Source organism: Schistocerca americana, chromosome 3, assembly GCF_021461395.2.
Source record: "Schistocerca americana isolate TAMUIC-IGC-003095 chromosome 3, iqSchAmer2.1, whole genome shotgun sequence".
NCBI classification, from domain to species: domain Eukaryota; kingdom Metazoa; phylum Arthropoda; class Insecta; order Orthoptera; family Acrididae; genus Schistocerca; species Schistocerca americana.
The window spans coordinates 565,248,285-565,488,275 of record NC_060121.1 but is presented as its reverse complement, the minus strand read 5'-3'; the positions used below and the strand labels follow the sequence as shown (position 1 = coordinate 565,488,275).

The following is a 239,991-nucleotide window of genomic DNA, read 5'->3' as shown; positions in this document are numbered from 1 at the left end:
CATGGAATCAGCGGCTGAGGACGCGGGTTACCGTCCTAATATTACGTCGATGTATAACATGCTGGACAGGACATGTGATGTTTGGTGATGCCGTATCCCCATGAATGACTATGGTGCGCGTACGCCTCTTGAGGAAATTTCTACATAGCTTTCTACTTTTAAAGTTTTCGATGGCGCAATAACAAACATTTAACACTTCTTATTCTAAGAAGCTGAAAATAAAAAAAAATTTAAAGTAAACTAAAATACACTCCTGAAAATGGAAAAGAGAACACATTGACACCGGTGTGTCAGACCCACCATACTTGCTCCGGACACTGCGAGAGGGCTGTACAAGCAATGATCACACGCACGGCACAGCGGACACACCAGGAGCCGCGGTGTTGGCCGTCGAATGGCGCTAGCTGCGCAGCATTTGTGCACCGCCGCCGTCAGTGTCAGCCAGTTTGCCGTGGCATACGGAGCTCCATCGCAGTCTTTAACACTGGTAGCATGCCGCGACAGCGTGGACGTGAACCGTATGTGCAGTTGACGGACTTTGAGCGAGGGCGTATAGTGGGCATGCGGGAGGCCGGGTGGACGTACCGCCGAATTGCTCAACACGTGGGGCGTGAGGTCTCCACAGTACATCGATGTTGTCGCCAGTGGTCGGCGGAAGGTGCACGTGCCCGTCGACCTGGGACCGGACCGCAGCGACGCACGGATGCACGCCAAGACCGTAGGATCCTACGCAGTGCCGCAGGGGACCGCACCGCCACTTCCCAGCAAATTAGGGACACTGTTGCTCCTGGGGTATCGGCGAGGACCATTCGCAACCGTCTCCATGAAGCTGGGCTACGGTCCCGCACACCGTTAGGCCGTCTTCCGCTCACGCCCCAACATCGTGCAGCCTGCCTCCAGTGGTGTCGCGACAGGCGTGAATGGAGGGACGAATGGGGACGTGTCGTCTTCAGCGATGAGAGTCGCTTCTGCCTTGGTGCCAATGATGGTCGTATGCGTGTTTGGCGCCGTGCAGGTGAGCGCCACAATCAGGACTGCATACGACCGAGGCACACAGGGCCAACACCCGGCATCATGGTGTGGGGAGCGATCTCCTACACTCGCCGTACACCACTGGTGATCGTCGAGGGGACACTGAATAGTGCAGGGTACATCCAAACCGTCATCGAACCCATCGTTCTACCATTCCTAGACCGGCAAGGGAACTTGCTGTTCCAACAGGACAATGCACGTCCGCATGTATCCCGGGCCACCCAACGTGCTCTAGAAGATGTAAGTCAACTACCCTGGCCAGCAAGATCTCCGGATCTGTTCCCCCTTGAGCATGTTTGGGACTGGATGAAGCGTCGTCTCACGCGGTCTGCACGTCCAGCACGAACGCTGGTCCAACTGAGGCGCCAGGTGGAAATGGCATGGCAAGCCGTTCCACAGGACTACATCCAGCATCTCTACGATCGTCTCCATGGGAGAATAGCAGCCTGCATTGCTGCGAAAGGTGGATATACACTGTACTAGTGCCGACATTGTGCATGCTCTGTTGCCTGTGTCTATGTGGCTGTGGTTCTGTCAGTGTGATCATGTGATGTATCTGACCCCAGGAATGTGTCAATAAAGTTTCCCCTTCCTGGGACAATGAATTCACGGTGTTCTTATTTCAATTTCCAGGAGTGTATGTATTGAAATATAGATAAGAAACTGATGGCTAAAATGTCCAAGCACTGGTGCTCAAGTGATTAAAATTAACGAGGAAAGATGCCACGAAGTTTGTAGGTACGATATGGTTTCCCAGGTATAAACTGAAAAAACGTTTACCATTCGCAGCTTTAAGATCCAAAACAGACTGCAAATTCCCCGCCCGACTAGTTGACACCTTCTGATCAGTATTGAAACGCTGTTACCTTAGAGTCACAGGCAGCACGCACGCAGAGTGGCACTTTTTCATGGACCAGGATGTCATGTCTAAAGAGCAATTCATTAGCTCTAGTTAAGAAATTTAGTTTATGTAACCCCACTCAAGTACCTCAAGCAGTGTGTGGCTTTAATATATTATCTAACCCCAGAAACTAATTATGTCTTAATTTCATTTACTAACTATAATACTAAACTCGAGTACAGAATTTCCATTGAATAAAATTAATTGCATTCCTGCCAGCTGTAGAAACAAAATTATGTTATATTACAACTACTCTTACTTTCGCCAGTGTGATCTAACTTATAGTAACAACGAAACTGATTGTTACACAAACTATTGACACCAAGAATAACTCCGAAAGTATGATAAGAGCTTAAAAGTTTGTGAGGCAAAAGTTGCATGGGACAACGCGGACCATAATATGACGTTGGTTTTTTGTTGCTACGTGGGGTCGCTTCAGACATATCAAGGTCAACTTTGTTTTTTAAATGGGATGCTATAGTTTGGTACTTATTTTCTGATAGCTGCTATCGAGACGAATCCAATGATTTGTAACAGTAAGATTTTGGAAAGTCAGCTAAGGCCAAAAAGGTGGCATGAGCGTCCAATTAAAGAAGGTGTTCGAAGTGATGACCATTGGTATCAGTGCAGTGCTGCAGTCTTCTTATCATGGATTGAGTAGTATTCCTTATCACATCGTACTTTTCGAAGCACACGCTCTGACAACTCTCTCTCGCATATCTTCAGGTGTAGTTGGAACGTCTTTATAAACAATGCCCTTTACGAAACCACTCAAGAAAAACTCCAAAGGCGTCAAGTCTGGCGAAAGAGCCGGCCACGACACATCTCCTCCGCGCCCAATCCAACGATTTGGGAATTGCCTCTGTAATTTATTTCTAGCCATCAGCGAAAAATATGCTGGACACCCATCGTGTTGATACCCCTTTCTGTTCCTTGTACCTAAAGGTATTTCTTCATATAACAGATCTAATATTTCTTGCAGGAATAGTGTACTTCCTACTATTAATATTTCCTTAGATGAAATAGCGGCCTATAATTCTGTCCTCCAGAACCCCACACCATACATTCACCGACCACGGGTTTTGGTGTGCAACTAGCCGCAACCAACATGGATTTTCAGTTGCCCAATAATGCATATTATGCAAATTAACATTTCCATGGTTCGTGAATGTAGCCTCGTCAGTAAATAAAACCAAATTAATAAATGTGTCATCCCTCTTAATCTGAAGATAAGCCCATCGGCAGAATTCAATGCGACGCATACAATCCGTCCCAGTTAATCTTGGCGGAGACTGATACGGTAAGGATGATATTTATGGCAATTTTGAACACGAACAACACTACTCTGGCTCAGACCAGATTACCTTGCGATTTGACGCGAACTATCACAAGGATCTCGAACCACAGTGGCAAGAGTACTAATTTCCGTTTCCTTGTTAGTAACTTTCCTTTGCCGAATATGTTTCCGATGCGTTAAAGATCCAGTTGTTCTCAATTTATCATACACAAATTTAAATGTACGACGTTTATGATGAGTACATTGAGGATATCTTTCAGCGTATGTCTCTAGCTCTCACTGGATTTCGTTGGCATTCTCCGTGAATGAGAAGCAAATCGACTTGTTCTTCGAAGGAATACATCATTCCCATCCGCTTGATTCGACGATACTAGACTTGCCATTCCTATTAGTGTCGTATTGCGAAGCCGTCGAATGGTGTTTACATGTCAATGGCACGTTAGATGGTTCAAATGGCTCTGAGCACAATGGGACTTAACTTCTGAGGTCTTCAGTCCCCTATAACTAAGTACTACTTAAACCTAACTAATCTAAGGACATCACACAGCCGGCCGGAGTGGCCGAGCGGTTCTAGGCGCTTCAGTCTGGAACCGCGCGACCGCTACGGTCGCAGGTTCGAATCCTGCCTCGGGCATGGATTTGTGTAGTTCTAAGTTCTAGGGGACTGATGACCTCAGATGTTAAGTCCCATAGTGCTCAGAGCCATTTGAACCGTTTTTGACATCACACACATCCATGCCCGAGGCAGGATTCGAACCTGCGACCGTAGCGGTCGCGCGGTGCCAGAGTTTAGCGCCTAGAACCGCTCGTCCACTTTAGATGGATACGCCGTATTCGGCAAATATTTACTATTTGCACGATGTACGAGAATTGTCAGAGCATGTGCTTCGATAAATACGACGTGATAAGGAATGCCACTCAATCCACGATAAGAAGATTGCAGCGCTGCATTTATGCCAATGGTCATCACTTCGAACACGTTCTGTAAATAGACATTCATGCCACCTTTTTGACCTTCGTTGACCTTCAAAGACCTTACTGTTACCCATCATTGGATTCGTCTCGATAGCCGCTATCAGAAAATAAGTACCAAACTATAGCATCCCATTTAAAAAAACAAAGTTGACCTTCATATGTCTGAAGCGACCCCACCTAGGAACAAAAAACCAACGTCATATTATGGACCCCGTTGTCTCATGCAACATTTGTCCTACCAACTTTTCAGCTCCTATCATACTTTCTAAGTTATTCTTGGTGGCAATAGTTAGTGACTCACCCTGTATATTTGTGGTGTCTTGTGCGTTCAAATAATTCAATGACAGAAGTTGAAAATTTATGCCGGACCGTGTTTCGAACACGGATTCCCATTTTGTGCGAGCGGACGCCTTAAAGATTTCGCCTATCTAAGCACGCTTTCTGTCCGACCAGAGTTCTCAGCTTATTACACACTATGAAGTAGCGACCCTGTCTATTTATCTCATTTGCTCGTGGTGTTTCCTGTATTCCCGCAAGAGGTACGGACGCTACTTCCTAGTGAGCGACAAGCTGAGAATTTGGGTCAGAAGGAAAGCATGCTCGTATAGCAGAAATGGTTAGGGTGACCGCTGGTGTAAAATAGGAGGTATAGCTAGGAGGTAGCAAATTATTGTTCGACTCTTCTAAGAACGTACGCTCTTGAAACTTTAACAGTTAACTACATCGTGATGCAGAACGCTACTCGTGCAAGGCGTACCACTGTAGTCCGCTGGGCATCTCTGTGACGCTGTAGCTCTTACTAAAAGAACCCGTAGCGAGGCGCGCTGCTCTTCACTGAGTTTTCTCTAGTTCCTCTACGAATCCTATCTGCAGTGATGAATACAGCCACTTTCCCCCGGGGGGGATATACTGTATAGCTTGACGGGGGTGAAGGGGGGGCGGTAACCAGGAATGATGGTCTGGGGTGCCATATCCCTTCATAGCAAGACGCCTTTGGCTGTCATCCGCAGCACCCTTACAGCACAGCGGTACATCGACGATATGATATGTCTCGTTTTGTTGCCCTTCACAGCAAGCCATAGGCTTAAAATTTAAGTGATAGCGTTCTAAAGACGTAGCAGCGCTATTAATATTTAAAATTTTTCATGAATAGCTAATATATAATTAAATATCATGTAGGTTAAGTACTAAGCTGTTAGGCTAAGCCTAAGTTAATTATATTAAATAATAAAATAATTTTATTGCATGCAAAAAAAAAATCACATTTGCATCAGACTAATACGTCGAGGCTTTTTTACAGCATATCTCTTGATGACGTCATCAATAAAACTTTCTGTTGGTTCGTCGTCCCCTTCAGTTGAAACCTTCACACAAGCTTGGAGCGTTTCCTGACCCATCCTATTCCATTATTTTGTCATCACCCTGTTCATTGTACTAAATGACCTTTCTACACTGCAAGTCGAAACGGGAATGCACAGGACACATTTAGCGAGTGTCCGTAGTGCTTCGTAGCCGATGTCGGCTCTCAGAATGAAAGAAGCAACATCAGAAGACGTATCGTCTGATTTATTATTAACAACGTACCTAAAAGAATGCAAGTCTGCAATAACAGCGTCGACGTTTTTAAGTCCCAAAATCAAGCACAGTTCTTTACAATCATTGTCACTAAACTCTAGAAATTTTTTAAAACTTTCAAAATATGCACTTAAGTCTATCACTTTTATTGCCTTCTCATCAAACCGTTGCTCAATTTCATCAATCATACTTTTAACAAATTTCCTTGCGCTTTTCGTAGCTTGAATCTGCTCCTCTACGTTCGTGAATAGCACACCTTTAACTTCTGTTGCGTCCTCCTGCAGCTTTTTAATTTTATTAAGAGTTTCATTTTCTGCACTATGTCCATCGCAGTCACAAAGACAGTCGATGTGTCTTAAATGTTCCAGAGTTCCAGAAACAAGTAGAGGGATTTGCGAAATTTTAAGTGATTGTGTCTGCAAGACTTTACATAAGTTTGAGACTGCATTTAACGTATCGTCTAAAATCACTAAACCTACAATGAAATTGGAATTCATCATTTCTAACAAGATTCCACCAGCTAAACTTGTAAAATCCGCGCCGTCCTTGTGTATATGTTCACATGCCATTATAATGGACTTGTAGGTCAGGAAAATAGCATGAACTGTGCCATAGGTACTTAACCATCGGATGTCAACAGCTTCGGGTATTTTTAAAACAGGTTGCTCTAAAGCACATTCAATTTCATGCAAAACATTTTCTCGTTTGGAAGAACCATGAAAAAGTTTGTAAATGTCTTTAACAACATGTAATGTGCGTTTTATAATGGGGTGTTTCTTCCTAGAGTTGGTGGCAGCAATTGACAAAACATGTGCCCTACAGTGAATGTATGGCTGCTTAATGGCCCTTCCTCTCTGACAACCGAGCGCGGACTCCTGAGATAGAACCACTAAAATTAGCAGCACCGTCGAAAGAACGAGATAGTAATCAGTCGTAAGAAAGTTTTTTTATTTAGTTCAGTATCAATTGCTGTAAATATGGATTCAGCTGAAGTGCTTTTCAACTCAACGAGACATAAAAACCTTTCCTTCACTTCAAACGATGGAGACGGTGCAACATATCGAACACCTGAAGACAGTTCACTTTGGTTGGAAACATTTGTAGATTAATCTGCCATTAATGAAAAATATTTGTCATGGAGAAGTGTTTCATCCTGAAAGTCTACTCTCCCAAACAAGTCAACAATTCTTACGCAGTGTACTTACTAAGATATGCGGACCTTTCGCTCTGAAATTTTTAACCACTTTTCAAGATTAATGTCGCTTTTCAGTACTACCTTACGAATTAGAGTTTCATATTTTGTTGTGTGGGGTATTTCTTCCTTACTAAGGAAATACAGACTTCGAATTAACGACGACAACGCTTGGCGGTTTAAAGCTTTTTCATTTTCATTTTGTTTAAATATCTGTGTATGAATTGGAGCGTTTAATCCCTGTAATCTACAATTTTCAAGTGCAACGACTCTTGCATGTTTTTCTGAGTTGGCGTGCTTTTCTAGTTTTCCCGTGCTTCCGGTAGAATTTCTAAATTCAGTGAAAGGTACAGAAATGAACACTCCTCCTGTTTCCTGTAGAGCTTCGATATCGTTTTTTAAATGCATTTCACACAATTTGCAGAAAGCCCCACCCCGCTTGTGATCAAAGTACAACCAATTATACTTACACTCCCATTTTTGCTGATACTTAATCTCGCGTTCAATCATTTGTTTAGAATTGCAATTTACGGATGGGCCAGAAATAGCACATTTATTGTTTGAAAACTGTGGAAGGGAAACTGAAGACTTGGTAGACCTACGCAATTCATCGTCACAATCACTAGCACTTCTTTCAGTAGACTCACAATCGTCTTTGTCTTTTGCAATACACTGTCTTTTATTAGAAAAGAAAGAAGTTAAATTTTGTTGTTTCGACATTGTATTTCGGCACTAACACTTCTTTTATGTTATAAACTGACGAAGACTGCACGTAGTACACTACATAATCACATCACACTTCCATAGTAACCTGTCGACTGACTGTTACAACCTTACAACAGTTTCAATAATGCATTGAGTTTTTATACAACAATGAAAGCTTAGATTACACTCGTAGAGCAGCCATGCCTACGTCCCACTCATGGTGGAATGTACCGCTTCTTTAGGCAAAAATTGTGTATCCCCATTGACACTGTGAAAATCATTGTCAAGTATACACAAATATTTGGTTTGAGCTTTGGACTCATCGATTGGGAAAAATCCATATGGCTATTAAATCTTGTAAATATTCCCAGTAATGCAATAAAAACATGAAAACAATTTTTTATAATGTCAGATGCTGCTTCCAATTCCGTAGCAATACCCGGGGACGTGTTTTGCGACATCAGGTTTATTCTAAGGGCAAATGACGTATAGATACGAGTGGCGGATAAGAATAAAGTTCGCAGCGAGGGTGGGCTGCGTAGCTAAGGGATTAGCTTACACGTTAGGCCGATTGGAGGTGCGGTGAGGGAAGACATGAGAGAGGAAAGGCTGACTTATTCCACAATCGGCGTTGCCAACACATCTTGCAACGCTTAGCTTTACCGCACACTTTTTATACAGCAACTGCTAATTTGTTGGTGCTGGCAATAATAATAATAATAATAAAAACAGAACAATCGACGCTAAGTGTTCCAAACCGAACCGATAAGTAACGAAACCAAACTATAGGGACCAAGCCGCCACCTATTGTGTTACACATTCATTTTGCTTGTAAAAACTGCATGTCATCACGACTTCTCCATAGATGACTCCAAACTTCGTTAGCAACAGCAGCTGGCGTTGTTTAAATTTTGTCACAACGGTACAAGTTAACAGACCAGGTGATAATTTTTATGTTTCACCACAACTATAGATATGAATTTCTCGGGGGGAGGGGGGGGGGGGGGGGGAATTTCCAATTTCCGGGGGCCACTCCCTGAACTCATCACTGCCTATCTGGTACGACCCAAAACCGACGAGCAATAATCAAGTATTGGTCGAACGAAATCTTTCCTGTAGTACCTCCTTTGTTGTTAGACTACATTTCCAGGACTCCTCCACTGAATCTCAGACTGGCAGCTGCCTTACTTGCAATTGGTTTTATGTAGTACTTCCACTTTAAATCGCTCCATGTCCACATCATATTCCTAGATATTTTACGGATGTGATTGCTTACAGTGACTGTTCTGCACTCATATAATAATGGGTCTTTCTGCCTATTTATGCGCAGTACGATTCAGTTGTTTATTCTGAGGATCAACTGACAATCGCAGCTCGACGCGTCGATCCTGTGCAGGTCTTCCTGCATTTCGTTACAAGTTTCTAGCGTTGCTACTTCTCTGTTTACATCGTCCGCAAAAAGCTTCATGGAATTCCGACATTGTATTTATGTGTATTGTGAAAAATAATGGACCTGTAACACCCCCTTTGCGTACTATTAAAGTTACTTTTACGTCTAAAAGTTTCTCTCCTTTGAGAACGACGTGTTCTGTTCTAATTGCTAGAAACTCCTAAGGCCAGTCACACAACGGATCTGAGATTCTCTACGTTCGTACTTTCTTCATAAGGCAGCAGTGCAGAACTGTGCTGAACACCTGGGAGTGAAGGAAGGCGGTATCAGCCTGGTCTGTGGCATTTAATGCTTGCTAGCTCTCGCGGAGGAACAGAGCGAGCTAGGTTTCACACGATCGTTGTAGGAAATGACATCCCAGATCATCACTACTGGTTGCCGGGCCGCATAGATTGGTATCACCCTGTTGTCCGACCCACGTCTTCGGCCTGGAATGTCGCTGACTGTAGTCGAATTGTTTTCAGTGATGAGTCCCGCTTCGAACTGATCCCTGAAGCCCATTGGAGACGAGTGTGGAGACGGCCCGGACAGCGGTGGGATACCAACCTGAACGTCGGCCGCCATACGGCCCGATAACCAGGAATGATGGTCTGAGTGCCATTACCTTTCATTGGAAGACTCCTTTGGCTGTCATCCGCGGCATCCTTACAGCGCAGCGGTACATCGACGGTATTATATGTCTAGTTTTGTTGCCCTTCATAGCAAGCCATCCTCAGCTTATATTTCAGCAAGATAACGCCTGCTCGCACACAGCTAGAGTTTCCAGAGCGTCCTCGTGATTGCCAAACGATACGTTGCCCAGCAAGGTCGCCAGACCTCTCCCTAGCTGAGAAAGTTTGGAGCATTATGGGCAGGCCCTCCAACCAGCTCGGGATTTTGACGACATAACGCGACAGTTGGGAAGAATTCGGCACTATATCTGTCAGGGGGACATCCAAAAATTCTATTAATCAATGCCCAGCCAAATAACTGCTTGCATAAGGGTCAGAGGCGAGCCAATGCGTTATTAACTTTCTCAAAGTTTGAAGCTCTTTATCTTTAGTAATTCATCCAATTCCTCTGAAACCGTAGTCACTTGTTTGTTTGTACATGTACATCACACCTACCGATGTCCTACCCATTCGGGTAACTGCTTCGTCGTGCGTCGTTTCCTTTTCCCTTACAGTGTATTTCGGCATTTTCTATCTATCCTCTGTTTCGATGCTATCGTGATCACAGCTGCTATCATTCTCATTCAGCAATCTGAAATTATATGCTCATATGAATAAATACAGGTATCCAACCAGTTACGAGATGAAACTAGAAATTGTTCACAAAAAAACCGGTTATCATTTCCCCAAGGTACTAAGCTGAAGCTGAAAATTAAAAGCCCAAAAACTCAAGGCAAAGAAAAGAACAACTGAGATAATTTTGGTTGAGCATCAACAAAAATTGTCGTTTTCATTCCCATCGAAGTAAAGAAACAGGGAATAAACATATAAAATGACTTATTCTACTTCTATCGCAAAACTTCACATCTGATCACATTGATAGATTCATTGCATTACTTTCACATTTTCTATTTTACTTATTATCTGGCCTTATAGCCGAGCAAAATATGCTTTGAAAGCTACGGTTTTTGAGTTGGTTACCTGAAGTGTGCACCAGAATCAGTAGATGACCAAATGGATGCGGGAATCTCCCAAAACCACTCCAGATTGGCCGGTAGAACGGACTTTCAGCAGTGTAGGAAACAACCAAAACAGTGCATGGGTGCAGACCCACTACTTTGGAAGACTAAAGAATAACTGATCGAAATGTTTACTTTCGAACAGGAGCAGTGGCGCGGTGCCACTGACATCACTACACTACGTTGCAGACACCGACAAGATCTCTAGCGGCACGTTGTACGTTGACGTACGTACACCAATCACTGGCAAATATTCGTTATATAAAATCATCAGAGCAGAGTTACAACAGATTATGTGACCCATAATATGTTGGATATCTGCAATCCCAGAATATTATCTTTAGTGAGAGCTCCTTGAACACCATGAACTCTGGTTACCTCCCATATCTGTTTCCCCTCTTCCACACGCATCCTCTACAAGTTGAATGAATTCCCCCCTCTTCTCAAATTCCCCAAACGTCTTCGTAAATGCTATACTCTCCGTAAACTCGAAGGCCAAAATCCAATTGTCTCCGAATTCCTATCCAATCCCGATCTGATACCGCGCGCATACCAGCATTTACCTCTACCCTTCATCATCATACTCTCCTTATCGAATCGCAGGCAGAATTCGACAGGCTCCCGATTCCTAACGCTGAAATTATTCCTAAGATTTACCAATCCTACCAGTTATAGCAAAATAGCTGTCGATGGCGGAAGCAAAGAGGATATATTATAATGCGGACTAGCAATTGTAAGAAAAGCTTTTATGAAATATATCTTCTTTTATCATTCTATTAGTATATCCGTCTATCTATTTCTGTCTTCTTCTACACATATATCAGTTGAAATCCGTTTCTGTGTTCTCGGGGTTATCTCAGAAACTACTGTAGGGGTTAGCGCCCAGTTGCGACTAATAGATACACTGCTTCACGAGGAAGGTGTGTCCATATAATTTATAAATATTTCGTTGACATTGGATCGAAAAAAGGGACCGATTAAATCTGATGCCGGTATTTTAGTTGTGAATAATTGACATTTTTTCCGCGTTCGTTTGGTCTCGGTTATAATAGGTATTTTTTTTATTTTTTACTAATAGCTTTGTAAAAACGGTATCTACGTTTGCCACAGTATCGGTGCTAGGACTTTTTGCTTTGGAATATTGGATTAATAAAGAAAATGTAAAAAGCTATGAGTACTGTTTTAATAAGAACGATGACAATTAGAAACAAACAACAAACACATGGCATCAGAATTAGTGGGGCATTGCTGAGGAAAAAATGTTTCTGTTGGAATGTCGCGTGACCATTAGATAATGCCCCTGCATGTGTAGTGTAGAAGACACTTGGTCTATCATTGCTGAGACGAAAATATACCTCTTGCCGTGTGGTGTGGTGTACTAGAGTGTGTGTTATGGCCAGTGAGTGATACATGACCCCATCTCGTTTATACAGGAGTTTCTCGCCGTTGTCGCCGGACATAAATACTGTATTGCAGAGTGGCACCAATCCTGGTCTGGTAGTGCGAAGTGCGATAGCAATGAAACACTACGTTCCACTTGCTTCAAAAGATTAAGGATTTGTCTGCCATTTCTGTGAAACAATTAATGAGAAAGGAAATTATGGCAACGCTAATAATTAAAGACTTAACAACTCATATTACCATTGTGATCACGGTTGCTATCATTCTCATTCAACAATCTTAAATTATATGCTTGGGTGATTAAATACAGGTATCCAACAGGTTACGAAATAAAACTAGAAATTGTTTACCAGACAAAAAGTAACTCACTGAAAATTAGAAACCAAAAAAGTAATCGTAAAAAAGAACAGTTGGGAAAATTAGATTGAATATCAACAAAAGTCGCCATTTTTATTCGCGTCGATTTCGAGAGACAGGGAATAAAATACGACTTACTCAAATCTGATCACCACACTTACATCTGATCACGTTGAGAGATTCATGCATGCAGATTCGTAAGGTAGCTGGTCTGCTGCGTTTCTGTACTCCATAATACGTCTTTTTCTGCTTGTAACCCTTTCAAAAGGGTAATTTAACATGAAAAATAGAGTTCTCCAACCTCAGTTTTCACCCTTTAGCCATGACTGTTAGTAATGATCAAATGATCGTCGATTAGAACACGATTTTTAGCAGCATTTCAAAAAATTTACCAATAGAAGAATACTGGTAATTTTTTGTAGTATTCAACCCCTCACTACTTTTCGAGAAAGGAAGCGAACGGTGAACTAATCAAGTTTACTTTCATTTATGTACTGCCTGTACTCGCAGCTGCGTTACGATGAGTGATGGTGAGTAAGCAAGCTAGCAGTTTATAAATATCTGGGGATACAGTGTGATAAAAAAAATATAAAAAAAAAATCAGATGTGTGTGAATTCCTAAGAAACCAAACTGTTGAGGTCATCGATCCCTAGACTTACCCACTACTCAAACTAACTAATGCTAAGAACAACACACACACCCAAGCCCGAGGGAGGACTCGAACCTCCGGCGGGAGGGGCCGCGCAGTCCGTGACATGGCTCCTCTAACCGCGCGGCCATTCCGCGCCGCTCAGTGTGGTCAGAAACAGTCTGAAAAGCTTGTAAGGATGGTTCAGGGTAGATTGTATTGAGAAATAACTGTTAAGAAAAAAACCGATACTTTGCACGGTATCCGAGTTAATTAGCACTGAAATTAGCCAATCAGGCCGCAGCGTGCACAAATTCAAGAGGCCCACCAGATACAATCTGTGTCAGTTGTACTCATAGCACAGATGATAGCGCATGAGGCTGCTCATGCCTGTGGCTCGGGTTCGATCCTTACTACCGCCCATGTCCAATTTTAGTAGCGCTCTCTTGTTTGGTTTTAAGAAACGAAACGAAACACACTTTTGGCGACATCGTATCTGGCGGGGCGCTTGAGTTTGCAAGCGCAACGGCCTTAATGGCTAAATTCATTGTTAATAAACTCGGAAACGGCGCAACGTACGGAATTTTTTTGTTAACAGTTATTTCTCAGCACACCCTACCCTGCAACACACTTACAAGCTTTTCACGCTGTTTCTGACCACCCTCTGTAGTGGTGTAGATATGGATCATATTCCAATGCAGCCTCACTAAAAGTTTTCCACGTTCTAGATGTAAATGGGCGACGTCCCTGTTTGTCGTACAGCATTTTATGACGTTATCATTATGAGTCTTCAACTGTCTCAGACACTGTAAGCTATGCGTACACGTCAGTATCTAAAATGCGACGGGTTTTGAACTATTCCAGTATCGCTATAGCTCTCAAGGACGCGCTAAATCAGACTTACTTACTTTCCCTGGGCATATCGTAAAGTAAATAATCTTCATAAAAATTTTTTCTCAAGGATTTCTGGACGTAATACACTTGTGTCCAAAATTACCACTATTTCCTCGTCGTGTGTCTCACTCACGATATAATGATACTAATTGTCAACAGATGTCCGTACTATCGTGTCCTGCACGGAAGTGGCATTCTAGTCAACAGACAACCGCGCCAACGATGACGTCAGGGCACCTGTCCAACGGAGTGGTGTTTGCCGCGTAGTCCCACATCCACAACCGCTGTGTACACAGTCACAGACGGTGCAGTATGGCACAGAGAAGACGCCTACCAGGCTTATTGCAGTGGAGGGCCATGGGAAGAATGGAAGCAGGGCAGACGCAAACTGATGTGGCCCGATGGCTTAATGTGAAGCGTTCTGCTGTGGCGACAGCTTACAGAGATCGAAACTGTATCCCGAATACCAGGGCGGGGCCAACTACGTGCAGCATCAGAAAGAAAAAAACGAAATGATCGTATGGCATTTATTGGCCGGGATATCCCCTTCGGGGTTCGGCCGCCATATTGCAAGTCTTTTTATTTGACGCCACTTCGGCAACTTACGTGTCAGTGATGATGAAGGACACGCAACATCCAGTCCCTTGCCGGGAATCGAACCCGGGTCCCCTTGCGGCGGTCGAACCCCGGAGGGGATATCCCGGCCAATAAAAGCCATACGATCATTTCATTTTCTTTCTTCCTGATGTTGCACGTAGTTGGCCCCGCCCTGGTATTCGGGATACAGTTTCGATGAAAGAGAGAGCCGTTATTTGGCTGTAAGGGCACAACGGTATCGCCTTAGTACTGTAAGGCAACAGGCGCTGACCTCGCAGCATCCACTGGACGTGTAGTAGCGAGGCAAACGGTACAGAAAGCTTCGACAGAGTGGCCTTTATTGTCGGAGACCTGTTGTATGTGTACCTCTGACGCGTCTTCACAGAAGGGAACGACTAGGGCGGAGCTGTCAACATACCACCTGGACGGTAGAACAAAGGGACAATGTACTTTTCACAGATGAATCCCGATTTCGTCTGGACAGTGATTCTCGACGAATTCGCATCTAGAGGGAACTTGGAACACGATTTCGGGACCCAGTAATTGTGGAAAGTGACTGATATCTAGATGATTCCTAATGGCGTGGACAGGGACTATGCTAACCACTCAAAACACCTCTTTGTGAAATTGTACGGTTAACATGGCAAGTTTTAACTGCTGCCGGGTATCGTGACGAAATCTTGGGACCTCATGTGCGGTTGTTGCGAGGTGCTGTGGGCACAGACTTCGTATTGCTGGACGATAGTGCTCTACCTCATGGAGCACGTGTGGTTGATGTTTTCTTGGAAACGGAAAACATTGCACGCACGGGTTGTATCACGTGAGCATCCACCAACCACTCTCCAAGAGTCGCGAGCAGCGCTGCAGGAAGAATGGGCAAAATTAGATTGATGACATCATTCACAGCATGCCCCTTCGTTGTCAGGCCTGTATTGATGCCAGAGGTGGTCACACCCCATGCTGAGCGCATTAACCAGTTGTCAGAATGTTTGTGAACGTTAAGTTGGAAAAAACGAGGAACATTTTTATCTACCGTTATGCGTGTTGCATGTGTTTACTTTCTGTATTCTTTATACTGTTTCTACTTTACTATCGCCTGAGTATACTGTTTTGTGACAAAATAGACGCAATCTTGCAAAAAAATGGTTCAAATGGCTATGAGCACTATGGGACTTAACTACTGAGGTCATCAGTCCCTAGAACTTAGACCTACTTAAACCTAACTAACCTAAGGACATCACACACATCCATGCCCGAGGCAGGATTCGAACCTGCGACGTAGCGGTCGTGCGGTTCCAGACTATAGCACCTAGAACCGCTCGACCACTTCGGCCGGCCTCGCAACCTTGCAAAATGTCGGTTTGTTCCTTTAATTTTGGACACCAGTATAGTTTTAAATACGGTTTTAGGGCTTACCGTTGGATTTTGTTTTTGTATTTTCTCAATATTTCGCTGTAAAAACCGCCCAGTTTCGCCGAATGGTGTAGCAGTTGTTATTAAAATCTCAGAAACCGTGCGCACTGTCACGAAATAATCTGTGAATATAGTCGCCGACCTCCGTGCAAGCGTCGTCTGCGAACCGCCCTAGTGTAATACATTAAAAAGGTTAATAATGTTGTACTCAAAGAAATAATACAATTTTTAAACTTGCCTAGTTCCTCATGGTTTAAACTATCTCCGTTCCAGATTTCAAGAAATCGGCGCTGTGATTTAATCGTGAAAACGTAACAGAGTTACTTTCACATTTAATAATTTTAGTATGGTAGCGTGGATGAAACACGTTGAGGATCCCGTAAGCACTTTATTCATTACGTTGAATCACATTACGTAGAACATATCGACCAATAAAGAATTGTCACAAATATGATATAGTTCAAAAGTCAAAGAGTGAACAGCCTTCTGAAAAGGTAAATAATTTTCCTCAAGTCAATAACATTCTACAAATCGATAAATATCGTGTACTATACACTAAAGTAGCCAATGTTCTTCTTCAGGGTCCAAGCTATCTCCATACCAAATTTCATCGATATTGGTTTAGCGATTTCGTTGTGAAAACGTAACAGACAAGAATTTATTTCGCGTTTATAATATTAGTGTCGATATCGATTTTATTCGATATTCCGATTCTACGCATCTTGAAATGTCTAACACAAAACTCTCAGGAAGTCTTAGAATTGTTCCATTGTTATTTGATGTCTTTCTTTATTACTCCAAATAATAGCAATAAAAAACCGAAAGTCGATAATTTCATGATCTGGTTTTCTTGAGAGGGTTTAACAGCCAAGTTAAACGGGTTTTAAAAAAAAAGCGGTATACCCAAAACCCGGCTGTTCCCGCAGTAACCGCCATCGCTATGATGCGTTCCAAGTCCCCTACCGATGTGAAAGCGATGCTATTGCCACCTAGCGGTACAGCTGCCTCAACTCCAGAGAGTGGCGACGTTTCACAAGATTCCGTGCCACATCTAACGGTCTAGCAAAGGTTGGCTCCATAGTTCATAATTGTCAGTTAGAGGTATGGCCATCCTCCGTAATAAACTGAGTGAAGTTTTCAATGATGAAATTTGTGTTGTCATGCGACATCCACACAGAAACAATGACAAAAATGACGAAGAAACAGCAGTACAACAGTAAACAGCAGTAAAGTTTTAAAACATATGTTTGAAAAATAGGTGTCAGATTGAACCCTGGCGAACCACATATTTTTCAGGCTGCTTTTTAATCTGGTATTCACCTACACTCGGAATACTGGTTAGGGACACACTAGTCGACGAAATGACGTCCGATTAAAACGCCTGCCCAGGCCACTGAGCCGCATGAAATTATTACTAGCTTCAATAACAATAATATGTTCAACGTCAAAGTGCAATAAACGCTTACAGACAGTAGATGGCAGTACTAGCAGCAGATAGTGTGCAAAGCGTGCTGGAAGGAGGTGGAGAATAGTGCAGTCATTGTAACGCGGAAACAGTGATTTATCTGACATCTAATAGGGCATGACCATTGAATTTCGGGCCAAGGTTGGAAGCATTTCAGAAATGGCTAAGTTTGTGAACCCTTCGAGTGCTACTATGGTTAAAGTACACCGTCCACGGCAAAATGGGGCTATCCAAAACCAGCGTCGAGGCACCTGGTTCAACCACACATGCTGAATGCTGTTCAGCGGCGACGAAAGCTGGAATTTTCACACCAGCATCACAACTCGACATCCGCTGAGTGGTGACAAGTGATGATCTTGTCGTTTTGGAAGGTACAGAGGATCGGCACAAGTATGCATCTATCTTTATGGGACAATGTCCACACCTACATACAGTTTTTTTTTTCCTCGGTACGATGGCATCTTTCAGCAGGACAATGCAACGTATCACACAGCTGACAGGGTACGTGCGTGGTCCGAAGAGCGTCACGACGAGTTTACCGTACACCCCCGGCCACCAAACTGCCCGGACTGAAACCCAACCGAGGGTCTGTGGGACCACCCCCTGCGGGCCATTCGTACGATAGGTCCTCAACAGAGAAACCTTGAGCAGCTGGCCACGGCACTAGGGTCGGCGTGGCTCCACATCCCTGTATGTATCTTCCACAACCGTACTGAATCTCATCCTGGACGCCAGCGCTGCATAAAACGGCTACTCAACGTGTTAATAGGTGGTCGCATTAATATGTGACTAGACCGTATATTACCACACTCTACGCAGTCATGCAGGCCCGTCGCTAGGGCATGCAAGGTCTGTAGTGAAGCCATGCGTAGACGAGGCGGGGTGGGGAGGGGGCTGAAAAGGAAAAAAAAAACGGAAAACTCGCTTTAAAACAACTCGTTTTCTTTATTGGGAAAATTAAAAACAATTTTAAATAAAATCATCGACTACCACATTTCAAAAACGTAAAATCGCGTAACATAGCAACATGTGTGTAAAGTATTTATTTGGCTAACAGCAAGTTAAAGCAAACAGTCGGAAACTATGCTGTTATTTTTGGCTACCTTAACGTCGTAAAACACTTTACTTCTACCCATATAGAAATCGTATCAATGTCAATAAACGCATCTTAAATCGCACGAAGATCGCGGCGAACGTAAGAAAAGGTACAGTATGTAAAATATTTGGCAATCAGGTATTTAAACCTTAACAGCCGGACACTACGTAATTCCCTTGCGTAATCTTATAAATACGGAATTTTCCGTGCCTTCCGCAAGGCAAACTCTCGAATCATGGCTTCTTTCTTCAACTGAGGCGCTTCATCTCTCTCGATTGGAAGAATGGCGAATCCGTTAAGGTGGTCCTGCGCCATGGTAGATCTTAGATAGTCCTTAAGAAGTTTTAAGTTTGAAAAATTTCTTTCTGTCGCCGCGGTGACAGGTGTCGTCAGCAAAATGCGATAGACTGCGATCATATTAGCACTCGATTCTCTGGGCCTAAGTACCTAAATGTATCCAGTATCTTCACGTTGGGAGGAAGTGCGCCCCGATAGCTGAGTGATCAGCGTGACGGATTGCCGTCCTACGGGCCCGGGTTCGATTCCCGGCCGGATCGGGGATTTTCTCGGCTCAGGGCGTGGGTGTTGTGTTGTCTTCATCATCATTTCATCCCCATTAGGCGCGCAGGTCGCCCAATGTGGCGTCGAATGTAGTAAGACCTGCACCAAAGCGGCCGGACCTGCCCCTAAGGGGCCTCCCGGCTAATGACGCCAAACGCTCATTTCCATTTCCACTGTGAGACAGTTTTACTTCAGAGACGAGGTTAGATGTGTGTGCATCAGCTAGTTCCCCGTGTTGCAGATAACTCGCTTCTTTTGGCGACGAGTTGAAAACTTTGCCTCCCATTCTAAATTTGCCATCAGTTCTTTTGCTGTTTACATAGCAGATGTGGACCCTACAGCCCTGTAGTTTATGGGGAAGTCAGTCAATCTACTTGAACTTTTTCAGCTTGAAGAAGTTTTTGGCCTCATTGATGGCATTTAAGGTGTTTTGCCATATGGTAAGAGTCAAAACGAGTTGGAAGGAGCTGAGGGAATGATTTGCTGAAGTCAGTGCTTCAGGTCGGACAGAAAAATCCTTTGTTTCGGCAACCTCTTAGAGTGTTTCACAAACTTTCCCCATCTGGTATCTGACAGGTTTGACGCCCAAAAATGTCATTGCCTCCAAGGAGCAATTTCAAGCTGTGAGTAACACAAGGCGTAAACACTACCCGATTGTTGATCTGCAAAACTTGAGCCTGTACTCCTTCGTATTTTCCTTTCATACTGGCTCTGTTGGCATATCCTTGGTCTCGACGATCCATGATGTTTAAATTCGTCAGTCCTCCTCCAGTTGTGTACTAAAAACGGAATGCATTTTTCGAATGCGATTGGAACTGGAACATCTGACATCTGGACGTAACAGATAAACTCGTTTGCTCCTGATGACTAATGTCCAGGGCGCAATCGAGGATGACGGCGTAATATTTTGCAGCTCGAATGTCGTCTAGAATCCTTCCCTTAGTTGCCATACCTGTAAAAAAAGAGCGTTTTTAAGACTGTTAAGAATTTTACGTTAACTTTTAAGAATGCTGATGAAGGCAGTACTAGGGGAAAATAATGCGGTCTTTTGAACAGTACAGGCTGTCCAATCCAAGCTTGTGCACATTCTTGAGCGATCCAAGCGCATGTCATTATGAACACAGTGCATCGTTTGAATGAGCGGATGTCAACAGAGCAGCTGACGAGTGAGCACCGCTGCAAACGGATGCGGTTGCAGGAAGGAAGGAAGATTTGGTTTCACGTCCCCTCGACATCGAGGTCGTTACAGACGGAGCACAAGCTCGAACTGTGTCAAGGATGGGGAAGGAAATCAGCCTTGCCCTTTCAAAGAAACCATCCCGGTATTTGCCCACAACGATTTGCGGAAATCACAGAAAACCTAAATCTGAATGGCTGGACACGGATTTGAAGCGTCATCCTCCCGAATGCGCGCCAAGTGCGCTAATCACTGCGCCACTTTGCTCGGTACGGATGCTCTATGTCTGTGTCCTATCAGCAATGAATAATCTTTTACCATCATTTTAATATTATTTCCCAGTGTGTATTTAACTGCATTTATACTACGGCACATCTTTACGTTACCACTAAAAACAAAAAATCTTTAAATTCACTTTAAAAACGATACACAAAAGTTGAGGAGGGCATTGCCTCAAGTGGCACATGAAAACAAAGATGACAGTAAAACAGGAAATCGTGAGTGCAGCGAGCAATCATGCGTGCCAGCGCTAAATATTAACCACCGATAATACAAATCCTCGCTCACATGAAATATCAGTGTGGTGAATCAGACACCAAAGGTCAAAAAAAGAAAGAACTGCAAAATAAATATCTGAGAGTGAGGCTATTCACCAGTACTAGCCACCCGTCGACTAACACGCGTTCATGTGGGATACTTGAACGCCAGGGAACTTGAGCACAATCGTGCCTATGTGTCTTAAACTGAGCTTAACGGGCGAGTAGACACTCCCAATATAAAATGAAAATGCATAAATATTAGTGAGTGTACAACGGGTAAAGCGATTTTTTTTATTCAATCATGTAATTTTTTAAACGCAGTCTTTATATTGATCCCCACTCCCACCCCCGCCTTACTTCACACGTATTATTTCGTTATGGGACCCATGAATAAGAATATAGTTACGACCAACCTAAAATTTCAGTCATGATAGTGATAACAAGTCTCCTCGTCATAAGTATGACCTAAGTATTCCTTGATCGCTGCATCGAAAGATACGATCATTTCTATCAGCTTCAGGGAGTTTCCATTGTCGCGTTGGTAAACTATTGACGAAGAATCTCGAAACGCTGAATGCGTTTGTGCTAAAAATTCCACCGCTGCAATTATTCTTGATAAAACATCTCACCAGTGAAACCGCAGGAGAGCTTCTGTAAAGTCTGGAAGGTAGGAGACGAGATACTGGCAGAAGTAAAGCTGTGAGGACAGAGCGGTGAGTCGTGCTTGGGTAGTTCAGTTGGTAGAGCACTTGCCCGCAAAAGGCAAAGGTCCCGAGTTCGAGTCTCGGTCCGGCACACAGTTTTAATCTGCCAGGAAGTTTCATATCAGCGCACACACTGCTGCAGAGTGAAAATCTCATTCTGGCATCTCACCAGTGTTTCTTTCCTTATTCGTGCTGCGCTCATGTTGTCAATGGTACAGTTCTTTTTTGGCCTTCGTTTTAATTCCACCCATTTTGTGAAAGACGAAATGTGTTCTTCCGAGCATTCATGTTTTCGAAGAGCATCAGTACAACGAATCCATGAGTTAAATCCTTCAGGTCTGCAGAGTTTACTTGTCATATGGGGTGTGGATTTAACTTGAAGATTCAGCAACAGAAGCAGTAGGCAACATCTTTAGATTCAGAGTAAGGAGGCCAGGTTCTTGAACTAATTTCGCCATTTGATAATTTATAGTGTCAAAAATGTTTGGAAAAGTGCCAAGTGTATCCGTTTCTTGGGAATTTGAGTGATGAAGGAACTTCTTATATATTCGACTATTATCTTTCAGTTTCAGATGATGAAAACACAACTACTGGCTCAGATTTATCATTAGAAGAAGTAGGTTGACCGTCGCCCTTACTGGAAACTTCTCGTTCTGTAGTTTCTTCCTCTCTCCTTTCACCGTACTTGCGCTGATCGACTCTGCTTTCGATGTTGGGCCACCTTTCTAAGGCAACTTTCTGTGATTGTTGGAAGGCTTCCCGTAATTTTCTTTTACAATTTTTTTGGGCTCCACCTTCGAATATTCGCCCCTCTATCACGGCTTGCCATGATGCATAATCGGTTACCTTAATCAAAAAGAAAAAATGACATTAAAATTTCCAGAATGACTCCCTGGACGTTTTAAAGTTGTCGGTTCATACATCAGAAAACAATGAATAAAGAAAACTCACGTCTTTGATGTTGATGTTCACAAAACCAAAAACTCTGCGCACAACGATGTGTACGAATGTTTCGCCTGCGATTGGCGTGCCCTCGCCTTCGCCAACAATCGCTTCGGGTTGGATGAGGAGGAACAAAGCCGAAGAGAGCAGCGATCTTACAGAAACACCCGAAGCGACCACATGTGCTCATTTTTAGCTGACGGTAGCGCGGCGCTTTGCTGGTTCCAGCGTTGCCAGATTTCGTCCAACAATAGGCTGGCGTACTGCGTGTGCTCATGTCCCTCCGCCTGCCCGTGGATGTAGTACTGCATCAATGATCAAACCAGAGACAACTTGCTTATCACCACAGAGCAAGTAAATCTTCGTTTGTACTATTTCTCTGCATTCATAAAATTGTACTTGCTGTGTTTAGCACCGCTGTTCACAAGTACGGCACGAGATCGCTGCAAGTGCGAGGCCGCTTCTAGCGCGAGTTCTATAGCGATCGCTACAGCCGATACAGCCTCGCGACGGCCCTCCAGTCATGTATTGTCCTTCCACACAGGTTATAAGGTCCTTCGCCGCCTTTTTCTGCCTGTATATGAAGACTAATCTCACGAACTACTGCAGGAATCTTGACGTTCGCGCCGGATATGCAGTGGAATTGGCAATTCCTAAGAGGGCGGGAAGTTACCTGTACCATGTAACGAAGAAAGACGATCCGATTTCATCTATGCCATAGCACAAGTGACGTAGAAGATTTACGAAGTTTCGACTCATGTCTTTACTGATCGCCAAGGCCAGGATTTCATAAGCTATATATTACTTTTGTTAACAGTCTCTGTTACATTTACGGCAAAGGTAAGAAGTAATGCAACTAATTGCCACCAAATTACAGAAATATTTCAAATTCACTAAAGACTCTAAGATGGGAGATCCCGAAAGCTATTCTTGCTATATCCCAGGGTGTCTTTCAAGAACATCGAGCTTCCAAACGAAATTCAGGACGGACAGCAGGAATGTTGACTGTTATGAGAGCAGTATTTTACGGAATGCAGGTACCCAGGGCATCACTTTCATATCGCACCACTGTTATCTGTTCCACGTGCAAATGGCCTTTACAGTGACATCTCGCGGCACTAATGAGAGCTGCAGCCTATAGCGCCGGGTGCAGCGACGGCAACTGGGATCCGGCGATGAACAGCGCTACCTATTTAGCGTTTTTATTGCTAAATTTAGCATCTTTTCCAGTGATACAGCATGAAAAAATTCAGTTTAGCATGTAGCATATTTTTTATCGTTTTCTCCTGATAAGTCAACAATTACGTTTTTTGTTCGAGAAACAGGATTGCGTCATCAGGAACGTTTTAGATCCAATCGCGCAACTGTACTGCTTCATCGACATTCAACCAGCCATCTAGTGTAGAGATGGCAAAAATAACTGTTGGAAATACCCAGTTACTTAGAAGTAGTAGTTACTGTAATAACTACCCATCTTATTTCTTTTTTTCCGTCAATCTTCTTACTGGTTTGTGCGAACCGCCACGAATTCCTCTCCAGTGCCAACTTCATCTCAGAGCAGCACTTGCAGCCTAACTCCTCAATTATTTGCTGATGTATTCCAATGTCTGTCTTCCTCTACAGTTTTTACCCTCTTTAACTCCCTCTAGAACCGTGGAAGTTATTCCCCGATGCCTTAACTGGATTCCTATCATCGTGTTCCCTCTTCTTGTCAGTATCTTCCACATATTCCTTTCCTCTCCGATAATGCACAGAACCTTCTCATTCCTTATCTTATCAGTCCATCCAACTTTCAACATTCGGCTGTAGCACCACATATCAAATGCTTCGATTCTCTTCTGTTCCAGTTTTCCCACAGTCCAGGTTTCAGTACCATACGAAGCTGAGCTCGAGCCGTACATTCTTAGAAATTTCTTCCTGAAATTAGAGCCTAAGGGTATTCTTTTGACCAAAAATACCCTTTTGCCAGCGCTAGTCTGCTTTTGATGTCCTCCTTGCTCCGTACGTCATGGGTTATTTTGGTGCATAGGTAGTAGAATTACTTAGCTTCACCAACTTTAGGACTGTCGATCCTAAAGTTAAGTTCCTCGCTCTTCTCATTTTTGCTATTTTTCATTACTTTCGTCTTTCTTCAGTTAACACTCAATCCATATTCGGTACTCAATAGATTGTCCTTCCACTCAGCAGATGCTGTAATTCTTTTTCACCTTCAAAGAGGTTAGCAATGGCATCAGCGCATCTTATCATTGATATCCTTTGTCCTTGAAATTTGATTCGAATCTCGAACCTTTCTCTTATTTTCGTCATTGCTTCTTCGACTGAACAGCGGGGGCGAAAGACTATATTCCTGTTTTATACTCTTTTTAATCCGGACACTTCGTTCTTGGTCTTCTGCTCGTATTATTTCCTCTAGGCTCTTGTGCATGTTGTATATTAGCCGTCCCTCTCTATAGCTTACCCCTATTTTCCTCAGAATTTCGAACATTTTGCACCATTTGACCTTGTAGAACGCTTTTTACAGGTCGACAAATGCTATGACAGTGTCTTGATTTTTCTTCAGTCTTGCTTCCATTATGAACCGCAACATCAGAACTGTGTCTCTGGTATACCTTTCCAAAAGCCAAGCTGATAGTCATCTAACACATCTCCAATTCTGGTTTCCATTCTTCTGTGTATTATTCTTGTCAGCAACTTAGATGCGTAATTATTAAGCGGATGGTGCGATGACCCTCGCAGTTTTCAGTTTTTGCAGTCTTCTGAATTGTGTGGATGATGTTTTTCCGTAAGTCAGATGATACATTCCCAGACTCATATATTCTACACACCAACGAGAATAGTCGTTTTGTTGCCACTTTCCGCAAAATTCTGATGGAATGTTATCAATTCCTAACATCGTATTTCATCTTAAATCTTACAAAACGCTTTTAAATTCCGACTCTAGCACTGGATTCCCTATTTTTTCTACACACATCAAAAATGTTTTGCATCACCTCGGTTCCCAGAACTCCTGAAGATAGATGTTGATTGTGGATATTGTATCACAGACACAGTCCCTCTGACTGTTCAGAGATGTCACTAAACTCGCCCAAAGATGTAAACAACCATGCATGAGCAGCGTCTATTAGATTGAGGGGGTCCGACAGCCGATCAGTTCCAGTCATTCCACCTGGAAGGAGGTACACGGCTCGTGTTGTCCGTAGTTCAACCATGCCTAGACGGTCAATACCTCGGTTCGACCGCGTCCGCACTGTTACTTTGTGCCAGGAAGGGCTCTAAACAAGGGAAGTGACCAGGCGTCTCGGAGTGAACCAAAGCAGCGATGTTGTTCGGACACGGAGGAGATACAGAGAGATGGGAACTGTCGATGACATGCCTCGCTCAGGCTGCCCAAGGGCTACTACTGCAGTGGATGACCGCTACCTACGGATTATAGCTCGGAGGAACGCTGACAGCAACGCCACCATGTTGAATAACGATTTTCGTGCAGCCACAGGACGTCGTATTACGACTCAAACTGTACGCAATAGGCTACATGATGCGCATCTTCACTCCCGACGTCCATGGCGAGGTCCACCTTAGCAACCACGACACCATGCAGTGCGGTACAGAGGGGCCCAACAACATGCCGAATGGACGACTCAGCATTGGCATCACGTTCTCTTCACCAAAGAGAGTGCCGCATATGCCTTCAACCAGACAATCGTCGGAGACGTGTCTGGAGGCCGCCCGGTCAGCGAGGGCAGGAAGGTGGAGGTTCCCTGCTGTTAATGACTTCCTTTAGGATAACGACATCGCTCGACTAGCGTGGCCAGCATGTTCTCCAGACATGAACCCTGTCGAAAATGCCTGGGATAGATTGAAAAGGGCTGGTTATGGACGACGTGACCCACCAACCACTCTGAGGAATCTACGCCGACTCGCCGTTGAGGAGTTGGACAATCTGGACCAACAGTGCCTTGTTGGATAGTGACAGTGAACTTGTGGATAGTACGCCACGACGAATACAGACAAGCACCAATGCAAGAGGATGTGCCATTCGATATTAGAGATACCGGTGTGTACAGCAATCTGGATCACCACCTCCGAAGGTCTCGCTGTATGGTGGTACAACAGGCAATGTGTGGCTCCATTAGCAATAAAAAGGATGGAAATGGTGTTTATGTTGATCTCTATTCCAATTATCTGTACAGGTTCCGCAACTCTCGGAACCGAGCTGATGCAAAACTTCTTTTGCTGTTTGTATATGGTCTCCCGTCTCTCCTACCACATCAGACAAGTCTCCCCCAGAAAGAGACCTTCACTGTACTCTTTCCGCCTACTCGCTCTCTCCTCTGCATTTAACAGTCAAATTCCGTTGCACTCTTAATATTACCCCCTTCCTTTTAATTTCATGGGAGATTAATTTGACATTCCTATATGCTGAGTTAGTCCTTCTGACAATCATTTCTTTTTCGATTTTTTCACGTTTTTCATATAGTCATTTCGCCTTAGCTTTCCTGCACCTCCTGTTTATCGCATTCCTAAGCGACTTGTATTTCTGTATTCCTGAATTTCCCTGCACGTTTTTGTACTTCCTTCTTTCATCGATCAGCTGAAGTATTTCTTCTGCTACCCATTGTTTCTTCGCTATTACCTTTGTCGTACCTATGTGACACACACAGTGGTTACGGTTACTACAAGCCACACCACAAGTTGGGAAACGGGGCCAAATTTCTAGTAGCTTACTGTCGAATTGAGATTTTCGCAGATGTCTTATTCGTATCTTACAGAAACTAGCAGTACGGCAATAAACAGCCTTTTAAGCACGCCACTAACGGCAATCAAGTAATTTATAGCAATACAACAATTTAAAAAAATTTAAAGGACATTAGTAAACAGGCTACTAAAGTAAATACAGAACTTTGTTAATAAAGTACGATGAGGTAGTGAAGCTACCAACACCGCCATTAAAAAAAATTAAACAGGTCTCAGCAAACACACGATTAATGGCAATAAAAGGAATTTACAAACTTGGAGGAATTTAAAAAATTTTCAAACAAAAGTGTCCTGGAATATCATTAGAACATAACAGATATGACGGAACCATTTAAGGCGGCCACAAATCACCCACTCAGGGATGCTCAGGCTAGACAGAATACTGACCAATTTAAATACGCCCGTAAACACAATTGCCACTCTCAGGCTGGTCACTGCACCGTCTTTTAGCCAGCGAAAACTTATTATGAGATGGCTTAACTTGCTGACAGAATTAGAGCTAACGTCGTGCAAGGCAACATTACACCACACAGTCCTGAATGAGCAACCACATGATCAACCAACAAGAAGCATGAATTTACTCATACCCCACAACAAAATAGCGAAACAATTAAACTGCCAAAACTACACCTCCCATAGAACAGTAGCCAGAGGAGGAGGAAAGATCACTAATTACACCGGTGCCAGGGACAGGAAACCCGGTCGCCGGAGGCCACAAGGCAGAAGAGACGATGGTTACACAAAATTATTACTTAATTATTAAACCTTCCACGAACTTAACTTGCGATTATGCTCGAACAGGCAGTACACGACCTCCGATGGCAAGGATCCACACATCCGACCGCGCACGCGTCGCCAGCGTACCCAACACGCCACGGTCACGCGACAACACGCTCTGTCACGTCTTCTCTGCAACGTTGACGGGTAGTGACCGCTCCTTCATGTTAGGTGTCTCCTTTTAAACTCCAGTGTTGAAACGGAGGACTTAAAGAAGCTTGTTAATGTCCCACCAAGGCGAAATGAACAGCCACTACTCGTGGGGCGATTCTGTATACAACCAACACGCGGGGAGCTCTTTCGTCAACTCGACCCGCTCGTTACACACAACCGACATACATCACGTGGCGACTCGGTACAACCGACCACACCTGCTTCGCGCTGGAGAGCCACACTGCCCTCCCGTGTCCACCACACTCTCTGCGCGCAACGCCCCTACTTCCGCGCCACCACACGAGGTTACAACTGGTCAAAGATCTCACTTCCTCCATAGCAGTTTCCCGGAAGCTAAAACGCAGATATCGATAGCAGAGGGAAAAGACAACCAAGCAGCCACTTAATGACAGACAACATATCAAACAAACATGTCAGGGGAAGAAAAGGAAAACCAATGCAATCTAAACACAAGGCGTAACACGAGTCGATACACGGCTCACTATGTTTTTCTGTGATTGCTCTTTTTAGAGATGTCCATTCCTCTTTAACTGAACTGCCTACTGTATCTATAGCCCTAGAGAACTTCAAGCGTGTCTCTTCATTCCTTATAGCCACGCGGGGTAGCCGCGCGGTCAGGCACCTTGCCATGGTTCGCACGGCTTCCCCCGTGGGAGGTTCGAGTCCTCCCTCGGGAATGGGTACGTGTATTGTCCTTAGCATAACGTAGTGTAAGTTGGATTAGGTAGTGTGTAAGCCTAGAGACCAATGACCTCAGCAGTTTGGTTCCATAGGAACTTACCACCACCACCGCCACCACCATTCCTTAGTACTTCTGTATCCCATTACTTTTCGGATTGTTTTTTCCTGACTAGTCTCGTAAACTTCAGCCTTTTCCTCATCACTACTAAACTGTGGTCTGAGTCTATATCTGCCCCTGAATACGCCTTGCAATCCAATATCTGATTTCGGAATCTCTGCCTGACCCTGATGTAGTCTAACTGAAATCTTCCTCTATCTATCGGCCTTTTGCCAGTATAGCTAATCTTTATATTCTTGAACAGAGTATTCGCTATTACTAGCTGAAGTCTATTGCAGAACTCAGTTAGTCTTTCTCCTCTCTCACTCATACTACCAAGCCTATATTCCTACTACCAAGCCCCGCCACAGCCGCATTCCATATTCGGTGTTGGTTTTTTTGTCGATTCTGATGAGGACAATGCTATCACTAACAGTTCACTGTAACTCAATCTCTGCCCTGCCTTCCAATTCATAACGATGAATATTCCCGCTATACCATTTTCCGCTGCTGTTGATGTTACCCTACGCTCATCTAACCAGAGATCATTGTCTTCTTTCCATTTTACTTCATTGACCCCACTATATCTAGACAGAGCCTTAGCATTTCTCTTTTCAGATTTTCTTGCTTCCCTACCAAATTCTGTCATTCCATGCCTAGACTTACAGAACGTTATCCTATCTTTGCTTATTCAGTTTTTTGTGGTCACCTCCCCCTTGGCAGTCCCCTACCGAAGATCAGAATGGGGGAATATTCCGAAATCTTTTGCCAATGGAGAGAGCGGTGTGACACACTCAATTACAGGCCACATGTTCTGTGGATACGCGTTATGTGTCTTTAATGCAGTGGTTTCCATTGCTTTCCGCATCCTCATTCGGGAGCGAGAGAGTGCCCTGAATCTCTGTGGGCCTCTCCGCCCTCTTTGACAAAGCCGATGGCAGAATGAGGGTAACTTCTTACGCCGGAAGCCTTCGGCCACCATTACTGACGATTTTTATTCAAGACGTAAGCGGTGGCAGGGTTCGAACATGGGACGAGGACGTTTTGCTTAGTAATGAAAGACGCTACCCCTACACCACGGGTTAAGTGTCTGATACCAGCAGTTTTCTAAATAACCGCCTATAGTGCGTGGCGCCCTCTGTTTACCGAAGTGCGTACTAAGCTTTCGCATGATTTGAGACCCGACTACGGATAAACGAGCAGAGCAGAGGCATTGGTCATCTCTAAGGTGTACTACAGCTCATGGAAATACCTGCCAGACTGCGTGGCATCTGTTTATCGAAGTGTGTACGTCGGTTTCGTGATATCTAACTACGTAAAATGACCATAAGGAATTCGTGCGAGCCGGCCGTTGTAGCCGAGCGGTTCTAGTCGCTTCAGTCTGGAACCGCGCGACCGCTACGGTCGCAGGTTCGAATCCTGCCTCGGGCATGGATGTGTGTGATGTCCTTACGTTAGTTCGGTTTAAGGAGGTCTAATTTCTAGGGGACTGATGACCTCCGATGTTAAGTCCCATGGTGCTCAGAGCCATTTGAACCATTTTTTTTTTTTTAATTCGTGCGAGTATGGAAATAGCCGCCAGTAGATGAGTATTAAGTAAAAAAAGTGTGCGAGTCCACAGTGTGTCTCTTTTGCAAATTCACTGAATAGACATTAGACAGCGCCTCTACCGTCAGCATTACAAGTTGTCGTTGTTACGAAACATTAACAAAATGGTTCAAATGGCTCTGAGCACTATGGGACTCAACTGCTGAGGTTATTAGTCCCCTAGAACTTAGAACTAGATAAACCTAACTAACCTAAGGACATCACAAACATCCATGCCCGAGGCAGGATTCGAACCTGCGACCGTAGCGGTCTTGCGGTTCCAGACTGCAGCGCCTTTAACCGCACGGCAAACATTAACAGTTCGTGAGCTCTTCCGTAGGGCAGATTGCTCATTCAAGACATCGTTATTTAAGCCGTAAAATGAATGATGGTGGCCGAAATAGGGGGGACATTAAGTGAATACTGGCAGTAGCAAGAAAAAATTCGTTTCTGTCTATTTAGTTCCGTATCTCCGAGTACGCAGTTTAGGATCATCTAATGTCTCCACAATCTTGATCCTGAAGGTTTGGGACACCTTGCAGAATGAAAGATAGTATGAGGTGGTAGAGTGTGCGCATAGTAACTTGGGCCGTAGCTACTCAGCCTGTGCTGTCGGGGATGGGGCGGCAGTGGGTGGCTTGGCTCTGAGCACTATGGGACTTAACATCTATGGTCATCAGTCCCCTAGAACTTAGAACTACTTAAACCTAACTAACCTAAGAACATCACACAACACCCAGTCACCACGAGGCAGAGAAAATCCCTGACCCCGCCGGGAATCGAACCCGGGAACCCGGGTGTGGGAAGCGAGAACGCTACCGCACGACCACGAGATGCGGACGGCAGTGGGTGTGAGGATCTTCTGTTGAGGTTCAAATGATTCAAATGGCTCTAAGCACTATGGGACTTAACAGCTGAGATCATTAGTCCCCTAGACTTTGAACTACTTAAACCTAACTAACCTAAGGGCAGCACACACATCCACGCCCGAGGCAGGATGCGAACCTGCGACTCTAGCAGCAGCGCTGTTCGGGACTGAAGCGCGTAGAACCGCTGCTGCCACAGCGGCCGGCTGCTCTGTTGAGAACGGCCACTGTGCGGTAGGGGAAGGAGCGGGTCGACAGCTGAAGCCTACACACAAACGCATAACTCTCGTAAGCTACAATAGTGGTACTGAATACGATCTTATTAATAGCTTATGTCAATATGTACAGTAATAATTCGACAATTATAGACGTTCACATTCAGTAGTTTCTCACTAGATCACCGAAAAATAAACATCTGCCTAAACAATAGACCAGCCTAAGCAAAATAAAAAAAGTCCAACCATGTGCTAACACATGGAAATTTCATAAAAAAAACAAGAAGATGTAAACAAATGTAGCTTAGCGGTCAATATTGCTTACTATAACAGTGAAAATGTAAAATAAAGAATACCTGTCACGTGGAAATTGTGTCTCAGCTGACCTGACAACCTGTTCATTAATCTACATCTGTACTAATAATAATTCTGTAAAGCTGGTCGTCTGTCGGAACACACTTCTTCAAAACTACTTGACAAATTTTCATGAGGTTTTTGCACGTAACTAGAGCATAGCTTGAGGCACCATATGAGTTTCATTTTTTTAGAGGTAACTAGAGCATAGTTTGAGGCACCGTATGGTTTTATTTCATCAAAATTGCATCACAGAAAAAAGATATCGTAACTGAAAGTTTTATCCATACTAATATTACAAATGCGAAACTAACTCTGTCTGTTACGTTTTGGCGACTAACATACAGAACGATAGGGATGAAATTTGAACCCTGAGGAAGAACACAGGCTACCGCAGAAAGTGTGTAGTACAAGATACGTACTGATTTGAAGAATTTTACGCAAAGTCGGTAAAAATATTTACTTTTTGGGAAAGCTATTTACTTTTTGACTTTTGTTTGTCATATGTGAAAATGCTTTTACTGGTTGATATGGGCTACCTCATACGATTCAAAGTAATGAATACGATACTTAATCTTCAATACTTTTAATTCGTGCTTCCACACTATTTGTAGCATAAAATGCACGTTGCATAATGTATCGCTACTTCAATAGCGTGATGCATAGATGCGCGCTGCTGCACATGCCACTCCGTGCACGCTGCTTGGCAGCGACGCTATGCATGCTGACGCACTATGCACTGGGACAGCGTTGGAGGGGCTGTGAAGGACACACATCGCAAGCTATGCTTATCCGAACAGGCAAACATCTGAGGGCAGCTGATGTCATTGCATGTGCAGTAGCTTACTTATCCACCATTAGTTATCATAACAAAACTAATGACACAGTGTCTGAGCACAGCCACGGATAACAGCTAGTATTACCTAAATATAAAATTTTCTTTGCGATCTTCCATGTCTTCCCAGAGTACTGAAGTACATGTAGCTATGTTATCACTCTCAATATTTTTTTCTCTTTATTCTGTGATTAGAATATCTACTGGTTCCTACAGCGCTGTCAAGCACTGTTATGGATGATATTTTCGATTTCTAGCTTGCGTCTTCTGCATTGAAAAAATTGATTGTGTCTGATGTAGGGTGTGTAACAGAATACAATAAGAATGCTTTTAAGAGCCCTGTCTCTCTATTTGTCGGGCACGCTAATCTTCAAAAGTACTAGACGAATTTTCATGGAATTTTCACAGGCATCTTGAGCATAGCTTGTGGAAACATGTAGACTGTTTCATGTAAATCGGATGACGAAAAAACGATGTTTTAATGTAAAGTTGTAGGAGCCTGACCAACATAGTAGTAGCCCGATCATCGTGGCATAATACACAAAAGAACAAATAGGTGGTGCTGTTAGGTAGGTAGTGAACTAAAGAACAAGTAGATGGTGGTGTTCGTACTTTAACCTCGCTGTAGTTTACGTCAGTGACAGAATTAAGAACCGCAATCGTATCTTTACGAATACAAAATAACATTGAATTTACTCGTCTGTGATTATGAATTTACTGACATCGATATGTGTATTGAAAACGTAACGAAATTGCTTTGCTTTTTCCGATAGGTTTTATTCATATTTGATTTCTTGGCTAAGGAAAACGAATTTATTGAGTTTGCATTGTTGTTTGGGTGCCTATTTATTACATTTTCATTCCGTTTTGTTTGCGAATAAAAATGCCTGGAAAATAGTCGAGTCTTTCTCAGCACAGTATGAAACGTCCCCTTAGAAAAATTATACACGACTGTGCTTAACCTGACACAATATTTTTAGCGCCACGCAATCTGACTTTCAAAAAATCCCTACGAAAGAATGGCCCTGACTAACATTAACCTATGCGTTTCACAAATCGCTTACCTCACAAAAATCTTGGTTACTCGAACTACTGCAATACAGCAGGCGCCACTACTGCCAGCTAAATAAAAGATTCAAACTACGGAAGGCACTAACTACTGATAGGCATAGTTAGCAAATGAAAGATTTTAATAGAGAACAAACAATGTATTTACCTTAATAGTCATAGTATATATATATATATAGCAGTTCATGACAAATTACAAAACTCCGCCATCTCTCTCCCCACATCCACCACTGCTGGCGGCTCACCTCCAACTGCGCAACGCTACGCGCTGTTCGCAGCCAGCTGCCTAACACTACAATGGCGAGTATTACAACAATGCAAAGCAGCCACAGACTGCACACAGCACAGCCAGTGATTTTCATACAGAGGTGGCGTTACCAATAAGAAAACCTAAACAGCCTACTTACAACTAGAATGACTAAAAGACTGAGAGCTACGCGGCCTCATGTATCTAAAAAAGATCGTGAGGCGAGATTTTTTATGTCTTGGGAACATCAGAATTTGATTGCTCTTTGGTAGCTCTTTTCGAAAGCGACGCGCGAAGCAACTCTGATCGAGAACGTCATGTATTATCTTGCTCCTCACTGCATATTTTATGTCGTCCAGCCATAGATGCCACTAGTCACTGCATTTAATCAAGCGTGCCTGATTATGAAGAACTTTTTCTGCACGTACGAGGCTATCACGCTGTGTGGAAAAGAGACTGCAACGAGAGCACTCGAAGTGTGCAGGTGGGCGGGCGACAGTCAGCTGAGGTTCCCGCCGCCGCCCCTTTGGATCATCAGGATGGAATCGCCCAGGACTTCAGACTGTGTTTCTGTTCAGTGGCCAAGTTGTGTGAGCTCTGCCTGGGGCCGGATTTTTGATTGGTCTAATTTAACGATGAAGACGAAGCAACATAGGTCTTAGCCCTCTGCTGCCCGCACCGAAACTACATTTATTGTGCGATATCTCTCTTTGTCATTCTAGTAAAGTCAGCTAGTAATCTTAAAAAGTATTAGAGTTCCTTATTAGGTCTCTTTTGTGTTAGCCATAGTTACTTCAATTACAAATTGTAAGCCATATACACTGCTACACAAAAAAACAAAAAAAAAAAACAAAAAAAAAAACGCACAGCTAACGGCTAATCCGAATTGGGCGGAAATCGGAAATCGGTAGATGTGATGTACATGTACGGACAGACAAATGGAAAATTCAGCAAGTCAATAACTCGTTGGCCTACCTCTGTTCTCAATGCAAGGAGTTATCCGGCTTGGCACTGGTCGATAGCGTTGTTGGACGTCCTCATGAGAGATATAGTGCCAAATTCTGTCTAAATGGAGCGTTAAATCGTCAAAATCCTGAGACAGTTGAAGGGCCCTGACCATAGTTCTCCAAACATTCTAAATTGGGGAGAGATTCGACGACCTTGCTGACCAAGATAGAGTTTGGCAAACACGAAGACTAGCAGTAGAAACTCTCGCTGAAATGTAAGACCAGGATGGCTTGCGACGAAAGGCAACAAAATGCGGGTACAGAGTACCATATACGTACCGCTGTAATGTCAGGGCGCCGCCGATGACAACAAAAGGGGTCCTGCTGTATAAAGAAATGTCACTCCAGAACATCATTCCCTGCTGTCAGGTCGCACGGCAGGCGACGGTCAGGTTGATGTTCCACCAAAGTCCATGGCGTGTGTAGAAACGTCTTCGGCCTGAAATATCATTGAGCCTGGAATATCATTGACTGGAGTAGTCTTCAGTGACGAGTCCCGCTTCGAACTGAGCCTCGTTGACCAGATGTCTCCCGTTCAAGTCTAGGTTCACACAATTTCACTTTAAAGATGGTTTCAACATCGTTAGCTTGTCATGTTTTTATAAGTTGGTTTTACTCCGATTTTCTACGTGCTGTACTCCGAACGAACTGTGCAGTTTAGATTTTACCGTTGTATTAGTATTTTTTACGATAGGTCCCTGTCTTATAAATAGCGATTGCTCCTGCCCTGCTAGACTATCGGCTTATTCGTTACCACTAACACCTGAGTGACTAGGGACCCAGAGCAGATTTATCCTGCTGCTTTCCCCTAGCGTCGCAAGGATTTTATGGCATTCTGCAACGATCTTTTACCTCTTTTCAGGGGCTTATAGAGATTTCATGGTCCTGGGACAGAAACTGCACTTTAGAAGTCCTGCTGATGATAATAATGATAATGATGATTTCCTTGGGGGCACTCTGTCGAGGTCCTGCAAAAAGAAGTCTACTAGCATCCAACGTAGGTAATAACTACTGCGACAAACGTACGCCTGGAGCACAACATTGTATGCGAATGGGTCACGACCTGTGGGAAAGCCGGAAAAAAAAGAGTGGCGAAGCGTTTGAAAAGTGATGTTACAGAAGTATGTTGAAAAGTAAGTGTGTTGAGAAGAAATGAGAAGGTCCTCTGCATAAACGTCGCGGAGAACAACAGTTTGAAAGTACTGACTACTAAAACGGACAGTTTGATGGGACATGTGTACAGAAATCAGCGAAAAAGTGCCCATGATAAAATCTTAAGAACTTTCATTAAAAATATTTAAAAATAGCGTTTTATGAAACGCGTAAACTAGTTTCCGAAGACCAAGCAACTGACGCTGACCCTTAGCGTGGTGCATCAGAGCAATCAGAAGACCGGTAGATAAAGAAAAAAAAAACAAGTCAGTCGAACTGGCTAGCTAGCTAATTTCTCCTCGGCAAGAAGCTAGGTGTATTACAGTGGTAACGTCAAACTGATGTTTAGTCCCTCCCCCAATAGAGAAGAAAAGTAGCTTCATTGGCAATGTCATTAAATTGGGTTTTTCTTTGTAAAACGATCGTGTGTGCTAACCTGCTCACCGCTGACGTGAGGTGTTTGCTTCCTGTGTGCAGCTGCCCCCCGCCTAAGGAGTGCTGCGCGCAGGGCTGCTGCGCCTACAGACCACCCCTGCCTCTGCCGCCTGCCACGAGCTTCGTCTTCTGGAACCACTGGTACTTTGGGTGAGCATCCGACACCTACTCGTAGCCAGCTTCTGAGTGCATGTCTCATAATACCAACACGTTCACGTTTGATCGCTACAGATTAAACCATTTACTTAGTACTGAACAAATACAGGGTGGCAATTATTGAACTGTATGAAGTAAAATCGTCATAACGGTTTGCGTTTGGACATTCAAACTGCGCCGTTGGCCGCCTGGCATGATGGAAACTAGCGTGGTTTGATTTAGCGACGAAGTCCACTTTCATCTCACTGGGTTCGTCAATAAGCAAAACTGGTGCATTTGAGGGACTGAGAATCCGCATTTCGCAATAGAGAAGTCTCTTCACCCTCAATGGGTGACTGTGTCGTGTGGTATGTCCAGTCACGGAATAGTCGGTGCGGTATTCCTTGATAGTACGTGACTACCGAACGGTACGTGAAGGTTCTGGAAGGCGATTACATCCCCATTATCCAAACTGACCCTGAATTCGACAAGATGTGTTTCATCAAGACGGAGATAACCCGCTTCGAAGCAGGAGAGTGATGTTCTGGAGGAGCACTTTGGGAACCGCATTCTGGTTCTCGTGTACCCAGAGGCCACTGGCATTGGCCTCGATTCTCCGGATCTGAACACATGCGACCCTTTTTGTGGGACTATGTTAAAGACAAGATGTACAGCAATAAGCCCAGAACCACTGCTGAGCTGATAACAGCCATTCACAAGGTCTTCGACAGCATCGATGTTCCGACAGTTCAGCGGGTCATGCAGAATTTCGCTATTCGTCTGCGCCAAATCATCGCCAATGATGGCAGGCATATCGAACATGTCAAAACCAAAACCCGAATATCTGTAGTGACGTTTACGTGTTGAATAAAGTGTGTGCACGCCATGGTTTGTAAGTAATTTACTTTTTTTCAGATAGTTCAATAATTGTCGCCCTGAACATTCGTTGGCAACAGTCTAACCATCGTGTTAGTGGAAACAATGAAACGAGATTATGGGCACTGAAATGTGATGAATGTGCAACTGAAATGAAACCGAGACACTGAGAACCATTAGGAACCGAAGAACATATACAAGGTTTTGAGGAAAATAAATGTTTGCCAAAATCAGTTTTATAGGCTAAGCACCGTTCTCAAAGGTTTGATTTGTTTTCTATCCAAGTCTCATCATCCTATATTTCCTATAAAAATTATGTACCCACTTCATACTATGAAATTTAATTAATGTTTAGGATTATTATAATTATTTATGTCAATTCACAAAATTTTCACGTATAGTTTAGTGACAACAGCGTCTTTTTGACTCTTGTGTAGTTTGCAATTAATGTGATACTAGAATCAGAACTTAAATAACAATGGTAAATGTACCACACACACAATTATGGCCTATCACAACACTTTACGGTCCTCGTTATCATCGTTTTCATTACGCACGTTATCTGGCTTGAGGTTCAGAAAATCTATCTGTTCACTTCACGCATGAAATCTAGTAGTTTTCTTAAGTCTTTGTTTCTCAAGGTTGATATTTGACTTCGATTTTCGTATTTGGGCATTACATTTGGCAAGGTATTTGCACACTGTAGAGGAATAACAAATCTTCATCTCCCTCGATGTGAATTGAGGAAAATGGTGGCTTCCCGCGACTCCAATTAAGGATATGCTACTTTAAATGACAGTTCATGACAACCTGTTGAAAACTTCATCATTGTAAAATTTCTGAAATGTGCATTGTGACCACGAACAACTTTTGGTTTGGTTGTGAGGTCCTTAAGGATTCTGGAATCCTTAGCGTCCATTGTACGGACTGGACTGCTGAAACCATGGAATGAGGGTTTATGGTGGGGAGTGCCTTCGAGAGCTTCCAGTTTTTTTTATGGAGAAATGGATGTAACTGTAGCCAGTGAGGGCTGGATGAAAATTTTGCTTTGAGTCCATATGGAAGTGAATATCAGAGAAACGGAAGAGTTAGAAAATGTTCATATATGCAGTGTAAAGGTAGAGCACTGATAAAGCTGGTTCACCGTAAGATCAACAGGTGTCAGGAGCATGCATAAATATTACAGTCTCAAAATCGATAACGGTGTGCTTTGGACCCATTTGGTTCACACTGCTTCAATTATATGAATACTGAAAATTGGACGGATATTTCTGAAAAACAAACGCAACGTTTTTATTTTATAAAAGCATATGATTTTTTAACGGTTGAAATACGTGAACTTCATTTAACACATCGCCTGAACACCGATTTACATATCTTCTCACGGAACTCTCCATTATTACCAACAGGTTTTCAGGTTCTTACTCAGTCAGATCTCTTAAATGCTGTATGTTTAATGGTTTTGTAGCGAAAACATTGTCTTTCAGTATCCCCTACATAGTACAATCATACAGTGTGAAGTCCAATGATCTTGGTGGCCAATCGTTCTTACCCCAGCTTCCTATCACTCTTGAAAATGGCCATCCAAAAATGCACGTACATGTACCTGTAGTGCAGCGAAGCACCGTCTTGCTGCCAGTTTCAAGCACAGAGGTATTGTCTGATTCAATAATAACTTCTCTTAACATTGCATGATACCTTTCGGCAGTCACAATCCCATAGAAAAAATAAGGCCCTAGTACGTTTTTCTGCCCATATCGTAACCCCAAGGACAATTAACTTCTCCTCAATAATAAATTGCACATTTTCAGGAGATCAATGTAAATAGTTGTGTTTAACTCTTCCATTAACCTAAAATTTGTTTCGTCTGAACAAAGGATTGTTTTGTGACAGTTAGGATCACTTTCGCTGCATATCTCACACCACTCATAGATTTATCGCCTTCGATCATCACTAACGGCGTGTAGTAATTTACGCTGATAACGCAGTAATGTTGTAAACATTCTCTTTTCGGAAAACTGTTGTTTTTTGAAACTCTACTTGCAAATTGCTTGGCTGAAGAAACGAACGCCTGTGCAATGAGCTGCAAATTTTCTTCAGTAGTTAGGGCCCATTAATATTGGGCGGTCACTGTGTAGTGTCACCTCGAACCTTCTTAATTTCGACCAAATCTTCACCACACCTGTAAAGCAAACACCCACTCTTCTGTAGGCAATTATCTCTTCGTAAATGGACACCGTTCACCCTTACAATGTACGCACTTATGAGACGAAGACTCAGACCGTCACTTGTCAACAACAAACAGTTCTGCCATCACTCTTTAAGCAAATTTCGCTGTGCACAGGTTTCACGATTTTTCAGTGTGAGGGGATATTAATTAATTCAGTAAAATTTGACCATGACCAGAAACGAGAATGGGTTAACTGACATATGCCGCACTGGGTACTTTAAAATAAAATATTTGATAACATAAAAACGATATAAGAATACTATTTCTTTCTGATTGTAATTAGTTTTGCATTTCAGGGACCATTTTGCATGGTAGATCGTAATGATATGGAACGAGTCATGTTATATTCACATCGCAAATTAATTTGTGCACATGGTTACAGTCTAATAAAAGTTTTTAAGTTTTTTGTAACAAAAATAAAAAAGATGTATAGATATGAATTAGTAATTTCCGCGCATCCCCTTTTACACACTACACTAATAGAAATTCTTCTATGGAATAGAAGAAGTTTTTAAGGAGAAACTTTGTCACTTTGTCTCCAATTTTAATTTTGTTGGCTGTCAGACATTTTGTATCACTATGTACGTAATCAATTTTTGTTGTTGTAGCGTTGTGCACACATTTTTGTGCAAAAGACAGCCTTAATGTGGAATAATGAGTGTCACTTTTGCTTCTGGTATTGTAACTATGTACATCATTGTTCCTTTTGAAATGTAGTGAATTATCTACAACAAACTTTAAGGCGGAATAAATATACCGCGAAACAGTAGCGAGAATGCCCCACTCGTTAAGGATACAGGGTACTTTTCTGGCTCAATATTGTGTAAAAATCAACACCTATTTCTTTCAGGCACTGATTATAATGTGTATGTTTTACAGATTTTTTGTTGATATCAGGTATCTTTCTAAACAAATTAGAAGTATTTTGAATGTTTTTGAACCTGCTTAGGGTTATTAGAAAAAATTACAAAGAAATTAACGCAATTTTGTTTTCCAAAATGCTTTCTCAAATTGGGGTACCATTTAATCCAATGTTATCCATTTGAAGGCGACCAAATTTTTACCAGATATGCATGAGATGATGGCTGAGGTACTACACTTATATAATTCCATGTATTATGTATGTTACAAGGATAAAAAAATATCACATTCTACATTTCAATTTTTATAGTTTTTTTCCTAATACAAATGTTATTTTTTCTATAATTTAGTTGATTCTTCAATAAACCTTAGGTCTACTACATATGTATGGACTATTGCAAGTTACAGAAAAAAATCAGAACAATGCTTTATAATCTTTAGGAAATATTTGTACCTGAATTCTGAAAAATATAACTTGCGGGAAATTGCGAACGAAGATATGAGTCCAATTAAACTGTGCCTCAGAACATTCCTGAATCACAGTTTACATCCTGCAGCATTTCTTCATCTTCAAGCTCCCTCTTGGCATTCCTTTTAGCGCTTCATACTTCTTTGGTAACTTGAAGAGAGAATCTTTCAGCTTCATGCACCCATTGTCTTCACACGTACTTGTCACGGTCTGGGCGGCTCGCCCCGTCGGACGTTTGAGTCCTAACTCGGGCATGGGTGTGTGTGTCGTCCTTAGCGTAAGTTAGTTTGTTAGATTAAGTAGTGTGTAGGCTAATGGACATATGTCCTCAGCAGTTTGGTCCCATACGACCTTACCACAAATTTCCAAATTTTTTGTCACACACAAACAATTTATCTTCCATATCAGAGCCACATTTTATGCCTAAATTTCTCAGGACTTCCAACCATCCAATCACTCCATCATTGAAACATGTCACTTCATCTAGTACACCAACTTTTAATATATTTAGTCCTACAAAAACATTATTAGGCAATCTTTCCCATATGCAATGGCTGAAACTTTCATTTGTGTTCTGAGTGCCCACATGAAGACATTTACTAAGCAAAACAGAGTCACTCAGGTCTCTAAAAACTGGTTTTATTTCGTTCATAACAGTCTCAGCAAGAGAATGCTTATGATGGTATATTTGACCACTTTATTTTGCTTTTTGGTAACCACACCATGAATCTGCTCCTTTAGGGCAAAGTCCGTGAACAGGGTGGTCATCTGTGGATAACGTATGAAAGTAGGTGGCCAATACAGCTTTTCTCATTGCTGTAACATCATTCAGAGGTGCAGTTCGTCTCATGGCCAGCCCATAATAACTCTGATGAAGGTCTACTTCAGTTTCTGTCAATCTGCCTCGGCTGGACAGAGATTTTCCATCAGACACCAACTTTTATTTCATTTCCCTCCGTAGCTTTCTCAATTTATCACCCATCCTCTTTTGCACATGTCCACTACACTCCAATATTGTTACCAAGGTATCACCAAAAACATTTAACTCATTAATTTTATTGAAAACTTTAGAGTCCCCATCGCCTACGTACTTCGTATATCTAATGTTATAAACGGGCACCGACCTCTGAATTATTTTTTGAGCTCCATCACGCTCCATACCTCCACTGTAACCATCATATTTCTTAGAACACGGATGTTCAATATGTCCTTCAGTGTTACAATTGCAGGTGTGGCAGTACTTAGATAAGCATTCAACATCAACAACTTTTCCATTCTCCACTTACAACACCATTCGAGGAACGATGTCCTCGACGTTGCAATGTCCCATCAAGTGCAACAGCAATGTCCCTGATTCCACTAATATTTACAGATCGTTCTACTGTACATTTCATAGATGCTTTAGACACTACGGACAAGGCACATAAAAGTATTTTTATGTACTTGCTGAACCTACTGGGAGGAGGAGGAAGGTCCATCAAACCACAAAACGTTTGAGCTGCCTTTTTTCCTTTTCCTATTGCACGCATTGCATACACCAACTTCAAATTCACATAATACGAATTATGCACAATGTTCGAAGTAATTTTCGAGGTAGATTTATTGCAGGATCTACACAGAACAACTAATTTTGACGCTAAACCCTTCCTGCTACCTTGTTGTTCAGTTATTTCCAGACAGCCTATACCATCACATTATTTACGTTTCGCCACATCCCTTATCAAAGGAGATAAGATGCCCACATCAACAACAAAAAATTAACTACAAACAGCGTCACTGTTAACACAAAAATTTGAATCGCCAGGAGGCATGCCTTGTGGGAGTTTCTTCCCTGAAGAACTGATACATAGGTTACTTTCAACGGTGTGGCTTGATTTTTTTTTTCTCTTTTTTTTTTGAACTGGTTACCACGGAATTTCCTTTTATTGAATTTCTTGATGCGTGGCATAGTTCGTATTTATGTAGCACTTGGCCAACGAACATTCAGTAACTCATGAACAAACTGCTTCAGCGAAACAAAAGTAAATATTAGCAAAGATAATCATTTACAGACACTAGAAACCTGCACTATTACGAACATATTCAATGTATCATACGTACAATCGCTGGAAACAGAAAGTTCACAGTTCTTTTCGAAATTATACTGGTTTACGTAACAGAAATAAAGGGGGCATGGCGGCATACATGACTGTAACTTTAAAATTTAATATATACAGGCCATTTTTCATTTGAAACCATATAATGTATATATCAATGTAATCAGGAAAGACTGAAGAATTCAATATAGTCATAAAAAACTTCGATTTTTCCACCATTTATATGTACCCTGTATCCTTAAACCTGTCTACGAGATGATCATGGGTAAACCCCACATATTCTTACGACACATTTTTGTGCAAAGAATGTGTTCTTTCTTAAAGATGAGTTATCCAAGAACATTATTGTATATGACAGTGTCGAATGAAAATATGCAAGATATGCTAACTTACTGATTTGTCTCTCCTCAAGATTTCCATTATTTCTAAGTGCAAATGTGGCTGAACTAAGTTGTTTTAGGAATTCTAAACTGTGCTTTTCCGAAATGAAATTCTGATCAACCTGGACACCTAAGAGTTTCGAAATTTCCACCCTATTTATTATCTCCTCATTATTTGTTACTCTTATCACTAGTGCAGTACCCCTAGATGTGTAGAACAAAATATGTCTTGTCTTTTTAAAATTGAGGGTGAAAATGTTCACAGAAAACCAGTTTATGATACTTTTAAGAATTTTGTTTACCATTTCTTCTGTTTCTGTACTTATACTTGGATTGATTACAAAACTAGTGTCATCTGCAAAAAGAAGTAATTCTACTTGTTGTATATTAGACAGAAGGTCGTTCACATATATGAGGAACAATAGTGGACCAAAGACTGGGCTTTGATGAACGCCACACCTGATTTCTTCCCAGTCAAAATTATGTCCCTGGATTATATTGGTCCAATTATTAAGTACAGTTATCTGCATTCTTCTGGTTGGATATTACACTCTCCTTTGGATGGCTATAGCATCAGTCCTATACAATTTCAATGCAACTAGGAGAATACTGTGATTCACACAATCAAATGCTTCAGATAGATCCCAGAAAATACCAATCAGTGCCACTTTATTATTTAATGCTTATAAAATCTATTGAGTGAACATGCAAATGGCATTCTCAGTAGAGAACACTTCTGAAACCAAAACAGTAATTTTCTGAGGAAGTTATTGTTGCTAAGACGAAATACTGTTCTAGAATGCGTCACCTTTTCAAAAATTTTTGAAAATTATGTCAGCAGTGAAACAGGTCAACAGTTACTGACATTTCTCGTACCGCCTATCTTAAAGAGCCGTTTAACAACTGCATATTTCATTCTCTCTGGAAAAATGCCATTATTCAGTGATGCATTACATATTTAGTATAAGATGGGGCTTATTATATGGGAACAAAACTACTCGTAGATGAGTTTTCATTTTTGAGAGAAGGTATAATTTTCTTAATTTCAGAAGGAGAAGTTGGTGATACATATTTTCGAACTTTATGAGCGTTACTTTTTCAACATACTACTGTGATTTTTCTCTTGAACAGTTTGTCCCTGTGCTTTCTACTATACTTAATAAATGATTATTAAATATATATGCTACCTGTGTCTCATCACAGGACACAACACACAGCCCCGCGGCGTGTGGCCTCCCCTCTACTCCCAGCTGGGAAGAGCATAGCACTGTTAATGTTTTTGAAACTATCGGTAATCCGATATATCGATATTTAGAAAATCACTACCGGCTCTCGATACATCGAAGAAAAGAATCGGTATATCGATAGAAATATCGTCTGCACATTGGAAACATATTGCCAGTTTTAAAGCTGTATATTTAAGTAGTGATTCATTTATTCTTAGATATTCTGTAAATCAACAAGCAGCAGGCTGCCTATCCCCCTCACAGTAAGAATTGAAAGAAAACGATGCACGTTCACGCTTGGCGATAACCACTTTGCTAATAATGGTAACTGCATGTAAGTGCCACAATAAAAAGTGTCAGATGGGTCCGTCGTGCAATCGGTCACACGTAGTATTTGCTCCGAACACTTCATATCGAGTTCGCGGTTTTTTAAATTTCTGCCAGCGCCAGCGACCTAGCAGTTGTAGTGCCAAAATTGCGCGTTGAAGCTAAACGTTGCAGTTTCTGTCGGTAGCGCCGATTACGTCAACATTTCCTCTCACACGTCCCCGCCGGCCATAAAGACCAGTCTTGCCATTTAGATTTTTGTTCATCGTTTTCAGCAACTGTTTTTGAAGAACGCCGATGTGAAGAAACAGTCTTTTTCTTTTGTGCCAAATACACTTCCTTCAAAGAGAAGCTCAAAAAGTGGTAAGATTCATTCACACAGTGAAAGTAAAAATATGTTCCACTGCAGTTTCAACAGAATAACTTCAAATAATTACCGAAAATTGTGAAAAAATGTAATATAAAATAAAAATGAGGACACTCGATGTTACCATTTTGATAACGATATATTGATATTTTATCAATAGCTCTAGTCACGCACACCCAAAGCCCCTGCACTAAGTTCTTTCTTCCCGAGGCACTCACTGGTCTCACTGTCTCCCGTATCGCCATCGTGCTCGGCCTTTTAACTAGCCCCGACGAATTCGCACTAATAGTAGGAGCCCCGAAAATAGCGCTAGCGGAAGATATCGAATAAAGATAACTACAGACAATGAGGCAAAGGCAACTGCGCCACAGCTCATTTAGCAGGCTGTGCCATAAATTTCCTTTCTTAACAATTCGGCTCAGTGCTTCCCCATTAATTATTTGATCTACCCATGTAATCTTCGGCATTATTCTGCTGTACCACATTTGAAATGCTTCTATTCTCTTTTTATCTGAACCTTTTATTGCCCGCGTGTCGCCTCTGTACAAGGCTACACGTCACACAAACAATTTCAGGTAAGACTTCCTAACACAAGTTTATATTCGATATTAACAAAGTTCTGTCTTTTCTTTCAGAAACTCCTATCTTGCTATTGCCAGCCTGCATTTTATATGGTCTTTACTTCGGCCAACATTATTTGGCTGCCCAAATAGCAAAACGCACCGATTACTTTTACCGTCTCATTTGTAAAACCTAATTTCCTCAGCATCTCCCGATTCACTTCGCGTACGTTCCATTAAACCGTTTTACTTTTGTCCATGTTATAACCTATTTTTAAGACACTATGCATTCAGTTATACTGCTCTTTCAAGTCAGTTGCCGCCTCTGATAGAATTAGTGTCATCGAAAAACCATCAAGTTTTTATTTCTTCTCCCTGAACTTTAATTCCCTTTCTAAATTTCTCCTTAGCTTTCTTTGTTGCTTGCTCAATGTACATATCGAGTAACTTTGAATACGCTAAAACCCTGTCTCACTCTCTTCTCAACCAGCGCCCCCGTTCACGATCTCCAGTACTTACAGCTGCAGTCCGGTTTGTATACGAGTTGTACATAACTTTTCGCCATTTGTATTTCATCCCTGCTGCCTAAACGTACAAAAGGACCATTAGACTTATTAACCACGGATTTTGATGAGTCTTATGTTATAGAGGGACCTGTCCTGAGTACCAGGCTAGCAGCTTTTCATGTGACAGCTCTCTGTTTCCGATAAAATCGATGTTAGTTTCGTGCTTAATGTTTCAATCAAGCAAGGGTGGAGTAGCGGTTAGCGTTCACAGCTACCATGTTGGTGACACGGGTTCAAATCTCAAATGTTTATTTTTTCAATTTCATGTACAGAATATTATTAAATACGTAGTATATGATATGATTTCTTGATTCTTTTAGCTGCTGCAGAATCGTTGTGATGCATAATCTTAGCAAAATTTGGAACAACATTCTCGGAACGACATCTCTTCAGAAAGGCAAGAGTACTTAGCAAACGACATCTACGTTGGGGCAAATTTTCAAATTTCTTCATGCTGCGGTACATCTCCTCCTCGTAAAGGTGTATGATGTGATTCTTAAGTTTCTCCCGGCGTATTTGATGATCAAAATATCCACGGGTGTACTGCCGGTCTACAGTGTCCAACTGGCACAATATTTCGACGATCATACATGTCGCCATCATCAGGTGAACTAACGGACTGAGCTCCTGTGAACGTGACGGTACGGAGATCCGTATGCTATGGCTTATCAGGGGGAACTGACTTCGGTCGCTGCTGCTGCTGCTGCTGCTGCTGCTGCTGCTCACATCTGTTACTTTCCCCTCTTTGGGGAAGTGTGAGGGGGAGTTTGTAGCCTTTCGGCTTTTACTCCCCTGTGAACGTGTGTGTGTGATTTTTCTATAGTTTTTTGGTGTCTGTGACTTGTGATGTTTGTTGTGAGTGAGTCTGGTACTTGCCTGAGGTAGGCGAAAATATTGGTGTTATATGGGAAGGAACTGGATTAGGGATTGGGTATAGGGATTTTCTCTTCGACATAATCGTCGAAGATCGTCATAGGGCGCTTATGCTTATCGCGGGACATGTCATACCGACCTAGGGAGTGGATGAGCGCGTTTCCGCATCTGGAAGAACCCTCATAGAAGGCCCTTGCCAGATCCTGGAAACGCTCTCTCAGGAGTGGGATATCGGCTGCGGCGTGCAAGTCGTCTGTAGGGAATCCAAGAGGTAAGTGCAGTGCCCTTCTGAGGGCGCGGTTCTGCAGCCTCTGGAGTTTGTCCAGGTGCTGCTTTGCCGCGTATCCCCAGACAGGGCACGCATACTCCATTACTGGCCGGATCAGGGCCTGGTACACATTTACTGCTACTGGGCAGGGAAGGGAGCTGGTTGTGTTGAGGATAGGATATAGGATGAATATTCTGGCGCAGGCCTTCCTGTGGACCTCGTCTATGTGGGGTTTCCACGTAAGACGAGAGTCCAAGGTTACGCCAAGGTACTTGGCGGTTCTGCGCCAGGGGGGTTGGGTTCCATTTAGGTGAAGGTGGAGGGGGGGACGTTGAGGAGGATCGCGCCTTCCGAGCCTGCGGGTAATCAGCATTGCCTGCGTCTTCTCAGAGTTGATGGTGATGCGCCAGCGACGGGCCCAAGTTTCTGTGTCATCTAAAACCTTTTGTAGCCTACGGATGACCAGGTCCTTGTTCGCGTTTCTCGTGTAGAAGGCTGTATCGTCAGCGTACTGTGCGGTGTGCACCAGGGGGGCCGTTGGAGTGTCCGCAGTGTACAAACTGTACAATACGGGCCCCAGGACCGATCCCTGTGGCACCCCAGCACGAGTACGCCTTCTGGTGGAGGTGGCAGTTTCTACTTTGACGGAGAAAGTCCTATTCGTGAGATAGCCCTTGATCAGCTGAACTATGCTCCCGGGAAACCCTTGTGTGTACAACTTGTAGAGTAGCCCTCTATGCCATACTGAATCAAAGGCTTTGGCTACGTCTAGTAGCACTATCCAGCAGTAGCCTCTGTGGTTGAAGCCCTCTGTGGCTGCTTCAACCATTCTCATGACCTGTTGTGGGGCAGAGTGGTTCTGTCGGAAGCCAAATTGGAAATCCGGCAGAATTTGCTCTCTGGTAATATGTTCTTGTATGGGTCTTAGCAGGAGGCGCTCATAGATCTTGCTGAGAGTTGGCAAGAGGCTAATCGGCCTGTAGTGCTGCGGGAATAGAGGGTCTTTCCCTGGTTTGTGTATCGCGACCACTTCCGCATGTTTCCAGTAAGCTGGGAAAACACGGGATCGAGTAATCTCGTTGAGGACGTTCGCGAGGTGTGTGATCGCTGTGGGTGGGAGTTTTTTGACTAATTGGTTTGTGACACTGTCGTGCCCTGGCGCCTTTTTTGTAGGGAGGGACCTGATTACTCTTGCCACGTCCTCGAGGGCAAAAAGTATGGGTTCGTCCTCTGGGTCCTCCTCAGCATTGAGGAAGACGGCCAGTTGACGACTGACTACCTCTGCATGCTCTTCATCCTGGGGTTCTGCCGCTTGGAACTGCTTCTCGAAGGAGTCGGCGAGGGCGTTGGCCTTTCCAGCATGGCTGTAGACCAGTCCCCGCTCGCCGTGCAGTGGCGGCATCCTAGCGCGTCGTTTTGTAAACTGTTTTGTCGCTTGCCATAGTGTATGATGGTCTACTTTGAGAGCTGTGAGGCGGTTTTGCCATTGCTGGTTTCTGTGCTCATTGAGCGCTACCTTCAGTTCTCTCTGTAGACGATTGAGCAGCCTCCTGGTGGCCTGATTTCTGGTGATCTTCCACTCTTTTGCTACTCTGTTCTTATGTCGAATTTGAGCTAGCAAGTGTTCCGGGAGCTGTATTTGCCATCCCTTTGTGGAGGGGTGGCTTCTTCCGCTGCCTGCAAGATGCTGCCTGTTAGGTCTTGTAGCGCTTGTTCTACTGTTTCGGCAGTAGGTGGCGGAGCGCGAGCGATATCAGAGGCGACAGTTTCTTGGTATCGCTCCCAGTCTGTACGTTTGTACGACGTCTGGTACCGTGGGAGTGCTACCCATTCTCCCACATCGACCTCCAGAATCACTGGGTTGTGGTCGGAGGACATTCTGTTGATTGTCCTTGCGGCCACGAACCCTGCGATCCTCCTAGTGAGAGCTATATCTATCACGTCGGGCCTGCCTCCATTTTTTGGAAAATGTGTGGGCTCGACTGGACACCATGTTTCGAAGTGGTGGGTGCGCGCTAGTTGTTGCAGTTTGGCGCCTGCTCTGGAGGTTACTCTAGAATTCCAATCAGGATGTTTGGCATTGAAGTCTCCCCCTATTATGAGTTTGCCTTCAATTTGCCCTAGAGCAACTATGTCTCCCTCATCTATCTGGTCATGTGCGGGTCGGTAGACTGCAACAATTGTTAGGGGTCCAGTGGCAGTGGTTACTTCCACCACCACTGCTTCGATTTTGTTGGCAGCTGGTAAGAATACCTGGTGGTGGGGGATCCCTCTTTTTACATATATGGCCACTCCTCCACCTTGGGTTGGCCTGTCTTTACGGTAGCTAATGTAGTTGGGAACTGTCGCTTTTACTCCCGGTTTTAGGTGGGTTTCCCCCATCATGCATATGTCGATGGAGAACTCCTTCATGAGTTCTCGGAACTCGACCTCTTGATTAACAATGCCGTCTGCGTTAAAGACGCACATTGTCAGGCCTTGAATATTCGGTCGTCTATTCATTATGGGGTTTTGATACTACTGAGGAAGTCGCAGAGGGGAGCGACTGCTGGACTGTTGCCTGAAGGGCGACGAGGATCTGTGTGTTCTGCTTCTGGGCTTCCCTAAATTCCTTCATCATTTCCATGACGAGGTTCATGGTCTGCACCATTACGCCTGATCCATGGGGGGAGAGTGTGTGTGGGGTTCCCTGGGGCTTCCTCCATCATGGTGGACCTGGTCGTTGTTGCTGTGTGATTCCCGGTGTTGTTCTCGTGATAGTGTCTGGTGTTGTGATGATTGGGCTACGCTTTCATAGTTCCTCAGAGGAGAAACCACTTCCGCATAAGTCGCCCTCGGTGTGTCCGGCCTTGGTTTTACCCAGGCCTTGTCCATGTGTGTTGCCATGGTTTGTTTTCTTGTGTGTCTTGGTGGGTTTGTGGTGTTTTGTTTGTGTGTGTGTGTGTGGGGGGGGGGGGCGGCCTTTGCGCCCTTTGCCTGTTGTGTGTGTCGTTTGTGGACCTCACAACCTTGGTAACCCGCCGTGTGGTTTTTGCCACACAGCGCGCACCTTATTTGTGGGTCCGTGTGTAGAAGTGTGGATGTTCTTGTGTCGTGGGCCTCGGCGCACTTTCTGCACCTTACTGGCATGGTGCAGTAGGCGGCGATGTGGTTAAGGCCCTGACACCTGAAGCACTGCACCGTCTTGTTCTTACGGCGCAGCGGTTCAGTGGTGACAGGCACAGCCAGAACCATCTTTATCTCCCTTTTGTTCTGGGGGATGTCCGGGAGTGTGGCCTGGTATAGTGGCCACTTACTGTTTATGTTGCCCATCTGTTGGACCGCCTTGACGACGTACCCCTGGGCAGTCAAATCTGTTTTGATTGCCTGGGGGGACACTCGTCTTGGGAAGTCCCTTGTCACTATGTTTCTGTTCCTTGTTTTACTTGTGGGGAACGTGTAGTGTGGTATGTTTTTGTTTGTAAAAAGTGTTTTGACTGTTGTGTAGTTTTCAAGTGTGTGTAGTGAGATTTTGATCTTGTCTCCACCAGCAGGTTTTGCCTGGAAACTGCCTCCCCCGATTTCTGCCTTCAACAGCTCGAAGAGCTCTTCATAGCTTTGTGCAAACTCTGCTACAATCGGGGGGAGGTGGTGGGCGACTTGGTTCTGTGCTTGTGTTGTGTTTTCTGTTGCCTCTGGCTCATCAGCAACCGCCTGAAATCTGTTCGGGGTGGGTTCCACTCCCCGGGCCGGCGGAAGCTTCGGCTGGCGAAACGTTTTCTTCGCCAGCACGAAACCATCCGCATCCTGCCCGGTTACGCGGTTCCCTTCCAGTACCGGTGTTTCCTGGTCCCCTCCCAGTGCGACGACAGGTGCTGTCGGGGGCGCTGGCTCCTCAGAGGGTGTGGAAGCGGTTGGAGTGGGGGTGGTGGATTTCTTCTTCCCCTTGGAGTGCTTCTCCTTCCTGTCCTTTCTTACGCGCCGCTGGTTGGATGTGGTGGACTTGAGTGGGGGGGATTTAGGGTATTTGGAGCGGGTGGAAGACTGAGACGAGGGGGTGGGTTTGGGGAGGATTTTGGTCGGCAGACGGGGCTTCTGCTTGCCATTCTTCATGGACGTAAGATATTCGGGAAGTGTGCCGGTGGCTTGGGCAAGCAGGAGCGGAGATAGGACGAGGTTAGGAGGGGCAGGATTGCAAGTACTGACTGTATATTTCGATGTCGGTGTGTTGTGTATGACTGCATTGTTTGCTGTGTTTCTCGCCATGTCCGGAGCGGGAAGTGGGGCTGCTGCCAAGGGGGTGCCAGTTACAGCCATCGTTGACACCGTTAGGTGGCCCGGCTGCATTGCTGGCCCTACTTTCCTAGTGGACGCGGAGGTCTGATCGGCGGCGGCGGAAACCTTCTCTGCGGTTCCGCGGCCGGCTGCCAGGTCCTGGCCCACGTTTTCCCTAACCTTGGGGTGGGCAGAGCATGGCTCTGCGGCAGCTGGAGCGCTCGAAACGGCCGGAGACGCGGCCCGCGGCAACAACAAGACGCGCCTTTTGTCGACAGCGGAAGACCACTTCGACCCCAAGGCATCACCAGCACAAGACATTTCCGCAGCGGCGAAAAGCACGACAATGCTGCTCTAATTACTTCCTGAGGTTGCTTTGCCCTCAGATGATGCTGAGCGCCAAACTGTGTTTTAACAAAATCTCAGTTGGCCACTCCTGCGTCCTTGGTATGCGTAAGTTTCAAAGCTTTACGCACCCTCGAGACGTAACCCGCAAGCAGGACCCTATGGCTCGGTGTAGTATCGTATGCGCTCCTGCAGCTCCGCACGCGATCACTGCACAGTACGACTGTCACCGAGCGACTGCGGCCGATTTCAATACCCTCCGCCCGCGGCGCACTCCCTCCGCCCTCCGCGCCCCGCGCCACGGTCGCGCGGTGGAACAGATTGCGACGGCGTCTGAGATGACGTCAGTGTGATAGCTCTTTCCGCCGTGGTCGTCACAACTATACGTTTGCCCGATTTACTCTTGATTAACCCAATCGCTGGTTCCCAAGCCTTGCTAAGATTATAGTTACAGTCACGGTTTATGAGGTCGTCATTGGTGCGAATTTCGATGGCCTCTCTAACAACGCTGTCCCAGTATCTCGACGTCTGTACCAGAATCCTCGTGAGTTCATACTCCATAGCGTGATTTTCCGACAAACAATGTTCAGCGACCGCCGACTTGCTCGGATACAGTCGAGTGTGCCTCTGGTGTTCACGGCTTCGATCCTCGACGGTTCGCATCGTCTTGCCACATTGACACGGAATCTGGTACACGCCGGCCTTCCTCAGACCGAGGTCATGTTTGGCGCTCCCCACCAGTGCACGAGTTTTATTCGGAGGACAAAACACAGCTCCGACACAATGTTTCTTCAAAATGCGGGCGATTTTCCCCGAGAGTGGGCCTGTATATGGAATAAACGCAGTGCCTACCTCCTCCTCGTGATTTCATCCATCTCCACAGGTTGTGCTGTAGTGGTTGGGCGGAGAGCACGTTGAATTTTTTCGAAATACAGTTCTCAGATGTTCCAATTCCTGGGGTAGACTCTCTGCGTCAGAGACAGTGCACGGCCTATGTACTAGAGTTTTAAGTACCCCATTCCTCTGTGGAGGGTGGTGGCAGCTGTCTGCGTGCAAATACAGATCAGTGTGCGTTGTCTTCCGATACCCCCCCTGACCTAGGGTGCCGTCAGCCCTTCTCTTGACCAAGACGTCAAGGAAAGGTAATTTACCATCCGTTTCAGTCTCCATAGTGAATTTGGTGTTGGGGTGTATGGAGTTCAGATGTGTAAGGAAGTCAAGGAGTTTATCCATACCATGTGGCCAGATGACGAACGTGTCGTCTACGTAACGGAAAAAGCAAGTAGGTTTCCATTCGGATGACAACAGGGCTTCCTCCTCGAAGTTCTCCTTGTACAAATTCGCTACCACCGGTGGGAGTGGGCTATCCATGGCGACTCCCTCCGTTTGTTCGTAGTATTCTCCATTAAAAAGACGATGCGTACCGTCTAGGATCGAAGCCGTGAACACCAGAGACACACTCGACTGATGTATCCGAGCAAGTCGGCGGTCGCTGAACATTGTTTGTCGGAAAATCACGCTATGGAGTATGAACGCACGAGGATTCTGGTACAGACGTCGAGATACTGGGACAGCGTTGTTAGAGAGGCCATCGAAATTCGCACCAATGACGACCTCATAAACCGTGACTGTGGCTATAATCTTAGCAAGGCTTGGGAACCATCGATTGGGTTAATCAAGAGTAAATCTAGCAAACGTATAGTTGTGACGACCACGGCGGAAAGAGCCATCACACCGACGTCATCTCAGACACCGTCGCAATCTGTTCCACCGTGCGACCGTGGCGCGGGGCGCGGAGGGCGGAGGGAGTGCGCCGCGGGCGTAGGGTATTTAAATCGGCCGCCGCCGCGACCGAAGCCAGTTCCCCCTGATAAGCCATAGCGTACGAATCTCCGTACCGGCACGTTCACAGGAGCTCAGTCCGTTAGTTCACCTGATGATGGCGACATGTATGATCGTCGAAATATTGTGCCAGTTGGACACTGTAGACCGGCAGTACACCCGTGGATATTTTCATTATCAAATACGCCGGGAGAAACTTAAGAATCACATCATTCACCTTTACGGGGAGGAGATGTACCGCAGCATGAAGAAATTTGAAAAGTTACGCCACCGTAGATGTCGTTTGCTAAGTACTCTTGCCTTTCTAAAGAGATGTCGTTCCGAGAATGTTGTTCCAAATTTTGCTAAGGTTATGCATCACATCGTTTCTGCAGCAGCTAAGAGAATCAAGAAACGAGCCAGCCTCGCATTGGTACGAGAGAGAGTGCAATTCACCCGCCGGAGCCTTGAGTTTATCTCACAGGAATTATTCAAACTACATTTGCAACTGGCTAGTAATTTCACTTCTTTTTCATTGGATTGATGGTGTCACCTGCGTTGCAGCTGATTCCGCCCATAAGAAGGCAACGGGACGTTAAACAGCTAAGTTCTCACGTCTCCTTGACAAACCATCTCTGCAGGTTCCGTGCAAGACTGTCATCAATTTGAGTGGCATGATGTTGAGTGATGATGCGGTCTCGGTTTTGCAGAAAGGTCTCAACTTCGATCCCACCCCCAAGTTCACTCCGGTCGCAGAAATTGTTAGTGCTGTTGAACAGGTTGCAGCTCGACTTCCGCCCGAATCAGCTGAGGAAATACGTCGTGAAACTTGTCGTGCGTTGACCGAATCCAAGCCGATGAAGTCAAATATCACCAGTAAAGAGAGGGCGGCCATTCGTGATCTGAGGGAGCGCTCTGAAATTGTTGTCTTACCGGCTGACAAAGGCAATGCTTCAGTTGTTGTCTCCCATAAGGACTACACTGATAAGATGCAGAGCCTGCTAAATGACGATTCCTACCGGTAGATGAGCGTTGACCCTACAAAGAAGGTGGAGAACAAGACGAGGTCGCTTCTCAAGGACGCAGATTTACCGGAGGGTGACGCTAAGAAGTTGTTACCGTAAGGTCCGGTACCGCCAAGACTATATGGGCTCCCGAAGGTTCACAAAGAGGGGGTACCATTACGCCCCATTGTCAGCAACATCAGGGCACCCACATATTTGTTGGCCAAATACCTGACGGGAACATTAAGTCCTTATGTGGGTAAATGCCCTCATCACATCCGTAATTCCGTGGATTTTGTTAAACGCCTTGATAGCTTCAGGTTTGAGTCAGATATCATGGTGAGTTTTGACGTCGTTTCCTTGTTTACGAGGGTTCCCCTGTGAGAGTCACTAGAATTGATTAGTCAGAAGTTTGAGGAGAAGACCACTGAACTTTATAGGCATGTCTTGACCTCCACGTATTTTCTTTTTAACGGAGAATACTACGAACAAACGGAGGGAGTCGCCATGGGTAGGCCACTCCCACGGTGGTAGCGAATTTGTACATGGAGAACTTCGAGGAGGAAGCCCTGTCGTCATCCGAATGGAAACCTACTTGCTTTTTCCGTTACGTGGACGACACGTTCGTCATCTGGCCACATGGTATGGATAAACTCCTTGACTTCCTTACACATCTAAACTCCATACACCCCAACACCAAATTCACTATGGAGACTGAAACGGATGGTAAACTACCTATCCTTGACGTCTTGGTCAAGAGAAGGGCTGACGGCACCCTAGGTCAGGGGGTGTATCGGAAGACAACGCACACTGATCTGTATTTGCACGCAGACAGCTGCCACCACCCTCCACAGAGCAATGGGGTACTTAAAACTCTAGTACATAGGCCGTGCACTGTCTCTGACGGAGAGAGTCTACCCCAGGAATTGGAACATCTGAGAACTGTATTTCGAAAAAATTCAACGTGCTCTCCGCCCAACCACTACGGCACAACCTGTGGAGATGGATGAAATCACGAGGGAGGAGGTAGGCACTGCGTTTATTCCATATACAGGCCCACTCTCGGGGAAAATCGCCCGCATTTTGAAGAAACATCGTGTCGGAGCTGTGTTTTGTCCTCCGAATAAAACTCGTGCACTGGTGGGGAGCGCCAAAGATGACCTCGGTCTTAGGAAGGCCGGCGTGTACCAGATTCCGTGTCAATGTGGCAAGTCGTATATTGGTCAGACGATGCGTACCGTCAAGGATCGATGCCGTGAACGCCAGAGGCACACTCGACTGATGTATCCGAGCAAGTCGGCGGTCGCTGAACATTGTTTGTCGGAAAGTCACGCTATGGAGTATGAACGCACGAGGATTCTGGTACAGACATCGAGATACTGGGACAGCGTTGTTAGAGAGGCCATCGAAATTCGCACCAATGACGACCTCATGAACCGTGACTGTGGCTATAATCTTAGCAAGGCTTGGGAACCAGCGATTGGGTTAATCAAGAGTAAATCGAGCAAACGTATAGTTGTGACGACCACGGCGGACAGAGCTATCACACCGACGTCATCTCAGACGCCGTCGCAATCTGTTCCACCGCGCGACCGTGGCGCGGACGGCGGAGGGAGTGCGCCGCGGGCGGAGGGTATTTAAATCGGCCGCCGCCGCGACCGAACCCAGTTCCCTCTGAACAGCCATAGCGTACGGATCTCCGTACCGGCACGTTCACAGGAGCTCAGTCCGTCAGTTCACCTGATGATGGCGACATGTATGATCGCCGAAATATTGTGCCCGTTGGACACTGTAGACCAGCAGTACATCCGCGGATATTTTGAAATAGTATATGTCTTGCAGAATTATTCAAAAGTTGTCATTTTAGCGGCAGTAGTTGCGTTAATGAATCAACCACTGCAGCATACTTTTTCAAACGTGTTTCCCCTTTGTTACAGAATGGATTACAGAGTCTCATTACTTGCTACCATTTGCATCTCTTGCTGTACCAGAACAGAATTCTGGGTGATATTCGTTATACAAGCAACTAAAACACGAATTCGTTTGGCACCCATTCCCGATATCGTAGGACTGGAGGGCTAGATTCGAGGCTGGAATGGAATCAATGTAAAATTTCTTTAAATGGGTTTCAACAGTAAAAAATCAAGCTCTCCCGGACGTTCAGGACCCGTCGCCTGCTGTATGATGACAGGAAACACACGCCGTCTCGGTCCTGACAGAGCTCTGGATCTTGGCCGCCCCCTAGGAAGACCTCACGCAAGAGCGGGTGGTGAGACCTGAACCCAGGCCAAAGGTGCAACACGCTGCAGCAGCACCCCTGAAACTAAGGCCACAATCACTACCTTCGTCCTGGAAGTAAGTGAAAACTTATTTTTTTTCATGCCTTTTTAGCTCTAATGGGCGTGGCCCACACCGGAAGCTCAACTACAAAACCCTCCGATAAGTACAAATATCACAGCACAAGAAAGGGCGCTAGACCACTTCAATACTAGGGTAAGGTTGTAACCATCTAACACATAAAAGGCAGGCAAAACAGGCTCTAGCTTTAGAAACAATATTCTTGCACTTTGAACTTAATAGTGACCAAGCTCATGATTACTAAATTAACCTAACAGGGCTCAGGTTTAGCAAACAAGGCTTTTAAAACTTACTACACTAAACTTAATTCTGGCCAAGCTCCATGACCACTACATTCAAACAATAAATTACTGCTGCCCAGACGCTCTATACGCTCACAGGGCCTCAACGGCAACGCGATAGCTTAAGCTTAACGGAGCGCAGCAACGCAGGCGAGGCCGAACACTGGCCAGGCTGTAACCGTGCAGACGCTAAGGTGCTGCCCAAAGCAATGTTAAATAAGCCCGTACAACCGTACCCAGCTCAACAGTTGCGGTCAAGCACTCTTACATAAAATTTACCAACTGCGGCGGTGCAACATTTACTGTTCTACAGAAATGAAGCTCTCCACCGCAATACAGCCGCCACAAAGGACAACATACGGACTTTGTAATAAAAACCTAGGAGCCAGTTCAAAGGAACATTACGATAAAAGTCCCGAACATACAACATCCTGCACTGCCAGGACATTGTGACCACACAACACAGCACAGGGACATCTCAACTTTCCTGGAAAGTCTTACAGTTAATCCAGTTTTGAAATCTCTGCCTTATCGTCATATTATCTGAAATATTCGTGTCTCCAGGTCTCTCGCATGTATTCACCCCTCTTACACGATTCTTCCAAGAAGTATTATCAGGGATTAAACAGTACTCTGTGCAAAATTGTACCAGGGGAAACCTCTTTCCTTTCTTTCCCCCAGTCCAAATTTCCTTACCTTTTTTCCTTCTCTTCCTTTTCCTATTATCGAGTTCCAAACCCCTATCACAGTTTAAATGTTCCTCTCTCTTAAGCATCTGAATAATTTTTTATTATTCCCTTCATCAGAATAATTTCATTTTATTCTCTTCGCCGGCTAGTTGACATATACAGTTGTTCTGCTGTAGTGAGTTTTTGGCTTCATGTCTATCTTCGCTATGATAATGCGAAGTCTTGTTCTTCCTGCCACCTCCCATCACTAATTTCCACTATATCTAACGTTGACCTGTACATTTAACCTCCTAAAATCTCTAATCTCCCCGCATGATTAAGAGATCAACCACTCCATGCTCTGACCCGTAGAATGCTAGTTTACTTTTTCCTGATGACGATATCCTGAATATTCCCTGTCCGGAGATCCGATTGGGGACCTATTTTGGTTCAAATGGCTCTGAGCACTATGGGACTTAACTTCTGAGGTCATCAGTCCCCTAGAACTTAGAACTACTTAAACTTAAGTACATCACACACATCCATGCCCGAGGCAGGATTCGAACCTGCGACCGTAGCGGTCGCGCGGTTCCAGACTGTAGCGCGGACCTCTTTTGTCTCTGAAATAGTTTACCCAAAACGATGCAGTCATCATCGAACCACAGAGAAGTGCTACCTGTTCTTGGGAAAAATAAAGGCTGTAGCTCCACCTTTATCAGCTGTTTGCACTATCAGCACAGCAACGCCATATTGACTAAAATTACAAGCCAAATCAATCATCCAGGCTTTTGCCCCTGTTACTACTGAATAGGCCGCTGCCTCACTTCAGGCCACAGATACACTATGTGATCAAAAGTATCCGGACACCTGGCTGAAAATGGCTTACAAGTTCGTGGCGCCCTTCATCGGCTGGAATTCAGTCTGGTGTTGCCCCATCCCTTGAAGACAGCTTCCACTCTCGCAGGCATACGATCAATAAGTTGCTGGAAGGTTTCTTGGGGAATGGCAGCCCATTCTTCATGGAGTTCTGCACGGAGGAGAGGTAGCAGTGTCGGTCGGTGAGGCCTGTCAGGAAGTCGGCGTTCCAAAACATCACAAAGGTGTTCTATAGGATTCCGGTCAGGACTCTGTGCAGGCCAGTCCATTAGGGGGAAGTCATTGTCATGTAACCACTCCGCCACACGCTTGCGTTATGAACAGGCGCTCGATCGTGTTGAAAGATAACCACCATCCCCGAATTCCTCTTCAACAGTGGGAAGCAAGAAGGTGCTTAAAACATCGATGTAGGCCTGTGCTGTGATAGTATCAAGTAAAATAACAAGGGATGCAAGCCCCCCACCATGAAAAGCAAGACCATACCATAACACCACCTCCTCCGAATTTTATTGTTGGAATTACTCACGCTGGCAAATGACGCTCCCGGGCTTCCCCCTTACCCACACCCTGCCATCGGATCGCCACATTGTGTACCGTGATTCGCCACTCCACCCAACGTTTTTCCGCTGTTCGGTCGTCCAATGTTTACGCTCCTTACATCAAGCGAGGCGTCGTTTGGCCTTTACTGGCGTGACGTGTGGCTTTGAGCAGCCGCTCGACCATGATATCCAAGTTTTCTCACCTCCCGCCCAACAGTCATAGTACTTGCAGTGTATCCTGATGTAGTTTGGAATTCCTGTGTGATGGTCTGGATAGATGTCTGCCTATTAGACATTACGACCCTCTTCAGCTGTCGGCGGTCTCTGTTAGTCAACAGACAAGGTCGGCCTGTACACTTTTGTACTGTACGTGGCTAGTAGAAATTCTTGGGTAACAGAAGAAATATTGAATTTAATTGATGAAAGGAGAAAATATAAAAAAGCAGTAAAAGACGCAGGCAAAAAGGAACACAAACGTTTCAAAAATGAGATCGACAGCAAGTGTAAAATGGCTAAGCAGGGATGGCTAGAGGACAGATGTAAGGATGTGGCTTATCTCACTAGGGGTAAGATAGATACTGCCTACAGGAAAATTAAAGAGACCTTTGGAGAAAAGACAGCCACTTGTATGAATATCAAGAGCGCAGGTGGAATCCCAATTCTAAGCAAAGAAGGGAGAGCAAAAAGGTGGAAGGAGTATATAGAGGGTCTATACAGCGGCGATGTACTTGAGGACAATATTATGGAAATGGAAGAGAATGTAGATGAAGATGAAATGGGAGATACTATACTGCGTGAAGAGTTAGACAGAGCACTCAAAGACCTGAGTCGAAACAAGGCCCCGGGAGTAGACAACATTCCATTTGAACTACTGACAGCCTTGGGAGAGCCAGTCCTGACAAAACTCTACCATCTGGTGAGCAAGATGTATGAGACAGATGAAATACCCTCAGACTTCAAGAAGAATATAATAATTCCAATCCCAACAAAAGGAGGTGTTCATAAATGTGAAAATTACCGAACTATCAGTTTCATAAGTCACAGCTGCAAAATACTAACGCGAATTCTTTACAGACGAATGGAAAAACTGGTAGAAGCCGACCTCAGGGAAAATCAGTTTGGATTCCGTCGAAATATTGGAACACGTGAGGTAATACTGACCTTACGCCTTATCTTAGAAAATAGATTAAGGAAAGTCAAAACTACATTTCTAGCATTTGTAGACTTAGAGAAAGCTTTTGACAATGTTGACTGGAATACTCTCTTTCAAATCCTGAAGGCGGCAGGGGTAAAATGCAGGGAGCGAAAGGCTATTTACAATTTGTACAGAAACCAGATGGCAGTTATAAGGGTCGAGGGGCATAAAAGAGAAGCAGTGGTTGGGAAGGGAGTGAGATAGGGTTGTAGCCTCTCCCCGATGTTATTCAATCTGTATATTGAACAAGCAGTAAAGGAAACAAAAGAAAAATTCGGAGTAGGTATTAAAATCCATGGAGAAGAAATAAAAACTTTGAGGTTCGTCGATGACATTGTAATTCTGTCAGAGACAGCAAAGGACTTGGAAGAGCAGTTGAACGGAATGGACAGGGTCTGGAAAGGAGGATATAAGATGAACATCAACAAAAGCAAAACGAGGATCATGGAATGTAGTCGAAGTAAGTCGGGTGATGCTGAGGGAATTATATTAGGAAATGAGACACTTAAAGTAGTAAAGGAGTTTTGCTGTTTGGGGCGCAAATTAACTGATGATGGTCGAAGTAGAGAAGATATAAAATGTAGACTGGCAATGGCAAGGAAAGCGTTTCTGAAGAAGAGAAATTTGTTAACATCGGGTATAGATTTAAGTGTCAGGAAGTCGTTTCTGAAAGTGTTTGTATGGAGTGTAGCCATGTATGGAAGTGAAACATGGACGATAAATAGTATGGACAAAAAGAGAATAGAAGCTTTCGAAATGTGGTGCTACAGAAGAATGCTGAAAATTAGATGGGTGGATCACATAACTAATGAGGAGGTATTGAATAGAATTAGGGAGAAGAGGTGTTTGTGGCACAACTTGACAAGAAGAAGGGACCGGTTGGTAGGACATGTTCTGAGGCATCAAGGGATCACAAATTTAGCATTAGAGGGCAGCGTGGAGGCTAAAAATCGTATAGGGAGACCGAGAGATGAATACCCTAAGCAGATTCAGAAGGATGTAGGTACTGGGAGATGAAGAAGCATGCACAGGATAGGGTAGCATGGAGACCTGCATCAAACCAGTCTCAGGACTGAAGACCAGAACAACAACAGGGATTTTTAGGAGTGTGGAAATCTCGCGTACAGGCGTATGACACAAGTGACACCGAATCACCTGACCACGTTCGAAATCCTGAGTTCCGTGGAGCACCCCATTCTGCTCTCTCAAGATGAGGTCGCTGGTATGGAGTACCTGGCAGTAGGTGGTAGCACGATGTACCTAATATGAAAAACATATGTTTTTGGGGGTGTCCTGATACTTTTGAACATATAGTGTACCATCCAATTGTGGTTGCACCTACAGTATGACTACCTACCTATATCACTGAACACCTCTGTGAGGTCAGTGGATCGTGGGGCATTATTTATTACAGCATTTCAAATGATAGGCAAATATAAATTTTAGCAAACACGTAAGACAACTCCAGTTTTGCTTTGTAAAGATATTTCGCTGCCTCAGTCTGCTACAGCGTGCTTGGTTAAGTGCATTCTCTGTTGTGAACAAAGCCGTATATACGTCAGCATCTATTTCTGTTCAGAATGCGTACGTGTGCATAGTTTTCAATAACCACATTGTCTCTTTAGAGTTGCAAATGGAACAGGTTTTTCTTCAGTCGCTTCTTCTTTTCCTTCTTACACTTCTTCTACTTTGCTATTGTCTTCGTTCATATCGCATGAAACAGACAAAATTTCATGGTCAGTCAGGCTACCACAGACTTACACATGATCGTCAAAATGTACGAAATCCTCAATTTCCATTCTTTCTACCAAATCAGGAAGGAGTTTCCAGGTATTTCATACACCCGAGTCCATTTCTCCACTCATGTGTTGTTGATGATAATGCTGTGGCTACTTGCTGAATCGGCATTCTTGAAACTGATGAAGGAAATCGCCACGATAATGCTTTATCACCCGTGACTACTGCTGCGAAATTGTTGTTTGAGCCTCGGAGCACCTTTAATGCTATACAACACCATCGTCACATCGGCCTTTGAGGTACAACTGGAAATCGAGATTGCTCCCTGATCAGATGGCTGTAATTTCCGAGTTGGGTTTACAGGGGAAAAAACGAAGTTTGACATCATCCAAAGATAGTGGGTTATTGTGAACTGCGGAATTTTCTAGTAATAGCAGGATTTTTTTGCGTCTGGTTTGTCTCCTAGTTTCTCTGCCCAGGCTCAACACCTAGTCATTGATGAATTCTGTTGTCATCAACGCCTTTTTGTTGGAGCCACAGGAAATGATCTGATATCCCTGAAACAACTAACATTAGCAGCTCTTGCTGTCATAAGAGGTTTCAGTTTCTGACTCCAGTGCATGTTTATTGGAAGCATTAGCGTTGTTCCTTTTTCCTTACGTTTCCCCCTTTAAATATTTCGTGCTCAAATCCGAAAGGTAGGGAGACACTTGAAAAAAGACTCTTTTCATGAGTAATAGACGTGTTACCAGGGGCTTCCCAGTTCAATTTTCTATGCCAAACAATCTTTGAGATCACTGCTCGCACTATCTCCGTAAGTCTTCCTGGAAACTATGTTATGTCTTTTTTTTCAGTTTTCAGTTTTCTGTATTTTGAAGAATAATTTAAACACCACAACTTGTTTTGCATGTATTGAATCTTTATTTTCTTAAGCTACCAACCAGCTTCCAAACAAATACAAAAATAGTTTCCTCAGACTGAGATTTCCACTTTTTTAAATCTGTATCTTTGATACGATTAAACCAACTGGCTTCCTAATTCATACCTTCCGTAGCCTAATTCGTATTTAGGATACGATAATAAATCCATTGAATAATGAAGCAAAACATCACAATATCAAATTACGAACTATAAACACAATCTTATTTCCATAGCTACACATACTGAAATTACACATAGGAAACAAAATATAAATGCTTAACAAATTAAATCGCTTAAAATGGAACATCGAAAATCTGTTGATTTGAACACAGATATCACAGAAATATTTCTTAATTTTACTTTACACACCAATGCAAAGGTCATGTACCCAATCTTTTCATACGCTGAATCATGTCTTCTTCTCGAGATTCCTTACACAGTTGAGATTGCTGATTCACTCTGCCCTTTACTTTCTTATTCTTAAAGTTTTCATTTATCTGTCTTTTTTATAAGTTTGTGAACAGTTTTTTTTAAAATTCTGTTTGCCTTTTCTTTGGCTTCTATTTCCTTTCTGTAAGGACTTGATGTTAATTCCATTTTTGGTTTAAGCCGTTACGTATTTCTTATCTATAACTGTTGTTATATATGGGATGGAGATAAAACGTTCAAGTAACACGTTATTTGTTGGCTGTTAATTTCGGTAACTGTTGCAATATCGTTTTCGGGTCCACATTCTTGAGACATTGCAGAAGATACAGACTGATCATTGAGCGGTGTTGCAATGTTCGGCGGCCTTACAGATTTTCACATTGTTGCTTCAGTTCCATCAGCCGATTCTTGGTCTGACTGATCAACAATACGTACAGTATCTAAAAAGTCCTCTTGTTTGACGACGTTTCTATCACATAGCCACAAGCCATTTGCCTTAAAAACGTTTAGTGCTATGTCCGTACAAACTGACCTGACATGTGCATTATCGCCTACGTTAGCTCGTTTTATGACACTGCTAGGACGAGAATGTAGCTTCATTCATTGTTGCTGTTTGTTTTTTAGTGTTTTAAAGAACTATCTGTCCAATGACTGTAGACAATGAGTTGTGTGAGCAGGAAATGACTGCATGATAATATCATTCTCACGAACCAGCTGAATTCCCTCTAAATGATGGATATGTGTGTTGTATCCACCCACTAAAAACAAATTTTTTTCTGGTCCTTTTTTCCGAATTTTGCGCACTTTATGAAATGTTCTAGCCATCCCACCTACAGTTCTGATGTTCTCCATCCATTATTCAAGCATCCAGATGCTGTGTTTGATGGATGATGATAATCATGATGATTTGATTTCTGGGGCCCTCAACGGCGTGGTTATCAGTGCCTGTACAAATTCCCAATCTTTTCACTTTACAGTTTCGCCAGTTCCCTGAATGATGATGAAATGATGAGGAAGCCGCGCGGAGTGGCCGTGCGGTTTGAGGCACCATGTCACGGATTGCTCGGTCCCTCCCGCAGGAGGTTCGAGTCCTCCCTCGGGCATGGGGGTGTGTGTCGTTCTTAGCATAAGTTAGTTTAAGTAGTGTGTAAGTCTAGAGACCGATGACCTCTGCAATTTGGTCCCATAGGAATTCGCACACATCTGAACATTTTTGATGAGGACAATACAAACACCCGGTGTCCGAATGGAGAAAATCCCCTGTGTGTCATGGAGCTGCCCTTTTTAAGACGTCATTCATTCTGCTGTGCTTAAATATTAAAATCGGAGGTATGAATTCACATGCTGCATTAATTGCACATACACATGTCGTAAGACCCTTTCCTCCACTTGTGATTGCACCCACGTGGTGTTTACCTTTTCGAGCGATTACTTTAGATGGTTTGTGAATTGTGGATAATGCGGTTTCACCTAAGTTATATTTATTTGATTGGCAGTAAACATGTTAATATTTTCTCAAATTTTGTCAAACAGCTCATTAACATGCTCTTTGTTAGACCCCTTCCTTCATGTCATCAATATTACCTCGGGAAATGGCAAGGGCAACGTGGGATTATCCTTTATAAACCTGTTCTTTATTGAAGGGATGCAGGTTAGTAGGCAAGTTAACTTAATTCGGTAATAGTTATTCTGAAGAAACTGAATTCTAAATTAATTATATGCTGTGCTGTTTCATCTCCCATGTCTTCTGTCAAATCATGTTTTTCGAAATTCTGATGTTCTATCTAAACTCTTCAAACAATGACGTCATGTAGACTTTGGTACATTATATCTTCTACATGCTTCATTACATCCAATTTCACCATTCTGATGTTTCAGTAAACCCCCTTCCATATCCACATGTTTCCATTTGTTATAAACTTTCTTCATTGTATTGATCAGCTGAAACGAACAATTTTTAGTTGGTATATAATTTTTGGTATGTAATTTCCGTCAAGGCCTAAATCTTACCAGTAAAATTTGTTGAGTGTTGAATAGCCTTCGGCTTCCAATTATAGAGTATTTGGAGGTGATTTATCTCTCAATAAATCGAATACAGCAAGACACATGGGAATTCTTCGATTTATTTAAGGGATCAGATTTCTAGTTCGATTTATCGAGGTTATTAGCAAGAGCCACTGAATTTTAAAATCTTGGAAAACATTCTGCTTCCTGTTCCATCAGCTCTTTCTTTCCTGGTGTTCAAGTCGTCTATTAACTTAATACCACTACAACCAAAGATTTAGAAATGTGTGGATTTTCATTCGCTGTTGTCAGTTTCTGTGTTTATACTGGGTTGCTATAATTGAGTGCAGATACTTATAGAGGTTCAGTGTGGGCTGTAATTATCTACAACCACTGCTCCTCGCTGCACCGCGCACCCTCTCCACGCACAGTGGTGCGAAGATCTGACCGAAGGTTTTACAGCAGCGTACTTGAGAAAGGACGTTATATACAAGAGCTAGGTGAAAATTCTCAGGCTGACGAGATTGTATTCGTAGCTATTGGTAGATATCCTAATGCATTAATTCCAATTTTGTCTACCAGGTGCAAATCTGGCGCTGTGAATGCAAGAAAGATGTATAGAGGCTTCCGTATGTAATGAATTAGGAACAGGATGTGGTCAGGAAAGGTCAACAAGTGAGACTATTAACTGCTGCTTACACTTCGTGTTCAATATGAGCACCAGAGATGCTAGTGAAGTGCTCTACAGCCCCAGACTTGCACCTGGTGGCCAAAATTGGAACTAATGTTTTTTTCCAGTGCAAAACGGTTCCACATTAACACATTAGAATGTCTACCACTATCATACGATAAATACAGCCGACACTTGAACTCCGTGAGTAGCTGCATTTCAATTGTAACCACACGGTATCACAAATAAATTAAGAACGCGCACTACTCAGCACCTGCCACGTGAGCAGCCCTAGATCCTCCGACAGCCGGAATGAAGGTCTGCGCCTGTCGTTGCAGGCTACTGCTGCTGCTCCTGGTGGCGTCGTGCGCAGGCGGCTGCGGGCTGTGGCGGCGAGGGCGCAGCTGCTGTTGCGGCTGCGCGCCGCAGGACGACGACGCGGCGGGCAGCGACGCGGGCGCCCCTAGCGGCTCCCTGCGTAGCTCGGCCGGCTCCTGCTGCCCCCCACCACACTACAGCCGCTGCTCCTCTCTGCACCGCGCGCCACCTCCGTACACTGAGGTGCGTAGCTCTCACAGAAGGTTATACAGCAGAGTACATTTGTATGAGACAGCGAGGTGAAAGTTTTCTGGCTGACAAGATTGTATTCGTAGCTATTAACCCTAGGACGCCTAAGGAGTGGGGGGAGGGGGGAGGTTCGCTGAACCCACATTTTTTTTATGTCCCCTGCTTTTGCCCAAGTAACTTTCATACTACATATTCCCTTTGAGTTATTGTTTGTTGGCTATTTTATGAAACGTTAGTGTCAATATATTTTATAGAAAATTCCTGCTTTGAAAGAAAAAATAAATAAACTTATTATGGGTCCAATAACCCCCTCCCCCCCCCATTAGGCTTCCATGCTATAGAAAATTTCCCTTAGTAGGATTTCGTATTTCTCATCTCTACAACAATGCAAGTTAGTTTATTGTTGGTTGGTATTCTTGATATTCACAACAATCGGTTTACTTTCAGAGGAAGTGATTGTTGATGTCAGTCAGCTGTTATTTATCTTGTAAACTTGCAGTGAGTTAGTGCAGTTCCCAACACTTATGCCTCCAGTATCTTTGGTGTCCTACACAGCAAAAACGAAACCAAGTAAAAACTTACTGATGTTGTCAACAATGCACCAAGATAAAGGCACTGTTGGAGGAGAGAAGAATAAAACCGAGATAAATGCATATTATAATTCCACTAAAGGTTGAATTGATACCATTGATCAAATGGCACGTATGTACAAGTGCAAGAGGGGAACAAAGAGATGGCCTCTATCTGTATTTTACTCTCTCATCGACTTTTGTGCTATCAATGCAACCACCATATTCATCCTGCAACATCCAAGATGGAATGAAAAGAAACACAACAAACGTAAACTGGGATGGAACTAGTGAAATTGCAGGTAGACGAAAGAAGTGCCAATGTAAGAGGGTTATCTAACCAAATTGTTCAATCAATGGAGACTATTCTACAAAAGAAAATCAAAGAAGTGACAGCAGAAGCACGTCAGCCTCCTGCAGGGAAAGGTCGGTGCCATATTTGTGTAAGAAAAGCTAAAACAAAGAAGCAGAAGTACAACAATCTAAGTAAACCAAAACAGTATTGTGGACAGTGTCATAAATATGTGTGTAACACACATTCAGAAAAAATTGTGAAGTGTGTCTCTTGCCTTGAAGTTGATGACTCAGAGTAGTCTATTGTATATGAACACATCTGTATTTTGTATTGTAATACGTCAATTTTTTATTTGCTCAATCCAATATTTATAACAATTAACAACATTTATAAACCGATGCCCTAGTTAAAATACATAAACCATTTTGAAAGTTGTGATTTTTCGTCAGTAAACTTATTTAATACCTGTGGGCTCGCCGAACCGCCCCCCCCCCCCCCCCTTAGGCATCCAAGTTAGAAAAAAAGGCTTGGGCGTCCTAGGGTTAAGATACAGATGCGTGGAAAAACGGAAGATGATTTGATGAAAGTGTGGCAGTAATAAAAACATCGTTTAAAAAGTACAGTTATTATGAGCGCAAAGAAAGTTGACACTCGGTGCGGTGTGTGATGGGAGCAGCTGTATATGGGAAATGCCTTTACGGTCGCTCCCAGCAGCCACCGCGCCGAGCGTCAATTTTGCGGATACAGTATCAACCCTTGGGACTATTACACTAAGGATTTTTTCTTTTTCAAATAAGTATTTCAAATCCTTAAAATCGAATGTCAATGTATTTAGCGAGATTAAAAAAGAAAAACTAACACGAATGAAAGAAAACCGAACTTGCTTACTAAAAATCAGATGTTTCCTTCATTAATTAGCAGTGGTGGGGCTTGCAGTATGATGACATACTGATGAAACAAGTAACTCTGACAATTTATTGTGCCTTCGCTGTGACGATAATCAGCCAGCAACTTTTCATGTGGTTACAGCACTAAACTTATAAATGGACGTCCCATAATGTACAAAGTGAATTTTTGGCTACTGTAAGTACCGGTAATACGCTTCTTAGAAAGTTATTCGGCGACATAAAAAGTGTAAACTATGTTGCAATCATAGCTGATGAAACAACATAGCCACCAAAGTGCGACTTAGTGTCTGTATAACATTTGTTGATGCTTTGTTGGAGGTAGAAGAATGTTTTTAGGGCTGTACTCCACGTAAAGTACCACTGCTAAGGCTCTGTTTCATATGATTATCATTGTTTTAAGACCGTTTGATCTGCTTGCATCCAGTTGTAGAGGCCAGTGCTTTGATGGTTCATCTAACATGATCGGATTATGTAACTGTGTCCAGCTGTATTTGTGCACTGCCCAGCAAACTCTTTAAACCTAACACTACAAGAATCTGCGAAAGGGATCCTGGGATCTCGAAGTGCATCGAATGCACTGCCCTGCAAATTCTTTGAACCTAACACTACAAGACACTGCAAAAAGAATCCTGTAATCTCGAAATGCGTTGAATTTTATGAAGGATATCACACACAATGTCAGGGATTCACCTAAAATATTACATCTTTGTTCACTTAAACACTGATACCTCTATAAATTTTAAACCACTCTCTCCTACAAGTGTGGTCATGAGGTACTTGGTAATGCATTCAGTTTTGTACAGCTGTGCAGAACTTCAAGAAATTTTTCTAAATGTTTCAAAAAAAATGAGAACTGAGACACTGGGGCCAAATCAAATGACCTTTTTTCATTAATATGCAGTCTCTTGCCTTCTCTTTCATGCTATCAGTTTTTGTAAAACAGTTTGGTCACCTAGATAGGCTATGGAAAACATAGCACTACAGAAGAATTCCCTACACTTAAAGGAGACCAGTAAGAGATTTCCACCTTTGTAATATTGATTACATTTATGAGAAATAATTTTGAATCATTCTGGGCTGAAACAACTTCAAAATATAAAGATATGGATATTGATTACTCAAAATTATCCTGTAAAAGAAAAGTCCTTAAGCAGCGCAATGATTCCAGCAATTCATCCGTAAATACATTCACTGAAATGGATGATAAACATAGAAGATTTTATCAGGGAACAATGGTCTTACCTATCAGCTTTTCGAAATCACATAGCATTCAATTATTCATGTTTGTAAACCAAACTGAAAAATTTCTATATTAGAACAAATAAGCCTTCGGTCACAAATATTAAGTCAAAATTGACCTGGTTTCGACGCTACTATGAGCGTCGTCTTCAGAACTAGACTAACTGTTCTAAAACATATTAGGTATATAATACATTAATAAAATTAAAGTTTGTACTGACTGGAAAGAGATGAACTACTTACAAGTCACATTTAAAAAAATCTAAGCCGGAAAGGCGACGTTATGAATAGTTGTAAATAAGATGACGAGCCTCTAAGGGCTGCTCGTACTTGAGTGAACAAGGGTTGCAACAAATTTCTTCTTCGTGATGACAAACACTGAGACTATATTTTATCTTTCTATGAATCAATACAGTCAGGGAACTCTTCCTACTCCAACGAAGTATGTTTCATAAAATTACCCCAAGAAGTAATTCTACAAACATTGGTTCAATGGATAAAATAATGAAATATCAAAGAAAAAAAGGAAAAACACCTACTTGATCTACTGCCAGAACTAGGTACATTCATACAAATAGCGCTGATGACGCCTGTAATGTCCTTTACTACAGAGTGAAGGGAGGAAACTTATGTTCGGCCTGTAATAGGGCAGGACTGTCTAAACGCCATTTTTTTTCCAGTGCCCATAGAGATGAATCGATGAAACTTGATGTTGGTGTCATGTGCAAAGAGTTCTTATGTAGCAGTCAACTGAGGAGGAGAACTTGACTCTAGAAATAAGGTATTCCTCAGATTTATTTACTTGTCTTGTACAACTACTGACTTACTTCATGGGACACAAATACCTTCAGGCATAATTTGGTGGCACTGCTATCGCGTTTACGCACAGCTTGGCTGGTTGTGAGCATTCAAAACGCTAGTAAAACAATGGCCACAAGTAAAGAGATGCAAAGTTATCTGACAGATGTCATACTTTATATAATGATTCTTGCCGCCTCCCCTCCTCCAAAATAAATAAATATTCTGATGTCAGCACCTAACTAAACGTGCCTCGGTTAAAACATATGGCGATCTTCGGGAATAAGTAAGGTAGCATTAAAAATTTAAATCCATGTCTTTCCTTACTTGTGTAGGAAGTCCTTCGCCTAAAATAGGCCAGGTCCTCGCCAAGAACAAAGCTTAATTGATTTTTGAACTTTCTACGAAGACAGTAGTACTTTTGGGTTCCATCGAGAGCGATTTAATGCTCCTACAGGATTCTCTGTAAATGTGGTCTTTCATACAGCTTAAAAAAAGAAAAAGACATGACACACCATTGAAGAATTATCCGAATAGGACAGAAATCGGTAGTTGTGACATACATGTACAGACAAACAAATGATTACAATTTCAGAAAACAAGGATGATTTAATCTAGATAAAGAGCTTCACTAATTGAGCCAGGTGGTGATGAATTGGTCCATGGCCCCTATGCGACCAGTTATTCGGCTTGGCATTGACTAGTAGAGTTGGATGTCCTGCGGTCCAGTTTGGACGTTAGATCGTCAAAATCGCAAGTTGGCTGTAGGGCCCAGTCTATAATGCTCCAATCGTTCCGTTTCTAATGACCTCATTGTCGATGGGACGTTAAACGCTAATCTCCACCTCCTTCCAATTGTTTTCAGCCACGGAGAGATCTGGCGACCTTGCTAGTCAGGACATGATTTGACAAGAACGAAGATAAGCAGTTGAAACTATTGCTGTGAGCAGAAGAGCATTATCTTGTTGAAATATAAGCTCAGGATAGCATACTATGAAGGTCAACAAAATGGGATGTATAATATCGTCAGGATAATGCTGTGCTGCGAGAATGCTGTGGATGACAACCAAAGGGGTTCTGCTATGAAATGAAATGTCATCCCAGACGATCACTTCTGGTTGTTGGGCTGTATGGTGGGCTACAGTCAGGTTAGTATCCCACCGCATTTTAGGGTGTCTCCACATAACTCTACTCCACTGAATGAGATTCCAGCCCTGATGACCAGCGAAGATGTATTTGGAGACGCCCTGAACAGCAGTGGGGTACCAACCTGACTGTAGCCCACCATACAGGCTGACAATTATGAGCAATGGTTTGAGGGGGCGTTTCATTTCATGGCAGGACCACTTTGAATGATATCCCCAGCACCCTTAAAGCACAGCAGTAAATCGAAGATAATAGGCTACACATGCTGTTTTGTTGCCCTTCATGGGAGCCATCCCAGGCTTACATTTCAGCAAGATAATACCCGCCCACACACGGTGAGAGTTTCTATTGGTTGCCTTAGTGCTTGCCAAACCCTACCTTGACCAGCAAGGTCGCCAGATCTCTCCCCAATTGAGAATCTTTCGAGCATTATGGGCAGGGCTCTCCAACCAGCCTGGGATTTTTGAATTGGACATAATATGGCACGATGTCCATCAGGAGGACATCTATCAGTGCCAAGCCAAATAACTGCTTGCAAAGGGGCCATAAGTGGACTTTCGTGTCATTGACTTGCTGAGTTAGTGAAGCTCTTTCTCTTGAATAAATTATCTAGTTTTACTGAAACTCTAATCATTTGTCTGTACATGTACTTCAAATCTACCGATTTGTGTCCCATACAGGTAGTTTCTCCATAGTGCGTTTTTTCCCCATCTTAGAGTGCATATTGGACAGATGTTGCATACAGTCCACAGAAGGTGCCCAAAACATCGAAACTGAATCCATCTCTCACAGCCCAATTAATTGACTGTGGCAGAGCACTGCTTTGACATCAGTTTTTCTGTACTGTACGGCAGTCTCGAAATTCTTGCGTCGACTTCATCTTTCTTGGGCTAGATGGTGAAGGAAGCAGTCGAAACTCTTTTGCCGAGAATTTAATTAATACAGATAGCGGTTTCATCCTGGCCAAAGCTTGGATTTAGACACTTTCCTTTATACTCAAAGACGTCACTGCAATGCAGTTCATATTGGTGCTTGGGATATCCCAGAATGGATCAGCCTTTTATTTATTTATTTATTGTTCCATGGGACCAAATTAAGGAGAAGTCTCCATGGTCATGGAACGAGTCAATACATGTAATTATAGCACGATAGTAGAAACAGATAAAATGAAATATAAAAAACATATTCAGGCGATAAGTCTTAAGTTTAAATAAAGAAAATCAACAATGTAACACTGGAACCCGCTTAATTTTTTAGCTCTTCCAGGAGCTCCTCGACAGAATAGAAGGAGTGAGCCATGAGGAAACTCTTCAGTTCAGACTTAAAAGTGTTTGGGCTACTGATAAGATTTTTGAGTTCTTGTGGTAGCTTATTGAAAATGGATGCAGCAGAATACTGGACTCCTTTCTGCACAAGAGTCAAGGAAGTGCATTCCACATGCAGATTTGATTTCTACCCAGTATTAACTGAATGAAAGCTGCTAACTCTTGGGAATAGGCTAATATTGCTAACAGCAAACGACATTACAGAAAATATATACTGTGAGGGCAATGTCAGAATTCCCAGACTATTGAATAGGGGTCGACAAGAGGTTCTCGAACTTACACCACATATAGCTCGAACAGCCCGTTTTTGAGCCAAAAATACCCTTTTTGAATCTGAAGAATTTCCCCAAAAAATAATACCATACGACATAAATGTATGAAAATATGCGAAGTAGACTACTTTTCGCGTTGAACTGTCACTTATTTCAGATACTGGTCTAATGGAAAATAAAGCAGCATTTAGTTTCTGAACAAGATCCTGGACGTGGGCTTTCCACAACAGCTTACTATCTATCTGAATGCCTAGGAACTTGAACTGTTCCGTCTCGCTTATAATATGCCCATTCTGTCTGAATTGTGAGTTAGAAACTGTAAAAACTGAGTCTTACTGTGATTTAGCATCAAATTATTTTCCACAAGCCACGAACTTATTTCATGAACTACATTATTTGATACTGTTTCAGTATTACACACAAGATCCTTCACTACCAAGCCGGTGTCATCAGTAAACAGAAATATTTTTGAATCACCTGTAATGCTAGAAGGCATATCATTTATATAAATAAGAAAAAGCAGTGGCCCCAGCACCAACCCTTGGGGAACGCCCCACTTAACAGTGCCCCGTTGGGACTGAACATCACTACCACTCTCAATATTGCGGAGAATTACCTTCTGCTTTCTGTTCTTAAAGTAAGAGGCGAACCAATTATAAGCTACTCCCCTTACTCCATAATGGTCCAACTTCTGAAGTAATATTTTGTGGTCAACACATTCAAAAGCCTTCGTTAAATCAAAGAAAACACCTAGCGTTCGCAACCTTTTATTTAATCCGTCCAAAACCTCACAGAGAAAAGAGAATATAGCATTTTCAGTTGTTAAACTGTTTCTAAAACCAAACTGTACATTTGACAGCAAATTACGTGAATTTAAATGCTCCAGTAACCTTGTATATACAACCTTCTCGATAACTTTAGCAAACACCAATGGCATAGAAATAGGTCTAAAATTGTCAACATTATCAATGTCTCCATTTTTATAAAGTGGCTTCACTACCGAGTACTTTAATCGGTCAGGAAACCGACCACTCCTAAAGGAAAAGTTACAGATATGGCCAAGTACTGGGCTAACATACGTAGAACAATACTTCAGTATTCTGCTAGATACCCCGTCATATCCATGAGAGTTCCTGGTCTTTAGTGATTTAATTATTAACTCAATCTCCCTCTTGTCAGTGTCATGGAGGAGCATTTCAGGTAACAGTCTCGGAACACTTTTTTCTAAGAGCGCTATGTGATTCCCTGTTGGGACTAGGTTTCTATTTAGTTCACCTTCTATATTCAGGAAGTGATTATTAAATATTGTACATATACACGACTTATCAGTAACACGGACATTCCCACTACGCACTGATTCTATATCCTCGACCTGTCTCTGCAGACCAGCCACTTCCTTTATGACTAGCCATATGGTTTTAATTTTATCCTGAGACTTAACTATTCTATCTGCAAACCACATACTTTTTGCCTTCCTAATAACATTTTTAAGCACCTTACAATACTGTTTGTAATGGGCTGCTGCATTTAGATTTTGCCTGTTTCTAACATTTTGATATAATTGCCACTTTGTTCTACAAGATATTCTTATCCCTCTAGTCAGCCACCCAGGCTGCCTGTTTGTGCTAGTATCCTGTTTTGAACGTTCTAACAGAAAGCAACTTTCAAAGAGCACAAGAAAAGTCTTGAGAAAAGCATTATATTTATCATCTACTGTATCAGCGCTATAAACATCTTGCCACTCTTGTTCCTTGATAAGGTTTACAAAGGTCTCTACAGCAACTGGATCAGCTTTCCTAAACAGTTGATAACTATATTTAAGATGTGTTGCAGCACAAAAATCTTTTAGAGTTAAAATTTGTGCATCATGATCTGAAAGGCCATTCACCTTTTTGCTAACAGAATGCCCTTCTAGTAATGAGGAATGAACAAAAATGTTGTCTATGGTTGTTCTACTGTTCCCTTGCACTCTTGTTGGAAAGAATATGGTTTGCATAAGATTGTATGAATTAAGGAGGTCTACCTTTTCCTTGCACAATCACTTATACAATTAATGTTGAAGTCACCATATATAACTAACTTTTTGTATTTCCTATAAAGTGAACCTAGAACCTCCTCTAGCTTTAGCAAAAATGTTGTGAAGTCTGAGTCTGGGGATCTATAAATAACAACAGTTAGAAGTTTAGCTCCATTAAATTTAACCACACCTGCACAACATTCAAACACCTTTTCAGTGCAGTACTTTGAAATATCAATTGACTCAAATGGGATGCCATTTTTCACATACATGGCTACTCCCCCACACTGCAAAGAGCTCCTAGAAAAGCTGCCAGCCAACCTGTATCCTGGTAAAGGAAGCCTCTGAATTATCTCCTTATTTAAGAAGTGTTCAGATATACCAATAATTTCAGAGTCAACATCTATAAGCAGTTCACAAACTTTATCTCTAATACCTGGCAGCTCACTCAGAAGATGGGCGAAATGTATACAGCTGAAATATCTGAGGAGAAATTGGGTTTCTGTCATTTCGTGCACCATCAAAACATGAACATGCCCAACAGACTTTGACCCATATGTATTAGTGCATTTAATCATCAGATAGGTAAACAGTGACTACAGCATTTTGGTAAATTGGAGTGTAATGCAAGGCAGTCACTGCTGTTCTGTAATAGCTCGCAGGTGGTGCTACTTGCAGTTGTCCAATACTGGACTCAGCAGTATCTCACATCAAGTTTATTAGTGTTCTCACAGTCATGTTATCAGTGCATGAAATTTATTTGCAGTAGGAAATATGGACTACCAGCCGCTGTATAATGGAATTATGACAATGAATATTTTTGTTGAACCAGGACTCAAACCCGGGTTTCCCGCTTAGTGCGGTCAGCTGCCTTTCCGTTAGGCTATCTGGGCACAGTTCGTGGCTAGACACATGTCTATGTTGTGAAGGTGTGATTGCAATGTCTTTGCCTGGTGAGATGCATTCTTCTGTATTTTGTGAGCCTTTCCCACACAGACATGTCACTATACTTGCATACATCCTTATACTGGGCCAAGTAGAAATGATTTAAATTTGCAAAAGCAGTAACACTTGATCACTCAGGGATTGTCTCATATAGGAGTATCTTCAACAGGCAATAATAATTCCATATTTTGAACATTTGACATTTACTGTAATCTAACTTTCAATTACGATTACTTGTACTATACTGGACTAGTCATCATTTATACCATGTAATTTGCTCTACACTCTACATAACTTACAGGACACTCAACATGTAAGTGTCTTCTGTATCATTTTTTTTGTAATTTTTCATTAATTTGTGGAAGCTAATTATTCTTTGTGGTTGATAGGATTGGGACAAAATTATGCAATTGGTTTTGCAGTCATCTAAACAAAGCAGATGATACATTGATACTTAGTGATTGTTGTCATTTTGTCTTACACTTTGTAGAAATATTTAAAACTGTATCTGTACTGTGATCTTGTTTATTATACATCTAATACACAGCTGTCACTTGGAATGCTCTTTGCAAGATGTGAGCACATCTTTGAAATTTATGGGCTAATCTAACACAGAATAATTACAATTATTGCAAGCTCCATATTTTTTAGATATTTATGTGTATTTCCCACTTTAATTATGGTTTTCCCTGCGCCCTGTTGTTGTAGGTGACATCGAAGCCTGACTTGTACCCTCTGGTGATCAGCTATGGTGATGCTCCCAAAGGCAGTGTGGGCAACAGCTACCTCATGGTCCAGTATTTTCGGAACTATATAGTGCGACCTGTAGGTAAGAACAGTCTCACAAATCAAGCTTGACTGCCTTTATAAATTCCTTCTGATGACCAGATTGTTAGTGAGAAAGCACACACTCAGACTGGGCAATAATAGGGAAGAATATTAGTGTGAATTTTTTAAAAGTACAATTCTGGCATTTGTTTTAAGTGATCGAGGTAAAGCCCAGTAAATGTAAATGAGCATTGGGTTTCAACCCTTTTTTATTTGGCTTATTTATTTTAAGGCACTGTATTGCACCCATGTTTGGGAGGACTACAATTCAAATTCTTGCCTTAGAGTTGGTTTGTAAGCTTCTGCATTGTGATTCTGAGTGATACTTGCTGGTCCATTAGCATTCTTTTGCACTTTTCTCAACTCATCACACCAGTGCAGTTTTTCCAATCTTGTAATGCAATCTTCTATATATGTGGCTGGTACCTTCAATAGACCTCCAAAAAGTAGAGCTTTCTGTCCTGTTAACACTTACATTGGACTGTTGATGTGTGTGAATATGTTCTCCGGTGTACCATTTCACTTGGCATATATTATAGGACTTGGCAAGGAAAAGTTAATTTACTGCCATGGCCCTATGGTCAGCAATGCCTATATAAGACAACAAGGGGCTGGCACAGTTGTTAGATTGGTTGCTGCTACTACAATCCCAGATTATCAAGATATGAGTGAATTTGAACGTGGTGTTATAGTCAGCACATGAGTGATGGGACACAGCATCTCTGAGGTGGCGATGAAGTGACCATTTCATGAGTGTTACATGAATATCAGGAATCTGGAAAACATCAAATCTCTGACTTCACTGTGGCCAGAAAAAGATCCTGCAAGAATGGAACCAATGACATCTGAAGAAAATAATTAACCATGACAGAAGTACAACCCTTCTGCAAATTGTTGCAGATTTCAGCACTGGGCCATCAACATGTGTCAGCCTGTGAACAGTTCAATGAAACATCATCGATATGGACTTTTGGAGCTGAAGCCCCACTCATGTACCTTTGATGACTGCATGACAACGCTTTATGCCTCACCTAGTCCTGTCAACACTGACATTGAACTGTTGACAAGTGGAAACATGTTGCCTGGTCAGACAAGTCTCATTTCAAATTGTATGTGAGGTGTATGGGTATGGAGACAACCTCATGAATTCATGGGCCCTGCGTGTCAGCAGGGGAATGTTCAAGCTGGTGGAGGTGCTGTAATGATGTTGGGCATGTGCAGTTGTAGTGCTATGGGACCCTTGACATACCTAGATATGACTCTGACAGGTGACACATACTTAAGCATCCTGTCTGATCACCAGCATCCATTAATGTCCATTATGCATTCCAACGGATGTGGACAATTCCAGCAGGACAATGCAACACTCCACTCATCCAGAATTGCCACAGACTGGCTCCAGGAACACATTTCTGAGTTAAACACTTCTGCTGGCCACCAAACTACCCAGACATGAACATTATTGAGCATATCTGGAAGGTCTTGCAATGTGCTGTTCAGAAGAGATCTCCACCCCCTCATACTCTTACAGACTTATGGACAGCCCTGCAGGATTTGTGGTGTCATTTCCCTCCAGCATTACTTCAGACATTAGTCGAGTCCATGCCATGTTACATTTTGGCACTTCTGTCAGCTCGTGGGGGCCCTACAGGATATTAGGCTGGGGTACCAGTTTCTTAGGCTCTTCAGTGTATGATGTACATCTTAATGACTTAGTTTTTAATGCAAAAAATATAAAAGGAAAAACTGTCAAAAGATAAAAAATAGTATTGTTACAATTTTGAGGAGATGCATTTGACCTGAGAATGCAAAATATGTGTCCGAAAAAAAAAAAAAAACCCTAAAAGATTCGGCCAAAAAGTGATGACAATAAAATTGCATACAATAAAATTTCTTGTGAAATGACATAAGTATCAGGTTTCTAGATTGAATGTTCCCATTTTAAAATGGGGAAAAAATTATTTTTTGATAAATATCACAGTTTTTCTAAGCATCAGTGAAGTACAAGTAAATGTCAACAAGGTGAGTTGTAATTTTGCATTCCCATATTCTATGCAATTGCCAACTTCATGGAAGATCCCCCAAAATAAAGTATAAAAAACATTTTCCCTTATGCCTTGTTACTACCCTAGAACAGCACACTATCCAAGCCATTCACCAACATGTTTCAAATATAAGTTGTAAAACCTAAGGTCCCTTAAGCTCAGTGTTTTGCTTTAAAAATGCTTAATCTTTCTCATTGTATATCAGACAAAAGATTCCCTACTTTTAAAGATCTCCTGATTTGTTTTTATCTGTATCCAATGTACCTACTGCAGCTATTTGTAATATAATCTTATTTATTATCCATGTATTGGAAATATTAATATGTTTTACATTTTTTTTAAATTTAATGGTTATCAATTGTATAATACTAAATAGACTCTACAATTCTTCCAGAAGAAAAATTTTAAGTCTTTGTAGAACAAACTCTATGACAAATATTAATATTTAAATCTACCATTTATGCTACCATCTCAGTTGCACATATACAATAAAAATAGATGTACAGCTGAGACAGTGAAATAAAAGATATGTTTAAATTTCAACACAATTGCAGAATTTCTCATTACAAATCTTTTGGCAATAGTGAAATGTTGATATGTTCATTGGAGTTTATTTAAATACAGGATTAGCATTAAAATAGTGTATGTGTTACAACAATAGACTGTGTCTAATATTCTCTGGAAAATAGTACCACATACAATTTTGTGGATTAATAAATAAACAAAAGTACTGACATTTTCTGCCTTTGCACCTAACCAATCAACACATCTCAATCATTAATTAATTCATTCATTGCTCATCGTGTCCCATAGATCCCAAAGATGGAGAACTTTCAGTGACATTGAATGAGTTAGCAGTAAAAGGAGTGCATTCTTATCCTTATTACAAACCTTGGTGGTGTTAGTACATCCACAATCTATAGGTATCTAATAGGGCGTTTCAGAGTCTTTGCCTCAAACATCTAGTGATGATAGATAATATCATGGGGAACAATTTTTGTTATGGAGAAAATGTTCACTGATGCTTCCTGCTGTCATTAGGCATCCTTTAATATTTGCCAGCTCTGGGATAGTGATATTTCAGCAAACTAGCAGGTTCTACTTCAAGGTGTGCTGCATACTACCTACTCCATAAATTGATACAGTGATTTTAAATAAGAAAACTGTAATAATTAGTGTCTCTAGATGGAGAAAGATATTTAGAAGTAGTCAGGAACTTTAATTTTGCTGGGCCTGCCCCTTTCATTCGAAGCAAATGATTGGATTATAGGTGACACATGAGACATATGCATAGTGTCTATGCCCTGCCAACTCTCAGGGAGATACCCAATACAGAAGGATTCCTAGAAATGCTGGGAAATGTTGAGAAACATTTTGTTTCTAAAAAAGGTTGTTCCCCAAAATGTGTTGTATCTGTAGATGTTAGCTGCAAACACCGTGTATTTTACAGTCATCAAACAGAAAATGTAACTTGAGATTTTTAATGTACTTTGTTGCAAACATTTCTCAAAGGAAAAAATTGTAACCATCCTTCCCACATTAGCTACATGAATCATAATATTTTATTTTGGTTGATGCCTACATTTTTACATGTAAACAAGTAGTAAGATTTTGAATGTAGCTGTGCTTTAGCAACTGAGGGGTGCAAGAGCTACAATGGATTAGAAATAGCAGCAAATTAGTTGCAAGATGCAGGTTTATTATACCTTGACCACAGTTTTGACAGTTTTCATCTACTTCAGAAGATATTGTATATAAAATCACATTGTATGTAGCCAATGAGGGAGTCGTTGACTCTGTCTAGAACATGTCATGCTCACTGTGTCTGCCAGAAAGTTCTAGAAATTCACAATTTACAAAATGGCAATAATATTATAGTTGAAGCATCAGTTGTATCAAAAGAACACATTTTTTGGAATTCATTGTTTTAATGCTTCAAAAGGGCATTATTTATTATTTAATTTATTTTAAATTTCTCTTACAAAGTTCTAAAATTTGCCACTTTCTGTCTTTCACTAGTGTTTGAAATAAAGTATATTTAAACAAAACTTACTATTCTTTCACCTGTAGAAAACAAAATGTTTTGATTGAGAAATGTGAAAATTACATCCATTAACGTTTGTTTGTGTAGAAATATTGTAAAATTTCACAGCTATTGACATTATATTTTTTGTTAATTTCATTGAAGGAACATGTTTTCACTGAAGTTAATTACATTTTCCCAAACACGTAATAGCTATCTAAATCTGGGACAACAGTTTAAATCTTAATTCTAATTGTCTTAAATAAAATTTTTAAAATTTTGCCCATTTCTTTGTTGGTCATAATGAATGTAGTAGACTGCATAACGTAATGGTATACTGTTAAACAAATAATTAATCCAAGTTCATGTTTTTAATTGCCATTTATTATCTACATGTTTTGCCTGACAATATCCCACAAGAAATGCTTCTATTGATGACAACCTGCTCAGTACAGAATGAAATGATTGCTTTTATGTGACCATCTGTATCACATCATACATATATAAATTTGTCAAACAATGAAAACTCCATGTACAAATATCAACACTTTAGAAAAAGATAGATTGCTACTTACTCTAAAGATGACATGTTAAGTTGCAGACAGGCTCAACTGAACGACACTTACTCACAAGCTTAAGCATAAGTATCATTTAGATCTTCCTATCTGCAACTTAACATGCCATCTTTACATTAAGTAGGAATCTGTCTTTTCCTGTATAAAATTTGTATTGTAAAGTATACTAGAGTCCTAGAATCAACTGCTTCATTAATGGAATTTTGTCTATCCCCTGACACATTGAAGGTCAGTGTAGAAAACATAATCAACTTCACTGCATTTCAAATAACATCACTGATATTTTAGTATTTATTGAATGAATATTTAATGTTTAGTAGATGCCCACTGCAAATGGTAACCTTTAAGGATATTGAACAAGTTAAAGTAACTGAGAGAAGGAGTGGTCAGAAACTAATTTATGCATTTGTGGATCATATTCTGTAGATTCAGTCATGAAGAAAAACCATCAGATGTGTCAAATAAATCAAGTTATTGTTAAAAGGAGAGAAGTATGTGATAAAAACTGAATTAATATAATCTCTTGATAAAAATATCATTACACTACTAACTACTATCTCTGCTTTCCAGTACTAAATTTAAAACTGAATAATTAGCGGAAAGTATGTTTGCAGGATAATAAGACATTTTATTCATCTTTATTTATTTAATTTTTATTTAACTGGATACTGATGTCAATGACAGACTGTAATAGAATGTCATAAATGATTTACCCACACACACATAGACACACACACACACACACACACACACACACACACACACACACACACACACACACACACAACACACCTTCCTCTTTCCATACTGATCTGTAAAATGATACAAGCTCTTAGATTAGATGTTTGTTATTATTACTGTCAGTTTTAGTGTATTTTTAATTTGAATCTTCATAATGCAAGAATTATAAAGTTTCAAAATTAAAACTAAATTGAAACTTCGTACTTCTTGCTTTTATGAATTACAAAGTTTCAAAATTGAAAATACACCAAAATTGACAATAACAATGACGAATGTATAATGTTAGAGCCTGTTTCATTTTACAGGTCTTAGTGAACAGTAAGGAAAGAGAAAGGTGTGGTTTCTCATTTATATTAGGTGCTGATTGTATTAAAGTAACAAATTAAAGTTTACCTGACCACAATGATATTTAACAAAGAATGAGACTTAATTACATTTCTAATGGTAAAGAAACATTTATAATGAGCATTATTGTCAGGCAGGTGACATGAGTCTTCAATTCTTAAGTTTAGATAACGAGATAATTTGCATAAAGGGAGGCTAATATGAAAATCCTTAATTTAATTTTCAATATGTAGGAGTTTCTAATTCCCTGTTTATGAAAGGTATTTTCTGAAGACCTACTCAACACAATTAAAAAAAATCTTCATTTGAATGCTGGACAGAGAAGATATTGTGCTTGAAAATTATATTTTGTTTCAAACAGTGGTTGTGTGAAACAAAAACTGAATTAGTTATTAATAAGAAAACTAACAATTAATAAGTACACTAGGGTGACAAAAGCGATGTGACAGTGATATGCACATGAACAAATGGTAGCATCACATACACAAGTTATAAAAGGGCAGTGCATTGGTGGAGCTATCATTTGTACTCTGGTGATTCATGTGCAAAGGTTTCTGACGTGCTTATGGATGCACCACGGGAATTAATGGGTTTGAATGTTGAATGGTAGTTGAAACTAGGCATATGGGACATTTCATTTTGAAAATCATTAGTGAATTCAATATTCCAAGATCCACAGCATCAAGAGTTTGCCAATAATACAAACTTTCAGGCATCGCCCCTCACTGCAGACAATGCAGTCACTGATGACATTCACTTAACAACTGAGAGCAGCAGCATTTGTATAGAGTTGTCAGGGCTAACATACAAGCAACACTGCATGAAATAACTACAGAAATCAATGTGGGATGTACAATGAGTGGCTCTGTCAGAACAGTGTGGTAAGATATAGTGTTAATAGGCTATGGCAGGAGATGACCGAGTTGATTGAATTGCTAACAGCATGACATCATCTGCAATACCTCTCCTGGGCTCAAGACCGTATCAGTTAGACCCTAGATGACTGGAAAACTGTGGCCTGGTCAGACAAGTCCTGATTTCAGTTAGTAAGAGCATGGTGCAGACCCCGTGAAGACACTAACACAAGTTGACAACTAATCCCTGTGCAAACTGGCAGTACCAAGTGAGGTGGGACAGTGGTTAGCACACTGGACTTGCATTTGGAAGGACAATGGTTCAAACACTCGTCTAGCCATCCTCATTTAGATTTTCTGTTATTTCCCTGAATTACTTCAAGCAAATGCCACAATGGCTCTTTTGAAAGGACATGGCCAACTTCCTTCCCCATCCTTCCCCAAGCCAATGGGACTGATGATATCACTGTGTGATCTTCTCCCCCAAATCAGCCAACCAAAGATGGTAATGGCTCCATAATGGTGTGGCCTGTGTTTACATGGAAATATGTCTGAAAATGGTTATGTTGAGCAACTTGGTGACCATTTGCAGCCATTCAGTGACTTCATGTCCCCAAAAAAGATGGAATTTTTATGTACGAGAGTACCTCATGTCATGGGGCCACACTTGTTCACAATCTGTTTGAAGAACATTCTGGACAGTTGGAGGGAATGATTTGGCCACCCAGATTGCCCGAAATGAATCCCAATGACAATTTATGGGACATAGTCGAGAGGTCAGTTCGTGCATAAAATCCTGCATTTTGAACACTTTCACAGTCATGGACAGCTATAGAGGCAGCATGGTCCAATATTTGTGCAGGAGCTTCTAACAACTTGTTGAGTCCATTCCACACTCAGTTGCTACACTACGTTGGGCAAAAGGAGGCCCCACACAATCTCAAGAGGTATCTCAGGCCTTTTGTCAGCTCATTGTAAATTTACTTGGGAATGATGGGAAGGATTTCAAGGTATTTCAAGAGACCTTTGCAAGGTGAGTTTGTCCAAAGTACCCAATATTTTTACTGCTCTCATTGGCTAATAAATACCTTATTTACTTAACCTGCATTGCAATAGAAGATAATTCCATATTCAGAATAAATCCTTTGTCAAGCTACAAGCAAAAAAACACACACACACACACACACACACACACACACACACATACATAAACACACACACACACACACACACACACACACACACACACTCACACACACATGTTGATTGAAGCAGATTTAGTACATTACACACCTGCTTTCACTGGTGGCCCTGTCTCTAGTGGGATAGGGTAAACCAGCAACCGGACTGGAGCAAAAAGTGCTGAATTGGTCAGGTCTTGCACCTGGGTCGCCCCAGGGATATGGTCCCCATGACAGGGGTTTGAAAGTAGAGTGGCTTGGTGATGAAACAGCAAGTTGTGTATGAGTGAGTGACTGTATACCACTTTAGGAGGAGTGGAAAGGATCTTTGCTAGGATTTCCCTCATTTCTGGGCTTGATGATAGATAAGTGAAGTAATGGTGAAGGATATGGTTTAGTTGTTCCATTCTGGAGTGATACTGGGTGACCAAGGGGGCTTTCCTCTGTAACCAATCCTTGAGTGTGGTGGAAGGATTTTGGATGTGTGAGGATATAGTATGGTAGATCTGTTTGAGGACCAGATTTGGGGTGTAGTGCCTGTGAAGGGCCTCATGAGACATTCAGGATTCTCAACAAGGCAGTTATCATCATTGCAAATACGATATCAATTGCTGGACAGACTTTAAAATTAATACAATGGAATATATGCATCCCAAAGAAATTTAACAGGTTGTGTTCCTTTTGATGTATTACCATTAATGTCTATTTCTGCTGTGAACAGATTATTTTGTTTGTTTGAAATTTTATAATTTCAGTTCAACTGTAATCCACATTACAACACAAAAAAACATTTTCATATATGCATTGCTTTGTTGCCCAAGGATCAAAGTGGTGTTCTCTACTCTAGTGCAAAGGCCATCATTTTGCTTTCTCAGACATAAGCAAGAAATTCATAATTCCTACAAAGTAACAAGAAAATTAACATTTTTTGCCACTATTTCTATAAATTATCTGATTATTTTGTTCCAAGGATTGAAGATTTCTGTCATCTGCCAAACAAATCGCTATGTTCACAATGAAAATGACAGTATCATTATGAATGCAATGAACTGCATTTCCATTCTAGCGGTCTCATTGTTATTGAGACAATAAATCCTACCTAACATGTCTACCTTTTTTAAATAAATAATAGCAAACTATTAAACTAGCAGTAGAGATAAACAGCAACTTTTTAATATAGTTCAAGAAGCCAGCTATTTTCACATTGGCTCATTTTCTGTTAATTTTGCAGTTTAAAATACAGCCTGCAAGTCATGTATCGTATTATTGGTAGTTCATTTTTTATACAGTGTACAGATATGGCTTTTATCATCTGTCTCTGTTTTGTTAATGAATACCTTGATTCTAGCATCAACCCAGAAGATTTTCCTTCATAATAGGACCTATGGCACATGATCGCTGAATAAATGAATGAATGAATCTACATCATATTCTCTGTGTTGGATGGACTTCTCTCTGTCTGACATAAGTTGCACTCATCCCAAGTGTTGCAGATCTAACAATATTTTGCACTGTCCTTTTCCTGTTGAGCTTGTCACTACCTTTAGTTTTGAAAAATTAATTAATTAATAAAAAAGAAACAGTAATAATAAAGAACTATATCCAGTTATACTATTGTATTATCAACAATACTGATTTCACTGAGTTGCATATCATTTACCTGTTGCAGGTTCTCTGTCAGCAGCAAGCACTGCAGATTCCTTAAGTTCCAGTTTCCTGTGCAGTGCTGCAAATGAGGTAAATCAAGAAACAGACAGGATAGAGTTTTTACTACATTTATGATTCTTTATCATCATCACTGTTACCATAGTTGTCAGCTGACTGAAATTCAAAGATAAGTAAAAGCCTCCTTTAGACTTTTCCATACATTAGTCTTCAGCTACACACATCCTTATTGCCCCTGTATGTTTTTGAATATTAGCTACGCATCTTTGATAAGGCCATCATTTAGACCTTTTCTTACCTCATGGGATACAGCAAAGAACTTCCTAGATCCACAAACCATCCATTCCATTTTCACAATTCTCATAAATGTGACTTTTACATCAGTCTGTTCCCTGACTTATTTATTTGTGTTCTGATCTTTTCTAGTATTTCTGAACAAGAATCTCTCCATTGCTTGTTGAGTAATTTGAGTTTTTTAACAGTTTTTGGATTAAAAGTCCATTTATCGTTACTGAGAGATAAAAGCTGGTAGTTCTTACTGATTGTGAGCTTCCCTTTTCAAATTAGTTAGTTTTCCATATTTAGATGGTAAAAATTACTGATTTTTACTTGAAAGAATACTGCTATTCACCACACAGAGGAGATGTTGAATGGCAGATAGGCACCATGAAAAAATACTGCTAGGTATTATGTAGCTATCAGGACTAAGTCCTTCATCAGACATGGACAACAAAACTCACACACGTTCATAACTCACACATACAAATGGCTGTTGTGTCCATTAAAGATTTCCATTATTTCATTTCAAATGTTTGATTACATTTTTTTGTCTTTTTATAATTGCTTTTCAGGCCTATTTTCAGACTTACTCTATGATCTTTTTTTGCTTGCTGCTGATCTGATATCTGCCTGCATTAGAGGAAAACAGTACAGTGTCATCAATGAAACAAAGATGTTCCAAATGTGCTCCATTAACACACATTCTAAGTCTGTTTATACACTTTATGTCTCTGCAAACTTCCTCTAGCACTGCTGTTTTCATAATATGTACAATTCTTGACTGAATTTTCTTTCATTTGTAACTTTCTTACTATCCCAGGTAAGTCTAACAAAACTCTAACATTACCATAATTTTTTTTTTTTTGTATGCTACAATATATTGAATGAATGACTTGTTTCTCAAGAGCTTTTACTACAGAGCAGATATCAGAATATCTTCAGATATGAAGAGACTTGAGCAGGATGTATTAGCATGGAGAGCTGCATCAAATGAGTTTTTAAACTGTAGATTGCAACAACATCAACATACTAGAAAAAGTTACTGTATGAGTACATAAATACAGGTGAGGAACTAATGCTGCACTTGACTGTGGGCATGTGATTCCTCATCCCTATTCAAGAAAAAAGTGTATCTAGCAAAACCTAGTTCCACCAGTAGGTTTAATAGAAATTCAGTTTAAAAGAATGAGGGTCTGGCAATGCTGTAACTGTGTGCAGCTTGACCAAGAACAGCTAGCATGAATTCTGTGCTGTGCCTGAACTGGCTCATTAGGTCAGTGAGATGAGGAAATGGCACTGGAAACAATAAGTAGACTCACCAATGTTAGAGTCAACATCTACATCTACACCTGCATGATTACTCTGCTATTCACTGTTAAGCATCTGGCAGAGGGTTCAATGAACCACCTTCAAGCTGTCTCTACCATTCCACTCATGAACAGCATGTGGGAAAAACGAGCACTGAAATTTTCTGTGTGGGCTCTGATTTCTCTTATTTTATCGTGATGATTGTGTCTCCCTATGTAGGTAGGTGCCAACAGAATGTTTTCGCAATTGGAGGAGAAAACTGGTGATTGAAATTTTATGAGAAGTTCCCATTGCAACAAAAATACCTTTGTTTTAGTGACTGCTGCACCAATTCAATTATCATGTCTGTGGCACTATCTCCAATATTTTGCAATAATACAAAACGAGCCGCCCTGCTTTTAACTTTTTCAATGTCATCCGTCCGTCCCACCTGATGCCGATCCCACACCTCACAGCAATACTCCAGAGTAGGGTAGACACGTGTGGAGTAAGCAGTCCCTTTAGCAGATGTGTTGCACCTTCTAAGTGTTCTGCCAATAAATTGCAGTCTTTGCTCTACTTACCTATGTGATTGTTCCAATTTAGGTTACTTGTAATTGTAATCCCTAAGTATTTAGTTGAATTTAAAGCCTTCAGATTTGTGTGACTTATCACGTAATTGAAATTTAGAGGATTTCTTTTAGTACTCATGTGAATAACTTCAAACTTTTGTTTATTCAGGGTCAATTGCCACTTTCTGCACCACACAGATATCTTATCTAAATCATTCTGCAATTCATTTTAGTCATCTGATGACTTCACAAGATGGTAAATGACAGCATCATCTGCAAATAACCTAAGAGAGCTACTCAGATTGTCTCCTATGTCATTAATATAGATCAGGAATAATAGAGGGCCTATAACACTTCTTTCAGGAATGCCGGATATTACTTCTGTTTTACTCAATGACTTTCCATCTATTACTATGAACTGTGACCTTTCTGAGAGGAAATCAAAAATCCAGTCACACAACTGAGGTGATATTCCATAGACACACGGTTTGGTTAGAAGACACTTGGGAGGAATGGTGTCGAAAGCCTTCTGGAAATCTAAAAATTGGAATCAATTTGACATCCCCTTTCAATAGCACTCATTACTTCATGAGTATAGAGAGCTAGTTGTATTTCCTGAATCTATGCTTTGTCAATAAATCATTTCCTTTGAGGTAATTCATAATGTTCAAATACAGTATATGTTCCAAAACCCACTACAAATCAAAGTTTGTGATATGGGCCTTTAATTCAATGGATTACTCCTATTTCCACTTTTGGGTATTGGTGTGATTTGAGCAATTTTCCATTCTTTAGGTACAGAAATTTCTGTGAGTGATTGGTTGTATATAATTGCTAAATATGGAGTTATGGCATTGGCATACTCTGAAAGGAACCTGACTGGTATACAATCTTGATCAGAGGTCTTGCCTTTGTTAAGTGATTTGAGCTGCTTTGCTACACAGAGGATATCTACTTCTATGTTTCTCATATTTGGAGTTGTTCTTGGTTGGAATTCAGGAATATTTACTTCATCTTCTTTGGTGAAGGAGTTTCGGAAAACCGTTCTCAATAACTCTGCTTTAGTGGCACTGTTGTCAGTGACTTCACCGTTGTTATCACGCAGTGAAGGTATTCATTGCGTCTTGCCACTGGTGAGACAGAGTTTCATTGTGGGAATAATTAAAGGAATTTTGCATTGAAGTACATGCTATATTTTGAACTTCTGCAAAACTTTGCCAATCTTGGGTATTAATTTATGTGGTATATATCTCTCAGTTGTCATTGATACTATCTCTTTGAAATCATGCCACATCTTTTCTATGCCTATGTGAGCAGATGTGAAGGAGTGGACACTGTCTCTTAAAAAGGCGTTAAGGGTATTTTTATCACCTTTTTTAAATAGATGTACTTTGTGTTTCTTTTTGATGGTTGTGGCTGTTATGGTATTCAGCCTAGCAGCAACTGCCTTTTGGTAGCTAATCCCTATATTCATCATGAAACTCACTATTTGTCAAGTATGCTTTCGCAGCCATTTACACTTCAAGTGGCCTCATGAACTAATTGTTCAAAATCATTTTCTGAGAAAGCATTCAGTACAATTTTGGGTGACGTTTTATGCCTGCCACCACCTTCAAATGTATAATTTTTCCAGTATATCAAGGGCAGATTGAAGTCACCACTGACTATAATTGCATGAGTGGGGTACCTGTTTGAAATGAGACTTGGGTTTTCTTTGAAATGTTCAGCAACTATATCCTCTGAGTCAGGGGGTTGGTAAAATGATCCAATTAACTGTTCAGTCTGATTGTCAAGTATAACCTCTACCCATACTACTTCACAGGAACTATCTAATTCAGTTTCACTACAAGGTAAACTACTTCTGACAGCAATAAATACTCCACCACCAACTGTATTTAATCTATCCTTTCAGAGCACTGTTAGGTCATTTGAAAAAAATTTGGATGAACTTATTTCTGGCTTTAGCCAGCTTTCTGTACCTATAACTATTTGAGCTTCAGTGCTTTCTGTTCGGGCTTGAAGCTCTGGTTCTTTTCCAACACAGCTACAACAATTTATGGCTACAATACCGATTGTTTCTACAACTACCTTACCGTGTTTTACCTGCCCCTTTTAGACGGATGCCCCTTCTGTGGTTTCCTGAGACCCTCTAACCTAAAAAACTGCCCAGTCCCTTCCACACAGCCCCCGCTACCATTGTAGCTGCTTCCTGTGAGTAATGGACTCCTGACCTATTAACTGGAACCCGGAAACACAACACCTGAGGGTGCAAGTCAAGGAATCTGCAGCCTACACAGTCACAGAACAGCCTGAGCCTCTGATTCAGAACTCTGCACCAAAGGACCGCAGTCGGTTCTGTGGACGATGCTGCATATAGTGAGCTCTGCCTTAACATTGCAAGCAAGACTGGTAGTCTTTACCATTTCCGCTAGCTGCTCAAAACCAGAGAGAATCTCCTCAAATCCAAAGTGCCACATGTAATTGGTACCAACATGGGCCACCACCTGCAGTTGGCTGCACCCTGTACTCTTCATGGCATCCAGAAGCTTCCTTTCCACATCCAGAATGACTCCCACCCTGGTATGCACACGGAATGCACACTGACTTCCTTCCCATCCTTGGCAGCCATGTTCCTAAGGGGACACTTTAAGCACCTAATGTTGGAGCTCCCAACTGCCAGAAAACCCACCCTCTGTGAATGCCCATATCTTGCGGTCCGAGAAGCTTCCTCTGGAACAGGGATATGGCTGCATCCAGCTCAGAGACTTCGTCAGCCACAGGTAACCCCTGAAAACAGTTCGTCAAATGAACCAAGGAGGGCCTACTACCAGCCCCTCAGAAGGTCTTTTGCTGCCTGCCAGACCTTGGAATGATCTCCCACTCAACCATGGGTGAGGGGTCAACTTCAGTGCAGGCAATACCCAGGGTGGTCACAGCAGTGGACTGATAGGGGGACACGTGGGTCATGCTCAATGTCCCTCGCATCCCCGCATCTGAACCCCCACAGTGATGTCCGTGTCAGCAGCCTTAAGCTGTGTGATGAAAGCCAACACTGCCTGGAGCTGTGAGCAAAGGGTCACCAACTAAGCTCACATCTGTACATAGCAATCATGGTGCCTATCCATTACTGTAGTCTCTCCTGTTTGAAACTCATAAAAATATGTAATAAATGAATGGTGTACTCATCTTATTAGCAGCAGAACTCAAGCGGCTGTCACTGATGGTCTAAGTGACACTGAGCTGTTCCAAGCAAAACAAACAAAAGCCTGTATGATACGAGGGTCGATAGCAATGGTGGTAGTGTACGCTATACTGTTTTTAAAGTAAAAAGTTGTTCCTAGTAAGCAGTCAAACATGCAAGAAATAACAAAAATGTACTAGTAACTACACAGGTGACTGAAAATAAGTTGCTCCTGTTTGAAGCTCGTAAAAATATGTAATAAACGAATGGTGTACTTGCCTTATTAGCGGCAGGAACACACAGTGTTCTCTCACTGATGGTCTAATTGACACTAAGTCATATTAGGCATGCTAGACTGCACATCATGCTACACACAATAATACCATTCTGCATGTTTGTTGTCTAGATTTATTTTCACAGAGGTGGTATGTATACCTACTAGCAATCCTCACTTCAGAGAAGATGTTCAACGTGACCATCTTGTGTTTACAAACACGTCACCACTCACTGGATCATACTTCACAGGACCACACATAACACATCTGCATCCAATATTGTTGTAGCAGCATGCACATGAGCTATTACATCACGTACATCCATGGGTGGAGTGTGACAAACTTGTTCCTTTAAGTGCCTTGCAAGTAAAAATCTAGTGGATTAAGGTCCAGGGAACTGGAGCCTGGACGAACATGAGCAATCTATTGCCTTGGAAACACTTCATTATGCACATTAATTCCAAAGAGTGGCAGTGCACCATCATGCTGAAGCCATAGCTGACACCAAACAGGGAAAGTGAAACATTTTCAGTGTGTTTTTGGAGCTTATGGATGCTCAATGGCAAGGTTATCAAGTGCCTCTGAGCACTATGGGACTTAACTTCTGAGGTCATCAGTCCCCTAGAACTTAGAACTACTTAAACCTAACCAACCTAAGGACATCACACACATCCATGCCCGAGGCAGGATTTGAACCTGCAACCGCAGCGGTCGCGCAGTTCCAGACTGTAGCACCTAGAACCGCTCGACCACTCTGGCCGGCGGCAAGGTTATCAGCACATAGAATATTATCTAATGTGTCTGACAAAATATAGCAGAGAAACATACAAACAGGGGTACATTCAACTTGTTCAGCAAAAGGTGAGGGCCAAAAGCACTCCTCCCACAATTACAGCCCACAGGTTTATGTCAAAGCATGCCTGAAAGTCATGTTCATGGGTGACATGTGGGTTGTGCTCTGACCAATAATGGTTGTTGTGGATGTTGAAAATGTCTTCATGAGTGAAGCTACATTGTCAGCCTGTATCACATTACTTATAAAAAGATTGTTATCTTCCACTTGATGTGAAAACTATCCACTAAATTATACTTATTGAATGCAATCTTCTTGCTAGTGATGTTGAGTTAATGCATAATAAATTACTGGTTTTATGAAGATGTTGCTCCAGGCAACAAAAACATTCTTATTGGGATCGTGACTTTAAGGGTACCATGCAGCATATGCACAAGCTTGGTTATCAGATGCAATTAACACCGAAAGTATATTGACATATTCATAATCTGTGTTCTCCATTAGGAAGCCACTCTATATGAACTTGACAGGACCAGTTATGGATGTGCACTGTGCAGTTAGTAGTCACATGCATGCAGTTTAATGGATCACTCTGTCATACGGTAGGCCATTGTCATATGACAAACTGATGTCTTGTTCACAAACAATGAGAACTGGGGAACAAGTGCCTAAAAAATAAAAAGGGAACCTGACGAGGATTTGAACCATAGCTCCATGGTAGATGTAGGTTTATGTCTGAACTGATACAATAGAGTGGGTTGATACACATTCCTCTGAACACTGTGTTTACTGCACGATATGACAGTGTTGCCAGATCCTCATTTTCACACATTTGTTTTCAAAGTACACTTGATCTGATTTTACTAAATAAACTTTTACCTTGAATATGGATAATAAATAGTGCACTGACTTCCAAGTGCAACATTTTTTCTTCATCCTTCATATGCCTTTAGTGAAATATGACAGGATTTAAATATTTACTTGGGTACCTTACTTCTCTGTGCACGTTACAACACTGTCCAGTGACACACATTTGGGATTTGGCTAAGCTGTGCTGTGGGGTATGTTATGGGAATAATTAAGAAATGGCATGCAGAAATTTTCTGTTTACTTAGATCTTCATTAATGTGCATTTTCTATTTACATAGGCCTTCATTGACCTGCAACTTATCTGTCATTTATTATGTTCTGAAAGTGAACCTTTCAATTCACTATAGGAGTCAGTGAACTCATACATCTATCTGGGTGTAGAAGTCTGTGAGTGTATGCAATGGAATGATCACATGCTCTTTCATACGAAAATTTTCAGGACTGGTGCTGCCATCTGTTGAAAACCTTACCTTTGGACTAATGGTCACCATCACCCTTGAAGTAATCCCCATCCACCCATACATACCAGTCCCAGAGTTTCTGCCACTGGTAAAACATTTTCTGGAAGCCCTGTTCTTTGAGGGTATTTATCACCACCAGCAATGTTTCTTGAATCCTCTCTAGAGTGTCAAACCGACAGCCTTTCAACTTGAGTTTCAGTTTTGGGAATAGCGCAAAGTCACAAGGTGCCAAATCTGGAGAGTATGGTGAGTAGGGTACAACCACCATGTTGTTTTTTGCCAAAAGGTCATCGTGAGCAAGGACTTGTCGTGATGCAGCAGCCAGTTCCCTTGACGCCAAACTTTGGGCCGTTGTCGCTGCACGTTTTCATGGAGCTGTCGTAAAACATCACAGTAGTACACAGAATTCACTGTTTTGATTGGTGGGATGAATTCTTTGTGCACAATTCCCTTGGTATCAAAGAAAATAATGATCATGCTCTTCACTTTGCTCTTCACCTCTCTCACTTTTTTGGGTCTTGGAGAGTCCAGGCTCTTCCACTGGTACACACGCGTATGGCTCATGCTCTGTCCCCCAAACACTTGTTGAATTATTGCAAGGGTCTCTGTAGCACTTTTTCCTAGATTTGCACAGAATTTGATACACATGTGCTGTTCTGTTCACGAATCCATTGTAAAATCGCCACACACCAAACACAGAGTTTTACGGAAATCACTGTGGACATGCCATACGTCCTTCCAGCTGAATGCCACTCCACACATTGACTCATCAGATGTGTAGCTCTTGCCACCTAGTGGTGCAGATATCTACTGCTCCTACTTTCCAGATAGCAGCACCAGTCCTGAAAATTTTGGATTCCACCTCATAGGTCAACCAGGTGACAGACTTTGATTAATTGGCATGATACTAGAAAAATGCAATTAGTTTACAAAGGAAATTGGTTAACTTGTTATAAAACAGTTGTACATTCTATCTTGATGTACAATTCTTGTATCTTGAGGATACAATTCATTCAAACAATGACATGAATGGTTACAGATTTGTTTGACCCTTAGGAAAGCATTATGTAAAAATGCTGAAAACCTGAAGTGACAGATGCTTGAAAATAGACATCAACTATGCAATGAGAACAAACTCGAAAATGTAAACTAAACACACTGTCTTACAGGAATACAGTGGTCAAATTCTAAATATTTTTTTTTACTATATATTCCAGCCTCAGTTCACTGAATAAAATTTAGAAGAATCATTTACCAGTACTTACAAAGTCTGAAGAATCTGGGACTGTACTACAGTTTTCTATAGGTCATCCCATGAGAGTAAAAAGTGCATGAGTAGACTGATTATAGTATGTTCACTCTCATTTAAACAGGCATTATTGACATAATGTGTAGTACAATGGGAAGTACCCTCTGCCAAGTGCTTCACAGTGTAGATGTAGGGCTTTATTCACTTATACATTGGCAGGCAGAAGCTACAACTGCAGGCAACATCTGTAAAGTACAAGGGGTGTCCAGAAAGTAAGTTCCGACCAGTCGCGAAATGGAAACGGCTATGAAAATCCAATAAAGCTTTGCACAGATGTGTTGGGCAGTGTCTCAAGTATGACCCTAGATAGCAACACATCACTCTTCTCATTTATGAACTCACAGTGAGCGCGTAAAGATGTCTTAGAAAATAGTGTCTCCCGCCATGTACGAGGGCCTGGTGAGAAATTTCGCCTGAAGCTAGGCAGCCAACATTACATAATTGTCATGCGGTTTCTTCTTCAAGACAATTCTCAGCCGCATTCTGCAGGGGCAATGAAGATGCTCCTGCATCATTTTCAATTGTAAATGTTTGATTACCCACAATAAGCCCGTAATTATCTCCCTCTGAATTTCATCTCTGCTCACATGAACCGCTGGTTATGAAGACAACATTTTGGCACAGACAACGAGCTGTAGGCCAGCATAGAGAATTAGTGGAAAACACTGGTGACTGTCTTCTATGATGAGGGTATTGGAAAGTTGGTACAACGCTACGACAGATGTCTAAGTCAGAACGGCGACTACGTAGAGAAGCAGCTGGAAGGTGTAGCTAACTGTTACAAATAAAACATTTCTGATTTTCACTGCGGTTTCCATTTTGCGATTGATTGGGACTTACTTTCTGTACAGCCCTTGTATATGAACAACAAATTATGATTAATGGTAACTTACTTACTCTAATGATTACAGGATTCACTTATAGAATACATTGTATATGTACGTATATATTATGGAAAAGCAAATACTTTGAAAAGAATCCCTGCTTCTCCATATGCATTGCTTAGTAGCATTTTTTAGCTACTATGTCTTCCTAAGCATTTATTTGAACTTATACAGAATACTATCGCATGCAAAGTCAGAATCTATAAGGGACAGTCAAATGAAAATGAGACAGATGAAATATAGGAAGTAAATTGTTAGTTATTTCAAAAGTATTAGTCATAACTGGTAATACATGTATTCCACCGTGAGACAAGTTGGGCAGTGCCTTAATGGAAAAATGTATGTGGTTGTCTACAGAGCGATCACTGTACCATGGCATGCATCTCTTCCTCCAAAGCAAATTGAAAGCCATGAATATCTTCCTTCAGGTCTCCAAAAATATGGAAGTCATGTGGGGAGAGATTTGGACTGCATGGAGGATATGTAAGGCTTTCCTGTGAAACCTCTGCAGTGTAGTCAAAACAGCCTCAGCAACATGTTGCCATGTTGGGGCCCTGAAGGAAGACATTTGTGGCTGTCGATTTGCTTCAGATGAATCCTGATACAGTAAACAACTGCAAACAATTTTCCATGAAGTCAATGACTATTTTATCTCACAGTGAGATAAATGTATTAAAAGTAATGATGATTGCTTTTGAAATAGTAAACAGTATTCTTACTTTTTTCCATGTGTCTTTTGTTTTTATTTGAGTGCCCCTTATATTTAATATGATCATTAAGGTTAGTTGGAATTTACATCCTTGAGTCTAAATATTCCGACAAATTACAGGAGTGGCACCTAGATGGATAAAAATTAGTATCCAATTATTGTTGGTAAAAAATATGTAGAGATAGAGTGGCTATATACACAGAAAGTGGAATGAGACTCGAGCCACAGACCTCGGCCATGGAATTACATAGCTTTTGGTTCTTTATGGGCCTCAGAGTAGCCTTTTATTTCATGAGTATAGTTGTACATGAACCTGCTTAGAGTGACCATAAGTTTTTCATATTTCTTGATCTGAACAGTAACACTGCATTGCATCCACAAACATTTGAGACTAGGTAGCAAAGAGTAGTACTATCCCAGATAGATTTATATCCAACCTAAGAATGAGAAGCCAAGACATTTGATTTTTTTCTTCCTGTCTGCATGAAAAAAATGATTGTCTTTGTGGTCTTCTAATTCCTGATGTACTGAGTTGTCCAATAGTTTCATAGTCCCATTCTGATATATATTCATTATAGACTTTGTTATATATACATTGATACAGTCCTTGATGAGTGTTATCACTGCTGAGATATCAATAAGATAAAAAGGCATTTGTAATTGAATTATGCCAGTCCAGTATTCATTGTTTGTTGGTTATTACAATGGAACTCTGCAATTTTAACCCATGTGTCTTCAAGCTCTCTCAGTCTCTCTACTGTACAATTTCATTTGCAATCACAACAAGACGTAATTCTGAACAGGCAGAAGAAAATTTGTCATGAAATTTAGTCTAAAGCTTACTTTAGATGTCAAAACAATGAAAAATTCAGGATGGAATGCAACAATATTGTGGAAAGGATACTGCTACTCACCATATAGCAGAGATGTTGAGTCGCAGATAGGCACACCAAAAAGGCTGTCGAAAAGTAAGCTTTCAGCCAGGAAGGCCTTTGTCATACATGGACAACACACACACACACACACACACACACACACACACACACACACACACACACACACACACACACTTGACAAAGACCTTGTTGTCCAAAAACTTACTTTCTGACAGTCTTTTTGTTGTGCTTATCTGTGACTCAGCATCTCCACTATATAGTGAGTAGCAATTATCCTTTACATAATATTGTTACTTTAGATGTTCTAATATTTAAGGACAAAATGATAAGGAAGCTGTGGAAAGAGTGCCTATGCAGTAAATGTTAGAACTAGAACTGCTGAACCATAGCCCTTACAAATTACTGAAAAGAATAAGGAAATGGCAACAGTGCTTTGAAGCCTGTGAACAAAATAATGTAAGCAGCTTAACGATATTAGGAGCAATCTGGCAGTACATAATGCAATGGAATGTCAATTTTACATTCTCCAATTTTACATCCACAATTTTATAACATAAATTTGTAGCCCCTGTGAAAAACATATAAGATCAATACCAAAAATTTCCTGATTTTACATTTCTTCCTAGTATGGTTTATCTTGATCCTAAGTTCTTACTCAAAGTGTCACTTGACTTCATCCTATTTTCTTTCATTTGAAATTTGATGTCACTGATCAAGTTATAAGTGGCTCAAAAGACAGTTGGTTCACACCATGACTGGTGGCAGAATTAAGGGAATGTATTAGGCCACTGTGGAGAGAAGAGATGTGAGTGAGGAAATGCAGATGTAATCCACAATTGGTGTTGGCAACACAGCTTGCATCATTTATCCCACTGCACAATTGTGATACAACTACTGCTAGGTTGCAACAGTAATGGAAAAACAAGACAGTCAATCTGGTGTTGCCAGATAGAGATAGATTTCCTGCAGCACCAAATATATGGCCATTTTTAAGATTGACAGGAATTTTAACTCTAACAATGGACATTTTTATATTAATTTTGTGTATAAGATTCACCTGAATTTTGGAGACAATTGTTCAAAGAAAAAAACATGTCTATGAGTCCTTCAAATACAGTAGCATGAAAGCTGCTGTTCTGGAGAAAGCTGTGGTCTCTTCAGGTTTACAGTATAGCTGCAGTTTATCTGCTATTAATCACAGAGTGGAACATTAACTAGGCTGAAAACTTTGCTACTTTTGGAAAAATCCTTTTTTGAGCTACAGTGAACATAACACATACATATTTGCACACACACACATACCTGAACAACTACACTGTGCAGCTGGATTTGTGCCAGAACTTTACTTATTACTTGCAGTCAAACAAATCACTTGCAATATGAAAATGAATGTGAAACCCATCTCTTGTTGATTGATTTAGTAATATTAGGGAGTTTTTTAAGAAGTTAGAAATTCACTTCCGGTAGAGTCCACTGTTATTGAGTGATCTGAAGATCAGTGTTAAACCTGTCAATATGTACGTATTACAGTTTCGCTGCAGTTTGTCTTTATCATTTACATTTGTTTAAAGACTATAAGGGGTTCTGTAATGTAAATATTTTAAATACTATGAAGGCAGATTTATATGAATTACATATTTTACTTTAATATTTATTTAATGACCCTCTTGTGGATTCTGAATGTACTAAATGAGGCCAAAGAATTTATCTAGAATATTATTCAAGAATTAAATAGGGCTGCATGAAAATATTGTTATTTGCCACAATTGTAACACAGCTCTTGAGCAACTAGGTATTCATTAAATGTGTTACAGCATTTTTGTTGTTGTTGTTGTGGTCTTCAGTCCAGAGACTGGTTTGATGCAGCTCTCTATGCTACTCTATCATGTGCAAGCTTCTTCATCTCCCAGTACCTACTGCAACCTACATCCTTCTGAATCTGTTTAGTGTATTCATCTCGTGGTCTCCCTCTACAGTTTTTACCCTCCACACTGCCCTCCAATACTAAATTGATGATCCCTTGATGCCTCAGAATATGTCCTACCAAGTGATCCCTTCTTCTAGTCAAGTTGTGCCACAAATTTCTCTTCTCCCCAATTCTATTCAATACTTCCTCATTAGTTATGTGATATACTCATCTAATCTTCAGCATTATTCTGTAGCATCACATTTCAAAAGCTTCTATTCTCTTCTTGTCTAAACTATTTATTGTCCACGTTTCATTTCCATACATGGCTACACTACATACAAATACTGACACTTAAATCTATACCCGATGTTAACAAATTTCTCTTCTTCAAAAATGCTTTCCGTGCCATTGCCAGTCTACATTTTATATCCTCTCTACTTCAACCATCAACAGTTATTTTGCTCCCCAAATAGCAAAACTCATTTACTACTTTAAGTGTCTCATTTCCTAATCTAATTCCCTCAGCATCACCCTATTTAGTTCGACTACATTCCATTATCCCCATTTTGCTTTTGTTGATGTGCACCTTATATCCTCCTTTCAACACACTGTCCATTCCATTGAGCTGCTCTTCCTGGTCCTTTGCTGTCTTTGACTGAAGTACAATGCCATTGGCGAACCTCAAAGTGTTTATTTCTTCTCCATGGATTTTAATTCCTACTCCAAATTTTTCTTTTGTTTCCTTTACTGCTTGCTCAATATACAGATTGAATAACATCAGGGATAGGCTACAACCCAGTCTCACTCCCTTCCCAACCACTGCTTCTCTTTTATGCCCCTCGACTCCTATAACTGCCATCTGGTTTCTGTACAAATTGTAAATAGCCTTTTGCTCCTTGTATTTTACCCCTGCCACCTTCAGGATTTGAAAGAGAGTATTCCAGTCAACATTGTCAAAAGCTTTCTCTAAGTCTACAAATGCTAGAAACATAGGTTTGCCTTTCCTTAATCTATTTTCTAAGATATGTCATAGGGTCTGTATTGCCTCACGTGTTCCAACATTTCTACGGAATCCAAACTGACCTTCCCAGAGGTCAGCTTCTACTAGTAAGAATTCATGTTAGTATTTTGCAGCCATGGCTTATGAAACTGATAGTTTAGTAATTTTCACATCTGTCAACCCCTGCTTTCTTTGGGATTGGAATTATTATACTCTTCTTGAACTTTGAGGGTATTTCACCTGTCTCATACATCTTGCTCATCAGATGGTAGAATTTTGTCGGGGCTCACTCTCCCAAGGCTATCAGTAGTCTAATGGAATACTGTCTACTCCTGGGGCCTTGTTTCGACTTGGGTCTTTGAGTGCTCTGTCAAACTCTCCACGCAGTATCATATCTGCCATTTCATCTTCATCTGCATCCTCTTTCATGTCCATAATATTGTCCTGAAGTACGTCTCCCTTGTATAGACTCTCCATATACTCCTTCCACTTTTCTGCTTTCCCTTCTTTGTTTAGAACTGGGTTTCCATCTGAGCTCTTGATATTCATGCAAGTGGTTCTCTTTTCTCCAAAGGTCTCTTTAATTTTCCTGTAGGCAGTATCTATCTTACCCCTAATGATATATGCCTCTACATCCTTACATTTGTCCTCTAGCCATTGTGTTACAGCATGCTAAAGCGTATATAAATTAACACTTTAACTTCTATTAAACTTTGTTAACATAGTAGGAAATTAAATCTTACAAGAGCAAAAACACTTTTACATCATTAAAACTGTTCACAGTGACACTAGGAAAATTTTCAGATCTTTAAACTGGGAAAATAAATAAGGAATATGTGTTTTGGAGAACGTATGAACTACTTTCATTATGTCAATGGCATTGCAATCTTTGTCTCAAGTGCAGACACATTTTTTACAGCTTCCAGAATAACTTAATAAAGAAATTTTGGATAGATTTTAAGAGAAATAAACAGTACATAAAAAAACTGGAGTGCTTCTGATGAACTAAACGGAGTTTGCAAGACTAAGCTTCTGATGTTTTGGAAATACAAAGTTCACAAATATCATGTATTACCATGAGTTATGACTTACTTCAGTGACATATGGTTTTCAATGCAAAAACCATTAAAAACTGAGGTTTGCTCAGCAAGCAAGCATGTAGGGAATCACTTGGAGGGACACGAAAACAAATAAATGTAGCAGGGAAGGCACTGAAGTACAACATGTAATTACATCTCTAACGAAAAAGAAATGTAAGTGCTCAGGACCTGCAGCCATACGAATAGATGGTAGATTGACTAAGAAAGCAGTTTACTTGATTCCACTAATTGAGGAAAAAGCTGAAGCAAAAATGTAATGTTAGATGTGTACAACACATTAGAGACCATCTTAGAGCAATGTAGATGCATGGAATCGATACAGGAAGAAATAAGATGGAAGCACTTATCCAGTAGTAGTGGTTGTCAAATGGCTGCTGCTGTTGCTAGTGATGATCATGGACTGCTGACTCACAATTTCTTCCTTCGCATTAGATTGCTGAAAACTTTTGCAACATAAGGAAGAACCACAATCTGAACCCTACATAGAGAGACTATGCTTGTTTAATAAATTATTTCATCCTTATATTGTAGTTGAGTAACTAACAATTCAACTGGAGTAAAATTTAATTATTAGCAGCAAATACCATTGAGGAATATATGTTGTTCAGACATAAATAATCTGAAAAGCTCTCTGAGGATATAGTACCTTAAACAATATTTTTACTTTTCTGTCCTATTCTGGATAGGCAGAGAAGAGTTTATGACCACATGCACTGGTGGTGACGAGGAGAGTGGTGGAACGAAAAGTGGATTCTTTGATCAATAATAGTGGAGTTCATGAAGCATTGCTATTCAGAAAGAAACTCCAGAGACTAGCAAAAAGTCATCATAATCATGAGCAAAACAGTCGAGTTAGCAGTCTATATACCCTATGGCCCAATGTCCTGCCCCTTGTTTGACAACAGACACATCCCTTCCTGATACATCTCAACGGCATCAATCTGAAAATACAATTTACTATGGAGATGGAGAATAATGGCCAGCTGAAGTTTTTGGATATGTGTGTTATCAAGTGAGAGGACAGAACATAGGGCAATAGGGTATACAAAACAGCCAGTCATACTGGCCAGTACCACCACCCCAGACAAAAAGGAGGTGTGATTAAAACCTTGGTATGTAGGGTGTACAAAATTTGTGAACTGAATTAACTTAAAAGATGAGGTTGAACATCTATGGTCTACATTCAAGAAGAATGGTTATTCTAACAACTTTGCCTTAGGGAGAGAATCAGGACCAATGAGGAACAATGGCCATCCATTCATATGTCTGATTACATATCATGTTGGGAAAGTCTTCAGCAGGTATTGTGTAGAAGCAACCAGCAGACCTACCTGGAAGCTAAAAGCATGTTTAAGATTGGAAAAAGAAATATGACATCAATTGGCTACACTAGGTGTATCTAAAATTCCTTGTAGTTGCAGTCTGGTTAATATTGGTGCCACAGAAATAAATGTTAACATCTATCATGTTGAACAGAAGAGGAATTGCCATCTAGGACATAAAGATAAATCAGCCATAATCGAACATGTTTACCATGAGGGTGATCATGAAATAAAATTCAGTGCAACAAGCATCATATCAAAAACACCACATTATCATGGGCACATGTATAGGGAGACTATTGAGATTTAGAAACAGCATAATAATTTTTACAGGAAAGAGAAAGATATCAAATTATATAAAATCTGGATGTCAGAGTTGCAATGTAAGAATCACAATTGATTACTTTCAATCGAGAATGTTGGCATCACTAAAGATAATATCATAGTGATAGTATGTTAAGGGCTGTGGTGCCCTCTACACTGGTCATGTACTCAGAGCTCCCTTGAGTTCTGGTTGCAGTTCACAGCTTTACTTCTGAAGATGTCTCCCACAGTCAGAGATGAAACATTAGGAAAAAGTTTTATACATTGACCATGGCCTATTAGCTCAGAAGTTTTAAGTGATGACATAAAAAAGAAGTAATTGTGCCTCTTAACAAAGATGGATGAGGTTATTACATTTAAAATATTCATTGATTTGCTGGGACGTATGGTACTCTGTTATTTTAGAAATTATTGGGACAAGTGAAATGGGTCAGTAATTGTTAGGTGTAAATTTCTTAAGGGCAGCTTGGTTTATGGATGTTTTTAGGCATTCTGGATGGTATCCCTCTATTAATATCTTGTTTATTATTCTGCACAATATGGCCTTAGATCAACATTATCTACTGTGAAAGCAGTTGACAGCATTTAAAAATGTGTGACTGTTCTAAGAATAACCAATAAGCTGTGTGACACTATTGGATTTAAGGAAAACCTTTCATGCAAGGTCTCACACTGTCCTAATAAGAAAGTTGCATTACTATGGAATAGGAGAGTGCTTTTCTCCTACTGTGGTCAAACCTAAGCAATAGGGAAAAGTTAGTGTGTGCAAATAACCAAAACTCTGATTGCTTACCAGTTACAAAAGGGGAGCCAAGGGTTATGTTTTTGGGCCATTTCTGTATATTATATATATAAATGATCTGCCTTTTATATTGCCCTGTAAAGCTGAACTTTATGCAGATTACACCACATCAACTGCTCAGAATACCACATGGATGAGTTACAACTGAATGTAGTGGTAGCAATAGATAGGTGAGCTTCCTGGTTTGTGGCTAATACATTACACATAAATAGTAGCAAGACAAAAGATATATTTAATTTAAATCCCCCCAAACAGGAAAAATAAATCAGTGAAACTTCTTGCCTTTAATACTAATCTAAGTCTTAACTGGGATACACACACAGATAAATTATTCTCCAGGCACACACACATGACTTATCTGCTATATAAGTTGAGAGGCCATGTTTATAGAACTCTTCTTGCATTCGTCACATCTTGAGGGCTATGAGCACTTGTTCATCTCCAATACTGCGAAATACATCTCTTCTGCTGCAAGCTCTTTGGTTTCCATACTTTTACAGGAAGCAGTATAGACCAAAACAAGAAAAAATATCTAGTAAATATGGCCTCTAGAATGTATACATTAAGAGCTATGGGTATTTGTTCAGAAGAAGAGATGAGTCTCACAGTAGCAAAAATGAATAGGTGCTCATAAATGTTCAGCATGTAACCACATTTAGAAAATAATTTGTGATTTGAATATAAATGATTCATCCCACATCACCATATCATTATGATTTATTGTGAAAATGATCCATGGAACATGAACTAACTAACTAAGTCTGCAATGATGTAGTTAAGGTCATAAAAATAAAAGTGTAAACTTAGTAATCGAAAATCTTATTGAAGCCTCTATGATAATTTAAGAATTCTTATACTTATATGACAAGAAAGGCAGTTGTCTGATATTCTTAGTTAATAAAAAGGGAGAATTTAGGACAAACTGCCCAAATCACAATCACAACACTAAATATAAAAATTATTTCCATATAGAATATGTGTCTTGTAGGATTCAGAACAGCAATTTATATTCTGCTGCAAAAGTCTATAACAGGTTTCTGGTAGACATTAGACAGAAACTTTAAAGTGGCAAAAGGTAGAACAATCAGTCACAATTAATGTTAGTTGCAAATTCAAATTTCAGTCACTGTGTAGCCATTTTAAGTGCTAAAAGGCGTACACAGTCCAATCACATTAATGTGACCACATGTCAAAGGCCTTAATAGCCACCTCTTACAATGCACATGTCCAGGAAGAGTGTCAGTGAGGTTCTGGAAGGTACTGACATGCATGTGGAGCCATGCTGACTCCAGTGTCATGGCCAGCTGCACTAAGTTTCTTGGTTGAGGATCCTTGCAACAAACAGCCAATTGCAGTGGCCCCACAAATTCTTGATTGGGTTTAAATCCAGGATGTCTGGTGGCCAGGGGGGTATGATCAACTCATCCTGGTGCTCTTCAGACTACTCATGTACACAGCGAGCTGTGTGACATATTGCATTTTCTTGCTGGTAGATGCCATCATGCCAATGAAAAAAAGAACTGCATTTGGGGGTGGACTTGGTCCCCAAGAGTAGATATGTACTTGTGTTGGTCCATTGTGCCTTACAGAATGATGAGATCACCCAAGGACTGCCATGAAAACATTCCCCAGACCATATACCTCCCTCCACTGGCCTGGACCCTTCTGATGATTGTTGCAAGGTCATACAGGCCAACAGCCATTTGTCTGATGGGGTATAAAACATAATTCCAGAATGAGACTGTCACTCTGCAGCAGATTGTGTGCTGATAAAACAGAATTTGTCTGGAAAGGTCACCTGTCACCACTCAGTGGACATCTAGTTGTGGTATTGGCTTTGAATTTTAGCCTTTGTCACCAATGAACAGCAATCAGCATGTGTGCATGAACCAGGCATCTTCTGCAGAGGCACATATGCGGCAACATTTTCAAAATGGTTGTTGAGGTGAGACTGTTGGTAGCCTCTTGCTTCATCTGGGTGGCCAATTTCCAACAGTTGCACATCTGTTCACCTATACACATATCCACAGCTGTCATTCACCCCTGTCATCTATGGTCCATGGTGCGCCACAGTTACCTTGGTGTCAGTTCTGAATAGCACTGTTTCACCATGCATGGTATGCTTTAACCTTGGTAGCACATGAAAAGTTTACAAACTTAACCATTTCAGAAATGCTTCCATCCTTGCCCTGAAAACCATTTATCATGCCATTTGGATGTCTAATAAATTGCTCCATTTCAGCATTACAACAATGATTGCCCCATTTTTCCCATCCCCCATGACAAGCTTTATAGTTGCTAGTGCTGCCAACTGCCATCTGTGATTGGCATGTTCATGTCAAAATAGGTGGTGGCCTGATTAATGTGACTGCACTATGTATAAGTAACTAGTTAAATTAAAGTAAAATACATTCCTTATATGTGTAGCTGCATAAGTGTTAAATGTGAATCAATGATAAAATACATACAAGTAAATGAAAGTTAACACTTTAAAAATACTTATATGTGTACAGTCTCAACTGGACTATTCATGTCAGAGGTGGAGTTCACACACTGAGGCCACTGTTTATAGTTACAATACAGCTAGCTTCAGTGTACATCATACCAATATTCAGTGCCCTCTTTACATGTATGTTTCATTGACAATATTTATTACCTTATTTTACAATGCATATGTTTTATCTTTTTATATATAATTTTATAATTTCAAAAACTTATGTACATAAACCAAATCAGGTGGTTGTTACTAAAAATAATGACTAATATTTTACATGTATGCATTTTGTATGGTAACTGTCTAAACTAACCAGTGGCGTTGGTTATTGTTGCACACTTATACAACTGAACATAGTTTAAAGATACAAAACATCTTGTTTGAAAGATCTAAATTATTAAATTTTTTTTATAAAAACAATGTTATATTCTAAGCACAGTTGAAGGAATTAGAGCAGCCAAGAATTGTGTTATAAGTTATTGCATCAGTAGCGGGCACAAAGGACCCAAAATCTTTCTGCTTTATAATATCTTCTCTCATCAGTTTTACATAAAAGTACATAGTAATTTACACAGTTTGGTGTTAAAAGTAATAAATGTTCAACTACAGCACGTAATAGTGTGAGAACTACATTATATTTGATAGCAAGACTCTACCCCTAGGGCACAAGTACCACCTTCTATTTACTATATTATTATATGAGTTGTTGATGTAAATATGCAGGGAGTTGTTAGCCTTAACAATACATTACATTGTATTCAGCTCAGCATCATGCCCTGTACTTGAAAATGGAATTTTTAATAACTGACTGATGGCAAAATTAAGGAATGTTTATTGTCCTGCCTGGGGTGATTTGATGTGTTATTTATGATACTGTTGAGACACAAGCTATTTCTGCAAATTGTGATGTGACAAATAGGCTAATATGCTAGTTTAGAAACATTTGAGATACTTTACCATTAATTAGTGGTAATGATGACAGTGTTAAAACAGTTGCCAACAAGTTCAACCACCCAAATACTAAAATTGAATTCACATGTATGGTGGAGTCAAACAGATCAATCAATCTTCTATATTGGATCATTACTGTTTTAAATGAGAAGTATGCATTTGGGATTTACATATAAAGGAGGGGATCTGACAGTATCATAAATAACATCTCAAACTACTCCAGTCCACACAAAAAAGCATACATTAATTTCACCATTAATTGGTTATTAAAAATTGCACTTCAAAGTACAGGGCATGAAGTTGAACTGAACACAATAAATTATATTGCTAAATAACTACTTACATAATAACATCAATAACATGTATAAACAAAAGGCAGAAAGAAAATAGTTTCAACATAGTTGATGATAGCAATAATAAGTACATTTATGGATCATCAGAGAGAGTGGCGTCAGTTTGTAAAATACAAAAGGTAAATGTAGTTTTATCTAACATGGGTAACTTGAGCGGAATTAAAAAAAAAAAAAAAATAGTATTTAAAAAAGAAATCTTTTCCATAGACCAGGTGTCTATAGAATTGAATGTCCCAGCTGTGATGCATACTATGTAGGACAGTCTGGTAGATGGCTTGAAGCCAGGTTTAGTGAACATGCCACTTTAGATCATAAAAACATGACAAAAAGATTAAGTTTCAATGCCCACCTTCTCGAAAGTGCCCATAGTGCACTAGACTTGTTATCACATACAATGATGTTCCATTCATCCAAGATAGGCAGCTGTACAGAGAAGTCTGAAATTTTTTATCATCAGGCATGGTCTCATAGGACACTGCTAATGTCCAAGTGACCACAAAAGCTCCCATTTTGGGAACTGTTTAAAAATCATTGGGATCTGACTATTGTGGACTGATACAAGCAGATGCAGTGACCTTTTCTTTCCCTTCACTTTCATTTCATCCCCCTCACCCCATATGGGCTGTCAGTGGCACAATACTCTGCTCTTCAGCCAAGTGAATATACACTATGTGATTAAAAGTATCCAGACACCTACCTGAAAATGACTTACAAGAGCATGATGCCCTCCATTGGTAATGCTGGAACTCAATATGGTGTTGGCCAACCCTTAGCCTTGATGACTGCTTCCACTCTTCCAAGCATATGTTCAATCAGGTGCTGGAAGGTTTCTTGGGGAATGGCTGTCCATTCTTCACTGAGTGCTGCACTGAGGAGGGGTATCGATGACAGTTGGTGAGGCCTGACATGAAGTCAGCCTTCCAAAACATTCCAAAGTTGTTCTATAGGATTCAGATCAGGACTCTAGGCAGGCCAGTCCATTACAGGGATGTTATTGTTGTGCAACCACTCCGCCACATGCCGTGCACTATGAAGAGGTGCTTGATCATGTTAAAAGATGCAATCACCATCCCCGAATTGCTCTTCAACAGTGGGAAGCAAGAAGGTTCATAAAACATCAATGTGGACCTGTGCTGCGATAGTGCCACACAAAACAACAAAGGGTGCAAGTCCCTCCATGAAAAACATGACCACACCATAACACCACTGCTGCCAAATTTTACTGTTTACGCTGCCAGATGACGTTCACCAGGCATTCTCCATACCCACACCCTGCCATCAGATTTCCTCATTGTGTACCATGATTTGTCACTCCACACAACATTTTCCACTGTTCAATCATCATTTGGCGTTTACCGGCATGATGTGTGACTTCTATATTGGATCATTACTGTTTTAAATGAGAGGTATGCATTCGGGATTTACATATAAAGGAGGGGAGCCACTCGACAATTAAATCCAAGTTTTCTCACCTCCTGCCTTACTGTTGTAGTACTTGCAGTGCATCCTGATGCCATTTGGAATTCCTGTGTGAAGGTCTGGGTAGATGTCTGCCTATCACTTCAACTGTCGGCGGTCTCTGTCAGTCAACAGATGAGGTAGGCCTGTATGCTTTTGTGCTGTATGTGTCCCTTCACATCTCCACTTCACTATCACATTGGAAACAGTGGACCTAGGGATGTTTAGGAGTGTGGAAATCTCACATACAGACATATGACATAAGTGACATCCAATCACCTGACCACATTCCAAGTCCACGAGTTCAGCAGATTGCCCCATTCTGCTCTCTCATGATGTCTAATGACTACTGAGGTTGCTGATATGGAGTACTGGCAGTAGGTGGCAGCACAATGCACCTAATATGAAGAAAGTATGTTTTTGGGATGTTTGGATACTTTTGATCACATAGTGTATATATATATTGTGGCCGTTGTTAGATTTGAAATTAAAAATCAAAGGCAGAGATCTAAAAATGATAATATATACATTTTAAAAACACATCACAAAAGGTTAAGTTCTTCTGATAAAAATCCCTGAAGCACTGCACTTGGCACTTAAAATCTGAAGGACCTCTGCTGGGCGAGATGTATTGTGGGAGGAGAGAATACGTCCCATAGAGGTTGAGGGGCATGGGTAAGATAGGGGTCTGTAATGTGGGGAAACTATAGAGGTGACATGTAGGACATGAAGCTGATATTGGGAATACAGATGGTGGGAAAGACAGAAGTTGAGGAGGAGTAATGGTGTGTAGGGAGATTAGTACAAGAAGAAAGGTATAGGGGTGGGTGGAGAAGGAAAAAGATAGAGGTGCCCTGGTGTGGAGTGGGATAAATGGAGAAGGGTTAAATTTGGTGGGAGGTATAAATGTTGGAGCATATTTCATGGTCTGGAAGAGGAAGCTGGCTGAAGTAGCATTGAGATGGGATACAGAGTACGTGCAGGTGGAGGGATGGAGGGATGTGTTTGCGAAAGCATGGCAGTATATGTGTTGGTGATCAAAGGTGAAACAATGGGATTATTGGAACCTAGTCTGTGGATGGTACAGGAGATATGGAGGTGATTGATGTGGGTGATTAGGGGTGTGAGTGTGACAAGATGGTAGATGATCCATGTGGGGGAAGGTAAAGGGATGCAGAAAGTGAGATGGAGGGCATGGTGTTTGAGGATCTAGAGGGAGTTGTAGAACTTTGGTGGGGCAGTGATACATGCAACATTTGCATTGCAGAGAATCAGTTGCCTGAGGATTTTGTAGGTGTTAAGAATAGTGGAGGGGTGTAGTCCTCAAGTTCAACCTGTTAGTAGTTTTAGTCTATTGTGAGCTTTCTGTTTGGTGGTTAGTAGGTGAGGTTTCCACATTAGTTGCCAATCAAGAGTTAGTCCAAAATATTTTAGTGTGCTAGTTAATTGGATAGGATGATCACGAATGGTAAGGTAGAAGTCATGGAGGTGGGAGGGGGGGTTTCATCATACAACTATTGCCTGGGTTTTGGAGGGATTCATTTCAAGGAGCCATTGGTTACACCAGGAGGTGAAAAATGACTGAGGTGGCTTTGGAGGAATCATTGGGCTTTCTGGAGTGTAGGGCAGAGAGCAAGGAAAGTGTTGTCATCAGCATACTGAAGAAGGTGGACAGGTGGGGGTGGTTTGGGCATATCAGTAGTGTAGAGGAGATAAAGGAGAGAAGAGAGGATGAAGCCTTAGGGCACACCTGAAGTGGAATGGAAGGTATGAGGATTGGTACTGTTAATAGTGACAAAGAATGAGTAATTAGAAAGAAGGAAGTAATAAGGTGGACATAGTTAATTGGAAGTGCATATGTCTGAAGTTTGAAAAGGGGACTGTAATGCCCTGCATGGTCATAAGCTTTCTCGAGCTTGAGGAACACAAAAATAACAGATTTATGAGTTGGTGGGTTAGGAGATTAGTGAGGTGGAGGAGCATGTCATCAGAGGAGAAATTGGGACAGAAGCCTTAACTGGAAGAAGGCAATATTGGTTCAGGTGTTGATGGATACATTGAGAGAGCATGGATTCAGAGACCTTGCTGAATACTCAGATGAGGCAGTTGGGGTGATAGGAGGATGCATCAATAGGGCGTTTGTGCACTTTGAAGGGAAGTAGTATTTTGGAGGCGTTTTAGAGCTCAGGTTAGTAACCTGTGGAGAGGATGGTGCTATAAAGGTCAGCAAGGGTCACAAGAAAGGAGAGGGAGCATTCTGTAATGTGTCCATACATGAAGCAGTCATGACCATGGGGTGTGTTGCATTTTTTGTGAAGCATGTGTTTTACATAATTTGCTATGACTGGTGTATTTCATTATGTATATGGTATGTTGCCTAAATACTGGAAGCAGGTAGCTATGAGCAGGACAGTAGTGTTAGTATGTTCATAGGTGGTAGGGGACAGGGAGTAATCAAAATGAGGGTCATCAGGGGTGTAGATGATGTTCGAGAGATAGGATGCAAAGTGGTCAGTTTTGCTCAGGTTTCCTGGTAAGGGATGGTCACTGTGGGGGAGCAGGTAGTGAAGTATGGTGTTATTCCCAGTGAGACATGAAATGCATTCCACTGTTTGGAATAGTTAATGGGGATTCTCAGAGGAGGAGCAGGGCTTGTGAGGGGAAGGTGGGGTGGTGAGGATGTATGGTCCTGGTAAGAATGTGGGTTAATGTAGCATCTGATAAGGTCTGCTGCAGCAAGGATGTGGCATGAGGGGTAGCATCAGGTTCTTGGAAGTTCATGATGTGGCTTCCAGTCTGGATTTCTATGGAGCCTCAGAAGGCATTCCAGTTGGTATAGGAGGAGTAGTGTTGAATAATTCTTTGATGGAGATTAGGATGGGATGCAAGGGGATGGGGCTGTGTGTAGGAAATAGTAAGGAGTACAGGTAGGTGTCACTTCCAGTTGGATTGAGGACTTCTGCAGTGAACATCCAAGGAGGTTGGGAGATACTAGGGTGACATCAGAATGGTATTGCTTTCAGGACAGGTGTGGTGTGGGATGGGAACAATGTCCCTTAGCAGATAGCCGGTAGGCTGGTACCCCTGCTGGAGTTCTGCAGGGACACTGAGGTCAGCAGCAATAATGTAGGTGGAAAAGATTCAATCTATGTGGGTCAGGAAATCATAGAGGATGAGGTGGTTTGATATAGATGGTTGCACTGGTAATGGTTAATGTGCCAAAAAAGAGGGTAAGGATAAGGTGTTCTGTGGGAGAATTGTATAAGGTCTGTGCCAAACAGGGATATTGTTGTGGTGTCCCATTGCAACTTTGACTCTGGCCAAGGAAAGGGTGTTATCTGTGTGGTGTAGGGAGAGGTTCAGATGATGTGATATGGTTGGAGGAACATTTCATTAAGGATAAAGGTATGGACGGTGTTGGGACAGGGTATGCAATAAAAAATGTTTGTTGGTGGGTAGGGAGCAGATGTCATAATACAAGATCTTGTAATGCTGTTACGCCATTACAAGGAAATTAACAGGGGAGTGTTTGTGTGAGGACCTGATGGATCATAGACTAAGGTGTTTAGGTGGGCGAAGAGGAGAGGACCTGGTTGTGGGAGTAGGTGGCTTGGGTGTTGAGAAGAAAGATAAAGTGAGCAGCAAGCTGTGTGTGGACTTTGGAATGGATGAATGTTTTGGAGGATGAGTGTCATGGATTTGATGATGTCTTCAGTAGTGGATGTTGGGTGGAAGGAATTTCTGGAATTAATGAGGGTATCAATGGGACAGATTGGGTCCATGAGTTTTGGTTTGGTTGGTTGGGGCTTGGCTTTACATTTACTGAATAGGTGAGGTTGGAGTCTTGCAGGTGTTGCAGATAGGGAGGGGGAGGGGGGGGGGAGCTATGTCAGGTCACTGCTTAAGGCTTTGCAGTGTGGCCAGGTAAGTGGATTTTTACAGTCTGCAGTTATGCAATCATTGTAACAAAGACACTTTTGGCAGTGGCAGCACTGGGGATAGGCTTTGGAAGTTTTAATCTTGTGGTGGCGATGGTATATCAAGGCTTACTTTTTAAGAAGAAAGGTGGCACATTCGGTAAATGAATGGTCAAGGTGAATGGGACTGTGATCATTGTTGATCCATAGGGCTTTACAAACTTCTAAATTTGGGTTGTTGTTTAGTTAGAATTCCAACTCCTCATCCATGATCTCAAGGTCACCTTTACCGATCACGGAAGTAAGGGAGGAGGATGATGGTAAGGCTGGAGTTGAGTGGCATATGCTACTGTGATAAAGGGTATTAAGGAGGCTTTGGGACCAATGATAATGTGAGGAATTTTGGAGAGAAGGTCTCTGTGGAAGTTGGGGTTGAAGGACTGAAGTAATACAGAGCCTTTTCTAGCTGTATAATGTAACTGCATAGATAAAAAACCTAGTCACCAAGTGGCAGCAGGAGAACTCACATGTGAAAATTTTACTTATGCGTGACACCTTCTTCTGGCAGAAGGGTTGATAGAAGTTTAGGAAAAGGTACCGAGTCACCCAGAACCCTGTGTCAGAGAGGACTTACCAGATGGGATGGGATGGAAAGAGTCTCTTCTAGGGATGGTTTGTTGGCAGGTATTTTTTGATTTCTAGTGTGAGGTATTAGGGTCTGAGGAATTTCGGATCTGGGCTGGAGAGGCCAAAGGTGTGGATGATAGGGAAATATTTTGGCAGGGCAGTTGTGTCCATATGCTAGATGTAACCAGGATCAGTTATTATTTTTTTATGTGGGAGTTGGACTGATGTTAATGTTTTGTCATTTTGTTGATTTTTAATGGCTGTTGGGGGGAAGGATAGTTGTGGGATGGGGGTGGCAGGATATGACATTTTTGGGGTTACCTCTGAACAGTGCAGGTCCTTCAGTATGGTATGCATTGGTTGGTGCAGTGAGGCTTCTACATCTACATTTACATCTACATTTATACTCCGCAAGCCACCCAAAGGTGTGTGGCGGAGGGCTTGATGAGGTGATTTTGGTGATGTCATCTGAGGCAACTGGTGCTTGGCAGGCAGTTATGCTTTTGGCAGTGATGGATGTGGTGGCTGATGGGTTGTGGCTGAAAGCGAAAATGTAGGGGGTGCAGGGGATGAGGATAGATGTGTGGGTTTCTGCTATGGTGGGAGAGAATACTGTAGATAAAAGCAGATAGGTGTAAGGGGGGAGAAGAGGGAGGGAGGGAGGGAGGAAGGGAGGGAGGAAGGGAGGGAGGGAGGGAGGGAGGGCGGGAGGGAGGGAGGGAGGGAGGGAGGGAGGGAGGGAGGGGAGGTTAGGTGAAATGATATGCCCCACGTGGTGATGGTGGGAGCAGCAGAGAGAGAGGTGTAAATGATAGTTGTTGTGGGATGATCTATGACAGTGGACTGTGATGAGCAGTGTTGATTGGCTTGGGCAGCCACTGAAGCAGCAATGGGATGATGGGGATGAGCTGTGGTAGTGTTACAAGTGATGAGAATTGCTCCAATGTGATGTGGCAGTGGCGATAAACAGATGTAGGCGGCTGTGGTGACAAACTGGTGATGAAATGGTGATGACTGGCCGATGGAGACAAAACTTGCAGAGAAGATGTGGGCTGGCAGTGACCAGTGGCAAGGGTGAGGTCAGTATTCAAAGATGATGATTGGCTGTGAATGTGACGACAGGTAGCAAGCACTGCCAGTGAGAGAGATGACTGACAGCAAGGGCAGAAATGAAACCATGAAAGCAGCCCAGGAAGTTCTTATTTTCGACAGGAAGAGAGGTTCTAACCCTCAAATGATGCAGTGACCTGACAATAATTACCTACTTATGATTACACATGTAGATCACATGTGAGTACATACTTTCTGGATACAAGTATAATCAAATTCCAACATTATTACATGCTGTAGTTGATTGTTTATTACTTTTGACATTAAACTGTGTATATGATTATGTTTCTTTTTGTGAAATTGATGAGAGAGGAAATATAAAGCAGAATGCTTTTGGGTCCTTTTGATATATTACTGTTGATACAATAACTTATCTGTTCCAATTCCTTCAAACTGGGTTTAGAATGTAACACTGTTTTAATAAAATATTTTACTAACTTAAGTCTTTTGAACAGGATGTTCACTAATAAAGTGTGCTGCAATAACCAATGCCCCTGGTTAGTTCAGACAATTACTGCCACCTATGTATGAATGTAAAATGTTACTCACTGTTTTTGGTTACAACCAGCTTACTTGTTTTATGTACAAAAGTTTTTAAAATATAATATAATAAACAAAATTATAAAACACATGAATTGTAAAAGAAAAGTTAATACATATTGTGAACACATTATAATGTTCCACTCGGATCGTTACATTTATCTTAACTTTCTATTGCCTGGATTCCATTTGATGAAAGAATACAACAGTCTCCAACTTCACAAAATTTATTGGCAACTGAACTGCATACTCATCACGTTAACAAAAACACTGACTGACATACTTCACAGATCCCTTTGACTGACTGACAAAACAACAACTCAACAACTCACCCCCCCTTGCAGCCTCGCTGAATCACTTTATATAGAATTTTAACAATAAATTTCAAAATAACCCATTATTAATTTTGTAAAATTTTGATGTTACATTTAAAATTTATAAAACATAAAGAAACTGTTACAGATGAATAAGGTATAAAATACAATATTGTATGACATACATTTTGTAGTATTGTCTGTATTTTAAATATAAAAAATCAATCTGAACTTTAATTACAGTAATGTCTCTTGTGTTATTTTAGGTATATAATTAATTACAGTTTGGATCTGGATACTAACATTCAATGGCAATACAAATCTCATGCTTTATCTGACTATGTACGTCAAATTTACAAATAAGGTCTCAGATTCTGAAAATTGGAAAGTTGTGTGATGTAAACAATTGGAAAGTTAATTAGGAATGTAATTACAAAGAATATTAATTACAGACATAAAATAAATAACAAATGAAAGTACATCACTCGGTAATAACTTTTAAGCCATTTCTCAAGATAATGATGTTCTCTGTGACAACCCACCAATCATTTATTTATTTATTTAGCCATCTGTGGACATTTTAAAATGATTGAATGTTCTCAGTTGTGTACATTCATATATTTATACAGTTTGCTGTTACATGTAGTTAAACATTGTGACATATAAGTTATTTACAATTATTTTTGCTCCTTATCAAAATATTGTGAAACAAAAGCTATTTACAGTCATTTTGTACTAAGGAATTCACTTATAGTGTAAAAGCAGTGTTCCTGCAAAGAAATTTAAGATTTTTCCTAAAGCGGTACATGTTATCTGCTTCATTTATTTTCTGTGGCAGTTTATTATACAGATTTACACCTTCATATAAGAAGCTATTTTGAGTCTTATGTTTATCCTTCCTGTATAGGTGAAGACACTGACTTGTTCTTGTGCTATAGTTATGAAAACTGCTATTTGTGCTATAATTTTATATATTTTCCTTGATGTACACTATGGTTTGGAATATAAATTCACAAGGAACAGTTAGCATTTCTAACATTTTGAAAAGTTCTCTGCAGTTGGCCCACTTACTGCTTTCTGTTACAATTCTTACTGCTCTCTTTTGCATTTTAAATACTGTTTGTAAATTCTGAGCACTGTTTCCCCAGAAAATAATACCATAACTGATTACTGAATGAATGTAATTAAAGTATACAGTTCTCAAACATTCACTACTGCATGCGGATACAAGGACTCTAAGTGCATAACATGTTGTGGATATCTTTTTTGAGAGTTTCACAGCATGTTCATTCCACTTCATTTGGCTGTCAACCCTAAGAATTTTGTTGTAGGTACATCATCTGTGGAGATGTTATCAAGGGACTCTGTTTTCTGTTCATTCTAAAGCACATTGTATTTGTGTTCTTTATGTTGAGAGATACTTTGTTCTCCTGAGACCATTTGTGAACATCCCTCAGCACTTCAGTAGAATTATCCAACATTTGTGCTGGTGTCTTACTGGTGATTACTATGTTGCTGTCATCCAAAACCAATATCTTCTATCCATGGCTGATATGTTACCGGAAATCATTTATATGCACCAGAAATAATACAGGGCCTAGTACACTTCCTTGAGGGACCCCAATATTGGTTATTGTGGATGATATATATGTTTCTCAATGTACTTTGATCCAATGGAGACTTGTGTGATCTCTACTGACTGTACTCTGTTTTCTAGATATGAATGAAACCATTTGAGAACCACTCCCCTTACTCCTAGTGCCTCTAATTCATGCGACAGCTTCTGGTGGTCAACTGTATCAAATGCCTTAGACAGGTCTAGGAAAAGGCCAGTTACATAGCTGTTCTCATCTAGTGCTTCTAAAATTGTTTTTGTAAATTGTGCTATTGCAGATTCTGTACCTCTACCAGGTCTGAAACCACCCTGGTCATTGCATAGGGGGTTGAATTTACTTAGCTAGCTCAAAAGCCTGTTTTTAATTATTGTTTCAATCATTTTGGAAAAGCATGACAGTAGGGCTATTGGTCTGTAGTTCTTAACATTTTCTACGTCACATTTCTTGTGAATTGGTAAAATTTTGGCATGCTTCAGATAGTCAGGGAAGCAACCAGGTTTGAAGGATTCATTTATGATTTCTGTTAGTGGAACTTTGATACAGTTTATGCATTTTTTCAGCACACAAATTGGGATTTCATCTAAACCTGCCGAGTTTTTGTTCTTTAATTGCCTTACAACATTGCATACTTCCTCTTCAGTAGCTGGAAGCAATACCATTGAGTTTGCTATATGCTTCTGTATTGGTTGATTAGCACCTTTTGGAAAAATTTTCTATAAGTTCGTTGCAATGTTGCTAAAGCAGGTATTCACATAATTTGCTAATTCTTTCAGGTTAATTTCTAAGTTTTACTTGTTCCTGATTTGTGTTTGTACCTCTCTGCTTCACAGTTCGTGTTTCTTGTTTCACTACAGCCCATGTAGCTTTACTTTTATTATTGGCTAAATCTATGAACCTATAGTTGGCTGATTTTTTTTTTTCAGTGTTGAGTAGCTTCCTGTAGAATCCTTTCGTAGTTTTTGTAGTAGTGCAAAAAAACTGCATCACTGTTGTCCTTTTTAATGGAGTTTAGGTATTTACAAGTTTGAGCACTTTTTCAATTTCCTTTAGTAATCCATTTATTGTTGGTGGGTGTTCCAATGGGAATTAATGCTTTGGGGACTGTTTCTTCAAATTTTAATTTAAACTCAGACATAAAATTGGAAAACTTGCTATTCACTTTAGTTTCTATGTATACTCCTTCCCAACTTTCATGTGCTAACTTTAAGGAAAACTCTTGCAAAGCTGATGGAGAGTAGACTCTTTTATATACATGCAGTTTTGATTCTTTTTTACAAGCTTTTACTTTTATAATCTCACATAGATGGTCAGACAATCCCAGATTTTTGACAAGTACATCACAGTTTTCTCTGCCTACATCTGTAGTTACTTGGTCAATGGTAGATGATGAATGGGTGGTTATTCTTGTTGCACAGTTGACTAGTGATGATATACCAAAACTATGTAGGATATTCATAAATGTGTTACTGGTGTCATCTGTTTCAGTTGTATTTATGTTAGAGTCCTGACACAAAAGGATATTATGTTTCAGAGTCAATGCTAGTTCTAGGCTTTGTATAAATTTTGAAAAGAATATCTCTAAATTACCACTGGGAGAATGATATACACATAATATAGTTAGTTTCGTGGGCATATTTATAGCAACTATCTCTATTGCTGACACTTCAAAGTCCTTGTCTTCACTTAACATGATGATATCATTTCTGACTTTAAATTCAATGCCGTTCTTAACGTAAATACATGATCCTCCAACTTTCATTGTGTTTCTGCAATAAGAACATGCTTGGACATATGGGGGTAAATTAATATATAAGATTTCACTTTCTTTACACCAGTGCTCTGTAATACAGATAACAGTGCTGTCTAAGATTTGTAACTCGACTTCCAGCTGTTGCACTTTGTTTTTTACACATTGAATATTTTGGCGGAGTACTGTTAGACATTTAATGTTGCTTATCTTGGTGTCTTCTTTTTTGTCATATCTGCAGTTAAAAAATCATTCAGATGGGAAGGAGGTGTCATTTTCTGTCTACTTGCTGCCCCATGGATAATTGTTTCCATGTCTGCTGCTGCTCCTGCTATTGCTGGGATTTCTGCTGTAACTGCTGTCTGTGATGCTGCTGTTGATGGTGATGCTGTTGTTGGAATTTCTACTTCGATTACACTGTTCGACATGGGTTCTATTTCTGATATTAAAGTATGTGCTTCTAGACCATTTTACCGTGGGAAATTCAAATATGTAAACAAAATATCGTTGTCAGGGATACTTTTTATGTAATATATATATATATATTTTCACAATTCATGGCAAACACAAAGACGTTATAGAGAAATATGGGTATGTTGCCGCATCCAGTAGTGATAGAACGTGATAATTTCTTGTGCAACAGCAGGTGGGAAGAATCAGACATCATTAGGTTATCCCCCGCCACACCTATGTCATTAAGATTACCTGAAACATCTCATTAACTCGAATGGCGACAGCCGGTCGCTGCCTCGGCAGTAAAGCTTCACGCCTCCTAGGCGCAGGTGCATCGAGTTTACAACAGTGGTGTTAGCCGCAGTTTGTGTCAGTCTTAACGAGTGGGTGTTTTGGCTGACAAGTAACTGTCTGTCGTATTTCCGAGCACGGTTGAATTTTTTAGTTCCTGTGTGTAAACTGATTGAGCCTGGTGCTGAAGGTAAAATGACTGCTTGTTTTTACACATCAGCGTTCCTCTAGTTCCCTACTATCAATTTAATACAGGTGTATTATCAAAGTGGTATTTTTAAATTTGCAGAAATGCCCCGTCGTCGTGGAAGTCGATATAAGCCGGACAACTTCTGCTACATCTGTGGGAAGTTCACTTTTGCCATAAATATGAAGAAAATTTCTTCGGTCATAAAGAAAGCATACAAACATTACTTTGGAGTTGAGGTAGGAGACCAAGAGGTAGGAGACGAAGATAAAGAATGGGCAACACATTTCTGTTGTGCTACATATTACTGCAAACTAATTCAGTGGTGGAAAGGTAAAGAGAATGTGACCTTGTTTACTGTTCCCATGGTGTGAAGGGAGCCTAAGGACCATGTTACTGATTGTTATTTCTGTCTAACAAAAATTCAGGGTTTTACAAACAAAAAGTCGAAGAGGCACATTGTTTACCGAGATCTGCCTTCAGTGAGAATGCCAGTGCAGCATTCCGACAACCTTCCAGTACCTTCAAGAGCTCGAGGTCAAATTCCGAGTGACAGTGAAATAAGTAGTACTGAAGAAATCACGGATGATGATTCTTTATATCACTGCACAAGTGAGTCATCGCCACATTTGTTAACACAGGCAGATTTAAATGATTTAGTACGTGATCTAGGACTAAGTAAACAAAAGGCGCAGCTGCTTGGTTCAAGATTACAAGAGTATAATCTACTGCACCAAAGTACTAAAATCAGTGTGTTCAGGCACAGAGAACATGCCTTTATTTCTTATTTTTCAACTGACGAAGCACTGACATTTTGCAATGATGTTGCTGGCCTGATGAAAGTGCTGAACTGCACTTATATTTCACAGGAGTGAAGACTTTTCATAGATGCATCGAAAACAAGTCTGAAGGGTGTTTTGCTCCATAACAGAAATAAAATACCCTCTGTTCCAGTAGCTTACGCTAGTTTGATAAAAGACAATTACGAATTCGTACAAAGGATGCTAAATTCATTAAAATACCATGAACACAAATGGAAAATATGTGCAGATTTCCAGGTAATTGCTATGGTACTGGGAACGCACCAAGGCTACACAAAGTATGCCTGTTTTCTTTGCGAGTGGGATAGTCGAGACCGAAATTCTCACTACGTGAAAAAGAAATGGCCTAGGCGAAGATGGAAAGTTGGCGAAAAGAATGTATAACGAAAGTCTGGTAGCTCCTGAATATATACTACTTCCACCGCTTCACATCAAACTTGGCCTGATGAAACAATTCGTGAAGGCCATGGATCCAACAGGCTGTGGGTTTGCATATCTAACTACCAAATTCCCCAGTCTTTCAGCTGCAAAAATAAAGGAAGGTGTATTTGTGGGCCCACAAATCAGGGAGCTGCAGAAAGATGCAAATTTTGAAGCATGTTTAACTTATAAAGAAAAAACCGCATGGGACTGTTTGAAGATGGTGTCAGAAAACTTCCTCGGAAGATGAAGAGCTACTAACTACAAAGCAATGGTGAATGATATGATCAAAGCGTATCAGGATTTGGGGTGCAATATGTCTTTGAAGGTACATATGATGGACTCTCATCTGGACTACTTCACAGAGAGTTGTAGTGACGTATCGGATGAACATGGGGAAAGATTCCATAAAGACATCTCTACCATAGAAAGGCGCTATGAAGGGAAGTGGGTACCTTCTATGTTAGCAGATTATTGCTGGAATATCATTCGAGAGAAGAAAGATTCACAATACAAGAGGAAAAAGTGATGTGCATTACAAGGCAGTGGCTCATTGTCAACTTTCTGTAATTTCTCATGTAAAATAAATGCTTCAAAGTGTATACACAAAGGTTACTGTGTTATATGTTAGATCCCACCCTCCATTAATATGATGAACTTATAACATCATAAAGATGTGCATTTGTTTGTCGAATTTCACCTTACGTTTGCTGCAGTGTATCAGAAACTGAAAAGAGAAATAAAATTGCGATTACTCATAAACTATCCCTGACAGAAAAAAACCAAAAACAGTTTTCAATTCAGCACTCAAAATACAACTAGGATCACAACATTTTTTATCAGAAATAGAAAAAAAGGTTTTTTTGTAGAACAGTGTTATTGTTTGTACTGCTGCATTTTGTGTAACTGCTATTGGTTGTGTTTGTTCTGCTGCTTTTTTTGTTGCTGGTATCATCTGTGATGAGATGGCTTCTCCGTTTTGAGTTGATACAATAATAGGCATGATGTTGTTTTCTGTGTACATCATCTCAGCCATCTCATTTATTCTAGAACCTATTAACTTTTTCCCATGAATAGTTAAATGCGTACCATGCCTGATGAAGTGTTTGCTTTCCAAGAATTTCACATCTAGGAAGTTTTGTGTTTCTGTGTGCTTTGCATATTTTGTGAAATTGCCTGTTGGCCTTAATAATTTCTTGGTTGACACATGATGTTTCTATTAGGTCATATCTGTGTGGTATTCCAGTCACTATTACACTTTCATTTTTCACTGTATCTAGGGTTTTCTGGAGGTCATGGACAGCACTTTTTAGTTCATTGCAATAAACATTGTTTGCACCACCAATTATAACTAAAACCCGTAGTGTAGTGTTATCATGCTGTATGTTCCTTCTAACTTTGTTCATAGGGGCCCCATGTTTTACGTAGCTGGTAGCTCTAAGATTGTGTTCATTTTGCAAGATCTTTGTGAGATCACAACCATGACTGTCTGAGTAAACAACTAACTTGGATTTCCTAAGATATGTATTTCTACCATTACTGCCTTTTGGGGCAATGCTATTTCTATGTTTTTGTATATCAGCAGCATCTGTTAGATGGCAGCAAGTCTTCCTTGTTTGCTTTTACATCGTCTAGAATGGCAAAATAGTTCTGTAGTTTCTTAGACCTAGGCCTGCTGTAAGCACTTTCTGATTCACAGTTTTTTTTTTCCAAGAGGATTCCTCAGTACTTACTTTAGATTTTCCAGAAATTCTATGTATTTTCTAGCTGCATTTATATCACAATAAACCTCATGTAACACATTTAGTTCAATTCCAGCACTGTACATTTCTGTTGCTACTTGGAGACCGTTACACAGTTGACCACAATCGTACGAGATTTTATCAGAGTTTAATTTCACAAAACGACTTGAGTGGTACCATTTATGCATTAGTGACCCTGCTCTAATACCTTTTTCCACTATAATGTCACATGAACAACACTTTACTGATGTTGTTGTTGTTGTTGTTGTGGTCTTCAGTCCTGAGACTGGTTTGATGCAGCTCTCCATGCTACTCTATCCTGTGCAAGCTTCTTCATCTCCCAGTACTTACTGCAGCCTACATACTTCTGAATCTGCTTAGTGTATTCATCTCTTGGTCTCCCTCTACGATTTTTACCCTCCACGCTGCCCTCCAATACTAAATTGGTGATCCCTCGATATCTCAGAACATGTCCTACCAACCGATCCCTTCTTCTAGTCAAGTTGTGCCACAATCTCCTCTTCTCCCCAGTGCTATTCAATATCTCCTCATTAGTTATGTGATCTACCCATCTAATCTTAAGCATTCTTCTGTAGCACCACATTTTGAAAGCTTCTATTTTCTTCCTGTCTAAACTATTTATCGTCCACGTTTCACTTCCATACATGGCATCACTCCATACAAATACATTCAGAAAAGACTTCCTGACACTTAAATCTACACTCGATGTTACTAAATTTTTCTTCTTCAGAAACGCTTTCCTTGCCATTGCCAGTCTACATTTTATATCCTCTGTACCTCGACCATCATCAGTTATTTTGCTCCCCAAATAGCAAAACTCCTTTACAACTTTAAGTGTCTCATTTCCTAATCTAATTCCCTCAGCATCACCCAACTTAATTTGACTACATTCCATTATCCTAGTTTTGCTTTTGTTGATGTTCATCTTATACCCTCCTTTCAAGACACTGTCCATTCTGTTCAACTGCTCTTCCAAGTCCTTTGCTTTCTCTGACAGAATCATCAGCGTACCTCAAAGTTTTTATTTCTTCTCCATGGATTTTAATACCTACTCTGAACTTTTCTTTTGTTTCCTTTATTGCTTGCTCAATATACAGATTGAATAACATCGGGGATAGGCTACAACCCTGTCTCACTCCCTTCCCAACCACTGCTTCCCTTTCATACACTTCGACTTTTATAACTGCCATCTGGTTTCTGTACAAATTGTAAATAGCCTTTCGCTCCCTGTATTTTACCTCTGCCACCTTCAGAATTTGATAGAGAGTATTCCAATCAACATTGTCAAAAGCTTTCTCTAAGTCTACAAATGCTAGAAATGAAGGTTTGCCTTTCCTTAATCTTCCTTCTAAGATAAGTCGTAAGGTCAGTATTGCCTCACGTGTTCCAACATTTCTACGAGGTCGGCTTCTATCAATTTTTCCATTCGTCTGTAAAGAGTTCGCATTAGTGTTTTGCAGCTGTGAACTTATTAAACTGATAGTTTGGTAATTTTCACATCTGTCAACACCTGCTTTCTTTGGGATTGGAATTATTATATTCTTCTTGAAGTCTGAGGGTATTTCACCTGTCTCATACATCTTGCTCACCAGATGGTAGAGTTTTGTCAGGACTGGCTCTCCCAAGGCTGTCAGTAGCTCTAATGGAATGTTATCTACTCCGGGGGCCTTGTTTCAGCTCAGGTCTTTCAGTGCTCTGTGAAACTCTCCACGCGGTATCATATCTCCCATTTCATTTTCATCTACATCCACTTCCATTTCCATAATATTGTCCTCAAGTACATCGCCCTTGTATAGACCCTCTATATACTCCTTCCACCTTTCTGCCTTCCCTTCTTTGCTTAGAACTGGGTTGCCATCTGAGCTCTTGATATTCATGCAAGTGGTTCTCCTTTCTCCAAAGGTCTCTTTAATTTTCCTGTACACAGTATCTATCTTACCCCTAGTGAGATAAGCCTCTACATCCTTACATTTGTCCTCTAACCATCCCTGCTTAGCCATTTTGCACTTCCTGTCGATATCATTTTTGAGATGTTTGTATTCCTTTTTGCCTGCTTCATTTACTACATTTTTATATTTTCTCCTTTCATCATTTAAATTCAATATTTCTTCTGTTATCCAAGGGTTTCTACTAGCCCTCGTCTTTTTACCTATTTGATCCTCTGCTGCCTTCACTATTTCATCCCTCAAACTTACCCATTCTCCTTCTACTGTATTTCTTTCCCCCATTCCTGTCAGTTGTTCCCTTGTGCTCTCCCTGAAACTCTGTACAACCTCTGGTTCTTTCAGTTTATCCAGGTCCCATCTCCTCAAATTCTCACATTTTTGCAGTATCTTCAGTTTTAATCTACAATTGATAACCAGTAGATTGTGATCGGAGTTCACATCTGCCCCTGGAAATGTCTTACAAAAAATTAAAACCCGGTTCCTAAACCTCCGTCTTACCATTATATAATCTACCTGATACCTTTTAGTATCTCCAGGGTTCTTCCATGTATACAACCTTCTTTCATGATTCTTAAACCAAGTGTTAGCTATGATTAAGTTATGCTCTGCGCAAAATTCTACTAGGCGGCTTCCTCTTTCATTTCTTTGCCCCAATCCATATTCACCTACTATGTTTCCTTCTCTCCCTTTTCCTACGCTTGAATTCCAGTCACCCATGACTATTAAATTTTCATCTCCCTTCACTACCTGAATAATTTCTTTTATCTCATCATACATTTCATCAATTTCTTCGTCATCCGCAGAGCTAGTTGGCATATAAACTTGTACTACTGTAGTAGGTATGGGCTTTGTGTCTATCTTGGCCACAATAATGCAATCACTATGCTGTTTGTAGTAGCTTACCCGTACTCCTATTTTTTTTAATCATTATTAAGCCTACTCCTGCATTACCCCTATTTGATTTTGTATTTATATCCCTGTATTCACCTGACCAAAAGTCATGTTCCTCCTACCACCGAACTTCACTAATTCCCACTATATCTAACTTTAACCTATCCATTTCCCTTTTTAAATTTTCTAACCTACCTGCCCAATTAAATGATCTGACATTCCATGCTCCGATCCGTAGAACGCCAGTTTTCTTTCTCCTGATAACAGCATCCTTCTGAGTAGTGCCCGCCCGGAGATCTGAATGGGGGACTATTTTACCTCCGGAATATTTTACCCAAGAGGACGCCATCATCATTTAATCATACAGTAAAGCTGCATGCCCTCGGGAAAAATTATGGCTGTAGTTTCCCCTTGCTTTCAGCCGTTCGCAGTACCAGAACAGCAAAGCTATTTTGGTTAGTGTTACAAGGCCAGATCAGTCAATCATCCAGACTGTTGCCCCTGCAACTACTGAAAAGGCTGCTGCCCCTCTTCAGGAACCACACGTTTTTCTGGCCTCTCAACAGATACCCCTCCGTTGTGGTTGCACCTACGGTATGGCTATCTGTATCGTTGAGGCACGCAAGCCTCGCCACCAACGCCAAGGTCTGTGGTTCATGGGGGCAGTTTACCACAGTTGGTATATACACCGCCATCTTGGAAATCTGATCAACTGCAATTAAGGCAATTAGAGGCACCGGCCACTTATGCCAACATTTCCACAGCCTCTTAATATTTGCTGCCAGATATTTAACACTTCAATTTCTTGATTAAACAGCATCCGTACATAATTTTGTTAATAACAACAGTCCCCTGAAAATCATGATAATATATGTCCTTCCAGAATATTCTATATGCTTTCACAATGAATATCAAGTGTTTTAGCAAATTAGACAGAATGATGTATATAAAGACACATGTACAAGTCTCTAGGAAGCACTGACTCGTCTGACAGCCACCCAGATGCATACAAAAAAGGTGGTATCAGTCTCTTCATTAGAGTCTTGGGGAAGGCTGTGTGTCATTCTAACATCACACATGTAAAGATGGGACAGTAGTTTGGCATGACATACACTGATTCTGGCTGTGTTGTAAATCTAAACAGCAGATTCAGTGTGAACTCAATCCTTGACATGAATAGCCATGTTGGGACTGTGTGTGTATATAAGTGGTTTTAATGTTGTAACTTTCATTTAGTGGTATGTTATCATTGACTCGTATTTAAAGCTTGTACAACTGTACATAAATAAGGCATGCATTTTACCCTACTATGTACATCTGGTCTAATAATCCAATTCCCAATTACTTCCTCACTCACATCAACTACACCTTTTCCACCTACATTGTTGCCACAGACCTTAACATGCATAGTAAAACTCCTGGAAAACTCCTGTGGTGGTGTCAGTTTACAGATTCCCTCCTCAATGACATTGACCCCATCCTACAGCTCTCTCATCTTGAAAGTAATGCAAGCTCAGATATCATCCTAGTATCTTCCAACCTCCTAGGATGCCCCATTGCAGAAGTCCTTAATTCAATTGGAAGTGAGCACCTATCTGTTCTCCTCACCATCTCCTAAGCACTACCTCATCCGCATACATCAAATCCCAATCTCCATCCTAAAGTTATCCACAATTACTCCTGTACCAACTGGAATGTCTACCGGGAATTCATAGATACCCAGATGGAAGCCACTCACTAACCTCCCAACAGCCTGATGGTATTCCCCATGCCATGACCTTCCTGCCACAGCCATATATGCACATCATACACTCTCCTCACATAAGCCCTACTCCTTCTCTGAGAGTCCTTTCACTTATACCACTCCTTCCTAAGGACTTATGACTGGGATATGCTCACATGTCACTGGCAATTACAGAGACACATCAGGAATATTCTCAATGCTAAAAACATACTGGAACTGGCAAACCAGACGTGCACCAGACTCAATGCTACACTCCCTATTAACTCTTATAAGTACTGGAAAGCATTCCAGTGACTCGCTGGTGGTAATTCTCCTCCTCACTACCTGCACCTCCACAACAGCCATCCATTTCCGTACAACCAGAGCAAAGCTGAGCACTTTGCGTTGTATCTCTCTGATATCTTCTCAATCCCTGTTGACACTCACTTGATTACTTCTTCCTTCCTACCATCCATGAATGCACAAATACCACTGTCTCACCCCTAACTTCCATCTTTCAGTGCTCAGATAACGTAACACAAACAGAATTAAACATCCCAGTCACAGCACATAACATAGGACAAGTACTTCACAGAAAGTGCAACACATACCCTCGTCACAACTGCATTACCTATTGACACATCTAGAATGCCCTGTCTCCTTACTAGTTACTACCTCCTATCCCACCAGGTCAACTCCAGTAAATCTATTACTTTTGTCTCCCTCAACCAAGAGAAAGTCTATGACAGGATATGGCACTCCAGTCTCCTTTCCAAACTTAACTTCAGACTTATCACATCCACTTAATTATGCCTGACTTATTGCATTATTTCTTGCTCATCCCTTTTCACCACTAATAACACTAATTCCTCTACCTTTCATCACGCTGCAGGTGTGCCCTAAGGATGTGTCCTCTCTCCTCTCCATTATCTTCTCTACACTGCTGATGTGCTCATACAACATCCCCCAGTCCACTTCCTTCAGAATGTTTTCCTTGCCCTCTGTCATACACTCCAGAAATTTTAACAATCCTGCCAAATCCACCTCAACCAGTTTACCTCTTGGTATAACCAATGGCTCCTCAAGTTCAACCCTTTCAAAACCCAGGCAGTAATTATAATGCACCACCCACACCTTCCATCTCCATGACTTCTAGTTTACCATTTATGACTGTTCAACTAACACACTACAATATCTCAGACTAATCACTGGCTGGGAACTGACATGGAAACCTCAGCAGAAAGCAGAAAGCCAAAATAGACTAAAATTATTAACTGGCCATACTTGGAGATTACACCCCTCTGCTGTCCTCCAAATTTACAAATTCTTGAACTGTCCCATCCTTTGCTATGCAAATGGTACATGGATACACATCCAACCAAAGTTCTGTAAGTCCCTCCAGATGCTGGAACATCAAGCACTTTGCCTTGCATTACGCATCTGTTTACCTTCCGTCACCAGCAGCCCTTACCAATTCATCCAATTCTCATCTCTCCTCACTTGCATTAGACACTTCCAAAGAACCTGCGCCATTCACAAACTCAGCTCCAATAATCCTATAGCTTCCACTGTACTTTCCAATCCTCATACACTGCTGTGCCTCTACCAACACATCCCACCAACCCTACACCTACACACCCTCCCTCTGATCCTCAATCAGTGTGATCTGCCCCAATATTTATCCCTACTATCAACTTCAACTCTTCTTCACTTATCCCATTACATGTCAGAGCTTCTCCCTCCTTTCTCCTCACCATCCATCGCCCTTTCCTCTTAATACCACTACCATTTTCACATGTCAAAGTGCTTCTCACCCTCTGTCTTTCCTACCCTGTTCACCTCTAGCATTTACCTTAATCTCCATAGTTTCCTTTCTAACAGACCCCTATCTTTTCCACCCAAATCCCTCAGACTATACGGAAAATATTTTCTCCTTCTGAAATCCTTCCCTCCATGTGCAGGTCCTTCAGATTTTAGCAGAAAGTGCAGTGCTTTTTCTTAGAAGAATTTTGTCTTCCTGCAATGTGTTTTTAAAATTTATGTATTTTCACTTTTTAGGAGTATGTCCTTTGATTTTTCATTTGAAAGTAAAGCACTTCTTATGTTTTTTATGTAGACACCAACAAAATTCATCCTATTAATTGTTTTGGAACTATGTGTAATGTTCGTCCTTCAGTAACGTTCCTTCTCCTTTGTTACATTTTTAAAAATGCTCTTATCTGAAGAGCAGAGTATTGCATTGCTGACAGCTCAACCCCCACCTATACTGGCCATGGAGGATGAAACATCAATGCAGGAAAAAATTGCCTTATTGTAACTGGTTTTTTGTATGTCTTTTAGCACTGAAGAAGGTCCCATAGTGACTAAAATATGCATTTGCAATAAACATTATTCCACAAGAAATCACATCTGCATTTGCAATAAACGTTATTCCACAAGGAATCAAACCCGAGAAAGTTGAAAATTTGCAAGTTATCAAAAACCAACAGAAAGAGTGGATTATTAACACTCCTCTCCTATAATTTATCAGAGTATTTGGTCTCTGTAAATTCTGTTTTGTACTCTGTTACAGTAAAAAGTTTCTTAACTTTTTTTCAGTATGTAGACAACTGTAATGATATCTGAAAGAATTTAAGTTAATACTTCATACTAAGTATTTGTAATACTTAGTATGAAGTATTAGACAAAAATGGCAGCAGAGTGATATAAAAAAACAACAATGACTTCTTACGGAGTAGTTGTTTTTCTCCTAATAAACTTGTATACAATGATCTAGAAATAATGTCATTAATATTTTTAGTGTGAGGAGATTAGCACTAGTCACAATTTGTTGCTGTCTATCTTACAAAAGTAACCTTCAGTGGCTGCTTCTACTAACATAATATGCAAATCACTTTGCGGTACATGACAGAGAATACCTAGCATGATGACACACTTAGAAATATCTTCCTATTCCAATCATGTGTTGAAAGTGAATAGAATTTGCCGTTTAAACACCTCTGTGCATGTGTTAGTTAGTGTAAGCTTGTCTTCATGATCTGTAAAAGAGTGATACAAAGGGGGATGAATGATATCTCTAGGTTATTAACTTAATTCTTGAAAGATTTTGAATAAGCTCTTGCAAAATAGTTGTCTTGTGTCTTTAAGGCTCAATCAATTCAATTTTTTTAAATATTTCTGTGATGCTCTCCCATGAGTCACAAAAACCTGTGAACATTGGGCCACCATTATTTTTTCACATTTTGTGTCCCTTGTTTATCTTATTTCATATGGGTTCCACAGTCTTGAATTGATATTCTAAGGTGGGACACACAAGCAATTTCTAAGTACCACAATCTCCTTTGCAGATTGACCACATTTTTCCAAAATCCTGCTAATGAACCAAATTCTGTCATGTGTCTTAACTGTGACTGAACCTATATGATTGTTTTATTTCATGCCCCTACAAATTTTTACACCCAGTTATTTGAATAAGTTGAATGAATTCCTACTGTGACTCATTGATGTTATAATGATATGGTATGTTCTTTCATTTTGTGAAGTGTATAATTTTACATTTCTGGACATTTAAAACAACTGGCAAATAAACTTTGAGATCTTGTCAAGACCTGGCTAGATATTCCTGCAGCCACTTTTTGGTAGTACTTCTTTATAGACTTCTGACAATGTATAATTGGACTTCTTTCACACCCTTGAAGGTTCTTTCTGGCATGTGATACATTTATACCAATAGTATTGGCTGTGTCTATAGGGATCTGAGCAATAAATATTCTTAGCAGCTTTATTTAATGGCTGACCCAAAGGCATATTTTGAGTTATTGCATGTTGTATGGTTGCCTGATTCAAAGAAAATCGCATAAACAAAACAATTTGTTACAAGGTGTTACTTTCTATAGGTGCACATGGAATTACTTTTTACCAGCAAGTGATGCATTTGAATTGCAATATATAATGTGGGCAGCCTAAACCTTATTAAACCGAGGGTCCCCACTTTCTTTTGACAGCCTCTTCAATTTCTGATTATTTGCTGAATCTTGTCATTATCAGAGGTTCCCTTGGATACTCTCTAGTCTCAAATTTAATTATTTTGTAGAAGAAGTTATTTTAATATTATCTCTTGATTGGCAAAAGATTTTGGATTAGTCCCAAATTCGGATCTCAGGGAGGGGCCTGCCAAGGGAGAGGAGACAATGAGAAAAATGTGGAATAAACAACAAAGAGATAAGATTCTATGACATGGAGCATGGAATGTCAAAAGCTTGGACATAGAAGGAAAGTTAGAAAATCTGAATGGGGAAATGCAAAGGATCAATCAAGATAGAGTGAGGGTTGCTAAAGTGAAAAGGAAAAAAGATAAGGATTTCTGGTCGGAAAATTATAGGGTAATCAACAGGAGCAGAAAATAGTGTAATGGGATTAGGATTTGTTACAAATAGGAAAATAGGGCAGAGAGTGAGATACTGTGAACATTTAAGTGATATGGTTGTTACCAGTTTGCTCTCATGAGACTCAACAGCAAACCAATGCTAAAAACAATAGTTCAGGTACACTTGCTGATGTCACAAGGAGAAGGTGAAGAGATGGAAAAAATATATCAGGGTACTGAATGGATAATTTAGTGTGTAAACGGAGATGAAAGTCTAACAATCATGGGGTTTTGGAATGTGGTTATAGGAGGAGGAAAGAGGAAAGGGTCATGAGAGAATATGGACTTGGTAGCAGGAATGAGAAAGGAGAAAGACAGATTGAGTTCTGTAACAAATTTCAGCTGGTAATAGCAAATACTTTATTCAACATCCACAAGAGGAGAAGGTATATTTGTAAAAGACCCACACATGGTCAGACACAAGATTTCAAAATCAGATATTGGATTGTAAGGCATATCCAGGTGCAAGTATACTCGTAATTCAGATCACATTTTAGTCATGATTAAGAGCAGACTGAATTGTAAGAGAATAATCCAGAAGAATCTGTGTGGAAGGAAGTGGGATGTTGAAATACTGAGGAGAAATGAGATGCATTTTAAGTTCATTTGGGAGGTGGATACTTAGTTGAAGGCAGTTCTGTTGAAGAAGAGTGGACATCTCTAAAAATGGCAATCACAGATGCTGGACAGTAGAAACAAACAAGGCATTCCTGGACAAGATACATCTGCTGGTATCAAACATAGGCCTTAAGAAATTTCTGAGAATGTTTTTAGAGCACAGCATTGTACGGTAGTGAATCATGGACAGTCGCAAACCCAGAACAGGAGAGAATTGAAGTGTTTGAGATGTGGTGCCACAAAAGAATGTTGAAAATTAAGTGGTCTGACAAGACAAGGAATGAGGATGTTCTCTGCAGAATCAACTGAAGAAAAGAACATAATGAAAACAGTGACTAGAAGAAGTGACAGGATGATAGAATATGTGTTAAGATATTAGGGAATAGCCTCCATGGTATTAAAAGACACTGTGGAGGCAAAAACTGTAGGGGAAGGTAGAGATTTGGAATACATCCAGCAAATAATTGAGGACATAGGATGCAAGTGCCACTCAGAGATGATGATAGTAGTGCGGGAGAGAAATCCATGGCAGGCCACATCAGGTAAAAGCTGCTGCCTGCTCAGTTATACTGTGTAGCTACTGCTTATCTAATTTTGTTAGGTTAAGATTTACTTGATTTCACTGGTATTTGTCAAAGAAAATGGTTACCTACATCTGTAAATGCAGAATCCTGTCTACAATACATCACTAATGGCCATAGGCTTTGCAATGAACACTGCTGCTTCTATGTTGCTAACAGAACTTTTCAATTCTTGAATCTGGATATTCAGATATTTTATACAACAAGTGGTTAATGAGGAATGTCTTTTGTGTTGGTAGCAATTTCCAACTTGTTGGTTTATTTTAGATGGAAATGTGTTAAATACTTTTGTAACTCAATTTCAAACCCTACATAAATAGGCAAAGTGTACATAAAAATTATTATGTCTTGCACTGTGATTGTGAAAATCAAACTTAAGCTGGAACAGATTTTTATTGTCAGTAACAAAAACCATTAAGGAATAAATATATTGGAAAATGAATGTAAGACTAAGATCTTTACATGGTTTCTGTGAGACATTTGGGTATCTACTTTACTGCTTTGGAAGGTAGTTCCCTAAAGCAGCAGGGAGTGAAAATGTAAAAAATATGGCAACAGTCTTGCTTTTAGATTAACACAATGAGAGATGCTTCCAAGAGCAAAACTTGCTGAACTGAGTTTAGAGATTTAGACCCCTTATCTCTCCTCCCACTTTATTCATTTATTGACTCAATTTTAAATTGTTACTAAACTGAGCCCTAAAGTATAATACACAGTATTTAATTTGAGTCACTGAGTTAGGAAATCACTGAGAGCTAGGAAAGTGTGACAGCTATGTTGAAGGGCTTCCTTGCAGTAAACTCATTTTTACTCTGTCAGGACTTCAACAATAACACATCTGCATCTCTGTCTGCATCCATAATCTGCAAACCACTGTGATGTGCATGGAAAAGGTTACATCAAATTTTACTAGTTATTAGGGCTTTTTCTCTATTCCATTCATGTAAGAAGTAAGTGAAAAGTGATTGGTTAAATGTGTCTGTGCATGCTTGAAATAGTATGATTTTGCCTACATCATTTCTGTGGAAACAATATGTAGAAGTTTGTAATGGTTCCAGAAACTTTCTAATTTGGTTTTCGTGGGATTGGTTTAATTTGATTTGATTTCACCAGGAGATAAAAACAACAATCCTAGCCCACTATCGCTAGGAGGGTTTATTGTGTGGTTTCACTCCCTGTGGCTCTAGTAAAGCTAACCAATACCTTTAAAGAGAAGTAGGAAACCATTTACTAGTTCTTCATTAGATACAATTCCTTCAGGACTTGATGACCCCGATACTCTACATTTTTTGACCTTCAGTGCATCACACTGGAAGATATCGTGTGGTCCAGTTTCATCACCCACACCACACAGCCAACACATTGAGTGTAATTGTTTCTTAAAGTTCCTGTGGCCTGTCATTAGTCCTACCATGATTTTACCCTGTCTCCTGTTCAAGTCTAGGCTTATTACAGAACGTCTCATAAAATTTAGCTTTGGCGTCATTAGCCTGTCATTTTTATGTTTTTAGATCATATTGTACATGCTGCATTCTGATTCAGTTTCATGGTTTTGATTTGTGCATTGCCTTAGAGATGGTTAGGACAGGTTCTGGTCCAATAAATGAAGTCACCACACCTGTCCATGCCAGTCTTCAGCTTGTTCATTGCCACTGATTCCTGAGTGACCAGGGGCTCGCAGCCTGTTTACCCTGTTGTTTCCTCTAGTCTCATGAGGGCATTGTGACATTCTTCAATGATCTTTGAACTTGCTGCAGGGGTTGATGGAGACTTTCCAGCTGCTTGGCTGCCTTAATGAATGTAGATGCCATGATCCTCATAGGACCTTCCAGATTCTTCTCTGCACACACTTTAATAGCAGATATTTCCACCTGGAATCCTGTGGCCAGTTTCCCTAGAGAGATTGCTCTCTATAGTCTAGGCTGTACCCTGTATACCGTGGCCCCAGCACCTTCATCCATTTTTAACTTTCCCATAACTTTCACATTTATTATCTTTCATATTCAATGCAAGTCATATGTCATCAGTCAGTCAAAGGGCAGATTTTCTAGTGGATTTTACAATTATCACACAGCTCAGTGTAATCATTTGTTCCTTCTTTTGTTATTCTGTTTCTCTCTGAAACGTTTACTGTTATATTTATCCATGGAATGTTGAAGTTCCCATTAATAAGTGAAGCCTAGTCATGTGCCTGAAATTCCAATGCTAGATGAGCTGAAGTTTGTCCTTTGGGCAGTGTAATAAGTTAGCTACAAATATTATGTCATAAAATAATAGATCAAATCCAGATATCTACTCTTCCCACATAATACTTTCTGAGGTCTTTCTAGAATGAAGGGCATTAACCTCTAATCTTCCATCCTTCCTTATAGAACAAATTTTAGTAAATATAAACCTCTTCTGTGTGTGCTGGAAATAGTGTCAGATTTGCAGTGATGAATGTTTGTTGTATCTTTATTGATCCAATCAATCATTCAGTGTATGGGTTAAATGTGTATAGTGAATTTTTAAGGGCATTTATACTAATACTTCAAATTATAATTTATGATGCTGTAGTTGCTTTCAAATTGTGAACAGTTTATTGCAGCAAACTTCATAAGAGTATAAATATGCTGTGAACTGTTAGTGATATGACTAGTTGCTTAAATAATTTGATATTTGCATATGCAGTACATATAAATCTTATTTTACAGTTTTTGCCAATGTGAACTTTGTATCCAATAATAATACAAACATTAATCCACAGACTACGATAGTGGAAGTATATAAAGGAAATTAATTTTGTGACACTTTCATAATCAGAATCAACAGTTATATGTTAAGGAAAAATGTTGAACAAAGCTGTTTAACCATCTCTGCCATACACAAATTTCCAATTAAATTACTTATTAATATGAACTTCCAGAAATGTTGAATATTTCATTTTACATGCTGCTGCTCTTTTTATAAGAGAGAAAAGACCAGAACACAAATTAACTGTATTCATATTCACTGCATCAGAGATATCAATGACAATACCATAGGGACAAATACAGAGAAAGAACTAAATAAAATGCTTAAGCTCTTAAATCAAGAGCTAACAAAACAAGCTAAGAATAGGTACCAAGAAGGCAACAGTCATGGTTACAGATAAGAAAGGAAGTGGTAGTAAGACTGACATAAAAATAGGCAGTGAGGAATTTGAGGTTTTAGAATTTTTAGAAATGCCAATTACAACAATGTAAGTATGTATTTTGTAATATTAATAAGTAAATGTTCTGTTGAAGTACACTGCATGTACAGATACTGAATCACTAGTAATATCAATTTCACAATCCCAGCAGCACTGTGAATGAAAACCATGGATGTCTTACAGAAATGAAGAAAAGAGCACCACTGGCCAAGAGTACCTTCCAAAATGAGAAGAACCTTCTACTGAACAAGCACACATAAAAAGATTTGTGAAGAACTTCATGCGAAGTGTCTTGGCATACTGTTGTGAAACTGGATGTTAGCAAAGCAAGAGAAAGCTCACCTTGAAGTAGTGGAAATATGGTTCTGAAGGAGAGTTAAAAGAACTAGCTAGACTGACAGAAAAATGAGTCAAATGAGACAGTATCATAATAAATAGGAGAGAAGAAAGAAGTACTGAAACTACAGGCAACAAAGCATGACTCATTTGACACCTTTTTTTACAATATGTACTTTTTTACAAAACATTTCTGAAAGCAAGATAGAAGGGAAGGTCATGATTGGATGACCGAGACATTCTATTTAAGAGTATGTGAGTGGTGAGATAGAATGTTCTTCATACATAAAGATGAAGAGGACTGTTAAAGAGAGGAAACTGTGGCTGCAGAGACAAGGCTTAGCCTTTCGAAAGAAGTGGTAGTCTTAAGCTCTGCATTTACTGTTGAAGTTATGCAACATTTTACAGAACTGTATGGAGTGAGGTGGCGCAGTAGTTAGCACACTGGACTTGCATTTGGGAAGACGATGGTTCAAACCCGCGTCTGGCCATTCTGATTTAGGTTTTCTGTGATTTCCCTGAATCACTTCAGGCAAATGCTGGGATGGTTCCTTTCAAAGATAAGTGTATAGTTTCCATCTACTGATACTGTTTCACTGCAAGCTGAGTTCAGGTACATTTCTGGATATTTATTTGGTAAAGATTTACATTTGCATGAATACAGCAATACAAATATATACAAATTTCAGGTAACTTGTTTAAGGAAGTGTTCATAATGGTTGCATTGAATACATTTCATAGTTATTTAGGCAGCTTTAAATATCAAGTTATTTATGCAGATTATATGTGTAAGGCAACTGCATATGACCCCCATTCAGATCCCAAGACTGGAATGTTAGTCTATGTTGAAATGATGATTATGTCCAACATAGTTACAACTATCACAGTTCATATGAAATTTTCTCTTATTAGTTAATTTCATATTCCATGGATCATTTTGCATGATAAATCTTAATGAGGTGGAATGAGTCATTTTATGTTAACATCACAAATTAATCCTGAACATTTACAAGGACTTTTTTATTTTTTTTGAATATGCAGATGTGAATCATTACCTTCCCCTCACCTTTAACACATTACAATAATAGAAAGTTCTTCTACGGAACAGGAGGAGCTTCAAGGAGAAACTTTTTCAGTTTATTTACAAATTGAATTTGCTGCTGTCAGACTTTTATGTAACTAGGTAAGTGATCAAAATTTTTTATAGCAGCATTGTGCACCCCTTTTTGTGCTAAAGACAACCTTAATGTGGATTTCTGAATGTCATTTTTCCTTCTGGTGTTGTAATTATGAACATCATTATTCTGTTTGGACTGTGGTGAATTATTTATAACAAACTTCCCTATAAGATGATCATGGATGAGCAACACATATTGTTCTTACAGCACATATTTGAAAAATGAAGACTTTCTTCCTTAGAGACAAGTCACTCGGAACATTATTTCATATGATATTATTGAATGAAATTACGCAAAATATGTCAACTTACTGATTTGGCTTTCTCCAAGATTTGCAGTGATTCTAATAGCAAATGAGGCTGAACTAATTTGTTTTAGGAATGCCAAAATGTGATTTTTCCAGTTTAAATTTTCATCAATATGGACGCTTAAGAATTTTGAAGTTTTTGCCCTATTTATTATTCCCTCACTATGTGTTACACTTATCATTAGTATAGTACTCATAGATGTGCAGAACTCAATATGTTGCATCTTTTTAAATTCAAAGGTGAAACCATTCACAGAAAACATGTCAATCATACTTTTAAGGAGATTGTTTATGATTTCTTTTGTTATGAATCCCATGACCCATTAAGGATGAATTTGTTGTATAATCATCATAAATTGCCAAGCTCTTCAAAGTGACCTTTACATAATATGCTATTATTGTTGTCATGTACATCACTTTTGCAGGTCAAACACATTAATGAATTATATTGTGGTACTTCAGGAGATAGTGCTTAAAGCATATGATGAGCAGCAATAAGCTCAAAATAGCTAGAAAATTTTGTCACATTATGTAATAGTACTGGATGGTTGATCCACAAAAATATTGTGCAGCTGACTCATTAACACCTAATGATTAAATTGATTACTGAAATCAGTTAAGTGAGAAACTTTAAAGTAGTATGCACAACATCTCTATGTATGCAATTTATGCAATTTCTAAGTAGGAAACTGTAAGTGAATTGTTAAATAGGTTGAGGCTAAGGATGTGGCTGTGCAAACAATTGTTGAAAGTGCTCAGCAGCAAGCAGACACTGTACATCACACATATCGTTATAGAAAAATGGGAACCCCGGAAGAAAAGAAAAACATACATACTTGTGCAATTTAAGGAATTATGGTATCTCCAGACAAAACCTCTTTCTGTCTTGCAGTGGATTTCATTCACTTGTATATTAACTAGTGTCCATTTTTTTTACTACTCTTTCACATCCAAAACTCATTTCATGTTTATTCTTAAGGAAAATTAAAGTAAGCTGCCTTCTTGACTGATTTAATAGTTTGTCTACATTTTCTACGCTTTCTTTACATCACATGGATTGTCACTGAGAATAATTTTATTTTTGAATCCAATATGCACAGTACACAGTTTTTGCTGTTTTCTCACTAGTTTATGCTTGTGCACATTCAAGGCATAGCAGTCCGTATATATTTCAGAATTTACTTGATCAACATCTTTATTCTATTTTAGTTTATGTTGTAACTACAAACCCAGGAATTTTGGATTCAATGATAGTTTGTATTTGTTGCTTATTAACTGTTACAGATGACTGTGAGGATTTGTGTTTTGTGTGGTGTAAAAGTTTATGGGAACAATCATTTTAGTGTTGTTGGCCAGTCTAACAACAGCAACAATGACAATAATAATAATAATAATAATAATAATAATAATGCAGAGGTGACATATCAAGCTAAAACTAAACAAAGGTCGCTACGCTACGCATACATTGATTACCGAAAAGCTTTTGATAGTATACCCCATTCATGGTTACTACAAATATTGGAAATATAGAAAGTAGATCCTAAATTGATACAGTTCCTAAACATAGTAATGAGAAATTGGAAAACCACACTGAATATCCAAACAAACTCAAATAATATCACATCATAGCCAATAAAGATTAAGCATGGAATATGCCAAGGAGATTCATTAAGTCCTTTGTGGTTCTGCCTTGCTCTGAATCCCCTATCCAACATGCTAAATAATACAAATTATGGGTACAATATTACTGGAACATACCAACACAAAATCACACATTTGCTATACATGGATGATCTAAAACTACTGGCAGCAACAAATCAATAACTCAACCAATTACTAAAGATAACAGAAGTATTCAGCAATGATATAAATATGTCTTTTGGAACAGACAAATGTAAGAAAAATAGCATAGTCAAGGGAAAACACACTAAACAAGAAGATTACATATTGGATAACCACAGCGACTGCATAGAAGCGATGGAAAAAACAGATGCCTATAAATATCTAGGATACAGACAAAAAATAGGAATAGATAATACAAATATTAAAGAAGAACTAAAAGAAAAATATAGACAAAGACTAACAAAAATACTGAAAACAGAGTTGACAGCAAGAAACAAGACAAAAGCTATAAATACCTATGCTATACCAATATTGACCTACTCATTTGGAGTAGTGAAATAGAGTAACACAGACCTAGGAGCACTCAATACACTTACACAATCACAATGCCACAAATATAGAATACATCACATACATTCAGCAACAGAAAGATTCACATTACGCAGAAAGGAAGGAGGAAGGGGATTTATCGACATAAAAAACCTACATTATGGACAGGTAGACAATTTAAGAAAATTTTTTCTAGAATGAGTAGAAACTAGCAAAATACACAAAGCAGTCACTCATATAAATACATCGGCTACACCACTGCAATTTCATAACTACTTCTACAACCCTTTAGATCACATAACATCAACAGATACGAAGAAAGAAAATTCGAAAAAGAAAACACTACATGGCAAGCACCCGTATCATCTAACACAGCCACACATTGATCAAGACGCATCCAACACATGGCTAAGAAAAGGCAATATATACAGTGAGACGGAAGGATTCATGGTTGCAATACAGGATCAAACAATAAACACCAGATATTACAGCAAGCATATTATTAAAGATCCCAATACCACAACAGATAAATGCAGACTTTGCAAACAACAAATAGAAACAGTAGATCACATCACAAGCAGATGTACAATACTAGCAAATACAGAATACCCCAGAAGACATGACAATGTAGCAAAAATAATACATCAACAACTTGCCATACAACATAAACTAATAAAACAACATGTTCCCACATACAAGTATGCACCACAAAATGTACTGGAGAATGAGGAATACAAATTATACTGGAACAGAACCATTATAACAGATAAAACAACACCACATAACAAACCTGATATCACACTCACCAATAAAAAGAAGAAATTAACACAACTAATCGAAATATCCATACCCAATACAACAAATATACAGAAGAAAACAGGATAAAAAATTGAAAAATACGTCCAACTGCCTGAGGAAGTCAAGGACATGTGGCGTCAGGATAAAGTTGATATCATGCCAATTATACTACCAACTACAGGAGTCATACCACACAATATCCACCAGTACATTAATGCAATACAGATACATCCAAATGTATATATACAACTACAGAAATCTATAATTATTGATACATGTTCAACTACCCGAAAGTTCCTAAATGCAAAGTAACATATACCGTACGGTTAAAAGGAAGTCACGCTTGATCAAGGTCCACATCACTTTCCATTTTTAGCCAGACATAACATCTGAGACAGGAAAGAGAAATAATAAAAATAATAATACTTTAATCAGCATCAAATGATTTACTGCATATGTACTGAAAGAGGTTACACTTTTTGATACATAACCCAATAATACATTCTTCTGAATAACTCATTTATTAACAAAATGATTAGATTACAAATAAAACTGTTTGCTTAACACTATTTACATATTTTTTTCAAAACACTTCTTATTCTACACATAATTATGATATTCTTCTAAAAGGAATTTTGTAACGGGAATTTTCTTAGCTGAAACTTAAGCTTCATTGTCAGAATGATCTTAAGCTTCATTGTGGGAATGATCATAACTGTACTGGGCAGTGTATTGGATAATTTAAACCTGCATATTGTGGCCCCTTTTCAAAGAATGCTTTTCTGTGGCTGCTGATATACTGATACTGATGAAATCAGAACAAATGTTGTGCTGCAATCTTTTAGCAAGTAATGTGGCTTTTAGGATGCACATGTTTACTACAGTTTGCGCATCAGTTTTTGCTCCAGAGACTATTCTTATAGCACTTTTTGAAGTAACAGTAGCTTGTTTAGGTTTGATTTGGTTGTTGCTCCCCAAATTTACATTCCATAATTCAGGTGAGAGGAAAATAAAGCATGTTATGCAGTCCTTAGGAAACAGTGTATTTTCAGAACTTACTAATCATATTAACTGCAAATATATTCTTAGACAACTTACATACTAAAGTGTGAACATGTGCATCCCATTTTAGATAGCTTTGAATTGTTAAACCAAGGAATTTTACACTAAACTCTTATTTTACCAATTCATTGCCTATGTATAGTTTAATTTCATGATTAAAACTATTATTGTTGAACTCCATGAGACATGTTTTACTGATGCTTACATTTGAATGACTTTCATTAAAATATTGAACAATTTAATTTGTGACATTATTACAGTCACAGTTCATTAAATGTTTCTTTTTCACATATGATGGATGTATAATCTGCATACAGATTTAGTTTGGAACTATGAGTGCAATATTATATGTCATTTACATAAATCAAAAAGAGAAGAGGATACAATACCAAGCCCTCGGACACTCCATGTTTTATATTAGTAATTTTGGGTTTGCGAACACCACTATCGGTTTCCAGCGCTACAAACTGTTATTGGTTACTCATGTAAGACTTTATTAGGTCATGAGCAGTGCCTCTGATGCCAATGTTTCATAGCTTGTCTAATAGGATAGTAGCATTTACACAGTCAAAAGCTTTCTCAAGGTCGAGATGCCACTTGTTCTTGATGCCACTTATTACCTCTTCAATTAACTGTGCAGCCGCTGTGCTACTTTATTTACATTTTAAGAATCCACTTTGATTCTGAAGCATTGGCTTGTGGTTGTTGAGAAAGTTTCTAATTCTGTTATGTATTTCGTTTCAACTACTTTGGGAAGGACAAGAAGTATTGAGCTTGGTCTGTAGCTCTCAATTTTGTAGGCTGTTTTTAGTCAGTCTGGGAAGGTGCCTAATTCTGTTGTATTATTTACTGCTACATACAGTTGCTGGGTTGTTCAGTAACCAGTTTCACAGGTATCTGTACTTATGCACTGCTGCTGTGTTATTCTCTTTAATGAGCACAGTTGTGCGACCTGAAAATGTAATGGATCTATGTGCATCTGCATTCAGGCCAAAGTCATTGATACACAGAAGGAATAGCAGAAGTCCCAGCACTGAGCCATAAGGTACACTTTGTTTGATTGCTTTACCTCCAGATAGAATTTTGTTACTTAATTGAGTTGTTTTGTATATGTATGTCATATTGCGTAGGAATGATGCAATCCTTTTGTTTGACAGTTCTCGGACAACGTACTTTTAAATTTTTGGCAGCAATAATTTATGATCCACTTTGTGGAAAGACTTTGATAGATCTAGAAATATGCCTGTAGTTGGTTGTGTTGTCCAAAAGATCCAGTTGACCTACTGTATTAACGCGCTTGTATACAGCCATTTGTGTAGATTTGTTGTGTCTGAACTCCTGTTGAGATAAACTCTGTACAATTTTTTGTCAGTGAACCCCGCCAGTTTTGAGCATTATTTTTTGAAATACTTCAGAGAAACAGGGTGAAATTGTAATGGGCAAACAAATTTTCATGTCTTTTTTCATTTTTTTTCATGTTTAAATGGGAACTGCATTTGAGGTTTTCAGTGACTTGGGAAAGTATCTGTATAGAAATGGCAGCCACAGAGATGAATTTTTGCTTTACCAATAGTATGTGCACATTTCTTGTTGACAGGTACTGGAACACCACCAGCACAAACTCAATAAGAATTTTTTAATCCTCTGAGGGGTTTTACATCATCAGTAGTGACTGTACTATGACTTTTAACTCCAGGCACAAATCAGTTTTCTGATTTTCTTGGTTGATATTTTGTGATTGGGTTGTTCTTTTTCCAATTCTCCATCTATGCTTGTAAATAATTTCGTGAAAGTGGTCACTGCTTCTTGAGGGCTAGTTATTATTTCACTGAACATTGTGTATAATTTCTGTGTTTGTTTCCTTCTCTTTCCTTTCTATAATTCCATGTTGCTTTTACTTTGTTGTGGGATTTTTCGATATACTCACCATTGTGAAGCCTTGTAGACTGCCTTATCAACCTTCTTAGGATACAAGTGCACCTTTTATGTTATCTTAGTATTTGTTCACACAATTTTAGGGAATATTTTCTTATTTTGGTATGAGATTTTTTACCACTGGTGTTATCCAATTCCGATATCTCTTACTGTTGTTTAACATTAGTGGTTTTCACGAAAATGCCTCTTCAAAGTAGTGGACCATTGTGTTAATTAATGTGTTAAATTTTTTGTTGATATCATGGATTGCATACATCTCTGTACACTTTTTTTTATTTGGGAGGCCACTGTGTTCGTTGAGTGAGTAGCTCAATAAAGTTTGAAGGGGGACTGGACTTGTGGTATCCTTGTTTACCTGAGCATTTAATATGAGAGTTTGGTGGGCTCTGAGTCTTGCATTGTACTTGTAGTGTTGAGCTAAGTCTAAGGCTATCTTGGGTGTAGATGTTGTTCTGGTGGGCTCATTTACTAGTACAGGCAATATTTTAAGTTTTCACAAGATTAAACAGTCTCTCTATTTCTGTTTTAGATGAGAACGTCTATGTTAAAATCAACATATAGAACTTCATCATGTTTCTACTGGCTTACTTTGCTTAAAAATAAGTGCAGTTTGTGTAGAAAGTTGTTAACATTACTTTTCAGTGGGACAATGATTTGGATAAACTGTAACTGCAATAAGATTAGATTTATAAGTTTCATGGCAACACTTTCAGAAATTTTATCTGCTCCTGTCTCTTTTATTGCAGGTAGTGCATTAGGTTAAACACTATGTTTTTTGAAGAGACCTACCCATTATGTTTAGCATTTTTTCTGCAGTAGTGTTTGCACAATTTGAAATTTGACATTAAATTAACTTCATTACATCAGCACAGAACAGAATGTTCAAGACTTCAGTTTTGTTGTGTAAATGTTGGACATTGTGAAAACATTTTCAGATTTGTAATGAGTTTACAAGGGAGGCTTGAAGTCATAATTACTGTGGCACTGATGTGGGTCATTGATGTGGGTCATTGTGGCTTGATGCACTTAAACGATCTTCATCACACCCTGAAGGTAAAATTTTTATGTATCAGTGTTGGACTTTCAGGCACTGTAAAACAATAAACCAAGAAAAACAGGACATCCATAGGATAGGTCTACAATATGCTGTAGCCTTGGAAGTTGCAGTGGTTGAGCTAAGCCTAAGGATGTCTTGGGTGTAGATGTTGTTCTGGTGGGCTCATTTACTAGTCCAGGCAAATTATAATATTTTACAAGCTTTAACAATGTCTCTCTATTTCTATTTTAGGTGAGAAAGTCAATGTGAAAGCCAACACATAGAATTACATCATGTTTCCATTAGCATTCTTTGCTTAAAAACAAATCCAGTTTTTGAACTAAAACATTAACATTGCAGTGCAATGTGATAGTGAATCTAATAAAAAAAACACCTGGAAAATGAACCTGCAGCCAAGGATGACCAACAGAACCAACAAAACAGCTGCAAAATCAACATGTGTGGAATACAGCAGAATTTGTGCAATAAGCAAGTATAAAGATGATATCCACCAATTATGGGATGATAGCTTTGGAAACTGAAATCAAGATTGCACTGAACAATATGATTTTGTTACAGAATCTGGGCAGAGGACACATGATTTCCTCAGCCAACCAGAATACAGAATAAGAACACATTAGGGTGATATCATGAAAAGCTGTAACCGAATGAGTATTATACTTTTGAGTGCTGCAAAATGCTCTTAAAGATAATGAAATATATCAACAGTAGTGCCATACATGGTATGTAAGGAAATTTGAATTTTTATCAGGTAGCAACATTAGGTTAAAATGGCTAACCATCAGCTGATTTGTGTCTGCTGAATCAGTATATCTTCAAGTGGTATAACTGCTTACCTTGGATGTGATACACTGAAGTGGTTCTAGTTTCTGAAAATAGTAAATATTAATGTACTCATCATAAATATTTTATTAATGTATTTATAGCTTATGAACATATCAGTTTGAGTTCAGTTATGCAGGATCAGTTGTCCTGCATCTGACAAAAATAAGGTTATGATTCAAATTGCATCCATGTAAAAATTTTGAAATGACAATTGTCCTCTCCTTAGATATGAGTGGAAGTACTCACTTATGTCAGCAGTAGTTCAATTATATGTTCACTGTAGTCATATATAATTTTACTTTTGTTCCACACATAACATCATATGCACGTGAACATATGTAACGGATGCTAATTTTACTTAAAAGCTGTAAGAGTATGAATTTACTACTTTCTATCCATCTTTAGCTTCAGTCATAGGCAAATAATTTAATTTTAAGATGTTCATAGGTCTGATTTGGTTTATGTTTTGACATAAATGGCAGATCAAACATAACAGACTTCCACAATTTCACCCAAGATGAGAAAAATAACAAGTTCCTGCAAAGAAGAAAACCCACAGTTTCAGAAAGAAGAAAATAGAAGGATAAATGAAATTTAAAAAATACAAAAAGGAATGTATTACAGAACTGGAACTCCAGGAGCTTCAAAAGGAGGAGTGTGACCAAAAGTGCCTTCAAAGGGTGAAAAAGAAGAATGCTATTCTTCTGGCCATCCCAATGCCACCTGTATCATCATCCAGATGTCCTCAGACATTTGGCTCTGGGCTCTTCCCACATGCCCTTGGAAAAAGTTAGCTGTAGTTGAAGGACCGGCAAAGAAATCTAGCCTGGCCCTTGCAAATGAAATGCACAAGAAAATGTGCTAACCACAATAAAGATTATTCCCAAGTTGCTGAGTTCTTCTTTTATTCTGATATTGCATACACACATCCAGGGATGAAGGATAGTATGTTTGTTTGGGTGAATGGAAAGAAACAAATCTTGCAGAAGTATTATCTGACAACGTTTTTATAAGAGGCCTTCCAGATCTTTGAGGAAGAATGTAGTCCAGATTTACGTGTAGGCTTTTCAGAGGTTTGCTCCTTGGATCCACAGAATAATCTAGTTTCGAAGACTACTCATCCTGACCAATTCAAGTGTAAAGTTCATGAGAATTTCATTCTGAAGTTGAAGACTCTGCAACACCACTATATCGATGACTTTCGGAAATCCCATTTGTGTGATTTCACTTCAAATTCTAATTATTGACAAAACAAATGTTCCACATGTAATTCCAGGAGTAAACCTGTGGCTTCTAGTGAACCTGAAAAAGCAATAGGTTGGAAAGAGTGGAGAAAAGATTGTATTGGGAGGTTTCAGCTCCTCTGTAAGAAAGGTTGTTCAGGAGAAAGGTTTGTATTGCTTATAGAACAATTCTCTAAAATGCTGCATCACATGAGCATTAAACACGTACAGCATGAACACTCTGAAAGGGATAAAAGAATACAAAGTTGAATGGTAGTCTTTCAGGTAGGTTTTGCTATGTCATACTCCTGCAAGTATAAAAATGAGATTCAGAGTGCACTGTAGTCTATAAGAAGTGTTGTTTTATTTCCTGCAGCTACATTCTACAAGGGAAAATGTAAAACTTATCTGATATGCTCAGGTAGTACATAGAAGGACAAAACACAATATTTGTCTTTACGAATACACTGTGTTATACAGTTTGCCAGAATGAACTTGGATCTGATTCTGAATAGTGGTAATTTGGATTGATGGCCCATTCTCAGGATTTAAAACTTGATTCATGGTTACACTTCTTTATTTTTTGTTTGCAAAGCATTCCAAGAATTTAGCTTGGAAATACTTTGCCACTTCACATGGAAAAAGTGTTGTGGATGCAGTTAACAGCAATACAAAGTGTCTTGTATGCCAGAAGAGCATGGCACAAAGAGAGGAAGCAACAATTGCCCAGTCTGACAAGTACTTCTAAAAAGAGGCATCTGAAGTTTGCAAAAATACTACTGTACTCTGTGTGGATCAGGAGACAGCTAAACAGAACATTGAACAAGAGAAACCATGGAAAAATTTTCCTGAAATTCCAGGAATATCACACTGTCAATCGAGTGAAATAAATGCAGGAGGAATAATCTGTAAAAAGAGCGCTTTAGATTATGCTGTAATTTACTCTTGTAAGCACAGTCAACATGACAGTTGGTCAGTTGGAGAGTGAGTAATTATTTCATACAATGGACAAAAACACCTGGAGAGATTTGTAAAATTGACTCTGAAGGGATCAAGATATCAGTAGAAGGTAACTGCGAAGAAACCATGGGTAACAGAAGAAATAATTCAGTTGATTGATGAAAGGAGGAAGTACAAGAATGTTCCAGGAAACTCAGGAATACAGAAATACAAATCGCTGAGGAATGAAATAAATAAGAAGTGCACCGAAGCTAAGACGAAATGGCTGCATGAAAAATGTGAAGACATCAAAGAAGAAATTATTGTCGGAAGGACAGACTCAGCATACAGGAAAGTCAAAACAATCTTCGGAGACATTAAAAGCAAGGATGGTAACATTAAGAGTGCAATGGGAATTCCACTGTTAAATGCAGAGGAGAGAGCGGATAGATGGAAAGAATACACTGAAAGCCTCTATTAGGGGTAAGATTTGTCTGATGTGATAGAAGAAGAAACAGGAGTGGATTTAGAAGAGGTAGGGGATCCAGTATTATAATCAGAATTTAAAAGAGCTTATGAGGACTTAAGGTCAAATAAGGCAAAAGGGATAGATAACATTCCATCAGAATTTCTGAAATGATTGGGGAAAGTGGCAACAAAACGGCTATTCAGGTTGGTGTATAGAATGTATGAGTCTGGCGACATACCATCTGACTTTCGGAAAAGTATCATCCAGACAACTCCGAAGACGGCAAGAGCTGACAAGTGCAAGAATTGCACCATCAGCTTAACAGCTCATGCATCCAAGTTGCTTACAAGACTAATATACTGAAGAATGGAAAAGAAAATTGACGATGCACTAGATGACAATCAGTTTGGCTTTAGGAAAAGTAAAGGCACGAGAGAGGTAATTCTGACGTTGTGGTTAATAATGGAAGCAGGGTGAAAGAAAAATCAAAACACTTTCATAGGATTTGTCAACCTGGAAAAAGCATTCAACAGTGTAAAATGGTGCAAGATGTTAGAAATTCTTGAAAAAGTAGGGGTAAGCTATAGGGACAGATGGGTTATACACAATATGTACAACAGCCATGAGGGAATAATAAGAGTGGACGACCAAGAACGAAGTGCTCGTATTAAAAAGAGTGTAAGACACGCATGTAGCTTTTCTCCCCTACTGTTGAATCTGTACATCGAGGAGGCAATGATGGAAATAAAAGAAAAGTTCAGGAGTGGAATTAAAATTCAAGGTGAAAGGATATCAATGATATGATTCGTTGATGACATTACTATCCTGAGTGAAAGTGAAGAAGAACTACATGATCTGCTGAACGGAATGAACAGTCTAATGAGTACACAGCATGGATTGAGAGTAAATCGAAGAAAATCGAAAGTAATGAAAAGTAGTAGAAATGAGAACAACGAGAAAGTTAACGTCAGGATTGATGGCCACGAAGTAGATGAAGTTATGAAATTCTGCTACGTAGGCAATAAAATAACTGACGGACAGAGCAAGGAGGACATCAAAAGCAGACTAGTTATGGCAAAAAAGGCATTCCTGGCCAACAGGAGTCTACTAACATCAAATATCTGTCTTAATTTGAGGAAGAAATTTCTGAGAATATACGTGTCGAGTACAGCATTGTATGGTAGTGAAACATGGACTGTGGGAAAACCGGAACAGAAGAGATTTGACGCATTTGAGATGTGGTGCTACAGACGAATGTTGAAAATTAGGTGGACTGATAAGGTACAAAATGAGGAAGTTTCGGTGTAAAATCGAAGAGGAAAGGAATATGTGGAAAACACTGACAAGGAGACATCAGGGATGACTTCTATGGTATTAGGAGGAGCTGTAGAGGGTAGAAACAGTAAGGAAGACAAATATCAGAATACATCCACCAAATAATTGAGGACGTAGGTTGCAAGTGCTACTCTAAGATGAAGAGGTTAGCATAGGAGCGAAATTCAATTCGTGGCGGGCCTCATCAAACCAGTCAAAAAAAAAAAAAAAAAAAAAAAAACTACTAAACTTCAGCCGACGCGCCATCACAACTGCATTGTGATGTTTCTTTATCTGCTCCATATAATCCAGAATCTGATTATGAAGTACTCTAACTGAAATCTTCCCGTATCACCTGGCCATTTCCAAATATACTTTCTCCTCTTGTGACTCTAGAAAAAAGTATTTACTATTACTAGCTGAAGTTTATTACAGAACAATTAGTCTTTCTCCTCTCTCTTTCTTTGTCCAGAGCCCATATCTCCCTTAACATTTTCTTCTACTCCTTTCTCCTTTGCCAATAACTACATTCCAGTCCCCAGCGACTATTAGATTTTCGTCTCCCTTTACGTACTAATTACTCTTTCAGTATCCTCGTATACCTTCTCTATTTCTTCATCTTCAGTCTGCTACGTCGGCATGTATACCTGAACTATCGTTGTCGGTGATGGTTTGCTGTCGTTTCTGATAAGAACAATCCTACACTCCTGGAAATTGAAATAAGAACACCGTGAATTCGTTGTCCCAGGAAGGGGAAACTTTATTGACACATTCCTGGGGTCAGATACATCACATGATCACACTGACAGAACCACAGGCACATAGACACAGGCAACAGAGCATGCACAATGTCGGCACTAGTACAGTGTATATCCACCTTTCGCAGCAATGCAGGCTGCTATTCTCCCATGGAGACGATCGTAGAGATGCTGGATGTAGTCCTGTGGAACGGCTTGCCATGCCATTTCCACCTGGCGCCTCAGTTGGACCAGCGTTCGTGCTGAACGTGCAGACCGCGTGAGACGACGCTTCATCCAGTCCCAAACATGCTCAATGGGGGACAGATCCGGAGATCTTGCTGGCCAGGGTAGTTGACTTACACCTTCTAGAGCACGTTGGGTGGCACGGCATACATGCGGACGTGCATTGTCCTGTTGGAACAGCAAGTTCCCTTGCCGGTCTAGGAATGGTAGAACGATGGGTTCGATGACGGTTTGGATGTACCGTGCACTATTCAGTGTCCCCTCGACGATCACCAGTGGTGTACGGCCAGTGTAGGAGATCGCTCCCCACACCATGATGCCGGGTGTTGGCCCTGTGTGCCTCGGTCGTATGCAGTCCTGACTGTGGCGCTCACCTGCACGGCGCCAAATACGCATACGACCATCATTGGCACCAAGGCAGAAACGACTCTCATCGCTGAAGACGACACGTCTCCATTCGTCCCTCCATTCACGCCTGTCGCGACACCACTGGATGCGGGCTGCACGATGTTGGGGCGGGAGCGGAAGACGGCCTAACGGTGTGCGGGACCGTAGCCCAGCTTCATGGAGACGGTTGCGAATGGTCCTCGCCGATACCCCAGGAGCAACAGTGTCCCTAATTTGCTGGGAAGTGGCGGTGCGGTCCCCTACGGCACTGCGTAGGATCCTACGGTCTTGGCGTGCATCCGTGCGTCGCTGCGGTCCGGTCCCAGGTCGACGGGCACGTGCACCTTCCGCCGACCACTGGCGACAACATCGATGTACTGTGGAGACCTCACGCCCCACGTGTTGAGCAATTCGGCGTACGTCCACCCGGCCTCCCGCATGCCCACTATACGCCCTCGCTCAAAGTCCGTCAACTGCACATACGGTTCACGTCCACGCTGTCGCGGCATGCTACCAGTGTTAAAGACTGCGATGGAGCTCCGTATGCCACGGCAAACTGGCTGACACTGACGGCGGCGGTGCACAAATGCTGCGCAGCTAGCGCCATTCGACGGCCAACACCGCGGTTCCTGGTGTGTCCGCTGTGCCGTGCGTGTGATCATTGCTTGTACAGCCCTCTCACAGTGTCCGGAGCAAGTATGGTGGGTCTGACACACCGGTGTCAATGTGTTCTTTTTTCCATTTCCAGGAGTGTATCACTGAACAGTTGACAGTAACACTCTCTGTCCTACTTTCCTATTCATAAAGAATCCTCCTCCCGTTATACCATTTTCTGCTGCTGTTGATGTTACCGTACAGTCATGTTAATGGTAACCCTTTTCTTCTTTCTATTTCACTTCACTGACCCCTACTGTATCTAGAGTGAGTCATTGCATTTTCCTTTTTAGGTTTTCTAGGTTCCACATCACGTTCAATCTTCTGACATTCCATGCCCCGACACGTAGAACGTTGTTAGAACTTTATCCTTTCGTTGAGTATTCAATCTTTTTTCTCGTGGTCACCTCCCCTCCTGGGTGGATCTGAATGGGGGACTATTCTGGAATCTTTTGCTAATTGATAGATCATCACGACAGGATTTAAATTACAGGCCACATGTCCAGGGGATACACATTATGTGTCTTTAATGCAGTGGTTTCCATTGCCTTCTGCATCCTTTTACTTTTAATGGCGACGTTAGGTTTGTGATATTATTTTCATGGGCGAGGTTTAGTTTTGTGGCACTGTGGACTTTGTTTTAGCTATATAGGTTAACGAAGTGTTGGATACTGAATTCTTATGCCGAGTCACAGATTTAGTTTAGCTATATAGGTAAAATAAACTTTCTAATACCTGTTCTGGGTGCTGGAGCTACATGTGAGTTCGTGGTATGGTGAACGTGGTTTGAGCTTGCCACCTTCATTAGGGAGACCGCTTGTGGTTTACATGTATTTTACGGCTCCTGTCCCTCCAGTTAAGGACAGATGGTCGTCCGGGCGTCCTGTATGTTAGCGGAATGACGTGATCAGTGGAGAGAGATATTAAATGCATATTTCAAGTACTGTAATATGCTAATTTTTGTCAGCTGTCATCGGCAAAATTAGTGGAATTTTCCATCGTAATGGGGTGCTGCCTGAGCCTTAGCCAGGGGCGTCTGAGACCCGTCAAGAGCTTCCTGTTGCCTCCAACGTGGTGTTTCCGGAGCGAGCTGGAGCAGCTCCTCAAGCATCCTGACAACCAAGACGGCGAGAGCCTGGGGCCTGCTTTAGCTGTATGACAGCCGAAGCGTTGGCGGTTTTATTACATTTTTGACGTGGACACAAAAAAGAATTTTTATTGAAGTGGATATTGGTGCCACAGAAGTCTATGTTCTTATTGGTTTTTTTGTAATGCTTCAACTGTTTTGTATGAATATCCGTTGATAATAAACCGTACAAATTTAACAAATTTATAATGGAATGATATTCAGCTTTATACATTTAAACAAATGTACGAACATTAGAAAGCTATATAAAGAAAACTTATTTCTATGTATGTCATTTTGCAACTGTGTAGCACTTCGTTTTGCTGCCATTTTGATCAACAAGCATCGTGTCAGACAACTTTGATCCATTAACTGATTTCTCTTACGACCAACATTCGTCGTTTCTTTTTAGTACTGATAATCTGTAAACTGATAATGTCTGGCTTTCGAATTTACTGAACACTAATGACACAGCCGGCTGGTTCAACTGGCTCTGAGCACTATGGGACTGAACTTCTGAGGTCATCAGTCCCCCAGAACTTAGAACTACTTAAACCTAACTAACCTAAGGACATCACACACATCCATGCCCGAGGCAGGATTCAAACCTGCGACCGTAGCGGTCGCGCGGTTCCAGACTGTAGCGCCTAGAACCGCTCGGCCACTCCGCCGCCGACACAGCCGGATTTTTGACTTTGTTCAGCTTTCATTTCTCAGGAAGAATTCGTTTTTGGCTTGAAATTGCAACGTAATTCTAACAACTTTCACAGTAATTTCGTAATGTTAACTGTAGAGTAATTCTGCCTGAGGCAACTTGGGTTTAACTTTGCTTTACCCTGTGATGGTTCAGCACTTTCTGTGCTTTCTATAGTGAGTTTTTGTTTATCGCTCAGTCTCGCATGACGCTATCAGTTATTTTTGTGCTTGTAGTTCTATATCGATCACACATTCTACGGCTTGTCATAGTTTATCATGCTGTCGTCTTGCTTCCTGTTGTTTTACTTGTTTACACTTACTTTCTTCTGCGTTTTACTTTTAACTGTTATACATTTTATTTATTTAATCACAAAATACAAGGTTCCTACCAGCTCAAGCGATATCCAAAGATTGATTACTTTCTATAATTTTAATTGAACTCTGGTGGGCCCTTTACGTTCATCACTATCTTCTGTGGAACAAACTAATCTAGCACGTGACCTACAGTATTTCTAAACTTTGGTCGTAGAGCGCCCGCTTTCTACTCTACAGTACTGGATGTTTGGTATTGGCTGCATAAGCACTTAACGAGTTTTTTGTCAATCTGTTAAGGAGACATAGCGTCCTGTCTTTCTTAACCTTTCGTTTAACAATAGTGATGAATGATGCACTTATATTTTCTGATAGCTGATTCCTTTCTCTATTTTCACTAAACTCAGGGATGTCTGGACATGGTCGTCTGTACAGCCTATGTTATATAAGTGTCGGTATGATAAAAGAGGTGACGAAAAAGGGAAATACAGTTGTGTTTTGTAGGAGACAGTCGATTACGTTCTCAACATAGAAGCCATTTGTGTCTCCATAGTACAGAGACAAACCAGAACAGCAGTAATGTAAAGCATCAGTTTAACACATTTACTGCCGGATCTGAATTACCCAGGGTTATGTACCGGACCAGGGCCTTTTTCAGGTGCGTATAACTCTTAGACACATGGCCTGCGAAGTTAATTTCTTCAGCATCATTCCCGCTAAGCTATGTCTGTACGAATTATGCACAAACTTTAATAATAAATCAAGATTCCTTTCAGGATTTCAGACGAATGCATTTTTTTGGAAGAATAGTACAAAAATAAAATAAATTTTGAATATTTAAAACCTCAACAGGCTGGTTTACACATTCACAGCAGATGTGAAAGCGAATTTGAATCAAGTAATAGGTTATATGCTTTACAAGTGTGAATAAAGAAAAAAAACATGCCAAATATATGAAGTTATTATTCGGACAACCCTTCCAGTTTGTGATGATTTGCTTTGATTTCTTTTCATAACTTCAGCTCGACCAAATTTTTTAAGTATCTTCGGTAACATGATGTGCACCTGTTCCTCTTGCTGCCGGTTTCTCGCTTGACATTGTTCCGTGAACTTGATGTTCCTCGTGTTCCTGGTGACTTACATCTTCCGGATTTCCAGTTTTATCAACACAAATGCAACTTTCTCTCGAAATTCACTTACGTGCATGTTTTTATCAGTTCCTTGCTTGTAGATACCTTGAGCATTGACCACTGGCATATTTGTGCGGAGCTCCAATGCAGTCCTGCGATAACAATTCACTCATTTCGTAAAGCTAAGGCATGAGATGCCATTTGATCTGAAACATCTATGACGGATTTTGTAGCCCGTGGATGGCGTTTTGGTTGCTTCTTTTTTCAGGTGCTTGCTACCATTTCTTGAACTTCCTTCGTGGTCAGAAACAAGACGTCTTTCTTGTCCTCCAATTTTCCTACAACAGCATTTGTGTTACTGTGCATAGGTAACATTTCATCTTTCCTGACCTTTCCTTTTACTATTATCGTTGGGTTCTACATTTTGTTATGACTTAGTGTATCAACGAGTTGGGCTGAATGTATGTTCAGCTTACGGGCTAAGGCAACGCTTGTGTAGTAATTGACGACGTACAGAGTGCGTCCGACACTCGACAATGGACCCATCAACTCCATCACCACACGAGAAGACACTTCATGATCTTTGGGATCAATATCCTTAGCAGCATACATTTTTGATTGCCAGCTGAACACACAGCTTGAATAGCTTGAGACCATGTTTATTTAGTTTCCCTGAAATATACTGGCGGAACTCCAGCATTCCTATAAAAGGCACTATAGTTTCATTAGTGTACACTTTCTCATCAGGGCAATACAATTCGTGAAATATGCAGTTTATTAGATCAGCTGATAGTAAAAATATGTACGGTTTGCCTTTTATTGTGTCAATATTGACTGAAAAACGTAGCATACTCAAACGAACCTCAAACCTGTTGCAGGGCAAAGCCTTATTTAGTTCGGTGTGAGGTCTGCCAGTTATGCAAAACACCGTTTTTTCCCAGTACCCAAACATGTTTCGGCACCACTGTGCCATCACCAGTGGGAGCTGCAAATCAAAATGATGAGTACTTATTTAGTTCATTTTTGTACGGAAAATTCTTTGATCAACAGTTTTGGAGCTTAGGTTTTCGGACCAACCCACAAAACGAATCCAGAACCACGTAGCAATTCTTCATTAATTGTGTCCATCCGTTGTTGCAGACTGCCGTGTTCTGTATAGTTGGTAACAGAATTCGCGGGGCCTGTTGCCTCGTCATTATTTTGAACTGCACTAGATTACTGTCTGTTAACGCAGCATGACATGCAAGCAGACGGGGTGCTAGCAACATATTGTCTATAGATCTGAAGTCGAAAAAACAATCCTAACATTGTGAGATTCTTTTAGATGAAGTGGAAGGCTATATCGCTGCTGATTTATCTCTTACGTTTATCTGCTGTGTTCAAAAAACTAAAGAAAAAACGCTATTCACTATGCACTGTACTAATACAAATGAATTACAGCTAATCACAGAAATGTTAGCAAAAAACTCTCTTTTAATAAAAGAAAATATCGCAAATTGTCACGAATTAGCAGGATGATACCCCCTTTCGGTTTCGAAACGTTTCGTGTCTACGTTCAGTTTGCAGCCTTACTGAAGTAGCGTTACGGGACTGCCACAAAAGTATGCAAATGTAGCAGTAGACATAGATACATAATAAAATCTTGTTAACAAATCATTTCGTGCCACAATTAAGTCAATACAATTGACAGAAGCAGAAAAAGCTGGCATTAACAAGTATACAATTCAGCAAGTTTTTCACCTTTATGTCTACAGGATACAGAATCAAGGCAACGACAAAACTTACGTGGGAGATATACTCTTAGGGTCTCTTTACTGATTGTCGGTCAGCCTGCCAGCGTCTCTTTCACCGAAGAGGTAAAAATCCAGTCTTTCGTTTGAGGGGCGAACACCTTACCACAACAACAGCGTACAACAGCCTCAAATAGCACTCCCTGCTTGTCCTAATGATGACTAAGAAGAAGATACTGCAGCGTGAATAGCGAAGGATTCTTCAGTACTTGGAAAAAGCATACTGGACTCAAAACCATAAATTAGTTACCCCTTTGTGAACCCTTAAGTGAGAATAATTCAGAATATTTAATCTAAATGACAGGAATATATAGCGAATGAATCTTTCAGTTTAAAATGCGTATTAATTCATAAATGCTTCTCCTCTTGTGCCCTTTTAACACTTTTCGTAAGTGGTACGGATCGTTCTGTGTAATGCCTAGGAATCGTATAGAATGCCTAGAAAAGTATGTAACGTTTTCACAAAAAACTTACATTTCATAGTTTGTCTAAAACCACCGGGAATTCTGTACATTACCTAGGGTTTCTATAGAATACCAGGATTTCACACAATGCCAGTAACATAAAAACCCTACTGCTACATTTGCGTTCTTCCTTGGTAGTCCCGTAACTTTGCTTCAGTATCGCTGTGGACTGAACGTAGACATTTAACGTTTCGAAGCCGAAAGCGAGTATTATCCTGCTAATTCTTGACACTTTGGGATACTGTGTTTTATTAAAAGAGCCTTTTTGGTAGCGTTATCATGATAAGTTGTAATTACATAATTTGTATTAGTACAATGCATAGTAATTAGGGTTTTGCACTTAGTTTATTGAACACAGCAGATGAGCAGAAGAGATGAATAAATCAGCGCAATATAGCCTCGCACATTATCTAAAACAGTTCAAATGCCTCTAAGCACTATGGGACTTAACATATGAGGTCATCAGTCCCACAGATTTAGAACTACTTAAACTTAACTAACCCAAGGACATCACACACATCCATGCCCGAGGCAGGAGCCGAACCAGCGACCGAAGCAGCAGCGCGGTTCCGGACTGAAGCGCCTAGAACTGCTCGGCCACAGCGGCCGGCTCTCAAACAGTCTCACAATGGTTGGATGGTATTTTTCGACTTCATGTCTCCAGGCAATAATTATGTTGGTAGCACCTTTGTCTCCTTGCATGTTATGCTGCGTTAAGAGACAGTTAAGCTGTGTGGTTCAGTATAACGACAAGGCGAGGGGTCTCGCGAATCCTGTCACCGACTGTACATTTATCACTGACGATACAAAATGTGTGTGAATTGCTAAGGGATCAAACTGCTGAGGTCATTGGTCCTTAGACTTACACACTACTTAAACTAACTTAGTCTAACTTATGCTAAGAACAACACACACACCCATGCTCGATGAAGGACTCGAACGTCCTGACAGTACAGTCAATAATTTGTTGCTCGGCATAACGATTCCTGTCGGTGAAAATTATTTCAAAACTGGTTCATCAAATAAACAATCGATTAAAATTCAGTTCATCACATCGTCCAGTCGTTTTTGTCTTCATATTAGCAGCAAATCCCTCATTACAAGTTGTGATAAAGTCATTCATATTTCCAGTTACATCATGCCAAGTAACTTAGGAAAGATATCAGGGAGGCATATTTTATGAATCCTCAACAGTTGGTGTTTTTCTTTTCCTCAGTCACCTGCATCAGAATCGTCGGAACCACGATCGGAACTCTCAGGACAGCATTCAGGATCACTATCAAACACTTCGCCAAACAAACTAACTCACTGTCGCTGAATTCGCTTTTCTCATCCAACCAACCCGGAATTGTCTTCGTGTCGGATATTGTCACAAACTTACAAAAAACAAGCTTAGCCTTCACCGAAACATGACTTCAAACACACATTACTTGTAGCATTGTTGCCGCGCGAGTGACCGCGGGTGTAACCAGAGGTTGTAAACGCAAGGAAACAGTTGACTGCATGGCAGACTACGAGAGTCAACTGTCACACTCTCCGTCAACGAATTTCGGAACCTATCCAGGAGGCCATGGTAACTGTATATACATTTGAATTCAATGGCTCTCTGTGTACGAATTATAAACACGGCCCGGAATATGTGTATCAATTTGATGCACATGGCCTTCCAAGGAAGTGATCTTATGTACGAATCCGATACACGTAGAAGCCAACGTGTTAAGCTATTTTGTGTCGTACAGCGTAGCAGAGCTCCAAGGAAACAGGTCTCTTATGTAAACACAGCTACTTTTTCCCTGTCTCCTTCTTCCACGCGTAATTATCTGTTATATCAAACGGAAAAATACCGCAGGAATCACAGGGAGAATTAAATTCTGTCTGAACCATCACTTACAACAGCTCTCTGACGGTCTACAGCCCAGCGCACAGAGCTATAGTTCACGAGACTGGGAGTTAAGCCAGATTCGAATAGTATCAACGTGCGGGATTAACGATCATTCCTCTAAACCCGACAAACTGGTAGTGGCTGACAAACGTTTTGCTCACAATCCACTTAGGCGAAAATGGAGAGATCGTATGTTTGTCTCTCAACACACAATACAACACTCGAACAGGAAAACTTTAAATTAAACATTTCCTCAATCTTCTGTATCCGGAACCAGGTAAATGATAACAGTTCTGCCACCAATCAGCGCAAACTCCAGGAAGGACCCTTTGTTGAGAAACCTGCCTGTCAAGGGTACCAGTACAGATACCATGAGAGTGCTTTATATGAATCTCTCGAAGAAAAGTGAGCGTTCGCCGAAAGATTGGTATGAACATCGCAGAGCGACATTTGGCAGATCCAAATGGAAGTGGTTTATAGCTGCCTCCCTCCTACATGCGAACCAGCTCATCCAGGCAGATTAAGGGGACCTCCTAATATGACAAACTTAGCAGGGAGACCCCGATGTGTAGATTTATTAGGATAGGAGATTAATTGCAGTTAATCGAATAATCGTAATTAAATCAATAATTTATTATCGATCCACTGATAATTCTTCCACGTTAATTAATTTTACATAATCGCTTATGTTTACGATTAGTTAATTGGATATAACCCCTATTTGAACAAGCTCTTTCAGATTTACAAGCCGGCCGCGGTGGTCTCGCGGTTAAGGCGCTCAGTCCGGAACCGCGCGACTGCTACGGTCGCAGGTTCGAATCCTGCCTCGGGCATGGATGTGTGTGATGTCCTTAGGTTAGTTAGGTTTAAATAGTTCTAAGTTCTAGGGGACTGATGACCACAGATGTTAAGTCCCATAGTGCTCAGAGCCATTTTGAACCGATTTACAAGCCGTGTCATTCAAAATGAAGCCGCTTGTAAACGGAGAAGAGTTTATTCAGGCACATTACCACGAAGGACTCCGAGGGCTCGGAACCATTATTTCCCTGGAATCTGTAAGTAGCTTAACAAGTAAAATGCAAGGTACAAAAAAGCTTTCGCATGGGCCCTTCTTCACTTGTCCATGGTACATCACCTACTGGGGACAACATCAAGACACAGAAAACGACCTCTGCCCGCTGCAATAAACTGATCGGTGGCGCAACGTCTCCTTTTCTGCCTTTGATTTATTAATTAATTGTGTAACTTACTGATGTGCAATGGTTTTTTGATGTCATAACATTCGTTTTTGTGTCTTGCATTTCATATGTTAAATTACTACGTAATGTGCTGAGGAGCGCTACCCATTATCAGTTGGCAGCATGGTCATTGGAATTCAAGTTTTATCTCGTCGTATACTCTCCTCAAATTTTATTACTTTCGTTTGTTGAACTCTTCTACCGAAAGTTGACCTGCCAAAATTAATTTGTTTATTGTTCTCTTTTATTTTAATATGATAAATTCTATGTTGTAGTTGTGCATACAGTGGGATACTGTAGCAGATGCACATTTTTAAAAATTTTTTTAATTTTAAACAACAGCATCACGAAACACACGGTAGTCTGAATGACTAAGTACCTGATTTTACAACATGTCTTACAGTCTGTAGCGATATTTTGTGATGTTTTCTTTGTCATTTTCTGCTTATTTTTATAGTGTGCATATTTTAAGTAGGTAGCACTTTGTGTGAACAATATTTTTTCTGTCTGTTTTACATCCGAAGGTGATTGCTAGAAAAACTGAAACCAGTCATATAATTTTAAAACTCGCGATCTAGAAAAATAAAAGTTGTATTGAAAATTAAGATCGCTTTTGTACTTTCTTGACCACGCCATTTCAGTTTTTCTTTTTTTGTTTTTAAGTGTGTTGGGTGCTGACTTGCTGTCTGCAGTTTTATTACGGAAAGAAATTCGACCGTCCTCTAGTAGGCTTACTCATCGTGTAATGTCGGCACAATGCGAAATATTTTGTGTGGACTTTGTTCTTATACCAAGTAACCGAAGAACTCAGCGGTGATAATAACGTGACGGATACATAACAGGAAGCAATGTAATACCAAGTGATTATTTGTTGTCTAGATAGTTAATGGATACAGGTATCTCCGTACCAGAATGCAAATGTCTCAAAGAGTATCTGCAACAAAAATACCACAGACGCTTTCAGATCGTTGAGAAGACCAAAATGTTGGCACTGTGCACGATTCGTGATCCTCCCTACAAGCATTTCTGTTTTCCAAAATCCCTTGGCAGGTACTACTGCCTTTAACAGGTTAAATGGCATTGTTCAGAAGAAGCAGACACAGAAAGTAGCCAAGTCGAAGAATCACAAGTACCACTACCGGTTACTACAGAAGACGATCGGTGGATCATTCCAAAGTATCAGTACAGCAGGGACAGAGCTGCACCACAGCAATAGCAGTTAGGGCAGAATTCAGTATGTGAACTTCTATTCTGTTTGCAACAACCTGTAATCAACGGAAAATAATCTCCTCTGCAGTTCTGGAAAGTCAATAAGGCAGTATATCCAATTTTGCACGGCGTTGGTCGTAAACATCCGGGAATAGTGCCATCCTCTGCTCCTTCTCAAAGTCTGTTTTCTAAGACAGGGAAACCGCAACAGTTCGCTGTTCGAGACTCAGTAGAAATAGGTTACGTAAATTAACGTTCCTTAGTCCATTTACTGAAAAATTTGGATGCTTGTAAGCATGTTCAGTACAGTACATGTGTTAAAAATAACGATACTAGTAAACTTTACTCGGTAATAAATGTTAAATAGGTACGTATTTCTGTTGAAACTAGAGAAGGTAGTAATTATGTATTTCACAGTTGGGTGCGGAAAGAGAAATGTAACTGTGATACCATCTTTTTTTGTACAACTAAACTTTTTTGTAAAAAATATAATTTTTGGGGAATGCTTTGTAGATCTAAAAGACTATCAAAACAATTAATCAAATAATTGGTTATTAGAAGCCAACTAATGATTGATTAATTGATTTGCTTAAATAATCGAAAAGGCAAGACATTTACTCAATTGCCCATCCCCAAGTTTCATTCATCTAACAGAAAAGGGTTTCTTCCTTTGCACACTATGACCCTTTTCCTGGTGCTGTGTGAGAGTTCTGTCTTAAGTGTACGCATCTGTTAATGAAAAGAAAAAAAGTTAAATAGTATGGCATGACCGGCTGGGAGACCCCGGAAGGCAGATTCAACCACCTAATTGTAAAGATTATCTTTATCCTTCACGTACAATGGTACCTTTACATCGCAAAGTATTAGAGCTGTGTGCATAAGTGTATTTTTTAAGTATGGGGGACTACAATGTGTACATGTGAAATGCAGCGTCATGTTGTTGTTGGAGATGATGAGAGAAGGGAGAGTGAAAACCGGTACCGGCACATAGCGTACTCCTCTCGAAAAGCACCAAGGGCGCGGCCGAACTAAACGTCCCTATACGGTGGACAGATCACCATAGACAGTGTCGCGTGCCTTCAATTCATGAGACACTGTGGAGAGGTTTGGAATGTAATCCAGGACATTGGCCCAAAGACTGGCCACCAGAAACTTTACGCCATTAGCTCTCCTCCCCTTGCCGGCCAAATACAGGCAGTGAAAATTTCATTCACCATCAGGATTTGAGCCGGCTTACTTCTGAATCGAGCCCCACCGCTCTACGGGAACTGCCGAGCTTAACACTTCCGACCGATGGGTGATCAATCGCAACACATGTCCTGACTCCATGAGACACTCCGGAGAGTTTTGGAATTTAATCCCGACATTGGTGCAAAGTTCATCGGTAACCTTACGCTGCCACCGCTCCCCCTTTCCAGCCCAACACTGGAGTGAAATTTTTTCTCGCCATTCGATCATCTTATTTCACCACGGCGACGAGCGCCACTTGACTGGTGGTCCTCGGTTATGGAGGAGGGTAAGAAGACCCAAGTTTAATGCAGGTCACCAACTGGAAGCAGTTAATTCCATAAATTATCTGGGAGTAGGCATTAGGAGTGATTTAAAATGGAATGATCATATAAAATGCAGATGCCAGACTGAGATTCATTGGAAGAATCCTAAGGAAATGCATTCCGAAAACAAAGGAAGTAGGTTACAGTACACTTGTTCGCCCACTGCTTGAATACTGCTCACCGGTGTGGGATGCGTACCAGATAGGTTTGATAGAAGAGATAGAGAAGATCTAATGGAGAGCAGCGCGCTTCGTTACTGGATCATTTAGTAATCGCGAAAGCTTTACGGAGATAGATAAACTCCAGTGGAAGACTCTGCAAGAGAGACGCTCAGTATCTCGGTACGGGCTTTTGTTGAAGTTTCGAGAACATACCTTCACCGAGGAGTCCTATGTATATCTCACGTAGAGACCATGACGATAAAATCAGAGAGATTAGAGCCCACATAGCGGCATACCGACAATCTTTCTTTCCATAAACATTACGAGACTGGAATAGAAGGGAGAATCGATAAAGGTACTCAAGGTACCCTCCACCACACACCGTCAGGTGGCTTGCGGAGTATGGATGTAGTTGTTGATGAATCAGTACCGTGGTAAAACTCGGCCTTTTCCGTATACGAAAACAGTTAGGCGTACGTCGTATAAGCTAAGAGCGAATTGCTATGACAGAGTCAGGATGATTCTCAGAACAATTGGTATTGTAGTGTAATGTGTACCCAGTTAGCCATTGAAGGACACGTATAAACCATAGCGAAAGGTTAAAACTCTGATCTAGGAGCTACAAGCGTCCTTGGACACCTGTTCTTTTTTGTATACTCATGTTCAGAAGAAAACAGAACACCTTGAACGACTAGAAGTAGGACGCTCATTTTCACAGGATATGTACATTAGTATGTTCTGCCGAAATGATTAGCAGTTCAGTTACCTCGGTTGAGCATGTGTGCTGTTGCGTAGCATGCTCAGGGGCCGCCACGGGCCCTGATAACTTGTCGCATGCGTGACAGTACTCGTATCAACGCGTATAACGCGCGAATGGCGTCCTGTGGTGTAGCTAACCATGCTGCATTCACCTGGTTCCGAAGTTCCTCTGTGGTGGTTGCCATTGGCCCAGAGCACTCCACCTATCGTTTCACCATACCTCACACATTTTCGATTGACGACAAGTCTGGCGATCTGGTGGGCCAGGGCAAAAGGCTGACATCCTGTGGCACCAAGAAGGCACGTGTTCGTGCGGCAACATGTGGTCGAGCACTGTTTTGCTCAAGAATGGCGTCTGGGGTGTGGTGCAGAAAGGATATGGCTACGGGTCGCAGGATGTAATTCACGTGCGTCACACCAGTCATAGCACCATGGACCCGCACACCGCTGTCTGCAGCAAACCAAAATTCGGCCATCATTTTCAAAGAAACACGACCCGGATTCGACCGAAAACACTATCTGATGCCATTCCTATCCCCAGTGACGTCGTTTCATACACCGTTGCCGTCTAGGATGTTTCTACATACTTGTCAAAGGTAGTCGGAGAAGTGGACGACGCGCTGGTCATGTCACAATAAACGGCGACGGACTGTCACCCCTGATAGTGTAACATGGGTTACACTGTTCCACTATTGAACCAGAGCAGAGGAGGACGCAGCTTTGTGCTGCAATGCCATTCGGATGTCGATGTCGATGTTCTTTCGTGAACCATTCTGCACACACCCGTTGCACTGGCGAAACACTTTGCCCCACACGAACAGTAATTTCCCGGATGAACACATCACATTCTCTCATGCCAATAGTTCGCCCTCTCTCAACCTCATTGACTTGACAGTGCGATTCTCGCATACGTCTGCGAGGCATCCTGCACGTCTGCTCAAGTCGCACTGATCCATTACCTGCGGTTCCTAGCGATAACGAGAGCCGCCGGCGCATTTTATCGGTAGGTGGTGTTGCGCCGCGGTATCAGTGTTGACCTTCAATCTCCAGGCCGACATGGTTCAAATGCTAATCATTTCTGAAGGATCATTCTAACGTACACGTCCTGTGAATATGAACGTCCTATCTCTAGTCGTTCAAGGTGTTCTGTCATTTTACTGAGCATGAGTGTATACATTTTTTTCTGTGTGGGTAAGGCGCGGTTCACACTGAAGCGATGCGGTATGCGATATGATACGCGATACAATGCAGAAGCAACGCGAATCGGTGGAGTGCATAGAACTGCAATGGAAGCGACTTGGCTGGGACTTCAGCGGTACGACGCCGACACGTATCCCTATCGTATAGATCGGCGTAACACGTTGTGCTGGTCGTTCCACACAACTCGCATCGCACTATACGCAGGGAGTGAAATTTAACTAAAAAATTATTTTTTGTAGATGAAGCAAACCTACACCCGTTTCTGTAATTGGTTTCTCGCGTAAAAGAAATAAAAACCACTGTTTTGGGATTCGAGCGCCTTCTTTACTACGCAGTCTTCCTCATTCGATTTTGAGGCAACTATCCAGTAAAAAAAAATTTTACCGCATCTTGTAGCCACATATCTCAGCTTGATAGTGAACTGGTTTTCTTTCCGTTATTGCCCGCAGCTATTGCGACAGTTCAAAGTAAAGTACTGCATCCTGCATATTTTGAAAAGTTTGCAGTACTCACTGGCCACTTTACGCTTGGTGCATTTTATGGTTTCTTTACTAAAACATCGAAATTGTTTTTAACGCTGGATGGAAAGCCGTACCTCTTTCCGGTCTCGAGTAAATACGCGGTACATTTGCCGTTTGGCCGCCATGAGCTGAATCGCGCCATACTCGATACTGCGACGACGTGCCGTACTGCGCCGAGCTGCCCCGTGTCGCTGCCATATCGCATATCCTATGTCCCCAATGGGAAGAGCACTTCGTTGGCTCTCGGCGGCCTCACTGTACTCTAGCCGATTCAGCCACGCCATTTCCGACACTGCTTGTCAGCAAGTAGATAAAACATTATTTAAAAAAATAATTTTCGAGGACATTTGTCTTGAGGAACAGCGGCTTTTTTATTACTTTAAAATGAGCATACACAGTCTCGATCGCAAGAAACTTCTTTTCTTATGTTACTTGTTTCGGGCTGTTTTAGACCACTTCATACCTCATACCATGTGGCAGTGAACGGAGCAGGCTTTACGACTCCACGAGTCGTAACGCCTGCTCCATTCACTACCACCACCTACCGTCATGGTATGAGGTCTGAAGATAGTCTAAAACAGACCGAAACCAGTAAACTCACAAAAAAAGAAAGAAAGTACTTGCGGTCTTGATTGTTAATGTTCTTCTTGGAATAGTATTTAAAAAGATGTTTGTGGCGATCATTGTTGTGTACGTTACTCCAGACGTTAGAGTAGGCTTCACCTGTAATAATATTGGGTAACGATGTCAATATCTCACAACAGAGCGTTGTCTCCCCTGTCGAACACACAGCTCTAGTGCATTTTCACATTCATCACTTCTAATATTGTAACTGTCATTCTCACTTCTGATTGTTCCTCCAAGTATTACACCTTGGCCACAGGGTTGAGTGTGTCTCGCCATATGGCATTATATATTTTAATTATATGACCAGATATCCTCCACACCGTCGCAGTGTCAGTTAAGACAAGGGAGGAAAGTGGAGAGCACCGTGTGTTTGAAAATCGTGTTAACTTTGTTGCTGTATTTTGACAGTTTGTATATCATGTTTTTTGATACTGGATTTGCAAACGAACTCAACATTTACGTAAAAGTGTGGGGGAGCAGCCTCAAACTCAAGTTATGCTGTCTGGTGTACCAGACGTATGGTCGTCAATGCAGTATACTGATTTGACCTGGGTTTTGTCACTTACCTCTTTCGTAAGCCAAAGTGCTGCACATTAAGCATTACCAACAGGTCAATTGCTGGCACCACTACCACTGGTGCAACACACTTACACGATAAGCACTCATCACCTCCAACGAGAAAATATTGGATATTATCCAGTCATGTTTCCTGAGTATGTTGGTGTAAGGGTCCTGTGGTCCCCTGTGTCCCGTGGCAGAGTATCGGCAGTTAATTTGATTTATTATACTTATTCAATGACCCAATACAGCTAATGCACAACAGTGAGGTCAAGGCACGTCATTGTTGAGTAAGGGCTGTCAACATATGGAGCAGGAAAAATATCTTTAACTGTCGAATGATCCTCGTGCATAACATGCATAACAGTGATGTTACTCTTTGCTGGCGCTGCTCATTATCGAGCGTGACGGTGTTTAGTTTGAGGGAATGTATGCGATGTTACAGGCGAATACGGCAGTGCCACCGCCCTACTCTTCTGCGGGCAGCCTGGACGGCTTGACGTCGGCGTCGGGTCCCGCGGGGGCGGCGGATATGGCGGGCGTTCCTGTGACGGTCAGCCCCGAGGCGGACCGGCGCGCCCCCTCCGCCTCCTCCTCCGCCACCGCCTCTGACGTGAGCAGCCTGGCGGGGTCCGGCTCTCCGGGATCGCCGCCGCGCGCCACCAGCCCCACGCTGGAGCCGCTGGCCAAGGCGCGCGGCCCGCAGCCTCCCGCGCCGCCCCCGACGCCGCCGGCGCCGCCCCCGCCGCCCCAGCTGTCGCGGCCGCGCCGCCTCCTGCCCCCGCGCGCCGTGCCGGGCCGCCGCTGGCTGTCGCGCTCCGCCCCCACTACACCGTCGGCGCCGCCACCCGACGGCAGCCCGCTGCTGGCAGAGCCGCCCTCCGACGAGGAACTGGACGCCACCGTCTGAGCGTCAGACGCCGTGCCTTAACCGACAATCGACTGCTCATGTGCTCTAGTGCCCTTTTCCCTCACGTAGCGTTACCGATTCGTAACATTACCCAACTACCGGCGTTCACCAGTACGTTATAAACCGACAAGTCTAATCGTATGTTTCATATGATCATACACTGAATAAAATGAAATGACGCCAGCGCAAGTTTACTCGTCTTTACGAGGGAAGTCATAAAGTAAAATAATTAATTTTTTATTTATTTTTGTCAACGTATGTCTACAGTCAAGGTACACAACGATATCGGCATTGCACAGCACGCTACCGTAGCACACTGCTAAAAAAAAGGCTATTCTAGTGGTGTGCTACACTATTCTGGCGCGGGGTTTCAGTGTGTATCAAGACAGCAGACATGATGTATCTCCAAAGAAAAGCATATTAATTACGAAACTTTAATTTTCTAAGGTGAAAACACTTTGCGACTATTTCTCGTACTTCTCTTCCTCTCTGTCTTACTAATACGCTAGAACTCAACACACACACACACACACACACACACACACACACACACACACACACACCCATACACACACGCGTGCGCGCGCGCGCGCGCACACACACACACACACACATACATACACACACACACACACACACACACACACACGGAGAAAGAGAGAGAGAGGGGCAGGGGAGAGAGAGGGAAGTAAAACGAGAAGAGATAAACAGGGAGTAGGCAGGTGTATTTCAGGCAAAGACCATCCCGTGCAAGAGAATCACATCTGCTTGCATTTCATTGCGTGTTCTTGCCCGTCTGGTTTACGCAGTGACGAACAGGTCGCTTGTGACACACTCCATTGCCTTAGTGCACTGTTGTCACTCCGGCACCTAGCTGTTATCATCAAATCTAGAGCTCCCAAAGTTATCCTAGAAGGTTGTATAAACACAAATATTTTGCGTCTCCAGTTTGATTTTTCGTGGTTACCATTGCTGTCCATTGAAATGGACGTCACTGGTTTGGTTCTCGGTGTCTAGTTCTGATTTTTCTTTCGTAGAATACTCTGCTTTGTAAAAAGAAGCGAGGAGTGAGTTGCATAAATAAGCAGCGGCACTGAGACCTAATTCCGATGAATTACATGAGGCTGTGAACCATCCGACATGTATTTGTATAGCGATTTTCTCATTCTTAATGAATTCTTATAGCGTGTAATGTTTGGAACACATTCGAGCACCCCCTTACATGTAAAGTTTGAGAAACACGTGTCAACAAACTGCATATAAACTACATTGCCATTTACAGATCCATCTGGATCAAGTTCAGCAACTAAGTTATTTATTTTCACAAACCCTATACCGCAAACGATCGTTTTCATTAGGTGTAATCACGAGCTGTTTCTCGAGAGCGGTACAATGCTTTTATATGTATAGTTTCTAACTACAACAGTTCTCCTAACATGTATTCATTCCAAGACCGAATGGACCGGAGGTGAATACGCACAAACGAGGAAAACAGAAGTACATTAATATGTGCCTCAAAAACAGAGCTGACGTGAATACGTGTCGTGCACGAATATAACGAAATTACTGACAAGTCAGGAAGGGAAATAGGGAAGGAGAGGTAAGCACTAGATTGGAAGGGAGGAAGTGGAAGGAGCAAAAATTCCAGAAGTCAGTGGAGTAGAAAAGATGGAATATGTGGTGGCTTCTCCAGAGGGATAAAAAAAAGTGTGTGAATTCCTAAGGGACCAAACTGCTGAGGTCATCGGTCCCTAGACTTACACACTATTTAAACTAACGTACAGTGAGAACAACAGACGCACCCATGCCCGAGGAAGGACTCGAACCTCCGGCGGGAAGGGCCGCGCAATCAGTGACATAGTGCCAGAGGAGGTATTGAAATGAATGCGTAATGATCGGTTAAATTTTCTCACGTGGAGAGCAGTTGCACTCATTTGTTGTCAGACCAGAAGAATATTACAAGGTTTTTCTCTTTTGCAAACTGCAGATTGCGTGTGGTTAGGGTTCCTAGTCAAACGTGTACCTTGCTCAACTTACCGCTGTCGAACCTACACAATGGAAACAATAGTAATCTTTGGTTCTAGCTTACGCTCTTTGGACGTGACACAATGGAAACAAAGGTATTGTGAAGGGTTGATTGAGTGTTTCTGCTACATCTGTATCATATAACACATTTTTCAAACAGTACATCTTCCTCTCACTCAGTTTATTACTCAAAAATCGTCCAACATATTATACTACGACTGCAGTTCCGTGATGTGAAACTCTTACTACAATTCGTGAATGGTTAATTAATTGAATCACTTTTGAATGTTGACTTTGTAGTATAAGAACGGTCTATTAATGTTGCGTTCTAAATGTCAATTTTTTTACTTATTATTTGTGAAACTGTTATATTTTTGTATGATCTAATCTAATTGCAAAAGGAAATGTTACTGACAGAATCTGCGACATGCAATATTCATTTTTGAGCACTCAGTCCCATAAGCTTTGTGCTAAAACATATGTCGTGATGTGTCTTCTACGCTGGAAGAGATGGTTCCCGAAGGAAGTCAACGATGGGTCCTGTATTGCCAGCAACATGGCGGCGGATCCTTGATGAGCGTGTAGCTCCTTTCATGGTGACCTTTTATGGGAAGATGATCCAATTAAAGAAGAAATCGCAATTCGTCGTTTTGAGTTATAAATTATTATTGTTCACTTTGTTTTTTCGACACCAGCTGTTAATATACTGAACTGGTACCGACTGCACAACCTTCATTAATCGTAAAAGACATTTTGTGAGCCCCGATATCACTTCTGCACATGTTTCCTTATTTTACTTTTAACACTCGTGTCTTCATTACACGCTCGATATTTTATCTCAAGCCTTAATTTTAACAATACTCTGCTCTCACTCGCACGTCATCCGCCGCCGGTTGCATCTACTTAGTCGCACAATGTGATCATGTGAATAGCACGCGGGGGTTGACAGCGACAAACAATGAGCCTTTCGTGTGGTCGTCGGAGAAGTACAGTACTCTTCTGGATATTTCCTTTTTTTTACTTTTATAATCTAACTGATACATCAAAGGGACATTGAGTTCACGGGGGAATTAAGATACTCGTTTACATATAAAGAATTTTAATTGTCTGTGCATTAATAAAAAATGTTAGGTGACATCTGAGATCTCCGACGATATGGATACCTTACAACATTTCGGGTGTCTAGTTCCAGTTCCACATATAAACGCGTATAAAATTTTAAAAATACACTATCACATAATCCGCGATACAGGACAAGCGCTAATTATGGCATAGTTCGTACATCTGTTGATTGTACTTCGTCACCGATACCAACAACTATTCTTCGACTCCTACAATCAAGACGGGAAAGCCATCGCTGCATTTCTCCAGTACAACATGTTACATACTAAAAGTGCTTACACGGTTACAATGTCTGCAGACTACTAATTCCGAATTATTTTTTCGGGTATGTCTCGTTCCACGTTACCATAAGTTTGACAGTGCTGTTGCGGTGTGACCTGTGCGACTTGGAACGACACTTACCATTCTCAAGTGAGAATCATAGTACTCTGTTTGTGCCGCGTATTCATCTATACACTGCTTTTTTAAAACACAGATGTACAAAAGTGTTGCTTCTGCTTTAGGCTGAGTGGGAAAACTCGATGCTGTGCAGTTCAGGAGCTCATTCCTGCAGCAGCGGTTACACAGTGGGAGATAATGGGTCCTTACATAATGCTCCGTGTAGCTGACATGCCTCATCTACATTACGTGTTTACTACAAATTACAATGTATAGTTGTTAAATAGCGCTTTAAGTGCGACTTTTTGAGTCATCCCTATTCTCACTGGTTAGATGTGGCCAGCCACGAATTATTCTCCTGTGCCAAGCTTTTCATCTCAGAGCAGGAATTGCTACCAACGTCCTCAGTTATTTGCTGAGTGTATTCCAGTCTCTGTTTCCCTCTACAGTTTTTAGCTTCTACAGCTCCCTGCAGAACCATGGAAGTTATTCCCTGTTTTAACCGATATCCTGGTATCCTGTACCTTCTTCTTCTTAGCGTTTTCCATACATTCCTTTCCTCGTCGTACCTCCGGAGAACCTCTTCATTCATTACTTTATCAGTCCACCTAGTTTTCAATATTCTTCTGTAACACCACATCTTAAATACTTCAATTCTGTTCTTTTCTACTTTCCCCACAGTCCACGTTTCACTGCCATACAATGCTGTGCTCCAAACGTACGTCTCACAGTTTTTTTCCTCAAACTCAGACATGTGTTTAATACTAGTTGACTTTTCTTCGCCAGGAATTCCCTTTTTGCTAGCGGTAGTCTGCTTTTTCTGTCCTCCTTGCTCGGTTCGTCATCGGTTATCTTGCTGCCTAGGTAGCAGAATTTCTTGATTTCATCTATTTCGTGATTCCCAGCCGTGATGTTGTTTTTCGATTTTCTCATTTCTGCTACTTCTAATTACTTTCGTCTTCCTTCGGATTACTCACAGTCCATGTTATTTACTCGTTGGACTGTTCATTCCATTCAGAAGATATTGTAATTCTCCTTCACTTCCACTGAGGATAGTAATTTCATCAGTGAATCTTATCATAGGTATCCTTCCACTTTGTATTTTAAACCCATTCCTGAACCTTTCTCTTAATTCCGTGATTGCTTCTTCGACGTATGGATTAAACAGTAGGAACGAAAGAGTATGTCCCCGTCTTAAACCCATTTTAATCCGAGCACTTCATTCTTCGACTCTCGCTCTTATATTCACTCTCGGTTCTTGTACATATTGCACATTACTCGTCTTACCCTATAGCTTACCCCTACTTTTCTGAGAATTTCGAACACCTTGCAGCATTTTAAAATGTCGAACGCTCTTTCCAGGTCGCCAAATCCTATGAACATGTCTTGATTTTTTTCAGTCTTGCTTCCATTATCAACCGCAAGGTCAGAATTGCCACTGTGGTGCCTTTACCTTTACTAAAGCCAAACTGATCGTCATCTAACACGTCCTAAATTTTCTTTTCCATTCTTCTGTATAATATTCAGGTCAGAATCTTGGATGCATAAGCTGTTAAGCTGATTGTGTTATAATCCTCGCACTTGTCGGTTCTTGGAGTCTTTGGAATTGTATGGATGATATTTTTCCAAAGGTGATATGATATAGCGTCAGACTCATACATCTGCACACCAACGTAAATAGTGATGCAATGAAATTGTGATGCAATGTTGTGTATTCTTTCTGCATTATTAGATCGTAAGTCATCCGAAGCTCTTTTAAATTCTGATTCTAATACTGTATCCCCTATGTCTTCTATATGGATCCTGTTTCTTCTCCTATCGCGTCATAGAGGCCTTCAACGTACTCCTTCCACCTGTCTGCTCTTTTCTCTGCATTTAACAACGGAATTCCCATTGCACTCTTAATGTTACCACCCTTGCTTTTAATTTCACCGAGCATTCTTTCGAATTTTCTATCTGCTGAGTCTATCCTTACGATGATTGTTTCGATTTCATCACATTCTTCCTGCACCCATTTCGCCTTAACGTCCCTGCACTTCTAGTTTATTTCATATCTAAGTGACTTGTATTTCTGTAATCCTGGATCCCTGAATATTTTTTTAATTCCTTCTTTCATCGATCGACTCAAGTATTTCTTGTGGTACCCTTGGTTTCTTCGCAGTTACCTTCTTTCGACCTATGTTTTTCTCTCCGTCTTCTGTAATTACACTTTTTAGAGATGTTCTTTGCTCTTCAACTGAGCTGCCTGCTGAGCTATTCATTATTGCACTATCTACAGCCTTAGAGGACTTCAAGCGTATCTCTTCCTTCCTTAGTACTTCTGTATTTCACTTCTTCGCATATTGATTTTTCCAGACTTATCTAATTTCAGCCTAATCTTCATCAATACTAAATTGTGATCCAAGTCTACATCTGCTCCTGGGTACACCTTACAATCCAATATCTGATTTCGGAATTTCTGTTAACCATGATGTAAGATAAATGAAATCTTCCTGCATTTCCCGGCCTTTTCCGAGTATACCTCTCCATCTTGTGATTCTTGAATAGGGTACTCGCTATTACTAGCTGAACTTTAATGTAGAACTCAATTAGTCTTTCTCCTCTTCCATTCCTAATACAAAGACATATCCTCCCCTAACCCTTTCTTCTACTCCTTCTTCTACATCTGGATTCCAGTCCCCCATGCTAACCGATTTTCATCTCTCTATACGTACTGAAGCTCAGTATTTTCATATACTTTGCGTATCTCTTCATCTGCGGCTTACGACTTCGGAGTGTACACCTGAACTATTGTTTTCGGTGATCGTTTGCTGCCGATTCCGATGAGAACAATCCTATCACTAAATTGACCACAGTAACACACTATGTACCCGGACTTCCTGTTCATAACGAATCCTACTCCCGTTATATCATTTTCTGCTGCTGTTGATATTATCCTATACTCGTCTGACCGAAAATACTTGTCTTCTTTCCATTTCATTTCACTGACCCACCACTATATGTAGACTCAGCCTTAGCATTTCCCTTTTTAGATACTATAGTTTCCCTACCACGTTCAAATTTTCAATATTCCACGCCCCTACTCGTAGAGCATTATCCTTTCGTTGGTTATTCAATATGTTTCTCATGGTCTCCTCTCTCTTGGCAGTCCCCTCCCGGAGATCCGAAAGTGGGACTGTTACAGAGTCGTTTATCAATTGTGATAACATCAAAACACTTTTTCAGTTAACAACTATTAAACTACATCTTCCTGTTGCTCGCCTTGCCGTCCGATGAAACAGACCAAGACACTGTCTCGTATGACTTGTCAACATGTAACTTGTTTGAGTAATGATTTTCAGTACACCTCATCCTTTAATTACTTTGTCTGCTAGCTTACTTCTTACTTTCTCTGGCCTGTTAATTTTCAACACCCTTCCACAGCGAAATACTGCAGATGTCTCAAATTCCACCTCTTCCTGTGTCCTGCAGTCAATGTTTTGCTTCTGTTATTGTATTTGAAACATACAGTTCCTTTCTTAATGGTATACAAATGGATATTTCAGTATATTTGCATCATTGAAGAAATATTGGCAGTCTGCTTTTCACCTGTTTTTTACATTAGTCATCTTGTTAAGTTTATACGAGGGTGAGAATATTCGACTTGCCCTAATGATAAACTGCCTTCCTAGTGTGTATACCTCGAATCTATCAGTTTACCCTTGTTCTTTTTACCTTCATTCTGTCCATTTATTACCTAGATTCCATCCTACATATGACTGTCATTCCATATCATAATGAATCTCTCACATTCAGTCGTACAGACATTATAATCAACGAGTCATCATTAAGGTAATTATTCTTTTAGCACTTTATTAATATTATCGACGTTCATCAAGTGACACAATAATTTTGTCGATAAGGAATTTAGTTAGCAAATGTGATAAACAGTAAGTCTGTCTTATACGACTCTCCTGAATAAATGACTTCAAACTTTGTGTCAAATGGAAAACTGCTTATCAGTTTACTGAACAAAATTTTCTGCATCCTAAGAAGACTGTTTCTAATAACTAATTCTCTTATTACTAAGCATAAAGTAGAATTTGTTTCTCTCTTACCTTTAACTTTTCCTGTGATAATATGACGGAACATGCCTTCACTTTCTATTCCCGCTCCTTTTAAGATTCGTGACACTTATTTTACACCGGAAAGTGCTTGTGACAAACTGCTATCCTTGCAATTTTATCTGTTGACGTACAGTTCTTGTGTACTTATATGTATCAACATCCGCAAAATAAGACCTCAGTACATCCACATCATATCTGATAGTAAAGGTGAAAACCATCATTGCTGACTTTGATAAACCGGATTGTTTTAAAGGTGTGTTTCTGAGAGTAAGAAGTCAAAATAATTTTTTGCGCAGACTTGTTAAAAGACATTTGTGATAATAGTTCCAAGCTGGCTGAAAAACTAATATCTGGAAGTTCAGGAATGGCACGTCGGTAGAACTGTTGAGATGACAGGCATGAGGCTTAATTGCTGAATACGTAAAACTGGTCTTACTTACGAATTGAATTCTATCACTGGATGATCTTGACAGGTTATTTAGATCGTCTAGTAATAAAAATTATTACATTGTCAAAGATAACAATTCATACTGAGGAGAGGTTCCATGAGTAACTGGGTTGATATTTTCTGACATTTTGATCAGTCTCACATCATACTCTAGAGAAGTCAGTTTCCGCTTTGGTCAAGCGGGTTGCACCTTTGTGCACTCTCTTCTGACTCTACCATTCTTGCTAGGCGGAGTCCCTATTAGGATCAGCAACAAAGAGGGACTGATCCCTAAGAAAATTGATGAGTTAATTCGGTTGTTGACTGTGATTCGTGAACTTACAGGACTATAGTCATGTCAATAATATAAACGAAGGATTCATAGACATTTGAGTCTGAGATCTCATAGTATTTACTCGTACACATAACATACGTTTTGACGAAATAAATCTCGGGTGAACAGCCTGAACAGCAATCGACCACGACTGCCGAAATATTGTGTCCTATGCACTCTCATACCAGGCTGTTCACCCGAGATTTATTTCGTCATAAAATACGCCTGAACAAATTGAAGAATCACAACATACGTTTTCCTTGTATTTTTTAGTAACAAAGATAGCCACTTTCACTGGCTTGCAGTTGAAATACCGATCATCAATGATCATCTTCAGGTCAAGTAAGCAGGTTGCTAGGACAGCGCATGTTGTACTCTCATAGTAATCGATTGATTGTGAAAACACATGGCTTATGCATTCATGAGGTGTCACATCATATTGCTTATTGCATCTGAAGGTGAACAGCGGTCACTGAAACCAATCAGCTGTGTTCAGATGGAAGTGACTGTATCTGGCAATAAATCTGTGCTCGCAATTTGTTAGCGCGCTGCGAGTGTAAATACTAAATATTATAGAACTGACCAATCCATAACCTCCACTGTGTTCATGACGCTCTTTTCTTTCGATTTTGGCCATCTAGAAACCGCGTGACAGTTTCAATTCCGTCTCCTTCACTCTTTTTTTCCTCCTGTACGCTTTCATATTTTCACCGTGCCTCATTTCTTTTGCTTTTATGCTGTGTATTTCTAAATCTTTTTAATGTGAATCAGCTTCCTTTACCCTATTGTTTCTATTATTTATTTTTATAGTTTCATGTATTTTATAATTGTTACTTCCGAGCTTCTCCGCTTCTTATGAGACCCAAAATTTTTCGTGTCATTTTTCTCTCTAATATTTCTTCTTCTTCTACTACTATTTCTTTATCTTTACTTACTAGGCATTGGAAAACGGACGCTCCGTTAACAAATACATATACACATTTCTGGTATGCCTGCCCCTATTTCTGCCCCCATATTCTAGTGGCTCTTCCATGAGCTACATTGACTAAAATTAATGACAATGATGGTTTTGAAGAAAGTCGAAAGAATTTCGTAACACCAGCTGCATATGACTGTGACTCCTATGGAACGGGGTTTCATGCTGAAAACTGCAATGGATAACATGCGCATCACTCCTATCCATAGGATTCTTTTAAAAAGAGGTACATGTCAGAGAAAGTTCTTACATCATCTCCAAAACCAGCGTACACAGATACTGCAAGTAGTTCAAAATTTGCTAAAATAACCAGGAATCTGAGATTTAATAGTCGGCACAAGAAAAACTTATGAAAACCTTAAGTGTTTGAGAGTAATTCTACAATAGTGACCTGAAACGTTATCTGTGAGGAGGACACTGGTCAGTGAATGGAAGAGAACCGCTGCATCCCATTAAGCTTGTGAGGAAAACAACGAATAACCCATGTCATAGATACAATACCAAATACTTTAGGCCTAATTCTTGTGTTGCTTGTGGTAAATATGATTGTCATTTGCTTCGATGTGAATGTATTTGTGTTGCTCACATTTTTTAAATTTTTTTGGGAAGAAATGAATTCTACAGTGGCTAATTTCTAATAAATGTTCCTTTTAATTAGCAACGTTTCTGAGTTGTAGGATGTGTGCTGAACTAGAAAGAAGTAGATAATAAAAATCTGAGGCGTTTATCTGCGCATTATTGGTTTTAGTCAGCATTGAAACAATAAAATATTGCTTTTTATGAAAAAGCTTAACATACAATAGTCCAGATGGTGACATTTTCAATGAAATTTGGGCTGATAGAAACACAAATTTGTTTTCTGGTTGTCCAAACATGAAAATAAAAATGGAATAATTTTTCTTTCTGTTTCAGGAATTTCTGTAACTAAAAAGGTGTGTGATTGTAAAAACATCCAATGTGCGACTCACTTATCATATTACCTAATTTCTGATTAACAGCTCTTGTTTGAATGTAATTTTGGTTATGTTTCCTTGAGTCCCTTGTTATTCTGTGAACCTTATTTGAAACAGGTACTTCGCATTATTGTGTATCAAAATAAGAGCTTCACTACTATGAGAAAGTTCATGCACCAACTTTGGTTGCTTTTTATGTTTCTCACAAGATCACTAAAGTAATATCAGTCTGCATTATTTGTAGTTGAACTTGTCTAATAGTTACCGATTTCTTTCATATGTGGACTTTAACTTAGCAATGTTGTAACATGTTCACTATTTATACTATTTGATGTCCTACGATCTGATATTCAAAGAAAAGTTATGATACAAGAACGAGATTAATAAATAAATAATATCCTCTGGAGAGGAGAGAATAAGATGATGTAATTATAGATATTATGACTTACTTATGAAGAAAAGGAATTATTTTTTGTTTCACGTTTTTTTTCTTGTGCTTAAGGGTAATGCCATCTTGAATACAAGTTGCACAACAGTTTATTCAAGCTTTTATAAAATGAAACATGGTGTGAACTTTTTCTTCGATTCCGTCAAATTATTTCGCTTTACTACATAAGTAAGGATCGAATCCATTGACTGTGACCAGAAGTTAAACATTTTGGTCATTAACCCCGAAGTACTATACTATTATGTAAGGTATCTGGCTTGGACATTACATGAATCCAGTCTGGTCTTTTATCTCAGGAATAAATCCAAGTGCAAGTTTCAGTGTATATTCACGTTCTACTATCTGAATTCAATCCTACGGATATAGTGTGTTCATTAAAAACTTAGTGATTAAGTATGAAGCTCACATTTATGTAAATTCAAGTAAAATGTGTCACTTGTTACCGAATATGAGAGATAATGTATTTTATTTCTGTTAAGGTTGAAAGGAGTTAAATATGCGTAAGATAATCCAACGATGAATAATGTGCCTACGTGATGATTCACAATAGTTTCTGAGAAATCACTAAAATAGCACTACAACATCAGATATAGCACATGGAAGTAATTGTGAGAACTATTACATTATTCCCAAACTATGTGACTCAGACTGTTGGATGGTAGCAGTTTAAAATGCTAAATGTTAACATAAATAAAAATATAGGCCTATTCTTTGTATATTTACATTGTGTGTCAACAATAAGTAGATAATGTGTAATAATAATAATAATAACAATAATGATAATAATAATTGCTTTTTGCAAAATCTCTAAATCTGTGTATTATTTGTTTTCCTCTCATCTGCTCTTAGTTTAGATTGAAGTATCTGTCATGTGAAAGAGGAGTGTTATGAAACTGAAAAAAAGTCGTATTTCAGTTCTGTCCCTGCAGAGCTGTTCATTTGTTCTTATTTATTGGTTTATTTAACCTGAACGTATTAATATCTTCAGGCCAATGTGGTATATAATATAAAAACTATTCATATGAAACGTTATAAATATGCACCAAGACAGCACTCGTGCTGAAGAGGACTGTGATTCAAATCGATATCTGGCCATCGAGTTTTACATTTTCTGAGCTTACACTAAATCTCCTAAGGCAAATACCAAGAAAGTCCCTTTTTCACCGTCTCCCAGTCTGTACTTGTTCTCTATTCTCTAATGAGTTGGTTAGCGACAGGATAAACTTTACTCTAATTTCCCTTCCTTTTGCAATGTCAGTTTCAATAATGAAATCAGATACAATAATGACACACAATAACATCTACATTTACATGATTACTCTGCTTTTCACAATTAAGTGCCTGGCAGAGGGTTCAATGAACCACCTTCAAGCTCTCTCTACCGTTCCACTCTCGAAAGGCGCGTGGGAGAAACGAGCACTTAAATTTTTCTATGCGAGCCCTGATTTCTCTAATTTAATCGTGATGATCGTTTATCCCTATTTAGGTAGGCGCCAACAGAATGTTTTCGCAATCGGAGGAGAAAACTGGTGATTGAAATTTCATGAGAAGACCCCGTTGCAACGAAAAGCGCCTTTGTTTTATTGATTGACACTCCAATTCACGTATCATGTCTGTGGCACTATCTCCCCCATTTAGCGATAATACAAAACGAGCCACTCTTCTTTGAACTTTTTCGACGTCATCCGTCAGTCCCATATGATGCGTATCCCACACCGCACAACAATACTCCAGAATAGGGCGGACAAGTGTGGTGCAAGCAGTCTCTTTAATAGATCTGTTGCACCTTCTAAGTGTTCTGCCAATGAATCGCAGTTTCTGATTTGCTCTATCCACAACATTATCTAACTGATCGTTCCAATTTAGGTTACTTGTAGGGTTACAGTAATCCCTAAGTATTTAGTTGAATTTACAGCCTTCAGATTTGTGTGACTTATCGCGTAATCGAAGTTTAGCGGATTTCTTTTAGTGCTCATGTGAATAACTTCACACTTTTCTTTATTCAGAGCCAGCTGCCACTTTTCGTACCATACAGATATCTTATCTAAATCATTTTGCAATTCGTTTTGGTCATCTGATGACTTTATACTGCAGTTGGAATGACCAATAACAATTTGAATAGGGACAGCTCTGTTAATGAATTAAACACCCTAATACTTCGTAATATAATAAAATATAAAGTATATGAAATTTTTCTACAGTGTATATGTGAATGCTATTCGGCTCCCCCCGTAGGAGGTTCGAGTCCTCCTTCGGGCTGGGGTGTGCGTGTCGTCCTTAGCGTCAGTTAGTTTAAGTTAGATTAAGTAGTGTGTAAGCTTAGGGACCGATGACCTCAGCAGTCTGGTCCCATAAGACCTTACCACAAATTGAAATTTGAATGCTATTTTCAAATAAAAACGTTAGTTAGTTACTCAGTTTGATAACAATATATAAATTTAACTACATCATAGAGAAAGGAAAGAATAGGAAATGGGTGAGGTATGTAAATCCACATTGCGCACATCTGTGCGATCCTAAAGGTGTGACTCACGCCGCCGACCTTAGTATTGATTAAAGGACTGTAATTCACAGTTAATGAAGAAACTGCGTAACCTGTTTGTTTAGCATGCTGCAGATGTGAGAGCTCAAGGACTAAACGCAAGACGGATCACGACAGCGGTTGGCGTAAAGCCCAGAGAACTCGTGCACAGAGATTTCGATGTGAGCCACCGTTCCGTGGCCGTGTGCTGGCATAAACATATTCGTTGCACGTGGATACGGTGTGACCTACCTGCGCGTACACAACACTTGGATGTGAAGTATGTAGTGCCCACAATAGCAGAATGGTGGTTGTGAATGTGTGAGCCGCTGTCAACGAGCCCGGCACCTCTTGTGAAGATTCTGTTGAGAACAAAACAGCCTGTTTGGTTTTTTTCTGGGATACTTACTAACAAGCGAGACAAGTGCTGGTCGGTGATGGGCTTTCCGACATGGCAGCTGATTGCAGAGGATGACACCTGATGATTGACCACCTGTGGGCTACGAGTGCGTGCCTGATTGCTATCTAGTAGGCACATAGCCGCAGGCACAGCATCCCTTCTCCCTAGGGATGAGATGGCGAAGCCATCTTGAGAGTGACTGCCTAGCCTCGTTCCTCCTCTGGAAAACGATGGCATCGTCATCGGAGGAATCAGACCGGGATGTTAGAGGTCCTACAGCGGTTGCGTCCATAGGCTGGGGTCCTGGACGAGTCCTGAGGCTGGTGTGGCAGACCCAGAATGGTTGGGGACAGTTGATGGGTGGACCATCTGGAGTAAATCTGCAAAGATATCAAATGAAGTCGTAGATATACTGCGCTGTGAGAGCAACTGAAGAAAAAGAGTATAGAATCCCTCTCGGGAGGGGGGGAGTAAAATGTGGTGCCAGAGCGATCTGGAAAGAATATGGTAAATACGTTGTGCCCAGAGTGTATGAATGTGAGAGCACTAGAACAATAAGAATGCAGGAGCACTTGAGAAATAGAAATTTTACGCCTGGAGGGCGTATATGAGATCGAGAGTACTTGAAAAGTAGAAATGTTGCACCCGGAAAGCGTATATTAGTGCTCCAGCAGCTGAGGAATGGAAATATCGCGCCTGGACGGCGTAATGCTTGTGTAAACACTTGGGACGGGGAAATCACAAGGAGGGAGGACAAGTAGAGAGTCCTGTCATGTCAGTGGCGACGTCTACAATGGCTGAGTGTGCAGCAAAATAAGAGAATGTGCTGGAGAAAGAGGCACCGGGTTGAACCAAGTGACCAGAAAGAGGTTTGACTGCTGAGATCACTAGATGATGTTGGAAAGGAATGTCAGGTATGACAGCACTGACGACGATAGCCCCTTGGTGGGTATCGCTGAAAGATCCATGTGTGATGAAGTGCAGTTTCAAGCCCAGAGCAGGTAGGTGCCTCGCAGTTAGTGCTGAACCGCTGAGCCAGAAGAGGTAGCTACATTTGAGCCATACAGAGCTTACAGACAGTGGAGGTGCTTTGGGGAAGGCGGATGCATTTCTTTGAAGCCGCAGTGATGCTGGATAATGCCATGCTGGACACTGATGAAAATACTGCAAAGAAAACTGGAAAGCAGCATATCAAGTTGTGGAAGAAGTAGCTGACAGGCCCTGTCTAACTGCGGAGTTCAGAGCAAGCTCACAAAAAAAACTTCATCGCTGATTAAAGTGGGATTAGACACTTGGGGGACAGGGACGAAACTGTGACATCCGTGAAGCTGTCGCTGATGTTGGTACTAAACTCGAAAACCATTGACGACTATATGGAACTTAAAATATTGAAGCTGTCGCGAAGAACAGCGATGAAACTGAAAGCTATCCGCAGCGATGGGACGACAGTTAAAACCTTCGAAGCCATCTCCAGTGGAGGGATGAAACTTGAGATCCACTATCAATGGTGGGACGAAAAGTAGAATCCATCGTCAAAGGTGTGGCGGAAACTTTGAGTGCTCCCGCTGGAGCCAGTAGTGGTGCTGGAGCCGGTAAAAATGTTTATCCACTTCACCAACTGTTACGACGCACTTCGTCTGTGGAGAGCTCGATGTGAGTTACCGTTCTACGGTTGTGTGCCAACGTAGATATAGTCGCAGCACATTGATACGGTGTGACCTACTCGTGTGCAAGTAACACATTGAGGTGTAACAGGTAAACGATGGCACCACAGCCGTGAACGCGCATGCTGCTGTTGGAGAGCCATGCATCTTTTGTACTTGCCAAAGATTCTGTTGACAACAAAAAAGCCTGTTTGATTGCTTTCCAGTATATTTGTTAACAGGGGAGGCAAGCAAGCACTAATAGGTGATGGGCTTGCCGGCTTGATGGATGGCCTCAGAGGATGACTGATACCTGGCCACCCGCGGTATGTGGGTGTGCGACTGGTTGCCGTGTAGTAGGCGAATAGTGCGATGATTGCATGGACAAATTTGTACGTGATTTATGGGTAGACCTCCAGCCTCAGAGCAAAGCGGAAGTCAGCAGCAGCAGCTTATCGGTTTTTTTACATGGTTTAGTTTAGTGCTGTTCTAACTTATGAGCAGAAGTGAGCTGTAGCTGATTATTTACTTGATTCCATGACCTATCGTATAATAAATATTCAGTAGAACTCCAGCCTCAGATTCTCAGAGTTTAATCTAGAGCTTTGTAGGTGTATATTCAATTAACCGGTAGTGTAGTAGTTATTCAGCTGTTTGTTTTGAGACTAGTGACCGGTGTAATCAGCGTAGTTAGCCACATAGTTCGGTGCCAGCAGGCGCCTGTGATACAACTCCAGGGCATCATGTTAGGCATCTAGCTTTTCCTGTGTTTTCTTAACAGTATATATCTGTTTAATTGCTTGCCTGTATTGGTATTTAGGAAGCTGCAAGTTCAGGCAGTCTGTAGCTTAGTTATCATTTCTTCTGAACAACCAGCTACATAATCCATTGTGATATCAACTATCCCTTGGTTGCAAGCCAGGACTGTAACAAGTTGCTTATCTAGATTTCTGCCAGGTTTACTGTTTACTCTTGTGTTAGTCTTGCTAGGAAGGGTAGGATGTGTGCCTGCTATGTGCGGACGCAGCAAGAGCTGGCCGCAGTTCGCGAACAGCTGAATGTAGTTTTGGCTGCGATCAGTCGCATTCAGGCAACCGCCTCGGGTTGTAGCGGTGGCGGAGATTCTGCAGCGTCGAAGGTGCACCTCAAGTGTCTCTTATTTCGCCCAAGGGCTCTACTTTCGAGGCACCTTTTGGTGCATCCAACGCTGTGGACCCACAGGGTGGGTGGCGGATGGTAACGCTCGAGACGGAGGGCCAATGTTGAGGCTGGCCATGTGGCCTCGCCTATTCACACAGTGAGTGAACAGGTGGCCGTTCCTCAGCACGGCCCGAGCAGGCACACGTGGGCAGGGGTTTGCTAGTTATTGGGAGCTCCAATGGTAGGCGCGTTATGGATCCCCTGAGAAGATTACGTTCAGGGCTGGAAAGAAAGCCTGTGCACTCGGTATATAAGCCGGGGAGCCTCATTCGAGATGTGAAGGCGGTCTTGCCTGCAGCTATCGAGCGTATTGGGTGCAGTTGTTCGCAAGTTGTGGCCCAGGTCAGTACCAACGACGCCGGTCACCTGGGTTCTGAGACCTTCCTAGTTCTTATAGGGGGCTGGCAGAGCTGGTGAACGAACACTGCTGGCTTCGCAAGCGGGATGCAAGTAAAGTTCGCAATTAGCAGCATCGTTCCCAGAGTTGATCGGGGACGTTTTGTTTGGAGCCAAGTGGAGGGTCTCAACTAATGGCTTCGTCGTCTCTGTGACGGTCTTGGCTGTAGATTTCTGGACCTACGTTATCATGTAGAAATTTGTAGGACTCCCCTTGATAGGTCAGGGTGCGCTACACAAAGGAAGCAGCTATTCGGGTAACAGAGGTTTCTTTTTTGGCTACGTAGTAGTTTGAGGTACTCTCATGAACACACACCTTTCGATACGCATACAGGGAAACCAGACGGCATTCAGAGTAAAAACAGTTCGACTGCAAAAATATCATCAGTAAATTGTCGAAGTATTCGTACCAAAGTTATCGAATTTACTAAACTCCAGGAAAGTTCTCAACCTCAAATTATTCTTGGGACTGAGAACTGGCTAAAACCGCAAGTGAAAAGCTCTGAGATATTTAGCGAGTCTTGAAATGTTTATCGGAAAGACAGATTAGACACTGTAGGAAGGGTGGTGTCTACTGGAGCCGACAAAAATATTGTCTCTACTGAGATTGAAATTGAATGCGATAGTGGAGTTATATGGTTGTACATGACAGGTCTACATGAAACCAAGTTAGTTGTTGGATGTTTTAACCGACCACCCGACTCCGCTGTGACTAGAGTCATTCAAAGAAAGACTACGGTTTGTTGTGCATAACTACCCAGATCATTCAATACTAGTGGTGGTGATTTTGACCTAACGAGTACACACTGGGATCGATTCATTGCAGCGGGTACAGACAGACAGTCTTGTGTTTTCCGAAAACTGTCTTGAGCAGTTAGTTCGGCGGCCCACACGCAATGGAAGTATCTTGAACCTTGTAGCTACAAACAGGCCGGATCTTATCGATGGCGTCAGTATAGAGACGGGGATTAGTGATAACGACGTCATCACAGAGACTATGGCTACGAAAATAAATAAAGCAGTCAAGAGGTCTATGAGAGTGTTTCTGCTAGAAAGAGCAGATAACCAGCTGTTAGCACCACACTTAGACAGTGAACTGGGATCATTTACTTCCAGAAAGATGGCCATAGAAGAATAATGGGCAAACTTTAAACTGACTGTATATCGTACTGTGGACAATAATGTGCCTAGTGGACGGAAAAGACCTACCGTGGTTTGGTAACGAAATTCGGAAAATTCTGAGGAAGCAAAGGCTGTTGCACTTTCGGTTCAAAAGAAGAGGCGCAAATGACGATAGTCAAAGTTTAGTAGAGACTCGTGCGTCCGTGAAAACATCTATGCGCGAAGCATTCAACAGCTACCACCTTCATACCTTGGCTAAAGATCTGACCGACTACCAGAAAAGATTCTGCTCCTATGTAAAATATCTAAGCGGGTCCATGGCTTCCATCCAGTCACTCAATGAGTAGTCTGATTTGGCAGTAGAAGATAGCAAAAGGAAGGCCGAAGTTTTAAGTTCCACGTTTAAGAAATCGTTCAAGCAGGAGAATCGTACGAACGTACTGTAATTTGAGCATCGCACAGAGTTCCGTATGGATGGCATAGTAATAAGCATTCGTGACGTAGAGAAACAGCTGAAGAAGTTGTAAACGAATAAGTCGACAGGTGCGAATGGAATCCCTGTCGGTTTTACTAAGAGTACTCAACGTCATTGACCCCTTACTTAGTTTGCATTTATCGCCAATCTCTTCTCCAAGTTCAAGCGATTGGAAAAAAGCGAAGATGACTCCTGTCTACAAGAAAGGTAAAATAATGGACACTCAAAGTTACAGACAAATATCTTCAACATCGGGTTGCTGGAGAACTCTAGAACATATTATGAGTTCGAATGTAATAAATTTCCTAGAGACCGAACAGTTCATGTTTACGAATCAGCACAGCTTTAGAAAGGTTCGCTAGCGCGAAACCCAGCTTGCTCTTTTCTCACATGATATACTCCGAACTATGGATGAAGGGCAACAGGGAGATTCAATATTTCTTGATTTCCGAAAAGCATTCGACAGGGTACCTCATTGTAGACTCATAACGAAGGTGCGTACGGAATAGGCTCCCAAGTATGTATGTGGCTCGAAGACCACTTAAGTAATAGAACCCAGTATTTTGTCCTCGACAAAGAGTGCTCATCGGGAACAGTTGTAACATCAGGTGTGTCCCAGGAAAGTATGGTACGACCGTTGTTATTTTCTATATACGTAAATAATTCTGGCAAACAGGGTAGGCAGTAATCTGTGCTTTTTTGCTGATGATGCTGTGGTTTACAGGAAGGTGTCGAAGATAAGTGACTGTAGGTTGATACAAGATGATCTAGACAAAATTTCTAGTTGGTGTGATGAATGACAGCTGGCTATGAACGTAGAAAAATATAACTTAATGAGGATGAGTGACAAAAACAAAACCGTAATGTTCGGATACAGCATTAGTAGTGTCCTGCTTGGCACGGTCACATCGTATAAATATCTGGGCTTAACGTTGCGAAGTGAGATGAAATAGAACGAACATGTGAGGGTTGTGTGTGGTCGAAAGGTCGACTTCGGTTTATTGGGAGAATTTTAGGAAATTGTGGTTCATCTGTAAAGGAGACCGTATATAGGGCGCTAGTGCGACCTACTCATGAATACTCCTCGAGTGTTTGGGACCCGCATCAGGTCGGTTTGAAAGAAGACTTCGACGCAATTCAGAGGCGAGCTGCTAGATTTATTACCGGCAGGTTCGATCAGCATGCAAGTGCCACGGATATGCTTCTGGAGCTCAAGGGGGAATCGCTTGAGGCAAGAAGATAGTCATTTCTAAGAACACTACAGAGACAGTTTAGAGAACCGGCATTTGAAGCTGAATGCAGAACCATCCTACTGCTGCCAACATACATTTCGCTTAGGACCATGAAGATAAGAAAGAGAAATTAGGGCCCATACAGAGGCATGTAAATAGTCGTTTTTCCCTCTCTCTCTCTCTGCGAGTGGAAACGAAACGATTAATTGTAAAGAGTACCCTGCGCCACCCACCGTACGGTGGATGGGGAGTATGTATGTAGTGTGGATGTGTACAGAGGGCGAAATGTAATATACAGAGCTGCTACGTCTGGCAGCAACAACGGCTCAACGAGGCCGGGTGTCTAGTCGAACTGAACCTGCATGGCAAATATCTGCATGTCAGTCCATGCTGTTTCACCTCTTTGTCAGTATTCATCATTGACTTGGCATTGAGTCGAACTAACAAGGGATAGTTCAAAATGCACTGTCAGAATTGCAGTGCAAATATTTTAAGAAAATGTTGAAGTCACTCACTTTTAACGCACGAAGAACTGTTTATAACAGCGAAATTTCCTGGCAGATTAAAACTGTGTGCCGGACTGAGACTCGAACTGGGGACCTTTGCCTTTCGCGGCAAGTGCTCTACCATTTTTTTTGTTGCGTTTTACCTTTTTTGTGGCAAGTGCCCTACCATCTTTTTTTCTTTTTGTTTTCAAAGAGAAAAAACACCTACAACATGAGCAAAAGTTGCAGGCAAGGAGAAAACAAATAAAAACCTTTTGTGTATGAAAATAAAAGACGACGTTCTTCATAAAATAACACAATATCCGTTGAAAAACATAAAACATAAAAGGTAGCTATATTTCCGCAACGGCCATTTTTTTGTTAACATATATGAGTATACAGTCTCACCATCAGCAGCAACCCAATTTTTTTATGTTATTTTTTTGGGGGAGCACAGGAGAAAGAAAACAAATAGGCTGCAGATAGAGAGCTATGCGTGAAAAGGATAAACATCTGTAAGGAAAAAAAATAATAAGAGGAGGAAAAAAGAGAAATGAAATAAAATAGGAATACTTTCCACGCCATGCTTCACTTTGGCACGCCATCAGAACAAACTGCATTCTATCACTGACCATTAAAGGGGAACGTGGGATCGTCAAGTCTTGGCTGGCACGGTTCGTTGAGATTCCAGCTTTGAGGCGGGTTGGTGAAAATATTCTGTAAATAGTTCGTAAAAGTGTCCCGATAGTGTCGATGTCGGCGAAGGGTGTTGTACTTGGAGGCGTGTCCAAAAGTCCGCCGCATCGACAATGTCGTCCCGGAAGAGGTAGTTGACAGCCATGCCACTGATCCATGTGATGGCGTGCCACTTAGCTGATGGAAAGCAGGTCGTGTCGGGATATATCATCATGGTAGGAGAAACGTGATGTGGTGGTACTCAGAGGTAGAAAGCCACAATCTTCTGTACGAGGGTCCAGACAGTTGCTGCTAGCCCACACTCAAAACGATGTAAATCTGTGTCTTCGACATTGCACTTGAGGCACAGGGGTGAGTCCACCAGCACGATCTGAGCTACCCAAGCATGGCTCACGACCCGTCCTCACAGCTTCAATTGTGCCAGTACCTCGTCTCCTACCTTCTAAACTTCACAGAAGCGCTTCTGCGAACCTTGCAGAACTAGCACCCCTGGAAGTACTGGCAGAATTGAAACTGTGAGGACGTGTCGTGAGTCGTGCATGGGTAGCTCAGATGGTAGAGCACTTGCCCGCGAAAGGAGAAGGTCCAGAGTTCGAGTCTCGGTCCGGCACACAGTTTTAATCTGCCAGGAAGTTTCATATTCGCTGCAGAGTGAAAATCTCATTCTGTTTATGCGGTTTGTACTGCCCTAGCGCACAAATCGGGGAATATGCAGACGCATCTGTGAGAAGAGGACGTGCACAGCGCAAAGTCCAAAGGGCAGAAACGTGAATTTTTAGCACTTAAATGGTACCAAAAATGTCTCAAATCATTAATTTTTTGAACAACTTGCGGTTCCTATCGGTAGCTAAACAACTGTAGATGCAATGGTTACACTAGTGATTAGCATAGGAAAGGAAATCAAGGCAGTGTATGATGTTACATTACAGACGACTTCAATCAGTCAGGACTGTAACTTGTAGACATTAAATATTTTATAACAATTCTTGCAGCATAATTCTTATGATAAATTTTAAATGATGTATAATTTGCTAACAATGAAAGAGTTCCTTGTTTATTCCCTGTAATCGTCACAAACATGCGAAGTATCTGTTCGACGACAAAACAAACATTTCATTGCACCAGGCACACCTGATAAAAGAAAAAAAAATGTATTCAGGTATTTCACAGTAATTATTAATTTACACGAACCTGGAATGAAGTACGAAATGCTCGTGGCCGTTGTTCTGCATATTGTGTTGCGTCCCAGGTACACTCGATCAAATTCGTAAAATATATTGACGCAAAATGACAATACAGAAATGACTGAAGTTTAACAATATTGTTCCGCGGAGAAACTGCAAATCACCGAGAGCTGTTGGAAATTATATCGTCCTCTAATTTTCTGAAAAATCTTTCAAACTGTTGAAATATTTTTTCATCGTGACTCACACTTAACTTCCGTGTGAAATGCGAATTATATTAACATTTGTTTCGTCGATCTCCTAAGGTGATGTCGTTGCATCCAGGCCAAGAGTACAACAAAACGAATGAATTATTTTCCGCAGTTGGTAAGAAAACGTTTCGGATGTAACATTGAAAATTATTCTCTCCCATTGTTACAAAGTTTGCTACGTCATTTACAATACTTTTGCAACATAACAGTCCTTTTTCTTAAATTTTTACTCCTGATTTCCTTGATGTTGTTGAAATCAAAATACAAAACTGCGGAAACAGTAGTCCATCGATACTTATCACTGGCATTGTTGTTTACGAATGTATCGTAGCATTCATCGACTGCATAAGTGACTTTCTTTTTCGATCGAAATGTTAAACTGCAGTTTGCGTAAAACCTAACTGATTGGCTTTATACACAGCATTTTATGGGGTAACATAAAGCTTCGCCTTATATCAGCTACGAATTTCTATATAGCGTTACCTGTTAGTAAAATCTCCTCAACACATTCACTTGAAGTAAACATCGTAATTTTGCGACTTGGTTTTCTGTATAATTTCCTGAATCTCCTTAAAAAGTTCATCTCACTTTCAATTCAGAGCGCTCAGTCTAGGAAGATCTCATTCGGAAATGGTGCACTGACCCTCGGTAGCAGTTCCAAATCTTTCGAATGGATTTCCTTTCACATTTCTGCGAGTTTGAGTGGGGTATATTTCGTACTTTGTGTAAATCTTTCTTTCATTTGTACAATTCATGTTCAGATCTTACGAAACGAAACCGGCGTTGCACACTGCTTAGTCTATGCTTATGCGTTAGCTTCCTCCTTCGTTTACGTAAAAAAAAAAAAAAATATTGCCTTTTCTTTGTCGTTGAAAGCTATTATGTACCTATTTTCTTTGGGGTTCGAAGGTACTCTATTTTTCGCTCTGGAAATTAATTAGAACAGAAATCATGTTTCGAATCACAATTCACGGATTCGTTCAAGTTATTTTCTGTTTGCTCTAATGTTTCCACAATTTCTAACGAAATGTCGACACCATTCGAATGAATGTCTAAGAAATTGTTGTTGTTGTTGAGATCTTCAGTCCTGAGACTGGTTTGATGCAGCTCTCCATGCTACTCTATCCTGTGCAAGCTTCTTCATCTCCCAGTACCTACGGCAACCTACGTCCTTCTGAATCTGCTTAGTGCATTCATCTCTTGGTCTCCCTCTACGATTTTTACCCTCTACGCTGCCCTCCAATACTAAATTGATGATCCCTTGATGCCTCAGAACATGTCCTACCAACCGATCCCTTCTTCTAGTCAAGTTGTGCCACAAACTTCTCTTCTCCCCAATCCTATTCAATACTTCCTCACCGAGCGAGGTGGCGCAGTGGTTAGACACTGGACTAGCATTCGGGAGGACGACGGTTCAATCCCGCGTCCGGCCATCCTGATTTAGGTTTTCCGTGATTTCCCTAAATCACTCCAGGCAAATGCCGGGATGGTTCCTCTGGAAGGGCACGGCCGGCTTCCTTCCCCATCCTTCCCTAATCCGATGAGACCGATGACCACGCTGTCTGGTCTCCTTCCCCAAAACCAACCAACCAACCAATACTTCCTCATTAGTGATGTGATCTACCCATCTAATCTCCAGCATTCTTCTGTAGCACCACATTTCAAAAGCTTCTATTCTCTTCTTGCCTAAACTATTTATCGTCCATGTTTCACTTCCATACATGAAATTAATTAATAAATAACACATTTGTAAGTCTTCGGAGAAGTAAGTGATTTGGATTGCACACGACGTTCTTCATATTTTATCTTTACAAGGTTGCAAGGATTAGCTGCATTCCATATTACTATAAAACTCTGGAACCAGCACAGACAGGTGTTATTAGCAAGCTTATACGAAGAAATCACAAAGACATTTAACTCTGTTTTACTTCCATTGTTAACATTTAGCGATACTCAAAAGGCGACTGCTATTTATTATTCATACTGAGTGAGTTGCAAATTCGAGCGTATAGTCACTGCGAACATTTGTGTCAGAAAAACTGTCAAAGGAACTGAAATTCGCTTTATAAATTATGATCGCAATGTGCCGTGTTATCTGTTTACCCCACGTTGCTCAGACGCTGTCTGCTACAGCTAAGGCAGGGGTATACTCGCACGTTTCTCCAGTCGCCTGGCGAGCTATGAATTTGGCAAGTTTCAATATTTTTTAAGTACTTCCAGTGTGTCTTAGCAGCTAAAATTTTAATATTGTTTTTCATTCGGTGTATTCTTACTACATAAAATATTCCTGGCAGGTTCGACATGTCGGATTGGACCGATCCTTGTACGCTTGGTTGACGGATACGAGGGCGTCATTCCACGCTGCTTCATCTCTCAGAGTTCATCAACTGTAGTGGCTGGTGATTAATAGCGACCCAGTCTCTAGGTAACTCATGACCTGATGTTTCCAATCGTGAGAGATCTAGAGAATGTGATGGCAAGGAAAACAGTACAACTCCTTGTGTTTCAAGGTACGTCGAAACAGATTAGGCAACACGCAGTCTTGCATTTTCTTGTTGAAGGACAACCGCAGAGAGACCTCGAAGATAGGGTGCAGACTAAGCCTTAACGCAGCAGAAGTGTAACGTCTGCTGTGCAGTGCGAACCAGAGGTGATCATGTTATGCACCAAACTGCACACCTTGTCATTACGCCAGGTACTTGGCCTCTATGACGATGACGAATGCAACGTCAAAACTGGATAAAAATGGAAATGAGCGTGTGGCACCGTTGGCTCGGAGGCCCCTATTCGGCGACATCCGGCCGCCAAGTGCAAGTCTTATTCCGTCGACAACACATTGGGCGACTTGCGCGCCGGTGATGAGGATGAAATGACGATGAGGACAACACAACACCCAGACTCCGAACGGATAAAATCTCCGACCAGGTAGGGAATCGAACCCGGGCCCGCTTGGTGGGAGGCAGTATTTGGTAGGTGGCAAGCCAGCACGCCCTTCATCGTGTTATGAAGTCTGGGCTGCTCCTGTTGCCGCAACAGGTACGTTGCTGTCGTTGCGTCTGCACCTGCTGTCGAATCAAGGCAAGCCGCAAAAACGGTCGCCGACCTCACAGTTCGTGCTTCTCCAAAATGTCGTCGACCTACTCTTGTCGATACTTGTTTGGCTGCAAATAAGCCCAGTTCCTTACTGAACGCACTTTACGTGGCTGAACTATCTTGGTGGGAGGCGAGCACGTTACCACCCAACTAAGCAGGTGGACTCCACCTCTGGATAAACTCATTGTGATGTTCAGCGGGGCTACTCGTATGTCCAGTCTTACCCTTGGAGGTGCAATGGTACTGGCAATGCAGACACCACCATTAGCCAAGAAGGTCGCTTCTTCCCCAGAATGGCATGTGTGGGAATTGTGGGTTGCGTTCTACCGATGCCACTGTGAGTGTGGAGTCACGTGAGCTCATTCAGTATCAACATTCTTGATTCAGCGTAACTCCCGTACAGCAGAGTGCCTCCTCAGCAGAACTCGCGGCGGCCTGCTTGGCCCCATAACAGTAAACAAACGTGTACTTCAGGCTGGGCTGTGGCTGGTGAGGTGTCTGTGCTGACGCAAGGAGCTTACATGGCGGCTGGCGCGAACAGCAGTTCAGGAACACAGGTGACCTGCGTCAAATCCAGGACTCTCTGGAGTAGTTCAGAGCGTCGTCCTAACTTGGTGACACTGGATCAAGACCTGGAACCACCAGCGCCTACCTGATCTCGCTGCTAGAGCTGACTGTAGCTACTTGACCCCACACTGGACAGATTTTTGGCTTGAATGTGTTGGCAATATTTATATCAGGAAGATCCGAAACCAGTCTAAGTACAAATACCGGAGCTACTAAGTGCGAGGAATTATAATCACTCTGGTCAGCCATGTTGAAACAGGAGGCCATCTTCAGTTACATAGATGGCTAGAAATGTACAGTCCTGTGTCACGACATGCGGGAAACCAGTCCACTGTTACGACAGACTGCGGTATTGCAGCATGCTGTGGCAGCGGTACTCTGCACTCGTCGGCAGTATTTCGTAGGTGGCAAGCCAGCACGCCCTCCGTCGTGTTATGAAGTGTGGGCTGCTCCTATTGCCGCAACAGGTACGTTGCTGTCGTTGCGTCTGCACCTGCTGTCGAATCAAGGCAAGCCGCAAAAACGATCGCCGACCTAACAGTTTGTGCTGCTCAAAATGTCGTCGGCCTACTCTTGTCGATACTTGTTTGGCTGCAAATAAGCCCAGATCCTTACTGAAGGCACTTTCCGTGGCTGTACTATCTTGCATGTCCCTCCTCCATGGTGGTAGTCGCAAGTTCTTCTGAATCTACAGATTGCAAATTTGCGTGTCAGAATGAGATTCAGATCGATACGAGTAGCAGTATCGGTGAACGATAAACCAGTCTCGATAGGACACAATAATGCCTTTATTGAACTCCGATATTTGATAGTAGGTATTGTAAGCTACCCGTTCCTTCCTACTGCCATCTATAGTGCACATTACACAATGTATTTTATGAAGACTTGAGAGGAGCGAAGATTGCATAAAACTTTCTAGTTTACTTAGCTTCCCATGTTGAGTTGGATCCAGTTCTTTTTGTCTAGGGGTCTGATTTTTGAAGCTGAAAAAGTCACATCAAGTTCTCATGGTTGGTTTGAATTAATCGGACGATTTTGTTGTACAAAATTTTTTACGTAAATGTATTTTTTCACAGTTTTGTATATCATACAGTATTTTGATTTTTCACAATAACAAAGCCGAAATTACATTGTTCGCACAAAATTACAAAAATATGTCCGATCACGTCATAGCCCAGCTTACTACTCTCACAGTCTGCGGAAATAACAATATTCCAAAGGGTTTACAATTTTTCTTAACAAGTGAATTTCTACTAGTTTCTGTTGCATTATTAATTTCCATCATTATTTCATAAATAAACATTATTTCATAAATAAACATAGTAAACAGTACAGGATTGCGTAATTAATAACAGAACTGTAGCCTATATTCAGAACTAGTACTTATCGATTATAACATCGAAACTAAAATACTTTATAAAGTAATTCCTCTTCACAAATTCTAGCTTTAAATATAACATACTGTGTACAAAATTATATGTAAGTTTTCAGAAAAGCAACTGAGATAATACTGACCTGTCCGAAATTTGCTGAATGAGACTGGTATCGACAACTACTGTTGAGGAAAACTAATGCTAGAGTAGGATGTCCCGTTAGAATATTTCTCCTTCTTACACTAGACATAAAGGAATCTTCTTACTACCAATCGATATTCAAACGAGGTTTCTCAATGTGAAACCTACAGTGTAATATTTTCTTACACGCAGATTAAAATAGTGTTACTCCTAGCAACGTTGTACGGTTGCGCCGAAATCTGCATATCGGAGCAGTGGCCGTGAGTGTCAATCCACACGCTGTGGAGGACCACTATCATTTTTCTCCTTTCTCATTTCATTCGTGAATGGGAAGTCGGCTGTTCGACGCATATTGTATGAATTAGAATTTATCTCGTTTCTCCCATCGTGGTTATTTTGGGTGGAAGACCGTTATACGCGGCTGAATCTTCTATGACATTACCCAGCCGGGATTTTAACTGTAGTCACCTATGTGTGGCCCAAGACTCTTTCGCTGCGTCTAGCACTGGAATTCGACAAGGATCACCGGAACCCCCACGCGCCTACTGAATAAATCTGTGACGAAAAGTGTCATTCTTCATTTGGTCTTCTCTAATTCCCTTATTAATCTTACCATTTTAAAGGTCCAAGCTGACTCACAATATTCTAAAAACCGTGAAATGAGGATTTTGTAATTTACCTCTTTCTTGGGTGATGCACCCGTTTATTAGAATTCTTCGAATGAAGCTCTGTCTGATACCAGGTTTTCAAGATACTGCCTTTTGTGCAACACCGTTTGTACATAACAACATGCTGCAGGACATTTGTTCGTGAGAAAATTTTCTTTTATCTTAGAAAACGTAGGGGTCATCCATCACCCAACACTTGTAACACATTTACGAAAACGTCACGTGTATGTAATACAGTTACCACGAGATTGTATGGCTACGCTCTGGATACAATGTCTTACAAGTGGGTACGTATTTCACATACGGCAGTTCCCGCTAGTGTCAGTTAACTTTTGTTTCCCGTTGTGGTAGTTGATGATTACTTCTAAGCCATTACCAGCAGAGTGCAGTACTTGAACTAATGAAAAAAGTAAACATTTTTCGACGGGAAGGGGGAAGGGAGACGCAGAGGGATGGTAAGAGGGAGAGGAAGAAAGATCAGTGATAAAGCTACACAGGGTTCGATCTTTGGTCCCCTATTGTTACTCATATTGTGAATGAACTTCCAATTAATAAAGAGCGAGCGTAACTAGCCTTTCTGAAGGCGACACAAGGAATATGGCCACCATGCTGAGTAAACTGTAAACTTTCGTTTTCTTTTTTTTTTTTTTGCCAGTGGTGTACCTATTATGTTAGAAGGAAGACAGTGTATTCACTTCTGCACACCAGTAAGTAAGATACGAATCACGCATGCAGTAAACGTTCAAGAATCAGATGGAAGCTAACGCTGTTGTAAATTTATACGTGTTCTTGTAAGCATAAAATCTAGGGTGGAAGAACCATGTTCACAGAAGTTTCCCCTTCGTATTGTTGATGTTTAGGAGGTAAAAAGAAAAACACAGCAAGTTAAAGTCCTGAACCTGTTTCAATTCTTTAAGTTCAAATGGAGTAATGTTTATGGGTGGCTAGTCTATTACTAAGAAATATTTTGTTGCAAAACGATGCTGTTTTGAACTTCTGACTCTGTTATCAAGTAAATATAAAGCCCTGTCCGTTCTCGTAGTAAGTAGTTCTTTGCTGAATTTTACTGGCAACTTAACTAACTAGGCTGTCACCTCTGCAATCAAATTGGTTAAATATTTCAAAGTTTATTCTGCTCAGAGAAATTACTGTCAACCAATAGAGTTGCTGCTCTACTCCTCTTGAGATAATCGACCACCATATATATATCGATCACTAACTTTCTGTATTTGCGCTGTCTCATCCTTTGTACATAGAAAAAACAGGTGTGGTCACACGTTCAAATACACACGTACCGACAGGGCAAACAGAACATAAAATATATTACAATAACGGTAATTCACTAAGTAGTGGCCGGCCGCGGTGGTCTAGCGGTTCTAGGAGCTCAGTCCGGAACCGCGCGACTGCTACGGTCGCAGGTTCGAATCCTGCCTCGGGCATGGACGTGTGTGATGTCCTTAGGTTAGTTAGGTTTAAGTAGTTCTAAGTTCTAGGGGACTGATGACCAATGTAGTTAAGTCTCATAGTGCTCAGAGCCATTTTTGCTCAGAGCCATTTGCACTAAGTAGTGCACGAAATTTATGTTGAATTAAATCTTTATCGAAGTTTATAGACATGAGATGAGGGTTGATAATGTTGGATTACCGTTTGTTATGTAGCAAATTTTAATAGAAGGGAGGGTGTCCCAGGAGAAATGGTCGATTTCAGAGATAAGACAAGAACGATCATCTGAAGCAAGGACGTCTAGTAAACATATGCTCTAAAAAAGCATACCTTAAGAGCTATGAACATCTTCATCTTAGCTGCTGCTAAACAAATCTATACCACTGCAAACTCTTTCCTTCCCATGTTTTGAGAGGTGGTAGTATAGCCCAAAACAAGAAAAAACGTCCGCTAAACAAAAGCTATAAAGTTCATTCCTTAAACCTAAGAGCACTTGTTCATCATCGCTACTGTGAAACACCACTCTTCAAACAGGAGCGACTTATTTTCCGTTATCTGTGTAGTTACTAGTTTATTTTTGTAATTTCTCTCGTGTTTGAGTGCTTACTAGGCACAATCTTTTATTTCAATAACAGTGTAGTGTACAGTACTGCCGTTGCTATCGACCGTTGTATCGACCCTCATATCATACAGGCTTTTGTTTGTTTGGTTAGAACAGCTCAGTGTCAGTTAGACCATCAGTGAGAGAGCACTTCGATTTCCCACTGCCAATTAGGCGAGTACACCTTTCGTTTGTTGCCTATTTATATGAGCTTCAAACAGGAGCGACTCCAGTAATGGATATGAACTGTGATTGTTGTGTACAGGTGCGAGCTGAGTTGACGACCCTTTGGTCACTGCTCCAGGCTGCGTTGGCTTCGGTCACACATCTTGAGGCTGCTGCCAAGGAGCGTCACTGTGGGGGATCGAACACGGGGATGCGAGGGACGTCGAGCACGTCCCACGTGTCCTCCGATCGGTCCACTGCTGTGACTGCCCCGGGTACTGCCTGCACAGAGGTTGACCCCTCACCCATGGTCGAGTGGGAGATCATTCCAAAGTCTGGTAGGCAGCGAAAAACTTTCCAAGGGGCCGATCGTAGGGCCTCCACAGTTCGTTTGACGAACAGGTTGCGGGCGTTATTTGTGGCTGACGATATCTCTGAGCCGGATGCAATGGTCCACCCTGTTCCAGAGGAAGCTTGTCGGCCCGCAAGGTCTGGCCATTCACAGAGGGTGGGATTGCTGGTAGTTTGGAGCTCCAACGTTAGGCGCGTAATGGGGTCCCTTAGGAACACGGCTGCCAAGGAGTGGAAGGAAGCCTGTGTGCACTCCGTGTGCATTCTGGGGGGACTCATTCCGGATGTGGAAAGGGTGCTTCCGGATGCCATGGAGAGTACTGGGTGCAACCAATTGCAGTTGGTGGCTCATGTCGGTACCAATGACGTGTGTCGCTTTGGATCATAGCAGATTCTGTCTGGTTTCGGGCGGCTAGCGGAAATGGTAAAGACTGGCAGTCTTGCTTCCGAGATTAAGGCGGAGCTCACCATCTGCAGCATCGTCGACAGAATCAACTGTGCTCCTTTGATGCAGAGCCGAGTGGAGGGTCCGAATCAGAGGCTCAGGAGGTTCTGTGACCGTGTAGACTGCATATTCCTTGACTTGCGCCATCGGGTCGTGGGTTTCCGAGTTCTGCTTGATAGGAGTCCACTACACACATGAGGTGGCTACACGGGTATCGGGGGCTGTATGGAAGGGACTGGGCGGTTTTTTTTAGGTTATAGGGTCTCAGGGAACCACAGAAGGGGCGTCCGTCTAAAAGTGGGCAGGTAAAACACAGTAAGGTAGTTGTAGAAACGATTGGTATTGTAGTTGTAAATTGTCATAGATGTGTTGGGAAAGAAGCAGAGCTCCAAGCCCTAGTAGAAAGCACTGAAGCTCAAATAGGTACAGAGAGCTGGCTAAAGGCGGAAATAAGTTCAACCTAAGTTTTTGCAAACGAACTAACAGTGTCCAGAAAGGATAGATTAAATACAGTTGGTGGTGGAGTATTTATTGCTGTCCGAGGTAGTTTGCCTTGTTGCGAAATTGGATAGTTCGTGTGAAATAGTTTGGGTAGAGGTTATATCTGACAATCTATTAATTGGTTTGTTTTACCGACCCCCGACTCAAAAGATATAGTTGCTGAACAGTTCAAAGAAAACTTGAGTCTCATTTCAAATAAGTACCCCTCTCATACAATTATAGTCGGTGGTGACTTCAATCTACCCTCGATATGCTGGAAAAATTAGACGTTTAAAGCCGGCGGCAGGCATAAAACGTCATCCTAAATTGTACTGAATGCTTTCTCAGAAAATTATTTTGGACAATTAGTTAATGAGCCCACTCGAAGCATAAATGGTTGCGATAGTATACTTGACCTTTTAGCAACGAATAATCCTGGACAAATAGCGAGTATTGTGACAGATACAGCGATTAGCGACCACAAGGCAGTTGGTGCTAGACTGAATACCGTAACACCTACTACCATCAAAAAGAAACGCGAAGATTATCTATTTTAAAAATCTGATAAAAATGCTCTTAAGTCTTTCTAAGAGACAGTCTCCACTCCTTCCGATCTGATCACATAAACATAGAAAAGATGTGGAATGATTTCAAAGAGATAGTATCGACGGCAGTTGAGGGATATATAACACATAAATTAATAACTGATGGTACTGATCATCCATGGTACACAAAACGGGTCAGATTGTTGTTGCAGAAGCAACGAAAAAAGCATGCCAAATTTAAAAGAACGCAAAATCCCCTAGATTGGAAAAGTTTTACAGAAGTTCGAAATATAGTGACTACTTCAATGCGAGATGCTTTTCATAATTTCCACAAGGAAATTCTGTCTCAACATCTGGCAGAAAACCCGAAGAGATTCTGGTCATGCATAAAGCAAACCAGTGGCAAGACGCAATCAATACCTTCACTGCGCGATAACGTCGGTGAAGTCATTGATGACAGTACCACTAAAGCAGAGTTATTAAACACGGTTTTCCGAAAAAGTAAATAATCCTGAATTCCAATCAAGAACAACTGCCAAGATGAGAAGCATAGAAGTAGATAACCTCGGTGTAACAAAGCAGCTTAAATCGCTTAGTAAAGGCAAGGCCTCCGGTCCAGATTGTATACCAGTCACGTTCCTCGCAGAGTATGCTGGTAAAATAGCTCCATATTTGGCAGTTATATACAACCACTCGCTCACAGAAAGATCCGTATCTAAAGACTGGAGAATTGCTCAAGTCACACCAGTATCCAGGAAGGGCAGTAGGAGTGATCTGCTGAGTTTCAGGCCTCTATCACTAAGGTCGATTTGCCGTAGAGGTTTGGAACATACACTGTCTTCGAACGTTATGAAGTACCTCGAAGAAAACAATTTATTGATACATAGTCAGCACGGATTCAGAAAATATCGTTCTTGTGAAACACAATTATCTATTTATACTCATGAAGTAATAAGTGCTATCGACAGGGGATGTCAAATCGATTCCATATTTTTAGGTTTCCAGAAGTCTTTCGACACCGTTCCTCACAAGCGTCATCTAACCAAACTGTGTGCCTACGGAATATCGCCTCAGTTTTGCGACTGGATTCGAGAGTTCCTGTCTGAGAGGTCATAGTTCGTAGTAATAGACGGAAAGTCATCGAGTAAAACAGAAGTAATATCCGGCGTTCCCCAAGGAAGTGTTATAGGCCCTCTATTGTTCCTGATCTACATTAACGACATAGGAGACAATCCGAGCAGCCGTCTTAGATTGTTTGCAGATGATGCTGTCATTTACCGTCTTGTAAAGTCATTAGATGATCAAAACAACTTGCAAAATGATTTAGATAAGATATCTGTATGCTGCGAAAAGTGGCAATTTACCCTGAATAATGAAAAGTGTGAGGTTATTCACATGAGTACTAAAAGAAATTAGCTAAATTTCGATTACGCGATAAGTCACACAAATCTGAAGGATGTAAATTCAATTAAATACTTAGGGATTACAATTACAAATAACCTAAATTGGAAAGAACACATAGATAATACTGTGGGTAGAGCAAACCAAAGACTGCGATTCATTGGCAGAACACTTAGAAGGTGCAACAGGTCTACTAAAGAGAGTGCTTACACTACGCTTGTCCGCCCTATTCCGGAGTATTGCTATGCGGTGTGGGATCCGCATCAGGTGGTACTGACGAATGACATCGAAAAAGTACAAAGAAGGGCGGCTCGTTTTGTATTATCGCGAAATAGGGGAGATAGTGTCACAGACATGATACGTGAACTGGAGTGGCAATCATTAAAACAAAGGCGTTTTCCGTTGCGACGGGGTCTTCTCATGGAATTTCAATCACCAATTTTCTCGTCCGATTGCGAAAACATTCAGTTGGCACCCACCGACATAGGGAGAAATGGTCATCGCGATAAAATTAGAGAAATCAGGGCTCGCACAGAAAAATTTAGGTGCTCGTTTTTCCCGCGTGCCGTTCTAGAGTGGAACGGTAGAGAGACAGTTTGAAGGTGGTTCATTGAAGCCTCTGCAAGCCACTTTGTTGTAAATAACAGAGTAATCACGTAGATGTAGATGTAAATGTATTGAACAAAAGGCCATAGCCCTTAACGCAGGCAATTTAGAGCCCATGTTTACGAGATTATTTTGCTTCGAGCTATCGTTCTTGTCATCAACCAGATTACAACTGTGGTCTACACAACAGTAAACTAAATGAACAACTGTGTGAGTCTACATTATTTGCAAATAAAATTCGCTGTATTAAATACATTATGACATGAATTTTGATTGCGTACTTGTCTACTGAATGATAGGAATATACCTGCGACCTGAACTGCGTGTAGTCCATGTTGCTACACTCGAACGTAGTTATTACTGTTAAAGTGCTCTGTAGTTCACAATCTCAATTAAGGAAATTGTTTTTCTTTACTCAGTTATTTCTACTGCTATTGTTAATAATTTATTTGAGTACTTTCTCGAGGTTCGTAGTAAACCACAGAGCAGAAATATTTATTCTGTGTGTGTTGTTAGTGCTCTGCGGCTTCCCTCACACTGTGCAAAGACTTGTTTCTCAGTTCCGCCTACCTCTGGCTGAAGACAGCTGCCAGTAGCAGGATGCCTTGCGAAGTTTCCTGGGCCGTGCTCTGTCAGTCGTCTGAGACGGCTATTAATTTGAGGCGTAATCCAGTTACAATTTAACACAATTGAACTGAGATTTTAAAGAGCGAAGATCGCACTTCAGACAACAGTTCGATGCACTTTACATGTTTTGAATACGTCATGGAAAACTCAGGATTGACTTAGATTAAGTATTTTATGAAAAACGCAAATGTTTATCATCTAACAGTGGGCACCAGCACTATTATTACACACTGAGGGGACAAAAGTCATGGGACACCTCCTAACATCGTGTCAGACCCCATTTTGCCCCGTGTAGTGTGCACCAGCTCGGCATGGCATGGACTCAACAAGTCGTTGAACGTTCCCTGCAGAAATATTGTGCCATGCTGCCAGTATAGCCAAGCATAACTGCGTAAGCGTTGCCGATGCAAGATTTTGTGCGCGAATTGACCTCTCGATTAATGTTCCATAAATATTCTATGCGATTCATGTCGGGTGATGTGGGTGACCACATCATTCACTCGAATTGTCCAGAATATTCTTTAAACCAATCACGAATAATTGTGGGCCTGTAACATGCGGCACTGTCATCCATAAAAATTCCATCTTTGTGTGGAAACATGAAACTCATGAATCACTCCAAGTAGCCGAACATGACCATTTTCTTTCATTGATCGGTTCATTTCTATCAGAAGACCCAGTCCATTCCATATAAATACAACTCACACCATTACGGAGTCACCACCAACTTTCACAGTGCCTTGTTAATACTGGCTTCGCAGGATCTGCGCGAGACTCGAACTCTACTGTCAGCTTTTACGAACTGATATCGGGAGTCATCTGACCAGGCCACGGTTTTCCAGTCGCCTAGTGTCCAATCGACATGGTCACTTGCTCAGGAGAACTGAGGCTCGCCATGTCGAGCTACTAGCGAAGGCACTTGCACCGATCGTCTGCAGCCATAGCCCATTAATGCCAAATTTCGTCGCACTCTCCTAATGGATACGTTCGTTGCACGTCCCACATTGATTTCTGCGCTTGTATGACTCAATGTAGCTTGTATATTCGCACTGACAATTCTACGCAGGCGAAATTCAGTTACAATTTATTAAAATTTAGCTAGATCGCACTTCCAACAATAATTAGATTCACTTCAAACGTTTTGAATAAATCTGGGAAAACTTATGATTGATTTAGATCCTTTATTTTGAGAAAAATGCACATGTCTACCATAGGCAACCGCACTAATATTGTATTTGTTCATGCGAAGTGCAGATTTATTTAAAACTTCCGGAAAACATATGTTACGACATTCAAAACAATTAAACAGTTCCAAATACACCTTTGCGTACGGCAGTCGACGCAATAGTCAGTAATTCAATTAAACAGTTTGTTCATTTGCCACAGTCTGTCTGCACGACATTGTCTACAAACACTTACCGCATTCCTGAGCAATAAAATTTTTCTTGTTACTTCACTCGCCATTATACTCTCCGTTCACCTGTCTCCTTCACGTATTTTCGATACGACTCCAAATAGCTATTCAAAATTCTTGAAACACTAGTAACGGTAAACTTGCGTAGTGGCTCGAATTTCTCGGGTTTTCTCCTCTTGGTCCTTTCTATAGACATATGGGAGGAAGTGATATGTTGCCCGATCCCTTTTAAATGGTACGCTTCCGGAACTTCAACAGTAAAACTCTCCGTGATACACAACTCTCTTGCAGGGACTACCACATATCCGTAACGCTCTTGCACTTACTAAATGATCCCGTGACGAAACGCACCACCTCTGTTGGATCTTTCTCGTCTCTTCAGATAATCCAACCGGGCGACAGATTTAGACTGGAACAGTCCTTCAGCTAGAAGAGGCTAAGTACTTCTGCACAATCTCTGTGGGCTTTCGGAAGTATACGTATCTGTATGTGCATAAGCCTTTCCACTTTTGAACGATTTTCGTTGATTTTCTATTTCGCAATCACTTATCTCTGTATCTTTCACTTCGGTATATGTGCTATGATTGGAAGGGGGCACTATATTACGATCATCGACAGCGCAAAAATTTTACGAGGATTGAATTAAGCATTCAGGTCTTTTTTCTGTCACCTTTCGTTTAGGTACCAAAAAGGCCTTCGAGAGACTGAATAAATGACACCAAAGCTTATTAAGCTTTTTGACCAGATCTCTTAGCAAAAATTTACGTTCAAATCCATTGAATTCTCCTCGCACTGCTTTTATTACGCTCATTTCGACGTTGTTCGTATGTTGTATGACACAATATTTTAAATATTTACTGTTAAAATTCGGAGAAATAATCGTGAAGGTCAAATTAGAGACACAACTAGCCCTTTTATTCATGCACATGTCAATCTCGCCCTGCCCCCCCCCCCTCCCCCCTCCCCGGCCACTCCATTTCGTGATCATGGCACAGGAGGGCTAAAAATGCATAAACATCCTCTGCCACTTTGCATTTGCATCGCGCTCAGATTGTGTCGAATGGTTTTGTGCGGTCTCTATGGGTTCCACTCTGTACACGAGAGCAAAAACTGCGGTCGTGCCGCGCTCCAGAGGGGGGCAATCACGTTCTCTGGCGGTACAGGCCCACAGTGTCCTTAGAGAAAGGTTGAAAGGTCTGGATATGATAGCAGTGTCGAAGTTTGTAAAGAATGTCGTCCTGTTGCTCATCGTACTGCGAACTGTCGTTTTCGAAATGTTTTCCTCGGCCACCTATTAGAAAGCCGCGTGATTTAAACGCTAGGCGTTGCTGTTCTGATCGCCATCGCAGAGGCGTCCACATAAGGGTTTCATGTGGGGAAGAGTGGGTGTGTCTACCTTCCTATTGTGTGACACGTCCCAGGTGGTGGTGCAGGGCAGAATCGTGGTGAAGTTTGGTGCAAATGTGACATCATTAGCCCACATTACACCTCACTTGATCTCCTGAGCTCTGGCCTCTTTTTCCCATACCTCGACACCTTGCCGTCTGAAGCGTTGTCGAACTCGAGGGTGACGTCACAGGGCGCCACACGTTTGAACCACATCAGAGAAAAGTTTTAGACACCTTTGAGCCAAATTTGAAACTTTTGCGCCGCAATTTGTGGGAAATGAGGGGATTCTAAAAAGTGATTCATTAATTATGTTTAACGGTGTATATTGCTCCCACATCCTTAAGGTTTCTTTTCATTTACACACTTCTGTTACAACAAAAGCTTAAAATACGTTAAATAAACCTATACTTATCCCATTAACGGATTGTCACCTGCTCTTTTAAAGAGTTCTTTTGGAACTTCATATAAGTCACGATGTAGGTGAAATATCGTTATCTTGTATTTCCATTGTAATAGCACAAAACCTTGTGTTTTCAACAGGATCAAAAATACCAAATGAAAACTCTCGTCAATCTTTCGTCCTGCTTTCTAGTATTTGGCGGCACTGATCGGCGCCTGTCACACCGTCAGGGAGTACAGGTTCCCGTGAGACCTTTCTGAAACTCTGTTTCGACGCCAGACGCAGTTTCACAAGATCTGGAATAACGAGTTGTATACTGCCGAAAAGTGATTTCTACTAATGGTGCATATCCTGTACTTTAGCAGCCTTCAGAATAAATTTCTCATTCAATACGAATCTTAATAAGCAATGTTCATTTTGAAACACATTTCACGCCAAATTATTTTGCTAGCGTGAGCATTAATGGATTCGAGAGTGATAACCTTGGACGTCGATGGAGCTACGTTTTGAAAAACGTGCAACAGAAGCACAAAGAGTGTATGACACATCTCGTACCCAGTAACTCATGAATATAAATAAACCCGTCCTCCCTCTCTAAATCACCAAGGGAGGAGTCTTATAAAAGGATGAGGTGGATATAACAACCCCATCGCATATTGCAGATGATATTTGCCATTACACGCTTCACGCTGCTATAATTCCGTGATGTTGCCAGAAATTTCGTGATTTTATTAATTCATCTATTGTTTGCGTCGTGTATCAAGACGGCTCTGGTAACCGGACTGTTTGAGAAGTATTCCAATGTACAACTCGATTTCTTTTTCGGCCAAATCACAGACACCTGGTAGTGAGACTGCGAGATTCCAATCGAGGAGTGCTTAGGAGCAATTTCAGCATTAGCCTTACTGTAAAGTAAACCCCCCCAAAAGTCTTGGCTGTAACGGTGAGAGGGGTATGGGACATACAAATTAGTCTCCGGGAAAGACGTTCCGATCAAAACTACGAAGGTAGAGTGAGTGCATGTTTATCTGTTAAGGTATGGAAGAGAGTAAAATGAGCGACTCAGTATGAGTCACAATAGTGTTCTATACACGACCTCCTTTCCAGAAGAACCACACTTTCCTAAAATTCTGCCAATGAACCGAAGTCTGCCATTCGCCTTCCCTGCTATCGTCCTTACATGTGGTCGTTCTATTTCATATCCGTTTACAACGTTACGCTTTGATATTTAATTGACGTGATTGCGTCAACCAGCACACTGCTAACATTGTATTTGAACTTTACAGGACTGTTTTTTCTGGTAATCTGCACTAACTTGCATTTTCCTACATTCAGAGTAAGCTCATCATACCAAACAGAAATTTTGTACAAGTAATCTTGTATCTTTTAACAGTTACTCAACGACGTCATCAGCAAACAACCGGAGACTGCTGCTCAAACTGCTGCTCAAGCTGTCCATCAGATCATTTGTCTATATAGAGAATATAATCAGTCCTATCACACTTCCCTGGGGCACTCCTGGCAACACCCTTGTCTCTGCCGAATATTCGCCGTCGAGGAGAACGTACTTGGTTCTATAGCTTGAGAAGTCTTCGAGCCACTCACATATCTGGGCACTCGGATCTTCGTTAACATATGCAGTGGGGCACTGTGTCAAATGCTTTCCGCAAATCTAGGAATGTGGAATCTGGTTGTTGTCCTCCATCCATGGTTCGTAAGATATCGTGTGAGGAAAGGGCAAGCCGAGTTTCTCACGAGCGGTGCTTTCTGAAACCATGCTGACCTATGGACAGAAGCTTCTCCCTCTCAAGGAAATATATTATACTGGAACTGAAAATATGTTCAAGTATTCTGCAGCAATTCCATGTTAAGGATGTTGGTCTATAATTTTGCGGATCCGTTCTTTTAACCTTCTTTCGTACAGGGGTCATCTGCCTTTTATTTTTCAGTCGCTTGCGACTCTGTGCTAGGTGACTGATTCTCAATAAATGAAAGATAATTGAGGGGCTTTAGCCGTAGAGTAAAATCAGCCTGGAATTCCGCCAGGACGTGACGACTTAATTGCTTTCAATTCTTTGAGTCGTTTGTCTACGTTAGGGACCCCTATGCGATAGTCAAAAGACGATGTTTCTACGATTCTCCTGCGTGAACGATTTCTTCAGTTTAAAATTTATAGCATCGGATCTCCCTTTTCTACCTTCTACTGCCACAACAGACTAGCAAGGGAGTGACTGGATAGAAGCCTCAGACAGTGAATTTACGTAGGACCGCAAATTTTTCGGGTTCTCAGCAAGACTCTTTAGCTAAGGTGTGACAGTGGTACTTGTTGTGTGTTCCACAGAATGAGCAATCACTCGTTGTACATAACCTCCACTAATGCGATGTGATCCAGCATGGCAGGACTGGTGGAAACTCTATACGGTTAGATCCAACCATGAATACCCGTGTCGTTACACATATACCATCTGTCTGCGACCACGTCGATATTTCGTAGACCCACTTAGGATGGTTGCGGGCAGACACATTAACTGACTACGATACACATTGTCTGCTGCAAAGGCTCCTCGGTTCGCGTTTTTTCCAGTACTCCGTATTAGAGATTAACTACCTGCCAACCCATCGTAATAGCAACACTCGTCTAGTGCCCTAGCTGCATCAAACAAAAACATAGAAATATTCGTAAGCTCCTCCGTGGCTGCTGCTGTCCGCCTCCAGAGCGAGACAAGCTACACTCAGTGCCCTGCTGCATTGAAGAAAGGAAGTTGAGCCGCTTTCCACTGTCGGACTTCTAACTTTTCGCCAAAAAATTAACATAGCGAACAGAAACCTAATGCTCCCGTCTTCTCCTAGTTACGCTAGTTGCTCTTTACATTTCTCAGACGGTCACGTCTCAATTTTCGCCCTGTCTTCATCACTTCTCTTATCAGCTTCCTCTTTCTATACTCTCACCTCTCCTGTAATGTCCATTGTTGCTAGCGCTCGTAGTTTAAATCTAGCTACTTGTAATTTGTCTGTATTGTTCTACTTCTCATGAACGAATATAAACTACGTTTTTTCTGCAATGTTTATCGCACAGTGCTTTCAGAATGTGCGATTCCATCTAACATGTAACTTACGTGGTTGTCGTAACTAATGTAATGTGAAATACACTGGTGTGCAAAACGTACGAACGAAAACAACTTCCGCATGATGTGTCGCTGCCAAGTAATACAGCTCGATGAAACTTGGACCACGAGTAGAAAGAACTGCTTCGGTATAGTACAGACGGTAAATGAAAAAAATACGCAGTAAGATGGACAAACATAACACTTTTATTGAAAAAATAATAATCACTTGAAGTTACTTCGATTTCTGATGGTCTCTTGGGTATTACAAAAGGCGGGACATGGTTGTTAATAGGGTGCGTGATCACCACAGACGACAAGGAGCTTCCACACTGCCCACAAGAACGTGTTAGACGGGGTTTAAGTCAGAGGAAGGGGCAGGCCATTCCATTCCCCAAATATCCTATCGTCCCAAGAGCTCCCCCACTTGCAGTGTTCGATGCGGTCGCGCACTGTCATCCATAAAAATGAAGTCAGGAAGGAATACACATGTAGTACAGTGTCACAATGAGATTGCCTGTTGAATGTCCCATGTTCAAAGATCTAGAGGCCAGTACACACATGAAACATAATGACTAACCACATCATTCTACCTAGACCAATAAACTATCACGTTTGACACTGTTCCTGGGTGCACTAAGTCTTCCCACCTTCCGCCATGTAGGGGTACATCCAGCACTGTCGAACATGATCGTTCTGCTGGTCTGGTTGTTATGGTGTATGGAGGCGTAACGCTGCATGGGCGTACTGATCTCTAAATCTTTGAACTCCTAACCAATCTTGTGGCCAGCGTGGGAGAACGCTGCAGAGCACACATAGCTGTCCGTCGTGACCAGACCCCCCACTAAGAGCCATGTCCCGCCTTTCGTGATGTCCAGGCGACCATCATGAACCGTGGTGACTTCAGTGTAATTACTGTTTCTGAACAAAATTGTCATTTCTGTTCGTCTCATTGCGTATTTCTTTTAGTTAACTTCTGTACTATGCTGTAGCAGTTCTTTTTATGTATGGTCCTAGCTACTATGTTACTCGTCAGTGACAAATCAGGCTAAAGTTACTTTCGCCCTTAAGTTTTGTACACCAGTGCAAGTAGAATAAGAGGTTGGACGTAAGAGAAGCCTTGATGCCCCTAGCCTTCCGAGGCTAAATAAATTAACAAGTAAGTAAACAAAAATTGTATGTTATACCTACCTCGATCAAACCTCTGTAATGTAGACCATATGCTAATGTCGAGCACAGAATCCACTTTCCACGTGATCACTTACGAGTGGACCTATTTATAGACCTTGGAACTTTTGTTGCCTCGTAACACTTTCGTGTCTCCTTGGTGGCCTCTCGAGTGGAGCTTATCTTTGGTGTCAGTTGCAGCAGAAAGCTTTTTCTCGCACCATAAACCTGTTAGTTTAAGTGCAGAATGCCTGTTAAATACTCGAGTCGAATAGTACATATGTCCCTACTGATTGTTCTAGCATTAGGTCGCTCGTCACCCCATGTACTAATTAGGATATTTCCTTTTACGATGTAAGATTAGCTATTTAATTATTTAGTTAACCTTACCATGACATTTCCTAATCGTATGGAAACGGTCAGTTGACAGGAGATTCACATACCTTGCTCTTACTCTTCGACACAAGTTCTGCTTCTACAGCAATACTGTAATAAGCATACAGTTTGTAACAGCAAATACACATTGCATTTTATTTACGCTACTAATGGAATGGAACGAATTGTAGCGGTAAAACTTTTTTGCTTAATTTTAAGAGTAACTTTATCTGATGACATTCTACATAATTGATCTGATTATCTAAAATTTTTGTTAAGGAATAATTTTCGTTTTCAGCTTTTTCAGCCAAAGTTTTCATCAGTGAAAAGAGTGAAAACTGTCGAAGATAATTTTTTCTTCCAGTATTCTGATTATCGACATCATTAGTCTTTCAGTCAGAACTGTAAGCAACCATTTGCGAAGATTGCTGTGTATTGCTAAGCTAAAACTGAAATTTCTAACCCTTTAAAGAAGCGTCTGCAAACCTTCCTTACAGGGCCTGTATGCCCGCATAGTACCACTCTACTGGTCTACGTCGGAACCAACGTCTTGCTACATACTGCTTCCTGCGGAATGCATCCTTCAATGGGCCAAACAGAGGGAAGTCGAAAGGAGCGACATCCGGGCTGCTGGGTAGATGAGGAAGAACAGACTAATGAAATGTTGTGAGCTCTTCTCGGCGCGCAGACTTGTGTGAGGACTTGCGCTGTCACGGGGAAGGAGAAGCTCGTTTGTGTTTTTGTGGCGACGAACACGCTGAAGTCGTTTCTTCACCTTCCTGAGGGTAGCACAATACACTTCCGTGTCGATTGTTGCATCGTGAGGAGGACATCAAACAGGATGACCCCTTCAGAGTCCCAGAAGACTGTCGCCATGACTTTGACGGCTGAGGGTGTAGCTTTGAACGTTTTCTTTGACTAACAGGTAGGATGGCGCCACTCCATGACTTGGCCATTTGTTTCTGGTTCAAGTGATGAACCCATTTTTCATCGCCTGTGACGATGTTAGACAAAAAAAATTGTCACACTCAGCCTCGCAACCTGCAAGTAATTCCACACATATGGTCCTTCGTTAACCTTACGATTTTCTCTAGACTGGCGAAGAACCCAGCGGGCGCACACCTTTGAGTGCCCAACGGGTGGAAGAGTGTTTCAGCACCACCAACAGAAACGTCCAGCTGATCATCGTGGTGTTTGTTTCTTATCCGTCGATCACCTGGAATGAGAGTGTCAGCGCGTTCCACAGCAAATTTGTTATTTCTTCAACCAAAACTGGCCGAAAAAAATGTTCTACATTATTTATGGAACGCCCCTCTTGTACTTGGACTTGTGAAGCTTTATTTATAAATGTATTCCTTTTATTGTACTTTTGTGCAGTGTCAATATATTTAATGTATTTAGGCCAGTGCAAACCCCGTTAAGTCGTAATTTTTATCTGCGCTTTGTAAATGAGAAGGAAGACAATTAATAGTGGAAAGATAACGTTTTTGGAGAGCAGAGTTTGACGAAGGCACGTCAGTGGCGGATCGGTTAATATAATGAGGAAGGCCAAATATCTTGAAGCAATTTTTAGAATTTGATGTGTCGAGAGCACAGTAGGAAGAAGTACTGTAACAAGACGGAATTGAAATGAAGCTGTTTCTGAGAATTTTTTAATGTTAAGAAGCTTGCCAGCTGAGATTGTGTAATGGTGTCCTGGTATAGCGTGTTGGTGGACGTTTTCGTACGAACAATTGCGATGTAAATTATTCTAAGACTCTGGAGGGGTATCAAGAAAGAGGTGATGCCAAATGGAAGACGGAGGAAGAAGTGGTATTAATTTTCTGATGAAGGTTCGCAAGAGAGAAGAGGAGAACCGAGTAGATCATGAACTGTTGATAGCGGACGGCAGCTACGTTTAGTTTGAATAATTTTGAGTGGGTGTTTGAACTCATATTGAAAATTTGTGAGCGTGGCCGGTGAAGGGTGAGTATAATGGCAAATGCAGTGACAAGAAAAATTGTATTGGTCTGAAACTGCGGAAAGCGTTTGTCGACAGCGTTGTGCAGACGGATAAGCAAATGAAAAAATATTGTCTGAATTAGTGACTGTTAAGTCGACTTTCGTCCGCAAAAAAGTACGTGTTTTCTGAAAGTTTTAAATAAATGTCCACTTCGCTGGAGCAAATACACTGAAGTGACGAAAGTCACACGCTAACGATATCCACATACACAGATGGTGGTAGTATCGCCTACACAAGGTTTTGGGTTGTTTGGGGGAAGAGACCAAACAGCGAGGTCATCGGTCTCATCGGATTAGGGAAGGACGGGGAAGGAAGTCGGCCGTGCCCTTTCAGAGGAACCATCCCGGCATTTGCCTGGAGTTATTTAGGGAAATCATGGAAAACCTAAATCAGGATGGCCAGACGCGGGGTTGAACCGTCGTCCTCCCGAATGCGAGTCCAGTGTGCTAACCACTGCGCCACCTCGCTCGGTACACACAAGGTATGAAAGGGCAATGCACTGACGGAGGAGTCATTTCACTCAGGTGATTCATGTGATAGGGTTTACGACTTGCTTATGGCCGCACGACGGGAATTAACTGAGTTTGAACGCGGTATGGTAGTTGGAGATAGGCCTACTATTTCGGAGACAGTTAGGATATTCAAGATTCCGAGATGCACAATATCAAGAGTATGCCGAAAATGCCACATGTCAAGCATTCCTTCTCACCACAGACAACGCAGTGGCCGACGGCCTTCACTTAACGACTGAGCAACGGCATTTGTGTAGAATTGTCAGTGCTAATATACAAGCAACACTGTGTGAAATAAGCGCAGAAGTCAATGTGCGTCGAACGACGAACGTATCCATTAGGACAGTGCTGCGAAATTTAGCGTTAGTGGGCTATGGCAGCAGACGACCAACGCAAGTGCTTTCGCTAACAGCACGACATCGCCCGCAGCGCATCTCGTGGGCTCGTGACCATATGTCAGTTGGACCCTAGGAGACTGGAAAACGGTGGCCTGGCCGGATACCGGCTGCTGTGGCCGAGCGATTGTAGGCGCTTCAGTCCGGAACCGCGCTGCTGCTACGGTCGCATTCTCGAATCCTTCCTTGGGCATGGATGTGTGTGATGTCCTTAGGTTGGTTAGGCTTAAGTAGTTCTAAGTCTAGGGGACTGATGACCTCAGATGTTGTCACATAGTGCTTAGAGCCATTTGAACCCTTTGAATCCTGACCAGATGAGTCCCGATTTCAGTTGGTAAGATCTTAAAGCAGAGTTCGAGTCTGGCGCAGACCCCACTAAGCCAGTTATCAACAAGGCACTGTGAAAGGTGGTGGTGGCTCCATATTATGCTTGTATGGAATGGACTAGGTCTGATAGAAATGAATCGATCATTTCGGCTTCTTGAAGTCATTCATGGGCTTCATGTTCCCAAACAAAGACGGAATTTTTATGGGTGACAATACGGCAAGTCACTGGACCGCAGTTGTTCGTGACTGGTTTAAAGAACGTTCTGGACAATTCGAATGAATTACGTGGTCACGCAAATCACCCGAAATGAACATGAATCGCATCCAATATTTATGGGAGAATAATCGAGAAGTCAGTTCGTGCACAAAATCTTGCACCGGCAACGCTTTCGCAGTTATGGACGGCTATAGTGGCAGCATGGCACAATGTTTTCTGCAGAGGACCATCAACGACTTGTTGAGTCCATGCCAAGTCGAGTTGATGCACTACACGATGCAAAATGAGATCTGACGTGATGTTAGGAGGTGTCCCATGACTTTCGTCACCTCAGTGCATAATAATAGTGCTGGTGCTCACTGTTAGAAGATAAATATTTGATTTTTTCATAAAATACTTCATCTAAATCAATCCTAAGTTTTCCATGACTTATTCAAGACATTTAAAGTACATAGAACTGTTGTTTGAAGTAGGATCTTCGCTGTTTAAAATCTCAGTTAAGTTTTGTTAAATTGTAACTGGATTATGCCTCCTAATTATAGCCATCTCAGTTGACTGACAGCAGCAAGGTCCAAGGAGCTTCGCAAGGCATCCTGCTGTCGGCAATTGTCTTCAGTCGGTGGTAGGCGAATCTTAGAAACACATCTTTCGACAGCATGAGGGAAGCCGCAGAACACTAACACCACTTGTTTACTATATAGAATAAATATTTCTAATCAGTGGTTTACTACGAACTTCGAGCAAGTACTTCAAAGAAATGATTAACAATAGCAGTAGAGATGACTGAGTGAAGAAAAACAATTTACTTAATTGAGACTGTGAACTACAAACACTTTAACAGTAATAACTACGTTCGAGTGTAGCAACATGGACTACACGCGGTTCAGCTCGCAGCTATATTCATATCATTCAGTATACAAGTACGGGGTCAAAACTCGCAATGAGACGAATTTCGAAAGTATGACGTGATGTTAGGAGGTGTCCCATGACTTTCGTTACCTCAGTGCATAATAATAGTGCTGGTGCTCACAGTTAGAAGATAACAATTTGATTGTTTCACAAAATACTTCATCTAAATCAATCCTAAGTTTTCCGTGACTTACTCAAGACATTTAAAGTACATAGAACTGTTGTTTGAAGCAGGATCTTCGCTGTTTAAAATCTCAGTTAAGTTTTGTTAAATTGTAACTGGATTATGCCTCCTAATTATAGCCATCTCAGTTGACTGACAGCAGCAAGGTCCAAGGAGCTTCGCAAGGCATCCTACTGTCGCCAATTGCCTTCAGTCGGTGGTAGGCGAATCTTAGAAACACATTTTTCGACAGCATGAGGGAAGCCGCAGAACACTAACACCACTTGTTTACTACACAGAATAAATATTTCTAATCAGTGGTTTACTACGAACCTCGAGCAAGTACTTCAAAGACATGATTAACAATAGCAGTACAATTTACTTAATTGAGACTGTGAACTACAAACACTTTAACAGTAATAACTGCGTTCGAGTGTAGCAACATGGACTACACGCGGTTCAGCTCGCAGCTATATTCATATCATTCAGTATACAAGTACGGGGTCAAAACTCGTAATGAGACGAATTTCCGTTGTATGTAGGTTTACGTAATGTGCTATTAAGTTGGTTGATTCGTAGCTCTCAGTTGCATTCAAATTTGTGACAAGACCATATGTCGAGCATTAAAGTCTGTAAACATTCGTTCTAAATTACTTTCATAAGAGCTATGGCAGTTTCTTCAGTAGAAGAATTGTGCTTCGCAGTAGGAAAAAGCTGTAGTGTTAAAACCATACTGTTTGTCGTGTATTTTATAGAGATTCGGAAATTGATGACGTCTTGCAGAGAACACGTATAATTTCCTTAGATAATATATCCACCCAGAGGAGATAAATTTAATCAGGTTCCGTGAACTATGTGATTCAAAACTGGTCTTATTATGAGCCGCTAGATACGTCATGTACTTTTGTTTCCAGCCCCTAGATTGGTAGACAAGATATCTTGTCCTCCATTTCTCTCGAGCTTTTACATACTGCACAATACATTGTTAATGTGTTACCAGGATATTGTACTGAAGACGTTTCCTCCTTTGTACACTCTTTCCTGGCATTTTTTCAATGTTTCTCACTATGAGAGGATAATGAGTGTTGTTGCTCAGCAGGTCCAAATTCCGGGGTGCGCATGAAAATTTTTAAAGTTATTACTTGACGCAACAGCAGAGAATCAGATCCGGCTCATACCGTATGTTGCAACCGGTATCTGGAACACGCAAAGGGGGCAATTAGCAGAAGACAGAGCGCCTTTCCTAATAAATTTCCGCACCGAGCAGAGTCGTAGTAAAGAAATGCAAACAGCGCAGTATGATAGCATCTAATGTATCATTCTGTGAGCCTTGCAGTTCGGAGCCATAATATGTAACCTCTGAGCTAAGCCGCTGCATGGCGTTGTAGCAGTACTGGGAATATCGAAGTCAAGGGAACTGACAGTAATTCAGATACTACGGGTAATGAGGGCAAGTCCGAAAGAACAGTCACCACATACATTTAATTCAGGCGAGGATGGATAATGATCTCTTCAGTGCGGATGCAAACTAGGCTCGAACTGTTACGGGAATCGGCGAAATTTTGTGAGTAATGAGAATACTGGGCAACTGGGACTACATTCGTAGTATATGGATAAGTTGAGAATTTGGGTCTGATGGGAGGCATGCAAGGGTAGTCCTTGCAATTCACATGAACTCTGTGCCCAGATGGCTTATTGTGTTCGGTCAGTGGGTTATTCGCTCTCTGTAATAAAAAAACTGAGTGACCGCATCAGCAATGAACTTGAAGGGGAGTCGTGAGACGTCCGCCTCGAACAAATACAACGAACAATAACGAAAGACATGAGATTAAAAGAAAAAAATAAAAGTGGCCATAGCATCTGCCTACTGAGCAGGAGACAGCGTTCGAATCCCAGTCCAGCACAAATTTTCAACTTTCCCCATTGAATTCAATCAATGCCTACTCGCAGCCAATGTCTATAATTCTTTTGTGTCTTAAATGACTAAATGTTTTAGTGTTGTAACAAAATACAATTATTCAGAGGAGGTTCGTTGTTATTATTTATTTCTATATGTTTCTGGAAAGAACTTGGTCCTAAATTCTGTCGACTTTTGCAGCTTGTGTTCACATTTGGGCAATGCTGATACATCATTTGCAGATCTATGCATTTTTTACTCCCTCATGTACACTTCTTCCCACATCACGAATATCTTCACATTTGTTTACTGCACCTTCACTGAAGAAGTTAATCAGTAATTGCTATTATCAATTTTGTGTCTCTGCTTTTTATGTGGATAACCGTCGTTTTTAAACCTATCAAACTGCTGAACATTTTCTTGTCTCGGTCGTGTAACGCAATGCAGCTTAGTATTTCTATCGTTTTAGATCATTACACATGATCAAAACGTTTTCTAAATCAATAATGGTTACAAACATTGATTTGTTAGTTCTGGAGATTTTCTCATACAGTATTCTAACGTTAATGATTGCTTGTCCAGCTATTCTGTCCTTCTGAGAGGTTTTGATTGATCTTGTTTGAGATTGTGTTTTTTATGATCTTCTTCAGTTTTTGGAGGCATAGGTTAATAAGCTCAGTGTTCGACACTCTTCCCACTTCTATGATACAGTCATTATAGGCACGAGGACATAATTTTGTAAAATAGTGTGGATTTCGTATTATATCACAATCACAGAAGGCTTACTTTCCATTTTCTAATACTTGGAGTATTTATCCACTTTTGTGTCATATTCTGGAGATATTTTTGACTATAGCTCTTCACCTATTTTATCCTATTATCACCTAACCATTTTACTGTCAATTTTACTCAATAAATCTTTTGAATAAGTGTACATTTTTAATCCCAAATCAAGGCAGGGAGTGTACATGCAGCTAAGAACAAGTTAAAATATTGAGACGTTAAAACAAGGCCTGCTTTAATTTCGCGAACTGACACCGCAGTTTGTTCTAACTGGCCATTTCTGGGCTAAGAACTAATACTTTTTTTATGACACCATAGAGTTACCCCAAAAATACTACAACGGGGGGAAATCAATTGTGAGGAAGCAAAGTAATAAAATTCTTACATTAAAAAAAAAAAAAAAAAAAGGGAAATGGCTCTGAGCACTCTGGGACTTAACGTCTGAGGTCATCAGTCGCCTAGAACTTAGAACTACTTAAACCTAACTAACCTAAGAACATCACACACATCCGTGCCCGAGGCAGGATTCGAACCTGCGACCGTAGCAGTCGCGCGGTTCCGGACTGTAGCGCCTACAACCGCTCGGCCACCTCGGCCGGCTCTTTACATTTTAGTGTCACTAACTAATCTCATGGTTAAGGTAGTTGCAAGGTAGCTGTCTTCCGCCCAAAGAATTTGACCGGCTTCGTTGGTTATTTGATAACTCTATGATAGTTACAGTTTGCTTTTGTGTCAGTTCTAGGCTAAAACTGCATGGACTGCATTTTGTTGCAATTAAGCGACAATCTGATCTCCGTAAGACACGAGTCAGTGTTGTCTGCTGCTTGTTTGGTAAAATTATGTTTCTTTCGAAGTATTTCAGAATGACATTTACGTTATCAACAAGATTAAAATGTTTGAAATCACCTTTTACGCTTAGTGACGTATCAGCGATGTAGTGGACTTAGGACAGGACTCCTGTGCTGCATACCAGTTCACAGCTCTCCATTCATATATCTATTTCTGTTTTATAATACTGGAGGGAAACCTTCTCTTTACTCATTTGCTACATATGAAACCAACTATTCGTGAGTTTTCACCTTATTTCTGTTAAGTACCACTTCGGGATTAAGTGTAGCCTGGTCGACAAAATAAGATGCTTTTACAATGGAAGATAGGTAGTGTTCTCAAAATTTGTCACTGTAAGTGCCTTACACACAAAAGAATAAAGTGAATGTTCTTCTGATACTCCCTTGACTCAAACTGCATGTGTGATAACAAAGTATGTGCGCTGAAGAGTATTACTACTCTTCTACGCTGTAACTTCTTAAAAAAATTCGAAACACTGTTAGCTATGATACTGCCCAGAAATAACCACAGTTGAACTTTTACTAACAGTAACGGGTTTCACAGTACCCCACGACGCTGTAAAGATGTAGATAAGAATACTGTACAAAATTACTAACGAGATCTGGAACAAAAACGTTGACCTCTCGGACGACTGGTACGCCGTAAAGACTTTGAATTTCACGAGGTTTTATATCGGTTGTTACGTCATGCTGACGTCCAGCGCTCACACGAGGTGGCAGTTGTGGCCTTGTCATACACCTGTGGGGGCGCACATGTTCAGTGACACCTCCTGTGGTTTCTCGAATAGACAACCGCAAGAGCAATAGTAGAGGTTCCCACAGAAACTGGTTCCAAGAGATACATCGTGGCGCGTGGCCAACACAGGAAGGACGACTGTTTTTCGGCAGTTGATTGGCTGCGGTGTGTGTGAATCCAGGACATCCTCATCGGCTCAACTTGCAGCCAGTGGCAGCTCCAGGACTAGCACGGCGGCGGTCCGATGGATGGTGGGAATAAATTGTGGAGTTGAGAAAATACCTCCGTATCAGACTAGTTACGTGTTCGACTTATGGCTGATGTACAAAGCGCATTAGTACAGAGAAATTGTGCATTTCAGTACTGTAACAGAGAGGGCCACTCCATAATAATGACTATTATATTTACTTATTTGTCGTTGGATTCTTTAGCATAATGCCAAGTTACACTTCACACACTAAGACATTTAAACTGGTGCAAAGAACTGAAATACACTACTGGCCATTACAGTTGCTACACCACGAAGTTGACGTGCTACAGACGCGAAATTTAACCGACAAGAAGAACATGCTGTGCTATGCAAACGATTAGCTTTTCAGAGCATTCACACAAGGTTGGCGCCGGTGGCGACACCTACAACGTGCTGACATGAGGAAAGTTTCCAACCGATTTCTCATACACAAACGACAATTGACCGGCGTTGCCTGGTGAAACATTGATATGATGCCTCGTGCAAGGAGGAGAAATGCGTACCATCACGTTTCCGACTTTGATAAATGTCGGATTGTGGCCTATCGCGATTGCGGTCTGTCGTATCGCGACAATGCTGCTCGCGTTGGTCGAGATCCAATGACTGTTAGCAGAATATGGAATCGGTGGGTTCAGGAGGGTAATACGGAACGCCGTGCTGGATCCCAACGGCCTCGTATCACTGGCAGTCGAGATGACAGGCATCTTATCCTCATGGCTGTAACGGATCGTGCAGCCACGTCTCGATCCCTGAGTCAACAGATGGGGACGTTTGCAAGACAACAACCATCTGCACGAACAGTTCGACGACGTTTGTAGCAGCATGGACTATCAGCTCGGAGACCACGGCTGCGGTTACCCTTGATGCTGCATCACAGACAGGAGCGCCTGCGATGGTGTACTCAACGACGAACCTGGGTGCACGAATGGCAAAACGTGCAGGAAGAATGGGCGTTACTGTCTCAACTTGAGGTTGATGACATCATTCACAGCATGCCCCATCGTTGTCAGAGTTGGTCACGCCGCATACTTAACACATTAAGCAGTTGTTAGAATGTGTGTGGAAATCCGTTAAGTTGGAAAAAAACGAAGAACATTTTTGTCTACCGTTGTGCATGTTGCAGTTTATTACGTTCTGTACTGTTTACATTGTTTGTACTTTACTGTTACCTGTTTATATTGTTTTGTGGCAAAATAAACGCAACCTTGCAAAACTTCCGTTTGTTGCTTTAATTTTGGAGACCAGTGTATATAAGCAGCATGACTAACTGGCGTCCTAACCATACTGCGTATATAATCAAATGGTTCAAATGGCTCTGAGCACTATGGGGCTTAACATATGTGGTCATCAGTCCCCTAGAACTTAGAACTACTTAAACCTAACTAACCTAAGGACATCACACAACACCCAGGCATCGCGTATATAATCGCAGTTACCTTTCTATGGTATTATTATTGAACTACACTCACATAAAAACATTCGTACATGTAAGAACATGCATTAACTAAACCACTAATCTCTTTTTGTAATCCTCACTTCATAGGGCTGATGCTGCAAGCTTACTTCTTCACTCTCAACCTCTTTACTGAATTATTGAATGTCTTATGTTATCAGAATGTTGGTCTCTCAGCGTTTCTTAAATTAATTGCGACTACTTAAGAGACAAATGACCGTGTGTCCTAAAACCCCAATGTGCCCTAAACTATTAATTCTCCACTTTTATTATTATATCATTGAGATACACATAACATAAAACATTTCTTTCAAGTGTTATTGTTCTTTGTAGAGTAATAGTTCAGTTATCTGACTAATTCTTGTTACTGTAGACAAACTACTCACTTCTCAAGCTTGTATTTCGACGTAAGTCTGTACCATCAGTTAGACGTACGCTGTTTGTTTTATAATTTACAACTCCTGAATTTTTTGTTCCGCTCACTGTTAAAAGTGAAAGGTAGCTATATATTCGCACATCGCATCATTTCAATATTTTTTCTCCAATGATAGGCCAATAGCATCTGTATTAACACATCATTGCTCTTCTGACTTTAGCACAACGATGTGTACATATCAAGGAGATTAAAGTAGAAGGGAGAAGGCGTTATCTATGCCGGCCGCAGATGTCAGTTAAAGCTGGGGAGTCTTAGAAGACTGTTTCTCCGTTAAAGAGCTGTGTTAAACCTACCCTCTTGAAGTTACTGCGTTGAATTGCTAGTCAATTCTGAGTATGTACTTCGAAACAATATAATTTCGTAGTTGAATACTCAGCATCAGGACAGTTGAAAATTTAATTTTTAGTGTTCCGTAGCTCAATAGATTAAAACATACTCTTCTAGCATCACTTTGGTTTTCGTTCGGCTGCCTGTCTGTCTGTCTGGGTGTCCGACTGTTAACACCCCATTTATTCAGAACTGGTAGAGATGTCGAGTTGAAACATATGACAGATACTGACTCAGTGTAATCAAAAGATACGGCCATATTTGTCACATATGTTAATAGCCACTGACCGAAAAAAGCCTATAGGTGAACTACTACTACTGCTATTATTACTATTGCTACAGCTCCAGATGTTGTGCCTGGTGCTCTAGAGGTAAAGCGCGTGACCGTAAACTCAGAGGTCGTGCGCTCAAATCTAGGTCGGATTACGGGTTTTTCGGTCCTGCTTTCAACCTAGCCTTCACCTCTCAACGATGTAGGAGTCCACGTCAAACTGCAGGTCCCTTTTCCCCAGCTGGATAACTGGAGTAGCTTAGGGACACGCAAGTCGCTGAAATGACGTCCAGCAGAAGGACTGGCACCAGGCCATAGAGTCACACGAAGTTATTATTATAATTAAGTTTACACGGAAGCCCCAGAGCTCTACTTCTACTCGCACTCGTCATTTTTCAAACGCCGATAACTCGTCGAGGATGATATACATCGCAGAAAACAACCGAACGTTTTATTCGTGTTTTAAATGTTACCAACGAGCAGCACTGCAATACGAAAAGTTCACCAAGACTCAGCAATACTGCAGAAGCAGGCTGGACTTTTCCGGTGTAAGGGAGTTCCTCGGTACGCAAAGGCAGATCGGTGCTTCATCCAATATCGATCTCTTAGAAGCAGGAACGCTTTTGGGCCTGGGCCAATTCATGTTTTATCTTTAACTAGTGCACATGGACGCTGCGTCACCTTTCGAACGGTGCAAGGCGGGGGCACCTGCTTTTGAGTAAGCCGCACACCTGCTTTCCTGCCTCGAAGGAGAAAGCACGGACTGCATTGCCTGATAAGCAGGTGTCGTACACTGTCGACAGACCGCCGTTGAATAGGCTTCAGCCTTTTCCTCACCTGAGTGGACAAAAATATAAATACTGCGATTATGTGCAGCCATTGATTCTCTGTTCGCATCGTTTCTCGGCGAAGCACGTGAGTTACGATGAAAACCAGTAATCCTCATCTGCACACCCATCTGTGTCTGTAATTATTGAGAGAAACTAAACTCATGGGTGGTTCTGTTAGTCTTGTTAAACACAAAACAGAGAATTTTAAACTTTTTTCGCGGTAGCATGCTTCAATAAAATCTTCTAGTTTACAAGCCGCGTCACTTCGAATAAAACACTAGAGCTTTCGATAGATTCCTCCGCAATCGTCATCAGGAGTTCAAATAGCAGTTAGAGCAGAGGAAACATACCAGAAGCTTTCAGGTGGCACTGCCGAAACGCGCCTCGTGAATCGGCGAAAGAGACGATGCCAGCTGCATTCTTTCCATACTGTGGGGCAATTGCTAGGAAGACAGGAGGACATGGAGTGAAACCAGTGTTCTGGTCCTCATCCAAGATAAGATACATGTCACGTCCCGCTAAACACAACATAAGTCTTCGAGTTCCAGGCGTGTATGGTGTTCCATGTGAATGTGGTAGCATTTACATAGGTGAAACTATTCGCGCTGTTCCTGAGCGTCGTGCCGAGCATTCACGACATGTCGAGCAATGGGAACTTGTGAAGTCGACCGTGGCTAACATTGCCTAGAAAACAGGCATAAAATACTATCTGAAACGACTAGAATTTTCGCTCAAACACCATCTTACTGGGATTCTGAAAAGACTAGAATTTTGGCTCAAACACCATCTTACTGGGATTCTATCATAAAAGGAGCAATCGAAATTGGAATAAACAGCAACAATTTTAACAGAGACCTGGGGCACGCACTCTTTAAGGCGTGGTACATCGAGCGAAAGCAAAGACATAGACTTGACGTTTGTAGGGACGCCGGAAGGGCAGTTTCATAGACGGCGCCGATCCCTCGCACCTTCTGACTCATTCGGTCCCGCAGCAGGCGGAGCTGCTAGGAGCTGCCCAACTTGCCTTTCGCGCTTGCGTCTGGCCTTCACTGGACGGTTCCAGACGCTGGCATTGTGTCTGTATCTGCTTACTTGTATAATTTTTAGGAAAGTGTTCTTCATCTGTAAAGGAGACCGCATGTAGGACACTATCGCAACCTATCATTGAGTTCTGTTCAAGTATTTGGGATCCTTACCAGGTCGGATTAAAGTAAGAAGAAATTCAGAGGCGGGCTGCTAGATTTGATACCGGGAAGGTTCTAACAACACACAGGCATTACGGAGATGCTTCGGGAACTCAAAAGGAAAGCACGAGAGAAAAGGTGACGTTCTTTAAGAAGAACAATTGAGAAAACAAGCATTTGACGCTGACTGCAGAATAATTATCCTGCCGACAACGTACATATCACCTAATGACCCCAAAGATATAATTAGTAGGACTCTTACTGAGACATACAGACAGTCGGTTTTCCCTCGCTGTCTCTGCGAATGGAGCAGGAAAGGAAACGACTAGTAGTGGTACAGGGTACCCTCCGCCACGCACCACACGGTGGCTCGCGGAGTATGTATGTATACGTAGACGGAGATGTTGATGTAAGCAGAACATCGTGCCAGCCCCGCGTAGTCAGTGGTCTTAACTCCTGATAACGATGGCGAAGACAGCTATCGAAAGTTCGAGTATTTTATTCAGAGTGACGCGGCTTGTAAACCGAGATATTATTGATTCAGAAATATTATTTGTAAATTTACATTTGTTGGAAGACAAAGATCACAAATTCAAGCAGAACAGTTGATATCTAGACCTTCTATTACACTTTGCGCTTCCAATACCTTTTATTTCAATTAAAAATACAGTCAACACAAAGAAGAACTATTTACAGAATCGTAGGTTATAAACATAAACATAACCCAACATCATACCCTCCACTCGCCCCTCCCTCAAAATGTTAGTCAATCACTTGTACTTTTTGGGAAATTTTAGAACTCGACCAAATGGGGTAACTTTCTTTGTTGAGCCTCATGGAGATGTGGGTAATTCATTGACAGGCGAATGCTCTGTAGGTTATCCTGTAAACCAAAGGTGTTTGAGTTTACAAGAATATAGTCAAGTTTCACTCTGTAAGTGAGATATTAATTGCCACATTCTTAATTTTTAGAGTGAAATTTTTTTTTTCGCTCCAAGACTTCATAGGGGCCTTCGTAGGGGAGGGGGGGGGGGGGGGGCACGAGTTCGGCTTTGCCATTCCCGACAAATATGTAGATCTCTAGTAATGAATGATGTTTCCTTTTCTTTATGGGAACATTCTGAAGGGCATAGTTTAGCCGTATGTTAGCATAACTGAGAAGTGAATGTTCGTAGCTCTACTTCTTGTTTGTTTTCCGCCCCTAAAGTGAAATTACCATGCAGTGTTAACAGGTGGGCCATACAGTATCTCAGCAGCTGCTGAGTTACTTTCTTCTCTGATATAGCAACGTAGTCATAAGGGAATTGTAAGAATGGTGTCCCTCCATTTATTTTTACCATGCGTTATGATAGCTGCCTTCAATGTTCGGTGGAATCTCTCTATTGTACTATTTGATTGTGAATGATTTGTCGTAGTTTGTGTTAATTTAGAACCACAAATTCGAGGTAATGCACGGGACAGCTCTGATCAAAATTCTGATCCTTGGCCAGCCTTCATTTGATTAGGTTCTCCAAATCTAGTGGTCCAGGAGTTACACGCTCGTGCCATTGTTTCTGCTCGAACAACACGCAGTGGAATGACTTCTGTCCAGTTACTGATCCGATTGACGCATGTTAAACGTATATGGATTCATTTGAAGGAGACAGTGGACCGATCATATCGATGTGTACCACCTTAAATCTTCCATTTGTGCTTGGAAACCGGTCACTTTGTTCTTTTACATGCTACGCATGATTTCGCCCACTTTTGCATATGTTGCTTCATGTTTGCCCAAATCTACACGCGAGTAACTTCACAGTAGACTTAATATCAGGGTGGTGATACTGCGATAATTTTCCACCAGGACTTTGACGCTGCTTAAAATGTGAATGAGGTACGAGGACAAAGCCGAAGTTTTTCTAGTTCTTCATCACTCACTTGAGCATTTGCCATGGTCTCTAAATCGACTGGTACTACTTCTTCCAGTCTGGATAGCTTGCCAGCCAAAGTATTTCCTTTTCCAGAAATGTGTCTCATATCTGTCGCAAATTGCAATGTAAGTTGTAGGTGATGCAATTGCATTGGCTTGCCCTATCGTTTCGCTGTTTAAAATCAACCGTCAAAGGAGCATGGTGAGTATACACTGCTAATGGAAGTCCTTCACAGAGGTATCTAATGTACATTATTGCCATGTGCATGCTGAGAAGTCCCTTGTCATATGCTGAATATTTCTTCTGGATTGGCGAGAACGTTTTGGAGCAGAAACCAGCTGGTCTCCATATTCCTTCTTCTTTCTGTTGCAGCACTTCATCGGATGCAAAATCGTATGCGTCTGCAAGTAATGCAAGTTCATTGTTTACATTCGGGAATGTTAAGGCTGTTGTTTTTGCAGGCTCCACTTTGCACTTCTCGAACTACCGTAACTGCCTTGTTGCGTCTCCAGTCCACCGAATGCTTGTTTTCTCGTTTTTCTTTGTGTTCTTCGAGTTATCATTTAGAATAACTTGATGTTCTACGGTATATTCCAAACGCTCCGGTAAGAATTCAGTATGCCAAAGAAACGCCGTAATTTTGACAGAGTTCCTGCACGTTTGGAATTAGTTATCACTTTTACTCGTTTTGGGTCTGGTTTGGTACCTCGTGGAGTAATCACATGGCCTGAAAAGTTAATTTCTTGAACTTCAAAAACAGATTTTTCCAACATTAATTCTTAAAGCAAAATTGTTCAGTTGTACAAACAGGATAGTTAAATGTTGAGTGTGTTCTTCTGGAGAGTTAGAAGCTACCAGTAGGTCATGTAAATATGAAAAACAGAAATATGAATCTCGCAGAATTTCGTTAATAAATCTCTGAAATGTATGGTGTACATTTCAGAAGCCAAACTGCTTGAAATTGTTAAATCCAAAGGGTGTAATGACAGCACTCTTTTTCCTTATGACTTTCGGCTAGTGGGATTTGGTGATATGCTTTGAGGAGATTCACTTTAGAGAGTATTTTATTGCCCGCAAGGATATAGATTTATCATTTATGTGAGGAAATGAAAGGCGGTCAGGAAGGAACCGGTCGGTAGGACGTCCGTATTCTCCACTGACTATCTAGCTTTCCCATGATGTGCAAAAGACTATCCTACTGGGATTTAGATGGGCGAATTACGTTATGATTCGTTAGGAAGTGGAATTCTTGTTTAGCCAAATATTGTTTATGCAGGTCTGACCTACGGGCTTTTTAGTACACTCGAGGGTCATAACATCATGTTTCATTTCTCCCGGTATAAGGGCGAGTTTTGTCAGTTAAGCAATTTTTTTAAGTAATTCTGAATATTTACAGTTAGCCTAGAGCGAGCTAAACTGGAGTGCAGCCACATGTAACTGAGTATTATCGAAAACTAATAATTTTGTCTTCAGGTCTGTTAATAAGCTAAACTGATGGGGAAGTCTGAATCGAGTGTACCTTTTGTTGTGTTGATTACAGTAAACTGCGTTTTAAACCTAAATCAAGATTCAATAACTTTAATTCAGATCCATTTGTGGCATAAAGTTCTGACTCTTTAACCTCATCTTTGGGACACGCTGCCTTAACGGAAACATCATCACCGCTGTCAACGGAAACCTAACCCGAAGTTTTATCTCTCACAAATAATCGATATTGGCGGCCTGATATAATCGTTGCGGCAGACTACTCAGCAGCAACCGTGTCTGCCAACTGGAGTTTCCCTTACTATTCCATTGGGAGAGTTGGTCACACTTCTAAGGTCTGCAGTATGCGCCATAAGGAAAACGAAAATAGCAGTACTTTCCTAAACTGTTGTACAGTGTCTTGGCTTGCTGCGGCCTCTGCTACCGGAACGTCGTCCCGGTTGATACTGTCGCTCCATATATCTGGATTTTCGGACTTTACTTTGAAACTTCGTTCCTTAACAGAAGCCCTTTCACTGATGCTGAAGAATCACACGCCACAGGGGCAGACACATCCGTTGAAGTTGACTGAGGTTTCTGGGTGCTTTGCATTTCCGTCATCCGGTCAGGCATTTGCACTAGTTTGTACACATTTTCTTCGGAAATTATTAAAATATTTCAGACGCTACACGGAATCTTCTCTAGCCAGAGCGTCTAAAATATTATTTGAAACATTCATTCCTCCATAACCTTCAATTTTACGAAGCAATTACTAATTCGGTAGCTAGTTTCTTAATTTGAGGTTCCTCACTTTCCTGATAAGTCATTAACATTTTTTTAGCTAATGAATATTCGATGCTTTCGCCCTTGTTCATGAGATTCAAACTATTTTCGACAAATCAGGGCTCAAATCTGGACTTTAACTGTGCTATCAAGTATTTGAATTTGATTGCTTCAGCCTCTATTTCCACGATTGTGAACTGTATTTCGGCTTGACAAAACCACATATTCTTTCCAGAACGGAGGAAGTTTCGCACTAACTTTGCAAAGTTCAGGATATAATCTTAAAAGGTGTCACTGTAGTGTGGATACTTTCGTAAAATGGCGGAATATGGCTCGATTTTACTTGCAATTAAGATTGATTTGAAAACGACATGAGATACAGATGTCACAAATGTGTTTGACAGTGACGCTTAGTCGAAAGTAGGTAATCGCACGATTAAATAAACATCGCATTACAGCCTACTACGGACGATGTTTATGTTTAGTTACAGAACTGACTCTACAGAGTGTTTCTGTGTTCAAAAAAATTGCACGCTATGTACTTTTAATGGTATTCATGTAACGAATGACCGGTAGTTTAGTTTGTATAAAAGCCAAAAAGCCCATACTGACATTTAAGCTTCTATCCATTCCATGCCTTTTTGTGTTATCACATCAGTTGTGCCGTGTTTGCAGTAATTTGTGAACGAATATTCTCTTCAATTTGTTAAAATGTTATCGCTTAAGCAACAAGTATCTCTATAGTCGATGAGCTTTCAGGCATTGACCACATGCTACAAATGTAATGGTTTATGTTGGGTGCCCATTATCGTTCTTGAATTAACGAAAGCTCTTGTTGATAAGTCTTTGTAACGCAATATTTCACCTCTGTCGTTTCTAAATTAGTAATTCGTCCTCTCTGCAGTATATAACGGTGAACTGATGTGTTAAAAATGGTTTTCAGTGCAATAGCAGCGCAGCAATACTTTTAGGCGACGGGTATTCAGCCTGTGCTTCTTCGTCGACACTTTCGCATCAGTTTTAACGTTATCTAAGAAGGGCTTCATTCTTCGGTAGAGCTAGTGGTAGCTTTAAATAAGATGGTTTTATTCAGATTACAGTATTTATTGTTGCAATATAACGGGTGAATACATTCACACTGCAGTATTGTAGGTCGGCTACATCGAGTACACACATGTAGGTTGTACAGGCTTAGTAACTTTAACATATTTTTCAGTAAAATGGATTTTAGGGAGAAGGAAAACTAACAAACTTCACACATAACAATTACAACTGTCCTATGTGACCCAACCCAGCAGCCTATCACCAACTGAACTAACGTCAATTTGTCCAAAATTTTATATACTCGGTACTTGAAGATTTTTCTTGGCTTCTTACAGAAAGGTGTGCATCCTGCTGGTGAAGTTAGCTCCGCCCACCACTCTGACTTGTGCAGGGAGTTGCGGAGAATAGCGCCGGCCTACCTCACACAGTGCAGGCACAAGACTTAACAGTATACTTTGTGTGTATCTATGAAAGTAGGTACGGTACAGGTTTTAAAGTATACTTAACCAACGTACTCCAAGGAGCAATACGTAGTACTAGCAAAGGACCTTAAAAATCTTTATTCCTTATTTCGAAACGAACAAACCAACGGTAGTAGGTATTACAAACTTACACACAGTGTTGTTATTGCTAATTATGAAAGTTTGTAGTAGCGAGACGTGAAACACTAGAGGTGGAACAGCTTCCATCGAATCAGCAATCAAAAGAAGTACAAGCAGCAAAAGAGATTAGGGACTTCAAATAGGGTAGTATTCCATTGTTTGCACAGAGCTACTGAATAAAAATATATCTGAATCCATTAATATACAGTAAGCAGAAAAAAATAGGACGATGCACCACCAAGGAATTATCCGAATGGGACTGAAATCGGTAGATCTGCTGTACATGTACAGACAAACAAATGATTACAGTTTCAGGAAAAAGTACTATTTTTTCACAAGAAAGATCGTCACAAATTGAACAAGTCAATGACGCGTTGGTCTGCCTCTGGCCCTTTTCAAACGGTCATTCGACATGACTTTAACTGAAAAAGTTGTCGGTTGTAGTGCCGAATTCAGTTGGTGCTTTAGATCGAAATATGGACCTAGTTGGAGGTCCCTGCCCATTATGCTCCAAACGTTCTCAGTTGAGGAGAGATCTAACGACCTTTCAGGCGAAGGTAGGGTTCTCCAAGCATGTAGTCAAGCAGTAGAAATTTTAGTCGTGTGCAGGCGGGTATCTTTCTAAAATGTCGACGTCGACGTGCCGCTGTGCTGCAAGACTGCCGAGGATGACAGCCTAAAGAGTCCTGCTATGAAAGGGAGTGGCATCCCAGACATCACTCCTGGTTGTCGGGGCGTATGGCAGCTGACAGTCTGGTTGGTACCCATCACTGTCCTGGGCGCCTCCAGAAACGTTTTCGCTGGTCTTCGGGCTCATTTCGGAGCGGGACTCATCACTGAAGACAGTTCTGCCCCATTCAATGAGATTCCTGGCCGAAGATGTGTCTGGAGACTCTCCTGATCGTCGCCCACCATACGGTCCTACAACCAGGAGTGGTCGTGAGGGGCGCCATTTCTTTTCATAGCAGGATCCCTTTTGGTTGCCACTCGCCGCAGTCTTACGGCACAGCGGGACTTCGATGATATTCTACACCCCGTTTTGTTGCCCTTCATGGCAAGCCATCCTGAGCTTACATTTCAGCAAGGTAATGCCCGCCTGCACGCTGCGAGCTTCTATTGTTTGTCCTCGTTGCAAAACACTATCTTGCCTACAAGGCCGCCGGATCTCTCCACAACTGAGATCATTTGGAGCATAATAGGCGCGGCCCTCCAGCTAGCTCCATGTTTTGACGATCTACCGAGCCAATCGAATTCGGCACGTCAACCAACAACTCTTTCAATTAACGCTATGCCGAATAACCGTTTGATGAAGTGGACACCAACGTGTCGTTGACTTGTTCAATCTGTGAGGTTCTTTCTCTTGAAAAAATCGCCCAGTTTTTCTGAAACTACAGTCTTCTGTTTGTCTGTACACGTACAGCCCATCTACCGATTGCAGTCCCATTCTAATAATTCGTACGTGCTGTATCTTTTTTTATCTAAGAGTGAATACACCACCCAAAAAACTTTTACGTCACTTGCATATCTGCAAATCTGCGTGTACTTAAAATCAAGGGAGCAGAGAATGACAGAGGTGACTTAATGATACTAAAATATGCGTTGAAAATGAAAGAAAAACAAGACAAGAACCTACATAAATGCAGCGGTTCTTCGGAAGTGCTTGTGTTTGCACACTCGAGACATAAAAATCTTCTGCTGAATACGATGTTGCTCCATCTCGTCCATTGCAATGTGCTTGGTTTCAATCATGCTCTGCCGCAGATAATGCAGATTATTCAACAGTGTCCTGCCTCCAATGGGAATGTGTTCACAAGGTGTGTCTGCTGGGTTCGTACGGTATCGCCTTGAACGACGATCCCATCGTTGAAACGTTTTGTGAATACTCTCCCGATATTGCACAGCTCTTAACACGACTGACCTATATTATTGCTGAACATGTATGTCTTCTTGCCTGAGAAGTGAATTGATACATGACAGGTTCCAAACCTTTCTACAACGAACATCAGGCGGCAGACAAATCTTGCAGTCATCGAAGAAGAGAACCCGGCACCACTGATCCATATACAGGGTGTTACAAAAAGGTACGGCCAAACTTTCAGGAAACATTCCTCACACACAAATAAAGAAAAGATGTTATGTGGACATGTGTCCGGAAAAGCTTAATTTCCATGTTAGAGCTCATTTTAGTTTCGTCAGTATGTACTGTACTTTCTCGATTCACCGCCAGTTGGCCCAATTGAAGGAAGGTAATGTTGATTTCGGTGCTTGTGTTGACATGCGACTCATTGCTCTACAGTACTAGCATCAAGCACATCAGTACGTAGCATCAACAGGTTAGTGTTCATCACGAACGTGGTTTTGCAGTCAGTGCAATGTTTACAAATGCGGAGTTGGCAGATGCCCATTCGATGTATGGATTAGCACGGGGCAATAGCCGTGGCGCGGTACGTTTTTATCGAGACAGATTTCCAGAACGAAGGTGTCCCGACAGGAAGACGTTCGAAGCAATTGATCGGCGTCTTAGGGAGCACGGAACATTCCAGCCTATGACTTGCCACTGCGGAAGACCTAGAACGAAGAGGGCACCTGCAATGGACGAGGCAATTCTTCGTGCAGTTGGCGATAACCCTAATGTCAGCGTCAGAGAAGTTGCTGCTGTACAAGGTAACGTTGACCACGTCACTGTATGGAGAGTGCTACGGGAGAACCAGTTGTTTCCGTACCATGTACAGCGTGTGCAGGCACTATCAGTAGCTGATTGACCTCCACGGGTACACTTCTGCGAATGGTTCATCCAACAATGTGTCAATCCTCATTTCAGTGCAAATGTTCTCTTTACGGATGAGGCTTCATTCCAACGTGATAACAACATGCTGACGAAACTAAAATGAGCTCTAACATGGAAATTAAGCGTTTCTGGACACATGTACACATAAGATCTTTTCTTTATTTGTGTGTGAGGAATGTTTCCTGAAAGTTTGGCCGTACCTTTTTGTAACACCCTGTATACAGTTATTCAAAATGGACGGTTAAAGGCAAAATCTGAGGCGTGGAGACAGTTGTACACTGTCAGGATGCACACATCCGTCTCAGGTACTTCCAAAAAGTCGCAGTTCTGTTGCATTCGGGGTACCTACAATGCGCACTGGTGCCATTATCCTGTGAAAGACTGGAGACACAACGCACTATCCAGAACCGCCCTGAAAATGCAGGTATAATTTTGCTCCATCAGACAGAAGGCCTAACGCAGCGATTTGCTGTTGTCAAATAAGCGCCGATAAAGACGTTTCCATTTTATGTATACAAACTATGCAGGCCTTGAATGTGACGTTTAACGTTTTTTGGTAATTTACAACACACGGATTTCCATCAGTAAACAGTATTTAGGGTAGCTGAGAACAACGATTGCAATAACAAGAAGAGAAATACACAGAAGCGTATAACACTTCTGGAGTCTTTTTGCCTAACTAAACAGAGTTTTCCAAACTAAGATTATGACATGTTTCGAATGAAAAATTTAAGTAGTGTTTATTGACAACAAGGCATCGATTTAGGTTGAAAACCGATGTAAAATTTGAGGATTGACCAACAGTCATTTGAGAGATGCACACCTGGAATCACTAGGAGAGTCAGGGGAAAAAAATGCAACGGATTTGGTAGCAATCTAGAGTGGACGATGTAATACCAATGGTAATGAAAATGAAATAAAAGTGTCAGTGACGTTTAGCCAGGCGAACACATGGTCAATGGACAAAGAAGGTATTTTTCTAGTTTCAAGAGATAAGAAAAGACTGATGAGATAATCTAACGGAAGGTGGGTAGATGACATCAGGAAATATACAAGAGCAAAATGGACGTGTATAATTGAAAATTATAATGCAAGTAGAAGTCTAAAGAAGACCTTACTAGCATTGAATGTTCAAACGGCTACTTTATGTAATGGAAGAATAATGATCTGTAAATATTTAAAATAAGTAATTTCAGCGAAATGCAAATAAGTCTGCAGGGAATTGAGAGTTGGTGGAAGGACAGTAGTGCGGCTTAGTTCTCCCTGGGCCATTTTGATTGACAGGTCAATCATGCCCATTCCCTCCTCCCTGCTCAAAGGTTATAAACTACCGCTACCTCATCCACCTCACGCCTATCCATCGCCCACATCTTCATCACCCCCTGCTTTGTAGGTAAACTGTGTGGGTTAAAATTGGTGGGACGTTGTCATTTTGCACTCATACTTGCTCTAGGCCTCCTATTGGTCGGGAAAATCATAACACTCTGCAAACTTGCCAAGCACATTTAGTGTAACTCATGTTCTGCATACAGTAGGGAGACGACCAGCAGCCACCACCTAGTCATATACAGTTACGCTGCTTGTATGAATAATGGGGGTTTGGGCTATACATGACTTGTGACTCTACATAACTTACCACACTACGTACATGCTGTTACACAGTATAAGTATTTTATGGGCAAATGTAAAAATTTCTCAAAGTCCTCTCAAGCCAGGTCCAGACAATGGCAAGCCAGGTTAATGCCCTGTCTCGAAATCAAAACAACAAACTAGCAGAAAGCGGACATTGCAGAAAGCAGAACAAGCTCAGAAGTTACTGCCTCACATAGAACCAGTGACGGGCTGGAATTGTAAACACAGCAGCATAAGTTCAGCAAGGAGAAGACATCTCGTCATTTTAACAGCACAGTTTGATTTCAGAAGAGAGAGAAAAAATTTCACAGCCTAGTGACATTGCAGAAAAGCGTTCATGAGAAATAGAGGGGTGGTGAAGACTACTGAAGAGCCCAGAAAAATAGGCCATTTGAATCAACGCTGGGCAGGCATTACATTACAGCCTCAATTGAGCAGTAATAAATATTCAGCCGTAAGAGTCTTGAGATCTTTATGTTGCAGTACACCATCTGCGAGGCCGAACCTATGATGTGCTGCTACCGTTTTCCAAGATGACTTAGCCGGCCGGAGTGGCCGAGCGTTTCTAGGCGCTACAGTCTGGAACCGCGCGACCGCTACGGTCACAGGTTCGAATTCTGCCGCGGGCATGGATGTGTGTGATGTCCTCAGGTTAGTTAGGTTTAAGTGGTTCTAAGTTCTAGGGGACTGATGACCACAGAAGTTAAGTCCCATAGCGCTCAGAGCCATTTGAACCAAGATGACTTCCACCTTCGAAACTGCTACCTGTCTGTCCTGCCGTACTCGGTCACTGCCGATCTCACAACCACTCAGACTTCTAACTCCAGCTTGCTGAGCGCACCATCCACTTGTCACAGTACTTGAGAGGCTCAGTAACTGCAGCTGACTTTGACTAGTACCATTAGGTAACCAACATCCCCAGACTTCCATGGTGGCAGGGCTATGCTCATTTCCAGACCGCTGAGAAATTACCTGTGATGAGAGGTTGCTCTGCAATGTCTACAAGAGTGCTCTGGTCATATGAAGTCACTGCCCCAGACAGTAAAACCTGATGTATGGACCGCGCCGACCGCCAGTAAGGTCTGCCGCCCACCAAATACTGTGTTTACATGAACTGGACACCAACGGGTGACATCCTCTGCAGCTAACTGAGACAATGGCAGAACATTCAGATGCTGTGCGTTGCACTGTCACTGTCATAAGAGCCCCAAGAGAGAATACGTGATAATAAACGTTAATGCACAATAGTAAGTTCTTGTTCCACTAACGTTGCATCGTTAGTACCCAGCATGCTGACTAGCCTGCTCCACTGCACTCCACGCTCCATCATCCCGACAGCAGTAGGAGTCTGAATACAGGCTCTTACAATATTAAAACAGTCGCAACCAAACATTTATTAAGTTAGAAATACTGCAACGAGCTCAAAAATAGTTATTCTCTATGACTGAAGATGCTTAGCAGACAGAATAATTCTTTTAATTCTAAGGTATAGAAAGTGTACTCTTTCCAAAATATAGTAGCCCTGTTATACAAAGAAAAAATAAAGCCACCTGTGATAAAATATTTACTGGTATCACATTAAGAAATCGACATATCTTCACCACATACTGCTTTAAATGCCTTTCCCTGGTAAAACTGAAGATGAGGGCAGTTGCACTTATTACATGACCTGCCACATTCCCTCATTGATTCTCTGTATCATTAGAATGCACATAGACCAAAAACAGTCTAATAACACACACACACACACACACACAGATACACACACACACACACACACACACACACACACACACACACACAGAGGCCACTCTTGTCACAGAACACATACACTGAAGATCTACACACAAATTATCACTGTTAGCTTCTTGTGTGGTGTTGTAGAGCATAGAACTAAGCGAGGTAGGAAACACGTCTTTGGTTAGGGAAGTCATCATGTACTGTGAGTCAATAATAACACAGGTCAGCACTCCTCACACCAAGAGCTGAGCTGCTAGTGCTCAGTGAGCCACCCACCACAAAACGCTGCCTTCGTGTGTCCCAACAGCTAGCAGGGGAATGACGAGCCACAAGGCCTTTGGAGTCGTCTCCTGCCCCCCACCCATGCCTAACCACTGCGGATCATGCGAGTTTCTCTTGCCTGGCACAGAGGTCGTCAAGTGGCCGCGTTTTTTCCAACCAATCCACTGCCGTAATGATTTACAGGCATCCAGCAGTAAGCCATTACCCAGATAGTCCTGTCACAGGACCCTGACCACTGATCACAGGCACTTTACCGACAGGAAGCACCCTATATTACTGTAACTGTGGGCGTAGCTCAGAGACATGTTAACGAGTTGCATGCGGCCCCAATGACCAACTACTATAGTCGCTTCTGCAGCACATTTAAAAACTTGCGAGAAATGCTGTTAAAACACAGGTGTGAGATCTCTAACTTTTTGCAGTGTACTGCTTTTCTCAGAGCCTCTATAAATCATTATAATGTTACCAAACACAAATAAACTACATTTGAAAATGAATTATTTTCTGAAACATGTCATGAAAACCTGAATATTAGCACTTTTTTCTGGTTGATTCTTTTTGTGATGAATAAAAGCGATGAGTTTCGAAGTTATATACGTTTTTATCCGTTGTCTGCTTGATTGTGATAGTGCCATATGTAGAACATTATCATTTTCTAAAAATGGTTTGTTCTTCCAGTAATAAAACGTAAATGGTTCTTACTCTTGTGCTTCATATTCTTGAATATATATATATATATATATATATATATGTGTGGAATCTAATATCCATTCCAGCATCTATTAATTAAATTCAGAAATCTCTGATTTAGTGTTTGACCCCATATGTGCATAATTCTGCGTTTATTCCATTTTCTGCTGTAGCCTCACTATTCTTCATTTCTTTTCATTCTGTTTCTAATTCCTCTAAGCTAATGTGATCTACATTCCCATAAACAGCCTCGTCGTTCTCTTCTTCTTTTTGCAGGGAGTTATTATACCACATATCTGTATAAACCTGTATCCGTTGCTTTTCTTCGATTACATTTAGATATGCTACATCTCTTCGCTGTCTATACAATTAAGCACTTTGCAGGCTTTCAAAAGCGGTCCCGTCACACATGATTACTATTCTCTGTGTAATGTCACTAAATTGAGATTATGAGATTCTCCAATTATTGTATCTACCTATTTAACCTGTAAACCACTATACAGGGTATAATGTAAGATAATAACAAAAATAATCAAATTCCTGTCATGTTCCATCCACATATTTAACTAAATGGAAATGACTGTCTATATACATGGTGTGAGGGCTCTCTCATGTTATCCCTATGATGGTCACATCATAATCCTCACCGTCTTCTTCGAATAGTGATTCTCTAAAGTTACCCAACAGGGTTTTGTAAGAATTATGTAGTCTTTCTTCCAAGGATTTAAGTTAGCTGAAGATTAGTTTTGCACTTTTATGTGAAATGAACCGAAATGACTGGATCCTAACAGCATGTCTCCGAATTTTTCTCTGTCCATAGCCATGTCTGCTTCATAAAGACTAAATTGATTAAAAATTTTTGCTGAAGCATCGTATAACGGATTTCCCCTACAGGTACTCTACGCTTCCACAAGTATTACATTAAAATCTAATTCTTCTGTTCTCCTTCCTAACGCTGATTATATACTATTGCCCCTTTTCTCTTTGTATTACCCCATACACTGTGAAATGTTTCAGATGTTCACGACTGATCTTGTAATTTGATTTTTTTTCTCTTTATATTACGCATTAACCGACTTTTTTTCCAAATTGACATCTGCAATTCATTAGACCAAGTAGATATTA

At 41.2% G+C, this 239,991-nt stretch overlaps 1 protein-coding gene across 1 annotated transcript; it reads left to right on the top strand.

Moving 5' to 3' along the window:
* Positions 1–36,774: 36,774 nt before the first annotated feature.
* LOC124606226 lies at positions 36,775–169,425 on the top strand (the record flags this gene model as incomplete). Its single annotated transcript, XM_047138202.1, has 5 exons — positions 36,775–36,971; positions 67,496–67,718; positions 77,947–78,067; positions 87,500–87,567; positions 169,198–169,425. Coding segments are annotated over exons 1-5 (837 nt in total), but the record flags the coding sequence as incomplete, so codon positions are not given.
* Positions 169,426–239,991: the final 70,566 nt, after the last annotated feature.